General features: G+C 39.3%; 7 protein-coding genes across 7 annotated transcripts; 2 read left to right on the top strand and 5 right to left on the bottom strand.

The window, feature by feature from the left end:
- Nucleotides 1-1,129: 1,129 nt before the first annotated feature.
- LOC139744722 (zygotic DNA replication licensing factor mcm6-like) lies at nt 1,130-19,495 on the top strand. The gene is made up of 18 exons (XM_071655145.1): nt 1,130-1,348; nt 2,873-3,016; nt 3,705-3,815; nt 4,690-4,852; nt 5,351-5,490; nt 6,092-6,204; nt 6,917-7,062; nt 7,944-8,094; nt 9,852-9,993; nt 10,781-10,922; nt 12,586-12,693; nt 13,444-13,599; nt 14,271-14,399; nt 15,399-15,560; nt 16,120-16,231; nt 17,135-17,320; nt 17,889-18,028; nt 19,160-19,495. The coding sequence occupies exons 1-18, from the start codon at nt 1,257-1,259 to the stop codon at nt 19,292-19,294; spliced, it is 2,472 nt and encodes an 823-aa protein (XP_071511246.1). The 5' UTR covers nt 1,130-1,256; the 3' UTR covers nt 19,295-19,495.
- A 21,977-nt stretch (nt 19,496-41,472) lies between these two features.
- Nucleotides 41,473-53,177, bottom strand: LOC139744721 (DNA-directed RNA polymerase III subunit RPC4-like). Its single transcript, XM_071655144.1, has 8 exons — nt 53,029-53,177; nt 52,001-52,050; nt 51,515-51,702; nt 47,235-47,398; nt 46,332-46,533; nt 44,005-44,300; nt 42,955-43,092; nt 41,473-42,125 (listed from the first exon to the last, which is right to left on the bottom strand). The coding sequence occupies exons 1-8, from the start codon at nt 53,167-53,169 to the stop codon at nt 42,000-42,002; spliced, it is 1,305 nt and encodes a 434-aa protein (XP_071511245.1). The 5' UTR covers nt 53,170-53,177; the 3' UTR covers nt 41,473-41,999.
- Nucleotides 53,178-58,074: 4,897 nt separating this feature from the next.
- LOC139744730 (organic cation transporter protein-like) lies at nt 58,075-75,267 on the bottom strand. Its single transcript, XM_071655153.1, has 11 exons — nt 75,118-75,267; nt 71,632-71,904; nt 70,859-70,962; nt 63,913-64,067; nt 62,660-62,828; nt 61,700-61,826; nt 60,768-60,874; nt 59,890-60,098; nt 59,375-59,483; nt 58,852-59,061; nt 58,075-58,162 (listed from the first exon to the last, which is right to left on the bottom strand). Exons 1-11 carry the CDS (start codon nt 75,265-75,267, stop codon nt 58,075-58,077), a joined length of 1,701 nt encoding a protein of 566 aa, XP_071511254.1.
- Nucleotides 75,268-91,916: 16,649 nt separating this feature from the next.
- On the top strand, nt 91,917-94,538 carry LOC139744729 (toll-like receptor 10). Its single transcript, XM_071655152.1, has 2 exons — nt 91,917-92,664; nt 93,892-94,538. The coding sequence occupies exons 1-2, from the start codon at nt 91,917-91,919 to the stop codon at nt 94,536-94,538; spliced, it is 1,395 nt and encodes a 464-aa protein (XP_071511253.1).
- A 10,989-nt stretch (nt 94,539-105,527) lies between these two features.
- LOC139744728 (organic cation transporter protein-like) lies at nt 105,528-134,526 on the bottom strand. Its single transcript, XM_071655150.1, has 11 exons — nt 134,377-134,526; nt 130,482-130,751; nt 129,854-129,957; nt 113,879-114,033; nt 113,057-113,225; nt 111,725-111,851; nt 110,475-110,581; nt 109,902-110,110; nt 109,462-109,570; nt 106,577-106,786; nt 105,528-105,615 (listed from the first exon to the last, which is right to left on the bottom strand). The coding sequence occupies exons 1-11, from the start codon at nt 134,524-134,526 to the stop codon at nt 105,528-105,530; spliced, it is 1,698 nt and encodes a 565-aa protein (XP_071511251.1).
- An 8,060-nt stretch (nt 134,527-142,586) lies between these two features.
- On the bottom strand, nt 142,587-220,924 carry LOC139744727 (macrophage mannose receptor 1-like). The gene is made up of 42 exons (XM_071655149.1): nt 220,819-220,924; nt 220,325-220,485; nt 215,371-215,483; nt 214,574-214,707; nt 213,234-213,454; nt 211,888-211,979; nt 210,932-211,035; nt 209,062-209,188; nt 206,878-206,960; nt 205,694-205,822; nt 203,520-203,591; nt 202,253-202,285; nt 201,232-201,396; nt 199,722-199,814; nt 198,862-199,005; nt 195,019-195,189; nt 193,903-194,031; nt 192,866-192,979; nt 186,842-187,078; nt 185,910-186,125; nt 185,242-185,411; nt 184,236-184,346; nt 183,335-183,456; nt 180,581-180,735; nt 179,464-179,687; nt 177,468-177,607; nt 176,403-176,461; nt 174,559-174,726; nt 173,671-173,700; nt 171,416-171,600; nt 162,070-162,137; nt 156,099-156,208; nt 155,469-155,622; nt 154,604-154,719; nt 150,306-150,466; nt 149,482-149,581; nt 148,240-148,484; nt 147,478-147,646; nt 145,833-146,087; nt 144,534-144,713; nt 143,877-143,921; nt 142,587-142,825 (listed from the first exon to the last, which is right to left on the bottom strand). Exons 1-42 carry the CDS (start codon nt 220,922-220,924, stop codon nt 142,587-142,589), a joined length of 5,850 nt encoding a protein of 1,949 aa, XP_071511250.1.
- Nucleotides 220,925-234,859: 13,935 nt separating this feature from the next.
- LOC139744726 (macrophage mannose receptor 1-like) lies at nt 234,860-273,831 on the bottom strand. The gene is made up of 42 exons (XM_071655148.1): nt 273,789-273,831; nt 270,843-270,991; nt 269,423-269,541; nt 268,242-268,372; nt 267,395-267,615; nt 266,736-266,827; nt 266,319-266,422; nt 265,693-265,819; nt 264,634-264,716; nt 263,821-263,940; nt 263,120-263,191; nt 262,653-262,685; nt 261,618-261,782; nt 260,526-260,614; nt 259,313-259,460; nt 258,596-258,634; nt 257,998-258,168; nt 257,302-257,427; nt 255,692-255,802; nt 254,685-254,927; nt 253,499-253,714; nt 252,557-252,726; nt 251,901-252,011; nt 251,095-251,210; nt 250,147-250,310; nt 249,318-249,538; nt 248,839-248,972; nt 248,021-248,079; nt 247,405-247,587; nt 246,778-246,801; nt 245,438-245,619; nt 243,921-243,985; nt 243,203-243,309; nt 242,545-242,820; nt 241,967-242,127; nt 241,059-241,164; nt 240,344-240,588; nt 239,317-239,485; nt 238,012-238,269; nt 236,923-237,102; nt 236,063-236,104; nt 234,860-235,113 (listed from the first exon to the last, which is right to left on the bottom strand). The coding sequence occupies exons 1-42, from the start codon at nt 273,829-273,831 to the stop codon at nt 234,860-234,862; spliced, it is 5,829 nt and encodes a 1,942-aa protein (XP_071511249.1).
- Nucleotides 273,832-288,358: the final 14,527 nt, after the last annotated feature.

Raw genomic sequence — 288,358 nt, 5'->3', positions numbered from 1 at the left:
CATAAGGTAGCACTCCTGTCCTAATTTAGTATTCTTTTGGCGCCTGAAGTTAATTTCTTTAAAAAAAAAAAAAAAAAAAAAATCTACATAACTTATTGATATTCGAAAATAGATGTGGTTATGTGTTTGCTTGTGTGTGTGTGTGTGTGTGTGTGTGTGTGTATGTGCGAGTTTGTTTGTTTGTTTGTGCGTGTTTTTTATTTGTTTGTTGTTGTTTTTTCGTGTGTGTATCCAGAGACTCCAACCCGAAGCACCTTCTGATCTGGAGATTCTCCCGCCTGAAACCCCTAGCAAACGGGAGACTCCAAGTTTATGTGTGCGAAACGCGAAGTTCCTAGGGTTATAAATGCTCTCTGGTGCTATCTAAGGCTTATTTTTGCAACATACGATAGCAATAAGTAAGAAATCCTTTCCGACAGGAGACAGTGAGCCAGGGCAGGAGAAATTAAATCTCAAACGGGAGAACGGGAGATTTTGCAAAAATGGGTTTTCGGCGGGAGATCTCCCGTCGAAAACGGGAGAGTTGGAGTCTCTGTGTATCAGACGCTCGATTTTCACGCGCAGCAGACAAGCTGATGAGAGCTTTAATTTATGCACAACTCGGCATTTAAATACGTGGCCCTCTACGTTCAAACCGGGAAATTTGCCCGCCGCCTGCTGTTTAAGTATTCAACTTTACGCCCTTAAATGGTTAAAAAAAGGATCAAGTCAGATTAGTATTTGTTCCATAACCTATACATTTTTTCTTATGTTTCCCTTAGTGTTTTAAAAAGGGTGTCCAAATTCTTTTTTGTTTACATAAGGATAAATTCTTCAATCAATATCGATAGATTTGATCTTTTGATTAAGGAGTAATATTAGTTATTGGAACAGCACAAATACAATCACATGGTGTGAGTGGCGCGAATGTGAAACGAGGAACGGTACTAGTATTGTGCAGTAAGTGTGCAGTGAATCGAATGCAAGATTGGCCGGTGTTTGTTGCGATCGCCGTTGTTTCGCGGCGATTTTAATACGTGCGTTGCATTGTGATCCGTCCTAGCTCTTGACGTTTGGGAACTTTCCGCCTGGCGATAATTAACGTTGTACAGGGCTTTATTTGCTGTAGAGTGGTGCACTCGGAGCAGATAACGTTATTTTTGTCTTAGTAAAGACTGGCTTCATTTCAGCTTCATACAGCTGCAGCTTTCTGAAAGTTTCCAACGATCAAGAATAGTTTACATCGTTGAGCCTAAACATCATCTTCACCGACGAACATGGATGTTGCAGATCAACGGACGGGTATCACTCAAGTCAAAGACGATGTGGCTGAAACGTGTCAGAAGTTATTTCAAAACTTTCTGGAAGAGTAAGTCAAACTGCGATTCACAACCCCAAATTTGACTTCACAGAGAGCGAGAGTTTCATAGCGACATGTATAATCTGGAAATGGGGTCCCAGTTAGAACATGTTTTGACAAAAATCGAGTTTTAACATTAATCAGAACAAATAATGTTAACGTAGATCTTGAGTCTAACGTTAGATGTAAATTTAGGGTTCTAAATTTAATGTTAGATAGGCCTAGACATTTTTCTTCTTCTCATCATGGAGAGAGCACATGTGTGTGTAATAAAAAATCACAGTGCGAACATGCGACCATTTAAATATCACTCAGTTGTGAGATGAATGAGAAGTGAAGATCAGTCCGGGAAACCCGCTCATCATGAGGACCGCTCCCGCGTACGAGGACTGCCCCGCCTCATGAGGACCGCCCCCACGCCTCATGAGGACCGCCCTCATGCCTCATGAGGCCCCCTATTCACTTCTATTCATCTCACATCTGACGTATAAATTGTCGCAACTTTGCACGATGCACATGTCCACTATCCATGATGAAAAGAAGAAAAAATCCTATCTGTTTTTTTTCTCAAAAAATCGAGTTTTAATCAACCGATGCAGAGCGCCCATTAAAACACACGTGTTTAACACATGAAATTACACTGCCATGCGGCATTTCTTTGATCTTCTCTCAAGACTCTGAAAAAAGGGTAACGTATCTGACTGCGATTTGGCGACATGTTATAAATTATCTCTTAGAAAAATATCAAAACATGATATTGTTATGTAATATCATTTTTCATTCAGGCACTCGAGGGGCAATGTAATGAGGTACAAAAGATATGATCTGAATGATATGTTAACAAGTAACAACTTGTTATATGAACACTTCCTGTCCTGGCGACATGGGGTTTTTAGGGTTACATCAAACTTCGGATCGTATTTCTAATATTATCCCGGACGTCCCAATAGCTTTATTGGTATTCATTTTACAGGTTCGACCTCTCAGATAAATTTAAGCAAAAAAATTGATTTCTGAGGGACAAAATATCAATTTAAACTGTATCAACATGCTGGCGACACGAAAATCACAGTTTTGCACGCTTTATCGGAGAATGGCCCCGGTACTCCCGAGGTACCACGGTACTCATGAGGGGGAGAGTGCCTTGTGAGACAGAGCCCCCATCATGAGCGGATTTTCCGGACTGAGATATCTATCCGGCTTTAACGTTAGACCTAACATTACTAACGATCTGCCTAGGAATCTTTTCTATAAAATACACAGCCCTGTCGCTGTACACAACCTACAGACTATTAACTGCGACCAGCCCGAATGCGAATAACTGACACATACACAAACAAACTCTACATTTTGATGCAAGTCTGTTCAAAGTCTTAAGCAAGAAAATGTAAGAAACTGTGGCATGAAAATAGGAAAAAAAAAATAACCAGGCTCAGCATATCAAAAGCATGAAAGGGGTGTGGTCGTAGCTTCACCTGGGCATGCTGTACATGTTTTACTTTGACATGAGTTTGTGCACACTTTGCTCATCAGGTTCACAGTGGAGGATGATGTGAAGTATTTGAGGGACGTTCAGGAGCTGATCAGACCCGAGAGGAACACACTCACTGTCAGCTTTGAGGACATCCAGGCACACAACCAACAACTGGCCACCACCATTCAGGAAGAATACTACAGGTACAAAGTACTGCCCCTCCAGTGATAGGCAGAAAAAACAAACAAAACAGTGACAAAATTCAGTGTGAACCATGAAGGTCATAAATGATTTGTTTTTGGTTAGATTTTAGAGGATTACCAGAAACAACTATCGTGTATTCTAAAGCATAATTGCAAGAAATGACAAATGCAGATGTTATGCATACAATTTGCAGTATAATCAGTATTGTAATCAGAATGATGTGTTTTTATAATGGGGAAATACAGAATGGGTGAGATGAATTCTAAAACCTATATGCCAATGAGATTAGACATGGTACAAGTGTGTAGGATAGTGCTCATAATGTTCAGAGAGAAGGCTTTCTAATGCAAGGTTTGAAAAAAAAGAAGATGAAAACAAGTGAGGTGTGAGTACAAAAATTTGTGGATGACAGTGAAGATGAAATAGAAGTCCTGGAATGCTGACAGCATTTCATTGAAAAAAAAAAGAGAGCTGACAAGAAATTGCTGTCAGAATTTTGTGACTGCAGAATACTAGTATGCAAGTATAGATGTAGCTTTGTAAAGGATAAAGTGCAAAGGGGCCTGCATGAACAATGCACAAGTAATTACACTTATTAGTTGTATGATTATCTTTAAGTTTGTGTTTTACCAGTTGGTAGGAACTGTGCTCTTTATGTCATTATTTAATGCTACCTCTTTCCTGCAGAGTGTATTCCCACCTGTGCCGGGCAGTGCGGAATTTCGCCCGAGATCACACCCAGGTTCCACCCAACAAGGAGTTCTACATTGCCTTCGACGATGTGCCCACCAGACATAAGTATGTAAAATCGTATGAAATGTATCTTTTTTTTTTGGGGGGGGGGGGGGGTGTCACTGATAATTACAGGGGAAATAAGTGTGTTGTTCTCTGTGGAGTGGATGGAATATAGTACAAATCAATAACTCGGAGAAGCGCGTGCATATTCGGTGGTGTTTGTGTGTTTGTTTGTTAGTTTGTTTGTTTGTTTTTTCCCACTGCATCAGGCCAATCATACACTGTACATAATTACGGGTACATTTGTATGATAATGAATGAGATTTATTCACGGGTAGAAGCTGTCAGAATGTCTAAATTCACAAGTTATTAATATTACAGTATTACTTAATGTGCAACAATCAAAAGTTGGTGTTTGGTGGAATTATCATGTACACTCCTGTCTGTCAGATCTCACTGATGTTTGCAAGAACTTCCTGACTGTATTAGATGAGAAAGAAACGACAAAAGCTGTATTTATACTTGCCCTCTACTTGAAAGAAATAGTAGATGACCTAACTTTGTTCATAAAAGCAATGTTAGAACAAGTAAAAACTCAATAGCTTTGCTGATGTTTTTATATGTCATTATTTTTTGTATTTACATTTATATATTTGTATTTATATTCATTCATTTATTTTATCAACATTTAAAGGTTTTTATGTGTGTCTTTTCTTTTTGGTTTCGCTCTTGGGGAATGCAAAAAATAAGTGAAACAGGATCTTTGCTTCCATACAGTAGGCCAGACACAGCTTGTAAAGACCTTTCTAAAGGTCCCTGATAATCACTCTATCTGAAGTCATAAGAAACAGAGGGTAATGATCAGATGTGGTCAAAAACGTGAATGTCATTCACACTGAGATTGCCTTTTAATATGCAAAGCGACCTTTGTCTGCAGGGTGCGTGAAATGACCACAGCCAAGATTGGCTCTCTGATCCGTATCAGCGGTCAGGTGGTTCGGACCCACCCAGTCCATCCTGAGCTGGTCAGCGGGACATTCGTCTGTCTGGACTGCCAGACTCAAATCAAGGATGTTGAGCAGCAGTTTAAGTTCACTCAGGTATTCACAAAAAATCTTCTTCAGTCCGTGTGAATTACTTCTGTAATTATGATAAGTAGTACAGTTGTATCATCAGCTTATGCATGGTTGTGTGAAACAACTGTTACTGACCCATTCGATATCATTTACAGTAGGTAAAGTCTCCAAGTTTCATCTGAAAAAGATGACATCAGAATAATGTTGCTGCATAACATAGGAAGTGTACTTTGTCACAGGATTTGTAAAGGGGATGAAGATAGTGAGATATCCTTATCTTTTCAAATGTCTTATCACGTTGAATGCTAGCTGGTTGCATAGAGGCCCGCAATGAAGTCTTGCAGCTGAAATTTGCCCTGAAAAATGTATTTCATGTGAACAAAGAAATAAGTTGCCATCTTTGTCTGTCATAGGTAAAGCATTTTATTTTTCCTTGTTGAGTGTCAAACAAATATCTGGTTAATACATGATTTAAGCTGTTTCACGCATCAGTGATATAATTCCACAATCCTTTGCAATCAGCCCACGATCTGCAGGAATCCGGTGTGCTCGAACCGATCACGCTTCATGCTGGACACCAACAAGTCTCGCTTTGTGGACTTTCAGAAGGTTCGGATCCAGGAGACACAGGCAGAGCTTCCAAGGGGAAGTATTCCACGCAGGTACCCACCCCCACCCATAAAATCCTGTCTACAGTAACATGCGACAATTTTTGTGTATAACTGCTAATTGCATACAGGTGTATACTAGAAGAAGAGTATCAACATTTAGGTTATGCAGGCATTCCCTTTAATAGCCCATCATGCAGTGAAAAGCTTAATTTTCTTTTTTGTAGATAGTGTTACCAGCCAAAATGAATCAGAAAGCATATTTAATTTTCAAGTCATTATTTGTTTGTTTGTTTTTTGTCTTCGTCGCATAATGGTACAGGCAGTATTTTTGTCATTATGTTTGTGTTCTGAGTAAGTCGGTTGCATAGCTTACAGTCATCATGGGCATTTAGCAGTTTTCCATATCAAATCATAATGCCAATACAATGAAATTCAAATGTAGCCCATGTATTTTGTTGATTGTGTATCACATTGCCTTCAGTCCATTTGCAAGCAGTGCTTACTCTTCCCGAATGGAGGCTGTAAATCAGAGTTGATTCATTCAATAATTTATAACAATACTTGTGTGTAGGTGTTCACCATCTCTCCCAGTCGTGAATTCAGTTTACATGTACCGGCAACTCAACTGTCTATTTGTCGTTTCATATTCCAGCGTGGAAATCATACTGCGAGCAGAAGCTGTTGAGCTTCCGCAAGCCGGTGATAAATGTGACTTCACTGGAACACTCATTGTTGTTCCCGATGTGTCAACACTGTCCATGCCAGGTAAATACTAGGTGTTCTTTAGTTCCAACCTACAATTTGAAATGAATGCATGGTGTGGAGCTCCTTCCTGTGCGGTATATCTTAAACAATGATTTACAGTTGAATTTTGTTGAAGACACTTTGGATTTCTTGTAATGTCCTGCAAATATTCACAAAAGATTAACAACAGATATGTACTTGTAAGTTAAAATATGTGATTTGTATACTGTATTCATTTCCAGTTGCCATCAATGTTCATATACCTCAGTGAATATGAATATTTGGCATGTCATATCACACTGCATAATGAGTTCTCTATTTTTTTCTTGCTGAAGTGAATGCTCCAAACCCGTTGAGGACAGACTGATTTTGTTACAACACGCATTTCCCATAGACACCTGCCCAAGTATACTCAGGACTCGTCCTCAACGGGTGAACCATAACATCCAATGCCCAGTGTGTGTCCATGTCTGCATATGTTTTGAGACCTGCTCTAAAGGGGAAATGAATCCTGTGCAATAGAATCACATGACCATGTATTAACTTTGTGTCAGTTCTTTAATAGTTCCCCCTCACTTTTCCATAGAGCAGTGGAGACTCATCAGACGCACTATGTGCCACTTGCAGATACACACGTCTCTTTCAGATGGAGAGTAATGATAAATGTGTATGCCATAAATAAGATATTCACAGTAGACTTTTCCCCTCTGTCACTTTCTGTCTTTATTTCCAGGTGCCAGGGCAGAGACTGCGGCCCGCGGCAAAGGGACAGAGGGCTACGACCAGGAAGGCGTGAGGGGGCTGAAGGCCCTCGGAGTACGGGACCTGTCCTACAGACTGGCCTTCCTTGCCTGCAATGTCACGGCTTCCAACCCGAGGGTGAGTCCCTGGCACTCTTCTGGTCCTGGAGAGGAGGACCAGTGAAGCTATATTGTATTCCCATTGACATGTAATGTGTTCAATATTTGTTTGTTTGTGTGTTTGTTTGTTTGTTTGTTTGTTTGTTTGTTTGCTTGTTTGTTTGTTTGTTTGTTTGCTTGTTTGTGATCTTTATTTGTGTGCTGGGACATATTTCTGAAATGTGCTGTCAGTGGCTGCACTTATTTAATCAGCTGTCATGAACACAATGCATCTTTAGATTTTTAGTTCATCTCCTTTAATACATGAAGTTGTGATTTTTTTTCTTTCATTGAGGGTGATTGGGAGAGATAGTGGACTTGTAAAGTAAGCAAGTATGCTTGCAAAAAGAAAGTAGAGATTACAGTGTTTGGGGACTTAACGTTGATTATCGCTGTGTTGGCTGGTTTATATTCAGCTGACTCATCGAGAAAAATACTGTAAAAGTGGGAATTTTTGCAGTGTGGAAATCTCGTGCAACCAGAGACCAGCGCGAAAATAAAAGCATGCGAATATTTTTTGCACATCATATGTTCCACTAATAAATGTCTTGATTCCGCAGAATTAAAAACATGAAATTCATCTTACCCAGCCGAGCACGAAAAAATACTCGCGTGAAAATAGCCACTTTTACAGTACCGTCGCAAAATATCCACTGATTGTCTTATACCAGTTTTCACAAATGTTACGAAAACAGTATGAAGTATCAACATAAGAAATTACTGGAGATTTGTTTAATTTCACTTTAAGAGACTGTACAAGCTTGGCTCAATCCTTCGGAAGTAGATGACCAAATGATCTTTGAGCAGGCTTATACATGTTTGATATATCACCTGTTGTAATGTGCCCGCTTTCCTCGATAGTTTGGAGGACGCGACATGCGAGGAGAGGAGATGACTGCTGAGGCCATCAAGAAGCAGATGACCGACCAGGAATGGCAGAAGGTGTATGAGATGAGCCAGGATAAGAACCTGTACCACAACCTCATCACCAGTCTCTTTCCGACCATCCATGGTAAGAGACTTTAGTCCAACCTACCTTGGGTTTCTACAGGACTAGAAAGGGAGGATTCTGTTCTACATCTATGCACTTACTTTACCATCGTAGCTGATAATATTTAGGGGCTATTTTTAGTATGGTAGTTCAGGTTTTAAAGATAATAAAAAGTTTTGGTACCTCAAAAGTGTCCTTGAATTTCCTTGGCGTAGTTTGTGTTTCAGGTTAAAGTACCTTTCATATAACTAACACTGTGAGACTTACTCGCCCCAAAGTGCTCTCATGTCTTAGTAATCATGCAATTAACTGCGACCAGCAGCCCCATACGCATAGCGACCAGCAGTCCCATACGCATAGCGTAATGGGGCTTCGCATTGTAGCATTCAGGATCATGACAGATTTAGTATCGCAGGGTAAATGTCAACTTAAAATCCCATAAATTCTTCAATTTGAAGACTTACCAATTAAGTTGAAGTATTGAAAACAGGCTTCGGGCAACGTTTGGTTCTGCCTATAGTCACTTTCTGTTCGAATTGATGACTGAATGTGACTCGGTCGACAGGACCTTAGGAGAGCTACATACAGTACACTGAATACTACAGCCAGTGCATGCGAACACATCACATGCACACAAATTTCAAATCCATGAACGGATAAGATGTTTGTGTGCGCATGCGCTGGCCATGGTATCCAGTGTATGTAGCTCTCCCAAGGTCCTCTCGACCGAGTCACATTCAGTCATCAATTCGAACAGAAAGGGACTATTGGCAGAACCAAACGTTGTTCGAAGCCTGTTTTCAATACTTCAACTTAACTGGTAAGTCTTCAAATCGAAGAAATTTTTGGATTTTAAGTTGACATTTACCCGCGATACTAATTCTGTCATGATCCTGAATGCTACAATGCGAAGCCCCATTACGCTATGCGTATGGGGCTGCTGGTCGCAGTTAGCTATGCGTACAATGGGCTGCACGCTGCTGGTCGCAGTCAGTGTAGTGGTTTCGTACAATATTTATCGACGCTGTACAGCGTTGGCTCTGGTACGAAACCATTATTGCATGATTACTAAGACATGAGAGCACTTTGGGGCGAGTAATTCTCACAGACAACGTACTTTAACCTGAAACACAAACCAAGACAAGGAAATTCAGGGAAGCTTTTGAGGTACCAAAACTTTTTATTATCTTTAAGTGGAGTGTGTCTTTGTTTCATACTGTCACAAATAAAGCAAATAGTATCCTCAAAATGAGGTATTCAGCATAACTACCAGCTTAAAGTTCCTACTTTAACAATTAGGATACAGTGGCTTACTTACATCAGATGCAGCTGTTCAGCTGGGAAAAAAACATAAATGTATGTGCCACTTGAAGTAGAGAGCAAAAACGGTACAAGAAGGTGTTGTAAATTGAGTAATCAAACTTTGATGGAAGCTGATCCTGTTAGCCAACAGCCATTAATTGTTTGGAGCGACTTATCGCACTTTGATGTTCAGTCAATAGCACATCTGTCTGGAATTCAAATGGGTTTACTAGTTTGAGTCTGTTAGACTAGCTGAGCAAATAGAGCTGTATCCTGCACTTCGCAACATAATATATGTATGTATGACAGTCTGATATGATGCTGTGTTAATGTGAATAACATGAAACTACAATGTACAACATGTATGGGGCAAGTATTATATTGTACAGAGAGATTGGATATTTAACATCAATGTACAGGAAGATGTGACACACACTTATGATTTGATTTACCAATTTGTTCTCTCCTGCCTCCAGGAAACGATGAGGTGAAGCGAGGAATTCTGCTCATGATGTTTGGTGGAGTCCCCAAGACGACCATGGAGGGTACCAGTCTCCGTGGCGACATCAACGTCTGCGTCGTCGGAGATCCAAGCACGGCCAAGAGTCAACTTCTCAAGTGAGGAAATTTTACTGCATAATCCAGTTTTGTCTCGTCCCAGCAATCAAAATAGAAGATTAGGGATATTATGGGGGGTGGGGGGTGGGTGGTGTAGGTTAGATGGGAGAAGCTAAATTCTGCAACCTCAAAATTGTCTTTTATTGTTTACCTGTGTATTGTTTCAGGTCATCATTCATAGCATCAAAGGTTTCATCAACCATCGTGTTTAAGTAGCTTGTAAAGCTGGTAAACTAATTAACCACTGTGATGATGGCAGGGTGTGAGATCCCTGGTAACAGTATGAACCGAATTGTTTATGTGTGTAGGCAGTCAATAGACATTTTGTAGTGGTTTTGTGAGCACTTTATACTCATAGGAGAGTGTACAGTATCGTAGGTTGGTACAATCTGTATATACCCATTGGCACATTGCCAAAAGTTCAATAACTTTTCAGATCCCCCTCTCTATTTCTGTATTTGATTCAAATTGATTTTATGTTATCAATGTTAGCTGCTAAGTAGGCTATGTATGACATTCAGCTGTGATCACTGGATCAAAGATTCTAACTGGTCCACACTGTCTTCTCCCTCCCGTGGCACATTGAAAATAAATGCATTTGACAGTTGTTTTCATATTTTCAAAAGAGACTTAACTATTAAGTTACAGCTAGTAATACAGGCACACTGAAGACAAATCAAATGTGTTTATCTGTTTCTATGTCTTATTTATTTGAGTATTATCTGTACCTTATCAAACTTGTCAGATTAAAAAAGGATGCTAAATCTTTGATTTGCCATCTTGCCAGGTGTGTAGAGGAGTTCAGCCCCCGTGCGGTTTACACCAGTGGCAAGGCCAGCTCGGCCGCTGGTCTGACCGCTGCAGTGGTCAAGGATGAAGAGACGTCTGAGTTTGTGATCGAAGCCGGTGCCCTGATGCTGGCAGACAATGTAAGTAGGAACAAGGAATGTCCTTTACAATCTTTAATTGTTCATATTGGAAGGCACCATACTTCTTCATAAGTGATATTTATGATCTTCTCTAATGTATGATACTAGGAAGTGATTTGTTTGCACTAGTTAGGACACTCATCAGATCTATTCATGTCAGCTGGACATTATTATGTTAAGTAAATAGACCAAGGTCATATCTTTGTTTGATATGCCAAAGTTACTATAAAAACCAAAATCACTGTCATTGCAGGGTTCTGGGCAATGACCCCCTGGTTGGTTAACCCTATCCTTATCACTAACCAGGGGTGCATTTTATGAAGCATTTTGTCCGACAAAGTTGTCAGGCAAATTTGCTCTCAGCCAATCAGATGCAAGGATTTCAGTAGCTTGTAAAAGTTTGTCAAAAAAATATCTGACAAAAATGCTTCATGAAATGCCCCCCAGTATTTAGCCAGGGTTGAGGTGGAGGGGAGGGAGATAATTGTCCTGATAATGCATTGCAGAAAATAAATTTCCCAAATTTCACCCGATACTAGTACATTATTGTACTGTATTTGAACATATAGAGCAATTTTGATTCATCATGTCTGCATTTTTATGCCTCCGCCAATGAAGTGGCCTTAGGCATTATGTTTTCGGGTTGTCCGTCCGTCCGTCCGTCCGTACGTCCCGTTTTGTTTTTGTCGATATCTCAATAACCGTGTGGTGGTTTTACATCAAAGTTGGTATGAGGGTATATCCTGGGGGGATAATACTTTGTTTGGATTTTAGGGTCATGGGGTCAAAGGTCAAAGGTCGAAGGTTATTTTGTGAAAAAAAAAGGTTGAAAATTCACGTTTTTCTCCATATCTCGCAAATGGTTCAAGGTATCTTCATGGAACTTAGTATATGCTTGTTCCAATGGGCAGTGATTATCTAGGGAAGTTGGGGGCCATGGTTCAAAGGTCAGGGGGTCAAAGGTCAAGGTGAACTCCTCAAAATATCACTACTTTCCTTAAATTTATGCAATGCCTGAAGGTTTTTGTTTTTTTAAACTTGATGTATACATGTATTACCCAATATATATTCTGTGGGAAGTTTCTTGCCAAAAGGTCAAAGGTCCAAAGGTCAAGTGAAAGTGCTGAATTGCACTTTTTCCTCCATATCCCAAAAGTAACTCAAGGTATCATCATGAAACTTACATATTTATGCATGTTCATCCTAACAGTGATTCTCTTTGGAACTGTGAGGTCAAAGGTCAAAGGCCAGGTTTAGATAATGCTATTTTCCCATTTGATACTGAAATTATACTTTTTCTCAATACCTTGAAAATTACTCAATGCATAAACTTATAAAAAGGTCAAAAGTCAAGTAAAAATCATCAGTTCCCCAAATACCTGCACTCTGACATTTTAATCATTCATCCAATTGAACCTAGTTGAACTGTCATCGCACATTGTCAAGACATTGTACTATAGACCTATTAGGAGAACCATGCATTATTGCTGAGGCATATCAGTCGCCGTAGCGATATATCTAGTTTTCACATTTATCTTAATTAACTTAACCTGTTGTGTATATATAGTTGTAGCTGTGTGGCTCTCCATCACATATTAATGTTAGTACCTCCTTTATGAAGTTGGATGAAATTGATAAAACATTCTTCCTTTCTTTCGTGCAGGGTGTGTGCTGCATCGATGAATTTGACAAGATGGACATCAAAGATCAGGTCGCCATTCATGAGGCCATGGAGCAGCAGACGATCTCTATCACCAAAGCTGGAGTGAAGGTAGGTGTTCAGCACAGATATTTCACTGGAAAGATGAATGTGTTTTAATAGGTTTGGTGAAATGGCAACTACTGTCTCAGTGCCCAGGGTTGCCAAATTAAAATGTTGTTTTTCAATTCAGGAAAGTAATCTAAGGTGTTGGAACTTACATCTCTGTAAAGCTGATCACAAGAACTATGAGAAACAAGTTTAAAGCTAATTGACAAGGTGCTACCCCAGGTGTATTATTATGTCTAATTATAATTTTGTTTACCACCTCAGTTTAAGGACTACCTGCAGATCATTGTAGCATAGTGTTCGGATTTTGAAGATGCCTCCTTTTTTCCCTTGATGCTCTCATTCACTGAGTACACTAAACATCAATTATGTGAGCCATTTTGGGCTGCCATGTACTTGCCTCATTTCTTGCCAAGCAGTCATATTGACCTGCAGTCAGCTCTACAAAATACGAAGATATAATGTGAGTTAGACACACTGACTTTGGTGAAATAGACCACTTGTCACATACAAAGTCATTGTGATTAAAAAAAAAGCAACGAAAAAAATTAAAACAATCACTATGCAGTGACAGTTTGTGTCGGGGCTCCTACTCTTGTAAGGGGAGAAATCATGTTAAATGATGTTGATGTTAAATGTCCTGATTAGCAAACAAAGCGCATGCCAGAGTCCTAGAGATAAAGCATTTATCATGATCATTTAAAGAAAAAGAAAGTTTATCATTAGAACTGTCTGTCCTGGTTTCTTTTGCAGGCCACCCTGAATGCTCGCACATCCATCCTGGCCGCAGCCAACCCCATCGGTGGTCGCTATGACCGCACCAAGCCTCTCAAGCAGAATATCCAGATGACCGCTCCCATCATGTCGCGTTTTGATCTCTTCTTCATCCTGGTGGATGAATGCAATGAGGTAGGGGACTTGAGTCTGTTTTTCTCAACACCAACACTCCGTTATCATTGTACACGTATTAGATGTTGTAATGAAATCAATAAGATCCATTCCAGGGCTCATTGCTCATTTCCTTATCATCCACGTAAGATTTTGCTGAGAAATGTTACTCTCTCACATGGAGGTAATGTTGCTGTTGTAGAGAGTACTTTTTTATTTACCAGTCATCATGGCCTTGAGTCAAAGGTAGATTTCAGTTTTAGCAGTTAATCAAGATATCACATAAAAGATCTGATGACTGAATTTTTATTGCTTGCCAAGTGATCAATTCTTTTCAAATTTTGATCGAATTCTGTTTAATGTTTTTCCATCATATTTGTAGATGATCCTAATTTCAATTTTAGGAGAAAAATAGATATACAAAGAAAATTGGACTTACTATGTAATGAAAGGCTTGTACAGTTCTAAGCCATTACTAAATGGTGTGGAATAATTGACAGCTGTTAGCATTTTCATTTTTAGTAGACTATCAAACTTACAAAGCTTTGATGGTGAAAACAAAACAGGACAATGGCAGCTAAACGTCTTGTCATTGGGTAGCGTCTTTAAGGGCTAGGAAACCTATGTTAGAAATCGAGCATATCATACGTTATTCATTTGTTTTTCTTTTTTTCTCACCCTTCAATCCATAGGTGACAGACTACGCCATCGCGAGACGGATCGTGGATCTCCACGCCCGGCGACAGGAGTGTGTGGAGAGGCATTACTCTGTGGAGGACATGCAGCGTTACCTCATGTTTGCCAGGCAGTTCAAGCCCACGGTAAGTCTCTAGCCACACAATTTGGGACCAGTTTTGAGAGGAAGAAATTGGAGTATAGGAATATACCACAGAAAACACAATTTTTAAAGTCAGTGATTTTACTTGGCAAGATTCAGACCTTTCATCTCAATTCCTTTGCATTCCTCCACAAGCAACATTTCAAAGGAGCCTCATGTAATAAACATGAAGTTACTGGACTTTTAGATGCACATGAAATGCTCTGGAGCAAAAAAAGTTTTCATAAACAATTGTTTTCCTAAATAGTACTAATAATACTTGATGTATTTATAGCACCTTTTCCACTGGATACAACAAGGAATTAAAATGAAAGGTCTGAATCTTGCCGAGTACAAATTACCAACTTTAGAAAGAGAAATGTGATGTGTATGTGAGTGCCATCTTTTTCTGCTTTTCTAACAGTGCTTCTGAGTAAGTACAGCGTAGTATTGTAAACATACTTCAAACTGCACATGTACACACACCTCATCCAATGCACAGAGAGTGTTTTCTATTCCAATGTGCCTGTGTTTGTGTATGTATCATTTAGCAATCTGAATGACTTCTTGCTTCATGATGTATAAACATAATTAGTTGTTAGGGTTTTTATTACAAGCTTTTAGCATGTTGACATACTACGTACATGTATGTGATACTGTAATAGCCTCACAGATAGTAGATTTTGGCACCAAGAGTCTCATGCAATGTCAAAGTCAAGTCGTTGAAAGATTTCCCGCTGTTTTTGCATGGATGTAGACAACCTGATAATTTGTGTATTGAGCTCACATGCAAACTGGAGTGAAACAAGGATGATATGAACCAGGCAAAGAAACACATTTTCCACAAAGCATCCCAGACCTGAGCACACAAATGAACTTACCTCTAAGTTGGCCACATGCATTTTAGTGACGGGTTTTTTAGAGAGAGTTGATCAAGGTCACAATAAATGCATAAAGGATCAATCAATATGAATGGTTTTGTTTTTTGTTTTGCTGTCAACAGATAACAAAGGAGTCTCAGGACTTCATGGTAGACGAATATCGTCGCCTCAGGCAGCGAGACAGCTCGGGGGCCACAATGTCATCATGGCGAATCACGGTGCGACAGCTGGAGAGCATGATCCGACTCTCGGAGGGCATGGCCAGGCTGCACTGCCAGGACGAGGTTTGACTCCCCTTTAACCTCCTTCAGAATTAGATGCAGCAGATACCTATTATTTTGGACACTGGAGGATGTAACCTTTTCCTTTAAAGTGCAGTGATTTTTTTTTTATGGTGTAAGGTAGAGGAGGCTGTCCTTGGGGAGGACATCTGTGTAAAAAACACACTATTTTATTATGTATCACTGTCATTGAAGGAAAATGAATGGACACTGCCTGCTAAAAGTAAAGGAAATAATCATATATCACAACTTCTGAGGACAGTTGTATAGGATGCTAGCCATCCAGCTGATATGACAAGGTCAATATGGACTACATGTTGGATACTAATTTATATAAAAAAGATGGTGTGCAGAATAGCCATAGTTCCACGAACATGTTCTCAAACCCTCCATGGTGTGGCGAGCATATTTGTGCATGTCTAGTTCACAGTGCACTAGTCGTAATTTGGTCTTTCCTTATTTAAAAGCTTTCAGATTTTCTGTTGCTTGCTCTTTAGATGTACTGTCAATTGCTATCAAAAGACAGCTGATGATTTCATGTCTCCTTGCTTACATCTGGTAGGTCCAACCCAAGCATGTGAAGGAGGCCTTCCGTCTCCTCAATAAATCCATCATCCGGGTGGAGCAACCTGTCATCAACTTTGAGGAGGAGGAAGATGATGGTCCAGCAGTCGGTGAGTTATAGAAGTAGCCATTGCAAGCAAATTAACCCATTGAGGGCAGGCTGATTTTGCTATAACACACATTTCCCATAGACAGCTTCCTGAGAATACTCCAGTTTAGTCTTGACAGTGGGTTAATGTGAGGATCTCAAAATCAAGTAGGCATAGTGTAACTTCAGTTTGCAACACCACTTTATTTTCTTCATGTGTTATGACCACAGGAAGTATTCAAAGAAAGTATTAAAAAGCGTGTAATTGGGGTAGAATTTATATTAATTTTTCAATGATAGAGAAAGGCTTCTAGCATTATGTGTACATTGACAGTATCTGTCTTTGCTGTGGTATACAAGAACAAACAATATTTGATGTTGGAGTCTGTTCCACCATATTACTGTGAATTTCAGTTGTGACTGTTTGCTAAGAAAAGATAAAACCTCTCAGGAACTAATAACTATTATTTGTTTGAATAGTGCAATCATCATAATGTTCACTCCAATGAAGAAATTCACAGATATACTATCCTTTATATGCTGTGGACAGTTTACTCCCTTTTTTTTAGGGGGGGGGGGGATAAAAACAAATGTGTTTGAAAGCACTGCTTGTTTGGATTTATTTCCTTGTAATGATAAAGTCTTTTAATATGTTCTTTTTCCTTTATCAAAATGATGAAATGGAAAAGATAAAACCCCAAAGGAGAGAAGATAATTAATACCTTGGTCAATGGTGCAATCACCATCATGTTCACTCCAACAGAATAATTTACCATAGATATACAGTTCTTTACTTGCTGTGGACTCTTTTTCTTTTGTTTCCTGGGAGGAGTTTAAATTAACAAATGAAAGCAGTGCTTGTTTGGATCTATTTCAGTGCAGTGGTAAAGTCTTCACACAATTTATTCTTTTTCCCTTTTTAAAGATGATGAGACGGAAAAGGCGGCTGAATCCATGGAGACAGACACTCCGCCCACCCAGGAGCAGGAGTCTGCCGACACGGACCCCGGCAGCCCATCCAAGAAGAAGGGACTTCACATGTCATTTGAAGAGTACAAGATGACCTCTAACCTCCTTGTGTTGTACATGAGGCAGCAAGAAGAAAAAGAAGGTAGGAAAAAAAAACAATAACAACCGGAATGTCCACCTTGTTGTTAGTATAAGCATGACAATTGTCCGTACCCACCTACCCCAACCTTTCTGTACAACGTACCCTTCCCCCTCCCATGACATATTCACCCCTCCCCCTCTCCATGTGCATAAACCCTTACATAGATGTTTATCTTTCACTTCAGAAAGGTTTCATGCTTATATTTCATTAACAAATAGCTGATGATGAAGGCCACATATCATCTCTGTGTTCAAATGCTGAGATGTTTTATGCCCATGTCCAGGCTTACTGTCATGCTAAGATGTCAAACCTAATGCCATCTAGTCAAATGAAATTTTTCCCACAAACTGAGACTGACTTTGTATGTCAACAAGTTTAGAATGAAGAGGGTACAATTTGAAGATAAAAACATTAAAATTTTCCACTTTGCCTGCATAGTGTGTGCATTTTCCACATGTTAGGATGTTTCCCCACCCCCCTTCAAAGTATGATTTTGACAGCATGTTTCATTATGGAGTTTGGCAGCCCTGCCCTTAAGGTGATGTTTTCTTTGCTAATGTTTGTGCAGAGGAAGGCTTTGAGGGTGTACGAAGGAGTGACGTTGTCAACTGGTACCTCAAAGAGATGGAAGAGGAGATTGAGTCTGAGGAAGAGTTGGTGGAGAAGAAAACCAAGGTCGAGAAAGTCATCTACCGCCTCATTCACAGGGTATGTAGTTTATCAAATTCAATTCTTTTTGTTGCCCTGCTGTAGTTTAAAGTAGATACTCTTCACCATTGTGGAGGCTCAATTTACAAAAAGTTTCCAGCATTGACCATTGAGCTCTATACACTTTGTAACAAAATTCAGTCGGATGAACTCACAATTGAAGATCATGTTGTCACTAATCTTGATATCTGTGAATGAATATGATCCTGAAATAAATCACTCTGTAACCACAGTCTATGAAAACAGTTCAATAAGTCAATCATAATACTCAGATCTCACTAATACAAGTACAGACTTGATTCAACTCACTTCAGTGGCACTTAGCAGTTTATGACACTCAAGATTAGCAAGTACTTTTGACCACAGTTACTTGATTCAACTTTAACTTTTACAAAATATCAGTGGCACTGGTAGCAGTTTAAACAATGACACTCAAGATTATTTATGTTTTGTTTTGTTTTTTAACTTGAAATGTGGTTGATTGAGTGGTCTTACAGCACCATACTTCTGTAACAACATACAAACAGGATCCCAGACCAAAGACTTTTGTATATCCCTTCCAGGGAATGACAGAATCTAGACAAAATGAACAAAAACTCATAGTTGCGAGGTAACCAAGAATAGCAGGACCCGTGTTCCCTTACACACTCACCACAGGTATTAGATGATATGCATGAAAAGTAAGTGGCAGATAAAACAGAAAGAAGGGATGTAATGAACATTTCGATTCGTCCCAGGCAAAACTGAAATCATGTTTGACCCAGAATTTTACATCACAACAAATTATTTTAAGATGTAGTGCTGCTTTTATTTTGGTGCTACATGGCATCAGCAGTGTATTATGTGACTTGTCAATTGAAAGTCTGCACAGTGGTTGTAAAATAAGTTTTGCACTTTTTCCATTTTAAGATATCTTAGAGATGTTAAAGAAAGGAAAACAGTTAAAAGATAGACACCTCATTTGGACCATGATGTGCAATACTTAAGTTACCACGAGTCATTTTGTATCAAGAGTTGCATGATGTTTCACAGGTAAGACCCACATCTCGCAAGAGTCAACACATTGTGCGATGACAAAAATTGCCTGCCATGTAATCACTCCTTACACTCTGTCCATCTTTTCTCTCATAGGATCACATCATCATTGAGCTAGCCAAGACCGGACTGAAGAGGAAGAAGGGCGTGGCGGAGGGCGAGGGTGAAGAGGAGGTGGTGGAAGAGGACCCTCTTTTGGTGGTGCATCCAAACTTCACCATAGAGGACTAGAGAGACTGATGCCATCTTGTTAGAGGGAGGGGGCATTGGCTGCCACACCCAAAGAGCAAGCAAAGTTGCGTTGAATGCGAGCTACATTGACAATTTTCTCTCAGTGGCCCAATGATGCGTACCTGAAATCATACACTAGCAAGGTGTATTGTTGAGTAAGTCTTCATGAAGCTTTTGGCAGAGGTAAGCAGAGAGGATTGGGGCGGGGGGGGGGGGGGGGGGGGGGTGGGAGGCATGGATAGAAAGTTCAGAGGTATAGTGGTATTGCCTCTGAATACTGTTTGCTGGAAGAGAGTGATTTTGTCAGTCAGTCAGTCAGTTGTTGGCAGAATTGGCCTTTTGTTGAGGAACTGACCATTAATTCTTGAGGGCTTGTTGTATCAAAAGAATATTGCTCCTCAGTTAGAACTCACTGATGTCCTACAAAAGTTGTAAGTTAAAATTGTAAGCAGGAAGCAAGAATGCTTGCAGTGAATAAAGATTTCACTCACTTTGTGTACACATAATTTGCAGAATGAAAATGTTTGCAAAATGTTTGGGAACATTCTTAAGAATTCGCGGCATGGTAAATTCACAGGACAGTTCCTATCAATTCTCCTGTTAATTATGTTTACTATTTAAAGTCAATTGTCTAAACGGGGCATGATACAGTGTCAGGTGGATCTGTAAATTTTTTTGCATAGGATCATTATTAAACATTTTTTTCTGACTAATATGAGATCATTGTCTCATGATGATAGCAAACTAGATTATCATCAGAATAAATAATGTAGTTCTGTACCTGATACGAAACCCTAAACAGTGAAACCTTTGGCTGATGGGTTTGATAATGCGTGATCACTGCACTCAGCTGATGGTAGATATGATGAGTGTTCCTTTGTTTTCAAGACCTCCATCTGAACATCATCTGTTCCAGGTGTAAAGATGACTTTTGTCTTCCAGAGATGTACCATTCTAGCGAGGTTAATGGGGCATATTTCATGTCAAGCATGCCAAACTTCAAAAGCCACGATTACACTGTATTTTCATCTGTAAAAATGACAAGTGAAACTTCTGTGGTACTTGTTGATCAGAATGCTAGTCATGCATCATTTTTAACTTTTTCAGAGATGTGGCCTTCATTGTATGTAAATACTGTAAATAACTAAGGATTATTTGTGTACTCTTAGTGTAGCCTGTTGTACATTTGAATAACTTGGAGATGTTACTCACTGTTGAAGAGCCTTATTGTATGTGAACATTATGTGAATGTTATTGCCTTCACCTTGTATATTTGATTACATCAAACATTTCAGTTCTTATGGTTGTAGTGCATTAATTACTCCTGTGCATGAATGAATGTATGAGTGAATGCTCATTGCTAGGATGTGTGAAAATGTGTACAAAATTCAGCTGTGAGCCCATTAAAACATGATTGCACTCTATGACATGATGGTTCTAGTCTCTGCTCATTTATGTATCATTTCTTGTTGCTTGTAGGGTAAGAATTTTTGTACCATATACCAAGATTTGCAAGCAGATTACAAAAATGTACCTTATATGTGTGTTTCTGTGTGTGTGTGTGCACTTACCCATGGTGTAAAAGTAGTATACACATACAAACTTTACATTTAAACCGAGGACACACAGAAAACCGAGGACAGTACAGTATACACATACAAACTTTACATTTACATTTACATTTACCATTCCAAACAGTCCGCTTTTGCATGCTTTTGCAGGTAGGGTAACATGTTTGCAGGTCCTCGATTAGCATTATTGTAATAAGTCCTCGGTTGGATGGTAACATACGAATAAGTCCTTGGTTGACAAAAGTCCTACAGACACACAGGTCCTCAGTTATATGGTAAAATTCTTATGGGTAAAACGGGTCCTCGATTTCTACCATAGACGCGTATGTTTGTGTGTGCGTGCACCCTTGTTTAGCTAACTTCTTTTCATTGGCTGGAGCCCTCACTGTTAATTCCGCTCAGAACTTTGTTCTGCAAATACTGTATGTGTGTCTAATCACAGCTGGGGAAGTTTCAAGAAAGTATCATTTGATACACTTCCTTTTCACATATTGAGATATATGTCTGCATGACTGAGTTTGTCATGAAGAGAAAGCATATGTATGTATTCTTCTCTCGGACACCATGAGATTTTCAACATATAAAAGACCTGCCGGTAGGCCTATATGCCAAGGCCTATCTGCCAATAACTTAAAGGGATGGTATGGTTATGGTTGATACGAGGACTAAGATTGTAACTTTTTGTGAGAAACTTGGTAATAACTTTATAATACATGTTTTTTAAAGAGCATACAATTTTAAAAGCAATTCAAAGTTTATATCATGAAAGTCAGTTTTAAAATATTGATAATACATACATTGTACATATTATCAGTATTTATATTGCAACAAATCAGAGTAATCTACTCTGTACAGTGCTTAAGGCATATACATACCAATGGCTAAGATATCATAAAACACAGCAATCCTGATATAAGGTAGGTCCCACCTTTTAGTACGATCACTTTGTTTTGGATATCTCAGCCATTTAAAAACCAATTTTAATCAAATAAACTTTGAATTCCTCTCAACAAAGAATAATATATTATGCTCTTTCATTTTTCAGAAGAGGTTTCTCGTTATCTCACAAAAAGTTGGTTATCTGAAGCCCCATCTCAACATAAACTATTTCATTGGAAGGTGGCCAAGTGAATAAAATCTGTATCTGAATATAGATACACTGTACCTAATAATTTGTCCACTGCTTTCCTTCAATTTACTTGTACAGTGCACTCCCGTTATAACGAAATGCTCGGGACCAGCAGTTTTCTTTTGTTATAACGAAATTTCGTTATAACCGAACAAATACATATAACAAAAACAAGGAAACCACGTGTATAATATCATATTCTGTTTGCTGAGTACTCATCATACACTGGAAAGCTATGTGAAATGTGATGGGATAAATGTATTACAATAATAAACGCAAGTTCCCCTCAGAAACTGTGCATGACACAAGGAGCGAACACACAGTGGTGTGAAGCGTTAACCCATGCAGAGATGCTATATAACATGCTTGTTCCGCTACGTATTTTCGAAAGCAATTCGCATTTCGTTATAACGGAGCACATTTCTTTTGTTTTTCTTTGTCTGTGGCGCTCGGAAAAGACTTCGTTTTAACGGAAATTTCGCTATAACCGTGTTCGTTATAAGCGAATTTTGTACCATAGACTTTAATGGTGATAATTTTGGGACGAGAAGATTTACTTCGTTATAACGAAATTTCGTTATAACCGTGTTCGTTGTAACGGGAGTGCACTGTAGTCACAAATTCCGACTTGGCTTCAACCTGTTACATTCCTTTAGGTAAAACCGAGCCTCCAAATATAAAGTGCTTCCTCCTCCATCCATACTCATTTTCTATTTAAACACACACACACACACACATACACACTAGACTATTCACAACTAAGTGACTAAAGTAGTGATTAGTAATTAAACGAAAACTTCAAGAGTGCCACTTTATTTTACAATGATGTGACTGTTTATTCACACATTTTGCACTCTCATAGAAGCATACATGTATCCATACATGTACATTCATTGAATGCAACAGTCATATACATTTACACATCATGATAAATGTACTTCTGCTTTATAATGACAGTACATGCAAGGTCCTGGTCCTGACACCTATCCAGTTAAACATAACAAACCATTTTGAGTGGAATACAAATATAACTGTCATTTAAACTATACCCACAGTTCCTGGTTACAGAAAACAATTTAACAGATACAGCAGGACTTTAAAAGTGTGCATATTATGCACAGTTTTACAATACAAAGGCTAATATACTCTTGTGATCAGAAGTGATGAACTTGTACCTTGAAGTTAAGGATTTCTTGTACAAGAAACAAGAAATTAGTCTTCCTAACAGTTGTTGATTCTTACATTGTATACAGTGTACTTCTCAGAATACTCTCATCATACATTCCTGGTTAAAGCTATAGTCTGAAAACGCTTTCTCCTTCTTCAATTTTGAAGCCAAAGTACAGTGCATCTAATCTGACATTTGACTATTCATCTAATCATATCCGACAAATAATTGTGTATTTCTCAGGTGTGTGAGAGTACTTGCAGAAAAAAAAAAAATCTGAATCTTAAGGGAAAAAGTCTGAAATGCATCAAAATGTAAACGTTTCAAAGCATTTGAATTGCCAAAAAGTCTGAAGAAGAGGTTTTAGGCAGAGTAAAAATAAATCTAAATTCTGACTAAATTCTGAACTGTAACCTCACATCCATTATTTCTATCCTTCATAATGAATCATATACAGTTGTAACCACCGCATGCTCTCAGCTGAAGATATGGCCAGAAATGACAAATTTTAGGTAAAACACCTTGACCTTTGGTTTTTCACTACTAAGATTTCTTGCAAATAATTGTCTTTCTATATTATTACTACTGCTATACTTCTTACCAAATTAAATCACTGGACAACTCTACCGACAGTGAGACTGGAGTGTGATTAGCCGTAGTTCATCTGGATGCACTGATGATTTTTTCTTAACCCATTGTGCCCACGCATTAAAAAAACCTGCTTTTCATATTTCATGTTTAACAAGATATTGGGGGAGGGAACAAATTTAGGAGTGTGATGGATGTAACATTCACATGAGCATGTTAACTGCTGGAGCACTTTGAGGTGCATCTTTGAATGCAATGTAAGATGAAAGACATTTACAAGTTTGTACTTCATGGTACAGTATTTGGAGGTGAGAGTGTTAAGTGTTTGGGGCATTTTGCTAGTGCGCTGTTTTCTGTTGTTTTTAGCAAGTATTTGCCCAACATTTTATTGGTTACTTTTCCCAGCATTTATGCAGTGAAATATTCTCCTGTACTACTTCACATTCACATGTCAAAATACACTCTCCTTTTAAGGTAGATTTCACAATAATGTTTCAGCATTTACTGTTTTTGTCTAGCTATGCCTTGCAGAGAGTTATCTTAGCCTAGATGGTTAAATTTGTTTGACAAAAATACACATACTGGTTATACACGTACACAACTGTAGTTTGGTATACTCATCTGCATGGCTGGCAGGGTCATTTGTAGTAAAACTAAACTGATATAATTTCAGATGTTATTTCATTTTTATCATAAAATAACATACATTGTCAAAAAGTAGTGTACAGTTTGTATATTCCAGTCCACTTTGTGCCTGGACTCAGCAGTAAAATTCATGGGTGCCTGTTACCCTCTGGGGAAGTACTGTAAAAGTGGAAATTTTCGCAGTGTTGAAATTTTTGCGCGTTTCCCCGCAAACAGAAACTAGTGCAAAAATAAGAGCACATTAATATTTTTGCTTGTCATGTGTTCCAGTAGTTGATGTCTTGATTACGCGGAATTAAAAACACACGAAACTCTTCTTATCCGGCCGAGCGTGAAAAATTAGTCGCAGGAAAATATCCACTTTTACAGTAATTGACTGTAATCATTGATGGCCATCTAAATATGATGCAGTAAAATGTGCCTCTTAGCACCTACATTAGATAATGTGTCCAAGTTCTGCTCTTACATGTCTAGGACTCATTCCCAAGCTACAGTGCAGTCTTATGCTGCAACAGCATCTTTATCAAATCACATCAGAATTTTTGTCTGCAATATCAAATTGTAAAACTGCCAAGACCATCTACAGACCACAACACTAACCAAAATAATTCCATAGGTAGCGACTGAATATCTTTGCATGATGAATATCTTTGCATGAATATCATCACCATCAGACAAAAGATCCTTCCTGTTCAAGCATAAAAACATAATTGTATAGGAATGAAATCTATTCATGCAATTCATGGAGTGAAGACTATCAATTACATCCTGCAGAATCAGGCTTGCAAAAGGTCACATCACAAGCACTAGACAAAAAGTGAAAACAAGACTGAAATACAAAATGAATTCCCGGGTTGCATAACACAGTAGGAATTGTCATTTCATATCACACAATTTTTCCTCTGATTTGTAATTAAAAAAACATAAGTCTATGAAATGATGCATGCATCATAATTCTTCCACAAGCATCCAATATAATATTACACAACAATGTCCATTTCAATTCTACTCAACTCTGCAAAACTATAATTCGCATTTTCAGAACACAAATACAACACACAATTATTCTTTTTCTTCTCCGCATCACAAAGTTTGTTTAATAGAGTCTTGAAACACTGATAGCAGTCTTTCCCTTAGTGACATCTCTCCCTTCATGTAACATCCATCACTGCTGGCATCCATTCCTTTGTCGAACAAAATCTGCAAAAGAGTGACGCTAGATCTCCCAGACTTCCGTACACGCAGGGTAAGATGCATCCATTTGGTAGTTACACATATCCTTCATACACCCGTGGTAGTGGTCGCGCTCGGTAGATTTTGGACTCTTTTTATAATCGAATGAATATTAGGTGGCATTAGGACGGTTTGCCTGGCTCATCAAAATCCTCTAAGAAGGACTCCTGTGATACTGAATAAATAGAGTAGCCATCTACAGGATACAAAATGTTAAGGACCATACTCAACACTCTGAATTTGATTTACAACCATGCAATCAGGCAAGTACATAATAGCACTACAAAATGTATCTAATCATCATTTATCATCAACTTATTTAAGTGAATTGGATGGTGTCTACATTTCTGTACAATAAATAATCAACCTTTAGTATGTTTCACATTTGTTTGTTTGTTTATACTCAAGTTTCATTTTCAAACTGACAAGATGGCTACATACAGTAGTCCATATTCAGGTGCACAAACTGGTCTTCCCTGGGATCCATGATATCTGAGAAATGCCACATCAGCTTAAATTTGTTTTAAAAAAAAGAAATAATCAAACAGACTGGTAGAGGCTTCATAAACAACAGATACATGTAGTGTCTGGATTTACAAGCATTCCAATGAAATATCTGAAGCATGGCTACGATTTCTGTGAAGAGAAAAACCATGATTTGATTAATTAGAATTCACAAAATTTAAAGAGGATACAAATTCTGGGTATGACTTTCATTTGTTTTTGTGTTTTAATTTGTAGATATTGTACGTTCAATGTTTGTTGCTTCTGAATTATTGGGTCCACTGAATCACACATGGGAAAGCATTGGCCACAATCATGCACAAAGAGAAGGTATAGACTAGCTACAGTATCTTTACTTGATAACAGCAAACATGCAAGTACAGTTCTCGTGACTGGGTGCAAACAGGCAGCAGTAGTGACATTGATTGCATTGACCAATATACTGCCACAGAACATCAACCTGTCAAAACATTGCACAAATGTTTCCCTTTTGTGGAGTCACTAGGAGTTTTGAAGATAAAAATGGTTATGATATATCTGTGTTTATGAATGGTGTATCTGTCATATTTCAAAAACCAAGTCCTTGCCCTGTGATATCCTTTGAAGGAATTTTCAGATTTCACATGTTTTCACATAAGTGATATTGCTCAAATCATATGAAAAATGAGCAGATACCAGTTGGAATATCCAAAACTGAAAAATTCAACGGCATCTTTCTTGTATGTTAAGTTTTCATGAACCTAACTACAGCTGTATGTTATTCGTTTGATTTTAATCCTTTCATTATTAGACCTCTATAATCTTTATTACAATGTAGCTTCACCTGTACATGGAACAGCTTTCAATTCAAATTAAGCTTTGGTTCAGGATGAAGGTTGTCAAAAGGTCATTTCATAACGAAGTCAATTACCCTGTATTTATTTATTCATTTTTTACAAAAATCACAAAATCGAGCAATTCGCATTACACTTAGGGTGAGCCCCCATGAACATGTTTCAATTAGAGAGCTTCATACTCGTATGGGTATAACTCTTTGGAATCTTGACGTTATTGTCATATGAACACCATGGTATAAATTGGCCGCTTTTTATTTACGAAATTTGTTCAAGTACAACCAACCAACATTACTATTCGCTTCAATAGGTCCCACAGAAAATTATTTTTACCAAAACCCAAAACTTTTTCTTATAGAGGTGCTTTCAATTTAATTGTCTTCCTTTTAAATGAACGTTGTCTGATAGTTTATCTTTCAGAAATAGATTAAAAAAGATTTGTCCTCGTTTTTTATAATTGTTCATTCAAGATAGAGATCTACAGTGTATTTCGTTTTGAATTTTTACGAACTTAGTCTACATGTATTTTATTTGAATTAGTTGATTATCCATATGAAAATTTTTTAATATAGTGCACATTTCTTGGACTTGCTACTGACGTATGTTAAGGGTAATATTATTCCCCCTGCCTTCTGAAAGAGAGAAGTCAAGTGTTCTTTTGTTATACGAGAAAAATGGACATATGTTGAATTTTCTTCATTCTTTCTTTATATCGTTGTACTCATGTGACATCACAAGCTTACTTTAGGGGTCTTTTCATCTAGCCGTGACAGAGAAGAAACTTAAAAAAAAACAACTTTTGAACGGATTGTCCGATTTTCCTCAAACTCTCACTGATGTGTTCTACTAATATTGCTGCATTCACTCAACCCACATGTCTATGAAGGTGAACTTGTCCTTTAAGCTTGTATAGCAAAATCGACATTTGAGGTATGCATTGCACTCACCAGGTTAATGATATATCCAACATTTTGGCACAATTTTCATGAAAAAAGATGCAACTACCAGCGGTCGTAACAGCTCATCAACCTACGAATCCGTTAGCCAATCATATGCGAGGTAGATCTCTACGTGTTTTTTACTTAAACACGTACCTCACATGTGATTGGCTAATGAAATTCAAAATGGCGACATACATTCCGCGAACGGCAATGTTGCGCTATGGATACAAATTTCTGCGATATAACCTAGGAATTCTCTAGTTACCGGTACTGTGAGTATTTTGATTGCACAATGTGAGAAAATTACCCAAATATTGCTGCATAACGTGTCATGTCATGTCAAACTTATTTGATGGTAAAAAAAAACTGCCACTGGCCTGGAGACTGGCAGCGAGTGAGGCAATCGCCGCTAGCGCGCGTAAGAAAAGCACATAGCTAGATCTACTGTATACGCCAATATTTTCGCATACAGATATTTTCGCGAATCACGGTATCAGTGGCATTTTCGCGTGTTGTTAAATTCGCGATTGATAGTAGTAGTAGGGTCTACTGCCAAGAAACATGTTCAAACACTTGCCAACGTACTCGTAACGTTTTTCCATTTGCATTGTGACTCCCAAACATGAAAATAGAAATGACACAGTAGAAGATTTATAAAATGAAGCTGCGCTACACGTAGTGCTAGCGAAAGTTTTACATGCATCCTATATACACGGCCCTGTCGCTGTACATAAGTGTCGCGCTAGCTACACCTAGCTGCGCATTGGCGTCTGCAAGGCCCTGCGCACACGGCGTCTGGTCGGGCTACATGCATCCCTAGGCCTCACCCGTGTACCCAACCACGTCGAGCCGGTGTTCGTTCGCATAAGGTAACGTAGCACGCAGATTACACATTTTAAATGCACGTTTAGTATCGTAATGAACTTCCACAATCGGTCGCACCGTAGCGTACGTACTATTAATATAGTATGTGTATGTACTGGCCGATGTAACAGCCGCGTTCTGGTCCGGCCAGCGTTGGATGCATTTTGTCATCAATTTGCACACAAGGTATGACGGGGTAATATTTTCGCGTGTCTTTAATTTCATTTCGCGATCAGCCCGAAGCTCGCGAAATTCGTGAAAATAACGGCGTAGAGTAAAATATCCCGTTTGCGGCAGTTTAAGCATTGTTATGGGTTTTTCCAACTTGTAAACAAATCAGGCAAATTATTTTCAACCATTTCATATATCATAGACAAGATTATTAATTAACGAAATTGTTTTCATGAAAGAAATTTATCCTTGACCAACGCAGTTTTCATGATTTACCAGGGCAAAACCTGGCACAATTTTTGCCGATAAGGGCAATATGCGACGTAGTATTTCTGCTTGCGGCACGATGTACAATCCCTATGCAATACGCGCGTGCTCCGCGATCTTTAGCTGAACGCCTTCACATGTCTCGCGAACATTGCGTAAGCGCCAATTCCCATTGCGAAAGCACGTGAAAATAGCGGGCGCACATGTTTTGGCCGCAAACAAGATCGCAATTCTGGCGGTGTTGTTGATGTCTTTCTTGTGTTTTTCTGAATTTTTTCAATGGTAACATCCACTTTCCGAACAAAAATGGCGGCCCACATCGGCTCGCGAAAGTTCTATTTTATATGAGGATATGTTTTCAAAATCCATGAGCATCGGGAAAACAACAAAAAATCAAGTTTTTTGGACCATTATTTCTTAATTGTTATGTTAAGAAGTACCGAAAATTTTATTTTGGATGCGATATGTTGTCATTTAGGTGAGACAATTTCACTTTCGTCAGAGATCGTGCCCATTTTATCGGTTGGTTTTTGTTGATTGTTAGTGTGTTAGTACATGTGTAGTGTGCATGTAACAGTGCAATGCTGTGTTTAGCTGTATATTACCGTTGATGTTGTACCTGCCGCGAACGGCTGCACGGCCGCTTACTGACGCAGTTACTCTATACAATATGTAGCTGCACGCGTGCATTGTCAAGGACTTCGCTTGCCCTCTATGATGGCATCGCGAGATGTTGTCAAGCGAGTGATGACGTCAATGCAAGGTCTATTGTATGAAACATCTCACAGTCAGAGTTATAAATACATTGCCTTGTAACTTAATACAACTAGCAACTGGAAATTACTGGGGTTACTTCTTAGACGGTCTTAAATTTACTCTTTTAGTCTACACAATTCACTTCAGAAACACCGAGCAGCAGAGCAAGCGCCAGAGAGGCTACAACGACAAACAATTCAACAGAGTCGAAGTATAAAAAGGTCTCATCCATCTGCCTCTGCAATGGCTAACCACATCATTTATTATTATGTGGGACTACGAGACCTGTGTGCCATGTGAAAAAAAGGATACATACACCGAGCGCACTGGCTCCCAGGACGAGAGCGACAAGCGCATTCCTCTTCATATATCTAGCTCTTGCTAGCTTTTCGACGTTTTTTCTATGAGCTGCTGTCATCTTATCGATGTACTCTTTATCTCTGATAGATAAATCATCACGATTGAAGTCAACCCGTCGCATATTTTCGGGAGGTTTTTGGGTACCGCTGGTGCCACTGGAAGACGCCATGTTGGAGTGTGATTGTGTAATTACGTAATGACAGCGCTTGATACATAACCGAACTATGTAGCTGGAGGAGATGGTCTTTTGAATGCAGTCATGCAGCGAGCTCTGTTTCATAATTCAGTCCGATGAAGAAATACTAGTAGTAGCGTGCGATATTGACCTCCCCTGCTACTTTCCGCCGCTGATTAAGGAAAAAACAGAAAGCATAGCAGGGGAAAAAATTCGATAGTGTGAACGAACGTTGAATATGAAAATGAGTACAGTACTACTTTATAGCAGCGATCATGAGCGAAAAGAACGCCGAAGAAATCAAAACATGGCGAAGAAATGTTCACTAGCTGTATTCAATAGTGGTATAGGCCTATGCGAAATTGTTTGCATTATCATATCTATGGTGCATATTATTATATTGTTTGCTCATTATTGTCATTTATCATTGTCTAATTGGAGTAATCATGAATTAAACAGAATAAAAGAAATAATAAAACGCCAGATTCATGGTCAAGATGACTTTTTCTGTTATCCCTTTGATCAATATGGATCACTGCTTAACAAAAGACCTATGCGCAGAAAAGAAAAGTAAATTACATAAAGTGACCATCTGCACATACATGATAGTATCTATTACAGTATTATCATTAAAAGATGTGAAATGTCATGGCTACCTTTTATTGTATACACAATATAGTGTAGATACATTACTTGCAATAAAAAAAACTAGGTGTATATAATAGTGTATCTAACTTTTCAAAGATTTGATGGATTTAAATTCATGTGGATATACCACAAAAAAGTGAAAAAAAGACTTTTAGTGTGTTTTATTTCTCAATACTGAGGAGTATATACATGCATATTGCACTTCCAACACAGAGTCTTCATCACACAAAAGCAACTCATACTGCATAATATTGAAATTCTAGTCCTTCTGCTGACAATGTGTTCACACTCAAACATATTATAAAACCACACACACACAAATACACACACACACACACACACATACATGCCCGCAACCACACAAAGACAGACACGCTACACGTAGACTTTGGAATATATAGGGAGGTTTCTGAAATCTGGTGACTTTCATATGTACTGCTTCTTAAGTAAAAGAAATTATATCTCTTGCACTAGATAGATATGCAGATAGATAGGTAGATAGACAGATCCAGATCCAGATAGATAGATAGATAGAGAGAAACAGACAGACAGATAGATAGATAGATAGATAGATGTAGATGATAGATAGATAGATAGATAGATAGATAGATAGATAGATAAGAGATAGACAGATAGATGGATAGATAGATATTTAGATAGATAGATAGATAGATAGATAGATAGATAGATAGAGATTGAAGAAAGAGATGGAATATATGTACAACAATGCCAGATGTGTGCTGGTGTGGCACTGATGTCAGCCCTAAAACAATTTGAAGGTAAAATATTAAACTCAAGTATACCAGACCATGAAATGTCAAAATAAAACATGTACACAACTTTCCCCCCTAATTCATAGCTAGCCATGTCACAATTGCATGACTTTGTGGTTGTTGTTGCTGTTTTCAAACATTTGCAGCACAGCTTTTGTAACACTACACATTCTTATACTTTGATAGTACAAAGGGGGAATCTACAGCTCAGCAACACATGACTTCTGAAATCAGGGTCTTAAATACATTGTACTTGACAAAGATCAAACACGTATGCGATATATTTTCAGTCATCAAAGCAATGATACATTATTTTCTCCTTCACATCAAAATACCTCTTAAATATTTTGCTGCTGGAAAATCGTGAATGATTGTGCAAGTTCAGTGATTACATAAAACATATCAAGAAATCTGCACTACAATTAGACAGTCTTTCATGAAATCAATGATGAAAAAAGACAGAGATGTCCACTTCAGATAAACGATGCAATACTTCCCCCATCACCATGCTTTGAAAAAAAAAAATATTCAAGCCAACTGCAGGAACTCGATATGATTCTTGAGCCAATGCAATAATTTTCTTTTAAAGAATTGATTCAGTTGTGGGTTGAAAGAAACTTCAAAAATTAAGTCAGTGTCCATGCTGAAATTTAAAAAAAAAAAGGTTCAAAACAGTACCTCGTCAATATTCTAATATGGAAAGAAATTAAGTTTGCGGACAAAAAAACAAATGGCAGAAATGATAATACAATGACAATTAAACAAGCTGTCAAAGCATCAGATCTAGAAAAATCTCTTTCAAACTGCAAGGGTCCCTTGTTACATTTGCAATCTATTACCTTCTTCTTAAATTAAAAATGTATAACACATTCTTATTTTCAAATCCAAAAACATTTCGAGGCTTAAACCAGTGTCCAGGATAGCTAGATGATAACTCATCAAGAACAAAAGCCTTGGTCCATCCAGTCTGAACAAAAAGATTTAAAAAAAAATTGAAAAGAAGCCACAAACCCTGTTTACTGTTTGAACATGCTACTGTAATGCAGCTGCCTTGTCATACAGCTATTAAAGGCATAATTTACCATTTGCACATGAAACAAAAAACCTGGCATTAGTGCTTTAAGATGGTTTCAAACTGTGAGTTAGGGATAGAAACAACCACTGTAAAAATTTGAATCCTTATAATCGATCTTAAGTATTGTTAAATACACGCTGTACACAAAATGTGAACAATAGTTATAATAAAAATGTTTCCAGACTAAACCGTCTACAGTTATGGTTTGAGAAAAATTCTGATATCTCCTTATATTTTAGGCTTTATTATGAAAATTTTATATGGTAAGATGTTTTGTGATACAACAGACCTACACATATGCATCAAATGTGATATTTTGAAAATCGTTTAAATCACTGCTCCCAAAGGTAAACAGGACCTTTAATATACCACAGTGCAATGCTTTCCAAGTTCAATTTTTCATTTACTCATTTTTTTTTATATTTTATTTCTTTTTTTGGCATTCATAATCTTTTGGATAAACTACAATACAGGCTTCTCAATTCATGTGTAGCAGAATTTAAATCTGAAATGGTACACTTTACCTTTAACTGAATAAGTATGTGGGAGGAAATGAGAGTCAAGATCTCATAGAGACATATACAAAATCTTGAGCACATACTATTGTAAAAGTAAAAATTTTCGAAGTGTTGAAATTTTTGCGCATTTCGCGCAACCTGAAACTAGCGCAAAAATAAAAGCACGCGAATATTTTTGTTTGCCATAGAATATGTTCCAGCAGTTGATGACTTGATTCCACGGAATTAAAAACACGCGAAACTCTTCTTATCCCGCCGAGCGCGAAAAATAGTCGCGCGAAAGATATCCACTTTTACAGTAGTCTTTCAATCCAGCTTTACTCTCAACAAATTTGGAATGACAATAGTGTGGTCATCTTTATCCAAGGTAGCCTCTTCAGCATTTCCAATACTCTACTAGAGGGCCCTGACGTTATTACAGTGTATTATTGCCATATTAACACTGCTAGGTACCCATTTATACACCTAGGTCGAGAGGGACATGGGGGGTAAAAACATACTGTCCAAGAACGTACATGTTATATCCCTCATTAAGCATCATGTATTTGTCCCAATAAATGTCCACCCTTTGTCATAAATTCCCCATTAATCATCTTAAATTTACCCAAATGTCCACCCATAGCCCCTCACTCGCAGCCCATCCTACCTCAAATCATTAAAGTATCAAAAGATCTCAGATCTGATATTATACAAGCACCACAGAAATTTGCAAGATAGACAGGAGAGGAAGTTGGTGGAGAAAGTGCTACCCTTGGAAGCCATGCTGCTATTCAGTATCTGGCTACCATCAACACCAATCAACCACCTCTGTCTCTCCTCGTCTTTTGTTTTAGGATCACTTGCGCCCTCAGAGGTGCAATATTTTCTGGAGGCACTGCCCGGATCATGGCTGAATAAGATCCCGAGACATGACATCTCTTTAGCCGCAGTCACCAGTCACCATCCTGTGAGACGAGCCGGGAAGCCTCGACCAGCCCAAAGCCAGCCTTACTTCAAACAGATTTAGGGTCCATTACCAACAATAGAGATGGAGCGCTTCATCCAGGATATCACTGCAGCCCTTCAGAGCTGTAGTGAGGAGGAGCTCAACGAGGTGTTGGTAATCGTTGCAATCGGTGAAGAGAAGGTAAGTAAGGCAAGGGTGAAGGGTAGGTTGGGGCTAATGAGGCTGATTAATTCCTATTTGTACAGCAAAGACCTTGCAGAGACACCCAACGAGGGCGAGGCCATCTGGAGGAAGGTGCATGGGGTGTTTGCAAGCAAGGTCGAGTCAACAGGAGAGACCAATGATGACACAGCTCAAGGATGCAAGACCCACTCAGCTCCAAAGACAGCACCTATACCAACCCCAATGACATCGTCCTCTACGTCACAGCCAACTGAAGGTCAATGGAGGAGAGAATTCAAGATATCCGGTCAGATAGGGGACGCCACCCAGAAGGACAAGCTGAGTTACACGAGCCTCATACACCGAAGGGTTATAGCAATGAAGAAGTCACTGAAGCTATAATCAGGGCCATGGCACCGGGACTTACCCTGCAAGCGTACCTAGATTCGAAACCCGACCTCGACCTTCCCACAATGCGACGTCTCCTCTGCTACCATTACCAGGAGAAAGAGGCGACTGAGCTCTACCACGACCTGAGTCGAGCAGTGCAGCGAGGGAAGGAGTCCCCACATGATTTCATCCTCCGTCTGCGTGCCCTGAGGCAGATCCTTTTCTCGTCCAAAGAGGTAGGTTTATCCTTCTGCTATGACAAAGATCTGGTGCAGAGCATGTTCCTACACTCAGTCCTGACCGGCCTCTCCAGCGAAGCAATCCGGAATGACTTGAAGCCGCTCCTCGGTGATTCAAGCATCAATGATGAGGTGCTGCTAGAGAAGGTAAACTTTGCCGCACACAACGAGACAGAAAGGCAGGAAAAACACAAGAGGGCCAAAGTCAATGTGGTAACCAGCACACCACTTAACGCCACTTCCGAAGGGATCCATCCCAAGCAACCTGCCCTGGACATGAAGGAGATACATAAGGAGATCAAGGCATTGATCCAAGCCGAGGTCCAGGCACTGGCAGGATCAGGGAGGCAGGACCGCCGACGTCCTCCTGAAGAATTGGGTTGTGCGGACTGTCGGAAGAGGGGCGTGGGCCGGCAATGCCGACATTGCTTCTAGTGCGGAGGCCTGGGTCATATCGCAAAGGGGTGTGCGGGAAACGGTCAGCGGGCACCACCAAGGGACGGGTCGTGCCCCCAAAACGGCAGCCAGTAGTAAGTCCCAAGAAAGGAGGGCCCTTGGACACAGCTACCAGATTCCCAACAAGAGCCCAGACAAAGGCAGCAAAGCTCATTGGTGGAAAATGTAAACTCAATTGCAAGACCAAGGGAGTGGAAACAAAGGCACTATGGGATACTGGAGCCCAGGTATCACTTATCTCACTGAAATGGATCCAAACCTACATTCCACAAACTCCCATCAAGCCCATTTCAGAGCTGCTACATGACCAAGTACACCAATCAAGTGGGAAGACCAACATCATGCCGCCCTTGCATCACTGATTGACAGCTTGCTTGAGGCCCCAGTCATGGCCTATCCAGACTTTGAGAAGTCCTTCGTAGTTCACACGGATGCATCACAGGAGGGTCTTGGTGCAGTGCTGTATCAGAAGGAAGATGACAGGCTCCGTGTCATAGCATATGCGTCAGGATCTCTCACGCCGGCAGAAAAGAACTACCACCTCCATTCTGGAATTCTTGGCCTTGAAGTGGGCGATCTGCGAGTGTTTTTGTGACTACTATATTACTCCCCGCCCTTTGTCATCTACACTGATAATAACCCACTCACATACGTGCTGACGACCGCAAAGATGAAGGCCACTGGACTGAGATGGGTTGGCGAGCTTGCTGATTTTAACTTCAGCATCAAATATCGCCCAGGAAAAAGAAACGGAGATGCAGACACCTTGTCAAGAGAGCCGCTCAGCCTACACAGCATGGACAAGTACTCAGAGGACATTCCACAGCCAGTACTTCAAGCAGTGACTCAAGGCATCCGTGTGAATGAAGAAGTGCCATGGAACCTGGTACTTGGAAGCACAGACCCTCTACCCACCAATGATGCCGAGGTTCACATCTCAGGTGCACTTCCCAAATTGTCAAGCGATGAGATTAGGGCAGCGCAGAAAGATGATCCTACCAGCACTGTCATCCACAATCGCAAAAAGGAGGGAAAACTATTCCCACTCTCAGAAAGGAGAAAACAACCCAAAGAAGTCGCCAGACTGCTGAGGGAGTGGAACAAGCTGGTAGTGGATGAGCACAGAATCCTAAGACGGCAGACCGCCACACACAACCAACTTGTCCTACCTGGCAAGTACAAGCAGCTAGTGCTTGAAGAGTTGCATGTCAACATGGGTCACCTTGGGCCGGAGAGAGTCGTGCAACTAGCAAGAGAACGCTTCCATTGGCCAGGGATGGAAAAAGATATCCACGACTACATCACATCCAAATGCACTTGTCTTCGGGAGAAAAGACCACCCAGACGAAGCAGGGCCCCGATGGTGAGCTTCCAAACTTCACAACCCTTGGAGCTCATCTCAATTGATTTCTTACAGTTGGAAATAGGTAAGGGGGGTATGAGTTCATCCTGGTTGTGGTGGACCATTTCACAAGACTGGCCCAAGCGTACCCCACCAAGGATAAGTCTGCCAAGACAGTGGCAGGGAAAGTCTTTAACAACTTCATCCTACAGTATGGCTTTCCCGAAAGGATCCACCACAACCAGGGTGGAGAGTTCGAAAACCATCTGCTCCGAGAGTTAGAGGCTCTGTCAAAAATCAAACACTCCAAAACTACTCCATACCATCCACAGGGCAATGGGCAGGTGGAAAGATTTAATCGAACCCTCCTGTCCATGCTCCGCACCCTGACCTCCGCCGAGAAAGCCGACTGGAAGGACCACTTACCAAAAGTGGTCCATGCCTACAACTGTACTTGGTTGGAAGTTATAGGATTCTCCCCCTTCTTCCTTATGTATGGGCAGGAACCGAGACTCCCCATAGACCTCGTTTTCCAGCTAGAAGATAAGAAGAGAGAAGGATGGAGAAACCACCAGGATTTCTGCACTAAGTGGAAACAGAGCATGCAGGAAGCATACACGCTGGCTTGGTCAAATGCAGAAGAGAGTACAGCACGCGGAAAACAGTACTAAGATCGGAAGCAGCCAAGCCTTCCTCTTGAACGTGGTGACAGAGTCCTCGTCTGCAATCATAAGCGAGTCCCTGGCCCTAATAAGCTCCAATCTTATTGGGAGAATGATGTCTACATCGTAAACAAGAGGGTAGCAGACGACATGCCAGTCTATCAAGTTCCAAAGGAAGACGGGACTGGACCTACCCGAGTCTTGCATCGGAACATGCTACTGCCCTGCAGAGATCTCCTGAGTCACGTGGACGACGAAAAGCAATACCCCCTTTGGCCCCGGAAGGAAAGAAGGGCTCCCCAATTGCGGAAAGCAAGACACCGTCATCCTCCATCCAGCTGCCCCATACCCCCTTCTACAGACGAGTCCTCCGACGAGGAAGCATATACTATCAGGAAGCAGCCAGACGAGATGTTCCCCACATGCAACCGGCTGAGTATGATAGCTCTGCTGTGAGCTCAACACTGGATGAAGTGGTTCTCCTGATGAGGTCCCACTGAAAGTACCCCCGGAAAGGCAAGAGGATCCAGAGGTAGAGAGGGGAAACCCTTCCTCACCACAATTGGCTGAAGACTACCAAGAGCACCCTAATTTCACACAGAGGGAAATCACCCACCTCCTCAGCCACCCCCCACAGCAAATCTTGGACCAACCCCACGGCGTCGTCAGCCTCCTTCAAGATTGACATACGACAATCTGGGTGACCCAACAGTTCAACCGATCCGCCCTAACTTCATGCCAATACCTACTGAAATGCACTTCCAGCAGCACCAGCAGCTCGTTAACACCCTTCTTCACTATCAGCCTCATGCCCCCCCCCCCCCCCAATCTATTCCCCAACCCTATCACATGCCTACCCCTCCTCTTCACTATCACTATTAGCCCTCAGTGCATACACCAAATAATGCTTGTAATAACCCAGGACTATGGACCCTATCGCTACCTCAGTTTGGAGCCCAGCAGACTACGGCCCTGGTGCAGCATGAGGACAGGCAACCACTACTCAGCGGGCACCCACCTCTGGCCCCGGCAGGGAGCTGGATGGCTGATCGTCGCCCACCTGTCCCTTCAGTGTAAGCGGGAGAAATGAGCATCATAGCCCAGCAGAATACAGTCTTGATGCAGAGGGACTACACAGCAGCCATGAAGAAAGGAATGACATCACTCAGGTAGAGACTATTGCAGACCGCGGATATCAACAAGGTCAAGTTTGTTTCATACGCGATCAACGGCAATGTGGAAAATACTGGGGATATTCACTGCTAGTTGGACATGAACACTCCTAAAGGGCAAGGTAAGAAATAACTTTGTAAAAGTTTCAGATTGAAGGTCTAGGTTGCTATGGTATAAGAAGAAGTAACACTGCGCAGTGTATTAAGTTCAAGGAACATTATTCTTTTTGGCCGATTCCTGAATAGTTTAGTGCCAGAAGAAAAATGAAGAGATCAAAGCTCATCCACTCTTTCTTTTCTTGTTTGTTTATTATGGAAGGCATTCATGCCTGAGACTTACCAGACCAGTATGCGGATTCGACGGATCAGAGCTGGGACTTGTCGACACCCCAGTTCATCGATTACGACTGGTATGACATAATAGAAGGACAATTTTGTTACTGGAATGTAACAGTAGGAGGATTTAAAAGAGTTTAACTGATTCTCAGTTTGCACAGCCATAATTGATTGGATATTGTGTGTTTTCGGTTGTAAGTTTTTTTTTCATGTTCAGTGGACATTTATTTTTTTTTTTTGAGGTGGAAGGTATTTATTTGTCCCAATAAATGTCCACCCTTTGTCATATATTCCCCATTAATTATCTTAGATTTGCCCAAATGTCCAACCATAGCCCCTCACTCGCAGCCCATCCCACCTCAAAATATTAAAGTATCAAAAGATATCAGATTTGATATTATACAAGCACCACAGAAATTTGCAAGATAGACACCCCCCCCCCCCCCCATTTAAATAATGGAAGAGTCCAGCAGACAGGAGAGGAAGTTGGTGGAGAAAGTGTTACCCCTGGAAGCCATGCTGCTATTCAGTATCTGGCTACCATCAACACCAATCAACCACCTCTGTCTCTCCTCGTCTTTTGTTCTAGAATCACTTGCGCCCTCAGAGGTGCAACATACACATGGTAAGCATTGGACTAGATTTGAACTCGGGTCCTGTGATTGGGACTCGGGAGTCTTATTCACTATGCCACAGAAGCCCCTCGAATAGAAAGCTACATAAGGCTAAAGTTTACATATTCTGCCTGGGAACTGTTCTGATAATGCCCTATCTACTGAATTCATAGGCACATATTATTGACCAGCATGGATACACTTCATTGTATGTGGGAATGTCGATGCAAACCAAACACAACTTGGAAAGATTCTTCACATGTATGAAAGATATAGATCTATTTAGCTTTATTTGAATAATCTTGCCACTGCAATCATTTACAGCTTTTTCAACCACAGATTTTGATTACGACTGACACATTCCATCAGGTACACATAGAGAGCATAGATTTTGGGCGACATCTCTTCGAGATCAAGGGTGAAAATCCATAAAACTTTGTTGACCTCAAGTGGATTTCAACAGTCCATAAATCTTTCCATCATTCCTCTCTCCTTCTCTCTCCCTCTTTATCTACCTATTTCTATTTCTCTCTCCCTCTCTCTCCAGCGACACTATCCATGTACTGTACAAATACAACAGAAACCATGCCTTCAGATTTAAAAAAAAAATAAAAAATACACCCGACGGGGGAGGGGTGGGGACTCCTACGTGCCCCTTCAATGGCTCCCATATACCTATGTACTGTGCCCAAACATTTTTTACATATTTGTGTGGGTTGGACTTACATTGAACAGTATGGATGTCATACAGCAATAATTGAGTACTCATTCTTCAAAACAAACATTTTTGTTATTTACTTGCGTGCTGTCCTATTGAATGGTAACAAACAGTGGATATTTGAAAACATTGTTCGCATACTAATTGAAATAGAAATCATTAAGAACTGGAATCATTAAAGAAAAATTCAAAACCTGAAAGCAAAACAAAGATTCATATATCAGTGCCATTTTTCCACAGTTAAACAGTTCCAGAGTCCATTTGCTCCATCAGCTTTCACAACTAGACAAAGTCTGAGAAACAGCAAACTTCCAACAATTTACACAAGACACAATGATTTAAAAAGAAAACAATGCCAGCAATTCATTATTCATAACATGGCTATCAATACCACCATAAATAAGGCTCTTTCCTTTGTCAGGCAGGTACACTGTGATACTAACATATGTACTCTTGAGTTGTGTTTTGTATGCTTTTATTTCCAGGTTGTGATGAGAGTAAGAGCATGTCACCAATTTTTATCACGCTGGAACTGAGAGCAGAAAGACTACTTGAAGATTGAAGTTTCTCTTTCTCTCCTGAATTGGCAAAAAAACAAAACAAAACAAAACAAAACAAACAAAACAAAACAAAACGTTAAAAACAAAACAAAACGAAAACGTTAAAACAAAACAAAATCGTTTCTGATTATCTGGAGATTTGATGAATCAAACCATACTATCTTACCTTTCTCTGATATAAAATATGCATTGAAATTCACAGGTGTCAATTAAATGACAAGATGATAATTCCTGCAGCAAAGTACACTAAAGATTTGACAGGGTTTAACAAAATATTAAAAAAAATGAGACAAACATTATTGTTAATATGAAACCTTCACAGGTTGGGTAATGAACCAAAAACATTAGGAGGAGGCCTCAAGGAAACTGAATGTTTTGGGACCTCTGTTCTGTACTTCCACCTTGGTACAGGTCTGCCAACATTCCCACATCCAAATCAGGGATATTCCACTTCGCAATCAGGGATCTATCTGTATGTTAAGTGCATTTCGATGGGTGGAAATAATTCCCAAATAAGGGAGATTCTACTATCCTCTTATTCAGACACGAACAGATTTTGACATTTTCAGGGTGACTCCTGCAGAATCAAGGAAACTTGGCAGCTCTGCTGGTAATAGCCCCTCTGAGGGTTCTCCTTTTGATGACAAACACATTTACTGGAGCTCCTCATGAAACTCTTTTTCAAAGACCCATGGCAGATGCTGAGATGTCTATGGGTGACTTCTACAGTTCCCATCACATATGGTAAAAACTCCCATAAGCAAGGATCATATGTTGCATAGCAACGTAATTCTAAATAGACATGTCGTCTTTAAAGACCCGAGTCCAAGTGTCTTTCCACCACACAGGAGAAGCTATAATATGAGGTGAGAATAGAAACAGGGTGTGGTCATGGGGGCATGGCAAGGAGGCTCTCAAAGTTTGGGGTGCAGATGATGCGGTGCTTGATGTGACCCAACGTCAGCATCTCGCTGGTTTCATCCTCCCCGTCTCTGATGCGGACGGACACCAAGTCCTGGATGGAGCAAAGTGGCAAATTGAGAAATATGTGACTGCATTGTGTATGCCTGTTTCAAAAGAACACACACTGTCAAGGTACAAACTTTCATGCTATTAATATTTCACATTGGACTGATTTCAGTAAACATCATTTGATGACATTTCACAAATGAAAGTATTTCAGCACATACATGGATATGTCAACAGATATTTGGGTGTAGTCCGTATTGTACTAGTTCAGTCACACACAAAATGAAGACATATTTCCACACCCTAAGATAGTCCACATTTTCAGCACATTTGTGTCCCACATATACTTTTCCTCTGGGACATTTTACCACCAGTTATTGCACTGAAAGCAGTTGCTTACAAGTGTAACTACCCAGATAAAACTAAGGGTAACTATGTGTTGTTATGCTCAAAATCCTATTGTCAAACCTTCAACAAAATTCATGATAAAAATGATTAGTAATCTGCACACAAACTTCATTTATATGAAGCAGAATGAACCCTCTATTAGAACAAGTATCTTGATTATTTCCCCCTCTGGAGTACATCAGTAGCTGTTCAAATATAACCAATGCATATATTTAATAAAATATACTTCAATTAGCATGCTTTACTGGTTATTTTGTTTTTCCTTCTTTGAATGTAAAATAATACAGAAATAGTACTGCTAAGCTTTCTAAGGGCTCAAGCAGAAAAGAATACCAGCAGTCGTTGTCAGATCTAATGCATATGGTGTATCATCATCCATTTCCCAGACAATAATACAGCAGTCTATTTCCCAGGTCACGACCTCATAAACTAGAACATACAGGGCATAAAGCAGCACACAGTCATACCTGTAAGAACCCACAGGGCGTTCCCATGGTGACGTCCAGGGTGACACCGTTGGTGAGGACTAGTCTTGTCTTTCCAGACTTCAAGACTTGCAGCTTCCCCAGAAAACCCTCAGGGAGATCCTTGAGAGTGCATGGTCGCTACAATAGCAACCGGCAGAGAAAGAGGAGGAGCAGAAAGAGACAATATCTTCATAAGAAGTATATGGTCCTGTATCCATCACAAGAGCTGTGGGTCACATCACAATGATAACTGCTACTTTGTGGCACCTTGAGAACTATCATTTCACAATGTGCAGCAAAGAGATATTATTTCCAGTGACAAACAACTTGCAGAAACAAAATGAATGAAGCAAAGGTTGACGACATACTGTATCAGCTGTTGTTTTTGTGTACAGATATTTTCGCGATTGAGGAGATCAGACATTTTCGCAAGATGTTATTTTCATGAATTGATACTTGCTGTTGTACGAGTGCACTATTACCCTAGTACAAGGTGATATTTTCGCGTGTTGTTAAATTTGCGATCCACCAGTGATTTGCAAAATTCATGAAAATTAAACCCTCGCAAAAACAACAGCATATACAGGACACTGAAAATTAAATTTCAGCTTTTTGTAAGTTCTGACTTCAAAGCAGATATGGAACTATTTTTATAATGTCTACTCGCAAAAATGTGAATTTAAAAAGAATAGTTTCCCTTTATAGAAACTGGAAGATATCATATCGTCGCTGGGGCGACAAGACCTCATATCTACAAAATGTCAAATGCTCAGGAGAGCCAAAAAACATGGCGGCCAAAGCACTATAGCAAATGGGATAGCCTTTCCTTTGACATGCCATGGTGGCTTCATTTTTGGAGTAAGACAGCTGGGATTTGGACAGGACATCACTTAACCTATTATTTGACTATTAATCAAAAAAAGTCCTTTTCACCAAAATTGCAGATACAAGGTCTTATCACCTCAGCGACAATATGTCTTTTGTGCTCTACAATTAAGACAAATGGATCACTGGCAACCAAAGTTTATCTTTCACTGAAAGTAGCACTACCTTTTTTGTGCTGTTCTTTGAGTTCTGAACACTCCCTCCGGAAATGACAGGCTTCCGGTCCTCCTCCTCTTCCTCAGCTATGGGGAGCCCGGGGAGGGTGTCCGGCAGCTGGAAGAACAGGGGCTCTCCCTCCGACTTCCTGCTCTTCATGAAGAGGGAGGGGCAGGTGGGTCGCCCCGTCGAAAACTTGTCCTCCTCCGGGAGGGATGTCACCGGGGGAGGCGGAGTGATGGAAGTTTTGTCAAACTTCTTCTCGTCAGGTAAGTCAACTTCCATGTCTACGGGCTCAGTCTTCACTGCAGAGCAACAAAAATTCAACATGATTAATGTGGAGCTTTAATCTCCATATATTTCTTCCCTGACTGCTTAAAGGGATGGTACAGTATCTGTGGAGATGAGAATTGGGCTTTTAACTTTTTGCGAGATACCAAGAATAACACTTATGAAATAGTACAGAGGATACCATTTTCAGAGGAATTCAAAGTTTATTTGATGAAAATTGGGTTTGGAATGACTGAAACATCCAAAAACAAAGTAAAACAAAGCTATCATAATAAAGTTTGGGTCCAACACTTACTAGAATTGCTCTGTTTTGGATATCTCAGCCATTTCCAAACCAATTTTCATCAAATAAACATTGAATTCCTCGTGGAATTACATGCTCTGTCATATTATCTCACAAAAAAATGTTAGAAACCTGAAATAAGTTCTCAACCAAAACTACACGATCCCTTTAATAGGCAGAGTAACATCACTTTATACAAGGACCCTACAGAAACAGTGTCTACTTTGATTGTGATGAAATTGAATGAGAGTAACATAACTTCATCATGATTATGCTGCAGCTTTAATTTCCAAGTGTCTTCCCTATGTGCTTCTGGCCAGAGTTACAGAATTTTACACGAATACCCTACAGTCACAGTGTCTACTTTCCATGTGATGAAACTGACTGTAAAGAAACATAAATTCATTATGAATATACTGCAGCTTTAATTTCAAAGTATCTTTCCTAACTGCTTCAGGGCAGGTTAACATTATTCTATATGAGGGCCTTAAAATATATTGACATGGTGTCTATCTTAACCCTTTGAGGATGGGCTAATTTTGCTACAGCACATATTTCCCATAGACACTTGCCTAGACTCGTCCTCAATGGGTTAACTGTGATGAAAAAGAAAAGATCCTCACATGACTACACTTCAGTACTAATTTCTGAATGCCTGCCTTGACTTCAATAGACAGCATAGATCAGCATCAACATAGACATATGAACTTCTGTATTAATTCTCGAATGTCTGCCTCGACTTGACAATATTACATTAACAGAGACGCCAACCCAAAGCACCTTCTTATCTGGACATTCTCCCGCCTGAAACCCCTAGCAAACGGGAGACTCCAAGTTGATGTGTGCGAAGCGCGAAGTTCCTAAGGTTCCAGATGCTCTCTGGTGCTATATAAGGCTTTTTTTTTCAACATACAATAGAAATAAGTAAGAAATCCTCTCCGATGGGAGACCAAGAGCCAGGGCGGGAGAAATTAAATCTCAAGCGGGAGAACGGGAAATTTTGCAAAAATGGGTTTTTGGCGGGAGATCTCCCGTCGAAAATGGGAGAGTTGGAGTCTCTGCATTAAATTACATTTTCACTTAAATTTTCCTATTAAAAGTAAGAATTGTTCACGTGAGTTTTTCAAATACCCAGTGAATCAAGACAAGTTGCTGAAAATTTCATATTTCTTGAGCACCAAAAGAACATTTGACTTCACATCTTCAAAATACATGGGGAAAATTTAGCCCCACCATATGTCAGTTAATAGACAAATCATAAAGATCAGATAGGAGTGTAAGTAAAATTCTCTTTATCTTCTCTACATACTGTAACATTGTAATATCATATATTTGTGGTAGAGTTTCTATGCAGAGACAACAGTACTGTAAAACATGATATATTCGCGGCATGAAATTTTCGCGAATTGGAGCCAACAGCCTATTTCGTGGCATGAAATTTTCGCGAATTGCTACTGGCATTCAATGCATGTAGTGTAGACAAAAGCTTTCGCGTGCATTTTAATTTCGCGAATTTTGGCACTCGCGAAATTCGCTAAATTAAAATGCACGCGAAAATTTCTCGTTTTACAGTATATGGATCTAACCAAAGCTTTAAAAGATTCACAAGTTGTGAATGGAGAATATAATTTTCTGACATTTTTCACTGAGAGCTTTCAGTAATTTCTTAATTCGCTGAATCTAACTATAGTTCAGGAAAATTCCCTTAATATGGTCTCAGACAAGACGTGCACTAAACAATGACAAAAATAACAAAACATACCTTTCACTTTAACATCTGGTAAGTCATCTGTCTCCATTTTCACTTCGGACTCATCGTCATCATCATCCGATTCATCCTTAATCACTGGTTTCCGTTCCCTTGTGGTCACCTCCTTGACCACTGCCTTGGGTGGCTTGGCCATGGGCAGTGAGACTGGCTGGTATTGGTCATCCACGCTTGAATCCTCCAGGTCACTGATGAACTTTGACGAATATGAGGAATCAGATAGAACTGATATTCATTCCAGTGTATGGCATTAGAATTACACTTGTCGCAACTATGTGGACAGTGTGTACATGGGAAGAGGGTGGATGCACTGATGCACATGCCGACATAATCTCAAGTTAAATTGGTCAATTTGTTAAAATCAATACATTCACAGCATATTGGACTGCATCTTCAACGTCCTACTACCATTGCATAAAAGCTGTCTTCCCGAAATATCTTGCCCTGCCATGGCACTATGAAATGTCATTCAAGGCACTATGAAATTAAAAAAAGCTAATCAGGTGTAACAGCAGCAGTGGGAATGTACACACTCATGTGTACTACCAAAAACTAGCAGGTGGAAAACCACAGTTCACCATCTTTCTTTTACTCCACTCTAAGACTGTCTTCATTTCAAATAATACTCACATCTACCAGAACCTGCCAATCTTTTTCAAGTTCACTTTAAGATTGTCCTCAAAATGCTCCCCTGTACACCTTGTATACTGTGTACCATATATATGTTGTAAGATGTAAAGAATAACCTATATAACTTATTCAAGTTTCCGCTACCCTTTCTTTTTCTGTCAATTACATCCTGGTATGCTCTCTCTCTCACAATCATCAAACTGTTCTTACAACTATTGCATTGTGACAAAGAGGAAGTTTTATCACTATTCCCTAAGTGGGGCTTACATCATCTCTCACAATCTCTCGAAGACGATCATCTCCACCAACAAAGTCTCCCGTTTGGCCGACGCCCTTTTTGCCGCCACCTTTGCCACCTCTTGAAGAAGACCTACCATCACCCCCTCCTCCTCCTCCTCCAAAGCTGGGCCTTTCAAACACGCTTGAAGTGGCTGAAAAATATCAAATAGATCTTGCAATTCAACAGACTCATGAAATCAAGCAAAATCAAGTGGGATACTTCCTTTGTCCAACTCAGTTGATATTTACTGTGGCTAGAAAATGATCAATAATTATGAGAATTCAAAAGCATTACTTTTACTGTCTTTATAACAGTCTTCATTATTGTTTTTGCTGTTATCATCATCAGTATGTCATTAATATTATTTTCATAATATTTCACCTATATTATATCATGATCAATCTATACTGCATCACTCAATGCCAACATGTAATATGTATACAGGGTCCAAAAAGCTTACCTGTACAGGATCATTTCCTAGGAAGCTTATGTCATTGGTGCATGAGCACCAACAATTTTATGCATGAAAATGGATCCTCCATGGGCGTCACCAGGGGGGGTGCGTTTGGTGCGAACGCACCCCCCTTCAGATCCTAAAAAAAAAAAAAATCAGTCTGCGAGCGACCTCAACGCCGGATGCTAAATAATTACTCTTTTCTATTTTTTTAATATTTTGCACCGGGGACACACACACACACACACACACACACACACACACAAAAATCAATTCGCACCCCTGGTTCTGGCAGCACTGATTTTATACATATCTAGGCCCTATTAGTATTCTACAGTGTTTACTATCTATCGACCGTACTGTATATCCGTACGATACGGAGCACTTATGTTTGTATGTACGTGTGCTACTTACAAGTATGTAGGGTCTATGTACGTTACTTCTGACCAATCCATATTGCCAGCCCAAGAGCGAGCCTTAGCCTCACTAAAAAAAGATGAAAAAAAAATGGAGGGGCAAGCATATCATTTTGCCCACCCCCCCCCCTCCATAATTCCAGAGACGAGAAGATTTTCTTTTTTTTTTGACAGAAAAACAAAAAGTTTCCCCCATAAACATTTTGGTGGGGCAAGCATATTTTGATTTTGCCCCCCCCCCCCATGATTAATAATTCCCGAAATGAGAAGATTTTCTTGCTTTTGAAAGAAAACAAAAATGTTGCCCCCATAAAAATATTGGAAGGCAAGCGCACCATTCGCCCCACCCCACATAATCATAATTCCCGCGATGAAAAGATTTTCTTGCTTTTTTGTTAGAATTCAAGAAATCTGTCCAATTATTTCACCCAAAAGCAGTGGCGTAACTACGGAGGGGGGGGGGGGGGGGGGGTGGGGTGCGCCCCCCTCCCAATCCGCTGGTAAAAAAAAAAAGACTTAACGAAATAGTAATTCAAGTGTTAGTAAACTGCTTTTGAATGAAAGGGTGATCAAGAAATAAGATATTTTTCTATGATTTATTTTAGCCATAATTAGATAGGTATATAGTGTGAAACATTGTTCAAAACCCCCGGACCCGACAAAAGATTGTGATTCAGCGTGATTCCTGGTTGGCATTCTGCATAAGCAGGATGTGCGCAGTGTACTCAGTACATCCGAACGAAGAGTCGCTACAGTTGCGCAATGTGATGTAGAATGTACACCTTTGTACCTTACGCTTTGTATATCAAAGCTAGATCATTGATTTTGCAGTATTGCTTTACATACTAGTCTATGTAAAAATGTCTTGCATTGCCAATGAAAAGACTTGACCTGGGCTAATTCCTAACTTTTCCATGAACATATAATAAACACACACAAACAAACACGCACAATTAGTTTAGAGGATGCTCTAAAGTGCAGATTTTGGACATCCTTTCTCCGCTTGGTCACTTGGTCACTTCGACGCCACCTCGCTGGTCATACCTCCCCCAGTGGTCATGAACATAAACCCACACCCTTGACTACCAGTGGCGGATCCAGGGAGAGGGGCGCACCGGGCGCACCGGGCGTCCCCCCCCCCCCCTTTAATTTCCAAAGCGAAAAAAATAATGATATACCTTCAAACGGCAGTTTTTGGACAGTAAAATGTCAAAATTTTCAAGCTCGCTCGCTCCTCTCGCTCGCATTTAGTCGTAATGCCATTCTCCTGAAGTTGCTGCCAGTAATTGCCAGCAGTTGCGCCTGGTGCGCCCCCCTTAATTTCCAAAGCAAAAAAGATAGCTACAAACGGCAATTTGGGGACTGTAAAATGTCAAAAATTTCAAGCTCGCTCGCTCCGTTCGCTCGCATTTAATCTTTATGCCATTCTTCTGATGTTGCGCCAGTAATTGCCTGCAGTTGCGCCCGGTGCGCCCCCCTTAATTTCCAAAGCGCAAAAATATGGCTAAGAACGGCAGTTTTTGGACTGTAAAATGTAAAATTTTCAAGCTCGCTCTCTTCGCTCGCTCGCATTTAATCGTTATGCAATTCATCTGATGTTGCTGCCAGTAACTGCCAGCAGTTCCACCCGGTGCCCCTCCCCCCTTAATTTCCAAAGCGAAAAAAATATTGCTAAGAAAAGAACGACAGTTTTTGGACTGTAAAATGTAATATTTTAAAGCTCGCTCGTTCCGCTCGCTCGAATGTAATCATTATGCTCTCCTGATATTGCTGCCAGTATTTGCCAGCAGTTGCGCCCGATGCGCCCCCTTAAAGTCTAAAGCGAAGAAACATAGCTTCAAACGGCAGTTTGTTTGTTTTTTACTGTAAAATGTCAAAATTTTCAAGCTCGCTCACTCGCTCGCTCGCATTTAATTGTTACGCAATTCTCCTGATGTTGCTGCCAGTAATTGCCGGCAGTTGCGCCCGGTGCGCCCCTCTACACCTCCTTTATTTCCAAAGCGAAAAAATATGGCTCCAATTGGCAGTTTTGGGACTGTAAAATATCAAAATTTTCAAACTCGCTCTCTTCGCTCGCTCGCATTTAATTGATATGCCATTCACCTGATGTTGCCGCCAGTAATTGCCAGCAGTAAGATGCGCCCGGTGCGCCACCTTAATTTCCAAAGCAAAACTAATACGGCTACAAACGGCAGTTTTTGGACCGTAAAATGTCAAAAATTTCAAGCTCGCTCACTCGCTCGCTCGCATTTAATTGTTATGCAATTCTTCTGATGTTACTGCCACTAATTACCGGCAGTTGCGCCCGTTGCGCCCCCACCCCTCCTTTATCTCCAAAGCGAAAAAAATATGGCTCCAAATGGCAGTGTTTGGACTGTAAAATGTCAAAATTTTCAAGCTCGCTCTCTTCGCTCGCTCGCATTATTGTTATGCCATTCACCTGATGTTGCTGCCAATAATTGCCAGCAGTTGCGCGCGGTGCGTCCCCCCCCCCCCCTTAATTTCCAAAGCAAAAAAAAAAAAAAAAAAATACGGCTACAAACGGCAGTTTTTGGACTGTAAAATGTCAAAATTTTCAAGCTCGCTCGCTCGCATTTAATTGTTATGCAATTCTCCTGATGTTGCTGCCAGTAATTACCGGCAGTTGCGCCCGTTGCGCCCCACCCCTCCTTTATTACCAAAGCGAAAAAATATGGCTCCAATTGGCAGTTTTTGGACTGTAAAATGTCAAAATTTCAAAGCTCGCTCTCATTGCTCGCTCGCATTTAATCATAATGCCATTCACCTGATGTTGCTGCCAGTAATTGCCAGCCGTTGCGCCCGGTGCGCCCCCTTAATTTACAAAGCAAAAAATATGGCTACAAACGGCAGTTTTTGGACTGTAAAAAAAATGTCAACATTTTCAAGCTCGCTCGCTCCGCTCGCTCGCATGTAGTCGTTATGCCGTTCCCCTGATATCGCTGGAAGTAATTTGTCGTTTCACACCGTCATTCTATAATCCATTTATAAGTGGTACAACCCTCTCCGGCACTTCCACACCCTCCCCCCACCCTTGCTCGCTCCCTCGCATACTACCCCCCCCCCCCCCCCCCCCCCCAAAAAAAAAAAAGAAAAAAAGATGAAATCCTAGCTATCGGTGCGCCGGTGCCCTTTCCCCGCTTGGTTTCCCTCAAAAAACAGTAAAAGTCTAGGGATTGAGAGCTTCCTGTATTCCAAATGTCTGTCCAAAAAATCTCGTAAACATTTAGTGTCAAAACGCACCCCCCTTGAAAAAAAGCTGGTGACGCCCCTGTCCTCACAGTACGATGTCACAACACTAGAAAGAAGAAGAAGAAGAAGCAAAAAGGAAAGACTGCCAAATAGATTTGGCATCATTCAACAGCAGTAATGCACTCACGCCTTGAGTTCAACCTCTCCGTGGGCCCACCCTCAAAGATGGATGAATGGGACTGGATGTACTCCACCTTGCCACGCCCTCTCCCCCTGCCTCTCCCACGACTCCGGTCTCCTCGTGGCCCATCTCTAGACTTTGATACCACGGGTGAGGATGAGGATGAAGAGGCTGCATCTCCTTTCTCTTTGCCACTTAAAAAAGAAATAAACAAACAATAAAGCATTAACTTTTGTACGTCAAAACTTAGATTACATTGCAAGTGCAAATTTGCTGCCTCAGATTCTAACAGGTAGAGAACTAAAAGATTGGCTGATATGTGATGCTTCAAGAATTTGCTATGCTCAGTTCTTTCTTTTTTCAGTTGCTAAAGATAGAAAATGATACATAAACAAAGTCATAGGATTCTTTCATGAACGTACAAATTATTCGTGTAGTAACGCTGTAAAGGTGCAACTTCTAACATACGAAAATATGACTTTCCACACTTACTCATCCTTGCTCCTGTCTTTCCTTACAGGAATATTTGGCTTGAAGGATTTCTGCAAAAACGAGACAAAACAAAGAATTAGTAGGGCAAACAAAGTATGATGAAGATAATGTGAGACAATCTGTATTACATAAAAAATATGGCACCACATAAGAATTAAAATGTGGTAAATTTGAGCTATGAGCAAAAAGCATGACATACAAGGTCCTACGACCAGTGGTATTGATGTAGGAAAACAAATATCACACATCACAATTACTGTAATACACCGTATATTTTGCAAGGTTTTTATTTTCACAAATTTTGCAAATCAGCTGCAATACGCGAAATTCAAGACGGTGCAAAAATATGGACTCTGAATCCCAATATGAATGTGATGTACACGTATATATTTCTCTGTTTAGTACAGGACTCCACGACTGCAAATTCAAACACTCGTGAAATCGTTGGGAAAACTCGATTCGCAAAAATTTAGACTTGCTAGATGTACATGTATGGCGTATACAGTATCAGATCATACAGATTTATATCTCACATCCTTGAACAAGACAGAACAAGTACAACTTCATTGTGTTGCTTACATTTACTAGCATTATGATATACATAAACATTTAGAAATAATATAAAAATGTTTTATACAAAGTAAGGATCAAAGCCTCACACTGAACAACGTTCACTCATATTTGTTCCTGTTCAACCCTTCTTGTGCTTTGTTCAATGATTGGCTTACATGCTGGCCTGCTGTCTTCGGTGATTGGCAAAAGTCTGGAAACTAATTGTCCAAGAATGGAGAATACCTATCCCCCCTGTTTCCTATTGTGTCACCTTGACCTTCCAGTTGGAGCAATCCAAATTACCCATTTGAGTGGGCTTGCTAACTTTACCACTACAGCTAGGTCAAGTTGGGATAAACTTCTGGTGATGAAACAGCATGGCAAGTTACAGAATTACCACTGTCACGATAATGATCAAAATTTGCAACAGGCAGCTGCTGTGAATGGGCACTGGTCCTTAAATTCTCCATACTTGCCTTTGGTATTCCACCCAGTGTGAGGTCACGTGTACGTAGGGAAGGCAGTCGCTCGCTGGGTTTGATCACACTCCCTCTACGGTTGACCAGGCCCCGGGGAATGGCCCCCGATGAGCCCTGTCCAGATGGATTGCTTGACATGTCTTACAGGCCAGGTCTCCACATAAACTCCGAACAGGATGCTCGTCCTCCAACTTTTTCGAATCAAGGAAGAGAACATATTTGCAATGTAAAATGACAAAATGGAAGCAGTTACTAGTATTATGGTGAGGATCAGATTATATTTTGGTGCAGTTTCTGAACAGAAAACAAAAATCAAATGACTTGTCTGATCTCACTTCAAATTATTCTCATCTACATGACAGTAACATGTATTTCATTAACAGAAACTTGGTAGTTTTGTGTCCACCAGAATGACAATTAAAGAGCTCTTTAGGTCTTTAGAAAACAATTAATGGAGACACAAGCACATCCCTGTTATACATCAAACTCCAGTCAAGAGGGTCAAGTACAATTGTACAGTAGTCAGAAATATCATTGCTCAATTATCATTGCTCAATATCACATCAAATCAAAGTCAGAGTCATTTCCAAATGGGCCTAAGATACATCACAGTGTAAGCGTCTCAAGATACAGTGCCATGATTTCAATGAGTCATACTCATAGCACATTAAATATATTCTTTCTGGTGACATTTACAATTCAAATCACATTGACATGTAGACCCTACTTGGCAAAGATTTACGTCCATGCTCATAGTCTCACAACATTTAAATGACACGATTACTACAATAACTGTTCAGCATTTGGTTCAAACATATTTCTTGACTCATCTTGTGGCTCATGATGTTGAGAGTCTAGAGAAGATATCAAAAAGGCATGTCTACTCATGGCAATGCATTCAATCATGTGATACCTCAGCTAGAATAATTATGATGGAGCCTAGGCTACCCTAGCATGCTACTGAAATGTCCATAACTTGCCAAAACTTTTCATATGACTTCAAACTTCTGTATGCTCTCTCAATCTCACATTTCTGATAACCTGGAATTCCAGTTTGTATCTTAGAATAACATTGGAGGTGTGTTCTTCTGCATGATTGCCAAAACTTTTTCAGCAAACATTTACACACGTAGGACTAGGACTTAGGAGTAGAAAATAGTACATACAGTCAGTGCTTTAGCTGCACATCTTTAATAATTTGTGAGTAGTAATGCACAGAGTGGTGGAGCTAAGCTCAAACTTGGAGACAACATAGCATTGCTGCAAATACCGGGCCGAGAGATGTCCCTGCAGGATAACCTCAATCATGAAATAGTATGCATCCGTGTTTTTGCTCATTGTAGAACTCTAATCTCACCTAAGAAATTGTCTTTCTTTCCAACCATAGTCTAGAGTTCTATAATTTCAACGATATAATGACTAATGACAAATGTCAACAAAGAAATTCTTAGAATACCGGTAACGGCGGTAGTTAAATTTACTGTATCGTACTGCTGTGTAGAACCTCTTCCTATGCTAAGTTATAATTTTGAAGACCTGCTGTTACTATAATCCCTGTGAACTTGTTAGCCTAAATTTGATTAAATTTAAAAATGTATATGAATTTTAACAGCGCAGTGGGCAGCTGCTCAGACCGAAATCTAATTCAGTTCGGATCGCGGTGCAGTCATCGATCGATTGGCGCAGTGCAGTGAGTTAGCACTTGTGGTCGCTGAGTTGTGGAGGTAAATAGTTACCCAGTCTTCTACTAGTATTACATCCTTAGCATCATATCCAGAATTGGACTTTGCTGAGTAACATTAACAACGTTACCAACGTAGATGTACACTTGTACTTGTACAAGTTGTAGATGTAGATACATTGTACACATTCCCCAACACATTATTGAATATACGGGACTGAACATACAAATCGGTCCTCACTCACGCAGGCATAGATCCGAAGTTTACGAGAATTGACGAACAGTATATTCCTAGAGATCATATTCAATCAAAGCATACACTATTTCTCTCCACTGCTTAGGGTCGTAACGCAACTATCTTACCTTTTTATGCATTAAAAGACACTTTGGTCAGTCAATTAATGGTACCTCATACGTACTGCTGCACAGACCCAGGTGGTGCAATCCCAACCTGTTAACGCTGAGGTCGCTCTCCATCTTTCTCGATTCGGCCGGCAGAACGCGGACGCTATGCGACAGAAAACGTCCGATAAGGGCTGCAGACTGCCGAAATATATACCAGTAAGCGATGTTCTCCCTCCTCCTATAGTCCATGGGCCAAGACCCGAAAAATGGGTTATTGGTACCACCTGAGGTTACAAAACCTTTTTGGTGCCACTTTGTTTGTCGGGCACAGATGTGCTTATCAAGGTATGATAGCATTTCCAAATGAGTAGCTTAGTCATAATAAATGAATATTTAACCAATTTGGTCTCGTTTTTATATCCCTATACTTCTGAATCGAAACTAACCGCTATACAAAGAAGAGCACTGTCTTCTCTATGTCCACAGGTGTTCTGTTATAAACGTCATTTTCTTGTGACGTTATGACATCGTCACCCTCCTGAATTGCATATAAATATGCGATGTGACCAAGATCCCCGTTTGTGAAGACTAGTGAAATTAAAGCTAGAACATACTTCTCAGAAGGGCTCAAAGTTCATCTTCTTCCATCTGAAATTTGCTTGCAATATATCGAATATTCAGGCTCTAAAAATAAAAATTAATGTCTGACTGACATGATTCGCAAGGATAATGGGTTGTATTTTGAGACCGGATGTGTTAGAAAATAAAAGTTGATGTACCGACTCCTGTTCAGTAGTGGATAGGAAAAACCTTAGAATGCGTATTGATGATCGGAACGTACCCTTTTATAGCAGTAGTATTGAATGACATACAGCTAACAAGCTGTGCATGTTATTCATTCCTGATAGGTACATGTACTACTATCCCGATACGATGTAATCGATTATCATAGGAAACCAAAACCCTAAGAGAAATGTGAATTTTAGGGAAAGCAGCAACATTAGTACACTAGAACACATCAGTAAAAGCTTGAGGAAAATCGGACAATCGATGCAACAATTATGAATTTTTAAAGTTTTAGTGTTGTAATGACTGGATAAGGAGACTACTAGAGTTTATGACTTTATGTGTGGACAACGATATAAAGAAAATAAAAGAAGAATTCCCCCAAACTAATTCTTGTAATGGAAAATATGCATTCCATCAACTTGTTACTGATATATGTTAAGGGTAATATAACTCCCCCTACTTTATGAAAGAGGTTAGTCAAGTGCTCTTTCATCAAGCTAGAAAAATGAAAGTATGTTGAATTTTCTTTATAATATTGTTATCAACATATGGTGGTTGTTGTTGTTTTGGTTTTAACGGTGTGTATTACTCAGAATTAAGTATTACGCCATGACATCATTAAGTGGAGTAGCCTCCTCATGCAGTCATTACAATACAAAAACTTTAACAGTTCATAAGTTTTGCATCAATTGTCCGATTTTCCTCAAACTTTCACTGATGTGCTCTGATAATGCTGCTGCTTTCACTCACACATTGCTCTTTGGGTTTTGGTTTCCTTTAAACATCACTTAGCAACCACGCTCTGAGATTGCTGTACTTTTGCGTAGTCATGTGTTCCGCAAGTCCGTCGTTATCTAAGTAGAATGGTGTTTTCACAGCACTATTTCACACATTACAGTGTATTTATACATAATAAACATTATGTCTCCGTTTTACAGCAAAAATCAACAGTTTATGCAGTCACAAAGGAACTGTGTTTTGCATTTAACACTATATAAACTGTCTTTTAACTTTTATGTCAAATTCTTTGTGAAACTGCTACCACTTTGTGCATATTACGATGTGACTTTATTGATCTATAGTCAACTTCATGAGGATGCCATTATATCAAGAAAGCTTCTTGTCAAATAATTGCAATGTCATTGTATATAACACACACAGACACACACAGACACACAGACACACACACACACACACACACACACACACACACACATATATATATATATATATATATATATATATATATATATATATATATATATATGAAAGTATCACATGTCGTAGTCACTCAGACAAGCGGTCGAATGACAAACGCAAAATTAGTAAAGCTTGTGAAAGCCACCAATTAAGTATTTGGTTAACGTTTCAATGTTGATCATCCTCGAAAATGTTCTGTTTGGTGAATTTGCACTTCAGATGTGGCAGATTACCTCATTCTCGACAATTCAGTTATCGACGTGTCAGTAGTAATTTGCGATAATATATATGTACCACGATAAAAATAGCAAAAACAAAACAAACAAACAAACAAAGTCAGTTTCTTCATCTCTTGGTATGTCCTTTACCACTTTTATTTTTTTTCAAACAATTCACTTTTATGATAGCACATGTAATATTCTAAGATGCATCATTGCGCTGGAGTTTTTGTCATGTATTTGTTCAAACAGGTGGTTCAGCAAAAACCTGCAATTTCTAATATCGAGTCTACACAATGTTATAATTATTGTCCTTAACCTCGTCTTGCGAGATAACGTCGGTGACGGACAGATAAAACAAGGGACATTGATTCTTAATTTCAGTTGTCTGGCAAGCGGCTGGAATCTCTCTTCATATTTGCCAAGATCTCAACACAAAATGTCATCTGCCGTCTACCATCACACACACACACACACACACACACACACACACACACACACAACACACACACACAGCACAACACAACACACGCACACACACAACCACACACACGCACATAAGCATAAACATGCAACCACACCACAATTCTGGAAGAGAACAAATGCAGGTCATATTTTCATGAGAAGCTTACATTCGCTCACAAAAATGTTTTCCTCATACTTATCTATGTATGCTATATATAGGACTATTGTCCGACATCAGTGCCGAGTGAAACGGATAATAATATGTTTTGTTAACTATTGGGGAGGTAAAGAGGGTTTCAAAGAATGATGTCAGCTATGTGTGTAGACAGTTTCCTTCGTTTTAGACTACACTTTGGCGCCGCTTGTTGGAGACGAGTCCTCTTTCGGTCGTTTTCTGCGTGTCCATGGTTCACACCCCATGGCAGGTTCGTCCCTAAAATAAAGATCAACATTGAAATATTTAACTTGCATTCAACTTGCATTCAATTCCGCATCTGGGAATCTACACCATACAAGCAATGCTTCTATGTAGATTCCTCATATTTCACATGTTTTATTGTCTTATAAGCTGTACTTGACAATTCATCCACGCTTTTGTATTGTGATGTTTATGTTTTATGTATTTGTTGAAATGTGGAATATGGAACAATAAAAAAACAAAACAAAAAAATTCAAACCAGGAAAATGGTTTGTCGGAACACTTACGCAAGACTTTCAGTTGTTCTAACAAGACGTTCTCCTGATATACATAACAAACTATAGATACTTAATTCAAAGCGCAAGATGGAAAAACTACTTAAAACATCTTTAACTGATCCCGCGTGTCGACAATCCATGTCAACAACTGCGAAGAGTACTTACGCATTGCCACTTTGCAGCATTACAAGTATTTTTTTAATCATTTCGGATCATATCTCTTGCGCATTACCATGTCTGTAGTTTATACATGGTAAACGAACCAATTAACAAACACATATACACGGCACATTCATTATTTCTATGATTTGTGTTTCTAAGTTGTTGTTGGTTCGTCAATACGTCGGAGAATTGAAAATTCGTGGAATAGCTCGATAGATCAGAGAAACTAAAATTGAAGAACAGATAGAGAAAGGTGTATAGTACCTGCAGAAATTCTCCCCTACTTCCAGCGTGTCAGGCAATGCTTTTCCTTTGGTTTCTGGCAGTAGACGGACTAAGATCGATGTACACACCGCAACGCCCCCTTGCAATACGAGCACTGCGGGCGCCCACACCTCAGCGAGGAGCAGTAGAAGTGGAGTCGCCATAGCAACGACACGAGACGTTGTGGAGCATAAACCCATTCCTACGCTCCTACAAGATAAAAAAAACATGATATCTCCCCTCTGTGTAGAAATATGTGCTATGACTATATTCATTTACTGTTTCTTCTACAAAGATGAAGAAAACAGACAGAACCATAATTCATTATTATTCAACCGAATCATTTCCGTATACATCACAATACACCAATGATGGTTATTACTCCACTGGAAACAATACGAAGAACTGTATCGCTCAAAATCGAGAGGGGAGACGCTCGATGGATTCAAGAAAAATGATGAAAGACAAGTGGTGAGATGGGAAGAGATTAATGTGTAAGAAAACTCTGAGAAATTAAAATCACCTCAGCTGGGTGGGAAGTACTTCAATGACGTAAATGCTGCAACTCGCCCAAGATAACACGATGGCGAACTTACCAACCAGTCCCATGGCTGCTCTGATAGGACCTGGAGCTGTGTTAGGAACATAAATCAATTATCAATACTATTTAATCAATATACCAATATTGATATTTCTCCTAGGTATATTATATATATATATATATATATATATATATATATATATATATATATATATATCATATATCATATGATTTATTGTTCGCACTTTCATGAAGGCTAATTGAAGGGCATGTCAATAGCATTTTACTGTCCCGGATTTGACTGGCATTCTAGACGCTATTCAATTCTTTAATCATGTAGGTCCTGCCTTCAAGTCATACGGATACACAAAAATATTGTCATAATTATATGAGCCATTATTTATGCTCGTTTCCTTTCGTACACGCACGTCATCTTTATAAAAGAACTTACTTTATAACGTCTCAATGTAGTATTGTACAGTAGGAAGTACACTTACGAGAAGGTATCACGGCGAAGCTTGCCAATCCTGCTACGATAACGGAGACGATGCAGGTTGGTCTTCGACCGGTGCTGTCGACCAGGAAGACGCAAAGACAAACTGCGACCACTTCTAGCACTCCAGAAATCACAAAACCTATATAGATGTTGACCCCGAAGGTACTCGTACTCAGATGAAGAGCGTAAAATATCAAATTGTTCGCCATCCTGTTACGAAACAAGAAATGAGTTCAATTGTGTTCATGCACTCTGCGATTGCATTTCGAAGGTCGGCAGTAAGTTCCCAAATGGCAGCAGTGTTCTGTCGTTATCTAAAATGTAATGGAGATAGTTATATCACTACTTCAGCATTATCAAAGCAGAAGTTGTATAATATTCACGACAATTTGCATTCACCTGTATTCATTCGTCTTGTCGGGCCTCTATATCTGGAAAGACAATAGTCTTGTAATGCCCACCCACTTTCAGCAAGCTTCCACTGTATGTCAAACTTGAGTGCCTTGACTTCTTTATTGCAATTTGTAGATCAACATTTTGCTTTGTGACCCCCCCCCCCCTCCAAGAGAGAGAGAGAGAGAGAGAGAGAGAAAGAGAGAGAGAGAGAGAGAAAGAGAGAAAGAAAGAGAGAGAGAGAGAAAGGAACATGAATACATTCCAGATAAGGCTCCGCATAAGTAATTATAATGCAACGTTAACGATCTGGGTATGTAATACACAATTTCTTTACGCATTTTAACCAAAACTCTAAAAAGGTCCGAAGTCTCGAAAGTTCAATGGACGTAGAGACATGAAAGTTGCAACAGATTCATACACATGGTCATCATTTACCGCACGCTCAGCCCGTTACCTTCACACCGCTGAACGATGTTCACTCACCACAGAGCAACCAGTATCAGCGTTCGTACTCTGAGGACCGGCGTTCGGAAAAGATCGGTAATGTTCGGTTCGCGTGATTTATCCTTGGTTGAAATATTAATACTTCCCTGCAGAGGAGAATAATTAAACTGTACTCAGAAGAGGCGTGATTATTCCTGGTCAATAATAATTATTATATATATAACGTATAAACCCGCCCTCGTTCAAACAAACTTAAACAAGCGCTGTCCTTCCCGCCCTTCCCTAACAGACGCAAACATGCACCAACTCAACAGACACACAAACAGGTGCAGAGTGTTTGCTCATGCAGTGACAAGGATACCATCATGCCATCTTATATGTTTAGAAACCTTGTTTTAGATAAAGACCTTCGATGCTTTTGATAATTCATCACCATAGAATTTTCTGGATCCCGAAATAAACAAAATCAGGATACCCACTGTGCAAACATTCCGTAGTGCACCTTGAGCATTCTGCAATGTGGATTTTGCCCAATATATATAAGTTTCATGTATTATTATTATCATGTAGAATTGATAGGCTATTTCTGCAGTACAGGTCTATTGGTCATTTCATGGGAACAAGTGAAACAAGCCTTGATTTAGAGCTTTGCACTATGTTCTGTCTTATTACAATGTATCAACTATAGTCCGTCAGACAACGGTACATTTTCAGAGATGGACCGACATCACGTTTTACATTTTTACGACTCCGTTCACTCACAACAATTCTTGATTTTGTCAACAGGCACAAAATAAAACCAAAAACAAAACCATTAACAGAAATAAAAAAAATCACATAAATTCAACAATAAACTCTGATGCTATTGCATGTTGTACAGTATACATCTTCTGTGGTCGGCATAACTTGAAACAGGATGGAAGTTGAGGTGTGTCTTGTTGGAAATTATTTCTCACCAATCAAGGCCATACCTGGAGCTCCTCGAGCGTTGAGGTCGGAAGAGCAACTCTGTTGATCTTCGCTGCTCGCTTGATGGTAAGCTCTGCTCCCTTGAGCCTTCCCATAGACAGCTGCCATCGGAAAGATTCGAGAATCAAGCTGTTTGATAGAAGTGAGAAATAAACGGTGTGCTCCAATTTCTCTTCAACGTTAACATTGCTCTTGATTTTCAGGGTTATCTTGTTGGGTTTTTTTATAAGACTGCATTCTTTGTAAATTTAAAAATGAAGTAGAGTAAGAGACAGACATGCTTGTGTCATACTGTGGTGTTACTAAATTTGTTTTGTCGATTAATTCATATTTGCTCATGTGGACCACAGAACGTATTGAGGAAGTTAATGAGGGACTAAACGAACGTGTTATGAAATGAATGTTTACTCAGTAACAACTGAATCAAGCAAATTAATGTATCTATGTGGAAATGACAGTTTTTGTCAGCAGGCAACTGGGCACTATGCTCGAACTCGAACGACTTTGTTTCTCGTTGTTTAAAACTATCTAGGATCACCAGCTTAAAACGTTATTTCATTCCACAGAGACACTGAGCAGACGGCATAGAGGAGTTTAACAACCAATTGCGAATGTATGCGATGTATCCGAACGATATACATGTAGTGTGAATATGGTGACTCCACAAATGAGAGGCACAAACTATACATGCCTGTCTGTTCTATTATTACGCCTATGTTAGTGCAATCTGCCTACGATACGAAAAACAAATAGACAAATGAATTGTATCTATTTCCAACCAGAATTATAGCGGATTAACATATATTGCAAGCTTCCATATTTTTTTTTCACCGTTATAACCGTGTTATTATGCATTTAGTACTCTCAGGCCACATTTAGAAGAAAATAAAGACTTTACAAATGTACACAGTCCAGTAATTAATTATCCCTCTTTCCGCAGCTATCACTAAGATTAATCTTACGGGTAGAAGAAAAAGTACGGGACAAAACTGATGTTCAAGGCGATGAGAAGATAACGCCAGTTTCTGATGAAATACGCGAGGAACGTCAGGTAGAGGTAGCCTCCAGGAAACCCCACAGAAATTAAGATTCCGATGAAAGCACGCTTGGAACTGCCGACAAATTCAGTACCTGTAGAAAGGCAGAACGTTTGTTCCGTAAACGTTTTCTTTTTTTTAATTTGTACTGAAACAACATATTGTGCACAATAATCATGGGATGTACTAACTATACACAGCCCAGTCGCTGTGAAAACGCGTTTTTACAGCGACTTGGCTGTGTATAGTTAGGGATCTACAAGCATCAAAGATTTTTTGTTTCAAAGTAATGTGATCTTACTGTTTGTAGACATCATGGCAGGTCTTGAATCGTCACAACTGGGGAATATTTCATTGTATTACTTCAAAAACAGCTACGAAAGATGACTTAAAGGATGGTACAATTTTGATTGAGATGGGGCTACAGGTTGCCAACTTTTTTTACGATCATTTTTTGAGATAAAGAAAAACCTCTTATGCAATGTGTAAGATCATGGTATAATTCTAAAGGAATTCAAAGTTTATTTGATGAAAATTGGTTTTGAAATGGCTGATATATCCAAAACACAGCAATCCTCATGAAATGTGGCACCAACCTTTCATTGGGATCGCTATAAAACCGATTTTCATCAACTGGACTTTGAAATCCTCTTAGAATTGTGTGCTTATAAAGTTGTTTGTAAGTATCTTGCAAAAAGTTAAATGCTAAATCCTCACCTCAACCAATACTACACCATCCCTTTAAGGTACATAATAATTTCGTTTTTACTATATTTCAAAATAAGAAGTTTGTTTGTTTGTTTGTTTGTTTGTTTGTTTGTTTTTTGCTACCAGTGTATCATTGAAGTGACGAAGATTTGCCTAGTTTACCCGAGCAATCTTATTGAATTAATGACGATAAACGCAATTAAAACTATGCTAGTGTACATGACAAAGAAATCTTTATTGGTGAAGTTATCAGAAAGTTCCATCTCAAATGAATCTCAAAGTATACGTTTGAAGGAATATGAAAGAGAATGGAATGAAAGCATGTACCGCATTTCAAAACTAAGGTCTATTATCTTTCACGCGTCTCAGGCAGACAGTGTAGGGCTTGCCAACCTTTTTGAATATCTTCGAAGGTGAGTATATGATGTTAATAGGGTAATATCAACTTGGCAATTTCGCGTCTCTTTTACCGATAATAGGTGCCACAACAATCAGACCCCAGCAGGCCGCCGCGTTGACCAGTCGTAGGACCACGAACATGACGTAGCTTGTAGAAAATGCCGCGGCTGTTCCAAACACCACCACTATTCCAAGACAGAGAAAAATCACCACCTTTCGGCCGATCCTAATAGCAGGATTTCAGAAAGAACACGAAGAAGAATCAGATAAAAGAAAATCATTGCACTGCAGGTCACAAAGGGTACGCAACGAACCCTTTAAATATGATAGAACGAAACCAAAATATAAGGGTGTTACTCACAAAAATGCTCCTTCTTTGTATTCATTCAAAAAAAAGATTGAAATCATTCCTCCTTAAGTCTTATAAAGTAACAGAAAGAAATTAAGTTTGTTTGTTAATCTTTTTAGCAAGTAGGCTTTGTAAGCACCAGGATACTATTGATTTTTCATAGGCATGTTAGGTCGCGTCTTTCGCGGCATTCCACATCACATCCCTTGTTTATTTTATTGCAAACTTGTATACTATTACCCGTGCCTTCACAGAACAGATAATATGTTCCGCTATCAGCAATTCCATACAATTGTATATATCACTTTCTCGTCGCTTTCAACGCTCTACACTATATGGCTAATAATAGTCTCTGTTGGTTTGATCTTGAATGTATCGATTGATCTAGGCTTTTTGTTTTTAGTTGTCTCGTCTCTTTACTTCTATTTCTGTTTCCTCCCTTTCCCCGTTTCCACTTCTTTTTTCATCCCGCACACTTGTAGTTAAGTTTTCACCTATTTTTTTCTTCCTGTGAGGTGCCCCACATTGTACAAGCACAGTCTTTTGAGTAGGTACCTCCACTTTTTTCGCAGAATGTATGAATATGTTTGTATGAAAAATGCCTCATTTTGTAATGACTACTGACAAATGTTATTCTTTGCTATCTATGTATCATTCCCTCAAACGCATGTCGAATTTATACTCTTTGTACATTCTGTTGGAAGAAGTGAAAATAAAACCTTTGAATTGAATTGAATTGAATTGAATTGAATTGAATTGAATTGAATTGAATTGAAGGGCAAACAGGGCGAGTATTATTACATTATACATTCAGAAAAAAAAACTATTTCTATGATTTTACAATACTTGTTAACAAAACAGAGATTCATGTAGGATCATGTTTAAATTCATCATTTAGTCGGATACAGATTCAATTAATCAAATATGCATATCTACTGATGAACATGATTTGATGTCGGTTCTTTTCATGATCATCAGATTATTGAAGAACAACGGTCCGACCTAGGGTTCAAGAGGACTCGTACCCACGCTAAGTCATCTGCTATGTTCTGAACGTACAACAGTGGCGGATGGGGGGGGGGGGGGGGGCGACGTAGAGGCTTTTAACCCCTCCCCCCCCCCCCCCCCCCTTGGCTCCTTATTGTTTTGTTTGTCTTTGTTTTGTGGGTGTTTTTTTTTAGTAGGGGATTTAACCCTATTCCCTCCCCCTTTCAGCTTTCCCTTTTTTGTGCGTGTTTTTGCTTGATAATGTGAGGACGTTTTTCTTTTTGTCAGCGTATTTTCAGAGAGAAGTGGCACCTGAAAATGTGTAAAACCTCAATCTAAGTAAGATCAATGTTCTTGTGCCAGTCCAATATTCACGTACCATCATGATCATAGATGTACTTACGTAGAGCGAATAATGCACCACTGTTGAGCCCGCACAAAAAGAACGCAAGCTATCAATTTTGATTGACAATTAACCAGCTTTACATCCTTGTAATCGATGAAGATGGCAGCAATCATCCTGCCATTCAACAGCGCCCTCTTCAATGCAAACCGTGTGTGCCTTTAATAACAATATGTGTAATACTTGTTGTATAATTGGCCTCCGGTGCGGCAAGAACGCCAGTAGATATATCGCTTTCATCATTGATAGCAACAAAATAAATCCAGTTGACATGTTTAACTATCAGATTAGATACAAAACAATATAAGACAACAGTGATGATAATATTATGACTCTTACAGTCAACCAACCAAAAGCAAAAATTAGGGATCGAAATTAGAAGTACCGCCAGGTGTCTAGGTACATATCAATATCAATGATTGAGAAAACAAAATGTAGCACAGTGATAATGCAGGACGTATACTGATTCATAGCCTTCTCTCGCAACGGCAAAAGTGAATAATTCAAGAAGCGCTTATCGGAGTAATCTAAGTAACAACAAACGATGTTTCGAAATTTGATGTGAGTTGTCCGGACAAACTGGATTTTCATTGTACTTGAATTTTATAGCCGGCAGCTCATTTTGACTCAGCATAAGCTTACTATTCCCGATTAGAATATGATACAACTAATGTTTTTCATGCCTCTATCATCCTGATCGAGCAGGTTAAAATGGTTAGATGGTTAATCGCATAAGTTTTTTATGTAATTTTATGTTTTATGAAATATACTATCATGTCGACGGTTATATAATATCCATGTACAATGTTTGGAAAGGAAAACTAAAAAAAGAAATGAATGAACGAAGTGCACTTGTAAATCACAATGATGGTGAGCTCGAGTTCAAACCAAGTGCCGAAGCCATATTATAGAGGCACTGTACATGGCACAGTGTCAATATTGATGACAGTATAGAAAGACAAGTAATAAATGACAAGCAAATGAATATAAGATGCTTCAATAACACACGTCATTAAACATAAAGCACTATATAATTATTATGGACTTTGAATAAAAGTGCCAACACGCGGAGCATTTTATTGAGTATTCGCAGCTTTTGTATTGCACCACCTTTCACAGTAGTTAGAGTGAAGTTCCCAAAGGCAATAAACTATAATATAAGGTCTTATCTATCCAGGGTAGCCTCTTCAGTGTTGCCACTCTTCTACCAGAGGGCCCTGCTATTATTATTACCCTATTATTACCCGTTGCCAGATACCCATTTATACACCTGGGTCGAGAGGGACATGGTGGGTAAAACATCTTGTCCAAGGACGAAAGCACTGGGCGGGATTCGAACTCGGGTCCTCCGATCGGGATTCGGGAGTCTTATCCACTATACCACAACACCCCCACTATATAGATCATCTGAAGAGATATCACCTTTATAGATTTTGATAAGTGATAGCAAGACTTTGCCGCAAATGAAGTATTTCAAAAAAGAAGAAAATGACTACTAAAGTATTTTGCGATAACAGAACACAGAAAAGGGGCAGAAGCTAAAAGACGGTGGTAATTATGGCACAATCAAAATCGGAATAACGTAAACGGACATAAGGTCATCGATGACAAGTACACCCTGAATGCATTCAGTGCATAGTCCAAAGATATTTCTATTTTTATCACAGCAGGATGCGCTAATACATGTAAAACAACTTAAATGAGTGATAGTTTCGCTGAGATGTAACAGGAAGTCGTGAATAGTTGAGGCAATTCCACTACCTGTATAGTAGACTGTGATGCCTGGGCCTTCTCACAGGATCACTATATCTCACCAAAAGTCTGTCATTGCATACAAATGATGTCCATTCCCAGTGACACCCGACCTGAGTATTGGCTTTCAATATGTTGGGGTTTTTGTTTTTTTTTGCCCAAGAGAAACAACTTCCGCTCTGCTCTGGTACGAAACCATTATTGCATGATTACTAAAGACATGAGAGCACTTTGGGGCGAGTAAAGCCCGCCGCACACTACACGATTTTGCCCCGATTCACTGGTCTTAAGACCTTAAGACTAGAAGTGTGACGTCATAGTCTTGCCATGCAGTTTCCAGTCGTACGACTGGGTCTTAGCGCCAGTCGTAGAGATTTGACATGTTGAATTTCTACTACTGGTCGTAGGCTTTCAGCCATTCACAATGCAGTAAAATGCAAGCGCACGCAGTGCGCACTGCGCGCGCTTTACAGTCGGGTCGTATAGTGTGCGGTGTCCGGTCGTACGACTGGTCTTAAGACCCAGCTTGGCTTTTAAAAGACTTTAAGACCAGTCTGATCGTGTGGTGTGCGGTGGCCTTAAAGGTAGGGAATCCCATTTGCATGCCTTAAATGAAGAGTTGTATAAATACAGTGGTATGTTGAAGAGAGTATCATTTTAGAAACTCCCATAAAGTATTGAAAGTGGAAGGTAACATTTAGTACATTTTTATTGACCGTTAGATTTTGAATTGAATTTTTTTCGGGCCTCACCGTAAATTCCAGTACATTACTAGGCTACCTTTGCAGACCCATGCACTGCATGTGTGTCCATCATGTATATTTTGTGACGAAAGTTCATCAAAACTTACAAACATTTCTATATACTTTCTTGCCACACACTCTATATGTTATTACATCAGCTCTTATACTTTTAGATTTGTGTTTATAGATAAAAGATACAGAAGACTGCAACAAAAAGGCTTAAGTGTGGCTGACACACAGAACTACTGAGTAGTTCAGTTTTGTGCATTATTCAAATTGTAGATAACTGTTGACTTCCAAATTTCTCAGCAGTGGCCTGAACAAGTCCCCTGAGGTTCATATTTAATGTTTTGCTGCATTTTGGGAGGTCTGTAAAAGGTATCCCTTACCTTTAAGTCTCACAGTGTTAGTTATATGAAAGGTACTTTAACCTGAAACACAAACTAAGACAAGGAAACTCAGGGAAACTTTTGAGGTACCAAAACTTTATCCTTTTCACGAAATTACGACGCCATTGATGAACTTGAAACACGAGTGACTGACACGAGTTCATCGTGTCATTGTCGGCGACCAGGGATAGCCTGGTGGTAGTGTCGCTGCCCGTGGAAAACAGTACATGACAAATTGAAGAAAATCATACCGCATAATTATCTTCACCCCTGTACTATAATCTCTTGCTGTTTACGAACATTTTTGCAACGCCATGTGTAAGGGCTGTTTTCACTGAGCAAGCAAATGATTTGCAATGCATGCAAATGTTGAAAAGAAAATGGCAAAGTCGAACATTCCGAGAAGATTTCCTCCGAATGTGTCCTGACAATGGAGCCGAAAAGCCGAAAACCATTCTGGTGCGGTTTGTGTGTAGTTTCCACGACGTGTGTGCGAATGTCGTGTGTACCATTGCTGAGCCAATCAACTTAGATGCGAACAATGCAAATGTTCCAATAATCACGGGCAAACTGTTCCAAAGGAAAGTTCATAGTCTATAGCTGTCTTCAGTTAAGTCAAATTTGCTCTCTTATTTCCCATTATCTTTTTTTCGGGTGCTGTTCGTTGTTCCGAAGGTTCGTTATTCCGAAGGTCCGTTAATCCGAAACACACAAATTTCCTATACCTAGAGGTTCGTTAATCCGAAAATGAAAACGGGTTTGTGATTCCGAACATTTGTTGCGTTATTCCGAAGGTTCGTTATTCCGAAGGTTCGTTAATCCGAAAATGAAATAGGGTTCGCTATTCCGAAGGCTTGTTTTAATATTTGAAAATGGAAAAGGGTTCGTTAATCCGAAAATGAAACAGGGTTTATTATTCCGAAGGTTCGTAGATCCGAAATGATATAGGGTCCGTAACGAACCTTCGGAATAAAGAGCTTTGTTTCACTTTCGAATTAACGAACCTTCGGAATAACGAACCTTATTTCATTTTCGGATTAATGAATCTTCGGAATAACAAACCTCATCACATTTTCGGATTAACGAACCTTCGGAATAACGAACCTTCGGAATAACGAACTGTAATCTTTTTTTTTTCTCTCTCTCTCCCTTTCATTTCTCTCAGGGGGGCGTTTCATCAACGAGTTCGTCGGAGATTTCACCGACGAATTTGCTATCAGCCAATCAGACCATGGATTTCATTAGCTTTTAACAGTTGTCAGTGTAAATCCTTGCGTCTGATTGGCTGATAGCAAATTCGTCGGTGAAAACCTCCGACGAACTCGTTGATGAAACGCCCCCCTGTTGTTTGTTGTTTTATGACATGCTTGTCGTGTGTGTAATGTGTGTGCATGTGCCACTTCTTTTCTGAGGTCCTATACCCCCACAAGTATCTGCTTTTCAGTAGGTTCTCCCACATATTTTAATTTTCAAATATAATTTTGGCGGCCCCTAGAGTCGTTTTAAGTGTATTCTGTGACTTTGATAAGAAAAAAAATCATTATCTTAATATTTATTTCATATAATTGCTTGATATATAGCTGTCTGTTACGATTTTCTTAATATTGTATGGTCTTGTGCTGTTTTGTTATATTTTCCACCCAAATCGTGGGAATGGAATAGAATGAAATGAAATAACATAAGCACATTTTTGCCCAGTAATGTACCGTGAAATACAAATCTACTGAGACAACCATACGTCACATCCTTTTCTTAATCACATGAATATGAATACATGCACCAGTTTCAAATCAGTGATGCTATCAAGACGGCACGTATAGAATTTCCTCGTTCTCATAGCTTTGAATGGTAATAACTCCCCACAGAATATGACATATGCGTACTTCAAATACCAAGATATGACACATAAGAAGACAAGTCATTGCAGTCAAACATGTTTACTTTACCAAACCTATATGTGGTTGTCAGAATACGTACTCTGAATGTCTCCACTAGGAATTTATGCCATTAGTATGATAACAACTAATTGTATATTCTACTTTAATAATCTTACCCAAATAAAGCACGATCTACAACACTAATTAAGATAGTATAGATCGTCTTGATCATGCACTCTCAATTGCATACTCCAATGATAGGCATAGGCTCAATTTACAGCATTTTACATAGCAGTGATATTATATACTTGGACTAATACCTTTACGTTTCGTCACTAGAAATACTGGTAACCCTAAGAAACTTTCGGGATAACATGCATTATCCAAATATCTATGCATTTACTTGCATGATTTTGCGTGCATGTATGATTTTTGTTCTCTCTTTTTTACGAGAAAATTGGAGAATTAAAGGCAGCAAGCAGATAAACAAACAGGAATACATATAATTTGTCCCCACCTGTCAGCCAGAGCGCCAAACACGAACGATCCTATGAAGACTCCAAGGAAAAATATCGTCTGCGAAAGATTCACCAGGTACTTTCGGTGGCAAACCAGATCAAACTAAAGATGAAAACAGATACACAAACAACTGCATTTACTATCATGTTCTTTCATTTCATTTTATCTTTTTTAGTATGGTGATAAAAGGAACTTGCGGATCCAGTTGTTGTTCTGCAAGTCCGTGCATTTCAAACACAGCACAATAGATTTAGGGTATACAAAGTAAAAATCATATGGACTATGGAGAAAATACAACACAGATAAAAGACCGACATAAAACAAAACAATAGAGGTATTCATCAAATAAATTTGCGTCAAGCTTTATAACCAGAAATTATTCTCAGTGTGTGATAGATATTAGATTACAACCCCTTCTAAACTTTTGTGTTTATTAGACAAATAATTTCAGGAAATATTCATCAGTATCTTGTCCTCACTTTTTTATTTTCATATGTAAGAATAGAATCATTTCTATTGGTACCAGACTCAAGAAGGAGTCCTCCTTTGATGCTTCTAGATGGATGAGGATAATTTTCAGCTAGTTAGTTCAACAGTATAATAAATCTGCCTGAGATTTATGATTATGTTCTTTGATGAAGAAAATAAAGTTCCTGAGAACAACAAATACTGGTAGATTTGGCCTACACTTGTTTGACTTGTACTAATAGAATCAATTAATAGTTGCATACCATTCGATTTTGCCATTGAGGGAAAATGAAAATGGCACACCTGTTGCTCAATGGTGTACTCCGGCCACGCCCTGTCATGCTCCCACCCATGCTGACCGGGAATGACGTCATACTGCCCCGCATCTCCGCCATCCTCACGAATCGCATCCTGAAAACTCACACCAGAAACATTGTACTGGTAGCACTGGAGATAGGAAGGTTCTCCCTTCTCAGTTTCGTTGTGGGGTATGCTCAAGCGTTTCTTCAGATCTCCGCACTCTGACTCGCTAAGGGATAGGGCAGTACAGTTTATAGCAGAATCCCAGGCAGAAACCTGTGGCAGGCGGTGAGTTTTGACACGTTGTATAAGATACGAAAAAGATGTTACCTAGAAAGCATCGTTACAAGTCGTTATTCTGAAGTTTCGTTATTCCAAGGTTAATTCGCTAATACGAAGTTTCGTTAGTACGCACCTTTTTTTTTCGTTTTCGGATTGACGAACCTTCGAAATAACGAACATCACACTAACGCAAAAGAACCAAGTTTAACGGATGAAAGGTCTAGATGCAGAGAATAGTTTGGATTCGGCTTTGAGGTGAGAAGTGTTTAAAACGGAAATGTTTTGGTTGCTTGGGGATTGATTCATTTGAAGTAAATCTACCGGTACTATTGATCGAGAGACAGATAGACTAATGCTGTGTCTTACAGTTTGTGTGTCCTATGTGCAACCATAAAAGTAAAATCCCTTTCTTAAGCTGGTATATTGTAGATAGGTTTGCCAGACCCTTTCCTAAGAATAAAACTGACAACTTCTTTATGATGGAGGGGGAAACAGTATTACATATTTCCGGTGAATTTATTGGGACCCCGTAAATTTTCAACCGTTATTCTTGGTACAAAGTGTGAGTGTGTATTCCGGGTGTATTCTTGAATGACATGGACTTATTTTTTCATAAAATAAATCTTGGGTGTATTACCGCAAGAGTTCATATTCAATGTTAGGAGGCATTACTCTTTACAAGTTTTAACCATGAAAATTTCGTGACGTGTCCAAAGGGACGATCGACGATCAACGATCGATCGACGATATACGATCGACAGTAGCGGATCCAGGGGCGGGTGCATCGGGCGCGCCCCCTTAATTTTTGTTAAAACAAGAGAAATAAAAAGAAAAATCGAGCCCCCCCCCCCCCCGTCCCCACTTTACGAAATTCCTGAATCCACCCTTGTACGACTTTTAAGAATTAATTCAAGTCAATTCAAGTTTATTTCCACAAATACAGTTTAAAAAGATACAGGAAGACAATCAATTAGAATATACATGTTCAAATCAAAATTATTTCAGGTATTAAGTACATAGTCACAATTAAAAAGTGTGTGATGGAGGTTGACATAATAGCTTGAGTATATGGTGGTGAAAATCAGCAGTAGGCCATTGGCCTTTCGAGGTTGATCCTTTTGACAATAATTTACTATTAAATGGGGAAGCAGTGACGTGCCTTCTTTGATTGGAGTAATGCCGAAGGACACAAAAAATGACAGGTGAATACTAACTGTAAAACCAGAAATATTCGCGGCATGAAATCTTCTTGAAATGCCACTGGCATAGTGTAGACAAGAACTTTTGCGAATTTTTCATTTTTATGCACCCGAAATTTCTGATTTTGCAGTAAGTCGTGATCATGATGTCTGCAGATTACTTAGTACCAACATAATCATGACATAAGATCCTCGGGTTCTTTTAGTCAATTATGATTTTAGTTACTGGCTCATTTGACGTCCTGATTACGTCTGTAGAAATTTTACGAGCAAATAAATAAATAATTAAATAAATAAATAAATAAATAAGCAAACAAACAAATAAATAAATAAATAATAGAGCAATAATAACAATAATCGTCATCATCATCATGTATAGATGGATGGATGAATAGATAGATAAATAAATGAATAGATAAATAGATAAATAAATAAATAAAGAGGAACACTTGAAATGTAATTGTCTGCTAACAAAGATTTTTCATGTCGAAGAGATAAAGTTGACTTAATTTCGTGAAAGTTGATATTGAAAATGTTAATACTTGAACGATGAAGAGCTCATATTTAGTGAAGATAATGCATTACATTCTGTATGCCTGTTACTCATAAGAAGCAAAAAACAAACAAACAAAACAAAAACAAAACAAGAGAGAGAGAAAGTGAAAAAGTTAACATTGCCGGAAACGATTAGGGATGCCAAGCTTTTTCAACGTAAAGACAGTCTATTTAATCAAGGAATTACTACACATGGACGTTCATTGCTTTTTAATTCGTGCAGCTATTTCTGTCAAAAGCTTTACAATAACATTTTTCTCATGCTTCCTGCTTTGATCTCATCTTAACCGCCGACAGCCAGTCTGGACAAGACGGCGCCTTAAGAAATCTAAAAATTAAATACTACTACTACTATATACTACTACTACTACTACTACTAATGATAATGATAACAACAACAACAACTCTCTTAAATCAAGAAAAATGTACGTGGAGTTGCAATATATATTGGAAAATCACTTAAACCCTTTCATTTGCAAAAAATTCACGTGCTTTAAAAGAACAAGCAAATATTTTGGCAGGTCGATTGTGATTTGTGATTAATTTTTCCCATTCTTTTTTTTTACATTCTTCTAGATTAAACATACACAGTAGCGGCAGACGACGTGTACATACGTGTCCACTAGTGTCCACTTGATCAATTTTGTGACGCAAAATTTGTCATGTTTTGAGGTTCGCTGCTCCCCATCCTTGGTGTTTACTCAAAGTCAGTTTAGTTTGAATTTCTGAAAAGGCACCTCAGCCAATAAGACCGACATGAGGGAGACTGTTGTCAGTGATGATGCACGATTACACAATCTTCATTGTCTTAATACTCTTAGAACTCATTCACATGCACATATCAGGTGTGGGCGGTGAGGATGGGATCAAAGAAAGACACGTTTGTTTATAGTCCACGTGTGTAGCAGTAGCAGCAGTAGTGGTAGGTCTATGATTTGATATAATCTTACCGTTTGGGTTACCGGGAACATTTGGGGAAGAGGATTCCACAGAGTTGATGCCTTTTTCAATCACCTTTTCTCCACACAAATATAGATTTGATATAATGCGCATTTATGGTATGGTCCATAAAATATATATATATATATTTTTCGTTTGACTTTGAGTTTATTTGGCAGACATGTACCTCACTTCCCTTTCTGTATACTCTTAATTTTTGCGTAATGCTTTTTATGACGAAATAAGTGACATTCTGTTTATACTTTGACTGTAATATGAAAAAAACTGTAATGTTGAAAACTTTTTTTTGCAGGTGTTAATGTTAAATTTAATGACAGTGCCTGAAGATAAATCATAATATTGTGAAATCGTTCTTTGCGGTGTAAGACAATACAATTTAACGACAATGTACGCAGGTAAATGTGTACATAATACCATCACTGTAAAATGTGCCGAGAATACTTCGATAATTCATGATTATAGAGATTAAGCAGGGTAGAGTTGAATGGCTTACTGAACACCAATGGTCCCCTGGAGCAGATAGGTAGACGATCGACAGAACGTTAGCGGCGCCAGGGAACCAAAGTAAAACAAGGAGAACACAGATCCTCCTCTGGTAGATCCCGAATTCCCCGATGACTGACAGAATGTTGTCGAAAGCCATGTCTGTAGACTTCTCGCATTGCCACCCTAGCATTCACACGTCTATCCAGGCGAGCATCATCACTTCAACTCAGAATGTGGATGGAAAAATGTTCGTCAAAGGTGAAAAAAGTGTGCATGTTATCTTTATAGCCGTGTCCCAGCGCATCGACTGCGGGCAGTTAAAGCTTTTAATGCATCATTACTTTAATGTTCCTCATTTTGTTCGTACTTTGGAGCCCAGGTCGACCCGTAGAACAACTTTGACTTTTGCGCTTTAATTAGGTGTATTTAGAGAAACAACATACAACTGTAATATTGTACATAATAAAAATGTGAGATTAGACGACCCTGCATCACGCCCACTCTCAAGGCAAGGTTCTCGGTAAAAAGAAAATTACTGCCATTACTGAAGAGGCCTTTCTCTCAATACATTTAATAAATCGATGTGGTCATTATAATTATTATCTGTTCTCATAATCAATATGGATCATCATCACTGTCTTCTTAGGCGGCATGCACCTACAGTTGTGGGGCCGAGATATACAGATATATGAGTTTTCGATACTGGCTAGTTTAGGAGCGTCCCATTTATGTGCTTTCGAGCTGCGCACTTTCAGTTTAAGTGAAAATATATAGTTCTCACGTGGCTACAGAATTGTCGAGTTTTGCTCTACATAATGTACACAAATGGATGAGAAATGCTTGAAATAACGATGTTATAATAGGATTTCAGTTGGGTAACGACGAAAATGCAAAATATTACATAGACAACACGCTTCGCCGGAAGTACTACAATCTCAGTGCTCAACAATATGTTAGCTATTAACCTCTATTACAAATCGTTATGAAACTGTTACTATTTTTTTTTCATTGTGACTTTATTGATCAAAGTCAACTTTATGAGGGTGACATTGCATTAAACAAAAAGGACCCTTGTCAGTTGTTCTAGATGGCAACGAAAGTGTGCTTATATCTTAGCGCAGTATCAGATGTCATTCAGACAGGCAGTTGAACTACAAGCGCAAACTTAGCGGCTTAGGAAAGGTTATGAAATTAATAGTCCTTGGTTAACGTTTCACTGTCAATCATCTTTGAACGAGTTTTGTTTGATGAATAGGCACTTCAAGTGCTTCAAATTATGCTCATCAAAACTGTATTTATCTAAGTGTCAGTAGAAAGTTGCAATAAGATATCATGATGAAAAAAAAACAAATGTATAGCAACAAAATAATCAGAGTCGGTGAATTTCTTCATCTTCTCGTATAACCATCACCACGCCTTCTTTCTTTCAAAGCCATTTAGTTTTATTACATCACAAATATGTAATATTGTTAACATAAGGGGCCTACATTAATATTGTGTTGCAGTGCCTCTTCTGACATTGAACACGTCATGATGATAGAATATTTGACATAATAATAGTACATTAACATAATTGCCATAACGAAATCATATTTACTACGACTTGAGAAATTGTAAAAAAATACGTTGATTTCTCACCAGTCATGTAATAATATGGAACATAAACACACATTCTCATTTTTCATGCGAGGCCAGAAATCTTTGCAATACTAGTAGTTGTGTGTGAACTTAAGCGGACGCAACCACTGATTTTAAAATCGATGGAAATCGTTTTTGCTTTGTACACGGAAACTCGTTCTACATGACTGTATGTGGTATTGCGGAATATTCAATTCTATTCAATTTGTTTATTTATCTCATTTTCTGATAAAATAATACAACAGCACTGAATTTTACAATACGGTACAAAAGATAATCAATCATTTACATATATCTGTGAAATTGAAAAAAAAAAAACTTGAATAAGGCCAGAAAGGCCTTGTTAAGTAAGTTCCCTTCTATACGAGTATGTACAAAATAATTGATTTAAGTACAAAATGTAGACATGGACAGAAAACACACAAACTCAACACAACGAAATAAAACAAACAAAACCTATTAAAGACAAATGATATGATGATTGACTAGGCCTATATGTGATTTGCTAAAAGGCATGTTTTCAAATACCTCTTAAATGAAGACAGGCTATTACGTGAACACACATCTCTACGAATCGAATACCAGATTAATGGAAATTGGTGACGTACGGAATTTTGAACCAGATTTGTTTTTACTACCCACATGTGGAATCTATTGTAATTTCGTGTGTTGTATTTGTGAGTTTTATCATTAACGCAAAACATAGATGAAATATCATGAGCCATATATGTTTGAAATAATAAAATCCACGAACAGTGGTATTATAGATATGCAATTCAAAAATATTCAAAGTATTACATTTACGGAAACGAGGTGCCGAGTGAGCAAGTTAATGACTATAGTACATAATATACGTAATGCCCTTTTTTCTGCAATTTATGTAAAATCAGCATTTGACACCAAGCCAGCAACAGCATTCAGGAACTCGGCATCCTCGAGTAGTTCCTTGATCAGCTTTTTATTCCTGGCCGTCATGTTCAGTAGTCTCTCTCAGCAGTCCAGAAAAAAAAAATATAATATTGTTTGTAGTTTAGCAACTTAGAGTGAATGGGAATTAACTGTTAAGCAACAAACTGCTGACAAAGGGCTACTCTGGCTATTTTCCAGTAATCGTGTGCAGGCTTACCATGTATTTCACGCAGGCAAAGCAACTTTCACAGTCAAGAAGTACACAGAAGAAAGTGTTCGGGACTGAGCAAGCCTCGAGCTACCAGAGTGCAGATTTCAGTATCACAAATTCAGCTTCTATAAACGCAAAAAGTGGTGTACATGACTCCTAAGTAGATCCTTGTTGTGTTATTCCATGATAACTGTAGCCCATGTTCACAAGAGACAGTCAAGATCAGTAAATTGGATTCAAATTATTCAGTTCATACCACCTTTGTTCCTACTTTGTTCCTTGATATCTTAATTTTACTGACATATAGCTTATGTTATATCCGCCCCATAGAATAAATCATTGCTTGCTATGAATGAGCTTTAATCATAGCCACTGATGATGATGATGGTAATAATGGTGATGATGATGATAAAAATATTAATGACAATAATGATAACGTTACTGTTATCATTCGCAGTAATAGTAAGTAGTAGTAGTATTACCAATAATAATAATAACGATAATAATAATAATAATGATAATAATAATGATAATAATAATAACAATAATAGTGACAAATTCAATTCAATTCAATTCAATTTATTTTCATACTTCTCAATGAAGGAATGTACATCAAATTTAATAAAAACATAGTGAATCATAATATTCGGCTTGGATGTACAGTAAATTAATATAAGCATGTAAAACATATAGCGGTCAATCATCGTACGTTTGGTTCTATGTATAACGCTAAAGAAATATGATGGAACCTACTTAAAAGCGAGCTTGTTAAGCATAGGTCCCAAATTCTGAACAGAGTGTAAAGATGAGGAGCACGGATGAAACGTAGGACCAAAATAAAGAGAAACAAAAATGAAAGGCAAAAATACCTGGGGCACTAACAGAATCTTCTCAATACATTAATAGTGATATACAGACAACCACATTCTCCAGATGTAAGAACAGTTGATTTAACAATGTTGACAATAGTGTAATAATATGATTTGAATAATGGTGAAAAGTTAACAACTCGACATGCGAGTCCTCGGAGGAGATGCGGGAAACCTAAAGAGTGAACATACAAATACTAACATTCAAAAAAGAATTACAATTAGAATTGCGTAAATAATAATAATAACAATTATACTGTTATAATAATAATAATAATAATAATAATAATAATAATAATAATAATAATTAGGAGGCACCCGTCTGCTTGATTTCTCACTTTAAATCGCAATATCATATAGCCCAACCGAAGTAATTACAAATTAAAAACAGCACGAAAATCACTGACATTTTAAAGTCAGCCCTCCAGTTTGATAATCAAACCGTGCTATTCAACAATATTTCTTCTTCGAAAAATCTAAACTTCAAAGTCCTTCGTGGCATCACACAATGAAAAATATTGATTTCTGTGAGAACGTGAAGGCACAAAATATAAGATTTAAATAAAGATGTTTAATGCTTCAGAAAAAGTATGAACAAGATGTGTGTATGACTGGATAAACAACACTCAATAGTTCAATAGACGCCAGTGCTAGAATAATCATTATTACTATTATCATTACTTTCTCAGCGTGATGATGTTTGTTCACTGCTATCTTGGTCAGTGACTGGGTTATTCTCAAAAATTGTGTGCGCTGGAGTTTGTGTCATGCATTTGTTCACACAGCTGGGTCAGCAAAAATCGACAGTTTTTGATATTGAGTCTACACAATGTGACATGGTCTTTGACCTCTTCTTTCGAGTTACTATTGGGTGACAAAACAGAATTTAACTGAATAAACCTGTTTAATCACTTCATTTGCAAAAAGTATATTATGTAGCAATTTATAAAGCGTAAATCAACAACATATTTGTTTTCTGCTAATTAAGCGATTATCTAAAATGCTCTTAACCATTGCATTATCTTTTTTAATTCTATATCCATAATATCAACTAATGTATTGGGATTTGAATTAGAAAAGAAAAGATTAGAAACATCTGCAAATAATATAAAGATTAATATAATGTAATCTTACGAAATAGTAGCCCTCCAAAGTTGGATTACCCTTTTTTGATACGCTCTCTCTCTCTCTCTCTCTCTCTCTCTCTCTCTATATATATATATATATATATATATATGTGTGTGTGTGTGTGTGTGTGTGTGTGTGTTTGTTTGTTTGTCTCTGCATCACAAAACCAACGAAATTAAGACATTAATTTTTAGTTTAGTTCAGACTCTGAAAGAGCAGACTTTAAGCTTTAAAATGATGTATAACTCAATTCAAATGGTACTCGCCTAACCTATCTATATATTGGAAACACTGTGGAAAAGTGTAGTTTAATGACATAACATTTCAGTAATTAATTAGTTAATTTCTTTTGTCGAAGCAAGGCAGTTTTTTCTCTCTTTTTTCTTTTTGTGCTTGTTCAGGACAAGCCGGAAGAGATCGCTGCAAAATCATCACATGAAATAATAGTCCTTCTACGATTTCACTCTCGGATATAGATATTATGAGACTACAATTACCATGAAACAAAGGAAATCGGAGCTGCAAAAATGCTGTACATAAGGTGCAAAAAAAAAAATGAAACCTGTTACCCAAAGAAGATGGTCTGAAGAAGGATATAGTTATCTTATTGATATTGTCGGGAGAAGTCGACCGAATGTCACGAGCTTAGACACGAAAAAGAAAAAGAAAAGTGATCATTGTTCAGTGATTTAAAGCGCAAATTCAGTTTTGCTCTAACGGATAAACCACATTAGCAGTATTATAGAGGTTTTGTCAGAATATAAATCTAGATTAGGAATGTGCGTTTCTAAGCCAAAAGCAAGCTGAACTATTTCTCAAGAATGTGATACGGATGCATATCAATGAGAACAGGAACTATGTACATTAAATGAAAGATAGCTCTTTGGGATCGCCTGACAATCCCCAGACGTAGACCATAACCCATTAAGGAATCACGAAAAAAAAAGCGATGGATGTCAGGACAAAAGGAGACCGTGTTTCATCATTTTGTTTTGTTATTGTTGTTACCGGAGTTGGATTGCAGTGTCTTAAAGCAATGCAGCTTTAAGATGATAACGGTTTTTTGATAGTGTTGACAATGTATGGTATGGGGCGCAAGTGTCGCATGGCCTATTTTGTCACGAAATCAGTCATTTCATCGACGAAAATGTTGTAATTTCGTAAGGAAAGTTGTCGTTTCGTTATGAAATGACAACATTTCGTTATTAATGATCATTCCATAACTGCTGCTGCTGCTGATACAATCGCACTGCGCGGCAATGGACATTTCTAGTTTCAGTCGTTTCTCATACCTTTTCGTTACGAAATGATCTTTCACAACGAATGGTCATTTCGTAACGAATGACAACATTTCATATTACATTACCTGTATTGTTGGCAAAAATCATACTACTACTCATATTACTACTATAGGAGGATAAGTGCACTAGTAATTTAACATTCACCTATATTGTCGGTAAAGGGTTGAAGAAAAGTATCTCATTGATCCTACCCGACTGACGTGAAAGTATGAAAGCTCTAGAGCGATCTTTCTCACAAATGAAAACCCTGATCAAGTGAACCACTTCAACTTAAAGAAAAGGAAACGATACTCACTATTACAATAGATGGGTCTGGACTATTCGAATGTTATAATGAACAGGAAGGATCATCGAAATTTTAGAAGGAAACATAATGAACATCATGAACTCGATTTTGAAACAAAGGTGCGTATGTATTTTTCATTGTTTACTAGTGTAAATCCGCGCCGTTTTGCTTTAAAGGATAAACCACATTCCCAGTATGGTACAGGCTTCGTCTTGAGAATCGCACTTGGAGGGTCAAAACAAGCTGCAGTTGTTTTGAAAAATCAGGATTCGAATGATGTCGATGTTGTAGGTGGTTGCGATTCGCAATTCGGAAGGTGTTTTTTTTTTTTAGTCCGCAATTCAGAAAATTAAATTAACTTCATTTCGTGACAAACAATATTGTATCTAAAAAGGTGGGAAAATTATGCATATTAAAAAATTAGTCAACATACGCCCTACCATACACGCATAGACACATGTTTTCTATAAATCTAACCTCTTCACACTCTCATTACTTCTTGACATTTTCGGATTGACTGACCTTCGGGATAACACACATCTTCTGATGTTAGTGGCAACTATACCATATGCATTGAAGGAGCGATGCTGCATGTGGTGTTTTCAACAAGAATTTTTCAACCTGTAAATCGTTTTTTTTTTCTTTTTCTTCTTTTTAGAAATTCAAAAAAATTAAGATATTCTTGCATCATTCTGTTGCTTTTTTTTTATTTTAAGAGCTCAAAGAACGATTTTGGAAACTTGATTGTTTTTTTTCTTTTCTTTTTTCCATTCTTTTGATGTTTTCTCTTTCTTTTATTTCTGACATTTGGCACACATACCAACCATTCCAGCTAACGGAATATGAAGATGTGTCATGGTGTTGGCTTTTTTTCATTATGTGGTTGGGAACAATTTTTCATTGCTAGTGAAACATGTGAAGCTTACTTCACAGACTATTATTTCCTATCATAACTTCATTCGATACCGCTGAAGAGCTTCCCCCTTTTGTTCAGCCGACTGCTTTTATATAACACAGTATCAAATGTGGCACACGTCGTAGCGTGTCACTTTTAGCTTTCCCATTGTTAGATTGGAGATGAATGATTTTCATGACTGTAAGCAATATCGCATTTTGGATAAAGTGGTTTCAAAAGCCACCTCGTGTTTTTGTACATATATATACGTATATATATATGGGTTGAGAATTTTGAATGATGTACAATTGCCAATTTTCACACCTTATGGCACTGTTTCCCTTGGAACATACTAGATGATCTAAGAAACCAGTTTCTTTCATGCCATCTCAAAGCTGGAAAATTTCCTTACAGGAAATGTATGGGTTGGTATACTTTCGACCAATGTTTTGTATTCGACAAGATCTTAAAGCCGTAAAAATACGGTAACAATTCTATTTTCAAAATAATTTTTCCCCAATGATGTGACTTCTTAAGGTACGTGGTATCTATTATCTGACCGTGTTCTAGATCTGACATATCTTGGATGTCCCAACTGTAATGTATACCAAAAATATGGTGTTCCACCTAACGTACATAATTATCCTGCAAAAATTGTAGGTCTTCCAGCTATATGCAAGATTATACTCAGTTTATTTCACAGAAGTGCGACTACTACTAATAAAGATCGTAGGCCATTCAACGTTATGGCGGATAATTGTTCCCAGTCGTAATCAACTAAGGTGTAGCCACATGGTGATATGAATGTTCTGAGTTTCTGTTCATCCCTTGTCAAATGCGACCCAAATTACTTTTTCGACGAACCTCCGAAAAATGCACGTTGATAAGAGAATCATGGCACATTTTGCTTTGATGGCGCAGATACATCTAACCTTTGGGTCTCTAGCCGAGAGCTGCGTGCCATGTTTGGAGCGGACTGGGGCTCGTCTGTAGTTTTTGGACCATACGATTCACCTAAAACCAAACAAATAGTGAATATTTTCTCAGAAAATCCATCTCCTACTCCCTCTCTAAGCAATATATATGTTGAAAGGCTGTCGAGTGTCTAATAATTTGCATTGAAAATACCTTTTCACAATTTTGAAAGAGTTAAGAGGGCTACGCGTATAATCTCCATCGATCTATCCGTCCTGGAATGCGCGACCCCGTTGGTCGAACGAACGTCCACGACAATTTCAGTAAACGTCCGTGACGTAAAAAATCATTTCTTTGTCATATTCAGCTGTGACCGTGTTTGTTGTAAGCAAATTTTGCATTGCAGACTTTGTATTATGAATAACAAATTGGGGACCTGAATCTTTACTTCGTGATTAGGAAAATTTTATAACTATATTCGTTGTATCGCGATTATATGGGAGCGTCAAATTTTTGAAATCAGTCATTTCTCAATGTAGCCTTGTTTTGTTTTTGTTTTTTCATACGGACTTGGGCTAAAAACCGATCTTCAGTTAAGACATCTCGACATATCATGCTTATGATAGAACGTAATGTCAAAGTCATCATCCAACTTATTTGTGGGATTTTAATGAAAGCAACGTGTGTGGAAAATCGCTTTTTTTTCAATCTTAAGAGGTTGCCGTTGGCCTGCTTACAAATGACAAAACATTATATTTCCTTTGATTCTTTTGACCAGAAGTGTAAATTTAGAAAAGGTTGTTGCTAAAATTGCCAAGTTAACTGATTTGCTTGATGGAACATACTAGCGACAAGGCGTGATGTTTCATCAGATGGACTACCCGTACGTTACTGAGATTTACACTTACGTTGGTTGGTACGTCCATCTACGAGAGATGGAAAAAGTATTTTCTTTGATTCCTCATCATGGAAAGATAAACAAGCCTTTGAAATCGAGATTTGCTAAAAACAATTTAGGACTTTGCAGAGGAGTTCGTTCTCGACATGAGTTTGTTGTTTGTGGTGAATAGAATGCGTTTTCAACTCCACAGAACTGCATGCATTGCTCAATATCTTGTTTGTTCAGAACGTTCATGATGTTCATGCGAATCTCCGTGATGAAAACTTTGCTATGTTTGTTAGGTTATAGAGACTGCCTAGATCAGATATATCTTTGAAAAAATCATCTTATTATTTGGGAGTGAGGATTTAAGTAGGGGATAGTGAAATAAGAGGTCGAAATGTTGAGTTTTTCTGTAAAATGCGCTTAAATTTGAGAAAATGTTTAGTGAAAGGGTAATATTTCAACAGATATTATTTAAACATAACGAATTTGGTTAAATCTTCAGTCGTCTACCATTACGTACAATTTTAGAGTACAAGCTTGATATTCTGCCCACACATACACATATCCCTTAAGATATTTTATTTTGATTCTGAACCGAGTCAAAATACAAGCTATTTTAAATGGTATTCAAATGTATGTGCAGTATTATTCCTCGCGGACGTTCACTGCTCTGGACATGGTAAACTTCCGCGGTGAATAAAAACTTGTTCCTCTGGGAAGATCCTAGTATAATTAGGTTCATATTAAAGCTTGAATTGTATTCTTTCAGGTTAGAAAAATGATTCTGAGCAATTGCTACTCTTTAGATTTGGTGCTGTTTTGGCTCAATTGTACATCGATCAAAATTTTGACCCATATACCGGGTGTCCCAAAAAAGCGGAACGGTGAATTTTCAGTACCTTTCGTTCTAAAAGTGATATATTTTTTGACATCATTAGAAAGAGCATCTTCCGCAATAGACCATCATACCAAAATCATTAAATTTGGTTCAGTACTTTTTATTCTACGTCAATTTCTGTAAATGCAGTCATTTTCAATTTTTTGCGACTTATGAGATAATAATTTGGGTGCGACACGCGTTCCATACGGTGAATTGTGTAAGCTCGTTGATCCATGTCAACAAAAAATGACGCTTTCACTTTCATATTGGGCGCGCGCACACACACACAGACACACACACACACACTGTTTTTTTCCTGGCCCGTGCCCAATGTGAAAGCTGTATCTTTTGTTGACATGGATCACCGAGCTTACACAATATTCACCGTATGGATCGCACTCAAATTAATCTCATAAGTCGCAAAAATCCGGCGAAATTTGAAAATGACTGCGTTTTCAGAAATTGGCGTAGAACAAAAAGTACTGAACCAAATTTAATGATTTTGGTATCATTGTCTTCTGCAGAAGATGTGTTCTTTCTTATAATGTCAAAAAAATATCACTTTTAGAACTAAGGTACTAAAAATCCACCGTTCCTTTTTTTTTTTTGGGACACCCGGTATACATACCTATATACAGGTATATATATATATATATATATATATATATATATACATATATATACATATATATATATTTATTTATTTCTTTAAGCCATATAAAGAATTTTGTCGTAAACCGAGCTAACTCCAAGCCTCTTAAGTTGAGATATTTGCGAGTAAAGCTGCTAATATGTGCATACATTTAGAAAATATGAGATATATTTCATTTTAACTTCTATAGATTATTCTTTGTTATGTTACTAGTGAGGTATTACCGGAAAGGTATCGTTTTGCTCGTATAACCGATGAAGGACATAATACTATTTTAAGATGTTCAAAAATGGCGCTCACCCATTTTGCAATGAAATTCTTCATTTTGAGGATGTCGATATCACTAGTTACCTGTGTAACAACTATACACATGGTCTTCTTCAAAGTATTAGAGGGGAAAGTGAGAAGAATCTATATGTATCATTATTGTAACTGTAAGTATTCTGGACACTTTGAGGTGTATTTATCAGGCTTCTTTGATATTTGCTTCTTTCTTTTTCTTTTACAGTAATTGTTTTTTTGTTTTTTTTTACAATTTTGTATGTTCAATATTTTTAATCAAAGTCCACCAAATGAACACTTATGGGGGGAAAAAGATTGGGAATTATCCAATACAATAACCCGTTCCTTCAGTCGTTCTCCAAGAACCTTCAGTGTCTCTCAATGTAATTTTTTTTTCTTCTGCATGTCGACATGTAAATATACATGTAATATTTTATGCGGACGAGAGATGTGAAAAGTCAAGGAAAGCAAAATCCAGTGACCATAACGCTAAACATATGAATTTGTGCCAATTTAAATGCAACTCTTAGACAAAAAAAAAAAAAACGATAGGAGAAACTCTGATATTTTTACTGCAACACAATTTTTACCTCACTTTAATCATTAATATTAGTAAACATACATTTATGACACAAATGACGAATTTTTTGTGTACATTTTTTTTTTGGAACTGGGCATGCCAGGTTTCCGTCTATGTATTTTTGGTATGCACGTTCCCCAAAGGAACGGGCTTACAACAACATTGTATTTTAAGGAACATTTATCTCCGTAAAATACACATGTTTGATTTTCTTTTTGATTAAAAGTGAATGTCTGAGTGCACTACACTTGCAACGTAATAAAGAATTGATATCAAAAGCAATTTTTGGAATTAAGTTATTGCGCGTTTGGATGCAAGGAAGAATCTTGTTTAGTTAATTGATTTGAAAAGAACAAAATAACAACTAGGTAGATCTTGATGAGAGTCCTTGTACATATGTCAAGGCCTGCTTAAGATCAGGAAGGTGGGAAGAGACTTCCCTGTTCAGATGTACGATTGCTACCCTCCACTGATTGGCTGGTTTTCTTTTTTTTTGTGTGTGTGTGATTGGATGATCACTCGGGTTATGGTATTTTGTAAGGAAGCATGTGCATTGCGTGCGCTTATGGATCGAATAAAAGCCAGTCACAATCTGGAATGTTATAACGCTGCAACAGTAATGTGCATATGCTGGTAGTGCCTATTAGACTATACTCCAAAGGGGTGCATCCATGAAGTCTTAATTAATCACCAGGTGTCCACTAACATTGTCGACGGCCTCTCCAAGCTCGTGTGCAGACGTCGCTATTAATTTGAAACTGGTGAGAGAAAAACGAAATCTTTGTAATGAGGAGTTTGCCTCGGATGCATGCTGAACTAATATTCGTCCTCCGAAGCAATATTCAAGCTTAAGTACCAGACCGATTCAAAAACTAATCTCTTATGATCTTGTTTATGCATTTGTGATCATGTTTAAGTTAACGAGAGAAAACTTCACTTTAATCTCCTGCAAATGTGGTTTGATAGTACCGATTTTAACTTCATAGCGAGATAAATATTGCCATTGCACATCAAATTCTTGATATCCGTCGATATGTTGTGTATATTCGTTTGTATTATCACATCCCCGCTGTCCCGGTCAGCTATTATCACCTGACAGCGCTTGAAGTAAATAGATAAACGAGATATGAGTAAAACGTAATACTGATAAAGGTCATCTTTTATAAATGCAGTCAACCTCTAGAACTAAGTCGAATATAATGCTACCGTGCACAATCGAATAACTATTTGTTTATATCCGACCAAAGAAGAATTTGAAGCAGAGCTTGAGGGCTATACCAGGAGGGAGGGATATTGGTGTATCAGGGGCGCTTTGTGGGCAAAGAAAATGCCAAAAATGCCAAGAAAACAAAAAAAAAATCATTAGGCATAGATATCAGATTCAAATAGTGTTGTAGATAATCACAGAGTTCACGCATTTCTCAGACACTTAAAATGCTGGTCAGTGACTAGTTTACTATTTCCACATTTTAAAATCGAACAATATCTCATACTCAACATGAGGCATGAAAAACACAATAGCAGGAGATGGGGGTGATTACTGCTTCCCTATTTTTCCTAACCGAATTATTATTTCTTTTTTTCATTCATTTTCCCTTTGGTTGTCATACTTGAATATGGCCAATGTTACACCACATGTTCGACATTCCACATATCCCACGTCTGTGCACTGCATGACGAAATGACGTACACATTTCTTCTTTTCAAAGTTAAATGGAAATGATCCATTGAAAGATTATGTATTTAAAACATCAATCTTGAGAAAAAAAAATATAAAAACGATAGAAAATTGGAATAGCCAACTGTGATATAGATGTGCAATGCTTGTAGTATGTTGGCCATTCTGAAGGGAAATAGTTCAAAAATAGTTTGGGCGCCACTTAGAAGATGTGGAGTACAGCAGGGACAACAATAGGACCAACAACAAGAGACAAGAATGGAACAATGGAAGGCCTGCTTGGTATGAAAAAAATGGTGACACACACACACAAAAAAAATGCACAGATTTAGGCCAGTAGGGCCTACAGATGGCCTGAGCTGCAGTAGTGGTCGTGGTCAATCAAAATAAAATGCTCTTACAACACTGAGCTGGATTTTTTTTTTTTTTTTTTGGGGGGGGGGGAGGGGATCACAGAATGAAAAACAAAGTGGAGGCAAAACGTAATAAAATGGCTCGATCTGAATGAAAATAATATGCAACGTTTAATAACATATCAGTCGCAAAAAGGAAACTGTTCGAGAACGTGTCATTTGGAAGAAATTCCAAATGACGCTGAGCTCTTTTTTTTTGTGTGTAGTACATTGTACTAACATTTGGCGTTTTCACGTCAGCCCGATGAAAATCCAAGCTCGGGATATTTTCCAATTTCCCAAGTCAGAAAATAGTGCGCTATTTCGAAACATCGGGCTGATGTGAAAACGCCTAATCTATACAGTAGATATTTGGGACATCCAAGCTCGAGATATTTTTTAATTTCCCAAGTCAGAAAATAGCGCGCTATTTCGAAACATCGGGCTGATGTGAAAACGCCTATTGAGGCATCTTCATTAACAATTGGTTTCAACCAGTTGACACTGCCCAGGAAAAGCTACAACTTGCCTGCTTCTCATTTAACGAGTAAGAAAAAAGAAATTCGCACATACCATAATTACATCCGAGAATCATGATTGAGATCGCAAAAACAATTGCGTTCGTGAGGTTTCAGCAATCGTGAATTCTGCACCTGTTTCTGCGTTCCAGACTGGCTTCTTAACACATTTGAAAGGAAAATCGCATGAACTTAACCATGCTTTAAATGAAATGTGTTTATAAACGTAACATCCACTTCAAGTTCAAGTTCAAGTTCATATTTATTCGTCCATTTTGTCTCACAGACAACAGACATCAACGGCCTATTAACCAAAAAAAAAAAATTAATCTTTACCTTTAGAAGGGGGCAATAACTTTTATATTATACAACTTTATCAATTACTCTATAAAAATTCAGGGGGAAATTATCATTGATGAATGCAACACGAAACCATTTTATCGTCATAGAGAAAGCAAATTAAAAAAAGTCGTTGTATATGAAGCAAATGAAATACTCAAACCTTTAGAATTCCCCTTCCCCCTAAAGATTGAAACGTACATTCGCCATAGTAAAACCACACCGGTCTTATCGGAAACTCTTTTCTTTTGTAAATTAACTACCAGTATTTTATACTGTTGAAGCGTAAAACTGCTGAAGTTGAAGCGTAAAACTGCTGAAAAGCGTAAAACAAAGCATCATGCGCTGAGTCAACACTCAACAGGTGAACAGATAACCATGCACAATTTAAGAACATGCTAGTATTTATCGTCATAAAAGCGGATAAACTTAAATATCTTGGAATCAGTAGAGTGTAAAATCATACTAGCAATTGATTTATCTAACGTGCTTTGAAATGCATTAAACTTTAATCCCTCGTAAATCATATTACTTGAAGGCAGCCAGAATAGCATACAATTCAACCATAACGACAAAAAGAATGAAGGAAAAATAGCTCTCATGTAATTCTAAATGTTGTAAAAACTGTAAGTACATTGTATTTGGCATGGTCAACACATCACCTCACTTTGGAGAGCAAAAGCAAAAATGGTAGAACGCTTAGGCGAAAATGATACAACGGTAGCATCTTCCTCAGTTAGAGGGTGGGTACTGGAATCCGGGGTTGTGGAGCCTTTAGGTGAAGCATATTAATGTGCTCCATCATGTGTTCCATTTGGCAAGTTCTTCTTCAAATCTACCGAAGATTGCATGGTGCATGGACACACACACACACATACACACACATTATAGGTCCTGTTTACCTTTAGGAGCATTAAAATGTTCAAAATATCACTTTTGATACATATATTGTGTAGGTCAGTTGTATTACAAAACATCCTGCCATCACAGCCGACTATATATATATATATATATATTTTTTTTTTTTTTTTTTTTTTTTTTTTTGGCAGTTCAACCACAAACATAAGGAGATGTCACTATTTTTCTCATTAAACCATAACTCTAGACGGATTTGTCTGGAAACATTTTTATCATAACTATTGTTTACATTTTGTATATTTTACAATACTTAACATCGATTATACCGATTTAATCTTTACATTGGTTGTTTCTATCCCTAACTCACATTCAAGAACTATTTTGAAGCACTAATGCTGGGTTTTTGTTTCATCTGCAAATGGTAAATTATTCCTTAACAATCCACCACTAAAGTTCAGTCAAGCTACTTACAATACACACATCAACAGAGCACCAATGTCAAAACCAACATACCCACTTAACACACTATAAACCACATAACACAATTCATGCAGACAAAAGACACCAAAGCCAAGCACAGACACGTAAGATACACTCATAGTTTTGATATTTACCATAAGAATTTTCGTCACCAAATACTCTGTCTTATTCCGTCTGATTGAAATCACACATACACGTATTTGCATTTATAGTGTAACCTACTATGCATTTTATTCTAATTTTATTGCGTCGCTGGGGCAACAAGACCTCGTATCTGAAATTTTGGTGAAAATGATCTTTTTTTTAAAATGGATGGTCAGGTAGTCAGTTAAGTGATGTCCTGTCCAAATCCTAACTGTCTTGACAAGCCACCGCGGCATGTCAAGGGAAAGGCTCTCCCATTTGATATCGTGCTTTGGCTGCCATATATATATATATATATATATATATATATATATATATATATAGATATATGCTCCCCTGAACATTTCACATTTTGTAGATACGAGGTGTTGTCGCCCGGGCGACGACTGTTTGTCGGGCACAAAAATGAACACGGCGAAAGGCCGAAAGCTCGAAAATAAAAAGTTCGATTTGCAAGCCTCGTCCTGGATGAAATCTCCTTCGTTCGTACATTTTTACTTTGTATGGGTTTTACACCTTCGAGTACGAAAAAATGTTGTGTCGGTACCACCTAACACCTGTGTATATATGTATATCATGTGTGTGTGTGTGTGTGTGTGTGCGCGCGCCCATGCGTGCATGTGTGTATTACTTTATTTTCGACACCAAAAATGTGTGTGTGTGTGCGTGTGCGTTTGTGTTTCAATCAACGCATATGAAAACCTATGATAGAATCCGACTTACTTATTGTCAATTTCCGTGGTATTGTCCTGAAAGGGGGAATTTGCTGCGTAATGAGCAATTCATGGCATTATCTTTCACTTAACTCCACTTTGCAACCTCTTCTAGTCATCTCTAAAATCTGTACCATTAAAAATCTTATTAAAGAGTGATTCGATGAAGGTAGGAAATCGTGCTGAAATTCATTCCATGCCGTTTTTTCTTTCACAGAATACGGAGACAGCAGCTAGCTGGCATCGGCAGACATGCATTGTAAGGACAGCGCGTCTTTCGTCCTATTCGCTATATTACATGTTCTCATTGCCCTGTCTCTAATGAGGAGAGTGGCCGTGGGGAATTCAACCTGTCGCATCGATCTGGTAAAACGTGAAGCGCACTGCAACAACTTGGATCTATTTTCGGTGCCTAAGAACCTACCCGGTAACACTGAGCTTCTCGATTTGTCTAACAACAAGATCACCACCTTGTACAATTCGTCATTCCTCGTCTACAAACACCTAAGAGTTCTGGCCATGATTGACAATAATATTTCTATCATAGAAAGCGGAACGTTCTTGAGCCTACCATTTCTGCAGAGTCTGGATCTTTCACAAAACTTCCTTCTTCCGGTACCTCGATGGGACATGTTTGTCAGCACTAACCTAAAATATATTGGGCTAGAAACGTTGAACATTTCATACTTCTCTGATGATCTCTTCAGGGTGATGACTTCACCTTCAATATTGAGCTTAGACTTCGACTATGTTGAGGAAGTCAACTGGACGGAATGCCACAACGTATCATTTCACTACGTGTCACTTGGGTATAATTGTCTCGAGGAACTCTCGGAACAGTCTTTTGTGATAGATTGCATCGTAGATACCCTCGATCTGACCGCCAACCCAATCACACTCGTTAGCTCCGCCACAATCTCATCCCTCAAAGTCCGAAACCTTATCATGGACCTGGTAATGTTACCAGAGATAGAGTTACGCCACCTCTTCGAGGGTGTAGGTTCGTCGTCAACAATAACATCGCTATCCATCAAATTTATTAACCTCGCTTCCATACGTCATGGACAATTTAGTGCATTACAGGGAAAACAACTTCATAAGCTTGATCTCTCCCATAATATTCTTCAACAGCTCATTCCAAAAGGGTTCGAAAATTTGACGGGCGTGTTTGAACTGCAACTTAACAGCAATCAACTGAAAGCGATTGGTCCTATCCACTTCTCTGGTATGTCGTCGCTGCGAGTGCTGTCTTTAAGGGATAACGGGATATCTTTGATAAATATGGACAATTGTTTGTGGAGTGCAAATCTCACTTCACTTGATCTTAGCGGAAATAATTTGATGCAAGCAGGGGATCATGCATTCAACGGGCTGAAGATTTTGGAGGTTTTAGACTTATCTGACAACAATTTGAACGCAGTAGCGAACGTTCTGTTTTCGGATCTGGAGTCGGTGAACACTCTGATCCTGGTTAGGTGCAGAATAACGGAAGCACTTCATTTTAACGTGTCGTCCTTGAAAGTCTTAAACTTTCAGGATACAAAGGAAATCCCTCCAACAATGCTCTTCCCCGATACATTTCAGACAAATACTCCCCTTCTCCAAACAATAAATTTTAAAGATACTGAAATATACTCTCCTAATCTGTGGGACTTGAATAAAGGTATATCTTCCTTTTACGGGCTGCATGATTTACGTGAATTAAATCTTGGTGGTACTGACATGAGATTTGTATTCGGTGCTCTTTTTCGAAACCTGTCCAGTTTGCAAAAGTTATCTCTAGACTATAGCCAGGTAAATGTTAAACCTTTCCTGCTTGAAGGTCTTTTTAGTGTGGAGATTGTCAGCCTTATAGGAAATGGGATATTGTCCCTTCCCGAAAAATTCCTAAACGATACAGTTCAACTGCGAGAATTGTCATTAGCTCACAACAATATAGTTTTCTTGAGAAACGATCTGTTTCGAAATATTGAAAATCTAACCGAATTAGATCTTTCATTTAATAGATTGGTCATGCTAGACATTGCGACCTTCGAGCCTATACTACACACCCTCTTGGTACTAGATTTGGAGCAAAACCAATTGGCTTGCAACTGTTCTCTTCAGTGGTTACCTGAGTGGGTTTCTGAGAGATCCATCTCTCTTGAATCTCGTGAAGAAACGAAGTGTGCTTACACTGGCTCACTTAAATCGGCTAAAGGAAGTCAATTGATGGATTTTGATCCAGGTAGAGAGTGTGGTCCACAGTTTGTACTCTACTTTTCAGTGGTAGCCAGTGCTTTGTGTGCTACGCTTGCTATCATCCTGATCTACTACAATCGCTGGAAAATAAGTTACGGACTTTTTCTGTGCAAGATCCACTTTATTGGTTACCGGGAAATCGTTCCACGAGAGCAACGAGAGGATTTTGATTATGCTATTCAAGTCATCTTCCACGATGAGGACGAAGAGTGGACAAATGAGATCTTTCGACGTGGTCTTGAGGAGAATCTGCCTGAATATGGCCGACTTGCCATTGGAGATGAGGCCCTTCGGCTTGGGATGTACTACCTTGATTCCGTTAACCGTCTTGTGGAAAACAGCTTTAAGGTGGTCTTTCTTATCAGCGCAAATGCTCTCAGGGATCACATGTTCCTTCTTAAATTCCGAATCGCCCTGGATCATGTTAATGAAGTGCAGATAGAAAAGATTGTGCTTGTGTTTCTGGAAGAAATACCGAACGCCGACCTGCCATTTCTGGTCCGTCTTTTCCTCAGTGATAACCGGGCTTATCTCATGTGGCCGCAAGACCTTCAAGGGCAAGCCTACTTCTGGGAAAAACTAGGAAAATACATGAACGTCAACAGATATTGTAATCCGCTGGTTCCTCCATAGTGGATGATATTAATTTTTCATCGAAGCCGGTTAGTTGAAACATGCGCCGTTGACGTACGGGGAGTTGACTGTACTTATAGTCTGTACGATCTGGCCCTTTCACTTCCTGTCTTGTCATTATCAGGAATACGTTTCTCGTTGAGGTTTATTTCATTTTTTTTTTCTCTCTCTCTCTCTTCCCCTTATCTGAATTGGCGCTGTAGGGTAGTGTATAAGACTCTTGACTTTAAAGCGAATTTTCTGTGTCCGAGTCCTGCGGAGTGTTATACCTCCTAAGACAAGACAGTTTCAATGTCCCCTTTAAACTAGATGTAAAAATGGGTACCTCACATTGATACGGTAGTTACAATTAAATACCTGATCTAGAAAGGACTCATGGCCATGGCTGGTCATTTTTGGTGAAGACAAAAAATATGAATTTGTCCAATCAAAGAATATTTAAGCATGACAGCATTGTAAATTGAAGTTAAGGTGTAAATTGTTATCATGATTATCCGTCATGTCATTTTTTTGTTTATTGGTGTGTTGTTGTTGTTGTTGTTTTTCTTTTGAGGGAGGTTCTCCCGTTTGATGGATTAAGGTATGTTTTTCATTATTTGATTGGGCCATTATTTGAAGAATTTACAGAGTACATGTATAGTATTTACAGTGAAGCAACAGAGCTGGTGCAAGTTTTACTCAGCATGGCCTAGACAGAAGTGTTAAATGCCTACTATTGCACAATGTCCCTCATCACCTAGTCATCCATATCTATTGTGTGTATTTCTGTGTGTGTATTTCTGTGTGTGTTTGTGTGTGTGTGTGTGTTTATTTAAAGGAAAATGTTTTCCGTCTATCGTAATTGTGGAAGTCATTTGATGTATCTTAAAGAAACATGACATATGATGTGAGTAGACAAGTCTACGACAAACAATGTGATTATTTGACTCATTCTTGATATTATATTATATTTTGTTTTACTCCTTGTTATATGGAAAATGAAAACTGAAGTGAATTAAACTGATCTGACCATCAACTTGTGGACGCACTTGCTGCGGTATTAGTTCAAAGTCTAATAATAAAATGTTACATGTTCCATGTTATCTTTGTAATGCCTAAAGATCATTCTTATGAAACATAGTGTATGTATTACGAGCAAGGTTTTCAAAAAGATGTGGTCACGGTGTTAAAGGTTAAAAGTAAAAGGTCTAGAGAAAAATCTGCAAATTCACGTTTCTTTTTGTTTTATCAGATATCGATTCTTTTGATATAAAATTGACCATTTGTTCAAAATTCAAGTGAGTTTTTTTTTTTGGTTGTTGAGTAAAGTAAGATCATATATATAATTATATGTGTTTTGGTATGATATTGAAGCAACATGTTATGTAAGGGGCTTAGAAACTTGTAAGCGTGGTAGTAATGATTATTATCATTATTGTAATAATTCTAAAATCTCACCATCTTGTTAGTTTCTTTCTAAAATTCCTTAATAGCTACATTTGAGAGACGCCTAAACTCAGAACATACACAATACAGGTTATGGGCACTGACAAACGTTAACCATTCCACATGAAGGCCCCCCCCCCCCCCAAAAAAAAAAAAAAGGAGAGAGAGAGAGACAACAACAACAACAGCAACAACAAACAAATAAACAAACAATCACTGTTATAACATATGATTTCCGGCCAATTTCATGCTTTTCTCATTTATATTCATGAATATGCATTTGAATTTACATAGCTCACGCAGGCAGAAATTCAGAATCTGAGCGATAGTTTTGTTTTTCTTTTGGATTTTTTTTTTACGGGAGCTCTATTTCCTTTCCATCGATTATAATTTACGCATAATCGTTCAATTTCCAAATGTGAATTTTGTCTTTTCTATTCAAATCTTTGCGTTTTTCCCTATGAGTTTTTAGGGAGTTTCAATTATTCATTTTAAAGTGATAAATAACTACTTCATGCAATCAAAAGAAAATAGACTTTTGAAAAAGTGGGTAATGGAGTAATGATGATGTGGGGAGGGGCGAAAGGTTCTTATAAAACAAGCACGCAGATATATACAACCAAGAGTGGCTTATTGGTGTATTATTATGATTATGTTCAAAAGTTCCGTGTTGTTCTGTGTTTATATATTGTCGTTTTGATTTATTTTGTTATGTTTCTTTTTTTTTCCATTGCGAGAAAATTGAAATAATAGGAGGTCAAAACATCGAAGCAACACTGGGACAATATACTCTGGAAGCTCCGCATACACACACAAAGAAAGGAGATTGCCCCAAATCTAATCACATAATGCATCACTTTAAAAAAACAAACTGAGAAATCACACTAAGATTACAATGAGCAACAAACAATATCAGCGTTCAATGCAGTCGAGATTGCTTTTCTCGAAGGTGTCAGTTAACCTCCACGCTATTATGCTGCTTTGTATTTATATACAGTGCATGATGTACCTGTATAGCGTCCGCGTTAATTGCCATTTTACCATCATAAAGTAAACATTTCAGCAGCTAAGTGAAAGACACACATCTGTTCACTCAACCCACGAGTAAATAAAAGCAAGACTTATTCTATATTGAATGCACTTATTAGGAACACGAGTGTCATTTGAATGACGGACGAGACTCCGTCTCCGCCTTGAAATGGATTTGAATGCTCCTTTGTGAGATGCAAATTCCTATCTTAGATTTTGGTGCAATTAATTGCTGTAATAGTGAATTTGAATGACTGGATTTTAGATTTGATCGCTGATTCAGTGCTGCGACCTAGGAATGCGTGAAATTAAATGCTTTGAATTGGAACTTCAATGACAGGATAATGACATTGACCGGGGAAAACCAATATTATACATTATCAGGAACTTGGTTTCTTTGCTATTGTTGTAGGGCCTACACTTTCCCCTTTGCTCTAAGCATTTTCCGCGGTATACCTTGCTTCCATTTTGATTGATGCCTGTTTCTGTTTCCTAATGAGCTCATCATCACTGTCCAACAAGTAATGTCTGTGTTACATGCCAGCTAATCCATTTGGTTAAATTAAGCTTTAGACAAATAGTCATGAGAGGCCGGGGCTCTAATACGAATGCGTGAAGTCCTTTGCCATTTTCACATTCCTAATACATTGCATTTGGGGTCTTTTTCAGGCTCTTAAATAAGGTTTATTATTCACACACAAAGTAGGCCCGTGAATAATCAACAACTAGGAAGGTCTAACTCAACGAGGCCATAAAAATGAAAGAGAAATGCATATATCCAATTCAATTCATTTCAATTCAATTTCGGTTGTATAATAAATACACCAAATATAAGTCCGAACAAAATGAATGATTCATCTTTACAACAGGGAGACACAAAGAAGAAAAATACACCAAACTATATATATATATATATACATAAATAAATAAATAAATATATATATATATATATATATATATATATATACATATATATATATATACGTATATATATACGTATATATATATAATATATATATATATATATATATATATATTATTATCATGTATATGATTATATATATATATATATATATATATATATATATATATATATTATCATGTATATGATTTGGCCGATTTCAAAATATTCAGATTTTCAATGCAAGGTCCCGTGGAGTGATGGAAGGACAGTGTATGGCGACAATAGAAAATAAGCCTTTTTTCTCTTTCTTTGTCTTCCGTGTTCCTTGTCCTCCGTCCCTTCACTCTTTTTACGTTTGCTTGTTTATTTGTTTGTTTGTTGTTGTTTTTTATGGGGGGGTTCTTTTCATTTTCATCTTCATTTCCGCGCAAATCCAATGTGAACGCGGGGTGATCACCCCCTGTTCCATTTCCCTATAGTTAAGCGTGTAGGCATTCTCTTTTTTTCTTCCTTTCTCTCCCTCCATTCTTTCCATCTATTCTGTCAAGTCGTGTCATTTTTTTTTTTTTTGTATTTCTCCTGTCATGTTCCGTTGTGTCGTAAATTATATCTGTGATAAGTGTTTGTAAATAAGTAATTCATAAGTTTGTTCATTTTTTGAGTGGTTCACAACATACAAGCTTGCTTTTTAGTGGACCTCTCAGTTCTTTTTTTTTTCTTCTCAACTAAAGCATAACTTACTTTTTTGTACTTTTTTGCCAGCATGCATTCTTTTGTTTATCTGTATCATTTATCTTTTGCAAAGTCGAATGTTTGTGTTTATGATGTAATTCCAAATTTATTATGCGTTATGTTTTGTTGGGAAAGAAGAATGAAAAATAAATGAATTGAATTGAATTGAAATCAAATCCCTTAGTTGTTTTTTGTTTTTGTTTTTGAGGGGGGTTTCCAAAAACCCTGGTGACTTTTTCGTTGGCTAAAAGTTTCAAAATGGGTTTAAACAGTAGCAAAATTCATATGTCTTATGCATTCTAAGGCAAGGCACGTAAGGCACGTACAGCAGACCGACAGGAGAGCTAAGAGACAGGCACGGGCAGTCTCAGTATCGGCCCCAACAGACTTCATCTGCTGCAAGTGCTCTAAGGATTGCCACTCAAGAGTGGGGCTTTACAGCCACTCAAGGCAGTGCAAACTTCTTGCCTAGCTAGTGCTACGCCATCCACTTTCTCGAGACGAATGGATGCCAACATATGCATTCAAAGTGTTTCATGTGCAGTACAAATTTGTGGAAGTGTACAAAATGACCATACGCTTGTAGCACCATAATTATATTGTGTATACTACAATGTTTGATGGTATTGCTCGAAACTAATGGAATTGCAAAGCGATGTCATACACAGAATGATTAGATTTAGTCAATCTTAGAATTGAATCACTAATGTACTTTTGTGGATATGACGCCTGTCTAGTGTAAATCATGATGTCACGTGTTCAAATCCCACACGAGTATGTATGTCCGTCATTATAATCTGTTATTGTGCCAATTACCTCGCCACTGAATAATATTGATGTTTATTTTAATACGTTGATGAAGGTCAATTTGTCAATCTGTTGCAACATAACACAGCATTACACACACACGGACACACACACACACACGCACACACACACACACACACACATTGCCGATTCTCACCTTTTAACTTCGCCTATAATATACACTGTATTTCGTAGGTCTTTTTCTATTTTCACAGCACACAATATTCCCATAAGCAAGTGTTTGTATCATTTGCACAAGTAAGTGAGCGGCTGCTCGTATGCATAATTATTGTTAAGTACACTTACTGTAATCGATAAGAAACAGAAAAAAGTCACCATGTAATTTACACTTGATCCAGAGATACCGCATTCATCAACACAGATTGATAATATTTTTTCGAATGTATACAATAATACAATTACGGGGGGTATATTATGTTCTGAAGTTTCTGATCATTTACCAATATTCTCAATTTGTGAATGTAAATTGGGTCGTAACAAATTACGTGATGAAATATGGTATTATAAAGAATCAAAACGCAATGTAGAATTGCTGAAACAGAATTTATTTTTAGAGGAATGGACAGATATTTATAGTATTAATAATGTTAATTTGGCATATAAATGTTTTAATGATAAATTAAGTAGAATAAAAAATAACCGAAGTAAACCAAGAAATCCTTGGATTACAAAAGGTATTTTGAAATCCATGAACACTCTTAATTCTTTGTATAAGTTACATATTCGTGACCCAACTGAATTTAATTTGAATATGTATAAAGTCTGTCGAAATAGATTAACAAAATTGATTCATTTATCCCGTAGATTATATTTTTTTTTTGATAGAATGAAAAAGGTCTCTTCGAATATCAATGCAACATGGAAAATCATCAAAGAGGTCCTAGGTAAAAAGCCTGATTCTCCGCCAACGGATGATATCACATTAAACGGCATCAAAATAAATGATTTCAATACGTATGCAAACTCATTTAACTCATTTTTCGTTAACATCGGTCTGGAATTTGCTACTAAAATCAGCAATACTTCTGCTCATTTTACAGATTATCTTTTTGACCAAAATCAAGAGTCTATTTATTTCAACCCAACAAGTCCCAGTGAAATTATTAATATCACCAAATCTTTAAATAGTTCCAAATCTTGTGGTTTTGATAAAATAAGTATGACGTTTTTGAAAGATATAGTTTATCCATTCGCAGAACCGTTAAGCCATATATTTCATCTTTCTTTATCACAAGGTATTTTCCAGATCTGCTGAAAATAGCTAAAGTCAATCCTATTCATAACAAAGATGATCCTCATGAAATTAGCAATTACCGTCCCATTTCCTATTGTTTATAATAGACTTCTTAAATTTATCAATTAGTATGATTTACCTATTCCCAATCAATATGGTTTCAGAAAGAATTATTCCACTGATTTAGCACTGATACAAATTTATTATAAAATTACGAGTGCTTTTGCAAATAAAGAACATGTTGCAGGTATATTTTGTGATTTGAGTAAGGCATTCGACACTCTTGACCATTCTATTTTACTCTCCAAACTTAGTCATTATGGTATTCGGGGACAAGCACTTTTATGGTTTAAAGATTATCTAACTAATAGATAAATTGATAAAATATATAGGTATATTTTGTGATTTGAGTAAGGCATTCGACACTCTTGACCATTCTATTTTACTCTCCAAACTTAGTCATTATGGTATTCGGGGACAAGCACTTTTATGGTTTAAAGATTATCTAACTAATAAAAGACAATATGTTACTTTTAATAGTTGTGAATCTGATCCCCTTTTAATCAAATGTGGTGTTCCTCAAGGCTCAATTCTGGGCCCACTAATATTCCTCCTTATGTTAATGGTATAATTAATACATCCTCTCTTTTCTCTTTTTGTTTTATTTGCTGATGATACCAACATAATTTATTCTCATAAGGATCTTAAGATTTTAAATGATACTTTAAATATTGAAATTAGTAAAGTATCAAATTGGTTTAAGTCGAATAAACTTTCTTTGAATATAAAAAAGACTCATTTCATTTATTTTAAACTTCATTCTCATAATGTAGATACGCTGATACATATTAACATTGATTATATCCCATTAGAAAAGAAAACAAATTCAAAATTTCTGGGAGTACATATAGATGAAAGTTTGACTTGGAATGAGCATTTGCATTATGTTACAACGTGTATTTCTAAAAATATAGGGATTATTTCTAAGCTGAAATTCTTTCTTCCTCGTTCAACTTTATTTTTATTATATAATTCCTTAATTCTCCCATATTTAAGTTATTGCAATGTTGTATGGGGAACTTGCGGTTCTACCAACATAAATTCTATTTTCAAATTACTAAAGAAAGTTATACGCATTTGTACAGGATCGCATTTTCTGGCTCATACTGATTCTTTATTTCATGAACTTAAAACATTGAAGGATTTTTATTTGAATATTATTCAAGTACCAATAATTATGTTTAGATATAAACATGATCAACTCCCATCATCGTTTAATAATATGTTTAGTTTAAATACTTTTGTCTATTCGTACCCTACTCGTATTATGTAGAAATTTCCATCTTTTGAATCCCAAATTATTAGTGACACATAAATCTATAAGACATTCGGGTCCGGACATTTGGAATAATCTCCCGGACAATTTAAAGTCCTGCTCAAGTATTTATTCTTTGAAAGCTTCACTGAAACGATATTTGATACAATCATATCCTCCAAACCAATTAAGATAACAAATATTTATGGTAAATGATTGTCATTTTTTTTTCAATCTCTATTTTCTTCCTTCAACTGCATCTTGCACCCACACCTGCAACTGCACTGCACCCACCTGATCACTTTCCTCCAAGAGAGTTTTGTCGTTGGATAGAGTCATTTTATGAGGCCTCCATCCATTTCAAGCTAAATCGCTTACGATGGTGGTTTCCTGCATTCAATGATCTCTGTTGTTTACTGAAAAATACCGTATATTTTATTTTATGTTTCTGTGTATATGCATTGCTCAATGCAATCACTTATGTGTATCTATTTGTGTACCATGTTAGTAATAACTATTTCTTACTGAGCTCTTTTACAGGACCTGATCAAAGCGCTGTACATACATCAACAAACAACATTCACAAAGCATAGGAACATACTTAGTAGTTACAATTGAAATAGTTCAGTCTCAGGGATGCCAAGTTCAAAAAATTTTATGAGTGAGATTTTAATGACTCGGCATCTCGGCATGCGAATGTGCGCGCGAGCGAGGGAGTGGGAGGGGTTTTCCCCCCTGTGGCCTCCCACGGTAGGGAGCTTTTTCAATTTTTAGCTCTTAATGGTGCGATCAGGCGGATACTTAAGTGACTATTTTTTACTTATTTTGAAGACAAAAGGGAAATATACCTTCAATTGCAACTATCACTTTAATCTTTTGAGCTATGCTCATTATTATAGGCCCAAGTTGCAGACTTCTCCCGATGTGTGAGAAAAATGGGTGTCATGTGTGAGAAAAATGGGTGTCATGCGTGAGATCGTGAGATGTCCCCTATATGCTTGAGTCTCACGCAGAATGCGTGAGACTTGGTAGCTCTGCAGTCTTGAGTTTCCTTCTAAACATTTCCTCTGAATCACATAGACGGAGTTGTTTTGGTAGAGTGTTCCAGACAACAGATCCAGCATATGAAAATGTACGTTCGAAAGCTTTGGTTTTTGCTTGTGGGATTTGTAGGACTGTCTTATCATTTTGTGACCGGAGCTGATATCTGGTGGCTGTAGGGGTGGTTAGTATAGGTTGGATAGGTATTGAGGAGCGGTATTCATCATGCATTTATAGACAAGAAGGGCTGTTTGAAATCGATACGCTCTTTGATGGGGAGCCAGTGTAACTGCTTCAGTACGGGAGCACTCGGGGATCTTCTCTTCACACCAAGCACTAGGCGAGCCGCTCGATTTTGGACTTTTTGGAGTCTTTTCACATCACTGACATTCATATTTGCCAGCAGAGAATTTCCATAATCAAGCCTGCTCAGAACTAGAGAGCGCACAGCATGGTTACATGCATCTTCCGTAAGATACTTTCGAACATGAGATATGTTCATCTCATCTTCCTATCTATGAAAAAATTGAACGCTTATAAAACATTTTTTTAATGATGTTTATGTACATAATATGTGTACGTTATCCATACTGGACGTCCCAGTCAAGCTTTTCATAGCTTCTGACGGTCCAGACAAAATGTGTAATATGTTTCATGTACAAACTATGTGCATATTTGTGAATAATGTATGTATATGCATTTTGTGAATAAATCAAATCAAATCAAATCAAATCAAAATGTTTCTCAGATGGAGGTTTGCTGTCTGGCACACTCTACTGACATTATTCTGTCATCGACAGTATCTGGTCAAAATGAACACCTAGATTTTTTTATCGATTTATTTCACTGCACTTGCTATTCTTTGTCTTTGTACTTCGGAAATTTGTATTCAAATTGTGTCTGATTGGATGCAGAAATAAAACCAAACAAACAAACAAACAAACAATACCAACAACAATCGCGGAATCTATTAAGAAAAGGGGAACAAATGTGTACATAGTGAAAACCGCATAGTTTTATGTAATATTATGAAAACCTACAATACACTTGTGTATGCTACAATAGCACAACTCTTTCTGTAATGTAATATGAAAACCGAAGTATATAATATAATTATTATCCATTTTTATGGATTCGTATGAAGAAATATGCATGATGTACATACATATAAGTACAATTCACAGTGCTGTCACGGCATCTGGATGCCCTTTAACTTGCTCGATAATTGAATCAGTACCCATCATTTATGTTTGATCTATATTTTACGCTGACTCATTTACATTCACACCTTATGCTTTATGTACATTCAGTTATTTGTAAAATATGTGCACATTCCACTTTGTTATCGTATATTTTAGTGTGCACAGTCGCAATCAAGGCCGAAAAAGGCAGAAAATTTGGAGAAATAAAAAGTTTTGGAACGCCAGCACGTTGAATAAATCACCCTTTATTTCTTCATTTAGATATATTTCCATAATATTATGTATGAATGCATATAGGCCTACTTGCATTCATTACACAATCCAATATGAAGTACGGATAGAAAGGAGACGGATGTATAAATGTGTGATTTATTTTTGTGTGTGAATGCCTGTCATCAGTCCTCCTTCATTTCGAAATATGCCCGAATCATCTAAAGAACATAAGGTATTCTTTACCATAGGGAGCAGTGATTTAAAAAAAATGTTTGAGTTATCACATTTGATGTATATGTGAAGGTCGGTTGTATCACAAGACACCCTACCATAAAGATTTTTGCAACAAAACCTAAGATATAAGAAGATATCACAATTTTTCTAAGCTTCAACTGTAGAAGGTTTTTTTCTAGAAAGAATTTTATCGAATCCATTGTTCACATTTTGTATATTTAACAATACGTAATATTTATGATAACGATTACAATTTTCACATCAGTTGTTTCTATCCCAGAATGACATCTTAGAATTATTCTGAAGCACTAGAGCTGTTTTTTTTTTCTTTCTTTTTCATCTTCAAATGGTAAACAATGCGCGTGGACGTTGATCAATGTACAGTCGAAAACTATATGTAAATAAGAAGCAAATGTATATGAGTAAATGTAATCAAAGCAAATGCATGGATACAAAATGCTGAACATGAACAGGATACACATAACATGTGCACATGTGTGTGAACGAAGGCTTTGGGTGAACAACAACGTACCTATTTTATCATACGCACACACACACACACACACACACACACACATAAACATAAACGCAACTCACACACTCTCATTTCTGGAAGAGAGCAGATGCAGGAGAGCCATATTTTGATGAGAACTTTATATTCGTTCAAATTAATGTTGTCTTAATGCTTATCTATGTATGATACATATAGGACTACTGTCCGACAACAGTACCAAACGGAACACATAATTTGCTTGGTTAACAATTGGGGAGGTAAAGTAGGTTTCACAGAATGATGTCAACAAAATGTGCACACAGTTTCTTTCGTTTGGGACTACACTTTGGTGTCGCTTGTTGGAGACGAGTCCTCTTTCTGGCGTTTTCTGCGCGTCCGTGGCATACACCCCATGGGAGGTTCGTCCCTGAAATCAAAAATACCATAGAAATATTCATGTTGCATTCAATTCAAACTAGGAAAATGGTTGTCGGACAAGATTTTCAGTTTCATATCTCAAGAATTTGTTATATTAACGACACGTGCTCTTGACATACATGAGAAACTATATACTTAATTCAAAATTACCAGTGATTTTGCCAATGCCGTGTCAGTAGTTTACACAGAATAAAAGAGGACACATATACACATACACACAAGTTGCTTCTTTGATGCTCAGGTATTTCACCAAAAGCCTCACCCCATACCTCACTTCAATGTTTTGTTTGAATGATGAAGTACAAACATCCATTCAAAATCAGTTCGCCACCATGATCCGGTCATTTGGAATTCACTACCGCCCAGTATTCGAAATTCACAATTTAATAGGTCGTTCAAAAAACAACTCAGAATATTTCTCCTCGCCAAATGCTAGTTTCACGGTTGCTTCACACTTGATCCCACACTTGTATAATTTACCCAACACTGCGTTGGATTTTTTTTTTCGTATTTTCCAACTCCTTATAGTCCGGTAATCCCAAGCCCCTGACGCTTTTGCAGGACACCTTTTTCTTTCACGTTACTTCGCTTCTCTCTTCTTTATTGTCTGACTTCTTTAAAAGTCTGACTTGTTACTAATTTGTTGTATGATGACCTATGTCATCCCTTTGTGCATTATGTGTGAATTATGTTATATTTCGTCTTTTTAACTATATATATTGTGAATGTGGAAAGAAATAAAAGAGAGTTTTATGCTGTAGGTCAATCAATCACATACATGATTTCTGAGATTGATGCTTGTCAGCATGCCTCTTAAATTGTACGGTCAAGCAAGTTGCTATTGGTTCATCGATATACGAGAGAATTGAAAATCGTTGAATAGCTCAATAAACCAGCCTGTGCAACGACGCTAAAATTAAAGAAAAGACAGAGAAAAAAGTGTGTGATACCTGCAGAAATTCTCCCCTTCTTCCAGCGTGTCAGGCAATGCTTTTCCTTTGGTTTCTGGCAGCAGACGGAGGAAGAACGCTATACATACTGCAACGACGCCTTGCATGACAAGTACGGCGGGCGCCCACAGCTCAGCGAGGAGCAGAAGAAGTGGAGTTGCCATAGCGACCACACGAGAAGTTGTGGAGCATAAACCCATTCCTACGCTCCTGCGCAAGACAAACAGAAATTCAATACTATTGTAGAAATATACCGTGCCACGATCAAATGGACATGTACTTTCTTCCACAAAGTAACACACACACATACACACACACACACACACACACACGCAAAACCATACTCTCTCACGGTTCAGCTGGATAATTTCCTTTTACATCACATGGCACCTGAACGACACATAAAAGATCATTGCTCCGCTGAATACAAAATATTAGTGTTAAACTTTATGATCTGTGTTTTCGTATGTATAGTATCTTTTGTTTTTGTTTTTAAATGATAGAATTTATTGATTTCTCGAAGCAACATAATTATGCAGAGGCAAGCCATTTGGTCACCAAGGATACAGGCCTACCCTGCCCGAAAGCATGCATACATTTACTTACACAATAAAAGCGAACTGCATATAGTTGAATAAACCCGCTTGTTTACTTCATAAAATGCATACTACTTCAATAGAGGTTGCCACCGGCAACCCGAAGAACCCCTTTGGAGCAAGGATGAAGTCGCTCTTGGCAGTGCGACAGCCCGCCCAGGCCCACCTGACATAGCAAAAGGCGTGCGTGCAAATTCTATCAAGTACAGCAGTATCATAGCAATGTACAGGTTAATGAAAGAAAATTCGTCAATGGGCCCCACGAGAAGGAGCATCCATCAATTAGCCGATCGCATGCCGCCGCCACGCCAAGGTAGGCCTCTAGAAAGCCACCGGGTTGCCGGGAACATACCCTGCCTGAAAACATACATAGATTAGCTTACATCATATTAAGAACGTAAGAACAATAGCTGTGTTCAGACGGAGGCAGTTTTGGTCGGAGGAAGGGTCGGAGGAAGCTTGGTCTGAGTAACTTCGGAGGATAGGTCGGAGTAGTGCCCGTCTGAACAAGGTCGTGGTAGCTTCCTCCGATCGAAGGAACTTACCACGACCTCTTCCCCCGAACGAGATACCCCTAAGTTTTCTCAGGAGTATTTCGCTACCACGACTAGCCCGGTCGTGCGGACAAGCCCTCGGAGTATCTATGAACTTACATACCTTACGACCTAGGTAAAACTTCCTTGGTCAAATCGCAATGTTGACATTTTGCGAGTACACATACGCGTGTAGTGCAATTCTAATCTAATCGATCGCGACGAAGAAGCTGCCGCTCTTGCCAAAATTTCCATCAACAAGAATGGAGAAGACAAATGCCACTGGTAAAAAACAATCGCATGGTCGACGTGCGCGGCGCTGCCACTTCCGGAAGTTACACCGACCCTCGCACATAAATTGGTCGGAGTTTCTTCCCATGACCGTCGTGTGGACACAAGGGTAAGATATGCATTTATTTGAATTTTAATTGCCGAGCCATAAATTCTTGCTCCGACTAGAAATACATCTGAACATGGCTATTCTCACGGGTACATAGACCTTTTAACTATTTTTATGCATACCTCGCCAGCAAAGGTTGCTCCAGGCAACCCGTAAGCCCGTCAATAGCCATGTTCAGACGTATATCTAGTGGGAGTAAAACTTTATGGCGCAGCAATTACAATTCAAATTTATGCTTATCTTTCCACGACCCTGTGTCCACACCACGGTCGTGGGAAAAACTCCGACCACTTTACCACGTCCTTCGCGGGGATCACCGTGGAGGGTCGTTGTACTGTAACTTCCGGAAGTGGTAGCGCCGCGCACGTCGACCCTCCCATTGTTTTTGTTTATTTTGGGTTGGGTTTTTTTTTTTTTGTTTTTTTTTTTACCTGCGGCATTTGTCTTCTCCATTCTTGTTGATAGAAATTTCTGAGCGCTAGCTTCTTCGTCGTGATCGACTAGGTTAGAATTGCACTACACGCGCACGTGTACTCGCAAAATGTCAACATTGCGATTTGACCCCGGAAGTTTTACCTAGGTCGTAAGGTATGTAAGTTCAGAGATATTGTACTCCGAGGGCTTGTCCGCACGGGCAATTTACTCCGACCGGCTAGTCGTGGTAGCGAGATACTTCTTATCAGGAGTATCTTGTGTGAAGGAAGAGGTCGTGGTTAGTTCCTCCGATCGGAGGAAGTTACCACGACCTTGTTCAGACGGGCACTACTCCGAAGTTACTCCGACCAAGCTTCCTCCGACCCTTCCTCCTCTAGTCTGAAGATAGCTAATGTCCATCTGACGTTGCAACAACTAATGCATGCAAGGTGGATTCCAAGTATGGAATTATTTTCTACAAACAAAATTAAATGTTACCAGTTACCGGGAAAAAAACTTCCATGTATTTGACTACGAACCAAATAAAAATGTTGCATCAGTCCCATTCTTGGATCATCGATGAAATTGGCATGAAATAGAATATATTAATGAAGCAACAATAGACAGTTCAAATAAGTTGAAAATGTCTCCATTTACTAAAAACACAGTGATTTTACCTTGTTTTAGATATGTAGTTTCTTCAATTTCATAATAAAGTTTCAAAGCTTTTTGGATCTTTTGTTGTTGGATGAAAACAAAGCACAATTAAATTGAATCAAATTGAATCAAATTGAATTAAATTGAATTGAAATGATTAGAAGAAATATACTCTTCAAAATCAGTAAAGGAGATACTCAACGGTTTCAAGAAATTGAAAACAGACAAGTGGTGAGATGAAAAACAAGATGAATGTTCGAGATAATTCTGAGAAATTGAAATCACCTTAGCTGGGTGGGAAGTACTTCAATGACGTAAATGCCACAAATCGCCCAAGATGACGCGATGGCAAACTTACCAACCAGTCCCATAGCTGCTCTTACGGGACCCGGAGCTGTGTTAGGAACAGTAATCAATTATGCCATATTGAATTTTCTCCTGGGTATTGTATATCATATAATTCATTATTCGCACGTTCATGAAGGCTAATTAAAGGGCATGTCAAAAGCATTTCACTGTTCCGGATCTGACTGACATTCTAGACGCTATTCAACTCTTTGGTCATGTAGGCCCTGCCTTCGAGTCATACTGATACAGAAATATTGTCATTGTTATAAGAGCCATTACTTATGCTCGTTTCCTTTCCACCTGTACATGTTTACTGCAGAGTTAATGTGCAGAGTAACTTCGCGGTGAAGCATTGTAGAGTACGAGTATAGACTTACGAGAAGGTATGACGGCAAAGCTTGCCAATCCTGCTACGATAACGGAGACGATGCAGGTTGGTCTTCGACCGGCGCTGTCGACCAGGAAGACACAAAGACAGATTGCAACCACTTCCAGCATCCCGGAAATCACAAAACTTATGTAGACGTTGACCCCGAAGGTACTCGTACTCAGATGAAGAGCGTAAAATATCAAATTGTTCGTCATCCTGTTGTGAAAAAAAAAGAATGAATTTGATGAATGTATCAATCTACTCTGCGACTGGATTTCGGAGGTTGAAAGATGTCCCCAAATGGCGTCAATCTTCTAACGTTATCTAATATTTAAAAAGAAAGATTGTCTGATATCACCTTCAGCACCATCAAAATATAAATTGTATATCAATCACGAATTTTCATGAATACAACGTTTCTTTACACATTTCAACAAAAACTCTGAAACGGTACAAACTCTCGAAAGTTCAACGGACTCGGAGACGATTGCGTGAAAGATGTAATAGATTAATACACATGTTCGTCATTCACTTGACGCTCAGCCAGTTACCTTCACACCCCTGAACGATATTCACTCACCACAGAGCTACCAGTATCAGCGTTCGTACTCTGAGGACCGGCGTTCGGAAAAGATCGGTAACGTTCGGTTCACGTGACTTCTCCTTGGTTGAGATACTTGTACTGCCCTGCATAGGTGAATAGTTTAATTGCACTGTGGAGAGTGGTGATCATATCTTGTCAGCCATGATACGAATGACCTAATGTACAAACCTGCCCTCGTACAAACAAATCTACACAAGCTGTACAAAAGAAACCCCCATCCTTCCCTAAAACACACCCACATGCACGATTACAAACACAACAAACACAGAAATCAGTTGCAGTGGTTTTTTTTCATACACTGACAAGAATGCTGCTGTCACGTCAATCTTTTATTCTAAAAACTTTTCTTTAAATGCAGTCCTTCAATGCATGTGATTAAACCACGAGATTGTCAGGCCCCCTAAATAAACATAATCAGTAGGACACCAACTTCACAAGCACCTCGTAAATCGAACGGTAAACTATTTTTGCGGTTTTGGTCACTTCATGGGGACAAGTGAAACAAGCCTTGCTTTGAATAAGCTTCGCATTATGTACTGTCTTATAATCAATTATCATGCAATTTGGAATATTTTGTTCGACAATGGTGCATTGGAATGGACCGACATTATGTTTACATTGTTACGACTCCGAAAATATTTACAACAGTCTTAATTTTGGCGACAGGCAATATATATATATATATATATATATATATATATATATATATATATATAGTCTAGGTCCAAACATGTTGCGAATTCACGTATTGGCTCCAATTTAACGAAGAATAAACCGGTAATGCAATATTTCGCCAATATAGAGTTTATTGAGCAACTCAAATTTTCGGTGGCTTCCATCCACCTTCTTCAGGAGTATCGACGCGGGATACTCCTGAAGAAGGTGGATGGAAGCCACCGAAAATTTGAGTTGCTCAATAAACTCTATATTGGCGAAATATTGCATTACCGGTTTATTCTTCGTTATATATATATATATACACTCTTATACATATATGTATATATACATGTATATATATATATATATATATATGTACAGTAGTGTATGTATATATATATTATATATATACATATAAATATATATATATATATATATATATATATCATGCTTATAGATTCAAAGATAAACTCTAATGCTAATGCATCTTGTACATAATACATCTCCTGTGGTAGGTATTACACAAATGCGTATTGTTGTAAATAGTTTCTTACTAATCGAGGCCATACCTGGAGCGCTTCGAGAGTGGATTTCGGAAGAGAAACTTTGTTGATCTTCGCTGCTTGCTTGATGGTAAGCTCTGCTCCCTTGAGCCTTCCCATAGACAGCTGCCATCGGAAAGACTCGAGAATCAAGCTGTTTGATAGAAGTGAGAAATGGACGTTACGCCCTCATTTACTCTAAAGTTAATAACATTGCTCTTCTTGTTTAAATAAGTTAATACTGTGCACCGTCTACTAACCCTTTCCGTACCAGTGAGTCAATGTGCACTTGTTTCACACAAAACAATAAGGACAGGTAATAATGCGGCACGCCAATGGTTAGTCTGCAAATATAGTAAAGTGCTCGATAATTTCCAGGTGGCATATCTTGCTCCTTATCTTGTTGCCTTGTGTCATACCGTGGTGTAACTATAACATTGCTTTATTTATTCATGTTTGCTCGTCTGTACAACAGAATGTGTTAAGGAAATGAAAGCGTGACCATGATTGCATGGATAGTTTACTAATATGTTTTTTTTTTTGTATTAGTTACCTGGGTCGGCCAGATTTTAAGGAAACTTTTAATTCCTCGTTCTCTACTTCCCTTCAGTTAATCATGTATTCCATAGACCCGTCTTTACTCTGTGCTTTATCCTGATTGTTTATCATTGTCATTCTTTGATGTTTTTGTATGCTGAACAAATAAATTCAATTCAGTTCAGTTTAATTCAATTCAGTTCAATTCAATTCAATTCATTTCAATTCAATGATTCAGGCTACTGATAATCTCTCGTGGAAATTATGATTACTTCCGTCAGTCTTAGGCGGCTGCCATTATGCTTGAACTCGGCGGATTTTGTTTCTTATTGTCACAAACTTTCCAAAGGACCACGTCAGCTTAACACTTTTTTGACATTGCGCCTAAGCATTGTGCAGATGGGATTAGAGAAGTTAAACCACCTATTGCGATTTTGCCTAAACGATTCAGTGTGTGTGAATACATGGTGATCTCGTAAAAGAGGAACAAAATTTTTCATTGCATGTTTATGCTATTTATAAATTCGGGGTCTTTCATACAGAGAAATGTGCTTAGTTTTAACTTTGTAAGCGCAGTTTTTGAGTTGGCATCCACAAACTCCCACTTACTCCTAGTGCAACTTTGCCTATACGGTATGAAAAACCAACTGTAAAAGAATCGAAATTAATTATATTTCTTTCTGATTAGAATTACAGTGAATTAGCGTAGATTGGAAGCTTCTGTGGTATTTTTCATAAGTTTCATCATTGTTACCACGTTTATATGCATTTGGTACTCTCAATCAATTACATTCAGAAGGCTATCACTAAGATTAAACTTACGGGTAGAAGAAAAAGTACGGGACAAAACTGATGTTCAAGGCGAGGAGAAGATAACGCCAATTTCTGATGAAGTAAGCCAGGAACGTTAGGTAGAGGTAGCCTCCAGGAAACCCCAAAGAAATTAAGATTCCGATGTAAGCACGCTTGGAACTGCCGACAAATTCAGTACCTGTTAGGAAGGACGTTTGTTGCGGTAATGTGTGTTAATATTTTTTGTACTGATAAGGCATAAAGGACATTATTATTGTGTGCGATAATTGTTGGGGCAAAAGCGGCAATTTTTAAGGTAATGTTTGTGTTTTGAAAAAAAAAAGTATGACAGCGCTGAATCGTCGCAATTGGGGAATATGTCATCGTATTACTTCTAAAACAGCTACAAAAGATAATTTCGTTTTTACCAGATTTCAAAAATAAGTAGAATGGGGTTTTATGACTTCTATCACTGGATAATCTGATTTGACTAGTTTACCCACGCAATCTTACTAAATTAATCCGGTTCGATAACGATAAACACAATCATACAATGTGAGTGTAAATGATACAGACATCTTTATTTGTGAAGTTATCGGAAAGTTTCATTTCTAATGAATCTCAAGGTATATATTTGAAGGAATATGGAAGAGAGTGGAATGAAAGCATGTACCACATTTCAACCCCCCCCCCCCCCTCAAAAAAAAAATCTATATTTTTACGCGTCTCACGCAGACACTGTGGAGCTTGTCAGTCATTTTAAAAGTCTTCGAAGGTGAGCATACTGTAGGGAAATGTTTAATGACGACTGATGTTGATAGGGAAAGCTCCTCAGTTTCGCGCCTCTTTTACCAATAATGGGTGCCACAACAATCAGACCCCAGCAGGCCGCCGCGTTGACCAGTCGTAGAACCACGAACGTGACGTAGCTTGTAGAAAATGCTGCGGCTGTTCCAAACACCACAGCGATTCCAACACAGAGAAAAATCACCACCTTTCGGCCGATCCTAATCATAAGAAGAAATCAGAAAGAACAAGAATTATACAACAGAAAATCACTGAATTGAAGGTCACACGAAAGGGTACTGTTACGGTCAAGTTCACACAAATGAATGCAAGGCGGTCACAGTGAATTGAAATGAACAAATCTTCCGGAGCTTTATTAGGAATTTGCTTAACATTCAGTTTCCAACCGGAATAATGATAATTGTTCAAAACATTACAGCGAAATTAACCATAACAATTGAATGTTAGATCGGATCGTTTCAACAAAAGATAACTCAAGGACAGATTATGTGATACCTGGCCAGGGTTTTACCCTAACAGAACCAACGTCGGGGCCCAACTCATTTGCGACGTGACGGGGAGGCGACGCCAGACGCTATCATATCACGTGGAGAACGCGTCGTCGTCGATGCACGGGGACGTCGTCGAATTAGCAGGCGACGCTATCTCACTCAGGTCAGCTTGCAGCTCCGCGACTACGCCGGGCAGAAGGGCGTTGGCCGCCAGGAGCGCGTTGCCACTCACACAGTCTCGACGCCCTGGATCGACCTCGGCGTGGCTCCCACTAGTTGCCGTGTAGCAGTCACAGGTGGGCGTTGGCTCCAGACCGCCTGGTGGTTCGCCTGGCCAAGTCAACGAAAACTTATCGACGCTGTCGTCGTCGAAGGGAAACGGGCTAGAAGCAGGTTGGAACCTCCTGGATTATCCTGCTATTTAGCACTTTAACTCAGTCCGCAGAATACTTGTCTCAGGGAGAGCGGTTTCTCCCAAAACCATGGACGGGACGTTGAGAAAGTTATAACGGTCCTCTCTAACCGGAGTCTGATTGTCGACTGACGCGACCAATGCATTTTTAACATGAGCATTATTACATACATGGAAAATTCCGTCAGGCACGCCCAGCTTAATAATTCATAACATTAAACTCAACCTGGGCGAAGTGTGTAAGGCTGCGGTTCAAAACGACTGACTCAAAAGGAGATTACATAACTGGTGGTGTTTATAAACATTCGCGATCGTGCACGTGTGATCGCACACGCATGATCATAAAACATGAAGACCACATTGTTAAGTGATTACATGGGCAAATTCGTAACACCCCCACCCCTAAGAGAGAAAATATTGCTCTGAAGTAATATTTTCGTTGCTATAAAATAATATTCTCGTTATATCAAAACACGTTACAAATTTCAACTCCATCATCGTGCATAATTTGTAACAAATGACAAACATCGGCTATTTCTGAACTTCTTAGGGTATCCACTCACTATATAAGGCAACTACTCACAGAATGGCTCAAATACACAGAGAATACACATTATTTAACCAGTTCAGATTATGATAACACGGGAACATTATCGCATGTGTTTCACAACATCATCTCTTCGCTTTGCTATAAGTTTGGCATTCTGTCTGTATTGTGACAGACCTGTATTATAATCTTCTTTCATGTTTGCACATAATGTTTTCATACAAATACCGGTAACAGTTTGGGGAGTAGTTACTGTAAACGTTTCCTGTTAAAGGGAAACACCATAATATTTCAAAAGGAGCCATTTTATTTCTCATTTACAAAATACTTTTGTTGGTATCGTGTCCTTCCACAAAAAACAAACAAACAAACATTTGAACATTGTTTGTCCATTCTTTCAAATTCATTTCAATCCTTCCAGCTTAGAATGCGACACAACCTAGTATTCCTCATGATTTCAATTATCTCTTCTTTTTTTTCACTCACAAAAAAATAGGGAATGGCGGGAATGAAACTAACCACGTGTCCAAAACTTGATACGTTTACACGAAAAATGAATATTCCCATCCTACTTGCTCTAACGAGAAACTACACTCCTACTTGAGTTTTCCTAATGCCAACGTGATCTCCCAAGGGAATTTCCTGAGCAACTCTCAGTATCTCCCTACGATAGTTCACTGGCAACACTATTTGCTATACCACTGACCACTGACCACTGACCACTGACCACTGACCAGCTTCAATCTCGGAAACAACAGTAAGGAGCCAACGTTCAAGGGTTGGATCTTTTTGCTGCGCTGCAATCAGGGAAGAACGACAACACTTGTCATCACTAGACTGAGCAGAAACATCATCGAAGTTAGCAGAAAACGTGTCTGCCAACCGAACAGAGTCATCTACAGACCCAAAATCATCTGCCTCGTCTTGCTTCGCCTGACCTGACTGTGACCTTGTCACCACACAAACAGGAAATACATCCGGGAATTCTTCAAGCAACTTTTCAGTTTCATGGTCAACTACCGGATCACTTGACACAATTGGTGAGACTGAGACCTTTCTCCCAGCCAAATCGTTCCCCATCAACAAATCAACCCCATCCATGGGTAGACCGGGAACCACACCAACCATAACCACTCCAGTGACTAAATCACTCTTCAAGTGTATCCTATACAAAGGTACAGAAACGTAGGTTCCATCAATACCCTGTATCAGTGCACTAGCACAAGATGAACCATCAGCAGGCAATTTATTCACATCACCTACAAGGAGAGACTGTGCTGCTCCGGTGTCCCGCAGGATTCTCACCGACTGCACTGCACCGTCATCAGACTGCCAAGAAACCACACCCTTTGACATGAAGCCATGGTAACACTCAGACATGTTATCTACACTTCCAGGGTTAATATTTCTATACACTATTTCAAGACGGTCATGCACAAAAATAGCAGCACAAGTTCTTTCTCCTAAAACTGCAAGTACGGGTTTGGCACCCTGCTTTTTACTATCCCGTTGTAGCTTCCAACATTGTGTCTGAACATGTCCCTTCTTGGAACAATAGTGACATGTCACCTCTTTCTATTCAGAATTTCTCAACTGTTTAATCTTTGGCAAAGAAACATCACCGTCCAAAATCCTGCACTGAAAATTCCCTAGATATGGCACAGTATACACAATACTTAACACATCAATGAAAACTTGACTGCAAACGTTGCAACTTTAAAACAACAAGAGCACAAGAACAAGCCTATTCACACTTAATTTGAACAATGTAATACAAGGCTTGCGAAATTCGTCTCCCGGACAAGCCCCCACTTTGTTACGGTCAAGTTCACACAAATGAATGCAAGGCGGTCACAGTGAATTGAAATGAACAAATCTTCCGGAGCTTTATTAGGAATTTGCTTAACATTCAGCTTCCAACCGGAATAATGATAATTGTTCAAAACATTACAGCGAAATTAACCATAACAATTGAATGTTAGATCGGATCGTTTCAACAAAAGATAACTCAAGGACAGATTATGTGATACCTGGCCAGGGTTTTACCCTAACAGAACCAACGTCGGGGCCCAACTCATTTGCGACGTGACGGGGAGGCGACGCCAGACGCTATCATATCACGTGGAGAACGCGTCGTCGTCGATGCACGGGGACGTCGTCGAATTAGCAGGCGACGCTATCTCACTCAGGTCAGCTTGCAGCTCCGCGACTACGCCGGGCAGAAGGGCGTTGGCCGCCAGGAGCGCGTTGCCACTCACACAGTCTCGACGCCCTGGATCGACCTCGGCGTGGCTCCCACTAGTTGCCGTGTAGCAGTCACAGGTGGGCGTTGGCTCCAGACCGCCTGGTGGTTCGCCTGGCCAAGTCAACGAAAACTTATCGACGCTGTCGTCGTCGAAGGGAAACGGGCTAGAAGCAGGTTGGAACCTCCTGGATTATCCTGCTATTTAGCACTTTAACTCAGTCCGCAGAATACTTGTCTCAGGGAGAGCGGTTTCTCCCAAAACCATGGACGGGACGTTGAGAAAGTTATAACGGTCCTCTCTAACCGGAGTCTGATTGTCGACTGACGCGACCAATGCATTTTTAACATGAGCATTATTACATACATGGAAAATTCCGTCAGGCACGCCCAGCTTAATAATTCATAACATTAAACTCAACCTGGGCGAAGTGTGTAAGGCTGCGGTTCAAAACGACTGACTCAAAAGGAGATTACATAACTGGTGGTGTTTATAAACATTCGCGATCGTGCACGTGTGATCGCACACGCATGATCATAAAACATGAAGACCACATTGTTAAGTGATTACATGGGCAAATTCGTAACAGTACCCAATAAACCATTTTGATAGAACAAAACCAACATAAGGGTGTTACCCACAGGGCCAACCCGGGCGTTGATGATTATTCTATATATTTTTGAACAATTTCATTTCAATGAGTTTAAAAATAAATGTAAAAAAACCCAGCAATTCAAGTAGACCTATGGTATTCAACGTCACAATTTATTTGGTTACAAAATCCCATGAATCTAATATTCATATCCATAGATGAACATGATGTCACATCGGTTCTTTTCAACATCATCAAAACTTAAAGAGCAATTTATTTCGGACCAATGGTTTGAAAGGGCTCTGTTCCACGGACCCACGAAAACGCATCTGCTATGTTTCGAACGTCCAATTCAACCGATAGGGTGGGATTTCACGGAGCACGCGAACGATTTGCGAAGGACGCGAATGGCAAAATCCAGCATTCGTATTTTGGTCTGCAAAAGATCGCCAAACGAACGTGAGGGTTCGGAAGCGTCGTCAATTGTTCGCGAACGTCGTTTTTACTTCGGCGAGAATTTCAAAAAAGTTTGAAATTTTCTGCGAACCTTTTCCGCACACTTGGTCGTGATTTGCTCGTGAATTGTTCTCGAAAGTGTCTTTAAAGCCTCGTCATATGCGCAAGACCTTCGCAAGACACGCGCGATGTTCGCAAAATGTTCGTGAAACCCCAAACAGACTCCGAAACTTTGGAGAATGTCTCGCGTATGTTACGCGAAATCTGCGAAGTTTTTCCGATCATTTTACGACGTAATCGCAAACTGTTCGCGTACCTTTTGAGACATTCTCGCGAACGTTTAGCGCACGGTTGGGGTATGTATGACCTATAGGTTTTCTACAAATAAAAATCGTAGCATACACCTAAACATCAAACAATTATGAACAACTATAGTAACAAAAGAAATTAAAGACTAGCAAAGAGAAAGAAATGTTTGATATACAAAAAAAATCGCAGAATACAATTAGAATTAATCTAAAGTATGTGTTGGAGGAACTGAAAAAAAAAAGTCAAATGCTTTACTAGTGGAGATACGTCCTAGGGAAAAAATGTAGGCAAGCACACGATAGAGAGATGAGAGAAAAAGAAAGGAGAAATAGGGGAAAGAAAAAAAGTCAACTCAAGACAGCTTCAACCTCTCCTTGGGTACATTTTCTCCCATGATTATTGAAAATTTTTCGTTGTTCGCATTTCCGTCGCGTGTTCGTCGTGTACGTAACATGCTGTACTTTAGCAATGATACACACGACATTCGCACATACGTCGTGGAAACTTCGCACAAATTGCGCAAGAATAGTTTTCGGCTTCATTGTCGGAAAACATTCGGAGAAAAACTTTTCCGAATGTTGGATTTTGTCATTCGCGTCCTTCGCAAATCGTTCGCGTGCTCCGTGAAATCCCACCCTAAGGGATGTGTGTCGAAAACGGTCGAAAGATTGGCAGTCTCAGTTCAGGCCGTGTCACACCGTTCCGGGCAAGCTACGCGGGCTTGTGGCGAGGAGGTAGTTTCCAGCACGTAGAAGATTTTCAGCGGGCGAACAAGAATGTTTGCAATTTTTATTCATGCCTTGTCATACCGTATCTGGGAAAGTTTTGCGGCTTCACTTGCGGGGAAACAAATTAACTCCCCGGAGCTCTCCGCAGTTGGTCCGCACCTGACAGTATCTAGCGCGTATCTCGCCTGTAGTTGCCCGGAGGTGCTCACGCAAGTCCGATTTAACCGCAGCCAAGTTTTGAGCATGACCAAAACTTTTTTCCGGGTGAGTCGCGGGAATGACCGGAGAGGTCCACGCAGAACGCCAGTAGGAGGTCCTTGGCGGCAGTACTTCCCAGGCAACTCCCACGCAGGTACTTCGCAGTCCCGCATGCAGCCAAGATAATGAAATTCTGTGGGATTTTAGCCATTCCATCAGAGGTATTCCTTCACTGAGTTGTCAGCCCCCACGCGACTGGTACAAAGGTCACACAGTATACTCGCAAGTATGATTTAAGTAGAACGCGTCCAGCAAGTAAGACACATGCGCTGACTCGCTCAAATCCTTTTCCGCCCTCAGGAATGTCCGGTATGCTAGAAAATCCCTACACGTAACAAGCCCGAGTAGCTTGCCCGGAAAGGTGTGACAGGGCCTAAACACGGCTGCGGGTAAAAAAATATGCGTGCGCACCTCCGGGCGACTACGGTTGAGATACGTGCTAGGTACTGTCATGTGCGGATCGTCTACGGGGACCTCCGGGTAGTCAAAATTGTTCTTTGCAAGTCGCACGCAAGGCTTGCCCGGAAAGGTGTGACACGGCCTTTCGTCTCTTGATTTGGCCGTTGTTCCTGACTTGTTTCGTCATTACGTATGGATACTTCAAGACAAAATTTGCTTGCGAACTATCACTTGCGTGTAAAATACGTGTAACAGGTACCTAGTAGTTGACGGATTGATGTGTAAGTGTAAGACTAAACCTCAATCCACATGAGAGCGATATGCTTCTTCCAGTCCAACATTCACATACTTACGCTATACCTGCACGACTGTTGAGCCCGCACAAAGAGAGCGCAAACAATCAACTTTGATTGATAGTTAACTAGCTTTACATCTTTGTAGTTAAGATGGCAGCGATCATCATGCCATCCAACAGCGCCCTCTTCAATCTAGAAGTTCGTGTGCCTTTAATACTATTGGTTACAGCACGCGGTCCAGAACGTCATCATTGAGAACAGCAAACTAGGTCCGAGGTGTGAGTTCTCTTCAACCTTCACCCCTCTGCTTAATAATCTCTTGCTTTCAAAATAGGCCCGGATGATATTCTTAACCATCAGATTAAAAACAATACAAAATATTAAATGGGTTAGTCAAATACCGGTTAGTGATTGGCTAAACACAGTCACGTGATGGAGGCACATTGGTTATGTTCGCCCACGGGCAGAACATTTTCATAATGTTCTCCCATGGGAACACATTTTCACGTAACAAATGACAAACGATACCAAACGATTGAACGATCATATTTTTTCACTAATTTGACTAACCCATATAATATAACAGATGATGACTTTTGTTGTCGGGAACATGTACCAAACGTTCCGCCCTCAGGGTTTGAAATGCTACTTCTGGAGGCTATAAGTCCGTCAATAGCATTTCAAACCCTTCGGGTGGAACATTCGGTATGTTCCCTCCCCCGCCAGTCATCGTCTGAGCGTATCAAAAAAAAAAGGTAATCCGACTTTGGAGGGCTGCCATTTCTTAATTGTCAGATATGAAGAGCACAATGTTAGTTGAAAGGAAAGGGGAACTCTTCCTCTTCCATTGATACCTAATCATGCAGACAATTGTCATGCATGACTGAGCACATGGACTTTAAAGACAAAAATGACATATTGCACTTTTTCCAAGTTTGCGTGTTAATGCGAAGGAACAAGCATGTCTGACTGCATGGATGAGATTTGTCAAGGAAAGTTGCCAAATAGGCCAGCCGGTACGAATGCAGGTTTGTGTTTAGGTTTTGTATTTAGAGGTTGTGTTTAGGTTTTCTCCTAACATTTTATGGTCCATAACCTTTAACATGGCCTTTTGTCCGAAAACTTGGTCGCTCCCACAGAGGCCAACCCACACAATCCATTTTTCTCTGTTCATATTCAACACATAGCTCCCAGTGGCTAACCATGTCTTGAATATGCAGAGAGTAAAATGGATAATGGTTTCGCCTTAATGGGAAGGACCAAATATCGACAACGTGGCCATGTTGAAGGTTATGAACCATAAAACGTTAGAAGAAACCCTAAAACACGAATCTGCAGTCTTGCAGGCTGGCCTGATGATCTCATCCATGCAGTCAAACATGCATTGTTCCTTCGCAATAACACGCAAACTTGGAAAAAGTGCAATTTGTCATTGTTGTCTTTAAAGTCCATGTGCTCGGTCATGCGCTCTTCATAACTGACAATTAGGAAATGGCAACCCTCCAAGTTGACTGACCTTTTTTTATACGCTCTGTATAATATAGGACAGCAGTGATGACTGTTTCAGTCACCCGAAAGTAGAAAATTAGTGGTTGAAAAAGAAGTACCGCGCCAGCTATTACGTGTCAGGTATTCATCAATATCAAAACATAAGATGACAAATATAGGGCGGTGAGTTGGCTCAGTCGGTAGCGCGTCTGCCTCACGATCCTAAGGGCCACGGGTTTGAACCCGAGCCTGGACTGATAGTCTGAGAGCTGGCTGCTGGTCAATTTACCCCATCAAGCCCAAAAGGTTTGACCCCTGAGAGTTGCTGGGGCCACCCTCCTCATTAAAAAAATGCCCGTCAGCCTGGTCCCTGAGGGCGGGTTCGGCCCCCAGGGACCCCCCGAAAAGGCCCTCCGGCGGGTGTAATTTACCCCATGGAGCCCATGGACCAAACTTGGCCTATATGAATGTCCTATGGGTGTACATAATCAAAATATAAAAACTGACAAAATATCTGGTCGGGAAAGGGGTTGCCAGACCGCTTGTTTGCAGGCATAAAACCTTGTTTTTGGTCAAGAAGTCTGCGCCAAGACTACACTGTCCCATAGGCCCTGTACTGTGTAGCGTCTCCCAACAGGCTGACAGACAGTGCCAGTTAGTGCATGTAGTAGTCTTGGCGCAGACTCCTTTACGCGCAACAAGGGTTATTGCCTGCAAACTACCCGTTATACCCTGGGACCCAGGGTAGTTTGCATGCATAAATTGACCACACCCACACCCATCCCCCCCCCCACACATACACACATACACACACACACACACACACACACACACACGCACACACACACATACACACACACAATTATGTTTACACATGACTCTATGTACAACTGTATATACCATAACACTAAACATGTTACAATTAATAGGTTTCTCATTAATGCAGCCATAATACCTTGCACATAATAAATGTCAAACCTATAAGATGTTCATACCTTTTGAATGTTTTACATGGATACTATCAATACACCTTTAAGGAACACTGAAGAAATTTGAAATTTGTGTGAAGTTGTATTAGGTTTTATTGGCCACACAGCCTACTCTTTCTGTATATGATGTATTCACCTTATGAGACTCAAATAGAGCTTTTCAGAAAATGCTGAAAAACCTTTGTTGTGAGTAAACTTCAGTTTAAGACCAACCACAACAGCGCTAAAGGCCAGTTGTATAACACATTTAAGTAAACATTTTCATCAACCGTGCATTAAACATAACTCTAATAAAGTTTATGTCAACAAGTGGGATGTAGCTTGGATTACTTCTTTTTCTCCTGCTTGATATCCTCTTTTACATACAAATAACAAGTCTCAATCCTAATATAAGATTCCTTTGAAAACCTCAAACTAATAACTTTTAGTGTTTTTGGCAGATAAAAACCACCCTTTGATGTATAAAATAGGCAAGGATTACAGCATCCATGCCAATATTTCCTTTATTTGACTCTAATAAATTCCAAATCAGAATAAACTGCATAACATAAGGAAGGAGCTTAATGGTTTTGGAAATGATATTGATCAATTTTCATACTCAGTAGTGCATGTCACCTCATAGTTTTGGACAAATATCTGCATATCTATAATACTAATGAACATGTAATTACGGTGTTCTATATACATGTATTTCTTCCTTGGAACCTCAAATAACAAGCTTCACAATAGAATGCTAACTTTCTGTAATGGAAATAAACAGGCCAAGAGCATTTACTTTGATCTTGTGTTCTCTTCATCTCTTCAGCGCTTTTTTTTTTGGTCATCTTCTTATTTCTGGAGATATATTTTATTTATAATAGTTCCCAGCCCCACACAAATGGTGTCACATACTGCAAACACTGCCAATGACCGTGACCAGTACACACCAAGTTGAAACATAATAGCTCTCTGTTTATATAGCATATAGGCTGAAAGTATTAACTTGGTCTTGTGGTCTCTTTATATCAGCAGTTTTGTCAACTCCTTATTTCTGGAGATACACTGTACTTCATCTTCAGTTCCCCAGCCCCACACAAACAAAACTCAACCTACGGTGTCACACACTGCAAAGAGCGCATCATAGTATATGATTGCCGTTAACCCGGGACATATACACACAACGTGAAACATAAAATTACCAGCTAAATGAAATGTTAGCTTAATTTCTTTTCTTTAACAATAGCATGCACGTTGAGAGCATTTACATGTTGTGTTCTCTTTTATATTAGAATTTTTGTCAACTCCTCATTGAGATACTTTGTCTACCCCCCTCCCCCCCCCAAAAAAAAAAAAAGAAGATAATACTTCCAGGGTGTCACATACCATATACAGTTACAATGCAGGTCCTAGTTCATATTTATGATTTAGTTGCCATTCAAAACCATGGCAATTACACATCAAACCATGCATCACACTCTATGGAAGACTAAAGCTTACATAAATTACGTATAATGTAGGCCTATGATAAGCATTGCACATGTTTCAGTTGCAGTCTTATGATTCCTGAACTGACCAGTATTTGGCATGAATTTATTTCATAATATAAAACATAATTTCACATTTTAGTCTATCATACAGTATAATGCATGATTTGAGAAATTGAAGTCTACTCACAACAAAGGGTTTATTTCAGCATTTTCCAAATATATATATATATATATATATATATATATATATATATTTGTCTTATATGGTGGATACATAATAAAGGGTAAGCAGGTTGTGTGGCCAGTAAAACAGAATACAATTTCACACAAATTTCAAAATCTCTTCAGTGTTCCTGCTTGACGGTTCACTGATAGTATCGATGTAAAACATTCAAAAGTTATGAACATAATAATTATAGGCATGTGCAAGGTATCATGGCTGTATGGAGAAACCACTGGTCATGTTTTGTGTTACGCCTTACGGTATTCTTAGTATACATAGAGTCATGTGTGAATGTGTGTGTGTGTGTGTGTGTGTGTGTGTGTGTGTGTGTGCGTGTGTGTGTGGGTGTGTGTGTGGGTGTGGGTGTGTGTGTGGTCAATTTGTGCATGCAAACTACCCTGGGTCCCAGGGTATAACGGGTAGTTTGCAGGCACAAACCCTTGTTGGGCGTAAAGGAGTCTGCGCCAAGACTACTACATGCACTAACTGGCACTGTCTGTCAGCCTGTTAGGAGACGCTACAGTACAGGGCCTATGGGACAGTGTAGTCTTGGCGCAGACTCCTTGACCAAAAACAAGGTTTTATGCCTGCAAACAAGCGGTCTGGCAACCCCTTTCCCGACCAGATATTTTGTCAGTTTTTATATTTTGATTATGTACACCCATAGGACATTCATATAGGCCAAGTTTGGTCCATGGGCTCCATGGGGTAAATTACACCCGCCGGAGGGCCTTTTCGGGGGGTCCCTGGGGGCCGAACCCGCCCTCAGGGACCAGGCTGACGGGCATTTTTTTAATGAGGAGGGTGGCCCCAGCAACTCTCAGGGGTCAAACCTTATGGGCTTGATGGGGTAAATTGACCAGCAGCCAGCTCTCAGACTATGAGCAATGTTGTGTGTAAGCATACCGTCCCCTCTAACAAGAGGCATACCATTTCCTCTAACAAGAGGCAAAAACACTCTGTCCCTCGGATAGGACATAAAATGGGGGTCCCGTGTATGAGAGAGTAACAACTCATGCGCGCAAAAGATCCCGCTTCATTCATTCATCGCAAAGAGCAGGGTGTTAACCCGGTGAAGTGGTCCCACCTCACATCCAACTGGACCCCATGGAAGACCAGCTTAACGTAGCTGAATATGAGCTATCCAGCCATCTTCTCAGATGGAAATGAACAGACAAACAAGCACAGTGCTAATGTAGGACCTACTGCTAGATTCAAAGCCTTCTCTCTAAACGGCAAAAGTAAATTCAAGTAGGGTCAATCAGAGTAATTTAAGTTACAACAACACTACTGTTTCAAATTTCAATGTTGGTACATGTGCATACAATCTGGATCATCAATGTACTTGAATTCTATATACTTTGCAGTTCATTTTGACTTTGAGCTATTAACTACTAAAAGAATGTGATACAACTCCTGATTTTCACGCTTCTATCAACTGATCAATAGCAGGCTAATAATGGCCTGGCTAAATGGTTAATCACAGAAGTTTCTATGTGATTCTATGCTACATTAAGTATACTATTATGTTGACGGTTATATATGTCATGTAATTTATATTGTATATTATATATGATACAAAAGGAATGAAGGAACTGAGTGGCCTTGCAAGTCACAGTGCTGGTGAGCTCGAGTTCAAACCCAGTGTGAGGACACGCCATGAAGGTACTGTACATGGTACAGTGTCAATACTGATAACAGTATATAGAAAGACAAGCAATAGATAACGAGCAAATGAATGCAAGATTCTTCAAAAATACACATCATTAAACTGAAGGAGCTATATAAATATCAAGCATATGAACAAACTTGCCAACAAGCAGAATATTTTATTGCGTGTTCGCAGATTTTGTTCTGCATCAACTTTCATAGTGGTTTGAGGGCAATAAACCAGGTCATCTGAAGAGATAACATCGATGTATTTTGATAAGTGATAGCAAGACCTCGCCGGAAAGGAAACATTTGATATGACTGCGTCAATATTTTACAGTAACAGAGTAAAGAAAAATCGGAGCATAAACTAAAGGATAGTGGTAGTTTGGAACAATCAAAATCCGAATAACGTAAACAGACATAAGGTCATGGACGAAAGCTTAACTTTAAATACATTCAACCTGTATAGAGCAATAAAGATTTTATCTTTTTTTTATTACAGCAAGATGCGTTAAAAAAAAAAAACATTTTCAAAGAGTGTCGATTATGCAGATGTAACAGAAAGTCTTGAAAAGTTGAAGAAATTCCACTACCTGTAGAGGACTGTGAACATGGTATGCCTCTCCCATCTCAAAGGATCACTATATCCCGCAAAAAAAAAGTATGGTCCGCCATTGCATGCAAATTATGTTCGTTGCCTATAATTGTGACCCTTGACCTAGGTGTAAGTCTTCAATTTCAATTCAATTCAATAGTTTATTTCTTCGATATCTCAGCTTATAAAGAAGTATTGAAATATGAGTATTGACATATAAAGTTATTTCAATCCTTTTCACGAAATTGCATCACCATTGGTCTGTCATAGCACACACAAACACACACACACGATCACCTTTGGAGGGATCGAGGCATAATGATGTAACGATAAAGTTTATTGCTGATACAATTACACTGCGTACCCTATAACCGTGCAGTGCACGTCCTAACGCGATCGAGTAAATTGCCAGTGCTCAATAATGCCTTCCTTATTGTAACCTTCAAATTTATGAATTTCTTCCGTCGAGATGTTTTTATTGCAACTGATTGACAATTGCCCTACATCGACGTTGTTGTAACCTGTTTCAAGTTCCTGAGAGGCTTATATAGGCTCAGTTTATTCAGCTTTGAGTAGTATGTTGATGTCAGGTCAACCTGTTCTGATACATTGCGAGGAACTATATCCTTTCCTGGGTTTATACCGTTTGGGAAATTAAAGAGGCACCTTGTACTTGTAGAGGGGAAACGCAATCCAAAAGTCTGCACTGTGGTGACAAAATGATATCTCAGCTTGTAAACTCATCAATGAATTATCTTCATCATGATTATTGGCAACGCTGGCATAATGACATGGCCTTCAGTCAGAGCAGTGACTTTATGATACTAAAGGGGCTTCCGAGGGTGAATAGATCAATTTCATAATTATAGATTTTACGGACATCTCGACGACAACACAGGCTCCATGAAATAGTATGATCAAAAAAGTCTTAGCCGGCTGCACCTTGCGGAGTTTACTGTGGAAGCTTCGACTACTGCCATTTTCATGCTCTTCCGTGTAGAAACATAGAGAATTTATGAAGAGTTTAGCTGTCCAGGAAATCAATGTTTCCACCAAAATTGCTCTCGGAATTTTCATTACGTCACGAAAGCGACCGACGACAAGGCGGCGTAAGAAGCACCTACTTGTGAACAATAGTAGGTAAGCCCCCGGCTACAATGACGGGTTTTTTTCCTGTTTTGTTTTTGTTGGGTTTTTTTTTTTCAAGCGGAGCGCCAGGACTCTCGTCTGTCAATGGGCCAATCAATGACCCTGTTGCGTAAAGGGGTTATCTCACTGAACGGCGAATATTTGGGGAAATATTTGCGAACGTAACAAATAATGTCAGCTTTCTTAAGGATTCGTAAGCAGTTGTAATCAAGCTTTGGCATCGAATTCTCAAACAGTTTTCATTGTCACAAACAATTTGATTGTACCTGATTACGAACTTGTTTGCAACTCTTTATGGGTAATCTCCCTGAGCAAGCAAATGATTTGCGAAGGACGCGAGTGTCAAAAAAAAAAGAAGAAGTCAAAGTTCAACATTCGGAGAATTTTTTTTTTCAAATGTGTACCGACAAATAACAATGGAGCGTTCCCCCCCCCCCAAAAAAAAAAAAAAAATCATGTGCAATTTGTGCATAGCTCTCACGATGTATGTGTGAATGCTGTGTGTACAATTGCTGAACTACGGCCGTCATATACACGAATAATATGCGTACTCGATGCGAACAGCACAAATTTTCATATAATGAAGATGAAGGTAATTCCAAGGAGAGTTGATAGCTGTCTTGAGTAGGAGTCAACTTTCTATTCTCTGGCTCCCACTTGCTCGGATGTTTGTTGGATTATGCAGACATGCTTGCTATGTGTGTGTGTGTGTGTGTGTGTGTGTGCTTGTGCCAACTTCTTTTCTGAGGACATACCTCTAAAACATCTGCTTTTCTTTATGTTTTCCCCACAAATTATTTTAATTTTCAAAATAAAGGAATGGCGTTTTCTCCATTGATTAAAATGTATTCTGCGCCTCTAATCATTATACATGTCATTCTCTGTACGTCTTCTTTTTCATCTTCTTTACTATTTTTTTGATGTGTAGCTATACGTTGCGATTTAATTTGTAGAAAACCTAATAAATGAAATGAAATGAAAGGAAATGAAATCTTCATAAAGTTAGACACCTGGGGATTTACCCCCGAACATGCGCCAAACCTTCGTGACAATGTCTCAAGAAGTACGCGAACAGTTTGCGGATCTCGTAAAATGATCAGGCGCACGTCGCGAGCTCAACACTCACGGTTCATATAGCCCACCAGTCATACAGCCCACCAGTCATATAGCCCATCAGTCATATTGCCCAAGAGTCATTTTGTCCACGAGTCATACAGCCCACGAGCTAGACACTAAAGTGAACAAGGCCCATGAGCTTAACCTGAAGTAAAATAGGCCCATGAGCTCGACCTGAAGTAAGTAGGCCCACGAGCTATACAGTTTACCATCTCGACACTAAGCAAATAAGGAGGCCCATAAGCTCGACACTATGTGGAAACAAGGCCAATGAGCTCAACAATAGACGAAAAACAAAAAAGGCTCACGCGACCGATACTACATCGAGGGGCTTATAATGTACAAAGCGTAGGTCTCGTTGGCCCTTTCTGCTTAGTGTCGAGCTGTTTTTTTTTTTTTTTGTGTGTGTGTGTGTGCTGTCGACATGTTGTCGACATGTTGTCGAAATGTTGTCGACATTTTTTGTGTGTGTGTGTGTGTGTGCCTGGTGTACGAGATCATGGGCTGTATGATCTCGCACTGTATGACTCATGGACCTTTTTTTCCAAAAAGGGAGAAATAAGCCAGCAATCAGAGAAAGAAAACATAGAGAAATAGATATTTTCCCCACCTGTCAGCCAGAGCGCCAAACACGAACGATCCTATGAAGACTCCAAGGAAAAATATCGTCTGTGAAAGATTCACCAGGTACTTTCGGTGGCAAACAAGATCAAACTATTAGAAGTACAAAACAGACATAAACAATAAGAACAAATCATTCTGTCATGTTCATTCTAGAGAGATGATTCATCAGCACTATGTCCTCACTTTGTAATTTGAAAACGTAAGAATAGAATCAAGTGCATGTTAACGAGAATCAAGAACATGTCATCCTTCAATGCTTACACTCTGGATGAGGATATTTATTGTGATGAAATTCTTGCGTCGAGTTGTTTTTATTGTAACTGACAAATTGGATGAGGATAATTTTCAGTTGTTAGTTCAACAGTATCTGACTGAGATTAAAGATTATCTAATAAAAAAAATAAAGTTTTAATAAATAAAGTAAAATAAGTAGTAATAAATTCATTTATAATCATTTTATCTATGCTCTTTTAGAGAGAATATGGGGTTCCTGAGAACAACAAATACTGATGGCACTTGGCTTACCCTTTGCTTGACATGAACTAGAATAATCAATATTATTGAATACCGTTCGATGACGCAATTGAGACAAAAGGGATTTTTTTTTTGCAAACCTGTTGCTCGATGGTGTACTCTGACCACGCCCTGTCATGCTCCCACCCATTCTGACAGGGAATGACGTCATACTGCCCCGCATCTCCGCCATCCTCAAGAATCGCATCCTGAAAACTCACACCAGAAACATTGTACTGGTAGCACTGGAGATAGGAAGGTTCTCCCTTCTCAGTTTCGTTGTGCGGTATGCTAAGGCGTTTCTTTAGATCTTCGCATTCTGACTCGCTTAGGGATAGAGCGGTGCAATTGGCGGAATCCCAAGCAGAAACCTGTGACAACAGTGAGTTTTGACATGTGGAAAAGATATGAAAAAGACGTTATACCCCCATTCCACAGAGATTTTCACTCAGTGCGGTCACTCATCGGAAGCTAAACGCTTTCGCTTTCGGCCATCCACCGAAGTGCATCGGATCGCAGTCCGATAAAGCCGACTTGTATTGTTCGACTATCAGAACAGTGTCAGACACGTTGAGCAGTGATCCGATGAGGCAAGATCGTCCGATGAGGATCACGCGCGACATGTCCGACACTCACCTGATACTCGACCAACCAATTCGGATTCATCAGACTGCGATCCGATACACTTCGGTGGGTGGCCGGAAGCAACAAACTTTGCCTCCAACTAGTGACCGATGAGAAGAAATCTCTGTGGAATGGGGGTGTTTCCTTGAACACGAAAAGGACCAAGTGATACTAGCCGGGGGTCAAAGGTCAAGATTTGGAGAACGGGTTGGATTCGGCTGCACGGTGAGCACTGTTGAAAGCTAAAAACGTCTGTCCAGTTAGGGGCATTAGACTGATGATCACCAGTTAGACGGATTCATTTGAAGCAAGTTTACTTTTGATCAAGGGAACAATAGCAACGCTGTATCGTAAAGAACCAAAAGTGAAAGAATTGAACTCAGAAGAGACGTGCATCATTGCTTGGAGTGATGCTGACCAAATAACTGCTCTTGATGACTTCCATATAGGAAAATCTCAGGTTGATTAGTCATGATCATGGTGTCTGGAGATTGCTAACTGAAAGGAGACCTCGGGATGATTTTCAGATTTTTACATTTGAACTACATGTAATATAAATTAGTCATACTGAGGACAGAGTTTTAGAATTTGTGATAATTGGGATGAAGAATAAGAATATTTTCAAAATTTAGAACAAATTGCATTGAACAAGGATGATGACATGGCAGAGTCACAATAAGAATGCATGAGTTGGGGCTCAAGGAAGCAGAACAAAAGAAGAAGGCATGCATAGATATACACAGGTTAACTCGCAAGCAAGCGGTATTGTAATGGAATTACATTGCTACATTTCTGAAATATGTGAACCTCCTATGTCATCATCCTTGTTCAGTGTAATTTGTTTAAGATTTTTCAAAGTATTTTTCTCTGCTCAAGAACCACAATAAATTCCACAAATCTATACATGGAGTTGTCGATTTATGTACTACATGATGTAAAATTATGAAAATTGTCTGGAATGTCCCTTTAATTTTGACGTAAGATCCTCTGGTACTATAACTTGATTTTGTTGGAATAAACTTTGCCGTCAATGGTGATAATAGCTTGCTGTGCTCATTTAATGTCATGTTTACACCTGCAAATTTTCATGGACTAAAATTAGAGAGGAATTCTCAAAAAGCACTTATCTGCTAGCAAGGTATTTTTTGAATTGTTTTTATTAATTGGCGAACATGCCGAAGAGACATAGCCAATTCAATTTCGTTAAAATTGATATTGAGCATCTCCAATGATCGAGAAATCTTTTCGTAGTAAAGACAGCACCTTAAGGTCTGTTGCTCCTAAAACGGAGAAAAAAAAGTACAAAAGTTTGTAAATCAGTGGGAAACCATTAGAGATGTTAAGCACTTACATAAAGACGGTCTATTAAACATTTAAAGCTGGTCAGATTGCTATCTGCATGAGGCTATACTTGAAAGAGAATTCCACAGAACTGATGCTATTCTTAATCACACATTCTCCATACGTGTTAGACTTAATATATAACGTGCATTTATATTAAAGTCCATAAAAGAATGTTGTTTTATTGACATATGTCTCACAACCCTTTGTACTCTTAATGTATGATGCGTTCTACGTGTATGATGAATTGAAGGATATCCTGTGATTCGATTGTAATGTGAGAAGAAAAAAAAAAAACAGTTACGCTGAAAACCTACAGTGCACTCCTGTTATAACGAAGTCCTCGCGGGACCGACAGTTTTTACCAGAATATTAAAATTTCGTTATAACCAAACAAAATACAGTATTTGATGAAAGCACGCACACATGCGGCGTATATCATATAGATGATGACTGGCGGAGAGGGAACATGCCGAACCGAAGGGTTTGAAATGCTATTGAGGGAGACTATAAGTCCCGAGACGAAGTCGAGGGACTTATAGCCTCCCGAAATAGCATCTCAACTGAGGGTGGAACGTTTGGTACATGTTCCCGAAAACAGAAGTCATCATCTGTTATATCATATGGGTTAGTCAAATCACATTCTATGGAATAGGCAAATTTATGCTATCGATTGCGTGAAAATATGATCGTTCAATCGTTTGGTATCGTTTGTCATTTGTTACGTGAAAATGTTTTCCCATGGGAGAACATTATAAAAATGTTCTGCCCATGGGCGAACATAACCAGTGTGCCTCCATCACGTGACTGTGTTTAGCCAATCACTAACCGGTATTTGACTAATCCATTTAATATTGTATGTTGTTTATCAAACAACCCATCTTACGCCGCAAGGCAATATCAAATGCAATGCAATCAGTCTCATTGTTGTCGTTTAAATTTTTACATACAAAAGAGAGCATGAAAGTGTCTGTGCTTTCATGCCTAGTTTGAAAACACATGTTTGAAAAATTGATAGTTTAGGATTCGGTTGCAGTTCGTTTTTCCAAAGATTCGTTATTCCGAATTCTCGTAATTCCGAAGGTTCCCTATATTCACAAGATTCAGTATTCCGAAGGTTCGTAAATCAGAAGAGGAAATCAGATTCATTATTCCGAAGGTTCGTTAATCCGAAAATGAAAAAGTTCGTTATATTCCGATTCAATGCTTGTTAATCTTAAAACTATATAAAATCTTGAACGTTTGTTAGTATAGTCACCTCCAGACTTAATAAGGAACCCTACTTCATTTTGAGATCAACGAACCTTCGGAGTAACGGCACAAAATGTTTGTAATAACGAACCTTATTTCATTTTCGGATTAACGAGCATCTAAGTAAACGGAATTTGCGCGTTTCAGAATGACGAACCTTCGGAATAACGAGCCTTATCTAATTTTAGATGAACATGTGCTAACGCAAGTTCTCCAACCTGGGAAACGGCGTGTGACATGAAGCGAACGCAGAGCGATTTCTGCCTTGAAATGCAAAGCGTTCGCTCGTGCCAAAGACGCTCTGTAAAGGTTTGTCATGCGATGCAATTCCGTGAGCGATTCCCATTTCGTTATAACGGAACACATTTCTTTCTTCTTTTTGGTCAATGGCGCTCGGAAATGACTTCGTTATTACAAAAAATATCACTATTTCAAGTTCGTTGTAAATAATTTTACACCCTTATAGACTATGATGATAACTTTGGGATCTGAATATTTACCTTTTTGTAACGAAATTTCGTTATAACCGTGTCCTTTGTAACGGGAGTGCGCTGTATTCTTTTTTTTTAGTGTAATAAAACTGCCATGACAGTGCATGAAGGTAGAGATTGAGTTGTAAAACTGTTCTCTTTGTTGTGAAAGACAATACAATGTAAAGACAATGCATGAAGGTAAATGTGTACATACGATCACTGATCAATGTGCCGAATATTGCTGGTCAAAATTAGTTTGATAATTCACGGTTATAGAGGTTAAACAAAGGAGGGTAAAAGAGCTTACTGAGCACCAATGATCCGCTGGAACCGATAGGTAGACGATCGACAGAACGTTAGCGGCGCCAGGGAACCAAAGCAAAATAACGAGAACACAGATCCTCCTCTGGTAGATCCCAAACTCCCCGAGAACGGACAGAACATTGTCGAAAGCCATGTCTGTAAACTTCGCGCGTTGCAACCCTGGGATTCACACGTCTATCCAGGCGAGCATTACTGCTTCAACTTTGAATGTGGATGGGAATGTTTTCATCAAAGGTGAGAGGAAATGTAAATGCCGGACTATGCTATCTTTATAGCTGTGTCCCAGCGCTTCGACTGCGAGCGGTTAAAGCTTTATACTCATCATTACTTTGATGTTCCTCAGTTGTTCGTACTTTGGAGTTCAGACCCGTAAAACTTCGGTGTACTTAAGAGAAATAACTAATCAATTGTACATCATAAAAACTAGAGATGGGAAGACCCTACATCATGTCTTATATACTCTCTATAGGCACTGTCCTTGATAAAAAGAACATTATTGCTATCACTGACGAGGCTATTCTCTCGGTACATAAATCTATGTGGTCATCATCATCAAGGTTGTTCTCAAATTCATCATGAATACATATCAAATCATTGTCTGTTTGTCATCATCATTGTCAATAGGCGGCCTCCACCTGCAGCTTTATAACTAGGGCCAAGATATACAGATGATTGAGTCTAAAATATGTTAGAGTTTAGGAGCATCGAGTTGCACACTTTCACTCATAAAGTGAAAACAGATACTCGTATGGCTGCATATTATTGTCGATTTTGCTATAAAACGTACACAAATGAATTAGAAATGTGTGATATAATTCTATAATAACACGATTTCAGTTGGGTAACGACAAAAATTAACCAAAAAGCTTCGCCGGAAGAACTTACAATCTCAGAGCTTACTCAATCTTGGTTGCTGCGGGATGTTTCATATTCGATCACATCGATTACAATAATTTATATCGAGCAATAGCGGTATCCACTGCGCGCGAGAGTGAATTGTCTGCAGCGTGTTCTGCATGCGATTCAGTACTGCTTGGATATGAATCGATCATAGCAGCCTTCTACGTACCAATTTAACTGCAGGGGAAGGTCGCTTCACGACCCGACTTTTATTAATTCACACATTTTATCTCAAAATACTACAATACAACTTATTTTCCAGACAAATCGCATTAGTCCGCCAAGTTTCCTTGTAGAGCTTTCCGATATATTGGAAGTAAATTGCAATTGGTGGGAGATAACTTTAGAGCCCCTCCGAACACTATGTTTCAGCTTTAACAGCATAAGCACTTTGACCTAAGGACTCTTTCATGATATGATGATTTGACAGAAAGGTTCCATGATAAATACCACTTCCTGAAAGGCTGCAAGGTAAAACTAGCCATTTCCTCTAATGCTAACAGTTTGATTATTATACAAATGATGCACAGGATAGAGTGCGTTAGTGAAGGCGTATAGTGCACTCGAGGGTATTTACAATTGTGAAACATGCACGAGGCGAAGCCGAGTGCATGTTGCACTACATTGTAAATACCCGAGAGTGAGCTATACGCCTCCACTAACGCCACGAAATAATCCTGTGCATCATTTGTTTTATAAAATTCGAAAACTAACAGCATTTTTCAGCGTTTTTTACGTACCTTTGTGGGTCAAGACGTCCGAAAATGTTCGTCCCAAACATTTACGCATGTCGCGTCGCACTCGGAAATCCCGCACATACAGTATTTATTTTATTTATTTTTATTTATTTATATGTTTTATTTTCACAGGGTGGCTCCGTCAGTGGGTTAAACACTGTTGTTCTTGGAGGCCCTGCATGAACACATACATACAAATAAACACAAAAATGTATGATAATCATACAATACCAACAACAAAATCATATTTGCAGTATCAAATCTGTATATATCTTAATATACTGTATACTGATGTATATTAAACTCAAAATTTAACAAATATTATGCAACACATTACATCCTCATATCCTTAAATTTCCCCTACCTCAGAAAGAAAAAAAAACAAACAGAAAAAAAAGAAATGACAACAGAACTATACTTGGGCACAGTGGAGTGCCCTCCAAAATTGGGCTGAGAACGAATGTTTAGATGGAGCATGCCTTAAGTTTATTGGTAAACTGTTCCATTCGAGTGCGCCGGTGTATGAAAGAGACTGTTTCCCAGCATTCGTTCGAGCTCTAGTTACTATTAGCCCGTCAGAGACTGCTGATCTAGTCTGGTAGTTGTGTGTATTACAAACTTTCTGAAACAAGAGTGACAGGTACTCTGGAGCGTCCCCATTTAGTGCCCTATAAACCAGTTTGCACCTTTGAAGCTTCCACCTATCCTCTATCGTGGTCCAGTTTAGTTGACTTAGTACGTAGTCAGTAGATGTACGTGTGTCTACCCCTAAGACTATTCTGGCCATTCGTTTGTGTTGTCTCACAGTATAATTATGATGGGGGGTTGGGTTTCCGGACACTTAAGTTCCCGCATGAAAACTTACTTATTTTACATAGAATATGCACCCTTTACCTTAAAGACTTGGATAGACTCCTCATATAGGCCTACTAGCAGTGGCGTATCTAGGGGGGGGGGGGCAAGGGGGGCACGTGCCCCGGGCGCTACTCTTTGGGGGCGCCGAAAACGAAAAAAAGAAAAAAACGAAGAAGAAAAAGAAAAAAAGAAGGGAAAAAAAGAAGAAGAAGAAGAAGAAGAAGGAAAAAAAAACTCGCCCGGGAAGGAGGGAGAACGGGGGTGGGGGGGGGGGGGGAGAGAAAACCAAATCAAACAAGATGAAAACAAAAAATGACAATGTTTATTGTGTTCACACAGGAATTCCATGTTTTGTAAGCTGAAATTTTGGCTCGCTCGTTGCGCTCGCTCGCCAAAATTCATATAAAGAGAAAAAAGAAGATAAGAACAAAACGTGATGATGACGCGGACAAAATGACAATGTATATTGTGTTCACACATGCCATCGTTAGAAGGCAAAATGTTACACGGAGCAGCGGCTGCAATTTTATTTCTTTCGTTCTGAAGCGATCGCCTATTGGATCAAACGAGGGCGCCAAAGGTGTCGAACATACGGGGGGGGGGGGGCGCAAAAAACCAAATCAAACAAGATAAGAACAAAACGCGGAAATATACAAATTTCGGGTCACTCGCGCGTACTAATTTAGAGTATTTTTTTCAAGTCCTCAGTTTGTTGGTATAAATCGTTATCTATAAGGCCGTCACCATTAATTTTCTTGATTAGAATTGTAAGATTTAATAAGCAAAAAATGACAAGAATTCCATGTTTTGTAAGCTGAAATACAAAAATTTTCGGCTCGCTCGCTCGCCAAAATTTATCACAAAAAAAAACTAAGAACAGAACGTGATGATGACGCGGAAATATACAAAAATTTTCGGCTCGCTCACTGCGCTCGCTCGCCAAAATCTATCTAAATTTATTACATTTAAATCACCCTCATCTATAAGGCCGTCACTATATCTTTATTAGAATTGTAAGATTTGATAAGCAAAAAATGACAACAATTCCATGTTTTGTAAGCTGAAATACAGAAATTTTCGGCTCGCTCGCTAAAATTTCTCCAAAAAAAAAAGAGATAAGAACAAAACGTGATGATGGCGCGGAAATATACAAATTTCGGCTCACACGCGCGTACTAATTTGGAGTATTTTTTTCAAGTCCTCAGTTTGTTGGTATAAGTCGTTATCTATAAGGCCGTCACCATTAATTTTCTTGATTAGAATTGTAAGATTTAATAAGCAAAAACTGACAAGAATTCCATGCTTTGTAAGCTGAAATACAAAAATTTTCGGCTCGCTCGCTGCGCTCGCTCGCCAAAATTTATCACACAAAAAAAGATAAGAACAAAACGTGATGATGACGCGGAAATATACAAAAATTTTCGGCTCGCTCGCTGCGCTCGCTCGCCAAAATTTATCGAAATTTATTACATTTAAATCACCCTCAAAAGACCCCTTTTAAGTGCTTGAAAAAGCATATCATGTAGACTTTTTTTTAAGTCCCTACCGGGATGGGGTTGGGGTTGAACACTTTTTCAGAAATTAGGGCCACAATTTTCGCGCTTGCCCCGGGCGCCATTTTCCCTAGATACGCCACTGCCTACTAGACAACATACTTTGAAAACGGCGTGAGAATTAACCTGCAAAATCGTTGGATTTGCCCTTCAAAGTGACTCCATGTACGCGTCCGGTCCCACAACGCTTGGTCTACTGTATGCACAAGGGAAGAATTAAGGGCCGCCGGTTGGCAACCAGCAGCCCACACTTGACTAGAAGTTGTTTACAGGATTGACAGCGCGTATGCATGCAATTCAAAGGAGCCGCCGCACGCACAGACGATCGGCAATAGGATTTAACACGCAGTGCAATGGGACTGAGTAACCAAAGCACGCGTGACTCATTTCAGCGCTTCCTATTGGCTACATTCTTGAACCCATTTTATAATCATGAATATTAAATAAGGAAAAAAGGAATAGCATTATTGAAGTTGTTATAGTTAAAGGGGGGCAGGGTGACAGACTGGTGCTTTTAAGCACCCCTCGAACTCTTTCTTCCTTCCGGAGGGACGGTGGGAGCAATAATCATTCTGTTGTCACAATTTCGACGTTACCCAGGACAAAATACATCTCCAGATGTAGTTTCCGTATGTCTACGTACACAAATGATCAAAGATAAAACAGGTAAGTAACGTTCACTCATGCAGTCATTATCGTATATAGGTATCTAATATCGAGTGTCAAGTACTTTCCCAGAATACACACGACGTCATCTACAGCACAATGCACTGTTATGTGACCTAACATTTTCTTTCAGATGAAATAAGTGAAAAACTAACAGTGGTAAAAAACAACGATGGTACTTGTCACGCGCAGACGTTTAAAAGAATAGTACCGAATGGGGACAAAGAATGCAGTAAATGGAGTGGCAGGCACACTAATCTGACACGATTCTCCTGTCAGGACTTCGCAACTAGCTGTCGCTTGGTAAACGTGCACACCATGCGTGGATTTTTACATACTTATTTCTAGTGAAACATGATAACATGAGCAGTTTAGTACAAGAAAAGTCATGTCATGTACTTGCCAAAGCCTGAACATCCCTAATTACCAGCACGGGGGAAAATAGAAGAGAGAGAAAAAAATATCAAACCAAACAGCGACATGAATATAATATATATATATATACACTCAGCAAAAAAAGTAAGTTCCCCCCTAACATTTTTGGATATATCTCAAAAAGTATTTTACGGATGTTCATAATTCGAACGGGAATGGATAGGGAATTTCATTACTCATAACATGAATGGCATATCATTGCCACCAGATATCATTATTGGTGTAAAAAATCGCATTTTATGTCAAAATGCATGGGAAAAAAAGTTGCACTTTAGGCCATAGGAAGCATATTGTATACATTTCCTATGTAAGTTATCAAATGATCTTTTTAAATTGTGTAATTCTCAGGAATTTCTTCAGGTACAATGTGCTTCCCTATTAAACAGATGTTATGCATACTTTTTGAACAATAGGCCTTCTCAATATGAAAATATTGGTAGAAGCCATGTGATTTGTAATTCCAATTTAGGTTGATCACATTAGTGTGCCTGTGGGCATTTGGCATCATGCCCTAAAGTTGTAGATCAGTTTGCTGAGGGAAATGACATCGAACGTATGGAGTGGCCTGCAAGATCCCCTGACTGTAATCCAGTAGAGAATCTTTAGGATATCATTAAGTGGAAAGCGAGCAAGAAGTTGAAAGATGACACTTCACTGCAAGTATTTCAGCGCATCTTGCAGAGAGCATGGGCCAACATTGAGCAGCGCCAAGTACAAACTTTAGTTAACAGTATGAGAAGATGGCGGCTGGTCATTGCGGGTGGTGGACATATCAATTATCAAATACTTCACTATATGCTCATGAAAAGAAAGAGATAGAGAAATATGCAATAACCCATGCTTAAATGTTCAGAATCATGAGTGATTGTTTGATTATGTGTGTAAAAGTCATTGCAAATCACTAAAGTGCAACTTTTGTTTCCATGCATTTTGACATAAAATGCATTTTTTCACACCTGGTTATCTGGTGGCAATGATTTGCCACTCATGTTATGAGTAATAAAATTCTTTATCCATTTCCGTTTGAATTATGAAAATCGGTTGAACACTTTTTGAGATATATCCACAAATGCTAGGGGGGAACTTACTTTTTTTGCTGAGTGTATATGAAGATTTGGACCTTCTCGAAAGGATAGGTAGGTTTTTATTCCAAGACTTATTACGCGCCGTGATTGTATTTCATTAGTAATCGACACAGGCCAATCACACAAGTTTGGAGACACCAAACCAAAATGATCATGAAGTTTGCTGCATGGATGACGTCAGAACGTAACCCATATGTTCAGTAATTTTGGAAACTGAGAAAATCATAACACGTTCACACGCATACTGAAAACAATACACACTTACTGAGGATATGTTTTGATTATGTTTATTGCAAAATCAGTGCACAAGGGAGCCCATCGGCAAATAAATTCACACACATTATTGGTAACATGTGAAAGTTTCACCACTAACACGCGGTACGACGTAAAAACATATTAATTACACATTTTTGTGTTGATACATCAAGCCTTGGCATCCAATACTTTGGTATCTACCTCTGAAAGGCAAAAATAACATCTAGAAAGATTATCGAGGAAAACTATAAGCGATGTGTTCGTCTGTTAGCTAAACGCAACATTGGTAGAAAATATCGAATCTGTATATAAAAGGAACAAAAATCTGCTTCAGTTACTGACTATATTATACATGAACATTTTTGAGAAAAGTAAATCCATGTCGTGACTTGTCAATCAGAGAATATAGCTTTTACGACACATGTACAATGAAAGAGAAGTAATGCTTCTAAAGCTACTGGTATCAGCTTCATCCGACTGTCGTGCCTCGATACCACATTTTGCGGAGATCTAATTGTGCTTTGATGATAATTATATCTAGTATACTTGCAATCCAACGTGATATAATCCGTGTCTGACATCAAATTACCGCGTGCTTCTAGAACATTCTAGAAATCGAATCCTTCTCGTCTGATATCAATATTACTTTGGTCGCATTTTCATAAGGACATCAAAGGGTGAAGAAACAAACGGTCCTCTTCTGCGAGGTCTACCGCGTAACACCTTCAGCATTGGCTACTGTACAAACAAGTCCGCGGTAAATGTTGAAAGCACAGGTATCATATTCCATGTATTTCAGGGGGTTGTTGAGTGGATACTCAATTTCATCACAACAAACGAAAACGAGACGAGATACTCAATTTCATCTCAACAAACGAAAACACAAAGGAGCGTGAGAGTATCGATCATTAATGTAGAAAAATATGTCTTGTGGCTCTTGTTGCCTCAAACTGACATCATGATGTCGACAGAGGGCGCAGTATATTTCATTTCTCTGTTTCTTTCTTCTTCATTGATTTAGAATTCATCAAACTATTTACACTTACCCCTTGTCGAAATTCTGTAAACGTTTATTTCCTACTGTTTGTTTATACTTTCCACAATCTGACTAAATGTTTCTTTTGCCCACTAATGTACAGTAAAGGAAAGTAACCAGCAAAATGACTTTTTTTTTTTTAAGTTCACAAAGTTCATCTACGTATGGAGCTAGGATGCAAATGATATAAACAGCTATGAGCAGAAGATGAAATGTGCATAGAACTTCATTACGTTATGTTTATTAAGAGGTAAAGGACATCAACTTCATGAAGTAGGCCAAACTATCAGTTCGATTCTTTTTTAAACGCTAACAAGCTGCAATCCTCCTAAGCATCATCATCGAAAAAAGAAACGAACAAACAAAACAAACAAATTGTTATTATCCACTCAAACCAGTCCTCCTACAGCAGAGTACACCTCAACATCTTTCCTGTTTTTAGAACATGAAAGTAGCGCATATTTCACGTACGTTCAACGACACTATATAACTAGGCGGAAAATACTTGATTTTTTAAACGAATATAATTACAATGCTGTATGTGAATAGCAAACGCCATTATTTCACAAAGTCTGCTGCACGTGGTATAACTGTTTTAATCGATATGCCTCTTTCGAACCAATTATAAAATGGAAGGGGAAAAGTAAGATGAAACTAGACATTTTGTTCCACTACGCCTCGGATTTAGTGGCCTTGTCATCGACTTGGATTTTGGTCTCCTTTGATGAAGCAACGTAGAGGGCGTTGTCGAAGCCTGCGGGCGGTGCCGGGGTAGGGAAATCACTCGTTGCCGATGACGACATGGTCTTAGAGTCGCGAGATGCCATGAACCAGACGACGACCAGGACGGCAGCCGTGACGACCACCAGGCAGGCGATGACGATGCCAGCTATAGCTCCACCAGACAAGCCTGCAAGGCATTTACAAAAAAAGCAAACAAAAAAACAAACACACACAAACAAGACTCGTTTAGATGTCGGGAATATAAAACCATCATGTGATACCGTGCGCGTGCGCATGCACAAATTGCAGTAATTCGGTAATTCAGGTTTGATAGTGTTGTTTGAAATCCACGATTATTTCCCCATCGAGAGACCTGCACACAGCCCTATATCAATATGGACGGAATTGTCTCGTACACGTACACGAAAATCATTGTTTGAACAAGGCATGCGCTGTTTATGCATCGTATTTCGAAAGACGCTTACCAGCCGTCAGGAAGACCCTATGGCCCAAATTCAAGGAGGTAGTTTAGACCTGGTTTAAACCTATATACCAGGGTTCAAATTTAGACCATGGTCTAGAATAAGTGTGAAATAGGCATACCTATGACATAAGTTCGTTATTGGAAGTCTGTTGGCGTACACAATAATTGGTAAATCGTATTCACGCAGAAGAAATTTGCATAAATCATGGTTTAGATTTAAACCATCTTTGTGAAATAGGCCATAGTCTGAAAATGAGTGCCAAGGTTAAAATCATACAACGCTTCTGCCCCGAATGATTGGTATTGAGATGATATAGCAGGTATTGTGAAATCAACAATTACATTATGGCCACCATATCAAAATATTATCCTGAATACATTGCACACCCGATCACAGGAATCCATGCACCGTAACTCGGTCGTCGTGCATTCTTACATCTGCTTTTTGAATGAAATAGTCTCGTAAATACATTGATAACAGGTAGATTTTAGATTTTTTGTGCAATGCAGTAATGCTTTCGAAATGAGTGGTAAGATACAAACATTTGTGAACTCGTTACAGTTTTAACTACAAAATGATGAACAATAAAATGATAACAATGATGATGATGATAATAATAATAATAATAATACAAATAATAATAATGGTAATAACAGTATTGATAACAATAATAATAATAATAATAATAAAAAAAATAATAATAATAATAATAACACTATATGACATTGATAAGATCACACTGTGATAGCTCACCTCCCCTTGGCTCCGGGTCAACACCGTCGTCGGTCCCGTTTGTCCCTTGAAAAGAAGAAACAAATACAGAATTATATCGGTTATACCAATCATAATGAGAACAAAAATGGCATTGCGATTCGTCATGATGACTCTGCACATTTAAGCGGCATGCGTTTATCTGTTCTGGTGACACCCATGTCACACATCACGAGCACTGATTGACAAATCATATCGTATAGCAATTCAAATACAAATCATAAAGTGTAGTACAAAGTGTAATTACTAATGAATATACTAAATACGTATATGATAGGTATAATGATATATTGATATGATAATAAATGTAACAATTAGTAATCTTTATTGCTCTCAGGTTCAGAAATGTTAGTGGTAAAGATGTCAAAGGTCAAATGCAAGAGGCAAAGACGTCTGAGAAAAATTCACATCATTACATAACTTCTCAGGCTAGCGCACTATTTCAAGTTTTCAGAGCATTGGTATTATGTTTTTTCCCCCAAGGACGATGGATAGTGTAGTTTTGTCTGTTTTATAAAGGTACCCGACGCCGGTTTAAAATAGCTTTATACGATTTTGTCCCTGACCCCTTATTAGGGATGTTGATGAGGTCAAAAGAGCTTGAATTCTAGAGTTTCAAGTGAGCTTGCATCAACCTACATATGTCAAACTTGCAGAGGAAAGAGGCCTGGCTGAAACAGTCGGCATTATTCCACGTGCCGTAGTTGTTGGTGTACATCTCGACGCAGTCCTCAGACGAGCCGCGCCAGTCTCCAGACGGCTCGCCGTTGGCCCAGTTGACGTAGTCAACCGGCGTGTTGTCGGTGTTCATAAACCCACCTGACAATAAAGAAAGACGTTTTATGGAGAGGGGATGATGTCTGTTGCTCTGATCCCTACAGTTGAGATAAGAGGCTGTCTTTAAAGGGATGGTATAGTATTGGTTAAGGTGAGGATTCAGCTTTAAGCTTTTTGTGAGATACTTAGAAACCACTCAATGGAATGTTAAAGAGCATACAACTCTAGAGGAATTCAAAGTTTATTTGATGAAAACCGGTTATGAAACGGCTGAGATATCCAAAAAAGAGTAAAACAAATCCATCCTTATAAAAAGTGGGTCCCCTCTTTTATCAGGATTGCTTTATTTTGGATATCTCAGCCATTTCAAAACAAAATTTTATCAAATAAACTTTGAATTTCTCGTACGTCTTAGTATATGCTCTTTCATATTTCATGAAAACTTTCTAATTATCTCAAAAAATAATAAAATCGAAAAACGTTGAAAACTTGAAGCCCCACCTCAACGAAAACTGTACCAGCCCTTTAAGTCTCTATCTGAAATGGTGAGTGTGTGCGTGAGAGTGGGGGGGGGGGGGATAAGCATGGGATGTGACACATCACTTGTGGGGCAGGTCTGAATAGGCTAGGGCTCTCTATCTTCGACAGAAAATGGTTCGAATATGGCCAAAGAGGTTAATTCTTCACCCACTCCCTCCTGACTCAGGTGGGTATATACCAGAATACCAGTATAGATTACTGCATGGCGGTGAGCTGGATAGCATTCATACTACAGGAAGGATCGGAAAAATGTTGAGTGTTGCCATAATGTATTAGGAACGATCGCATCGCTTGTGTGTTCTGAAAAAGCCCCTTGTGCAATATCGCCTTTATCAATATTCATCCCTAACATTATCCCTAACATTGCGTTTTTGATATGTGAAGTGTCTAACAAGGCACAAATAGGTTTAAAAAGTCAGAGGCATTTGTGAAAAAAAGACATCCGTCCCAACACAAGCACCATATACATATACATATACATGTGTATGTATTTACGTTATATACGTATTATACGTAATACGTTATTGAAGTATAAATTTGAACACACAACACGTAAACACATACAAACAAGCATAAGAGCGGAAGCAAATAATACACTGGTCATTCCTATACTTCACTAACCGTCCTCTGAACGAGTCAGTCCGATCCACACGTCACGGAAGCCAAATCGGCTCTGAATGATCTCCCGGATGAACTCGTTCTCCGCCTTACTGTGGATGCTGGCGAGATCGCCGCCCAACCTCTGGCACTCGTAGCGAGCCGAGTACCACTCGAAGAAGACGTTGTCCGGGGGAAAGTAGTAGCAATATGCGTCGAATTCTTCAAGACCTTCCGGACAGTAGCCGGGATGTTCTTCGACCGGTGGTGGAGGGGTCGCTGCGAATAAATCACACCATCAACGCTTGTCAATACACAATTCAATTCAATGCAATTCAATTTCAATTCAATTTCAATTCTATTTCCATTTCCATTGAACAAACAGGGAAAATTATATACAACACATTTACAGAACATATTTGTAACAATTTCAAATAAAACGTACAAGTGGTCACGAGTAACAGCAGAATTTCCTTTCTAAGGTATATACATAAACAATAATACAAAGATTAGAATGGAAATGGAGGGAAAATATGTACACAAAATCACAAAAACGCAAACACAATATATGCACAAAATATGTACACAAAATCACAAAAACACAGACACTGTGATACGATACTATAATAGGGTTACTCTTGGTGATCGCAAGCCTGCATTAAACGACAAAAAAAAAAAAATGTTCGGTATGGTCAGCTACCATTCATCCCATTTCTTGCCCACATACTCAAAATAAAGCTTGAACCTCCTTTGAAATGAAAATGCATCTAACCAAAGCATCTTATGTCCCAGTTGTTGGGTTTACTGTGCTGAAAGTGCACGGATCACACAAAGGGTGTGTCCACTCCATTGAATTAGGCATTAGCATTGAACTACATGTAGTCCTAGATATCGCGCCCTTTTCTAAGGATAACCCTCTTCTGTTCATGCGCAAACTGTAATCGTGTGCCTGCGTGTAGCGTGTGAGTGTGCGTGTTTTACAGAATGTATTCTTGTGATATAAACTCAATTATGATGGAATAAAGTTGGTAATGTTATAGATATTGGTTATCTGATGTACATTCTACATCTCCCTCCAGCATGCATTGACGGTTTTCATCATAAAATCGCAGGCATGAGACCCCTACATGACTTCGAAATACTATAACTGTATCGAAGAATAGACATTTGAGAGTCGTTTAAAACTACAGAAATGATATTTTTACTTCATCTTGTCCACAGAAAAACATTTCTGAGAAAGTAAAATGGTTTGAAATGTGTTTTTTTCTATTTAGATAGGTTAAAATATTTTAATTATAGTTAAGTTGTGCAATACGATCATAAATGCGCTTGCAAACAATGAAAAACTCTCAACAAATAAAATCAATGGCACTCAAAGCGTATTTTATACGGAATGAATTACTAGCATTCGGTTGTCTCGGTTACTTTTAATCTTGCTTGTTTATGATTGTTTATACGTACAAACTACAGTCAAGCAAAGAAATCTTTCGTAGACACTGATATTAGTTTCTTCAAGGTGTAATCCTTCGAAAAGGGTTTATCGATGACTTGCAAGTTTAGGTAATATACAATCCCGACTACTATTTAAGATAAAATCTTTGGATGAAATCCGACCATCAAAATGCTCAGAAACCAGACAAAACAAATATCACCGAAATGGCAAATTTACTTGATGTTGTGCGACAGATGAACGGTCGAGTGGTTGCACAGTTGGTGTCGTCCCAGGCAGGCGTGTTGGTTAGCATCACACAGCCTTCGTTATCCCCGGCACTCGGCTCGTCTTCTCCCCACTTGGAGAAATGCACCGGGAAGCCGTCCGACCAGCTGTACTCGCCATCCTGAAAGGAATGAAATCCAACTTGACTAACTTCATAGTGGACTTCATGAAGCGGAATGGTATCGAAAGAAATTGAGTCGAATTGAACATGAACAAATTTAACTGCCTTGCGTTGAGTGCATAACTAACGGAATTGAATTTAACAGTGATAGTAAAGATATTGACGGCAGTAATGATGAAGAAATCAAACTATATTATGTCATTTTCTACATCTGGCTCAAGAGGAATAAGCCTGTACAATATATGCACGGGGCCGAATACGAACTTAGGAACTGCTGGTGAAGACATCAGAACAGTATCTCTTCTGAGGTGTGAATTTTTTTCAATTCGTGTCCCTCTACAAATGAAATTTGTATGATCGCAAGTGCTGATCTGTATTTTAACAAATATCTCTTAGGAAAAAAAGGGAACTAGCTGGATTTAAACCTGTCATCTACTGCTTTCTGGGCCGCAACACTACCACCAGGCTTTCCCTTGTTGCCGGCATTGACACAATGAACATGGAACAAATACCCAAGCTGTGAAATTCCGACATTGTTATGTTAAGTAGTCCAAGGCGGACAAGGCAGTTATAAATGCAAGATAATATTTTACCTCGTTTCCGGTCATACCAATCCAGGCGCTGGTCACGCCGTTGGAGTAGAGTAGATATTCTAAGAAGGCCTCGTGAAAACCGTTATAGATGCTAGCCAGGTTTCCCCCTTCGCTCGCGCAGAAGTCCTGGGCGGCCTGGTGGGTCATAGAGGTGGTTACCAGCTTGTAGCACGAGTCGTTGTAGCTGTAGTAGCTTCCATCGTCGCAGAACGTATCCTCCGGCGGGTTGTCGGGGAGAGAGGCATCTGCGGCAGTGAATGAGTTTGGTGGCAGATAATGTACAACATCGTGCATTTTATAGAGACAGAAATCTCCTCTAGGCTATTTTACCATGGTGGGATCGTTAATGATGTCAGCTTATTGCAACAAAGATATCACTTCAGTCATTTTCGTATTTCGTTGTTGTTGTTGTTGTTTTTGTTTTTGTGATGTGGTGGTGGTTACTGTGGTAGTGTTTGTTGTGGTTGTTGTTGTCGATGGTGGTATTGTTAGGGTTCTTGTTTTTGTTGTTATTGTAGTTGTTGCTTCTCATCTTCATGACAAAATCATTGTTGTTATTTTTGCTTTAATTACTCTTTTGTAACCGATGATGGTAGTCATTTCTGCCATTGTCATAATGACCACTAACAAAAAAGAAGTAATGAATACGACGTGCCTTCCATTCCGACTCATTAGAATAAAGCTTTGCACATATTTTATGATGATGATGATGATGATGATCCACAGAATTTGTATAGCACCTTATATCTGTTGTAGAAACATTCAAAGGCGCAGACTCCTACAAAAGAGTTAGCAATTGAATGCCTTTGAATTGAATTAAAATTGAACTGAACATATAACACTCCTGCTTCCAGCAGCGAGCTTACGTTGGCGCGCTTCATCCTATAGGTCATGAGGTTTTCAATAGTTTCATTATTATCATCATCTCTACCATTATCATTATAGTTAGTGCCATTAAGTTATAATTACTAGGAATTTATCATAATTATCGTAATTAATGCACGATGTAATTACAATTGTGGTATTAGTGCTGAGAAGCTACGACCACTGAGTATGCTGCTGCGCACTTTATTATTATCATATGAAAAATACATCTTTTGGAAGCTTAAAATTCTCTTTGAAATCATTGCTTGTTAACTCACTCCCCATATGAGTTTTGCAGTATCCATAGAGACTGTACAGGACTGCTCAAACTGACGTGGGCAATGGGTTAAACGAGAATTTCACTGTACTCACCTGGACCTCTCTCGCAGACGTAGGCGATTACCTCATTGCAATTGACGTCGTTCCACATTCCCGCGTACCACTCTTCTCTGAGGAGTTCCACACAGTCAGTGGTGGACTGCAGATGCGGTAGGAAAAGAAATTGCATTTCATCCTTCTAGCACCTTCAGGTGTCTTTTGCATTGCAACTTTCACTCATTGAATGATGCAGTGAATTTCACACAGTATCGTATGATGTTATGGATGCAAAGTGACCGTGTGTCTAAAGATAATGAAGGGCAGAGTAGTGTGTGAATTGGATGATAGGAACATGGCCGAGAAACACGCATACTGTCACATGCTGCATCCCTGGCACGCACACGCACACACAAGTTTCACACATATAACGGACAGCAGCGGTAATCCAAGGGTAGGTGAAATTTAAAAAAAAAAGTATTTCATGTACAAGTGGACCTTCATTATCAAATGAATTAACACAAAGAGAAAATCAGACTTTTAATCCCTTTGGATAGATATGGAATTATATGGAAGGATTATCTGAGGTAGATATGAACAGACACGTGAAATACCTACGAGGCTGACGAAAAGGTCTGCATCAGTTTTTCAGATACATCTTTACATTATCTATTTTAAGAATACGTTGCTACTATTTCTGCTGCATCCGTTTATTCTCATTTGTGCCTCTCAGCCCCGTATCGTTCCACATATTTCTAAATTGATAGTTTTTCGCAAAATCGCCATCAATCTCTTTCTTCATCTATCTTCCTTACTGGCATCTCAAAATCACATTATCAAGACACCGAACTAAGAAAAGTTGATAATAAATAAATAAAGAGACTAACTTCTCCAGGAAAGGTGATGAAACCGTTTGGTTGCCCTGGATACCAGTTGGTATACGAAGTGGATTTCCCGTCCGTCCAGTGGTACTGTCCGGTGGAGCCGAGATCGGAGAAACCGATCCAGACGTCGGTGGGGGAGTCGATGATCATCGATGTGAGCAGAGCTGCGGATATCAAGGGAAAAAGTGTCGAGTTCCTTTGTCATTTATATATAGTCAGAGGCACTGGGACTTGATATGATCGTGTGAGATTGCTAGAAAATGGAACTCTCAAGGTGTGACTTCGCTTGTGAAGACTGTTTACTCATGTTGTACATGCATGTGGTGTGTTAATCCTACGAGTCGGAAATGGAGTGCTCCTTGTTTCATTTGTTTTTATATCAGAGGAACATCAAGAATTACTATACTTCTATACAGGGGCGTCACCAGCTTTTTTTCAAGGGGGGTGCGTTTTGACACTAAATGTTTACGAGATTTTTTGGACAGACATTTTGGAATATAGGAAGCTCTCAATCCCTAGACTTTTACTGTTTTTTGAGGGAAACCAAGCGGGGAAAGGGCACCGGCGTAGCTAGGATTTCATCTGGGGGGGGGGGGGGGGGGGGGTTAGTATGCGAGGGAGCGAGCAAGGATGGGGGGGGGGGGGGAGGGTGTGGAAGTGCCGGAGGGGGTTGTACCCCTATAAATGGATTATGGAATGACGGTGTGAAACGACAAATTACTGGCAGCGATATCAGGAGAAAGGCATAACGACTACATGCGAGCGAGGGGAGCGAGCGAGCTTGAAAATTTTGACATTTTACAGTCCAAAAACTGCGGTTTGTAGCCATATTTTTTTGCTTTGTAAATTAAGGGGGGGGGGGGGCGCACCGGGCGCAACTGCTGGCAATTACTGGCAGCAACATCAGGTGAATTGCATAATAATTAAATGCGAGCAAGCAAAGAGAGCGAGTTTGGAAATTTTGACATTTTACAGTCCCAAAACTGCCATTTGGAGCCATATTTTTTCGCTTTGGAAATAAAGGAGGGGTGGGGGGCGCAACGGGCGCAACTGCCGGTAATTACTGGTAGCAACATCAGCAGAATGGCATAACAATTAAAAGCGAGCGAGCGAGTGAGCGAGCTTGAAATTTTTGACATTTTACAGTCCAAAAACTGCCGTTTGTAGCCATATTTGTTTGCTTTGGAAATTAAGGGGGGGGGGCGCACCGGGCGCAACTGCAGGCAATTACTGGTAGCAACATCAGGTGAATGGCATAGCAATTAAATGGGAGCGAGCGAAGAGAGCGAGCTTGAAAATTTTGACATTTTACAGTCCCCAAACTGCCATTTGGAGCCATATTTTTTCGCTTTGGAAATAAAGGAGGGGTGGGGGGCGCAACGGGCGCAACTGCCGGTAATTACTGGCAGCAACATCATGAGAATTGCATAACAATTAAATGCGAGCGAGCGAGCGAGCGAGCTTGAAAATTGTGACTTTTACAGTCCCAAAACTTCCATTTGTAGCCATATTTTTTTTTTTTTTTTTTGCTTTGGAAATTAAGGGTGGGGGGCGCACCGGGCGCAACTGCTGGCAATTACTGGCAGCATCATCAGGTGAATGGCATAACAATTAAATGCGATCGAGCGAAGAGAGCAAGCTTGAAAATTTTGACATATACAGTCCAAAAACTGCCATTTGGAGCCATATTTTTTCGCTTTGGAAATAAAGGAGGGGTGGGGGGGGGGGGGCGCATCGGGCGCAACTGCCGGCAATTCCTGGCAGCAACATCAGGAGAATTGCGTAACAATTAAATGCGAGCGAGCGAGCTTGAAAATTTTGACATTTTACAGTAAAAAACAAACACACTGCCGTTTGTAGCTATATTTCTTCGCTTTAGAATTTAAGGGGGCGCATCGGGCGCAACTGCTGGCAAATACTGGCAGCAATATCAGGAGAGCATAATGATTATATTCGAGCGAGCGGAATGAGCGAGCTTGAAAATTTTACATTTTACCGTCCAAAAACTGCCGTTCTTAGCCATATTTTTTCGCTTTGGAAATTAAGGGGGGGGGGCGCACCAGGCGCAACTGCCGGCAATTATTGGCAGCAACTTCAGGAGAATGGCATTACGACTAAATGCAAGCGAGAGGAGCGAGCGAGCTTGAAAATTTTGACATTTTACTGTCTAAAAACTGCCGTCTGCAGCTATTTTTTTTTTCGCTTTGGAAATTGAAGGGGGGGGGGGGAACGCCCGGAGCGCCCCTCCCCCTGGATCCGCCACTGGTAGTCAAGGGTGTGGGTTTATGTTCATGACTGGGGGAGGTATGACCAGCGAGGTGGCGTCGAAGTGACCAAGCGGGGAAAGGATGTCCAAAATCTGCACTTTAGAGCATCCCCTAAACGAATTGTGCGTGTTTGTTTGTGTGTGTGTATTATATACAAGGAAAAGTTAGGAATTAGCCCAGGTCAAGTCTTTTTATTGGCAATGCAAGACATTTTTATATAGACAAGTATGTAAAGCAACACTGCAAAATCAATGATCTAGCTTTGATATAACGAAGCGTAAGGTACAAAGGTGTATATTCTACATCACATTGCGCAACATTGTAGCGACTCTTCGTTCGGATGTACTGAGTACACTGCGCACATCCTGCTTATGTGCAGAATGCCAACCAGGAATCACAATCTTTTGTCGGGTCCGGGCTTTTTGAACAATGTTTCACACTACATACCTATTTAATTATGGTTAAAAGAAATCATAGAAAAATATCTTATTTCTGGATCACCCGTTCATTCAAAAGCAGTTTACTAACACTAGAACTGCTATTTTGGTAATTTTTTTTTTTTTTTTTCACCAGCGGATTGGGAGGGGGCGCACCCCCCCCCCGTAGTTACGCCACTGCTTTTGGGTGAAATAATTGGACAGATTTCTTGAATTCTAACAAAAAGGCAAGAAAATCTTTTCATCGCGGGAATTATGATTTTGTGGGGTGGGGCAAATGGTGCCCTTGCCTTCCAATATTTGTATTGGGGCAACATTTTTGTTTTCTTTCAAAAGCAAGAAAATCTTCTCATTTCGGGAATTATTAATTATGAGGGGGGGGGGGGCAAAACTAAGATATGCTTGCCCCTCCATTTTTTTTCTTTTTTTTTAATGAGGCTAAGGCTCGCTCTTGGGCTGGCAATATGGATTGGTCAGAAGTAACGTACATAGACCCTACATACTTGTAAGTAGCACAAGTACATGCAAACATGTATCTAAGTGCTCCGTATCGTACGAATGTACAATACGGTCGATAGATAGTAAACACTGTATACAATACTAATAGATATGTATAAAATCAGTGCTGCCAGAACCAGGGGTGCAATTTTGTTTTTGCCGACGATTGTGTGTGTGTGTGTGTGTGTGTGTGTGTGTGTGTGTGTGTGTGTGTGTCCCTGGCGCAGAATATAAAAAAAAAATAGAAAAGAATAATTATTTTGCGTCCGGCGTTGAGGTCGCTCGCAGACTGTTTTTTTTTTTTTTTTTTTTTTAAGGATCTGAAGGGGGGTGCGTTCGCACCCAACGCACCCCCCCTGGTGACGCCCATGCTATACTCAGAGGCAACGGAAAGCAACCTCCTCATTCATTAATTTTACCCGCACATTCAGATTTCATGATATTTTCCTGTAAAAAGTTGAAGGAAGGAGTTTTTCCGAATGCCCACTGTGCGACCTGAGCCTGCAGGCTGGTGCGAGCTGTATGCGGCGCCAAGTGTCGCATGGCTTATTTCGTTACGAAATCGGTCATTTCGTGGACAAATAGGCCATGCGACACTTCGTTATCGCACCAGACCGCAGGCTCAGGTCGCACAGTGGGCATTCGGCTTAAAAGAAGTATGAAGAAAGAGTATGAATAAATATGTTCTCTGGAAGAACCCAAGCTCTAATCGCGTTCTTCCAGAGGCTACTGTCATCGACGGCCTGTGATTTTAGTAATTGTCAGTATGGTTGCGAATAGTTACTTGAACGTGGGGGAACCTTTCACTCTTTGTGCACCTTGAGCGCCGACTGGCATAGAAAACTCCAATAGCACTGTACCTATACACATACACTCTCCAACATCCCTGCCTGTGAAAAGGTTAACTCGTTCCATACTGAATTCTGAAATGCCCATTGACTTCATACGCAGGCCACCAGGTTCCCGTACATTTATACCCCACAACCAGAAAGTGTGTTTTGTTTGTTTGTTTGTTTGTTTGTTTGTTGTTGTTGTTGTTGTTGTTTTTTTTTTTTTTTGGGGGGGGGGGTCTTTTTTTTTTCAAGAGATGGATACTTACACTGGACCTCATGGCTGTGGATACCGACCAAATCTCCTCCATCGTTCCTACAAATCGTTCTCGCATCCATCCAGTTTCGCTGATCCTCCTCCTGGAACCCGACCATCTTGTAACATCTGTATCATGATTGCCAGACCGTATAATCTCTGGTATAATTTTATATATTACTCATCATCTTTGTCACTTTCTTTACCAAAAAAAAAAGAAATCTAGTCTGGTACTATTCCTATATATACCCAATACCACACTATGGACAAGCTGTGCGGTGTTTATAAGATGTATCAATAGTTGCCTTTTCAATATCATGGCCGTTTACATCAGCTTACCAGCCCTCATGTACAAGTCATTTAAAACATTTCCGTAGGGAAAGCTCCAGGGCAAAAAAAGATTAAATGACAAGTAATCTCTCTATCGCCTTCTCACGTGCTCTTTCTCACTTTCTCTGTTCGTCTGTCTGTCTCTCCCTCTCACTATAGGCATGGATATATATATATATATATACATATATATATATATATATATATATACAGGTATAAATAATAATATGAACAATATATACATACATAATACAGTAATACATTTAAGCATATATATATACACACACACACACATATGTAATATATATATATATATATATATGAATTATTCCAATTAACTAAGGTGTGTTCATCAATCTACTTAGTACAATAGTTGTATTCATGTAATTTTCTTTTGTATTGATATTACTTGTTTAACAACCCATGGACAAGAAGAAAAATATCACATCTATATGTGTTTGTTTTGGAAATGTTTTTTCAAGAAATATGAGAGATTGATAGAAAGCACAAAAAGAAATGCTCTTGTTGACATCAAGAGTATTTTGTACCTGCCATAGTACTTGAAATATCCGTTGTCACACCCGCCGATAGGCGATTCTGTTGGGCTACTGGTGATTGGGTCTGCACCTTCCCTCTTCTTGCACACAAAGGGCGCCCTCACTCCGCAGTTCTGGTCATTCCACTCACCACCGGCACTGAGTCCTGGAGGAAAATAACAAAACATTAGGACAGCATTATGAGTGTGTCCTCACTACGTATCGATTCTGAATCAAATAAAACCATTATTCATTGTCATTATCGGTATTATCATTGATTGGCGCCAGTTGAGGCAGACTTGTTTTTTTTAACCTGTCGTTTATTTTACGTGAACCGTTCAAGATTGACTGTTTAATTTGTTTCACTGAAAAAGAGACAGCTGAAATCCATCAGTGGTTCATTTTGAGAAATGGGGTCGTGAAATTCTTGGGGTTTTCTAATGGTTACATTTCCCATCACTATGAAAATAATAGTGACATAGAGCTTTATGTTACATCCGCTATGAAATGGAGCTTCCGTGAACAAGTAGCATTAGATATTGCTTAACCAAGGGTCTTAGTTACATCGTCATGGAGTAGACTGAATGACGTCATAATCAAATTGATGGTACGAAAAATCATTGAAAATAGAAGGAAGCTGGCGACATTTACCGTCGAATCGGTACAATTCGACACAGGTCTCCTCCCCGTGGGCGTTGTTAGGCTCGTTCGGTGACCAGTTCTCGTAGATGAATGGTGTTCCGTCCACCCACCTATAAGTAAAAGTGAAAAACACAGCGTCAGCTGATGGTTAAACCTCAAGAAAGTCATAATAGATCCGAGGTATACCTAAAAACCTACGGTTTTGAGTCCACGACTGGATTTGTGATCACAATTCCAACGATCTCGCGGAGTGATGCCCAGGATGGATAGTGTTGAAAAGATTTTTTCAACGGACTATTGTACTTATGACCGTCTGACATTATTTCAAGGGATCAGAAATTACACGTCAAATAGATGGTGTCATGCGTTTCCAAAAAGCTTACGCGTGTTGAAAATCTTGGACAGTCTTTATAATTATGATTCTATTACATAACACTCGTACAAGTATTCCGAGGGTTAGCATATTCCACGTGTTCAAGCAGTGCATCACACAAAGGAAATTCAAAGTAGTTAAGATTCCAGTGTGTGGAGTGTGAGGTGTTCACGGCTATAAAGGAGTGTGTTTGTAAGGAGTGTTCATCTTTTTCATGTGTGACCGGCAGTGCAACAGGAATGTCGAGCGACGAGCAGCAACCCAGTAAGGAAGGCGTAGAGACCCAACTAACATCTCAGGCCGCGGAAATTAGGCGGCTCTCGGAGATAGTTTCTCGCCTAGCAGAGTCCGGCTCTGTCCAGGACCAGCAGCATGGCCACGAACCGAACACACGGTACCCAATATCTTCTCCCGGCCCGGACCACGAGGCTGACGACGATCTCTTGAGTATCATCGCAGGGAGTGATCTTATCTCCCAGTCGGATGCGCCCGCGGGTCAGATGTATGACCCACTAGCCACTTTAGCTTCCAACCCCGGAGGAGGGGTTGATGTTTGGGAGGCGGACGTGGATACAATTTATGAGGAGGCCAACAAGGTCTCTCCGCCTGTATATGACGGTTTAGCGGATCGAGTCACCAAGGCGGTAACTCTACCCCCTCAGAAAGACGCTATACAGAAGATACAAGAAAAATACAAGCCTCCGGCCAACGCCGCGGCAGCCTGTGTGCCGCGCGTGGACCACGAGATCTGGAACTCCCTTCCCCCAAGGGCAAGGGCCACAGATGCCCAGTCGCAAAAGTTACAACTCAATATCGTGAAAGCTCTGCTTCCATTTGTGGAAATGTTAGCATATCTCAAAGAAGTCGGGAAAGGCAAAAAGACCGTGGACATCGAGAAGCTACAGCGGCTGGCCGTCGATGGCCTTACGCTAGCCGGCTATGCCAGCTACCAGACGAGTATGAAACGTCGGGAGGACATCAAACAACACCTCAATCCCCGTTACCAGGGCCTGTGTGCAAAGTCTGTGCCAATTACGGACTCCCTGTTTGGGAGCAATCTGCCTACGACGTTAAAAAACGTCTCGGAAGCTTTCAACGTGGGTCGCAAGGTAGCGCCCGGCAAGCCGATTTCCTATCGCGACCGTCAACGCCGTCGCAGAGACGGCGGCCCCTATCAACGTGAAGCCGCGTGGCGAAGGGATGTTTTTCGACGACCCAGGCCTCCAGCGACCGCTTCCCGGCCGCCACCAGCTGGTCCCCAGGCCCCAGCCTACGGTCGACCATTCACCCGTCCCTATAGGGCCTCGTACACCCCAGCCAAGCCTGACGCAAAAAACTAAGAGTGAGTTAATTCCCCAAGCCGGGAGACTCAAGTTTTTTGTGGATAATTGGTCTCACATAACATCCGATACATGGATTTTAAATGCTATTTCAGGTTACAAAATTGACTTTGTAAGAACGCCCTGTCAATTTTCCAGGCCACATAATATACCTCTTTGTGCAGACGAAAAGAAAGCCGTTTCAGCAGAGATTAATACACTTCTGGAAAAAAATGCAATAGTAGAAAGTCGTAGAGAAGACTGCAAATTTGTTTCCACTATCTTCACAATTCGGAAGAAAACGGGAGATTTGAGACCAGTTATCAATCTCAAAAACTTGAACGTTTTTGTAAAATATGACCATTTTAAAATGGAAAATATTACGTTTGTTAAAGATTTGGTTCAGCATAATGATTTCCTAACTTCTCTCGATTTAAAGGACGCATATTTTTCGGTCCCAATTCATCCTGAGCACTGGGGATATCTATCCTTTTTCTGGGAAGGAAAATTTTATTCCTTCCAATGTCTTCCATTTGGTCTCAGTTCGGCGCCCCGTGTTTTTACCAAAATAATGAAACCTGTGATTGCTGCTATTCGCAGCAGAGGAATTAGAATCATCATTTACCTGGACGATATTTTGATTCTCGCTCACTAACTTCGAGAAAGCATGGAGCACACAAACTATGTGTTTCATCTTTTGTCTAATTTAGGTTTTATTGTAAACCGTGAAAAGTCGGTCATGACGCCGACGAATTCGGCGCTCTTTCTCGGGTTCCAAATCGATACCCGCAAAATGTCTTTTCAGTTGCCAACAGAAAAAGTCCAAAAAATTCAATCCAAGGGTGACGAATTACTAAAATCCGATCGAGTTTCAATTCGCGACCTTGCCAGCTTCATTGGTTCAATTATTTCTTCGTTTTTAGCGTTTCCCTGCGGGAAAATGCACTTCAGACCCCTCGAATGGGCAAAGACAAAAGCTCTTTACGATTCAAATGACGACTATAGTTCTTCTGTTTCTCTTAATACAATGTTACGTGAGGAAATTGGATGGTGGCTTAGTCAAGCACCGGAGAATTTTACAACCCCAATTCATGAACCCCCGGTCTCAATCACAGTGTCAACAGATGCTAGTAACACAGGTTGGGGAGCCGTCTGTCATAATGACAATTCTTTCTCTCAAGGCGTCTGGCGCCCAGAGCTAAGGTACATGCATATTAATGCCCTTGAGCTTCTAGCAATAGAGCAAGCATTGCTTACCCTCTGTAGCGAGTTCCGCAATAAACACATCCATATTCAAACAGACAATACTACGTCAGTGGCCTGCATTAATAAGATGGGCGGTAATGTACAGAAAATTAATGAGATCGCATTCCGCATTTGGTCTTGGTGTATAGAAAGAAGAATTTGGATTTCGGCATCTCATGTTGCCGGTGAAGCAAACAAAGAAGCGGATATTTTGTCCAGAAGGGACATGAATAAAGAATTAAGTTTGCGTCCAAATGTCTTTTCTCGCGTGGTTGCCTCTACCTTTGACCCAGACATCGATTTGTTTGCGTCGGGTAATAATAAGCAACTGCCATCGTATGCGTCGTGGAAATATGATCCAAATGCGAAAGTTATCGATGCTTTTTCAATCTCATGGAAATGTCTAACTCCGTACATTTTCCCCCCGTTTTGCCTCGTTTCTAGAGTCCTCAACAAGCTACAAACGGACAACACACGAATAGCACTCATCATAGCCCCGATATGGAAAACCCAACCTTGGTTCCCCGCCATTCTTCGCATGACAGTTGCCCCGCCCCTTCTTCTACCGATGGACTGCCTACGCCCCGTTGTTCATCCGATACCAAAAATGAGGCTAGCCGCATGGACTATCTCAGCAGACGCTGGGATGCAGCAGGTTTTTCGAGAGAAGCTTCCCATCTCCTCGCTCTCTCCTGGCGCAGCGGGACTAGTAAACAATACGATTCAGCCTGGAAACAGTGGACTGATTGGTGTCATAAACAAAAGACCAATCCACTCACGCCTACTTTAGCTGACATTGTTAATTTCCTTGCCTTCGAACATTCCCAAGGCAAGTCTTACTCTACAATTAATTCTTACAGATCTGCCTTATCATCTGCGATTCCACGAATTAATGGTCAGCCAATAGGCCAACATCCTGATGTCGTTCGATTAATGAAAGGCATTTTCAATCAAAATCCACCCAAACCGAAATACTGTAGCACATGGGACGTTTGTATTGTTCTAAACTATATCGCTGGTTTACCAGATGATAAAGATTTGTCCCTGTTACAATTGAGTAAGAAATTAGTGTCTTTGATGGCGCTCGTTTCCGCCCAGAGGTCACAAACTTTGTCTAATCTCGATATTTCTTCATGTACCATTTCTGAAGATCACGCTACCTTTTTCATGACAGATTTGTTAAAAACTACTTCGGTTAAGAATACTCTGAAAAGTCAATCGGTCAAGTTTAAGTCATACACTCCGAACAATAAAATGTGTGTGATAAGAACCCTCAATGAGTACATTAAACGTACCGCCCCTCTCCGTGAACATAACAATGAGACTAGGCTTTTTGTTTCCAGCAGGAGGCCACACACTCGAGTGACCACCTGTACTTTGGCACGTTGGATGAAAGATACCCTAAAATTGGCAGGAATAGATACTTCAGTATTTCAAGCACATAGTTTTCGAAGCGCATCAGCCTCATCCGCCTATGCTCACGGGGCGACCCTAAAGGATATAATGTCAATCGCTAATTGGTCTCGCGTGACTACATTCAGAGATCTTTATCATAAACCAATTGTTGACGGTTCTTATCATTCGGCTGTCCTTAATTCTACTGCGTAATTCTCGGTGATGACGACCGTCTCTAGCGGTCCGACTGTTAAGAGGAGAAGGTAGTAGAAGGATGGCAGTCGTGGTTCTTCTGGCGGCGAAAGGTCAATTTTTTTAGAACCGCCAGTATATGATTTTAAAGAGAAAGTACTCCTTTGCATGTATTCTAGATAATCTGAATGACAACTGCCTTTGTATTATCGTTTGGGATAATGTTGAGTCAAAAGACTACAAGGGACAAAATGTCCTGCATCTCGGTAATAAAGCCAGGTATACGAATCAGACAGCTGGTGTGTCTTGCGCCTGTGTTATTACGTCTTATCCATGCACATCAACTTCGGTCAATTGCTTCGAACATGCTAACCCTCGGAATACTTGTACGAGTGTTATGTAATAGAATTCTTAAATTATGCAAATAATATTATGAAGTATAATTGGAATTCTATTAATAATAACGAAGTACAAGTAGACGAGGGTCCCACCCGTTTTCAACTCCTTTACCCACCCGCGCGTTTCACAGAAGTTGACGTGCCTTGTGTGCCTGGTATCAATGACTGATTGTGCTGTGCCTATTGTACTGCTTGTGGTGGATGCATCCGCATGTGCAGGAATGAATCTGTATACAGCCCTCTTTATATTCAACACGATTACTGCCATATTCAAATCTCAAAATCCACAAACATCTTGTCTGTCTTTAAAGAAAGATATTCATGCTTTGAGCATCTTCTTTAATTTAAGGAGTACCTTATATCTGCCTAGGAAGAATAAGTCAGTAATCGTGCAGTCTACTGGTACATTTACACTTATCTTTGAAAGATGAACACTCCTTACAAACACACTCCTTTATAGCCGTGAACACCTCACACTCCACACACTGGAATCTTAACTACTTTGAATTTCCTTTGTGTGATGCACTGCCTGAACACGTGGAATATGCTAACCCTCGTCTACTTGTACTTCGTTATTATTAATAGAATTCCAATTATACTTCATAATATTATTTGCATAATTTAAGAATTATTCTTGATGGAGACTTAATAAAGTAGACAAGGAAGCTCAATAACAAAGAAATGCATTAAGTGGAGACAACAAGTGAAGAGTTTGTTCGCAAAAACCGATAAGTCTATTTTGTAAGATTTTGAAGTACGGTCTCTGTCATAAAGTACAAAATAATACCTTTTAAATGATATATTGGTCACTACATATAAAGGTACATTTTTGAAGTAATGATCAAAAGAAGCAAAAATTTTCTTATTATTCTCTTTATTTTTCTTGACCTTTAATCGCAAATATCTCCATTTGGCAAATATGGACTTATCGGTTTTTGCAAACAAACTCTTCAAGTGTGAAAAAAAAAACACCTCTCCAAAAGTATCCATGCGCATTCCTCATTACACGAAGTTTATGTTGAAATAAAGATGAAGGGGAGGTAAATTACTCATAAGGGCCCTCGAAGACTTGTTGGCGAAGACCAATCCAAAACGATACACCAGTCAGCAAGGGGAACTAGAAAAAACAAACAAACATAGAATTGATACGTTTAGTCGCAGGATATCTTATCCGTTTCCTATCTACCGTGACACTAAACATTTAGTTGAACGATAAGACAGTGCTACGTAGAAATTTCACACGTATCATTGCGAATTTGATACACATAAGAAAGACTAAAATATTATTAAAGGGGATGGCTAGTAACTGATCAGTGGGAATCAGTGGGAATGCTGAGGTGTGATTGTTCCAATCCTTGTGGGATTCATTTAAGAGTACATTATATATCTATTCTTGTGTGAAAATTATTTGCTTCAGAATGGTCTCATATTCAAGTAATGTGCAGTTTAATGTTTCCAGGTAAGCGTCCCTGGTCAGTGACGGGGCATTAATCTGCACATTACTTGAATATTATGAGACCGTTCTGAAGCAAATAATTTTCACACAACAGTAGATATATAATGTACTCTTTAAATGAATCCCACAAGGATTGGAACGATCATCCCTCAGCATTCCAACTGATTCCCACTGATCGGTTACTAGCCATCCCCTTTAAACGTAAGCTGATGAATCAGTTTTTTTCTAACAGGCGCAAGTTCTACTTGCACACGCACGTGTGTGCGTGTGTAGGTGTGTACATGTATGTGATTTATACTATATTGGTACAATTTTGTATAGCTTTGCTATATTGCGCGTCTTGTGCTGACATGTATTTTTGTGTAATGACATGTTCTATAAACTGGTATGCGTTTTTCCTTTATGTTCTGACCAAGTAAGAGACAATTCAATACACTTATTTGTATCCTAAATGCATTTTCATATTATGTAATTTGGTTTTTACGCATCAGCCATTACTAAGTTGGACAAGCCTGAGGCAAGAGTTCTGATCATTATGAACTTCCTTTGTAATTATAGAAAAACATGTGCATGAAAATTGACCATTTCGTGCATGTGTGAATGTGTTTGGTCATTACAAGCATTAATCAAGCGAAACATTGTGGGCAATTATGCGCCACAAACTATCATTTTGTCATTATAACTTTGGCAAGTCTGAACTTTCACCGCATACTACCGTGAAGGAAAGTTATTGCCTCTGAGGTGCAGGTTATATTTATTGAATCTGCACAAACTCTGAAAGTAATTCACAAAACTTAACTAATTTGAGAGGAGGCAGAAACTTCGATTCTCGGACATGTTGCCAAGAATAAATTATGAATCTTACAGTTAACGTGAATTTTATCTCAAATATATATGCATGTTGATTCAGTACATGCAAAAATATCAGCGGTACATCCACGTTGTACGCGTTTAGTGAAATTTGAATAGAACAAGACAATCTGTTCAAAAGTTTTAGATTTTTTACACAGCTGGCAAATAAGACCAGAATAGTTCGTGGTGTCCCAGTAGTGGAACGATAGAAAGAAAAATAATCATTGGGATGATTTCACGAAATTATCTTTTTCATTCAGTTATGAAGAGGAAGGAAATTCCCATTCATTATTACTGACATAAATTACGTTAAGGTCAACGGCGTAAATCCGTACTGAGGAGTGGGGGGGGGGGATGGTCACCATCACCACGATTACAAGCCCATAACCGGACCGGCGCAGCCTTGGGGGGGGGGGGGGGGAGAAGCTTGGTGCCCTCCCCCCCCCCCCCCACACACACACACTTTACAGGGATCGGATGTCCCACTCTTTTGCATGAAATAGTGGGAGGAAAGTGGCAGCAAAAATATGAAGACTTTTTGTTCTTGTTGCCTTTTTTTCTTGCTTGTCAGATGACTTTCGGCGGAAAATCAGACCTTAAAAGTATGAAAACATTTTTCTTTTTGAAATATCTGTGAGAGGGAGCGGAACGACCGAACGGGGGGAGGGTATATGTAGGGTATATGTTACGTGGGGGGGGGGGGGTCCCTCTCCCACACGAGGAAGATTTTGCATTTTTAGACCTGAAATTCAGCGATCTGGTGCACACTTTTGGTGAAAATTTTGTTTTCTTTTCTTTTAAAAAACAATAAGAAAATGAAATATTCACAATATATTATTGAATGACTAAATCGTGGTATTTCAGCTCTTGCTCCGCCAGTGCGACATCACTGTGAAGGCCTACTAGATAATGGGACCTATCACCGGCGTAGACAGGATTTGATCTTAGGAGGAGCGGTTATGTGAGGGAGCGAAGCAAGCAAGGGGGGGGGGGGGGGAGGGTATGGTAGGGAGGTTTCCCCCTCCCACGGTGAATTTTTTTTTGCATTAAAAATTTAGACATTTTACACTCCAAAAACTGCCGTTTGTAGCTTTCTTCTTCGCTTTGGAAATTAAGGGGGCACACCGGGCGCAACTGCTGTCAATCACTGGCAACAACATCAGGAGAATGGCATAGCGATTAAATGCGAGCGAGCGAAGCGAGCGAGCTTGAAAATGTTGACATTTTACAGTCTAAAAACTGCCGTTTGTAGCTATATTTTTCGCTTTGGAAATTAAGGGGGGCCGCACCGGGCGCAACTGCTGTCAATCACTGGCAGCAACATCAGGAGAATGACATAACGGTTGAATGCGAGCGAGCGGAGCGAGCGAGCTTGAAAATTTAGACATTTTACAGTCGAAAGACTGCCGTTTGTGGCTGTATTTTTTCGGTTTGGAAATTAAGGGGGGGGGGGGGGCACAGCGGGCGCTACTCCCGGCAATTACTGGCAGCAACATCAGGAGAATGGCATAACGATTAAATGCGAGCGAGCGAAGCGAGTGAGCTTGAAAATGTTGATAATTTACAGTCTAAAAAACTGTCCTTTGTGGCTGTATTTTTTCGCTTTGGAAATTAAGGGGGGGGGGGGCGCACCGGGCGAAAACTGCTGGCAATTACTGGCAGCAACATCAGGAGAATGGCATAATGATTAAATGCGAGGGAGCGAAGCAAGTGAGCGTGAAAATTTTGACATTTTACAGTCTAAAAAACTGTCGTTTGTGGCTGTATTTTTTTCGCTTTGGAAATTAAGGGGGCGCACCGGGCGAAAACTGCTGGCAATTACTGGCAGCAATATCAGGAGGATGGCATAATGATTAAATGCGAGCGAGCGAAGCGAGCGAGCTTCAAAATTTTGACATTTTACAGTCCCAAAACTGCCGTTTGTAGCTATATTTTTCGCTTTTGAAATTAAGGGGGGCGCACCGGGCGCAACTGCTGTCAGTCACTGGCAGCAACATCAGGAGAGTGGCATAGCGGTTAAATGCGAGCGAGCGGATCGAGCGAGCGAGCTTTAAAATTTTGACATTTTACACTCCAAAAACTGCCGTATGTAGCTATATCTTTCGCTTTTGTTTGTCCCACTTTTATGGGGAACCATCCCCCCCCCCCCCCCCCCCCCCCCCCATCGACGCCTCTTCATATGAGGGTGCTTTTGTTAAGTGAAAGATCTGCTCCACACTCTTTGATAAATTAGGGAAATATACGTCAATGTCAAAAGTGTACAAAGTTTATCGAAAGGGATCCTGTATAGCGGAGCTTTTGCTTGTTTATGATTGCAATACAACGATCTGGTGCATAGTTCTGGCGATATTTGGACAATATTTTCCATTAAGAAAGTTCGAGATTTGTCCTCATCTCGGGAATTGCTTGGGGAATAAATGATTTGTCTGCCTAAACACTTCCGTAGGGGCGGGGCAAATGCCCCTTTGCCCCCCCCCCCCCCCAATAGATTCGACGCCCCTGATCTTCCCTGGGTATGCCCATAGATGTATCCTGACTGAGTCATCAGTCACTATCGTTTCTCGATAATGATTCAGGAAATGGAGGGGGTTCAATTATTGCGATATAGTTTTTGTTATTGTTTGTTTGTTTTCGTACATATTTTGCAGATGGTCCCAGTTACTCGCTTCATAGGATGTTTACATGTAGGCCTATACTATTTGACGTTGTCAACGTCTGAGCCATACCTTACAGTGTATGTCGATGGTACTTTCTTCGCGAGCGATCGAAGCGAGCGAGCGCTTGAGAAAATTGTGTATACATTTTCCTACAAGATAGAATACAGTTCAGCTCTGTTACCTGTCTGAAGGCCGGCGTACAAACGTCATGCAATATGTCAAAATTGATACAATCACATTTCTGCTTCCTCCATTTTTTTCCTCAAAATTCAGGGGGGGGGGGGATGATTGTACAGGCCATCCCCCCTCCTCCATTTCAGGGGGGATATATCCCCCCATCCCCCCCCCCCCGGGATTTACGCCTATGGTTAAGGGTAATATAATCCTGTGATGTTCTGTTTTCTGAAGGAGGCAAGTCAAGGGTTCTTTTGATAGGGCAGAATGATAAAATTAAAATAAGAATTCCTTTTTTATTCTCTGTAGCTGTAGTCTTATCCATCGGCACATTGATTTATCCAAAACTTCAAAACGCGTAATTTTTGAGCGGATTGTCCGATCTTCCTCAAGCTTACTGATGTCGTGCGTGGAAATCAAGTGTGTGTCTTCAGCGGTGTACTACACCAACAAGCACGGACACTCAAAAGCGAAACGGTAATAGGGTCTAGGAACAGTACCCCTGGAAAACCACCCTCCGGATAACTACCACCCGGATAATTACCCCCCAGGGCAATTCCCCCCCTAGGGCAACTACCCCCCGGACAACTACCCTCCAAGGGCAATAACCCTCCAGGGTAATTACCCCCTAGGACAACTACCCCCAGGACAACTACCCTCCTAGGGCAATCACCCCCCAGGGCAATTCCCCCTTAGGAAATCTACCCCCTGGATAACTACCCCTCGGATAACTACCCCTGGATAACTACCCCCGCGGATAACTACCCCCTGGATAATTACCCCCCGGAAAACTACCCCTGGATAACTACCCCCCGGAAAACTACCCCCTGGGTAACTACCCCCCAGGAGAACTACCCCCTGGGTAACTACCCCCAGGATAACTACCGCCCGGATAATTACCCCCCGGATAATTACCCCCGGATAATTACCCCCCCCCCCCCCGGATAATTACCCTCCGGATACCTACCCCCCCCCGATAATTACCACCAGGATAATTATACCCAGGTTAATAACCCCCTCCTCCGATAACTCCCCATGGATGATTACCCCGGATAAGTAGGCCTACAACTTCCCCTCCCTTATAACTATCAAGAGGAAAATTACCCCCAGGACAGTGCACCACGTCAATTACTCCCTGGGTAACTACCTCCCGGGTCACTGCCCCCCATTCCCCCCCCCCGACTCTTACTTTTAATAAAAAGGATATCATTACTACAGAAAACGAAGTTCTTTGTATTATTTGCCAGGAATCACGGAGATGCCATACTGAGGACATCATCTTATGAAAACAACATCTTAAGGATTTACGATTTGTATCGTTTGCATTTAGGACGATTTATGTACAAGCTTAGTTTCTCCCTCTGTATTCTGACGCTATGTTCATAAAACAAGAAGCTGTCCCTTCATATCCTTCCCGGTAATCCAGTAAATGTCAATGCCTTTAACCCAAAACTATTTTCGCTAAATCTGTATTTTCTTTTACTGTTCCGAAATTTCGGATTTCTCTTGATAGTATAGTATAAAAGATGTTTTAAGTTTGAATGCCTTTACCATTGAATTAAAGACATTTTGAAGAAATGTTACACTTCAGAATGAGTTATACTTTTTGCAATATTTTTTTAACCACAATCGTCTATCGTTTACCACAACTCCATGTAACACTTCTTTATTTTGAGGAGCTTATATCTCATGCCTCACGTGCCCTGGTTTTGACCCATCATCTTCCTCTTCCCTCTCGCTTTTCTCTGTCCACCGTGAAGGTAGTCTATTTCTGTCATTCATTACTCACCTTTCCTCTTTCTCTCATTACAAGGGATTTATCTCGTGTGTGTTCATGTGCAATGCACTCCCGTTAAAACGAAATGCTCAGGACCGGCAGTTTTTTTGTTTTTTGTTGTTTTTTTTTCGTTTTAACGAAATTTCATTATAACCGAACAAATATAATATGCAATGTATAAGGAAAAGAAGGAAACCACGCGTAAAGATTCTATTTGTTGAATCCTCATCATACGCTGGAAAGCTATGTGAGATGGGAGAATACCTTTGTAATTTCGTTTAAATATTACATTTTAAAAAGAGCATAAAGTTGTTTGTGTTGTTACACATGTGTAGAAAATGACGGTGTAGGATTTGGTTACAGTTCGCTATTCCAAAGGTTCTTTTCTTACTAAAGTACGTTACTCCGAAGGCTCCTTATTCCGAAGTTTCGCCATTCCCGGGATTCCGATGGTTTGTTTATCTGAAGGTTCGCATTTCTGAAGAATCATTATTCCGAAAGTTCATGATTTAGATCAAAATAATATATTGTTCATTTTCCGAAGGTTCGTTGATCTGAAAATGAAATGAGGTTCGTCATTTTGAAGGTTTATAAATCAAAAAGTGAGAAAGGTTCACTATTCAGAAAGTCCGTTGTTCCGAAGGCCTTTTCATCCGAAAATGAAATAAGGTTCGTTATTCCGAAGAAATTTTGTTAATGAAAAAAAAAAATGAGAAAGGTTAGTTATTTCGAAGATTTATTTATCTTAAGACGATTATAAGGATTGCAGTTCATAAGTTTTGTTAGTGTACTCTCCTTTTTTCACCATGGATTAACGATATTTTTGTAATGTTCCGATTAACGAACGTTTTGAATTCCTATCATGTTAGGACTAACGAACCGTATAAGAATGAGAATAAGGACCATATTCTATTATCGGATTAACGAACCTTTGTTATGGAATAACGCCAAAATGTGCTAAATATTTCATTTCCGAACTATTACGGACATTTTGTTGTATCAGAATCTGTGTGTTTTGTATTAAAGGACTTCGGAACAATGAAACAAACCTTATCTGAATTCAGATTATTGTATTACAATAATGCAAGTTCCCCTCGGAAACTGTGCGTGATACACGGAGTGAACATTCAATGATGCGTTCGCTCATGCAGAGACGCTTTAAAAATGCTTGTTCCGCTACGCATTTTCGAATGCGATCCGCATTTCGTTATAAAAAGGAGCACATTTCCTTTATTTTTCTTTGTCAGTGGTGCTCAGAAAATACTTCGTGATAACGAAAATTTTGTTATAACCGTCTTCGTTATAAGCGAATTTTCTACCATAGACTTTAATGGCGATAATTTTGGGACCAGAAGTTTTGCTTCGTTATAACGAAATTTCGTTATAACCGTGTTCGTTGTAACGGGAGTGCACTGTATCTTTATTTGTGTTCTTCGTCTCTGTCTTAATTTCCTCTCTTTGCATTGTTTCATCAATTTTGTAACTATTTTACTGTTATACCGTTAACGCTCATTTAAGAATTGCCCTACTGCATCATTGGGCATTAACAACTAGTATATCAAGAATGTGGGAAGAGATTGTCACCTCCTTGGTATGATCACCGCAGAGCATTACCTCCCTTGACAATTACTCCCTATTAAAATTAGGCTCCAAACAGTCACCCCTCTTACAATAACTCTCCCCCAGAAAATTACGTTTCTCATTGTTATTTTCGAACAGTACGTTTGCTATTTGAATTGGAAAAAATTTTTTTTTTCACTACATATCGTCTGGTTTTGGTCGAGACCTAACTTCAGGTTTTAAACATCTTTTGGGTGAGAAAATTAGAAACCCCTTACGAAATATTAAAGAGCATGTTATTCCAAGAAGGATTCAAGTTTTTGTGAAAAAAAAAAATACTCTTGAAATGGCCGGGATAAAACAGAGCAGCCCTATAATGTAAAAAGGATTCTGTCAACTACAACTCTCTATAGATCTATTAAAAAAGAGGGTGCAGGACAAAAGACTTCGTTAACAACTAGGGGTATTTTGTAAAAAAAAAAAGAAATACCGTTAAACTCGTAATATTTTACTCTTTCTAATCAGACTAACTTATATTTGAACTGGATTTCCCCTTAAAGTGTCGAGAACATTTAATTTGAAAACTAGCACAATTCTACTTGTATGTAAAACAAGCTGTAATCTTACTCTTATGACAGATTAGGGCACCGTTTGATAAAAGTTGCCAGTTATGACATCTTGTTAGTCTCTAATAATTTCAATAAAACCATGGGTTCTGCTTGATTGATAAGCTCGAGTCACCGACTTGTTACCATGGACCTGCTTTGATCGACCTACAACGATTGGTAATTGTGTGGAACTGACAGCTTGTCAGGACTGATAACTATCATAAAACCGTGCCCGAATCCTATCAGAAATTATGGCTTTATATCGAAGGGTCCCTCGCTAATGTTAAGGAAATATGAATTGCAGTGAAATCAACTCTCCTTTTCTTATGTTTATCTTCTAATGTGTTATAACGGTAGAAAATGACAAGCCAAAAGAGTAAATGATGACAGTGTAAGAGAAAGGTGCATCTTCTGATATGGTGTTATGAACTTATGGAAAAATTACTAAGGGTGGTACTTCTTTCGGGGGGGGGGGAGGGAGGGTTGTCCAGTAGGTAAGTATCAGGAGGGGGCGGGGGGGGGGGGGGGGGGTCGGGGTATGGTTATGGGGGGGGGGGGGTAGTTATCCGGGTGGTAGTTATCCGGGGGGTAGTTATCCGGGTGGTAGTTATCCTGGGGGTAGTTATCCGGGGGGTAGTTACCCAGGGGGTAGTTCTCCGGGGGGTAGTTATCCAAGGGGTAGTTATCCGAGGGGTAGTTATCCAGGGGGTAGTTATCCGGGTGGTAGTTATCTGGGGGGTAGTTATCCGGGGGGTAGTCATCCAGGGGGTAGTTACCCAGGGGGTAGTTATCCGGGGGGTAGATGTCCTAAGGGTAAATGCCCTTGGGGGTAGTTGCCCTAGGAGGGTAGATGACCGGGTGGTAGTTGTCCTAGGGGGTAATGGCCCTGGAGGGTGATTGCCCTAGGAGGGTAGTTGTCCGGGGGGTTGTTGCCCTAAGGGGGAATTGACCTGGGGGGTAATTATCCGGGTGGTAGTTATCCGGAGGGTAGTTGCCCAGGGGGTAAGTGCCCGGATACGACGGTGATAGTTTGTGGAAATCAAGTGTGTGCCTTTTTAAGTGTATGAACTCCCCATGTATAGGCTACAAACTACACCAAGTACAAGTACCGCTCTACGGTGATACAACAATTTGCTTATCTTCTCCAAGGAGAATAGGGTTTTAGGTTTAGTTTGATGTCAAGGTAAGGATTTGGTTTGGGTTCTGTTTGTGGGTGGAATTTTAATTTTGGCTTAGGAGTGCAAATATTTCATGGGAGCATTATAAAATTGTCGCAGGATCAAATCACATGGAACCTAGCTCAACACTGACCAGCGAAACGATGAGGGCGTTTTCCTGCTCGCTCTCAATGGAAGCCAGATGACCTCCTGACCTCATGCACTCTGTCTCTGCGTCAAACCAACCCATTCTCGCATTGTCGTCGCCAAGGAAGTCACTCACGAAGTAGCAGTACGGTTCCGCGTAATCCCACTGAAGGTTGGATGGACACCTGGTTACTGCATAAGCAGAAAAAAAGGATGAGTAGCAATGATTGTCGGTATTCAGTGGCGGATCTAGGGGGGGGGGGGAGTAAATTTAGTGTATACAGTAGATGGTAGCCTCACGTCCTCGAGTGTACCCCGTGGAACATACTTTTAGTAAACCATACATTTTTCCTTTTCTTCTATGCTTTCTAATAATATCAGATAATTTTTATTGCTCGAACAATGCGATTACGTCTTAGCTTTTAATGAATACATTTCAGACGAATGGCAAAGTGAGAGTGGCTCGTTCGCTCTGTCCGTACTTAAAATGAATAGTTTGCATAAGTTATGATCAAAGTCCTTCGCAGTGATCCTTCGCAATTTGATTTAGATGCTCTACAAACGCCACTTTTATACTCTGTTTTTACAAAAAGTACCTACCGTGGAAAAGGGTATCCCCCTCCCACACCCTCTCTCGCCGAGGATCTCACACCGTCACATAAATAACGTACCCCCGTATGTTATAATCACAGTCCTGCGCAATTATTCTTTCCACTGTTTAATTCCGTAGAAATTTGTTTTTAAATGCTCTATATACGCGACTTTTGTACTCTCTCTCCTTCGCCGAGGATCTCACGTATGAATGTGTTCCCGTCGAGACCTTGCCCCCCCCAAAAAAAAAAAAAACAAACAAACAAACAAACAAACAGGAATGTTTCGGTGCACTTGGGTCGGGGAGGGGCTGCAGCCCCCCCCCCCCTCCAATTATTTGGGGGGAAAAGAGAAAAACAGAGCATGCAAGTATGCTTAAAATCGCAAGCTGGCCTAACCCTAAAAATGAAAAATCTCCATACTATGGGAGGGGGGGGGGGATACTATGGGAGGGGTTACCCCTCCCACTCCCTCGCTTCGCTCGCTCGGGCTCGGTCGCTACGCTCCCATGCAATACCCAGCTCAGCCCCTCAAACCCCCTCCTTGGAAAAAAGCTAGATACGCCCCTGGGTATTGACGATAAAGCGGAAAAAATACGGAGGCAAAAGGAAATATCCCCCTAAAACTTGATTTGTTGGTGTCATTAGAGTACTTGACTTTAAAGTGAAAGCAGAACGGTATATAGATTTCCTCAAATATACCTACACTAAAATAAGTTTTATCAAGAAAGTTTCTTTTTTAATCCTAAAGCTTAACACGTAAAGAAAAACAAGAAAGTTTTCTTGGTCTCAACGACGTATACAAATTGGTTTTATTTAATCAATAATTCAATTTACTCATTTTGTAGACTCACATTCAAAATATTCACAGAGATGTGCGAGTCAAAGGAAGAAATCACGCAAAAGCCTGGAGCTTGGAAATGGAGATTTCCTTTACAATACAATTTAAAATGACAGTTTTAGATAAACATATATGTCAAAAATGTACCTCTTGAGAATAGAACTAAATTGAGAAGATGTTCAGATGATACTGAGATGATGATAGTATGAACTCTCAACTCTGCCAATGCTTTGTGCACACAAATGTCATAAACAGCATGATTTGGTCAACAATTCAAAAGCTAAAACCTTTCCTTTTTGAAAAAAAAACAGTAACAAAACAAAGTAAAACAAAAAGTTGAATGTTTCATGTAAATGGAGAGTTGTAACGAGCTGGTGTAATCCCACATTTTGACTAATATCAAAAGTAAGGTCACTTATATCATAACCTCTGTCTCCTTCGACTGGACGTATACTTCACCATTGACTTCATACACAGTACACCGGTTTTCCGTAAACAATGGTTATCAAACCATTTGCAGAAGAGAAAGAAAAAAAGACCAGATCATGATATAATTATGAAGATTTTGATGGAAAAGAAAAAAGAGGTTAAGCGCTATTTTCAAACATGAAAGTAAGTTCATAATCAGATCATCAGATCGAGCAAAGTAAAACGATTCCAGTGATGCCTTCTTGTGGCACGGAATGCTCTTTGAGTCTGAATTTGAAATGTGACGTATTTTCTTCTTACTTTCTTTGTTGTTGTTGGTTATTTTCAGCAGGTTTCATTGCAAATATATGAAATCGGCATCAACTCATTTGCGATCAAATTCTTAATCTGGCGATCACCTACCTGGAGGGAGTGTTGGCTCCGGTTCGAACTCTGATGGAATGGAAGCAGAATATGAGAAATAGGTTGGCATCAAGAAAACAAATTGTGTCATTTCGTCATACAATTTAGGTATCCTGCTGCCAGAAATGTGGGTTACAGGGATTTAGAGCTTTTGATCATCTTATGTAAGGAGATGGACTCAGGTCTTATGTGGCCGAAAAATCTGGAGAACTGTTGAATTTCTATTATAGAATGGAGCAACCTGATCAGCAAAGCTGGTTTCCGTAAAGGTCCACAAGAATCATCTCACTGCAATCCCAAATCCTTTTGTCTGACGTCCTCATTCCGGTTGGAATCACGCGGGTAATATTTCACCAAAGATATAATTAATCATGAGCCTAATAATGCGCACCATTTTTGGAATGAAAATTGTCACAATCATATAACAAGTACTAACGTAATAAAGTAATAACGTTCCCATTACTCTGCTAATATTCCAATTGATTCGATATGCTATTATGATATGCCCTTGTATCATTTTTATGATATTTCTATTCATCCGTAGTCTTTGTTTGTATATATATATATATATAGTATATATATTATGTTCAAACGAAAAAAAAAACCCACACACACATAAACATATATTTAAAAAAAAACATACAGCTAATGTACCAATAATTTGTTAGACACAGTGAGTAAGCCGACGTTGAAATTCTTTTTGACATCAGAAAAAAAAAAACCATATATGAGCAATTAAAAGGAAATGTAACCATGTGTTCATTAATACAACGGGAGAAGGGCCAAAAGATGCCGAATCTATTATTGTAACAGAATAATTGTTTGTTGAGATCAGCAACTTCCATGAGGGTTTTATGGAATAACAATTTAAGGCCGTTTCGGACTCACGCTTCGGGCGCTTGCACACCCAGTTTCTGTAGACGGAGCAGATGACGTCATTCCATCCTCGTCCGGGGTTTAGGAACATCTCGGAGCAGTCCTCGCCGGAAGCGCCGCTAGGCTCGTTCGGCTCCCAGTTCGTGTATATCACCGCCGTACTGTCGGTCCACTCCCAACCTGTATCAAAATCATAATGCGTTTAACAATGATATGATTTATTTTTAACAAATCTCAAGACACAATATTAAAGCTTTTATACTTCCTACTGTGAAAAACAGTTTTGCATCTTGAAAACACGTTGCCTGGGATGGAAAGAGGCAAACAGGTGGAATAACCCTTCATCTACTCGACTTTGAGACTTCATGCACATTTTACACAGATATGCATGTAACTTGTAACATGTAACTTGTAACAATAAATCAATACTAGGTTGATAAACATCGTCACACACGACTATGAATGATATTGACAAACCAAACGAATTGGAATAGTGTAAACACTGAACATTTCTCTGCCACCTTTGTATCGCAGATATCCTCATTTGCAGGTGCCGTTATAACGACTCTGTATAGGCCTAGAGACTGTGTTTCATCCGAGACTTTTCATAGAATTTCATTGTTTTGACAAATTCTCCTCATTAACTCGACTGGCAAGGGTCCTTTCTTTATCAGATACGAACACAAACATCATTATATTCTGGAAAATCATCCCCTACTTCAGGAGACATGAAGAAGGATACAGAATACCATCATTGTAAAGACTTGTAAGAACTATCAAGACCGTTATTCATTATCTTTCAGAAATAGATTGAAAAATTTTGTCCTCACTTTTTATAATTGCTAATTTTAGATACAGTGTACGTCGTACTGAATTTTTACGAGTCACTTTATGCATTATCTTATTGAATTACTTGATTATTCATATGAACATTTCGTCGCATCAATACTCTCGGGACCTCGGAAGAACAGCGGTGTTCTCGCTGACACAGCTGAATGGGCAATCCCTCCGTATCCATGTATACCTGATCTCTTTATGTATACTGTCTCTATGTGTGCTATATGTTAAGATTTGTTTGTTTGTTTTCACTCTGCTCTTTGTGTTACTCTGGGTTTTTTTAATGCTTGAATACGGAAATAAATAAATACAAATACAAAATACAAATATTGACAGTGAGTTAACAGCACAAATTGTACACTCTTCTCTGGCATGTAGCTCGTCCCTGAACACAGCTGGTAAGAGCTGACTTGTCAGTGGAACAATATCCTTTGATATATTCATTAGGCTTCGATTTTTGTGAACCACTTTCTGCTCAGTGAAAAAAAAATAGAATTATTACGTGTTTCAATAATCTCGTATAAGTTTGCAAGTGCAGACTCTGAGTCACCTTGAAAGTTCTGTGTCTGATGCCCTTCAAAAAGACAAAGGAGCATCTAAATGGAGATAACCAGTTCAATGCTTTTTTTTCTTTTAATGTTTACAGCCGATTGACTGTTGTTTGCATAATATATAGATGTACAGTGTATTATGTTATATACAGTTTATGGCGTGATAACACGCCTACCTCTGCTAAAGCTATTAAGCAATTTCGGACACTCCGATTCATGGTCATAGACACACTCACTTGGACAAGCAAAGGACAAATATCTTCGTGAGCTACTCTTGCAAAAGAACAAGAAATAAGCCACTCAGTATAGAAGGTGCAATATACTTGGCAGTCATAATGCAAATATATATGTATGTTCTTATTTTTACCGCGCGGGGGGGGGGGGGGGGAGGGGGATGAGATATGGTGTACACGTGAAACGTAAATACCTGAAGGCAAGGTAGGAAGCAAAGTTTGAGTTTTGACTTACCACCTTGTATTGTGTGATCATTGATTCCGAGCCAGAATCCGTAGTTGTTAACAGTGTTGCTAGAAAAGGGAAGAAAAGTTGAATTAAACGAACTCGTTTTGCTAGTGGTGAGGTACTCATCATAAAAGAATCGCTTCCATCATTCCAAGAAATAACGTTAAATGTATTCATCAGCTTCGCAGCAAAATCAAAAGTTTCCATTCGTGCGTTTTTACAGCAAAAAATAAAAAATAAAACAAAAAACGTGTTTTCCCATTCCACATAGGGTACTGAATCCAAAACTTATTGAAATTAATGAGGAATATAATAGAAAAAGTAGCCCCGAAGTAATATATATATATGTATATATATACATACATATATATATATATATATATATATATATATATATATATATATATAGAGAGAGAGAGAGAGAGAGAGAGAGAGATAACACCTTGATTATTGATACCGTAGTGATGATTCCGTCTTCCTGTATAACGAAGTTATTATCTTGAAGTGCTGCGCATTGGTTTTAGGATGATCTCGTATAAGGTGTTACAGCAGCGTAACAGCAGTGTTCGCGAGCAAGGCGCTTTATCTGCAACATCCTTTATACATACCGATTTTTAATTCGGTAATGGGTATAAGAAGCCACTCTGTTTTAGGCTATCAGCTGAACTAGTGGTTAACGTGTTAATTTCGTCAACATTTTACTGGTTGGATTTGGAGTGCGTGCACTGTTAAACGACATCCAGAGCTGATGTCCCCTTATAAAGTTTGGGGTTGATCAGTGATATTATCTTAGAGTGCTTTTTAGAACTTCGACTTGGTGGCTAAGATGAGCTGCTATTGATTTTACATGAATACTGAGGTCTTGATATTCCATCACATTGGCATGGGTAATCGTAGAAACATTTATGATAATGATCATATTAACTGACAACAACGATGGTAAAGCATGATAAAGACGATTACGACTATACTATCATCTTTTATTACTATCTTTATCTAAATTCTCATTGTTAATATAACTTATTTTTTTTGTTTATCCTCATCATTCGCTTGGATACCAGCAGCTCTTACTTTGGCGTAAAGTTTTCCAAAAAGTAGGCCTCTTCTTCGCTGGAGTGGTAGCTGGCCAGATGTCCCCCCTTGCTGTTGCAGAAGACCTCGGCCTGTGACCACGTCAACATCTTCTCGGTGTTAAATCCGCCTTCGTACATCTGCGGAAAATGGGCATCATAGGAATTGAGTGTGCTTGAATTTCTTTTACGTAGCTACTAAGGTAGGACTTAAATGCTTATGAGGAAGCAACTACAGGACTGAAGGCTGTAAGATATCATGGAATGACGAGGCAAAGGAAATGATGATGATGATGATGATGATAATGATGATGATGATGATGATGATGATATATGATGATGATATATGATGATGATGATGATGATGGTGATCGTCCTTCGCAGGTGAAGACGACCACAACTTCTAATATCACTACATTCCATGAGTGCGAAGGTGGCTAATCAGTCCGATCCAAGTGAGGAAGAGTTGTGCAGGATCGTCAGCCTCACTCTCTCGTCCTGGCCCATCTATTTCCAGTCACAAGACTTAATCAAGACGGCTGGAGAAAGTCACGATTTAAGGGGATTAAGCGCCTTTCCAAAGGGGGTCAATGTTAAAGTAGGTTCCTTTGTGCTTCTCTTTTTAAGTAGGTTCCATCGCATTTCTCTATAGCATTTTTACTTGGATCAAAACTATGACACATTGACCGCCATGTTCTATGTTAGTACACTGGACATTATGTATCATCATAATTGTATTTCACACATTTTTCACTGAGGAATACGAGGATAAATTGAAATTGAAATCGAAATCGAATAGCTGCTAAGAGCCGACTCAAAGTGTGACCATAGAGTCCATGATAACATCCACTGAGATCACAACGGCTCGTCTCACGTCTCGTTTTCTTCTCTGGTCGGTACCTCGTTTGATTTTTGTTTTTGTGTTTCATGTTGCCGCTGTTGTTTTTTTTTTGTTTTTTTTTGTTTTTTGCACAATTGAGTAAAACTTGCGCGTCGAGCATGGACATTGAATTCTTCTTCTTCTTCTTCTTCTTCTTCTTCTTCTTCTTCTTCTTCTTCTTTCGTGGATCGGTTTCTGCTAGCTATGACATAATTCCTCAATGCTAACTGACACTTGAATATATCTAGTATGTATCATTCACAAATCAAATGAACATAACCAATTTGAGATCGATCAAGTTTTGGCGTTTTGTCTTCATATGACGAGCACTTAAACACTGATGCATTGATGTGGGATCCTCGTTTGACTTAATTAGTTCAGTCCAATCTGTTATATTTATTAAGGAGTTCAGGCCGTCAACTCATCAACTCTCATAATCACACTTTATCGTAGCTTCTTACGCTTGTTCTTTAGAATGTAATGATATAACTTTTATTCTCAGATACCAGCTCACGTCCACTTCATCTCCATCTTCTGTCCACCGCACACTACACGACTTTGCCACGATTCACTGGTCGTTAAACCTAGCGACTGAAAGTGTGACGTCAGCAGTCTTGCCAGTTTCCAGTCATGTGACTGGGTTGTAATGTCAGTGCTGAAGATATGACATGTCGAGTTTTCACCGCCGGTTGCGGCTTTCAGCCAATCATGCCCCAATATTTTATTACGCACTGGCGCCAGTACCGTCGTGAGTTATCTCAGCCATTTTAAGACTAATTTTCTTCAAATAAAGTTTGAATTCCTCATAGAGTTGCTTGCTTTTTAACATTTCATAGTTAAGTATCTTGCAAAATGTTAATAGCTTAATCCTCACCTTAACCAATACTAAAGAGAAAGGTACGCAAAGTTGAAACAAAAAGTCAAACGGGATTCGAGTGACACTGTCAGTTCTTATCACGTACCTCCTGGAGACGAGTTGGGTTTAAATAGAATGTACTCATCCGCTATTCCTCTTTTCTACAAAAATGTTTTTTTTTTAGATAAACATTCCACCAAAAATTTTAAAGGATCGCCAAGGGCCGACTTGATCCGGTAGAAAGCTGCAATAAGTACTCACCGTGTAACAAAAGTCGCCGTAACCGAGCTCTCTCTCGTCGTCGTCGCACCCGACGTTGCTGGGGTTGGTGACGGGCGCCATGGTGTAGGGCGTGTCGGTGGTCCCCTCCATGGGTTGCTCGCAGATGTAGTTGTGTTCCAGAGTACAGCTCACGTCCATCCATAGCCCAGCTTCGTTGTAAATCGGGCCCACCATGGCTACACACTGGCCAAATCGTGTGTCATCTATAAATCGCACATGGTCCAGAAAAAAAAAGACAAATTATCTCTAGTAGTACGAACTTTTTCAGGCAAAGGCAGTGAAATGAGAAGTTGACAATATGAACTACACTCCAGGGGAAAAATGAGCGAAATGAAAATATAAAGGTGTTGTGACGCCATACAATCATCTAACTAAAATCCTACCATTTCCACAGCGGTTAAAGTACTAGTATGAGGACTATGATTTGCAAACAAACTCTCAAGTATGTTATCAAGTGTCATTTTTTTTTCATCTTCCTGTGTAGATATCATTTTTGTGACTGCTCAAGAGGTATTAGTATTGGGGAACATCATATCATCGCTCTCTATAACAGTTATCACTTTAATCTCCTCAATCCAAGATGCAACAAACAAACAGAAAGAAATTGAATAGCCTTATGTCATGCAATGTGTAACTTCTCCGTCAATATTTCAAAGCCGAAAATCTTGTATTCGTATGTATGTTTGTTGTTTTATTTCCGCATTTGCCCCTCTGGAAACACCAACACAAATATAACTGTAAAATGACATACAAAGTATTTAAGTAATGTGAAAAGCAATAGATGACTTGGCTTTAAAATGGGTAGGGGTTGAATGATTTCATTGATAAAGCTCAAACCACACTACCCCTCTCCCCGTCCCCTTTCTAAAAGAAATGGTGGCCCAGAAGCAATAATACCTTTATCATGAATATTTATAAGTTTTTGCCGGGGAAACTGCACCTACTGCAACCTACGCAGTAACTGAGGGCATCTTTTCGAAACAAGCCACTGTAGGTTATTTGTTTTACTGGGGCAAACCGCACTGGAAAATGCCCATAGGAAGCGGTTTACAAAGCAGGAGAACACTGCATTTGGTTCGAATCTCCCAAACCTTACCTGGCTGGCCGGGTCCCCAAGGCGAGAGGGTCGGGTAGGAGCCGTCCACCCAGCGGTAAGTTCCTGGCGTCTGTGTGTCACTCAATCCGATGTAGTACTCACCATCATACACGTGCAGCGCCGCCATCAGAGAGGCCAAGTAAGCCTGCTCGTATCTGAGCAAAGAAAAAAAAAGCAAAACAGACATAAAAAGGAACAAAAACAGTAACAAACTGTGATCATTTTGATGCTGCTTTTTGAAAACAAAATGTCTGGAAAACTCTGAAGGCGTCTCACATAGTAGATACGAGAAGGAAAAAAAAGAAAAAGCTTAAAGGTACCGCCATCACGGACATTTAACCACTCGGTAACATACATCAGAATTATTTTCATCTCAGGCATTCTTCCCGTTATCATAAAAGGACAACATTCCTTTGTGTATAGTTCTTGTGGGTTGACGTTCTCCACTCCACGCGATGGATGCAACGGAAAGGAAGCTATCTCTTGTCCTTGCCTATAATAGTGTCCACTCCTAACAGCAACACGTTGATTTACTTCGTACCAACTGTATCTTCGTTTGAACGATGTTTTCCCAAATAGATACATAGGAATAGATCCGATGATTTACAAGCTACAAGCACTGAGCGCTGGCGCGGTATCAAAGCATGCATACAGGCGTCAGTTTGCGCACGGATGTTTTTTCCAAATCCTGAAAATTCGGTTAACGACTAAATCATTTCTTGGTCTTTTTTTCCTGGTAGTTATGTACATGTATGATGTACTGTATGCAAGGTTGCTTTAATGTGTGCATGTGTACAGGTTGACCAGATTAGTGGAGAACTTTCTATTTGGTGTAGCTACAGTACATGCATGTGAAAGGAAATACATTGTATCTCACCCGATCTAGAATGTTCTAGGAAGTGCCCACATATATGGTTGAGTTACATAAATCATCCACTGTACCTGTATCCCAATGTGATTGGTAGTTATGCACATAATTAGACAGTGAGCCAGTCACAGGATTTCTGAAACGGTCTTTAACTTGCGAGTACATACAAGTGTGTAGCCCAAGGTTAGAGCAAATTACAGAACATTCTAGAAGGGGTGAATGGACCTATATAAGCCACAGAAATTTTGAGGTAGGCAGAGTACCCGACACCTCTGCTCTGGGAGTTACGTCACTTCTGGCTTTGAAGCGACTTGTTATAGTCAGTCCTGTGTTACCTGCTGACCTGCTATATTTGTGAAGATAAGGCTTGGGAGACATTTTGCCTGCAGAGAATTGATTCGCCTCTAATTTGTGACAGACTCCATTCTTATGTCAACGGGCATTGCTACGTCAAAGCTGTGACAGGCTGGATTCCTAGCTGGATATCATTTGCTGGATTATCATTCACGCACCGACTGGACGCGGTCGTCATATAACGTCTAAATTCTACACGTATCGCTGTGCATATACACTGTGGATTTTATCTTGGATTACCATAACCTGTGTCTATCGATATACGTCGGAGGAATCATTCATCGGTGCATCAAGGATCATTCATCTGTGCATCGAACATCGTCTTTGGACATTTCCAGGGGATTACATGGACCTTGTGATTTCAGATTTGACTGGAATGCATGTAAGTGATTCCATTACTAATTCATAATATTGTTTGTATTGATCGCTATTGTACTATGGTGAACAATCATTACGAATCTGTACCGGCAATATTACTGTTAATTAAAACCGCCTGAACATCAATATATTGGTTCTTTTGTGCGATCATTCTCAGTGTGATTTTGGTCGTAACAATAGTAATGTTATAGACATTTGAAGTATAATAATGCCTTAATAAAAAGTCCTCTTTTATGACTGGAAAGAAGAAAAGGTATTCCAGAAGAAATATACGTTCCTCGACCCAGTGCTCTATCCAGACTGAGAGGGCTACCCCTTAATCAATGACATTAACCAAACAAGATGCAGAATTTACGAGCAAAGGAAACTATATAGCTCTTTATCTTCTGAAAAAGAACCCAAGCCTACAGTTGATAGAATTACTCGCATCAGTGATGAGGAATAGTGATTACTGTCATATTCACTCTCTTTTAGTTTTGCTAGGTACCCACTTATACAACTCTGTCAAAAGGGCCATGTGGTCAAAACAACTTGCTCCATAATGGTCACGCGCAAATGGCGCGAATCGAACCTAGCGCCAAGTGTATACTATACCATACACTATGCCCCCTCGGCAGCAGATAGGCACCAAAGAGTTTTAATACCACGCGACATGGTGAATTATTCACAGTGGCCACTGAATTCTGCGACTTCCAGTGGAGAAATGAAAAATAGAAGCTACGTCCAGACTGTAATCCTTTACTTTGAGGATGAGCTCGTGGGTAAATATGGGGCGCCAAATGTCGCATGTTCTCTTTCGTCACGAAATGACAATTTCGTCACGACATGACAATTTTGTGGCCGAAATGATAATTGCGTCATGAAACTGTCATTGTTTTGACGAAATTGACTTTGTCAGTTGCAGCAAATCAGCAAATTCGTGACGAAATCATCAATGTCATGCAAGGCGCCCCATACTTAGATATGAGTTCATCCTCGAAGTTAAGGATCACCTTCTAAACGTAACTACTGATGTCGCCTAATCATCTTTGGAGATAACTGACAAAGAACTCTTGAGAGCTAAATGAAGCCCTGCTGACGAATGATGCATAGTCTATAATCATCATATTGATGAAAAAAAGACAATGCACGTTGAGACTTTTTGCTCCGCTTACTTGGTGGTAATCACCGCAAGCCTGGCGTTTCTGCTGAGGCAGTCCTGTCTGGCATTGTCCCATGTCTTCTTCTCGGTCCCATCAACCAATAGGTAACAGGTCGACATGTACTTCAACCATCCCTGAGAAAGGGTGGCAAAGGAGAGGGAGAAAAGGACGGAAAGTGAATTGAGAAACAAGAGAAGGGCAAAGGGAAGCGAAGGAAAAAGATGGAGTAAAAGGGGAGAGGAAGAGGCAGAGATAGAAAACAAGGGAGTAAAACGGATCTTACACGACCCTGCAAGGTCCTTGTACGTAGAACAGGCGGTGATTCCATCGTTCTGCTAAAGTATGAAGTAGAGTCAACCTCGCCTAAGTCGACCTCAAATAAGACGAAAAATGGTTAACTCGAAGAAAATGCTACTCGAATGGATATAAACATGGGATAATTATAGTGTGTAAGACGAAATTCACGTAAGTCGAAGGAGTTTCCTCAAGTCCCCTTAGAGGTTGACTGTCTACAAATTGATGACGTAAAAGACAATGTTGTCAAAATATTCAAAAGAGTAGAATATTGTAGCCCCAAGTAAATAAAAGAAAACGAAGAGGAAGAAAAAAAACAATCAGCAAAGGGCTTTCTCTAGGACGAGATGGTGTATGAGGGACCATTTCTTCAAATTCGATTTGTTCAGGACTTTGTTACTACATACATAGGGAGAAAAGGCAAAATGGCGACTAGCCATGGCTTCAATACTAACAAAACAACATGAAAAATGATTGCATGAAATCGTTAGATCGCATTCAACCTTTACTCTTTAGGTGGCAAACGCCATTTGAAAACTATTCACAAGGTTTAATATGCCAAGAGAAGAAAGAAGAGCTGCGCGCTTTTTGCAAGTGTAATGACAGGGCTGTCACTAACCGTTGGACAGCCTTCGGTATCGGGGTCGACCACGTTCGTGGTCGTCTTATCTTTCTCGCAGACACCATAAGTCGAGACACCGCTGCATGGCACATCCACCCAGCCGTTTAGCTGCAGACAATGTCCAAAGTAAATCGAAAAATTATGAGTTATGTGAGTATGGCCTACTATTATTCGATCAGCAGTAAGGAGGCCTATAAGAAGCTATTGGAAGGCGTTTGAACAATCCAAATGTAATTACATACTACATTTGCTGTCATGCTTATTCGCCAGAAAAGTGCAAGTTTTTGACAATGAGTAATAGAGAATGTAGTCGATATTCCGTGTGATGTTGCTGCCAATGAAGGCAAACAATCAAGCTAAATATAACCTCGTTCACAAGACAAATCATACAAATGTGGTTGGTCAAGAATATTTGGCATATCAGGAAACCGTTGGGAAATTTTCCGAGTACAACCCGGAGATCGACAGAGTCATAATAGTGATAGAACCTTTATCCTATTACTGCGGGAAAGATCTACAGAAAGGCTATGTATGAACTTTAGAGACACTTGGACTCAAGACATACATGACTGACAGTAGTTGTTATTTTGAAGCCATAAACGTTTCCATACCCCACAATTAGTTATCAATCTACGATCCTCTTACAAATGAAAACTAAACGTTCTATTAGACTATCTGTCTATATACAGATTTCTTCATTCATTTATTTTTGTTACTTTCAAACAATATGAACGTCAAAAACGTCAATATCACAGTATACTTCATGAAAAATGAAAGCTACTTAAAAGCAAACTTGCATACTGCAATCCAGTCACTTACGGTACATTACTGCAAATCTTTGCAATACATTTATGCAAAACTCACAAGCAACATTAAGTAAATTAACCGGTGCAAAAATACAAAATGCAATAAAAAAATATCAGTTAAAGCATGACGCATACACGCGCATACACATGTATTACAATAGCTGCATGTATACAAGAAAAGGGAGTGCGGTACTCACTATGTAGTCATAGATGACACAGTCATCCTCATTGGCGTCATTGTTCGGTTCTCCGGCAGCCCACCTGGTGTAGGTGACGTAGCTACCATCTAACCATCTATACCATCCTTCTGACTCCTCGTCGCTAAGTCCGAGCCATACGTCGTTGATAACGACTGCATCTGTGTTACCTGCATGCAAGGACAGAACGACTTGAGCCCTTTTCGCTGTGAATGATTACTAGTATACGATCATCTAATGGGCTATAATTGTCGGTTAGGGTCATGTACATACACAGCACAAACGGGTAACAGATTGCATGGAGGATCAAACCATAACTGGTCCATTGACCTTTAATTTGTCACAGAGGCGATGCTCCACTAAATTCATTTACAAAGACATAATGTCATATCAATTTTTGTTGCGATTTTGATTTGCTTTGGTTTGGGCTGAAATATACATGATTATGCTTCCAGATTTGCCCTCTTGCCTTTTTAAAATGTTCAATATGGAACTTTTCGGCCGATGTCCTTTTTTTGTCTGTTTTCTGTTATGATTTTTCTTCAGATTAAGAAATATTGCGAGAATATCATAAACACTCTCGCTAGCCCCGTGGTCGCGCCCGGGACAATCAGGCCATGAAGGGTGTTTAGCTTCGAGCTAGCCTGAGTGCATGGTATACACCGTACCTGTCTGCATGAGGCTGATGACGAAGTCCATTTCACCGGCGTCCGAGATCGACACCAGCTCGGAGCTCCGCATCTGGCAGATGCCCTTCATATCGTCAATGGAATGGGCCGTGTCCACCAGGGTGTAGCAGCTGCTGCGGTAGGAGGTCTCTCCAAGACCGCACCCGTAGGTCGGATCCAGCGTGGTTTGCGGAGCGTAGGTTGGAGCAGAGAAATCTGTGTAGAATCATCATCAGTGTCGGGATAATCATCATTATGATGATAATGCACATAGTAATGATAATGCTAATTAATAATTGTAATACAATATTTGTACCACTACTGCTGCTGCTACTACTACTTCTACTACTACTATTACTACTCCTTTTGCTACTACGAATACAACTTGTACTACTTGTATTCCTCCTCCTCGTCCTCCTCCTACTACTACTACTAATTATACTACTTACTCCTGCTACTACAGTCGACGAAATGGCGCTCCATACAAATTGCCTACGGTTTAAACCATGATTTAAATATTGTACCACCTTCGTGAATTCGGACCTTTGTGGCTGCAGGCCAAATTGTATTAATTGTCTCTATGTATCATAATGATGTGACATTTATTTTGTACCTGAATGTTAAGTGATTAAAATTTCTTTGTGAAAAAAAAAATCACGCTAAAGACCTCCCCGCCCAATTGAATTACTATCAAGTTTTATATCTGCAACTCTTACGCTTATGACATTTCTCATCTCGGGTTGGGCAATGGGAACAGTTCTCTCGCGCATGCGTAGAACAACATTTCTGCTTAATATAGCCTCGTCGCAGAGTTAGCGTCGCAGTCAAGCTCGCTGTTGTTGGAGCAACAAAATTCCTATATGGTTGGATTGGATGGGGGTTCGACATCGGGTCTGTATAATGGGTGAAATGGCGGGCGGCCTCCAGCTCACCTCTTTCGTAGTAATCGGTCGTCAGTGACGACTCCAAACTTGCCGAGCCGGAGTCCTTGTTGATGGCCAGAAGCGAGCACGAACGCGTGAGGAAGTTGTAGTTGAAGGAGAGGCAAGCCTGGCCGCTCGCGTAACACAAGGCGGCACACTCCTGGGGGTAGACATTCGATACGGGGGTTTCCCCAGTGGCGTCCAGCTGTGAGCCGGTATACGCGACGAAGTAGATGGTGATAAAGCCTGAAGGGGGAAAGAATACAATTATGTTCCCAAAAGTTAAGTGGCGTCGTGATATCAACTGACCGACTGACACGGACCATACTTTGAGTACCGTGAATTCAGATTTTGTATTGTTCAATGGATATGAATACAAATTCAATAGACATTGCCCTAACGTTCCTCGGAATCTGGTTCTCAACAGACAGATGGGTATGGTTCTGTTCAAAGACCATCAACTGTAGTCACTACTCAATAAAGACATATAAACACCTACCACATATTCCCACATTGCTATTTCTAACCTATTTGATGCCTTGTTTGTTGTTACAGGCGGGGGCGTTATATTGCCAATTCTATATTTCATCTGTCATACCTATCAATATATAATGTATATTCATATATTACTACACACACACACATACACACACACACACACATATATATATATATATATATATATATATATATATTGTGACGAACTCGCCTTCTCGTCGTGAATTAAGAGTGTGTATTTGACTGTCTGTACAAATGTCTCCGCGAGCCGTGTCAGGATGGCCGAGTAGGCGGGGTTCGTTTTGTTGCAGTTTACAACGATCCCTTTAAATCATTAAAACTACTAGTCTGTACGCTACCATGTATTATGTTGTGTCAGAAGCAGCTCACCAACACAAGCGGCACACATACCAAGTTCAGCATCACTTATGTATGTCACTCCCAAGCGTCACTTGTAGAGAATGTTAAATTGGTACACTTATTTTGTTACCAACTTTTACTACCAACTCTTGCTACCAAGTTCTGCTACCAAGTTTTGTTACCAACTCTGCTACCGACTTTTGCTACCAACTCAGTCACGCTAACGTGGAACACCTTTCACAACCATATGGTGGCACAGGTGTCGTTGATGGCACGGGGTAAAGTGCTGGTATCGCACCGTTACCAACTTCCTCAGGCGGCGACTGGAACTTGGATTGGGCACGGACTATGCGACAAGTCACATTACCATTATACCCGGAATCCAATGGCGACGGCTGGAACTTGGATTGGGCACGGACTATGCGACAAGTCACATTACCATTATACCCGAAATCCAATGACTTGCTAGTTGGTCTTCTCAGGAACATGTACCACCACTCTCCAGACTGTTGTATCGTGGTAGAACACTCAAGAAGACACAGTGAAGTCAGCATTACAGGAACACAGGTACAGTTTATTACATATAGAAGCAAACAATAACAACACATTGGAAATGTATCATACACGGGCTACTTGTTGCGGACTATGTCACACAACGGCCAATTTATATGCCTCCCCTCCTATCGCGGAGTGAAGAGGCAATCCCGCACGGCCATGAGCACCCGAAATATACTCGCAGTAGTCCTTCAAATTATTTACAATGTTGGCGTGGTTATTAAATTCGTACAACAATTATACATTTTAGCAGTATCTCTTGTACATGGTTACTATAATTCGGCATGTATCATCGGTCTAAACCGGAGTTGGTATTAAAATAATCCAAACTTGCCCATGACAAACAAGTAACCACATATTTAATAATAAATGTTAAAACTCATAATAATGCACTACCACATTACAGCATTTGCCAAACGTTCCAATCGTGCCCCCTTTCTATGCTATAGGCACAATCGATCATAACAAATTATAATCGAAACGGTTAAATCGAATCGGTTCCACCGAATTTCGTTACATGGCTTCCCTCCCCATGCAGGCTTCGTCCCTGGAGCCGAACACATAGAGAGCAAAAAAAAATGACAACAAAATATACTACTACAAACATTATTGAACGTTTTGCTCCTTTGCAAAACTCTACGTACACTCCATAGCAACTTTATGAGACAACTACAGTCTTTAGTTCAAAGCTGTCCAACTGTCATATAGACAAATTGTTCGTCAGAATCTCATATTTTAAGAGTTCAACAGTCTCTTCACTTAATTTCCTGTCCTGGCTGCTCCCTTGCAGCAGACAGGTCAACACGAGAGATGTCATATTTCACCCTGGCATGGTGTGCCAAAATGAAGCCGATGTATGACGAGAGGAACGGGCGTGCCTCAAAGGTGAGCGGCTCCTCGATCGGGGTAGATAATCAGGTGGCCTTCCCGGTGACCGAGAATAGCGTGCAGGTGAGGAAGAGTCGTCACACCGGCGATGTCCACTAGGTAGCTTTCCTGCAACCACTGGTGCTGTCGCGCTGACGCTGACACGTGTCCTTGCTCGGCCTGTAGAGAACACCTCTGAGTCGTCTCTCAGAAGCTGGTATGCCGATGAATTGCTTTCTGGGGGAGTTTCTGTCAAACTGCATTGACAGAAGTCAACCAGATGTGGCGGCACACGATTCTGAGATATGCCTTCGTCGAGAGGCGTGGTCTCCGTGTCGTCCTCAGCAAGGCCGGTAAGGTTGGCTGGCGCTGTCCCTTTTACCAACATCGGTGCTGTCGTTGCTGCACATATCTGTTTCTCATTGTTTATACATGGGAGAGATACCCATGGAGTATGCAGCTGCATGTTCTCGAAGTCGAGCGTGGTTTGCAGACCAATCAAGAGATCCAGACCAAGGATGCCCTCAGCTCTTATGTCAGCTACTACCAAGTCAACATGGCACAAGCAGGAGCCAAGCTGAAGTTCCATGGTAGCATGTCCCTTTGTTTTCAGCCGAGATCCATCTGCTTGACGAACGATGCTTGTCACTGGTTCAAGTGGTGGCTTTCGCTCGGGTCTCATTCTCAGGTACATTCCTTCTGAGACATATGACTGCGATGCACCACTGTCTACCAGAAACATCACCTCCTGCCCATTCACGTTCAACTTCACGTACAGTCCTTTCTGGAACGTGGATGACAGAAGTGAACCTGCAGAACTAGGTAGTGGCGGTTGAGATGTCTCTGGTTCGGATGCCTCTCTGGCTGGTGTGCACCCGTCGTCTGGAGGATTCGTACCCTCCTTGGATGTGTCCTCCTTGTTATCAGAAGGCTGACTGTCCTCCTTCTGTTCGCTTTTAGGGAGTATCTCAGTCTTTAATGCCAAGTCGTTTCTCGGCACTGGCGCTGGCTGCTCCTTCTCCCTCTTCCTAATGAGATCGCTCACTGCTTCGATCATGAAAGCGGTGCTATTTTCACACACCCCCATGGATTTGTCAGTAGTGTCTTCATCCTTCAAAGCCACGTCTTGTTCTTCCTCCTGAGAAAACAAGACTCGGTTATACTGCCGACGGTCACTCTCCATCCGCAGGAATGCTTCTGTGTTGAGAGCAGCTTGGATGGCCTCGTCGAGCGTACGAGGCTGAGCCCGGAAGAGGCCGATTCGGATATCCCGGTCAACTATAGCATCGAGAAAGTGACCTCGAGCCAATTTATCTTGGCCCGCTTCCTCGAATTCAGGATATGCCATGGATGTAAGCTCGCGAATGCTCTGTCCAAGCTCCTGCAAACTTTCCTTCGGTCTGCGTCGTCTGGTACGCAGTTCTGCCAGGAATACTTCTGAATGCGAAACAGGTCCAAAGCGGTGCTTCAGGCGATTCACGAGTTCTTGGTACGTCAGCTGACGTCCCGTCTGCTGTGCTAGTACTTTGACAGCAGCTCCTTTCAAGCTGGCAGCCAAATATTGAAGAGCTTCCACTTCCGTCCAGCGGTTAACTCCAGCGCAAGCTTCGAAATGGCAAAGATAGTCCAGTACAGGTCCTTTGCCATCATATCTATCTGGTATGACGGCCGGCTGGTTGCTTCTGTTGGTCTGAACATCATAATGACGTCTGTGGTCCCAGAGCTCTGTTCGACGTCGCTGGTTCGGGCCAAACTGGTGTGGCATTACATCTGGTTGTCCTCCAAATGTAACAGGCTGGTCACTTGTACGAGATGAATGCGACTGCTGCATTGGAGTTTGATGCTGCTGAGATAGTAGCTTTGCCGATGGCGGAGCTGACAACTCCACCTCTCCATTCGCATCTCCAAACAGCTGAGGTGTCACGGCCACTGGCGAGCTTGGTCGTGACGACTGGTTAAGGCGCCCTTTAAGTGTCATCGGTGAGCAGCGTAAGTTAGAAACCGAAGTTGGTGCTACTCCAGTTTGCTTGCGTACCGATTCTGACACCTGAGCAATCAAGTCGTCGATTTCGCTGATCTTGCTCTCCAGCAAAAGTGACAACTCCAACAATGGCGTTTCGCGTGCCATAGTGAAAACACAGTTAACTACATTAATTCATACAAAAGTTACAAATAGGGATCCCACTCCTGACACCATGTGTGACGAACTCGCCTTCTCGTCGTGAATTAAGAGTGTGTATTTGACTGTCTGTACAAATGTCTCCGCGAGCCGTGTCAGGATGGCCGAGTAGGCGGGGTTCGTTTTGTTGCAGTTTACAACGATCCCTTTAAATCATTAAAACTACTAGTCTGTACGCTACCATGTATTATGTTGTGTCAGAAGCAGCTCACCAACACAAGCGGCACACATACCAAGTTCAGCATCACTTATGTATGTCACTCCCAAGCGTCACTTGTAGAGAATGTTAAATTGGTACACTTATTTTGTTACCAACTTTTACTACCAACTCTTGCTACCAAGTTCTGCTACCAAGTTTTGTTACCAACTCTGCTACCGACTTTTGCTACCAACTCAGTCACGCTAACGTGGAACACCTTTCACAACCATATGGTGGCACAGGTGTCGTTGATGGCACGGGGTAAAGTGCTGGTATCGCACCGTTACCAACTTCCTCAGGCGGCGACTGGAACTTGGATTGGGCACGGACTATGCGACAAGTCACATTACCATTATACCCGGAATCCAATGGCGACGGCTGGAACTTGGATTGGGCACGGACTATGCGACAAGTCACATTACCATTATACCCGAAATCCAATGACTTGCTAGTTGGTCTTCTCAGGAACATGTACCACCACTCTCCAGACTGTTGTATCGTGGTAGAACACTCAAGAAGACACAGTGAAGTCAGCATTACAGGAACACAGGTACAGTGTATTACATATAGAAGCAAACAATAACAACACATTGGAAATGTATCATACACGGGCTACTTGTTGCGGACTATGTCACACAACGGCCAATTTATATGCCTCCCCTCCTATCGCGGAGTGAAGAGGCAATCCCGCACGGCCGTGAGCACCCGGAATATACTCGCAGTAGTCCTTCAAATTATTTACAATGTTGGCGTGGTTATTAAATTCGTACAACAATTATACATTTTAGCAGTATCTCTTGTACATGGTTACTATAATTCGGCATGTATCATCGGTCTAAACCGGAGTTGGTATTAAAATAATCCAAACTTGCCCATGACAAACAAGTAACCACATATTTAATAATAAATGTTAAAACTCATAATAATGCACTACCACATTACAGCATTTGCCAAACGTTCCAATCGTGCCCCCTTTCTATGCTATAGGCACAATCGATCATAACAAATTATAATCGAAACGGTTAAATCGAATCGGTTCCACCGAATTTCGTTACAATATATATATATATATATATATTATCACACAGTGTAATCTATAAAAACAGTTGAGTTATCTTCTGTCTCAAAGATTTATTTGCATCTTTCATGGCTTCGTAATTTTAGCTCAAGAAAAACGCAACCACTAACGTGACTTGACACTCTCCCCCATCGTTGGAAGATTTTCTTCCCTTTTTGTTGTTTTTACTGTAGACTGTATACCTCTATATAAGGTAAACAGCTACAAACCTGTAAAGCTTCATGTAATTCCCGTTTCCTGGTCGAATTCTGTAATGTGTGAGACTTTTTGGGAGGTTTTTTTTTCCCTGATACTCACTGCTCCTCCTACAAATGTACGGATTTGTGTCGTCACACTTGACGTCGTTCCACTGGCCGTTACTCGTCATCAGTTCTACGCAGTCCTCGCCCTGCCCGTAGTCGTTTGGTTCGCCTATGTGTGAGGCAGTACAGTATACATGTACCGGTCAAAAGGCTGAACTAATGTTTAATTGTTTTAAATTTTTCTCAACAAGGTAGTGTACTCTCTTCAAGACCTACTCTTCTGGAGAGCCCTGCTTGCATGAAAAAAAGTGTAGATAAACATGCATCATAACTCAATATAAAATGTTTACATCATGGATTAGTGAATCATCAAATATCTACAGCTTACAGGATCACCTTGATACATCAGAGTATCAACTTGAATTATACAAATCAATAATACGCCGCTTAGAAATAAGATATAAAATGTCCATAACCATCCTTGTATATATGTAGGAACACACATCTGCAGACATACACAGGTAACTTCACTTCAGATACTACAAACTTCCATAATACTGTATAGGGAGAATTGTGAGAACAAGGTATCTTGAATAATGAAAGATACTGTCAAGATTTGGTTAAATACATGAGTAACTACCGCCCCTCCACAACAACAAAAAAAGAAGCAAAACAACTGTTAAACAAAGCGGTTTTGCACCTTTGATCAATCTTATAATCAGTGCTAGTAGATTACCTTACATTATTTTTGTTGTTGTTGCTTGTAGCAGAACTATAGAAGTGGTAGTGGTTGCAATGGTGGTTGTGATGATTTTCGTTTCATAACCTGGTTGTCACTATTGGAACAAAGCCGTATTTCCATCCATATATGAAACATATTGGCTCACACCATTATCACGAAAGCTTTAGGCCGAATCAATCAATCAACCACCCAGCCATATTTTACCTGCATGAGAATGAATGACCTATGTAACACTCACAGAGCGTTAAAAAGGGGGGGGGGGGGGAGCAGAATCTTTCTTCAGAGAATATGATTTCGTCAAATCAACCAGCAAACCAGATCAGAATCACATCAGAATAATTTGATTTTACCGTCGGCCCAGTTGAGAAAGCTGACTGGGGAACCATCAGTCCATAGGAATCCTTGCTCCTGAGTCGAGTCGTGCAGACCAATCCAAAAATGCGTAATGCCATCTACCAGCCGATAGTACTCAGAGTAGGCTAAAGAAGGGGAGAGAGAGAGAGAGAGACAGAGAGAGAGTGTGTGTGTGTGTGTGTGTGTGTGTGTGTGTGTGTGTTTGTGCGTGTGTGTGTGTAAAGCAGAGTGATAGACGGGGGGGGGGGAGAAAAAAGAGAGGGGGCAAAATCGATAACCAAAAGTGATATGCGCATGATAGCTGATCAGCTATCATTAAATAGACGTTTGAATTTAGACGTTTGAATAAAGCAGCCCTTAGAACATTGTTGCAAAAAGCATGCACTTTCTTTGAAATTTCAACAAATATAAATGGCGAGGCAACAGCTACGCGGTCCCATTCGCTATTCGAACTTCTACGACATGACGTTCTTTTAAGAAGAGGCGAGAGTGGTTAAGTGGCTATAAGCAATGTGAGGAACGGGTGAGTAATCGACGGTGATTGCATAAGTGCGGAGTGCAATACATTATGACGTACAATTTTCCGCTCTCATGTAATATCATATTTACCTCTTTAGGTCTTTATGCATTGATTGGTAAATGATTTCCACGCAAAATAACAGTCATACCATGCGCATGATTGATCGAATGATCGATGGAACGAACTGACTACATGATGTGATGCAATTTTCGAAACGGTTAACAACGCCTCGAAAAACTAGGGGTAGGGAGTGAGAGTTCGGAAGCTCTTTTCTGCACCGGATGTTTCATTCTCTCCATGTTCCCTTGATGTTATGGGTAACGTTTATTAATCTTAATTCCGTGCCTGTTTCAAAATGTTTTATTCTCTCTGTGCTCCTTTTATATTGTTGATAACTTTTATCATTTGCTATTTTAATCGCAATATGTGTATTGTTTCTTAGGGTATATTCTATTTTTAACAAGCCTCTGGCTTTCTCTGAACTATAAGTGTTACATTTTGTAAACATATCCAAACTATTTTTATTACTGAATACACTCATGAGTTGATCTGAATTTTGCACTCTACTTACAGAAGGAACGTCAATACTTACTGAAGAGAAAAACGCTTTCCACGGGAGAGAGAATGCTGGTAAGGAACCCGCCTCGTAATTGACACTGAACGTCGGCATCGTTCTGGTTAAGCCAGTCCGTCACAAACCAGAAACAGTTCATGCTGTTCTCGTCATACATCCAGCCGGTCCCACAACGACCGCTGGGTGCGACTGCAAAGAAAAGATAAAGCGCACGACCATTTCATGAGTGGGGCTATTTTGTTTCTTATTGTCTTTAGTGGGAGGATAAGTATGTTGATATCAATGAAAGAAATATATTATTCAGAGGGGTGAAGGTTCAAGTGCAAGTTTCTTCACTTTGTGTCCCTCAACAAATTTTAATATGCCTTGTCCACCTTGGACTTCTTAACATAACCACGTCGGAATTTCGGAGCTTGGGTGTTATTTTGTTCCATGTTCATCGTGTCACTGCCGGCAAACAGGGACAGCCTGGTGGTAGTGTCGCTGCCCGGAAAGCAGTAGATGACAGGTTCGAGTACCACAGGTTCATTTTTTTCCGACATGTTTGTTACTTCGCAGATCAGCAGTTGCGATCTCAACAAATTTAATTTGTTTTTGTTTGTTTAATTGTTTGTTTTAACAGTCCAATTCTTTTGTTAATAATATCACTAGTACAGCGGTGATTGACAGAAGATGTTATGTACAAAATATTGGTTTGGAAGAGTTTTAAGTGGGTGTATGCGAGTAATGTGAGTAAACAAATGGTAGAAAATTATTCCAAGATATATGACACGTATTTAGATATTTTTGGGCTAAATAAGTGGTGATCAGGGTATTATAGATCAATACAAACCAACACGCTCTTGCACAGGTTCTTTAAACTGATGTGCTTTATACCTGTTATCACAAGATGGATATATTCGAATCAAGAATTTAACAAACGTAGGCCTACATTAAAATCTTGTTTGCATAACTAGCACGCGCTTGAAATGATAGGAGTAGTCCTTATGACAAATTTTTCCCATATTATTGATCTCGCTGATATCTTACAAAAGAGAGAAAAACACAGGAGGCAGAGAGTGAGGGAGAGTGATGGTTACGTAATAATTATAGAAGCTAGTGATATCTTAATGAAAGAAGGATATTATTCAGAGGGGTGAAGGTTCAGGTGTAAGTTTCTTCAGTTTGTCTCCCTCTACAAATTAAATTTGTTAAGATCACAACTGCTGATCTGTAAATTAACAAACATGTCGGAAAAAGGAACCAGTGGGACTCGAACCTGTCATCTACTGCTTTCCGGGCAGCGACACTACCACCAGGCTGTCCCTGGTTGACGGCAGTGACACGATGAACATGGAACAAATACCCAGTGATATCTTATTTCGGGTTCCGTGGGTTTTTAATCTATGTAGAATCATGATAATAAATTTATGACAAATTGACAGAATGAGCAAACTATTCATCACTCCTGTCTTGCGGGACATCCCCAAGTACTGTGGTGAGATCAGCCCACACATTACAAAAGTTTAAGTTAAAATGATCTTAGTGCACCGTATATGCAAATTTCATTTTAACTCGTTTCACATCCATACAATTTACGCTCCGATGGAAATCTCTCCTTACCAAAGCCTCAGACAGATTATTGTAAAAAAAAAAAAAAAAATGTTTTCATATCGTGGAACTTCTTGTTTTAATGATTTACCACGTGATGTTAAATCCTTAATTTCATGATTATGATTTGGCTCTTAAGGAAATTGATCAACATATATTAAAATGGCTTTAATTGATTAATATATACATTTTTAAAGTATTATGGATATTTTGGCCGGGGGGGGGGGGGTGGGTCATAATGGTGGGATGATGGGGTTGTAGCTTGTTTGAGTCCACTGGTAGGTGTCAGAGGTATGTTTCCATTTGGTTTTTTACTTAATCTTAATTTCTTGGTTTGATTTATGATTGATTGATTATCTACATTATTATGTAATTCATGTAATTATCATTTTGTGTACCACAACGTTGTTAATTCCTAGGACCCATCTGGAAAGCAGCTGTGTTATGACAAACGTAGCTTAGTGGGGCTATCCTTCCGTCCATTTTATGTATTATTTTGTAAATGCGATGATTTTATGTAATGTGACTTTGAACGGAAAATAAAGTCAAATCAATTATTCTTATACTTACAAGTAACATCAGGCAGAGGACCGACTGTTGCTCGTTGCTCGTCTGGAAGGCACATACAGAAATATTGCACGAAAAATCAAGATAACACACATTCACGTTTAAACATATCATACAATTATATATAATTCTATGTATGCATACATTCGTGTACATGCGTAATTTATGTATAATATAAGTATATAATACTAGTTACAAAAGTATGCGCTTTCTCATTTACTTAGTCGAGAGTTTTTACCTGCGAGTTACTTCAAATTGGCCAAAGCGATGATAACAGGTGCACATTAAGTCGTGTAATATACATCTCATAGTTTTCAGCTCATCTTAATTAGATTTAGCTTATAGAAAAATGGCTCAACTACTTCACCTTACTGTATTCTACGAGTAGCACTAAATATAAGTAAGAAAAACGAACGCCTGAAAGTTAATACCGGCGTTTCATACCCGAACGACATATCTCTTTTTTTTTTTCTTATTTGTGAGTCGATCATTGCCACTGACATGAACATAAACATCGCTTCTCTATGTTTTTTCTTATATTTGTGAGTCGATCATTACCACTGACACGAACATAAACATTACTCCTCCCACATCCGGCCAAATTCGTTTATCTGGTCCCGACAGGGCCGGATATCAGAGGTCGGACTGTAACGTGTTTGTGTTTGTTGCTGAAAATTCCACAAAATTTCATATTTCATGAAAAGTTCACATTCCATCGACTTTCGACTTGTAACCGATATATGTTATATCATGAAAGAGGTATGTCATTAAGGTGCTCTTTCATTATGCTAGAAAGGTAAAACCATGTTGAATTTCCTTGTATTTTCTTCATTCTGTTATCCATGACGCCCTAAAGTGTAGTACTACAGTAGTCGAAACTTTGAAAATCCATTACTTGTGTATCGATTGTCCAATTTTCCTCAAACTTTCACTGTTTTCTGTCGGAATTGTGACCTCTACCCATATTCATACTCGAGCTTTGGTTTCCTTTAAGGAAAAAGAAAAAAAAACAAGTATGATGTATTGGCACAAAGTTACACGCAACAATGCTTATTTCGTAATGTACTTCAAGTCAGCTTGCCATGTACTCTGTTGGATTTATGTTTCAACGCCGTCTCTGGGCCGTTTGTAGCCATTTCTGAATACACAGCATACCGCACTGCAAAAAGTCCGGTGTTAAATAGTGAACACCGAGCTGGTGTTAAATTTTCGGTGCTCATTTCTGGTGTTAAATTAACACCTCCGGGTGTCATTTCCAAATTTTAAACTGTTTTTTGAAGAGTTTCTTAGTAACTGCACTTCTTGTTGATTTTTAATTTAAACAAGACGATCAAGAATTTTACATTAAGATACTAGATTTTTGAAAAAATGTCAAAATAAATTTACATCACAGTAACACTAGCTGGTGTGGTCACTTATTGAAGCTGGACGGGTGTTAAACCATTGATATTAACACCAACAAATATCAAATCAACACCATGTGGTGTCATTTTTTAATTAACACCAGTACAGTGTCAAAATAACACCAGGTACAGTGTCAAATTAACACCACGAAGTGTCAGGTGAACACTTTTCAACACCATCACAGTGCATTTTCAACACCTGTGGGTGTGGTCCTTTATTGAAGTTTGATCGGTGTTAGATTTAACACCCGCGGTATTAAATCTAACACCGATGTTTTTGCAGTGCGGAAGTCATACTCACATTTAGGCATCTTGCAAACGAATCTGTTCTCATTCGAGCACTTGTGGTCGTTCCAAGTACCAATTTTGTAGAAGTAGTGGTCTATGTGGGCGCAGTCCTCGTTCCCGACGTTGTTCGGCTCTCCGGGATACCAGTTCTCATAACCTTCATCCTGAATAGCAAATGGCAACCATGGCAACAGGACAAAGAAGAGCTGATCAGTGAGTAAGTTTCTCCATAAGCACCGTTGATGGCGTTCTGATTCCATGTACTGAGTACTCATGTTGTTTGTTATAACCCATAGCATAGATATTGTCTCCGACAACAACCAATTATTTTGTCAGTCAAATTTATCTTGCTGCATTTGTTTCATTCTGATTTTTCTTTTGGGAGGGGGGGGGTGTTTAAAAAACGCAGTATTTTTTTTTCCCTTTAGGCAAAATAATGTATGAGGTTGTTAGTTGAATAGCATTCGGGCTAGGAAGACACCGTCCCGATCAGACATGAAGCTGGATTGCTTTTTCCCAACTCTAATACACAAAAAATAATATAGCTAAGTAGCGAGGACAATATCTAATGACTTATTAAACTGAGAGTTTAATTCTTGTAACAAATCGGTACCCGATAAATGGGAAGAGGGCAAGAGTGACGAATACATTTGTATTTGTAATTAACTTTGGACAATCGATTAGCTAGTTAATCGTGGCAAGAAAATGTATTCATCTAGTCGCTCATAAACTTCGTAATCGAACAACTTCCTACGAGGAGGTTTAGAGGTTAAGGGACAGGAACATATGTAGGTGGTATCGAATGTCAAGGCGAAGTTCAACAACGGAACCTTCTCCTTCCCTGGCTCTGCGTTCTTCGTTCTATACTTACACCAGACGGTGACCCGTCGGTCCATACCCATGTGTTCTCTATCGCTATGTCGTTGTATCCAATCCACAAATCGTCGTCAATAAAGCGAATGCGTTCTGTCGGACAATAACAGTGGCAATGCACATGAATTTCTAGGTCTCTGAGAGACTCAGATATGCTGACATCGATGAAAATACTGTCTTTTTTCACTGATTACTTTAACCTTGTTCCCATTTGCAGATTACTGACGGTTACAATACAATAAGTACAACTCCAGCTCTCAGAAATCATAAGTTGTTTCACAGCGCTACACAACATCATCGTCTGTGATATTGCTATGTACACTCTACGTCTGCTTAATTTCTCAATAAATTGTGTGTACCCAGAAACCATTTCAAAAACCAGAAACAACTTGTTAAAATTGATACAACATTACAGAAGCACATGGACTGTACGAAAGAGACAAAGGAAACGGGAACAAGAATATTTCAATACGTAACTTGTTTTACGTCACTTTACAAGTATCGCACTCTACTTTAGTTTCACGTCAACCCCGCCAGCTACCTTAACCATTGAGAATTGTCTGACGACCTAACTGTCGATGTGTTTACATAATGTAAGAAATACCAAATTGTTCTCGCGTTCGTAGAGTTTTCGTATCAGGTGTCATCACAATGAGAGTCTGGCGTGTCACAATCACACACAAGCAGGGTGCTACTACATGGAGCTACTCCATTGTCATTCATAGTTAAAACGACAATATTCTTAGCGATGTAAAAACACAAATCACGAACAAGCACCCATCTGGGTACACCCCCTGCCACACACACACACACACACACACACACACACACACACACAAACACACACACGTCAATATCGGCGATGTTTCATGCCCGCTATAGGTCAATTACCCCCCCCCCCCCCCCCCCATCTAGATAGCGGTTACAGTGCACTTCTGTTATTACGAAATAAAGAAAAAAACGGTAATAACGGAATTCTCGTTACAACGAAATCAAATTCAGGTCCAAAATTAATCATCAATATATTTATATACACTATTTTGTTCGGCTATAAAGAAATTTTGGTATTACGAAAGAGAACCGCCGGTCCCGAGGACTCCGTTATAACAGGAATGCACTTTTCTGGTATTAGTGGTAATTGGGTAAGAATGAAGATGAGGGATAGGGTTAGATTATGGACTGGGTTTGCGTTTGGGCTAGGGTCAGGAATAAGTTCAGGATCATGATTATGGCATGGCTAGGGTTATAGGGTCACCGTCAAGGGAAGGGCCGAGGTGATAAATGTCCAGAGGTAATCGTCCGTTCCATTAAAGGGTGGGGGCGATTAATGTTCACAAATGATTGTCCGTTTCAGTAAAGGGCAGGGGTGATTAATGTTCAGATGTGATTGTCCGTTTCATTAAAGGGAAGGGGTGATTAATGTACAGATGTAATTGTCCGTTTCATTTAAGGGAAGGGGTGATTACTGTCCACATGTAATTGTCAGTTTCATTAAAGGCTCGCGCTGTACCTGTCAAGAAGTTCTGCTCGAGGCTCGAGGTGACACTTGCAAGGTCAGCCGTGTCGAAGAGGTTGCGACAGTAGTCCCGCGAATCTTCCCACGACAGAAACTCAGCCGGAGATGTGTAACAAAAGTTGTCGTAGAGGGCCCAGCCTCGTTCGCAATACCCAAGCTCTGTATGCATAACCGCAAACGTATAGAGGATTCATCAAGCATGGCATTGAAACCTGAAAAGGCTCAGGACTGATAAAAATCTCATTCATCGCCTCGGATTTCACCTTGCACAAAGACTGGTATAAACTTGTCAATATTTCCTGTTAGATAATCTCTATTCATTTTGATTACTCACTCCACTTCAACACATTTTCGGGAGACGTTTGTTTCATTTTCAGCAGGACCATAATTTGTGTGAAAACTTTAACATTGAGTATTGCTCGTGATAAGAATTTTACAAAGAATACAGATAGGTACATGCAATATTGTATTTTACATCTTTATCATTATATACAGAAAAAAAAGGCATGGCATGTGGATGAACAAAGCAACAAAAATAAAACAGACGAGGAAGAAAACGCTGCACTATCCTATACAGATCAGCCTGTTAAGCCTTGCCCTAACAGTCCAGGGATATTGTATGACAAAAACTAGATATCGAACTGTATTTTTTTATTGGTTTAACACATGTTAAACCATTTAGCTGTAACATCTTCTTCTTTTTTTTTTTGTCTGCCCGTGCCTCTTTGTATGATCCAAAAAACTCTTGTCTGGCAGTTGAAAAAAACAACAAGAATGGGTTTAGATAGATAGATAAATAGATAGATACATATATAGATAGATAGACAGATAAACAGACAGACAGACAGACAAGACAGATAGATAGATGGATAGATAGATAGATAGACAGACAGACAGACAGACAGATAGATAGATAGATATGTAGATAGACAGACAGATAGATAGATAGATAGATAGATAGTATAGATAGATAAGATATAGATATCAGGTGACCGTAAAATTGTTTACAACTTACCTATGTCAGGTATCACAGGTGTCACCTCGGAGCCTATATAGGAAAACAAAAGGGCAACAGATCGATGCTAAAATGAGTTTCATCGATCAATCGGCGGCACTGCTTCCTTGAAGAAGACAAAAATGTTTAGAATGCACACAGGTGTTTTTGTCATTGCTTCGTTGTAATAAGCATTGTATTCTGAACCAATAATGATTGTTGTATTTGTTCTTTTAACAGCATAGATCATACATTCTCTTTACTTCCTGACATCTCATTCGCCAACTGTCAACAAGTGTGGACAATTATCCTTTGTGTTCGGAGTCATGACACTCATGTGATATTATAAACATAAGACTCTATACTATATATGGCGGATCACGGCAAACAGGTGTGCACGCAGCTGCCATCCGCTTCCAGCGAAAAACATGTAAATGTGTCAGATGTTTATCCTCCCTTAGTTAATTACATTTTTTTACAATAACTCGCTTTGATATTAATCGTTGTTCTCCAAATGTTCGTGGTATGCTGAATTATTCATGTGGTTGAAAGATCAAGACGCCAATATATTTTCTACAAGAAACGCGCTTTACCCCAGAAATTGAGCAAGATTGGAAAGATTAGTGGGGCTCGTATGGGATATATTTTTCTCACGGAAATTTGAATAGTCGAGGTACGTGTATTTTTTATTTAGCGATTTTGAGCAAGTAGAAGGTAAACGAGAATTGTATGATAAAGATTGTAGATTTGATTTTTTTTTATATTATGATTTTATCTATATCAGATACTATCATCACTTTAATTAGTATTTATGCACCCACTTCAGACGACCCAGGTTTTTTTCTTGGCAATGTTTTTGCAAATTTGGAACGATCTGAATGCCAGTCAATGATATGGGGAGGGGATTTCCAGTGCGTATTGGATGTTAATATTGATGTACTAGTAGATATTATTATGTCTGAAAGCGCAAGAGAAACATTCGTCGTTATATTTTGCTGTACCAGCTTAATCGTAATGATGGCGGTGATATTGGTTTATCACTTGAAATATTCTGAATTACTTTCGATTGATTCCCGTTCATTTCAATACACCATAATAGCATTGACAACAAACGAAATTGTGCTGGCGTTGAGGTGCAATCAACGGCAATGACGGCAACACTCATGACAATGCTAACGATATTCGCTACTCTATGGATTTTGATTACTTCAAGACGGAGCCCGGCCCTGCATTCATTCTTGTGATTGTAAAAGTTGAGCATCAACTAAGAGCTCTGAGCGATTCTTACCAACTGCAATTTTGCAAACGAAACCTCCAAGCATCAAACAGCTCTGGTCCTGCCATAATCCAGTACTGTCGTCTGCCAAGCAAACAGTCATTTTGCAGAGGTTAATGTACTGGAAACAGCATCAAAAAGTAATCGCGAAAATCCAAGCCTGACAATTTATACAGAAATAGCATATGACGCTAGGAAATAATGCATAATTTCATGCACAAATTTGTTCATATTATTGTTTCCATTCCAAAAGAATGCCCAAATTGATTTAAACCAAAACTTTACTTTCTACAGAATAATCCAATGTGATAAACAGCATATAAGCATTATTTCATAGTCATAATGGAATGATGTAAGGAACATGATAGAAATAGACAATATAAACAATTAACTCATTAGGAATACAGTCCGTCTAAGGCAACCCGAGTAAAACAACGCTTTGCTAGAATTTTCGACACCGTTTTGTCTCCCCAGCCCAGCTCCTTATCTGCAGAGTTAATCCCTTGTACAAGCATTGACCTATAACAGAAGAAAGTACTCCTTTTAATCCATACACGAGTGGCAAAATCGATCTAATTGGCAAAGGGTGTGGAATTCAGACTACCCTTATTTAGAAAACGGTGTCGAAATAATCCCCAAACCCGAGTTGGAAAAGATTTTAGACGTGATACTCCTCCTCCAACTCGGGTTTGAGGATTATTTCAGCACCAGTTTGTAGATGTGTAGTCTACATCAAAGACACTTATACATTTGCGGCAGTGCAAATGCATTGCTGATGACCAAATTACCAGGTACTTCATGTTGCATGATTGTGATGTGGGCATCGTAATATTGTGTTGATTTTCTACCAAACACAAGCTGAACGATTTTTTTATTACGTAGTCAAGAAAATGCAATCTTTATGTGCAGATTTTTTTTTTCTCTCTACAAGAGTACTTCACAGTTCTTTACCACTGTAGTCTAGGGATTGATTCAACACTGTTTTAGGGGATTGCAAGGCCTAAAACCTGAATTGTATAAAGATATCATATTCTGGGAGGTGGGGTAGTATCTTCCAACCTCCCCGGCATGTAGAAATGGCAGAGAGAATACTCATGACAACATAATAGCAACAGCAATGTGCTGTGTGTGTGGGCACCCATGCATGCAGTCATTTTACACTTGCCAGACAAACAAAACAAAAAACAAAGGAGGGGGTCTCTGTCATGAGAGAGCTAACGTTGGTAATGCTGGGTATGGCAGTCAAATCCTAATAGGATTAAGATAGCAGCTTCTCTTGTGTAAACATTCAAAACGGTGAGTTCAATTTAGACGAGGTGTTCTCGTCATGTATAATTCACAATATTCGTACAAATTACAAAGGTTGTTCGTGACAACTAGAACGCTTATTCCCAGAGGCTCGCCCCACACAACAACTAACTCAGGTGAGCTCAGTTTCAGCTATCCGATTGCATTGAATTTGGACGTGTGGATATGACAGAGAGGAAAAAAAAACAACAATCATAAACTTGAATACAAATGTATTTTGGTTAATTAATCCCCTACATTGCTTATTTAAAACAGTAGCGTAGATTTGTGCATTTACAGTCACCATTCCGTTTATGTTTAATCACCTCCCAACATCAGCCCTCCGCTTCCCCCCCCCCCCCCCACACACACACAAAGAGAAAAATATCATCTGGATAAACAACATACAACAAAAATAACTTACCAAAGTCAACATTTTATTCTCACCGTCATTCTGAGTCGAGTAATGCTGGTTGAAGGAAAAAAGTCATTTTATAAATATAGCTAAAAGTATCTTTGACCAAAAGTCGAACGCCAGACAGTGCTGAACAGCATTTTGCAAAGAATCTATGATTCAATGACACAGACGACACATGTCAGTGCATAGCTGGGTCTACATTCAAGTGACCATGTATGTAAGATTGTATGTGCCTATTTGTAAGATGGTGTACTGTATGTGTATGTCTGTACGTATAGGTGTGTGTGTGGGTGTGTGTGTTGTGTGTGGCTCGTGTTAGTGAATGTGTTTATACTTTCACAAGAGAAGTTACATAGTTCTGCAGTCATTTTTTATGTGACCTTTATATTCACTCGCTTGTTTGCTTGTTTTGTTTGTCTGTTTTGTTTGCTTTGTTTGTTTGTTTGTTTGTTGTTGTTTTTTCGTGAGAGGGCTAACATACCTGTGTACATGAAGGCACAGTCCTCCTTTCCGTACTCGCCAGCCGGTACTATTCCATTGACCCAGTGTTCATAGTCGTGGAGCAGTCCCGTGTCGTGCTCCCAAGCCCACTGCCCGTCTTGCAGAGTGTCTGTAATCCAAACATCGAAATAAAAGGGATTCGATGTTGTTCTCGACGTTGTTTTTTTTTTCTTCTCGAAATGAAACAATACAACTCGTTAATATCTCGTGAATACTTTTACCTCAGTAGAGTTTAAAAGGCATCCAGATTCGCAATTTTGTGGTCGAGGGTCGTTGCCTGAATACCCGAAGCGGATAGGTCCTATTTTATAGGTTCGAGACTTACGAGATTCACATTACTCGTTTGTAGGCTATACTGTATATAATATTGAACAAGCTGAGTCACTTTTACTAATAACTCGCATTTGTGGTGGAATTTTGCTCTAATTACAAAACTGAATAGGATTAAATGAATTACATTGAAGTGCAATTGAGATATTGAATGGAAAATATATTGATTCAATTATTTTTCTGATACTAAACGGAATACAATTGTGCGCATTATCTGTACGGCTGATCGACATCCGGAAAAGCTCAGATTTAGTACCAGATTAAAAGCAATATGAGATTTTCGTGCTTTACAGTCGTCATAACGCTCTAATCTGTCCAGGTCGATTAAGAATACACTAACCCGTCAAGAGTCATGAGATTCGACATAGTACGAATAAAACGAGAGGCTTCGAATCTAGAAGTGTTGGGGACTTTAACTCCAACCCCACCCCCACCACCCATACTCCCGCATATCCACATGCACACGCACCTAGAAATTAAGAAAAAGAAAAGACGCTGGCTACAATGAATAGAATGAGAACACATTAAGGTCCACGATACAGCATATATATATATATATATATATATATATATATATATATATATATAACGAAGAATAAACCTCCTGAAGAAGGTGGATGGAAGCCACCGAAAATTTGAGTTGCTCAATAAACTCTATATTGGCGAAATATTGCATTACCGGTTTATTATTCGTTAAATTGGAGCCAATACGTGAATTCTCAACATATATATACATGCATACATGCATACATATATATATATATATATATATATATATATATATATATATACCCAGATTATATACATGTGATTCCTCTGTGTATTAGTACTCACCAGAATACCCGAACCACATGGTTTCCACGTTCTCCTCGTACAGCCTCTGCATTTCAGTCGCAATGAACAAATTCTCATTTTCGCTGCAAGAAAAACAAAGCATATGTTACGATTACGTTCCACTTGCAAACGTTTTCGTTATTGTTGTTTTTTAATGGTTGCTTTCCTTGGTATTGTTCAGGATTGCTTTAAAAGGAAGGTATATTTTTGGTTGAGGTGAGGATTCTCCTTTTAACTTCTTTGCGAGATACCTAATGAAATGTTAGAGAGCATACAATCTTACGAGTAATTCAATTTATTTGATGAAAATCGGGTTTGAAATGGCCGAGAAATCCAAAAACAAAGTGAAACAAAGCGATCCTAATAAAAGGTGGGTCCCACCTTTTATCAGGATTGCTTTATTTTGGATCTCTAAGCCATTTCAAAACCAATACCATTTTCATGAAATGAGCTTTGGATTCCTCTATGAATGTTCATGTTCTTTCATCAACAGGTTTATCGTTATCTACAAAAAAAATATATATATATCTTCAAAAAACGTTGGAAACCTGAAGCCCCATCTCAACTGAAACTGCACCATCCCTCTAAACATAAAACCACCTAGGCCTACTTCACAATCACAACCGTATATATCCAGCGGGAGGTAGGGACAGATTTTTTGTTCCTTCAGATGTGGATTCAGTGTATTAGATTTTCAAATACTTTGATATACTCAGTAGTGAGTGACAAAAGATCGCAACAATGACGGGATTTAGTGTTTCATTCTTGTCTTTCTTTTCTAATTATACCTCTCGTTATCCTAGTGAGAGATACATACCGTATGGCTTTATCGTAATTTTTGCCATCACTCCAGTCACAGCCATTTATCTGCTGTAATTACGGGGAGCGTTAGCCACCCCACATCAGTTAACACACAATGAAGACATACACACTGCAGAACAGGAGTTAGGTGGCATATGTTATTCACAATTTTAATACATCTTTTTTTTTGGGGGGGGGGGGAGGGCAGTTTGCAACAAAAAAAAAAATACATCAAAAGTACTAGCCAGATCGTTGAAATTCATGTCTAAGAATACAAAAGTTTCCTCGTCATGCTCGTGTAGGAGTGATTATACCTGGGATATACCCCTCCCACAAACTCCTCCCCTCGATCATTCTTAATGGACTTATACGCAGTGAAGACGCACCAAAATGGTACAAGCGTAAAAAAGAAGTGACAGGTATTGATTTAGTCATTCATATTTCCCCTGAATATTTTTTCCAATGTTTTGATCGAAAAATTTGCCAAATACCCCATCCAAAGTGTGCACCATATCAATTGTTGAATTCCAATTATAAAAATTTACAAGCTTCCTCGTGTGGGCATGAGGCTACACCTTGCCCCCCCCCCCCCCCCCTCTGTCGCTCCGCTGCCTAACTTGCGTGCCCCCCCCCCATTATTTTGAACATAATTATTATACACAACTGCAACTTGAAACCGTCCTCAAGTAAGTTTGGTGTATTATAAAGTCCAAGACGTTAATGAGTACAGTAGTAGAATATTCGTGCACATGTTTCACAAACAGCACTGCACAAATGATTCTCTTTTACATAATATATAATTAATTTAGCAATGGCAACAAACCAAGTTAAAACATGAGGTGAGGCAATCAACTATATCTCTCATATTCTCATTAGATTCAGTCCATGTCTCTGTTTGACACAACTTGGGTGCACGTCACGAGACCGATACCCACGAGTTATACAGCTCTGAGTCATACAGCCCATGAGTTATACATCTCACGAGTCATACAGCCCATTAGTTCGACACTAACATGACTAAGCTAACAAGGCCCACGAGACCGACACATTACGCCCTGTGTTGTATCTGTCGAACTCATGGGCTTTGTTTGCCTAGTGTCGAACTCATGGGCTGTATGACTCGTGAGCTGTATGACTCACGGACCTGTTTTTCAATGTTGAACTCGTGGGCTGTATGACTCGTGGATATCGGTCTAGTGGGATGAACACAAGAACTAGACGTATGACAATAATAAGCCTGTAATATAGAATTCATCAAAGGAACAAATAGAGGAATAGAAACAACGTGTGTGCAGAATTGGATACAGGATTTCGATTAACGTTTGATTAATGCTGTTTGAAATCGGGAGAAAAAAACAAAACAAATCAACCGGCAAATCTCACTCCAGAATAGAGGCGATCCAGCCACCCTGGGCTTCACAGTAGTACTTGGCGTCCCACCACGTCCTCACAAAGTCGTTGAATTGGTAGCACTGTCCGCCGTGTATCACCCAGCCGTCTTGACAGACTCCTACGCGGGGACGAGACATTAACAAGACAGATATGAAAGACCCTATAGCTACAAAAAGGGATACTTCGTACTCAAGAGTTTTTTCGAGGGATGCAAACAACGGCAAGCGGTGTGATGGGAAATTGTAACACGAAAAATTATTTCGCATGTATTTCTTGTTCATTTTTCGTAATAGGAGGTCCTCTACCATCGCCCACAGCAGAGAATCAATGTATGATGATGAAATAAGATACGAATATATTACGTTAATACAGAGTACTGCAATGTGTAAAGAGAGAGAGAGAGAGAGAGAGAGAGAGAGAAAAATAGATGGTTATTATAGATGGTTTGTTCTGAAGGGTGGAGACAATTTGTTCCACGAAAGTAACATTCTTCTTTACGCAAGACTTAAAAGTTTGTTTGAGCTCCACAGAAACATTTACACATTTGTTTTGGGAATACAAGATTTATTATTCAATTACAGGGTATGTTACAGAATAAGACTCATATTGCTAGAAGTATTAATATACTTGGGTCTACAGAAAACGGTACGTGTTACAATTTCTCTTAATGCAAAGTATTATATATTTTCTGTCAGAAACAGAAAGAAGTCGTTAGATTTTTGCCAATTCTGTCATTATCTAAAAAAAGCTAAGAAAATAGATGAATGCAATGTGTCAGTATAACTAAAGGTTTTGTTGCCAATATTAACTGGAATCGTATCCATACTATTAAGACGGTTTGTCGCTGCCGTTCAAATCGTACCATTTGTTTTAAGTATCATGTACCTGAATGCTGATATGAAAATAAAATTTCTATGTGGAAAAAATACTTCAAATCTGCCAAATAAATATATTGATGGGTTAATATACCAGACTGAAAAGCAATCACTATCCAATGAGCACACCCAATACTATACTAGCATTCACAACATTTTTCTTCCCAATGATATTTATTAACTTCGATTCAAATAATTCAAAAAATATATTCTATTGTACACCGTAACATATATAATTCCTTAAATAACAGTTCTGCACTTAGGAATAGAAATTAATAAAGGTTACAATTGAGACACACACTACATTTTTCCTTCTAAAAATGGAATCAAATAGAACGGCAAAATACTACCCCACATAAAAAAAAATGGAAGTATATCACTCTTTTTCTAAACTAAAACTCATTCGCTAAACCGTTTCTTCGTAACTATCTTTACTTAATATATAGGCTTACCATTATAACTCTCCAAAATATCAAACACATTCCATATTCACATCTACACTCCCCTTCTTTGGATCTAGCCCTAGTGTATCAAACAACGCATTCACACACACTCACATGCATACGCACGTGCGCACACACCACGCACACACACACTCACATGCACACACACAGACACACACACACACACACACACACACACACACACACACACATTTAATTAAGTCTGAGAGCATTGAATCGACTCAACTTTTTTGTTTAAACAATCCCGTCACTCCACTCTTTGTTGTCAATTTGTTCTTTTTCTTTCCACATTCTTTTTTTTTTTTTTTTTTAGCGTTTCTGTTCCCATTCTTTGCGTCACAGCTGCTGTACTATACGACTTTCGGTCGCACGACTGACCGACTTTGGATCTGAAATAAACGAGCACGTTCGTTCTGAGGCTATTGTGATTTATTTCGGATCCGAAGTCGGTCAGTCGTGTGACCGAAAGTCGTAATGTGTGCGATGGCCTTTAGGAACCTATATGCCCAAATTAGACAGTACCTTCGTCCTTTTCACATATGAAGCGGTAATCCTCGTCATCGCAGTTGTCAATGGTCCAGTTACCACCGTTCCGAGTCTTGACCATAGCACATCCTGGTTGGATCCTAGAGGTGGGTGGGGAAGGGGGAGAGAGAGACACAAGGACATAAGAATTAAAAAGGGAGAGAAACGGATACTGTGTATCTGTGTGTGTTGCTGTTGTGTTTGTTTGTTTGTTGTTGTTGTTGTTGTTGTTGTTGTTGTTGTGTGTGTGTGTGTTTGTGTGTGTTTGTATATGTGCATTAATTTTGATCAAGCAACATCAATGATTGGAATACATGCTTTACCACTCTTATTTTTCTCTGTGTATCAAATCGTTCCATTGTGATAATGATTTCTATAATATCATTTCATTTCAATTCATTTCATTTCATATCCTTTCCAACAATACGAAACATTTCCATACACATAGTAACTCAATATCAATACAATGTAAAGTGCTACGAAGACATACTGTGAATTAAAAATACTACGCATCATTTCTGATGATATTGAATTAAAATTAACATTGCAGGTAATGGAGGTGACGTGCTGAAAAAGCCAAAGGGCCAAGGTTCTTTCCTCTAACGTGGCGTCTTAAAGAGTTAACACAAGTCACATTGTCGCACCTTCTTCTTGAAAAAGTCCCCTAATCCAGTTCAAACAAGTTGTCTATACGCAAGTTCGGAAAAGTTGAGATGTTAATCCATCCCCGTCACCCCATCTTCTCTTCCTGAAGATGGCGCCCTATAGGCGAGTCGCCTTGGCGCCAATACGCGAATGTTGAAAAAGTCCCCTCATCGCCTACCATGTCTGACAGCAGGGTACCGTCCTATAGTTGAGCTCCAACAAGTGGTATTCTTGTTGCACTTTGAAGTGTGTGTGTGTGTTGTTGTTGTTGTTGTTGTTGTTGTTGTTGTTTAAATAGATTAGCCTACCTGGTATTTGGTTGCAGAGTCCCCCAATTCGTATAGGAACTGTCAGTAAGCACCGTACCGTCTTGCCATATATAGTCTCCCTCGTCACGGCCCTGGGAAGAAAGAACAATTGAGACATCAATGAGTGATGTCGGTTTAGGTACGGTGAATTACCTTTCCATGTTCAGCCTGACTTTAAAAAAAAGATGCTAATATCAAACAAAATGGTAAGTTTGTTACATTCAAACGCAATGTGATCAGAAAGTGACCGACTTTGAAAGTATTACATTAATACAAAAACTTATAAAGTGCACTCCCGTTATAACGAACACGATGCGTATACATAAATTCCGGTAACAACGAAGAAAAAATCCAGGTCGCAACATTGTCCACTCTTTATCTTTTATTGTTTATTTGTTCGGTTATAGCGACATTTTGTTAAAACGAAAGAAAGCTGCCGGTCACGAGGACTTCGTAATAACGGGAGTCCACTGTATCAGCAAACTAATAATCATGATAATTCAAATTGGTTACTGAAATAGCGCTATATATCGACAGCCGTGCTGACAGCGGTTCAAAGAAGGCAAGATGGAAAATAGCACAAATGATCAAAAAAGTGCAAAGCAAACAAACAATAGAACAGAACAAACTATTTCATGCATACAAAATCAATAAAACATGACTTTAATCAAATCTTAGCGCATCAATATGTAGCACTGTACATCAACTAATAACTGTAGATTTGTATCAATATATAAATGATTACATTTGAGGTGGGAAGTAATATCTTCTCTATTATTGGCAAGTAATGGCTTTTTCAAACCTTTGAACAAACCAATACGATACTACGAGCACTTGTAATTGTGATTGCATGGATAACTTAATGCACTGATACCCACAGCTACTATGAATGTAAGGCTTCGATTGATTTACTTACAAGCAACTATTTAAGTTTGCAGTTAGAACGGATTTATTCTATGGATTATATCGTCAGACAAACTGCTCGATATATCATGACTACTTACGGAGGATTACAGTCCTTTGGAATGAGTGAGTTTGTCAAAGCCGACACTCGGCTAGCTGCAAGAGATCAACTATTTCTTTTTAGCCCTCAGTTATTTGGCATAGAAATAGACACACACACACACACAGAGTACACGACAAACAACCTGCTCTTTCGGCGCCAGTGCCACTCACATAAATCTTGAAACCACTATGTTGAGGGGAGGAGGCGCTTTTCTAAACCCTCAAAGGTTCATGCTCTACCTTTAAAGTCCTCCGTATAGCCCCACTCAGTAATCTCTATGTAACTATCTAGATTAAGGGTGATCTCTGTGTAATTATCTGCAGAGAGTAGTGAGCCCCACCTTATCGCTGAGTCCAGTCCAGTACGGCAGGTTGAGGTGAGCGGCTTGGAGGATGCCGGCAAAGTCCTGCTCGTTGTCGCTGTTAATGGAAATGACGTATCCACCGAGCATGGTGCAGTATTCGGTAGCACCGGCGATATTCTTCGTGTCGCTGACCCAGCGGTAGCACTTACCGTCAAAACCCTCCCATCCGTTCGGGACGTCGCACTGCGGTATAACGTCTAGGCGTGAGTGAAGAAAGAAAAATTGTGGACCCACGAGGAAGAGCGCACGAGGACATTTGATCATGGAAACCATTTGTTGTTGGTGGTGGTGTTGTTTTGCACAGACGCATAATATCACTTGCTCCCGATCGATGTACATTATCCTTAGAGACTAGAGTATACCGTAAGACTAAAATTACTTTATTATGTTCAAAGAATATCCATTTAAAAAAGAAATATTGAAGACAGTATAGGATATATCTTGATTATGAGTCGTAAACTCTATGTGACCATTCCGACCATGCTTAATCCAAAAAAAAAAAAGTATTCTTGATATAGCAGTGCTAAATCTCCATTTTACTTAAAGGGGAAATCCAGTCCAAATATAAGTTAGTCTGATAAGAAAGAGTAAAATATTACGAGTTCAACGGTAAAATTTTGATCGAGATCGAGTGAAAATTAGGAAGTTATGACATTTTGAAGTTTCGATAATTTTCAGGAAACAGTTCATGAACAGTCAATGTGAATATGCAAATGGTAAAGTGAGCATGTCATCCCCAACTTGCCATATAGTTTGTAAATAGAATTCTGAAATTTCCAGTTTTTCATTCAAACGCAGTTATGCCCGAATCACTATTCTGAAATTAGTCAACGAGGAATAACATCACATGTCAGACTTCAAAAACAAAAACATTGAATTTTCGTCATTTTTTTTTGTACACGATCAATGGAAAATTGTGAGGTAATTATATGGTTAGTTCACTCATTTGCATATTCGTATCCACTATACAAGAAGTGTTTTGCAGAAATTAGCAAAACTTATTTTTCATCAGATTTCAGTCAAATTTTTGCCGTTGAACTCGTTAGATTTTACTCTTTTTTATTAGACTAACTTTTATTTGGACTGGATTTCCTCTTTGAGGGCCTTACACATCGAATCACTGCCAGTTGCATAATACATCTCTTTAATAATGTAAATGTATATTTTGAAAGTATAAAATATTTACTGTATATACTATTTGTTTTCAGGGTAGTATAGATATCATCTTTCCCAATTTCCAAACAAATGTGAGTATTTAAAATGGAATAATTCATGACTGCATCAAGTGCAATCGATGAGTGTAGGCTGTCACATACTAATGTTCCTGGAGCAGATGTAGTTTTGCGGCTGGGCACACTGCTCATCGTTCCATTTTCCGTTCGAGTAGATCTCCACGCAGTCCTCCCCGATGGCGATGGGCTCGTTGTTGGGTTCTCCCGGACTCCAGTTGCTAGGAAATGGCAAAAAAACAGCAACCATTCGGCGTGAAGATAGTTACATTAATGAAGATAATTACAATTATTAACCTATTAACTAAGTGGGGCGTTGTGGCATAGTGGGTAAGACTCCCGACTCTCAACCGGAGGCCCCGAGTTCGATTCCCGCCCAGTGTTTACGTCCTTGGACAAAATGTTTTTTAGCCACACCATGTCCCTCTCGACCCAGGTGTATAAGTAGCGGTAGGTAAACCTGGCAACGCTGGGGTAATAATGATGGCAGGGCCTTCTGGTAGAGCAGTGGTAACACTGAAGGGGCTACCCTGGATAAATGAGACGTTATTCTTCTTCTTCTTCTTCTTCTTCTTCTTCTTCTTCTTATTCTTATCATTATTACTATTATTATTATTATCATTATTATTATCACTACTACTACTACTACTACTATTATTATTAATATTATTATTGTTATTGTTATCACTATTACAACTATTACAATTAAGCAGAAGAAAGAAATGTTGTCACATAAGACGATGTCACTTTAAAAATATTCAGCAGGAATCATTTATCCAAACAAAAAAGGTAAAAATGGAAGCAGTATCACCAGGACGTCAAAAAAAAAATGACGAGGTTCCTTTAATACGTTTACCAAACTGTCGTATCTCATCAGTACTTACTCCCATGTCATTTCGGTACCGTCCACCCATAGGAAGGAGCCGTCATTCCTTCGGTCCCACAGACCAATCCAGAAAATTTCGTTGTAGATTGAAATCTTATCCGCGAGCCAGTCCTACTCAAAGAAAAGCAGTTAGAGGTATGTAAGTCAATATTTCACTCCCAATATAAAATCTTTTCATAGTCTACCATATCCCAATTAACTTTTTACAGATCAGCTCCAGCGCAGTCCCATTTTATCGTACAGTGTACATGATTATAAAGAAATTTCGGATACAATGAAGTAAAATTTGGGTCCCAAATTATCAGCCTTACATCGTTATACACTTTATTTGTTCGGCTGTAACGAAATTTCGATATAACAAAAGAAAATTGCTGGTCCCGAAGACTTCATTGTAACATGTGGAATGTGGAAGCACTTCAACCAACAAACCCCATTGTAGAATATATGTAATGGCAGAGCCTTCTATTACAGAGTTTGGTCAACCCTGTTATGAGATCTACGGTGCCCACTGCGTGCAAAGAGGTTCTGTTCTGTAATACATGTAGAGTAAGCCCTCACCATTCAGTGCGTAATATAATGAAAACGGGGCCAATTGAGCAGTGGCGGCGCACGAAAGAGGTTGACTACTGGAAACGTGTGGTACCCTCGCGAATGCTCGACTTCTCTACCACTTTGCTAATGGCGGCGTGTCGTTCAATAATTATTGGCCCCGCTTCTATACGAGCGCGCACTCTATTACATTATAGAACCTCTTTGGAGGGCGCAAGGTGGGCACAAAATGGCGCCTGTGTTTAAGTTGGCCAAACTCTGTAATAGAAGGCTCTGTATAATGGTAGATGAAAGCGACCTCACCTTACATGCATGGTACAACTTCAGATTGTATACTCCGAAAGTCAACACACAGGCACACACTCGCAGATATTCCATATAGGGCCTAACTCACGCACAAACCTACACATAACCACCCACGGAATTAAGTGACCAAAACATTCGCAAAGCTTTAACACCTATGAGTAATGTAATAAATCATAATGCCGTGTCCTTGATTTTCACTTCTTATATCGTTCCATTTCTTTCAATTTGCCTTTTTTGTCCATTCCTTTCTATACTGTACATATTTTCGTCATTTCTTTGCGATTGTTGATCTTCTTCTTCTTCTTCTTTGTTTGAATTCCTCCAGTCAGGAGAACTGCTAAAGTTGCAGAGTGAGGTCAAGAATGAATAGTCACAAGGTCACAGGATAACAACAGGCCAACAACAGGATAACAGTAATAGAACTACATAGCTGTACGTTTGTTATGTATGTCGAAGAGAAAGCTCAGAGATGAGTTATGAAACAAGAGAGGGGTTTTTCCAGTCAGAGAGGGAGATAGTGGAGTTGCAGCAGGATCCAAGAAGAGTTAGTCTGGTGAAGCATTCGGGTGGTGTTGCAGTTTTGGTGAGGTGTGTTTTCCATCGCTTTGGCCACTTGGTGAGGAAGCTGTCTCTAAGGGTTTGGTAGGCCTACAGTGAGCATTCGCCCACCAGTTGGGTCACTGTTTCATCAGTGCAGCCACAAAGGCATCCTGGGCTTGTTTTCCTTCTGATGGTGTGAAGGCGAGAGTTGGTTGGGTATACCCCGCTGAGCAGTTGGACTTTGATTGGTATGGCTGGTCGGAGATGTTGTGAGGGAATGATGGAGGGAAGGAGATTGTGTTCATGACTCAGGACAGTAGAGAATAGGTGTAGTGATGGCTTTGTGCTGACTGCCTTCCTGGTGATGTCTGTGCGATACTCTTCTACGGCATCTCGCACCATTGATTTCCAGGTGTGTGGAGGAGGTGGTGAAGTGAGGAGTTCATCGATGGAAGGAAGTTCATACAAAGCGAGCTTGGTTTTGAGGACCTTTACAGTGCGACTAGAAGGTACCTGACAGATGGCATTCATGAGCAATCTCCTTTCAATTCTGTCATGAGGGAGCAGGAGGACTTTTCCGAGGAGTCTGAGAAACTGTTTGTCAGCTTCATCACTGACTGGGGGGAGCTTGGCAAGTATGGAGACTGCCTCATTTCATACGACATACGACATCATACGACAAAGTTAGTCTGCGTGAGCGTAATAATTATTCTGGTTGCTAAAGTAAAATTTTAGGTCTAACTATACGTCCATTATCCCAAGCATAAGCAATGCAGGTCGACAACGAAATATAATGTATGCCATGATCATATTACTGCATATTTTCGCCAAACTGTGATGGTAATACATGCCTACAGTGTAAAACATGTTGAAAATAAAAACACTTTAAAACCAAATCAAAACAAAACCTCTTCTCATTGCTGCGCTGGTATCTACATAGGCATTTTCATTGCCTATACTACGCCAACGTAGTAATAGGGAAATGCTTGAGTACTAAATGGAATTGTTACAACAATAATAATCACCTGTATTCTAGTATACTAAGTATGTCGTTTTTAGTGAACATGAATGTGTCAACGAGCTCATCGGAAAATAACCAGTGTTTACGAAACGAACAGTTGTGTTTCAAAGCGGACATTCAGGCATGAACAGTTTCTGCAAGGTGAGCTAATCTTGTCCACAATGTGTGTGCGAAGTGTTTTTTATTTTACACCCACATCCCACCACCATTCACACCCACATCCCACCACCACAATTCCGAAGAAAACCAACAGGACAATAGCAAAACTACAGAAGCGTAACATGCAAAATTTTTGTAGCCCCAACAAATACAGGATACTTTAATACACTTGGTTTCACTTTCCTTTTAATTTACTGTACAGTGATAAACTCATTGTAGATCAACTATCTATCACTACCACCACCACAACTCCTAACAGTTGTTCATTTTGCTATGTACATAAGACCAACATAACTAGAACTCTGATGCAATGGTACAAATATTACCTCTACAAACTCACTGGATAAAGAAGATAGTTCTTGCACATTGCCATTAAAGGAGACCTCCGGATGATTTTCAGATTTTTACATTGAACAACTATAAATCACTTATTCTGTGGGCAGAGTTTCAGAATTTATGATAATTGGGATGGAGAATACTTTCAAGATTTATAACAAATTGAACAATTGAACAAGGATGATGACATGGCAGGGTCACCATAAGAATGCATGTGTTCGAGCTCAGGGAAGCAGAACAAAAGAAGAAGGCATGCATAGATTATACATACAGGTGAACTCGCAAGCAAGTGGTATTGTAATGGAATTACACTGCTGCATTTCTGAAATATGTGAGCCTCCTATGTCATCATCCTTGTTCAGTGTAATTTGTTTAAGATTTTCCAAAGTATTGTTTCTCTGCTCAAGAACCACAATAAATTCCACAACTCTAGACATGGAGCTGTTGAGGTATGTACTATACTTGATGTGAAATAATGAAAATCGTCTGGAATGCCCCTTTAAATTCTTCAAATTCGACACATGGTTAATGACGGCAGAGGCCAGGTGAGAGCGCACCGTCGATACATAACCTTTACTACACTGATTATTTTATCTGACTAAATTCTACCTATACACCAAGACCTATTGTCTTCTACTTATCCACAATTGAGAATGCACAATTATCCTGGTAACTATGAACGTACTTTGTTACACAAATGAGGCAGGGGGCACATCTGGAACTCTAGCCCATCTGTGTAAACGGTGTGTGTCGGAATATCAGTAAACATAAGTTATAACGGAATAGTTAAACTTGGTCAAATGAGTGACGAACGTTAAAGCTGTGCGTAGTTGCGAATGGGCGTGTTCACACTTGCAGTTAATTCTATACACGGCGCCCAAAGGGGCTAAAGTCGGACGGCCACTTACTCGCCTTGCGTCCACTAGCATTACCATAATTTCCTTGCGACGAGGTGAAGAGCATGCAAAGTCGTAGGCGACGACGTCGAAGAAGCGGTTGATACCTGGGCGTAGTTGGAGACGTCGAGATCAATCATGGCCTGCAGGTTACAGGTGCTCCGATGTCAGGACAGTGACTGTGTGCGTAACAGCGCTGACCGCCACCGGGAGCCGAAGTCGGGGGCGCGAGCCGTAGCAGCGCTGACCGGTGTCGGGCCTGAGGTCATCAGCGGCGCAGCAGCACCGAGGGGCTCCTAGAACAGGCTGTCTAAAGCGAAGTCAGCATGGAGGGCAGATGATGCTCCCCAGTCATAAAGGTGTGCCATACCATTTGTGGAGTCCAGATTTACTGCAGCTTTTCTGAGAATAGGCGCCATTTAACCCGTTCCATACCTCATTCTGAAATCTCCTATTATAGACTTAATATACAAAGCACCAGGTTCCCGTATGGAATGGGTTAAGCTCGTTCGTCTCACATAGTCGATTTCTTTGCGAGCACTGCAGTAATTCGGCGACAGGGTAACTTGCGTCGAGCTAAGACACAAGCGTTTTCACTGGTGCATACACGCAAACGCCCGTGGATGTGTCAAACGTATCTCCACGCGAGCAAGTTTACATTTCGCGGGTTAACCAACACGCCAAATGATTACAGCGCTAGTTTGTTGCTACCAATCACGTGTATACAAAGTCGCTTTAATCATGCGTAGATAATAAGTCATGAAAATGCCGTTCATATTTTCACATTGCTAGCGGCCTTGTTAAAACCAGCTGACAGCTGAAAGCGTTTCTTTATGTTTGTTTGTTTTTTTTTATCCGTAATGAATGAAACAAACAAACAAACAACATTTCCCCACATCTTGCGTGCCTAGAATAATGAAAATACAATACTGAGAAGAGGAGGTGTGAGCGCTACAAAGCCCAAGGTGAAAATCAAGACTTAGTATGTTTTTCTTTTCATATTGCTAAGACCTTGAGCACAAACTTATGTGAAACGAAAAATCAGCCTTCATATGCTGCGGAATGATAAACTGTGAAAATAATGGTAATAACCCTAGAAGATGAGGACAAATTGTTTTGATTCTGGTCAAAGTGCGCCATCTTACGTTCATGCCTTGATCTTTGATGACGATCAGATCAGCATGGACCCGCTGGCAGAATTCCCTGGCCAGCTGGAAGGTACCGATGCTGAATCTGTCGGTGACGAGCAGAACGCACTGGTCGTCGTATCTCAGCCATCCTGTCGGACATTCCAGTGAGTAAGCCCCTAGGATGACAAAAAAGATCAGTTATTTTGAAAAATACCCATCAAACACCACCAACATTAAAGCATAATGCCTATCCGTCTAACAGAAAGATATCAATATCTTTATGGTCACAAAGTCCTGGAAGGTGTTTCACGAAGAAATTAAGTCGATCTTACGAATTATAAAATCAACTTGAAATATAAAATGGTATGACAATGTTTCCTATTTAGTCTTATCAAATGTTCAATTTATAGAAAATTCCTTTGTTCGTGATCTTATTTTGTATTATGTCTGCATGAAAAGTTTCCGAAATGTTCATTTTCATATAGAACTTCTCTTCACTTGATCTTCACTCGACTTCAATTCTTCGTGGAGCGCCCCCTGGGCTACGGTATGGAGACCGTTGTTCTTCGTGTGTTGCAGAGTGTTCACATCAGTGTAAATGACTGCGGTCGACATCGCCTCTATACTAAAGTCTATTTTCCACAATGTGTGCGTGATCTGTGTGTGCGTGTGTGCATGTGAATATGTGCGGATGGATGAAAGTGTGTTTTTATGTGTTGGAGTATAACTCTAAAAGTGACAGAATAACAGACTGACAAAGTCACAGAGTGAAAGAGTGAGTGAGTGAGTGACAGATTGCCAGAGTGAAAGCCCAATGCCCACTGTGCGACCTGAGCCTGCGAGCTGGTGGCGAGCTGGTGCGAGCTGTATGGGGCGCCAAGTGTCGCATGGCCTATTTCGTTACAAAATCAGTCATTTCGTTACGCCACCAGCTCGCAGGCTCAGATCTGACAGAGGGCATTGGATTTTACGGATTGACAGGCTGGGTTTGGTTTGATCTGGTTTGGTTTATTTCTGCATTTAAGCAATATATTATGGAAAGTGAAGCTTATATTCCAAAAATATAAACATATCAAATGCAACAAATGAAATCAAGTTGGTGCACTTGTTGCAGGTGTTAGTGCAGAAAGTCGTTGTACATTGAAGAGTAAAAGATGATGAATTACGGTTGTGTGGCATACGTTGTTATAATCTGTAATGGGGAACATGATTGCATTATTTTGTAGCTTTAGCGTAGCTTTTAAGGAGTAGTATATTTCAACAAGACTTTCTTTACGTTGACAGGGAATTTATTCCAAATGTCTCCACTAAAATGTCTGACAGATTTGTGTGCTATAGTTAATTAAGGATTTAAAGGATGTAAGTTCAAGTTATGCGAGTAGTAGAGTGCGAATCTATAGAGGCATGATCCTAAACATCTTACCAAACCAAAAGAATGGTGAAAATTGACCATGAATGTACTTGAACATAATGACTGCTACGTGAGCAGAATCAAAATCAGCGCATAGCATTTTATTTCATAAAATAAAGGATAATTGCAAGCTATACGACTGTCATCCATACAAATACTTACGACTTTCTTTTTAGAATGATGAAATTCAGTTGCTTTTTTTTTTTGCAACTGATCGACAAATTTAAACACCGATCAATTCAGCGGTTATTTACGTCGGTGTAAGGCAATTTATCAATCAGTTGGAATAACTTTCCTTTGTAGTCTGAAAATATAGTTAATTTTTTAGTGATAGTGACGGAGTCAGAGAATGACTGAATGAGAAAGTAATTAAGCTCAGTCGGCAGCGCGTCTGCCTCCAGATCCAAAGGGCCCGGGTTCGATTCCCGAGTCTATCTGAGCAATGTTGGGTGTAATCATACAAACCCCGCTAATATATGACGTAAAACGCTGAGTCCCTATGAATAGGACATTAAATGGGGGTCCCGTTTGTAAGAGAGTCACAACTTATACACGTAAAATATCCCGCTTCATTCATTCATCGAAAAGAGCAGGGTGCATATAACCCGGTGGTCCAGCCTCACATGAAAATGGACCCCATGGAAGACCAGCTATATATACTGCAGCTGAATATGGGCTCTCCAGCCTTCTTCTCAGATGGAAAATGAAAACAAACAAACTGAGAGAAAGAAAAAGAGATAGAATGAGAGAATGTCGGAGCGATAGAGTGATAGGCTGGCAGAGTAACTAATTTGTGCACATGTTTGTCTATCGATGCACTTTAGAAATCATTATTTAAACGCAATTTCTTTGGAGATACAGTCAAACTTTCCTTAGTGACCACATGTCTATAGCGACCATCTGCAGTATACGTCCACTACACCCCCAGCCTTATTAAGGTCCTGTGTATAGCGGTCATCTGTCAACAGCGGCCATTTTTAGTCTCCGTTGGGTGGCCGCTATAGACAGGCTTAATCGTATTTTTCTGCATTTAAATCTATTTCAAAATACAATGTCAACAACAATAATGATAAAAATGATAAAGTAGTCAGGTGATGAACAAGGAAATATAATAGAGTGTACGTATACATTGAAAATTATACATCCAGACATACAGAACTTTATTGATTTTAATAAAGCAGATATAATAGTGATTAACGTAGAAGGCGAGTCTATCATAAGCAATAATCATTGCTTGAAGTGATTGTAGCCCCCAGAATACATACATAATTATGGGAATGGAATACTTAGAAAATGAATGACAACATAATAATATATGTCGCTTTTAATAAATTCAAAGACAATTGCACAACATGTTTGAGGTGAAAGTGGAAAATTTACTGGTGCATGCTGTGTGCATTTTATATTGCTGGGAAATTTGACGTCGCGGAGTAATATCGCCATATTTCAGATGCAGATTTTGTTTGGTATACAAAGAAAAGAAGAGGAAGGAATACTGGGTCAATCAATCATTCATGGTTTTATTTCAGCAGTAAATGCTTCTTCATTAGGCCCTTAACCCTTCGTGTGTTTGGTGGCGATTGGCAATGAAAAGCCCGTAGCGTTGATGGCCTACAAACTGTCCAAAGTCCGTGACACAGAAAGGGTTAACAGAAAACAGAGAAAAGACAGCTTTTGTATATGCACACGGGTTTGTGTTTATTCATCAGGACCATTGTTGTTGTTGCTGTTGTTTTTGTTGTTGTTTGTTGTTGCGTTGTGTGTGTGTGTGTGTGTGTGTGTGTGTGTGTGTGTGTGTGTGTGTGTGTGTGTGTGTGTGTGTGTGTGTGTGTGTGTGTGTTGCGATTGGCAATGAAAAGCCCGTAGCGTTGTTGGCCTACAAACTGTCCAAAGTCCGTGACACAGAAAGGGCTCAAAGAAAACAGAGAAAAGACAGCTTTTGTATATGCACACGGGTATGTGTTTATTCATCAGGACCATTGTTGTTGTTGCTGTTATTTTTGTTGTGTGTGTGCGTGTGTGTGTGTGTGTGTGTGTTTTTTTTTCATTTCATTCATTCATTTCATTTATTTCATTTCCAACAACATTTTCATACACAAAATAACACAACATCAATGCAATGTAGTAACAAAGAAAAATACGTGAAGTTGACAATACTACGCATCACAAAAGCAAAGTAAACAATGAAAATTGAATTGAAACTAAAGTTGCAGGAAATGGAGGAGACATGCTAAAAAGCTAAGCTTGTATTTTGCAGTCTCCTCGTGGACAAAAAGACTAAATAACATCAAAAAGCAATTAGCTAGACATAATATATCGGTGTACAACACAACAGACCTATACATATAAACAAACAAACAAACAAACAGACGGACAAGCAAACACAAGCAACCTCTCTTGTAAAGAGAAAGATAAGAGAAAAAAAAACAAAACACAGTAAAGGAAAAAGAGGAAAAGAGGAAATTATTTTGAAAGAAGAAACAGAAAGAGACAAGAGGACAGGGAAAGGCGAGAAAGGAGAAGAGATGAAGGGTCTATACCAGCACACGCGAGGCACATGATGCGGTGGATCACCGAGGTATATGTACATAATGTAGGAAAGGAATAGATAAAAGAAAAGAGTGAATATAACGAATATAAAAGAGAGCTCAGAATTAAGGCTAATTGAAATATAACTCATTCAACTATATAAGAATTTATGAACAACTTCTTCAGTTTAAATGTGAATGTGTTTAAACTTAGAACTTGCTTCATACTATTATCGAGAGTGTTCCAAAATTTGGGGCCAGTAAAAGAAAACATGGATTTAGCAAACATAGTCCTAGTTAATGGCAAATGAAATGAGTTGGATTGCCGGGTAGGATAAAAATGAACAGATCTATTTTTAGTGAACATGGACTCAAACACAAATGGGAGAGAATTATTGGTAAGTTTGTACATGAATTGTCCTAGGTGTAACAAATACAAGTCCTTAACTTTTAAGATTTTGTTTTCATGGAATAACACATCAGTATGACTTCTCCACGATTCATTGCAAATAATGCGAAGAGCTTTTTTCTGTAACAAAAGTAGTCTTTCCAAATGAGAAGAATGTGTGTTTCCCCAGGCGAGTATACCATAATTCAAATAAGGTAAAATCAGAGATGAATATAACATTAAAAGAACATTTTTGGGTAAACAAAATTTAACTTTGTTTATAACACCTATATTTCTTGAGATGATACGGCTTATGGAATCAATATGTAAATTCCAAGTAAGTTTACGGTCAATAATCAAACCTAGGAATTTGATTGAAGAAACTTCTTCAATAACTGTATCATTCAGATATACATTTCTAGGTACATTTTCTAAAGAGTTACTAAAAATCAGGGGTGTGTCAAGTGAATAAAAGAAAAATAATGAGTTGGTTAACTGAATGTAATTGAAAGGAACGAAGTCAATACATTATTCTTTTGTCGAGGGGGGGGGGCCAAAAAGCCCCCCCCCCCCCTTCAGTCTTTTTAGGGTTAAAGGGACTGTACAGTACTGGTTGAGGTGAGGATTCAGGTTTATAACATTCCTAAGTGAGATAATGAGAAACATCTTATGAAATATGAAAGAACATGTAATTTTAAGAAGGATTCGACGTTTGTTTGATGAAAATTGGTTTTCAATTGGCCGAGATATCAAAAAAAAAATATATATAATAATGATAAAAGGCGACAGGCCGCAACTTTTATTAGGATCTCTTTGTTTCACCTTGTTTTTTGATATCTCAGCCATTTCAAAACCGAATTTCATCAAATAAACTTGTGATTCCCCTTAGAATTGCATGCTCTTTGGCACCTAATAGAGTAGTTTCTGAATATCTCGCAAAACGTTTAAAGCTAAATCCTCACCACAACAAGAACTATACAGTCCCTTTAAGTCATAGCAATGTCTTGGTCTTGCCACATCTAAAGTCATATTTCAAACTTCAAAAATTTCCGACTGATAAACTTAGCCATAATCAAAGAAGAACCGATAAAAAAAAGAAAATGAAGTTTGCGCGGAAATATTATGATGGGAGGGTGGTTTTGCGGTTGCAGCGATTTACAATCTCCGTCGCTTCATCGGGACGACTCTGACGTAAGACCTTTGTCCCGATTGTTCCACTGGGTCGGTTAGAAGAGGTCAGACATATTTGTAATATTCAAATTACACAAAGGGCAATGAATAACTCTACACATCGCACAGAAATGAGCACGCAAACGAATTTCTCATAAAGCTAAAACTTTTTTCGCTCTTCCATGTATTCGTTAAGTTTTTTTGTTTCCTAATTTTTTATGGGCAAACCGTGTTTTAAGACTTGTGACAGATATTGAAAAGTGGAAATATGAATATAATGCAAATCCAGTTATTTCTCCAACATTTATAATGATGATCCAAACAAAGTTGATAATCAATCGTTCTTACACAATACCGAGAAGGTTTCTCAGCTACATTTTTTTTTTCTGGCGTGAGGCATTAAAATATATGGATAAATCCACTTTCTCCGGCTTTAAGGCTTATAGTTACAGATCATGTTGTGGCCAGTCGAAGGTGGGCATAACTAACTCCATCATTTCCCTATAGCCTACGTGACATTTTATGTGATGATGAATTTTAGGTTGCTGTTTATCATTATTCGACATACATGTACAATATGTAGTTCCAATGAATAGCACAAAGCGTTTGCGATATATATCAGATACGAAGTGGCTGCATTTTCTCATAGCTTCATAATTGTCTTCCTTCATTAAGTATAATTTTAGGCAAAGTTTTCTTTTCGACTTTTACGACTAATCTAATGTGTGTCCCTTGTCGACGTCTGTTACGTGTAGGAAGCAAAGTTGAAGATGTAATGTTCCCGTTTTTATCGCCCTATGCATGAGGGTGTGCACCATTGATTAGCGTCTCGATTAGATAACAGCAACTTTATACGGTAATGTTCATGACATGAGGTCGCCATGTAAATGAAAAACACCAACATACACTTAAAAGGACTTTGCTAATCTTTTTTTCACCGGCTATTCTTTCCAGCGCGCTGGTTAGAATCAGATGGAAAACAGTCACATTTTAGCATAAAATGAAAGACTCACCTTGTGCGAGCACAGAGAGGAGAAATAGCAAATAGACACGCATGGTTAATTATTGTTCATATCCCGCGTGATATATAATAACTTCTTCTCAAGGCAATGCTGAACTCTTCAGAAGTAGATCTCCTTCAATCTCTGTGTGACGAGATGTCTATTGAAGAACAGTAGTAGTGTTAGTAGCCAATGGGAACCAAGTTCTGCTAAAATCAGGGAAAGAAAATAAGAAAATAATCCAAAATTATCTGCCAGTCCGTCGCACTTTTTCAAGAACGGCAGAGTCTGCAGAAGAACGTCGTGTTTGGATCAGCCCTGAAGATAGCACTAATCGCGAGATCTCGCTGAGAACATGAACTTGCCCTCAATCATAGCAGGACCCAGTACGGGACAGGCAGTGCCTGGATCTCACGTCGAGCAGTGGGCGCGACAGCCTGTGGAGACAACTCCCCCCATCTCGCTATCACTGCAAGTGGCCCATAATTAGTCCTTCGACAAACTAAGGGGAGTTCGAAGTCGAAGATCATATCTGTAGATCTGCATATTGTTATGATAGTTCTTCTTCTTTGATCTTTCTTCTTTTTCTTTATTCTTAAGTAAGCATTTTGAATTGTTGCAAAATGTTTCTCTGTCTTATCGGCTTCAATACTGATCGTGTTTACTCTGATAATGGCAGTAGGCTCCCAGCAGTTGTAGTCTGATAAGTTTTTTTTTTCATAATTTCATAAGAAAAGAAAATGCTGATTGCAGGTCAAGTCACTTTCTTCACAAAATGTTGCCATATGCAACTATCTGTTATTGTCGACACTAACGGCCGTATGACAGTTTCAATCCTGAATGAAGAGAATATTATTATCTTTTACGGAGAGGGGTCATAATTATTTAGATGTTAATTTTTGCTATCACTCTCCAGGATATATTGAGAAGAGTAACAACAAGCCTCTTAGCCGAGCTATGTTCTGTTTAATCATACCGTCCCCTCGAGTAAGAAGCAAAACACTTGGTCTATCGAATATTATGATATAAAGGGCGGTTCCGCGTGTGAAAGAGTCACAAAATGAACTCATCCGCGTAAAAGATCCCGCTTCATAATTCATTCATAGAAAAGAGCAGGGTGCATAATCTGACGAAGTGGTCCCACCACACATCCAACTGGACCCCATGAAAGACAAGCTTAGTGTAGCTGAATATGGGCTATATAGTTATATATACCAGAATTTGAGCCTCGGGCATAATTGCGTTTAAATGATATCTTTTTTGGTACAAACTATATGGCAAGTTGTGAGGGGATGACATGCTCACTTTACCATTTGCATATCGATATCGACTGTTCAAGAACTGTTTCCTGAAAAAAAAAAAATTAGCGAAACTTCAAAATGTCATAACTTCCTTAGTTTTCACCCGATTTCGATCAAAATTTTGCCGTTGAACTCTTAACATTTTATTCTTTCTTATCAGTCAAACTTACACTTGGACTGGATTTCCTCTTTCAGAACGCATCATTTGTTGCGCATGCGTTGTAGACTCATACAGGTGTTTCCAGATTAACATTACTAGTATATAGCAAACATAAACAAGAAACGTGCTTTCTCCTCTTCACTTACAGATGGACCTTTTAGTTACAGTGTTGATCCATGCCACTTTTGCCTTGATAAATAAGGTTAAATCAACGGAGTATAAATATGGTGAAAGTTTCATTAAAATTGGACTTTAAGAAAATAAGAAAGTTGCGGAACGTTACAATTTTACATTGTTTTCACGACACAAGGTAGATGATCCCATCCATCATATTTGCATGAAAAAAAAGGCTTTTTAAGAATATAGTTTTTTTCCAAATCCATGGTACATAGAGCTCTTATAGGTGTATGATATACTTCAATTCATTTCACGAGACAACTGAACATTAATTGTCTTGAGTTTTTGAGATTAGTTGAAGAATCTCATAAAAAGTCCTTTAGATGATAAATTTTCCTCACTGAAAACAGCAGCAGCAGCAGCAGCAGCAACAACAAGAACAACAACAAGAACAACAACAACAAAACACACAAAATAAAAACAGGAAGACACGGGGGGGGGGAGGGAGGGGCTTATGAAAATTTTCCCCAGTGGCACGTACAGTTGGCGAGGTGCATTTCTTGTTCATGTGATAATTATTGTTGTGATATTCTGGCACTGACGATTGCCTGTGGTATACCTACGTGCATGACCGTGCCAAATTCTAAATGCTTGGTAAATTGGATAGACGTAAGCTAATAGATAGGTTAAAGAACCTTTACGCTTGCTGTGGCAAATTATGTATGCAATATTTTCCCCGAGATATCAGCTATCGTTTGGATTGATAATCTGTCGAACCTTCAGTGTAATTAGTAGAGTTGTTGATTAAAATCCATGCTTCCTTGGCCGTGTTGACACAAACTTTGATCTATGAACGAACATGTCGACAACGCAAAAACCGAAATGCATTGCATCGGAGGTGAACACGCAACCTAGTATAGTCACACCTCCCTGAATCAACTGAGATAAAAACCAATCACAACGATATAGGCAGTCGCTGAAGCGCTTTATATTGAAAATTTTACAAATGTTTTGTTGGTGTGAGGGTTTGAGTTTTACTTTTATGGGAACATATACCCCTGCCCGCATATGATAACACGAAAATAATTATGTTCGTAAGACATGCTACAAACGCCACGAATAAGAGGACAGTTTATGATATGAAAACAAATCATGGCACGGCTGTTTCTTAACGCTTATATAGTTATTACAGTATAGATGACCTTCCGAGCGTAGCATGCCACATGACTTAAACATACCCACCATCATTATATACATTTATTAGAAAAATTCATATGCATGCAATTATGCATATAAACATGTATATGTGCATGTGTGTACACACACTAACATAAGTGGGGCTCGATATTGGCGGTGGCCATGTGGCCGATGTTAGACTTAGTTTAACATCGTCACAGTATGTGGCATTTGAAGCACTTAATCATACCTGTCAGTTTTCACTTGATTATCATTGTTTATTGTACCATTTTAATGTTTTATTGAATGATTTTATTTCGTCTATCTATTTTATGGGGGGCATCAAAAAATGATTTTGGTGGCCCGTTTGGGCCACTTCCCCCCCCCCCCCCACCCCCCACAAAAGAAAAAAAAATGTTAGTGTCGAGCCTTGATATAGATATGATAAAAATCAAACATGTCGCAGGAGGCAGATTTTCTTAAGCTTTCGACTTTATTCCTCACCAGTGGATATTTGTCTGTGCGATCAAATGAAACATCAAATGAAATAATAATCTCAGTATACATGGAATAATTGCATTCAAATACATGTTAGCAGAAATATTCGTCAATGATTGGTAATAATGTAATCACGTGACTAATGCAGCGAGGATCATAATCATTATATTGCTGGCAGTGATGTCACATCAGGTTATAGTGTACATATTAGAATTTGACTGGCTTTCGACGGGGCTGGAATAAAATGATGTGTATTTATGTAGACCATACAATATAACAAATATTGTCTTCTCTATCATCATAATGTAACACTTGACAGTCACTTGAGAGTTATATTTTCCCTTTGGGGCGATATTTTTCCGCAGTGGTTTGGGAAAATATGATCTCTTGGGGGGAAATATAATTCTCGCAGGGATGTCAAATGTTGTATTACACATCTGAAAAGCCAATATCTTAATAATATCCTGAAGAAAACGTGTGACGCGCTGAAAATTTGATGCAACCATTAAATATTGCAATAATGTATTGCAATATCTTCCTTTCACCTTATATATATATATATATATATATATATATATATACATATATACTATATATACATATATATATATATATATATATATATGTATGTATATATATCATTATATACATTTTAAGTACGGGTTTTTACTTGCCTCCTTTATAATACGTGTCGATAAAAGAAGAAAACAAGTGATTGTCTCTTTGGTATTTTACAAATCATTGAAGAAGCATTGTCGAACAGCAAACATTACTGGTGAAGGCGAAACGCAAGTAAATCATTTATGATTCAGTCAAAATATATGGTTCAGATCAGGCTGGGGAAAACCAATAGGAGACACCCGGTGCCAGGAAACATGTTGCAACGTCTTCCATTGGGTTTTGTGTAATCAGAACACCGGCACGAAAAGATAAGGCCGATAATGAATACGCACCTAAAATAGAGAAATGACGTACAGTCACATTTCATGAATTAATGTATGCAAATGGCTTTACGGCTTGTGCCGATATATAATCTGCAATATTTTTTTTTTTTCAAATCCCCTTTAAAGGGGTGGTATAGTTTTGGTTGAGACCTAATTTCAGGTTTCTAGCATTTTTTGGTGTGATAATGAGAAACCTCTTATGAAATATGAAAGAGCATGTAATTCTACGAGGAATTCAACGTTTATTGATGAAAATTGGTTTTGAAATGGCTGAGATATCAAAAAAAAAGAGCGATTCTAATAAAGTGTGGGACCCACACTTTGTGACGATCGCTTTGTTTTACTTTGTTTTTGGATGTTTCAGTCATTCTAAACCCGATTTTCATCAAATAAACTTTGAATTCCTCTTAAAATGGTATGCTCTGTACTATATAATGAGTGTTTTCTTGGTATCTCACAAAAAGTTAAAAGCCCAATTTTCATCTCCACCAATACTGTATACCATCCCTTTAAAGCGCCGAGTTAACAAATATCAGCTTTTGGAGAAGACATTTTATTTACACTGTCGGGTCAAAGTTGACTGCCTCAAACGTACAGGAGAATGAGACCACGAAAACGGATGTTTTATACTCTATAGTGAAGAATGCAGCTTTACGATAGGCCAACTGTCCAAAAGCATGAGGCATATGCTCGAAATTAGGGGCATTTTCTGTTGTACCACGGCGATCACCACCATCTCCATCACTTCTTTTGTTCCCCCCCCCCCCTCTCGCTCACTCTCTCCCCTTTCGCCCTACATCGTCTTTTATCCTTTCTCCCCTGTGCCTCGGTCATTCGCTCTCTCATTCTCCCTTTCCATGTACTGTATCACTTATGATTGTTTTCTAGATGATTGCACGATTGAGCACCCGTAATAACAAGGAAGCAGGGACATAACTATGACCGATTAGATAAACTGGATGATGTTCACCACTCATAAGGTTTGTCAATACGAAATGAAACAAGGTTCATTATTCGGAAGATTTGTTAATTCAAAAATGAAATGGTGTTGAAATAGTTCCTAAGATTCGTTTATCCGGCAATAAAGAGAAAGTGCGTAATAACGAACCTTTTGGAATTACGAACATCTTTTCGTTTTCGGATTAATGAATCTTCGGAATAACGAAATTTATTTCATTTTCGGATTGACAAACCTTCCGAATAACGAACCGTAAACCAATGAATTGATCGATATATTGACAGGATTGACTGATATACATGGCAAAGCTGCATCAATTATGTTGATGATATCGAAGTTTTGACTAGATAGAATGAGGGCCCATGTAGGTACGAGTGCATACAGTACAACAGTCAGTTTTGCATTGTTTATTTCACAGAAGAAAATAAAATGTTAATCATCACTTGTTACAATCCTCGCGGAATAGTTCTGGTAGAGACATTTCCACTGTGAGCTCTATTCAAACACTACAAAAAGTCCGGTGTTAAATAGTGAACACCGAGCTGGTGTTAAATTTTCAGTGCTCATTTATGGTGTTAAATTAACACCTCCGGGTGTCATTTCGAAATTTTAAACTGTTTTTTGAAGAGTTTCTTAGTAACTGCACTTCTTGTTGATTTTTAATTTAAACAAGACGATCAGGAATTTTACATTGAAATACTAGATTTTTGAAAAAAATTTGAAAATAGATTTACACCAAAGTAACACCAGCTGGTGTGGTCTGTTATTGAAGCTGGACGGGTGTTAAACCATTGATATTAACACCAACAAATATCAAATCAACACCATGTGGTGTCATTTTTGAATTAACACCAGTACAGTGTCAAAATAACACCAGGTACAGTGTCAAATTAACACCACGAAGTGTCAGGTGAACACTTTTCAACACCATCACAGTGCATTTTTAACACCTGTGGGTGTGGTCCTCTATTGAAGTTTGATCGATGTTAGATTTAACACCCGTGGTGTTAAATCTAACACCGATGTTTTTACAGTGAAGATTCCCTAAGTTAATCAAGTTAATCAGTCTGAGGCAAATAAGAATAAAACCAAAGATATTAAATATAAAAACATGTATCCTACATCAAGAAACTATGAATGTTTACACAATCCTCTTCTGACGTGCAGGTTCCTGGTCATTAAGATATCGAAATGCAACTCATGCACGATGGTAAAGTAGGATCATTGTTACGTCGAAATCACAAATAGATGTGACGAACTCGACATAATGATATCCAAGCAAGCTATTCACTTGATTGGCTTCCATCCAGAAATCTTTGTTTGTCGCCATGATGGAGCTAGTGGAGTCGCAAGAGAGGGACAAATTCAAATGTTCACAAGATTATTTTGAGATTTCTTTTAACAAGTATACGCATGAAGATACATAGTGGTATCAAACGAAATGACTACAGCTAGTGATTGATGTCGTAATTGTGTGTGTGCGTGTGTGTTTCTCTCTAGAACACCCTACAACTTTACATGGGCGTGGAGAACCCTTTCAAAGGTCGCAGTCAATATTTACACCAATATCATAATCCTGACGTCTATGCTCTATCTCTTATAGACACAACACGAAAATGGACAATTGACAACACTATTATGATACAAATCGCAAAATTTCGTGTCATCATTTATTTGAATCACCTCGCGGGAGGAGTCTAGTTTTCCTGCCGGTATGGTTTGCAAACAAAGTTTCAATTCATACTATGGTGTATCATATTTGAGTATATCCTATGTAGTCGACAAACTTTATTCAGACACGCCACCATGCTCTTAAGCAAGATGTGATTCTAAGCAGCACATAGAGAGACAGAGGTTATGAAAGGCTTTTAACATACGTTCATACTATTTTATCTGCTCCGCCAAGTTATTATCATAGTTACATTACAAAAATAAGACGGATGATGTAAACTTTGCAATTTCTAGGTAGACAGGTAAAGAAAAACGACAACTTCATGTAATATTTGAATGCATTGTAGAAAGCGATGTTTATTCTATATCTTATTCAATTTTATCTATTTCATTTATTTTCCATTTCCAACAAAAATCATACACAATCATAAACACAACGCAATTTTCTAAACACAAAGTATTTCAAATATTTCAATATGCGAGGATTAGGTTCCGTCCATGTCGATCTTAATATACCTACTGAACGATTTCTGATTTATGTTGAATCCTACCTTAAGACACTTGTTAGAAGGAGTGATTTCTTTGTTTTGTAATTTACTACCAGCTATGCCCGATACACACGGAGACAAGTAAATATGAATGTTATTCTCGTAAGAAAAATATTGCCTCGCCTCCTAAGTACTTTGAATGCAAAATCATCCTATATGACAAAACAATACAGATTTTGCTACTTTCTCATCGTCTGTTATATTTATACTGTGTATGAATGAAGAGACACGGTGAAATTGTTATTTAAGTTCGTGTGTCCCTTTTGCAACCCTGGAAATCAGATTCCTTTCATAAGCTGGTATATCGTAGAGGTAGGTAATTCATACCTTTCCTCAGAATAATACAGCTGAAAACTTTTCTCTAATGGCGGGGGAAACAATACTATAGATTTCCAGTGAATTCATTCGGACCCCGAAAAAAAATTCAACCGTTATTCTCTGTACAAAAGTGAAGCATATTTTCGAGTGACATGGGGTTGGTTTTTGTTTTTCTTTTTGCTTTGAAATTCTGTGGTGTATTATCGTAAGTTTCCACACACTATGATGGGAGACATTATTACTTAACCATGCAAAATTTCGCAAGGTGTGCAAAAAGGGGCAGACAATCTTTAACGATCCGTTACGCTTCGTTTATGAAAAAAAGAAGAAGAAATAAAACTACATTTGGTTAAAAAAAAGACTACGCCTCGGCAGAGCCCGGCTCCTTCGACTTCTCCTCAACCTGAACTTTAGTTTCACTGGAACCAGACACGTAGAGAGCGTTGTCAAAACCAGCCGGTGGAGCCGGAGTCGGGAATGAGCTTGACGTTGAAGGCATCGCGGGCTTGGACTTGCCGCGGACACCAACGAAATATCCGACCACGAGAACGACGGCAGCGACGATCACGAGCATGGCTATGACGATGCCGGCAATGGCTCCAGACGACAGCGAACCTGGGAGATAAAAAGGGAACATGGTTAATAAAAATGATGCAAGAGATGATCATCACTATGCACTTAAACGGCATCTAAGGGAGGAGCACGGACAAGTTTGGAGAGGAGGGGAGGGAAAGGACAAATGGGGGAGGAGCAAGGAGGTTATGGGAGAGACAGAAGGGGAGTGGAGGGAAATAGGGGAGGGCAAGGAGAGGGAAGGGACAAAGAGGGAAGGGACAGGGAGGGAAGGGAACAGAAGGACGAAAAGGGTGGGTGAGGGAAGAATGTGTGGGACCAGGGGATTGGAGGGGGATGGAGAGTGGAGAGGAGGAGAGCCTCAGACCCACATGGACCCAATGCATCTTTCAGGGATTGTTTCCAAATGATGCGGTATCAAAGTCTGCCATGTATCTTAGCAATACCATTCCCAGTGAGTAGACTGGGTACATGCAGAAATTATAGCAACATTGAGGGGTAACACTTTACCTGGTTATGCGCTCTGCCCATTGCGATCAATGAAGCTGGCGCCTTTAGGTGTAGGTGTGACTCTCTCACACTTTTCCTCACCTCACCTCTCACCTCATTTTATGTCCTATGCGAGGGACAGATCGTTTTGCCTCTTAGTAGGGGTGGCCATATGATTACACACAACATTGCTCAGTTAGACTCGGGAATCGAACCCGGGTCCTTTCTATCTGGAGGCAGACGCGCTATACTGACTGAGCCAAATCACCACCCTTAACATTGCATATTATAACTATTGTATACAACCGTTGATCATTGATACGTTGCAACTCGGCGCTGTAACTGTCCTTCAGTGTCATATGGAAGACATGTAAATAACAACAAAAATTAAGATGATATATACTAGAACTGCACTATGCAAGCTGTCATCTCTTCTTTTTTTAAATCCTACCGATATCCACACTTTATAGCAGCTGTGCAAGATGAGATGGGCCTCACTTACCATTGTCTGATATGACTGGTTCCGCCTGTGTGTCGTTATTACCTGAAAACATTGATAGAAAGAATAGGGTCTTATTACTTCGTGTTTCGATGTTATCAAAACAAACCTCAGTTTTATTTTACATATATCGTGAGTGAAAGATCAGAATGATCAAGACCCATTTCTGTATCTATCTTTTAACAGCATTGCAGAGCAAAACAATGATATATACTCCCCCCCCCCCAAAAAAAAAAAAAAACACACAACAACAACAACACAGTAGACAAACAAAAAACAAACGCACAAACGAAAATACGTTCCTCCGCCCCCTGCCAAGAAGGAAAGGAGGTACGTGATAAACCAGTAAGTTTTGCTTGACTATACAATATAAGTGTTAAAATATCAAAGCAACATTACGACAGAAGCACGTTAGAGAAAAATCATTTACAAAGTGTGTAAACAAAAAATGGGTGATTATTTGAAGTCAATAGAGCGTGGTTTTCTTTTAAGTAACAACAGGAAAAAAATGAGAAAAGCAAACTCAATTTCTTAAGGGACAATTATTAAAGGGATGGTATGGTATTGGCTGAGATGAGGATTCAGCCTTTAGTTTTTTGCAAGGTACTTAGAAACCACTTTATGAAATTTTAAAGAGCATACAATTCTAAAAGGAATTCAAAGTTCATGTGATAGAAATCAGTTTTGAAAAAAATTGTCGAGATAGCCCAAAACAAAGCAATCATAATAAAATGTGTGTGCCATCTTTTATTAGGAGGTTTCTCATTTTCTCGAGAAAAAAAAATCATGAAAAAAAGTTAGAAACATGTAGCCCCATCTCAACTGAAACTGTACCATCCCTTAAAGTTGTTTGCTTGACATACGTTTATCCATCTTGCAGACGTAGGAGGCGCTAGCGTAGCAGTCTTCGTCATTCCATTTGCCGTACTCATTGGTGTAGATTTCCACACAGTCCTCGGTAGACCCCGCCCACTCCTCCGTAGGCTCGCCATTAGCCCAATGCACGTAGTCCACTGGAGTGCCATCCGTGTACTTGAAACCACCTGCGAAGCCGACAAGGTCACAATAACAGAAATTTAAGATCATGACAATGAAGGACATATCTCGTTAGATCTTGAGTGACTCATTACGACATACCTAAAGTTATTGTTTAAAGCACCATTATCACAATAAGTAATTCATATTCTTTCGGTGTACATGGTTTTACATGGTTACGAAGAGATTATCAAAGCATGTTACGTAGTGTGCTCGATAAAAAGTGTTCCCTTTTCACAATCTTACCTCTCTTTGTTGCACTTTCTTGTAATTGTCTCGCTTCTTCCCTCTCACTGTCTCTCCCTCACACGCACACACACGCAAACACACACAAACAGATGTGTTTACAAATATATCTGTATCTGTACTTATCAATATGTCCATCTACCAAATTGTGGACGATTATGATGTCTCAACATATTGAATTATATTACATGAGTTAGTCAAATACCGGTAAGTGATTGGCTAAACACAGTCACGTGATGGAGGTACATTAGGGCGAACATTCTTTGTAATGTTCTCCCATGGGAAAACATTTTCACGTAACAAAATGACAGAGGGCCTAAGTCCGCGCGCACACAGTGAATTTGTGCTGGCTGGTGGTTCGGTTGATATTGACGTATTTGACTAACCCATACAACAGATGATGACTTTTGTTGTCGGGAACACGTACCAAACGTTCCACCCTAAGGGTTTGAAATGCTATTGAGGGAGGCTATAAGTTCCTCGACTTCGTCTCGGGACTTATAACCTCCCTCAATGGCATTTTAAACACTTCGGTTGGAACATCCGGTATGTTCCCTCCCCCGCCAGTCATCATCTATATAATTCTCTATAGTCCAGATAGACTCTGTATTGTCCCAGTATCGTTTTCTCACACAGGTCTCACCAAGGATGTACCAGTATTACGCACTAACCCGTTTCGGAGCGAGTGAGACCCAGCCAAACAGAGCGGACGCCCTGGGTTCCGAAGGCCAGGTTCCGCACAAACTCGTTCTCCTCCTGCGAGTGGATGCTGACTAGCTCGCCGCCATACTGCGACTGGCAGATGTAGCGCGCCGTGAACCACTCGGCAAACACGGCCTCGTCCGGCACGTAGTAGCAGTGGCCGCCGAACTCGCTCTGGCCCGCCGGGCAGTCACCAGGTAACGTTGGTACTGGTGTCGGAGGCACTTCTATTTTGACACACACACACACACACAAAGACAAACGACAAAATGTTGTTTATTTTCAGGCATCTGGGGTAGGCACCTGACGGATTGATTTTGTGCACTTGCTTAATTGTCTACGCTTAACTTGACTTCGTTTGTGGTATGTGCGATGACTCAGTTGTTCTGTATCTGGAGAAGAAAACTTTTGAAATTTGCAAATTATACACTGTAAAAACATCGGTGTTAGATTTAACACCACGGGTGTTAAATCTAACACCGATCAAACTTCAATAAAGGACCACACCCACAGGTGTTGAAAATGCACTGTGATGGTGTTGAAAAGTGTTCACCTGACACTTCGTGGTGTTAATTTGACGCCGCACCTGGTGTTATTTTGACACTGTACTGGTGTTAATTCAAAAATGACACCACATGGTGTTGATTTGATATTTGTTGGTGTTAATATCACTGGTTTAACACCCGTCCAGCTTCAATAAGAGACCACACCAGCTGGTGTTACTTTGGTGTAAATTTATTTTCACATTTTTTCAAAAATCTAGTATTCTAATGTAAAATTCTTGATCGTCTTGTTTAAATTAAAAATCAACAAAAAGTGCAGTTACTAAGAAACTCTTCAAAAAACAGTTTAAGATTTGGAAATGACACCCGGAGGTGTTAATTTAACACCATAAATGAGCACCGAAAATTTAACACCAGCTCGGTGTTCACTATTTAACACCGGACTTTTTGCAGTGTACCATTTTTAACGAAATGGGACCTAGCTAGGACATCCATATAGGTACAACCTTAAACAAGTGAATAATTACGTTATATGTTCTGCCACCAAGACCTTTTTGTTACATTGTTGTTGGTAATACCTCATTAGGGCCTATGTGAGCCTTTACTGTACACAACCCTGTCTGCCATGCAAATGTGAATCGCGGCGTCCGGTCGGGCTATGTGAGCCTATACAGGTGTTATCAACAGTGTTTTCCGAACACAAATAAAAGATGAGAAAACGCAATCATGAGGTAAACAAAACATGAGGATCAAAATGAATTAGGAACTTACTGCTTGTCTGTCTGCAGATGGTTGCATGGAGACCCGAGCAGCTGACATCGTCCCACGCGGGATCGTCGTTGAGCACCACGCAGCCTTCCCCGGGCCGCTGGCTTGGCTCGCTATCGCCCCACTGGGAGTAGTATACGGGCCACCCGTCACTCCACGCGTACTCTCCATCCTGGGAAAGGGGTGTTAAAGATCGTGATAGAAGTGCACCAGGATGGCAGGGGGAAGGAGGTAAACTGTAACTTGACAGAAATTTTATCAAAATCGGACATGAAATGAGAGAGTTATGGAATTTCAGAATTTTTATCGTCTTGTGGAAGTTGGGGTCCGTTTGGCGAAGATGTCACATAAATGTCTTTACATGAATCTCAGAATAGCCAAAGTCACTCATCATGTATAACTACACTGGAATATGAGACTTTCAAATCCATTTCATGGAAAAGTCTCTAATAAGATCTTTATGAAACGGAGCCCCGGTCGCATCAACATATCCAACTTAGCTGAGATGATGACGTCATCAGCTTTGTGGTTAAAACTAAGAGCATACAATTATTTCTAGTCGATAACTACAACCTTTTCCTCAAGAGTCATCTTTATTAGATTAAACAGCTCTTGCACACTAAGAAATATGATGCGAAGCATACCATTTTCCCTTTGTGATTTTATGCAAAAAAAAAGAGGAAATTTAGTGGGGATAAACTTTTCTGAGTTGTACCTGAAGGTACGTTTAAAAGACTGTCTGATGTCTAATGAGATTGCGTTGCTAAAATTTTGACAAGAATAATCTTTTACATCCTTCTAGCATCTACATTAATGAGGTTGGTGCGGCAATGACAACATCATCGTCTAGCATTTATAATGGAATAGTAATCAGTAATTAATATCACGTTTCGTAAAATCATGCAAAATTCTGACATTCCAATTGCGGAGTTTCGGGTCATGTTAGCTGTTCATTTTGTTTTCACTTTATTTCTCCAGGCGAAGGCCTACACTCTGAACGGAGTGTCAATCTTTGTAAGCTGGTACATACCTCGTTCCTGGTCATACCAATCCAGGCGTCTGGCACGCCGCTTGAATACAAGAGGTACTCTAGGTAGGCATCGTGGAACGAGTCCGTGATGCTGGCGAGATTCCCGCCCTCGTAGCGACAGAAATCCAGCGCCTGCGCGTACGTGCGCTGAGTGGTGTCGACCTTGTAGCAGTCACCATCGTATGCAAAGTAACTGCGGTCGTTACAGTACGAGCTAGAGGGTGGATCTTCGCTGGCGCCAGGCACTGGGAGAGTGATTAAAAATCAATCCCGTATTCTAGTGATACAGATGTTTAAAACTCCATAATAACTACACTTAAAAGACATACTATACCTCTTCTAAATTGTGGTGTTTGTTATCAGTTGAAGACAAGAACAAAAACTGAAACTAACAGTTAGATTTAGCAAATAAAATTTCTGAAAAGAATGTCATATTATTGATAGACACAACTAACGATGACAAAATATCGACACTTATCATCCCAAAGGATGAAAAAAAAAATTCCTCCATGTTTTATATGCTTTTCAATTGTACTCTAGATACTACACGACATTGCAATTTCTACATTGTCAACACTCTGAGAAGCTAATACTAAATACAGGTGATGCATACTTGTGACAATGTCGAAATTACAATACTTTCAATGAAAGTTTAATTCTCAATCAATTTGTGACAATCGTATTCATGATTTCACATCATTCCACCACGCCTTACCTAGATCTTTCTCGCACATGTATGCAATGACCTCGTCGCATTGCACATCGTTCCATTTCCCCGCGTACGATGCATCGTTCATCATTTCCACACAGTTCCTGCTCTCCTGCAAAGTACATTAGCGAAAGGAAACACGACTGATGGCGGCAGACTTTATGCAGCGTCCAAAGTTTATACGGACTTGGCGGAGATATTGTAGAATTCGTAGACGGGGATGCCGTTGAGTTAAAATGCTGGATGTAAACATTATGAACATTTTGACTCAATTATCGTACTTACACTTTTCACAGCAACGACTGAAATGCACAGAGAGCTGATTGGTTGCAGGCAAGATGTCACCATGGTAGGCCTAACTATAAACTACATAAAGACTGCAATTCCTAAAGTTGGTGCGTTTCTTGAGCGGGGAAACAGCTTGCACTTACGTAATAAGCCTTTCTGGTATAAGCCTTCGAGAAACACTAAGAAAGGGGATATTAAGAAAACAATAGCTATAGAAGGTCATCAAGGCTTTAAATTACCAGACAAAAGATATTACTATCAACTTTAACATTTTGCTTTGAACAGGTATTTTATGCAATATGAGTTATACGAAATAACAAGAATAAGATTTAATGATGATGATGATGATGATAGTAATAATAATAATAATAATAATAACAATAATGACAATAATAATAATAATGATGATAATAATAATAATGGTCATTATATGATAATTCATATACTTTTCATTCTCATTTTAAATTCTCAATGATAACGGTGATAACAGCAACTCACAGATATGCTACCGATGTCGGTAAAGTACATACACACACACACACACACACACACACACACACACAAGTGATCATTAGTGCACCAAGTACCCGTTGGTGACAGGATATCTACTGAAGATCGGAACTCACTTCTCCGGGAAAGGTGACTCTCCCACTCGGTTCTCCGGGTAGCCAGTTAGTGTACACTGCCGCCTTTCCATCGGTCCAGTGATATTGACCCGGTGATCCGAGATCCGAGAAACCGATCCACACGTCCGTAGGCATATCAAGGAGCATGGATGTCAGGAGAGCTGCGGACCAAAATGGAGAAAGAAACCAGCATGTGTGGTTTTTAATTCGGTTCAAATTGGACAATCCGTCCATTATGCGATTCAAATACAGTCTTCGTGAGAGCGCTGTATCATTACAGGCACCTTTGTAATTATCAGATTGAAAGGAAAAATGCATATGCAGGGAGGCAAGTGGTGTAATTTAGTCATTTAGGAGTTTCATCCAGCGAACCTTTGTAAAATTTCTGTCGGTTTGATCGAACGAGGCCTCTGAACTCAATCAAAGCTGGTTAGGCTCCCAGGGTGTCTGTGTGTGTGTGTGAAAAAATGAATTTCAAAACAATTTTTGTGCGCTTACACTAAACCTTTCGCGAGTAGTGAGAAATCATGGCAGATGCTAACTGATCAAAAATGACCTGCAACTCTTTTGCCACTTACACTGGACCCTCTTGTCGTGGATTCCCACCAAGTTCCCGCCTTCAGCTATGCAGACGTCCCGGGCAGCCTTCCACTTGTATCGATCGTTAGTATCATAACCGCCCATGCGATAGCATCGGTTGTAGTACTTGAAGTATCCGTTATCGCAGCCACCGGTTGGCTCGGGTGTCGGGGCGTTTGTGATGGGAGTGATCGAATCTTGTAACCTCTTGCAAATGAACGGGGTTGGCACACCGCAGTTCTGGTCATTCCACTCTCCAACGGTCCCGTCCGAACCTGGAGTAAAAGAATTAAGAGAATTAGAAATAGTGCTCGATCAGAAATGTATGGATTGTTTGTGCAGTTCCATATCATGAAATACATATTTCACGATAGATGCCATTGATACTGGAACATTTTGAGTTTCCAGTGTCATTTTCTTTACTGCCATGTGAACGTACAGTGTCCCGTTCTCCTATCCGTGTCCGAGCAATTCAGAAGGAGTGATGAAATAGCTTTATAAGCTGTGTATTTTCCAGTCCGTTTTTCAAAAAAAAAGTTCACCTACATAATAGTAACATAGTTCTTGTGGAAGATCAACTCCTATAACTCCCCTCTCGTTGCGATAGATATAAAGAATATCCTTAAAGGTAGCAACAAACGGCATTGTCTTATGGACTCTTACCACTGTATTTGCTTATCTCGGCGCACGACTCTTCCCCATGTTTGTTGTTCGGTTCACCGGGGTTCCAGTTGGCGTAGGTATACGGGTTTCCGTCGGACCAGCTGTCAGAACAAAGATGCAAATTCAATAGTTAAAGACCCATTTCGTTTTGTCCCGGTAGATCTTTAGAGTTTGAAATGCTTCTATCTCTTCCGCCCCCTCCCTCCCTCTCTCTCTCTCTCTCTCTCTCTCTTTCTCTTTCTTTAGTGTTTCGGTCACATAAATGTTGCGTGTTGCGTAGACTGTTGCCTATCTGGCTTATGTTCCGTTATAACGTAATATACACTGGCGTTAATGAAACTCTCTTTGAACTGAATAATTCATTATGCTCGTCTATCTAATGCTTTTGATGATATTCTTCTGCATATTTTCTATCATCCCTCTTCGACGCACACTGTAATGAATTGATATCGTAACATCATACCATTATAGTAACGATACTTTTGATATTTTTAATCAATCAATGCTAATGCTAATATTATTGTATACTGTGTCGATCTGTAGATCCATCCACTTTGACATCACTGTCTATACAATTAATATTCTCTGTTTGGTTACTTATCATGGTGGACTTTTTAAAAGTCATATTGGATCTTCAAACTGCTAAAGAAGGAATCGATTTACAAAGTGTTGGGGGGGGGGGTCAGTCACTACATCAAAATAGACGCCTTACGCGTAAGGTCCGTCGACGATTTCTTGTCTCAGGCCGATCCAGTATTGTAGAGCAACAGTCGGTGCCTAACGTAACAGATATAAAGAGAAGAGAAGGAGACTTGAGCAGAATGCAGACAGATGTAATTATGCTATAAGTACATACTACTTTTTTATCGACAACGTAGCTTGTATGTTTCTATCAACTGCACCAAATAGTTTTCGTATACACTCCAAATGGATGTGTGCCACATGGGATTTAATAGAAGGGTTGGGCACTGCGTATAGGTTTGTGAGTCCCTCTCATAACGCCAAGGGTTTGTCGACCCTCGGTAAATAATGTGACATTAATAGGAATTGTCCGTTATTTTGATTAAATTTAGACTGACTGGAATGCAATCCAGGAAGTGGCGTGTAAGTGCACTGTGTAGTGTACGTATTTTGGACACCACGACTCCGTGGAAAATCGATGAATAAAAACTCACTATCTAAATACTCGGGCATTAGATATCAACGTTATTACTTTAATCACTTGTGGTAGGCCTATACTACTGTCAATGTCATAATTATTATCTTTATCATCATCAATATCATTATCTTTATCATAATACAGTTGAACCTCTCGTATCCGGACAAGTCGGGACCGGGGCTCATCCGGATAAGGGATTTGGCCGGATACGGGAGACTCAATGCTTTATACATGTACATATACATACACATGTGCTGATGTAGCCCATTGTAGTACCACATGTAGTAATGTGTATACTGCAACCTTTTCATTATTACACTCAGTAACAGACCCCAAAATAGAGGTTCGTGTTTGCAAGAATGAAATCATTTTCTTTTATTAATTCTTGGGATGATTTACCTAAATAATTATGAAGAAATTTATCAAGTAGATCTTGAAAATAAACAGTACGAGTCGACGAAACTACGCTTCAAAATTCGATCATCACGGCTCGGCAAAGTCGACTGTACGTCGCCATTGTTAGATGGTCTCCCTCTCTCTCTTTGTGTGTGTACTGTGTGTGAACAATTTTTGAGTGTTCAATATCATTCGTTGCTCAGCCAATGACTCGAAACAATGCATGTCTATCTAGTCATATCGACGGCTGTGTATGGACCTATATGTGGCAATGCGATATGAGAGGACTCGAGCGCATAATCTGTCCATGTTCTTGCGATGATTTGAGGATGTTTGGGGATGTTAAAATGTCTGAAGGTAAGCAATTTGGAAGGAAATTTGATGTAATGTATGTTAATCATGTTGGAAGTAATATGCAATTCATGTGTGTTTGTGTAGGAGTTCTCAAGGAGTTGGGAATCCCCCTTTCCTCCCGTAATTATAAAAAAAAATCACGGCGAGATTGCGTCCGTATAATAGAGAGATCCGGATAAAGGGAGGCCGGATAAGAGAGGTTCAACTGCAGTTATTATCATCATTCTCATAATAAATATCACCATCATTGTCAAGATTAACGCCATTACCAGAGTCATCATCATCATTACCATGACAACAGAACCTGTCTACGTGTTTACCATGGCCATCAGGAGCTGATTCTCAGTACCGCTGGTGATGGATACAAGATGGCCACCCTGGGTCTGGCAGTACGCCTGCGCCTCCGACCAACTCTTACGGTCTCCCTCGCCGGCGATATCGCTGAGGTAGTAGCAGTAGGGTGCTACGTACTTCCAGTTACTGTCCGACGGACAGACACCGACTACAGGACGCCACAAACAACAATGGCAGTCAAATCAATGTACACAACAGACTTGAAATTAGCATAGTACTATATTTCAAGGCTTGTTAATCCGAAAATGAAATAAAGTTCGTTTTTCCGGAAATGAAAAGGGTTCGTAAATCCGAACATTTGTGGAGTTATTCCAAAGGGTCGTTATTCTGAAGGTTTGTAATTCCGAAAATGAAAAATAATGTTTGTTAATCCAAAAATGAATAGTGTTCGTTATCCCGAAGGTTCGTTAATCCGAAAAAGAAATAAGGTTCGTTATTCCGGAAATGAAAGGATTCGTTAATCTGAACATCATTGTGGCGTTATGACGAAGGTACGTTATTCTGAAGGTTCGTAATTCCGAAAATGTGATGAGGTTCGTAAATGAAATAAGGTTCGTTGTTCCGAAGGTTCGTTTAGCCGAAAATAAAACAAGATTCGTTAAACCAAAAATGTAAAGACGGTGCGTACTATTAATGAACCCTCGGAATTACGAACCTTATTTCGTTTTAGGACTAACGAACCTTCGGAATAACAGAGTGTAACCAGGAGATGTCAACTTCAAAGATCACTATGATACTCTCAAGGCCATGCAGCTCCTCAAGAGACGACTCTCATGATTACGTGTTCGTTGATTTATATCGTGTTTGATTAGGAATACAGTATAGGCACACTTTTACGTAATCATGGTGTGCATCTTCTCCTATGCACATCATTAAGAGCGGCCAAAGATTATTCGGAAACAAGCCGTTGCGACTTTAGTCGAATTCATTCGGGGTGCGACATCGATTTTGAGGGTGACACTTGCCTATGTCCGCCGACACTCAAGGACTTAGCTTAAACGCACTTAAACGTGGCAAGAGAGCTCATGGTAAGAGTGTATGTCCTGATCGACTCATCGTCAAGTTCACTGTAATGATGATACTTTTGATTTGCCAATATAATTGAAATTTTCAGAAAAAAAAGAGCGCCAAACGTTATCTCTATAATCTGCAGCAAGTTTCATCAACAAGTCTTTGGCAATATATACCTTAAAAGATATTAATCACGTCAACAAACAATGACAATTTTTTTTCCTCGCAGCGTATCTGTTTCTATTCATATTCCGTAATTCCCTATCTATTCGATATAAAAGTGACGAAAACTTACTGTTTGGGAGTGGCGTCGGTCGTGCTATGCCTGAAAGAAAGGGAGGTGAGGGGAAAGCAATATTAAACATTTATTCCTTAATTTATGCACGGTACATGCTTCAGTCCGGGGGAGTGTTCTTCCGTATGTTTGTTTCAAAGTTTACATAGCCTTATCGATACAAAGAATACATCAAAGAATATTCATACTTAGTAAAGGGATAATATAAAATGGAAAACAATATCATTACGTACCCTCCTTTTTTCAACAATCACAGATCAGCTCCATGATTCGATCTCTTTTGATCGGTTTAGAGGCTTGTCTATGCGTTGGTCAGTATGTTTGTCTTTGTGCGCAATCCTTTTTCCATGCTCGTGTTTGCTAACACTAGAAAACACATTTATTTACTAAATGGAAATTAAGCTTAACACTTTCCTCTGAGGTATATTTTTAGTTTCTTTAGTATTTCGTTATTGTTCGTTAGCTTATTGCGTTTGAGTTTGTGTCAAAAAAAGTAAGAGACAATCGTGCTAATTTTGATTTTGCTCAAGTAGAATGAATACACTGTAATTCAACAAAGTACATTGACCGGACTGTGGGAGAACTAAGGACAGTCACGACAGAAAAATCTATACTCTCGTCACAGACTAGGCTCCTTACTTTTCGGCTTCTTGCAGACCCAGCTCCTGACAGCGTAACAGGCGATATCGTTCCAGCCGCGGCCCGGGTTGAGGAACATCTCCGTGCACTCCTCGGTATCCGAGTGATCGTTGGGCTCGCCTGCCTCCCAATTTACATAGATGACGGCCGTGTTGTCACTCCATTGCCACGCTGTATGGTTACGCGGAAAAACGTAAACGATGTAGTTTATACTGAGCATAGGTTTTATAAAATGTTCACTCAATAGTCGGATATAGATGTATACATAAATCAAAGACCAATCCCCCTTGATACGTGTGCCTAGATAAATTTGAATATGGTGTCCCATTCATTGCATTTTAATTCAACAAATTATTTTAACAGTGCAAGGGAAATCGAATTGAAAACGACTTCAATGAATGGAGAAAGATTTCTGCCCCCTCCCGCACATTCTATGGTATACATGATTTAAGCAATCTGCTAGGAGTAGACGGCATTTATTTCAAACGCGTCATTGTAATGTCAGTACAAAATGAACCGCTTCGTATATAAAATTCATGTGGAAAGTTTGGACCTAGTTACGAGCTGCCTCAGTTTTGGTATACAACATCAACTTCAGATTTACCTCCCTCCTGGTTGATATCATTCAGTCCGAGCCAGAAGCCATAGAAATTGTCTTCAGAGCTGTGTGATAGCAGACACGATGGGAAGAGAGTTAATCAAAGTCTCACTAGACTGAAAAGGTCTTCCATCTCAATAAGACGTTTGAAGAATGGGGAGTCCCTGACCATTCTGTTGCCCCAACACGGGGACGAGCATAACTCGGTATTTCTCACTATCACTCTGCCATATAATACCACTTGCATTCATTGTCAAGGGTCTTCACTGAAGATGATTTGCATAAACAATATAGATGTCAGTATTGTTTATACTACGCACCAAAATAGAGAAGTACTCATCCTAATTACAAGTTCCACAATTGATATAAACTTTTTTTTTTTTTTTGGAGAGAGATGGGTTTTAGAATATTGGTTAATTTCAGTTTCTCCGCAAAATGTTTGTATCAATGTTTAATGATTCTTTTTCTATCCCTAATTGCCGGTGACCGATTTTTATTGGGAGGCCCTCATTATCTACATTTCAGGAGGGCAGTATTTGACGAAACTCATGAAATCATCATAATCGCACATGTTTTCTCGGTACGATGATTGCACATGCTTATCTTCCTACTGGACGAAAAGAAAAGGACAGTATGGACGTAAAGCAACAATTATAATGCTTGTCTTTTCAGTTAATCAGTACATTGTCAGATCATCTTACATTTACTTTGTATATTCGTCAAATATCTTCACAGTTGTGCATCTTTATTGCAAGTACAAAATAAATGTTTGATTTCATGATATCTACTTCCGGATAGCAATGAATACAAGTACGTGAACTTACGCCGGCGAGTATCTGCCCACGACGTACTGCTCCTCGGCAATGCTATGGAAGCTGGCCAGGTCTCCCCCGATGGACTGACACTGTGCGCGTGCGTCGCTAAACGACAGCTGCTCCTCTTGTGGCTTCTCATACACCTTTTATGACAACGAGAATCACGTGACCAATTCAATCACACATCATCGAAAAAATGTATTATGTTCATTAAAAGATAAAGAGGATCAAACTTTCCCAAAAGATACAAATTCAATCTCATTACAAATATTTGTCCTTCCTTTGTCACTGGATTGTTAGCTTTCAGAAGGTATGGACAGTTAGAATATTTAGCATTTTATACGTAGGGTCTACTTGGCGATAATTTCAAGATACAGATTTTGTCCACCAGTTACTTAGTAATTATAACGTAATCTAAATACATTTTGCAAGTGAACAAAAAGATAGACGTAAGAAGGGAATTCTATCTTTAAAAAAAAGATACATACGATGAAGCAATTATATCCATAGCCGATAGCTCCGGGGTCGTCACATCCGTCGTCTGATGGGCTAGTCACGGGCCCCTGCGTGTAGGGCGTGTCGGTCGTTCCCGCCGCAGGCTGCTCGCAGATGTAATTCATCGTGTTAGTGCATGGCTCGTCGACCCAAAGCCCGGCAAGGAACGGTACGTAGCCGCCGATCATCGCAACACACTTCCCGAGACTGTCGTCTGTAACAGGAGCAAGCAGAAACGTAAAAACGCGTAAATCGATAAACGCCCATTTTCGTGGCACATTTGCTGGATGACGTTAATTGCTTTTCGTCTTGATTTTGAAATCTCTCCTTATTAAAGTTCAAAATTCAAATTTATTTTCATTTCCATCATATAAACAGAGAAAATTATATACAATGTATTAGCAGAACATATTATTAATAATTGCTGAAAACGTAAATTAACAAAATACACGTGATAATGAGTGACAAAATGAAGAGAACATAATTGTATTTTTTCTTTCATATACATATGTATAGGACAAATTGTTTTGCTCGGCTATAACAAATTAGTTAATCCTATAGCTAAATTAGTTGATCCTATATCCAATCCAATAACAAATTAGTTAATCCTCTGAAACAAAATCGTCTTTGCACCGAAAGATGTGATTTTCAATTATGCGATTACGGCTGAGTTTTTGTTGCATTCCTAATAACGTATAGGTCTACTTTCAAAACGACCACATGACAAACATATCCTGTTCTGCCACAATCTGGTCGTGAAATCAGTGAGAATAACTCCCAGAATAACTCAAGTTTGTTACAACCAAGACCCTGACATCGTACCAGGTTGGCCTGGACCCCAGGCGGAAATGGTCGGGTACGATCCGTCGACCCACTTGTAGGTCCCCGGGATGTCGGTGTCGCTCAGTCCGATCCAGTAATCGTCATCGCCGGTGTAGTCGCTTGGGGTTGCTCCCAGCTGGGCGGCGATGAAGGCCTGGTCGAACCTGACGTGGAGCAAAGTGTTAAACGATGAGAAAGACGGTTCAAAATACAGCATTGCATCGCACTTGAGATATGCGAGCACATGACTGGGGGTAAGTCTATAGTGGAGAGTGTTTAAGTGATCCTGTGGCAATTAATGAATGAACTCTGTATTAATGTGGGGGAGGGGACGAACATCGTCAAAACTACATCGAAATAGTTCTATGTTACCAGGAACAATAACATGTATGAGAACTGCTTTACAAGAAACCTGATTATACTACTCATTTATACTACTCATTTATGATGCTATCATTTTATGTTAAGGGCACACTCGTCACAAGTTTTTGCACTTTTAGAGAGTGTGCCCCCAGCATTTTCAAATTGACCGCATATTACTTGCACTTAATATGTATATTCATATTTGATGGAAATAGATGTCATTGAACCTGAACTTGAACTTGATTGGTCTTCTCGCAGTCTGAGAATTAAGCGTTTTTGTTATTCTTATCTGAGGTAGGACGAGGTATTTTTTCACAAAATTTTAGAAGACTTCTGCTTCAAAATGTTTCAATTCTGATGCTTATATTGCTGGATTATTCTTCCCTTATCACATCATGAGAGAAAGGCAGCGTTTGACCCATGTTTGCTTACTTTAGTTATATTATACAAACATTATTGTTACTGTTAAAATACCAATTATACGGGCTCTTTGGAGAGAATTTGAACAAGATTTAAAAAGGATTCTATTAAAACATACATCATAACTATCGAGTGACGAGAGAAATTGATGGCTTAGTGTATTACTTGTTGTTCATTGTTGCCAATTTGCCACCTTTGACGATGCAGCTGTCCCGCGCATCGGCCCACGAGAGCTTGTCTCCAAACATCTGATAACATGTGGACATGTATTTCATCCATCCCTGCCACAATAGTGAAATGAAGAGGATTTGAAACAATGTCATTCCAAGAGCACTGATAGACCTATAGCTAAGACTCGTCTCAACATTCATTCAAGTATGACTCTATGATAACTAAATCATATTTCAAGATATGATCATTCAAGATAGCATGTTTATTTATTTTAGTTTACAATTTGGCAGCAGAATACAGCAGTGGGTTTTTTTCCCTTTGGTTTTCCATGAATGTGTTAACTGTTGGCCTTATTTGGGTAGAAAATATTAAACTTTCCACATGAATATAACATGAGAATGTATTGAATTACCTCAGATTTCCCTAAACGAGACCTTGTTCACTCATTTTTAAAACACACTCTAAGTTCATACTCGCAACTTGTCTTCCCGTTGCCAAGTAAAGGCAACCTCCTGTAGTGTTAATAACGAAAAAGATTTTCTATATAGGTGCATTCATCGCTCTTCGAAAGTATACCTCGCACTCTCACTGTGGTATTATGGATAGGATGTGCGTTGTTACCATGATTATGCGTGAGAAACTACACTCAAAATCGTCAACATTCCAGATTAAACGAAAAATAAGGTCTTATCTAAGCCTCAGTAAGTATTTTACATGAATGAATGGTGTGGTATTGACTGAGAAACAACGGGATGATGCAATGTGAGATTGACATACAACATATTCAGAGAGGCTCTTACTGTTGGACATCCGTCATTTGAGGGCACTACAACGTTCAGGTCCGATTGGGGCTTTTTACAGACACCATACATCGGCATACCGGTACAAGGAACGACTCTCCAGCCGTTGAACTGCGTTGAAAAGAGTAGGAGAAGTATTACAACCATGCAACAAGACGCAAAAGAAAAACATTCTTTTTAGAAAATGAAAAGTGATGGAATGAGTCACAATTAACCATTAAAGTTTCGAGGAACAAGGGATACTTAGTAAATGTATTTGTCGTTTGTGCACACATGTACCAATTTCTATTGTCATTTTCCGCTCTCATAGCGTTAACTCACTGTCTCCGAGGACCTCTTTTTGTTCTTTACAAAGTCTATGGGAATTTGATATTTCCGTAAAGAACGGGTAAGTCTATTTCAATGTTAAAAGTGGGATGAGGCTGTACAAAACTAGGTCTTTTTTTTTTGAAAGAGGGGGTCGTTCGACACTGTCGTATAACCAATACGCTTATCGATGTTTGTTTTGGGTTTTTTTTAAAGTGACAGATCTGCACATCATCTGAGGCTTGAATATGACGTCAGATGGCTTGCTGTTGAATCTGTAATCTGTTCTTTCCCTATTTTCCGAGTGAAATAATCCAAAATATCTTTTCATTTTCAGAGCGCCGACCCACCTGAATATCGAAGTACACGCAGTCGTCGTCATAGAGATTGTTGTTGGGCTCCCCAAGGGCCCAGACGGTGTAAGTCACCGGGCTGCCATCCGTCCAGGCGAAGGTAGCCTCTCGGTCCTTGTCAGTCAGTCCGAGCCACACTCCAGTGATTTCCTTGTCTGGTTCATTACCTACCGAGATATATCTCTAAGTTTCATTTTACAGGCAATCAATGTTCGTTTAGAAAACATCACAACGAATCTCTGGTTTCGCCGAGTTCTGTGAGAGATGAATCTGGGAGTTGAAATATCGAGCGGGGTGCATATTGAGCAGCCTTTAACTCTTCTTCTACTGTTCGGTCTCTTCAATTCCTTTTTATTTCACTACCCCTCCTCCTCATCATTTTACTTCTACTTCTTCTTCTTCTTCTTCTTCTTCTTCTTCTTCTTCCTTCGTCTTCTTCTTCTGCACCACCACCACCACCATCATCATCTTCTTCTTCTTCGCCGTCAATTACCCAAAGGTAAAGCGTGTACCAAAGACAATTAATTTGCTGAAATTGCTGTGTGGTCTGCGCTATGCAGTTATTCATCAGCGCGGGAATTAACAAAGGCGTGATTCTATGTGAAATTAGAACTATGCTTTATTGTCTGAACGCTTTGCAGAGAATGCCATCAACATTATCGATTTGAAGTATCGGCTCTTTAAAAAACTTCCCGAGATTCAAACAAAGAGTATACCATAATGTTATGAAAAAAGTATGTTCCAAAACGTTAAGTAGGCCTATTGTAAAGTATTAATGGACTTGTAAAATGCATATAGACAGAATCAAAATCCTCAAGCTTATCATGGAGTATACTATAATGTTTTGAAAAAAATATGTTCCAGAACGTTAAGTATTGTAAAGATTTAATCGACATATAAAAAAATGCATATAGACATAATCAAAATCCGCTAGCTTACCCATCTGAGTCAAACTTAAGATGAAATTATTCTCGCTGACGTCTGCGACGGAGGCTAGCTGTGACGTGCGTAGTTGGCAAACGTTTTGCATATCGGTGAAAGAGTACATGTCGGTGACAAGCGAGTAGCAGTAGCCGCGGTAGGCGTACTCCGTGGAGCTGCATCCGTACGACGGGTCCAAGGGTGTCGGGGGTGCGTTGGTGGGGGCATTGAAGTCTTATCACAGAGATAGTTACACATCGGAAAAAGGGGAAATCGATTGAATATTAGTTATACCAGTAGAAGAATTGTTGATGATGAATTGGAATAGAATTCATTGAAAGTGTTGCGATAGCATGAAGGGGAAAGACAAGAAAATATGCCAATTATTTCTGGGTGTAAACTGATGCAAATGTTGGGTATTTTATGTTTGTCGCCCGATTGACGTCTGTGATTTTTTGGGTCATTTCATAAAAATGTTCCAAGTGTGTCCTCTGAGTATTTGTCTGCATTGATGTTGATGCGTCTGAGGCAAGACCTATACATTCACAACATGTCATGATGAAATAAATGAGTAAAGATATCACATTTTTCTTGTGCTGTGTATCATAAAAGAGTTTTGCAAGAATGCCACAACATACAACAGTGGTATTTAAAAAACTTGCTGATGAGCATAGCTCGCAATATTTTCAAGAACATGATTGCCCTTACAAGTCATTGGCAACCCAAAAGAAAACTGTAAAAATAATACTGATGATTATGATAATGATATGTCGCTCGCCTGCGCATGACGTCAATTACTTCTTTTTAACCACCTACCGAGCATGAATATTATGGCAAGTTAAAAATAGCAAATACTCTCCCAACGTAAATATATCTTCAAGAGAAAAGGGACAATACGATGCATCTTCGCAGTACGGAATGTAGTCATTCTACACAGATCACGCACGTGACGTAATTGTTGCCATCAGTGATACATCTATACGTCATACTTTCGAGCATTACGTCATCACACTAAAGACTGGTGTACGACGTTACGTCACACTTGGCAACGTCTCAAAGTCGTCACTTATTAAAGGTGTTTGACTCCAATGCGAAGCACAAAATTTAATAACGGGAGAAATGGATGATGTTACGTGGAACCAGTCACCATAGTAACAATACGTGTTCCTTCATATGATAAGTCTCTGCGTTCTACTCTCCTAACCTCTTTGATAGTAGTCCCAGGGATCTTCAAACTCTGGAACAAGCCCCGTGCTACCGGAGTCCTTATCGGTTGTGAGAATTACGCACTGGCGCCCGCTACGGTAGTAGTTGAACGATCGGCAAGTGACGACAGACATCATGCAAAAGAACGCACATTCCTCGGGCCAGACGTTAGTCAGAGGAGCGTCCACCGTTGTGTCCAGGCGGGCATTTGGGTACGCAACAAAGTTCTTGCTTGCATAAACTGTCAATGCGTTTTAAGAGAAAGAAAACAGTCGATTAATAAAAAGTCAACAGCATGATTTCAAAGCAAATGAGAGGAAGGTATATATCCTACTTTATACTTGAGTGCGAGCAGCCAAATTACGTTCCAGACATGCCAGCGTTTTACCCAAATTTCCTTGTGCAGTATGCACAAATCTACCGCATCCTGCTAGCACTTAATACAATCCTAACAATCGATGTAATTAAACACGCACCATCAATAAAGTGTCGTGACCATTTATGTCACACAGCAAAAAAAAAGCAACAAAACAAAGCAAAACAAAAAACAAAAACAAAACAAAACAAAAACAAAACAAGTTCCCAACACCTTGAAATGGGCCATTCGTATCAGCATTCGCGACTTGAAAGGTGTTATGTCACTTGTCCAAATTTTTTCGATTAAGCAAGCTCTATCATTGTTTGATTAATTTAAGATGTGTGCATAAAGCACACGAACAAGGTGGTTTAATAGTGCATTCCCATTTAGAAATATTGTGATAAGCTTACCGTCGAAATTTCATGATACTACGAATGACAGTAGCAAGCATAAATTTATAAATATATACATGTAGATACACACGCATACATGTAGACCTACGTATAACATTCAACGCACTCACTAGATTCAGAAAGTCAGTTCTTCAGGATTGAATGATAGTGTTCTGTCAGAAATAATGATCCTTTAGGTCAACGGTCAATTTGCAAAGGGACCATGGAAAGGGAGCAAAGTTGACGCTTCATTACCATTTCTCTTGCAGATGGAGTTTCGAGCGTTGGAGCAGGCCAGGTCGTTCCATCGTCCGGAGTTGGCGTACATCTCCACACAGTCCTCGCCTCCAGCATTGTTGGGTTCTCCTATATACGTGAATGTCAAACGGTGATTGGCCAGTAGTCATTAATGTATTCAAATTTATGCACATTTTTTTGCTTGTTTGGTTTTATTTTTGTGTTATGTCTCTCCAGGTATGTCGTTAATGAAATAAAGAAAGATATACAAATGAGCATATGAATACAGTACCCTAGTTCTTATTATAATCTCAGTTTTCGCCTTCGCACATTTTCGTCTTCTCAGACAAGGAAAGGTCGAGAAGGCGAGAAATTATCTCGTCTCCTCTGGGGCATTCATTCATTCATTCATTCATTCATTCATTCATTCATTTTCCATCTCCAACAAACAGTGACAAAACATACTTTTCTTTTTCTTTATCAGAAGATATAAGAGCATTATATTGGCAGTACAAAACATAATAAGTGAAATTTAACATATGCCGTTAACAAGAAAAGTGAAAAGAATTAAACTGCAAGAACATTCTAAAAATACCAAAAGACTGGATATGGGGAGGAATGCTAAAAAAGCAGTGCTTGAAGGGTATATTCCCTCAACACATTGCGAAACAATTACAAGGTATAATAAAGCATATATAAGCGCATGTACACTCCGAGTTTTTCTTGCGAGTCTTGGCAGAATGTCGAGTTGCAAGACACAACAGCAAACTGATGACCTTTAAACGTCACAATCATCTTCAGAGAGCGTCCTCTTAGCCCTTCTTTTTGTTTGTTGTTTTCTTGTTGGTAGGATGCCGTGGGGACTCTGCGACAACACATTGCGTCGTCCATGTAGAACTGAGATGGGATGACGTCATGCTAAATACAGTCGTACCCACTCCCTCCCACATTGTCCTATGATGCCGAAGTCAAGGTCAAGACCATCCCATTTGCGCTCTATGATGAGTTGGCAAAACCTTGTGCATGACGTCAATGCTTCTCACTTTTACCTAGTCGACATGGCAACCTACCAGTCCCTTCAGTCAAACCATAGTTACGCTATTCAATGGTCATGGTCATGATTGTTGGGTTTCATAGGGCCTATTTCACTGAAGGAGACGTCGCCGTGACTCAAGCCGCTCAAAAGATCCCCCTAAAATCCCTGCGCTCTCACCAAGAAGGCGACTCCAGGGCCATGTCCGCGACGTCTCCAAACAAGATGACAATTCATTCAACAGAAAGTCGCTGGGACGGAGCCACGACTTCTCCGAGACGTCTCCACGACGTCTCCATATCGTCGCCGATGGGTCGCCATGGGTTTCCTGAAGCTCTCGGAGACGTCTCGGAGACGTCGAGAACATAATTTAATCTCTGCGACTTGGCCACAACTAAGTAGACGTCGTAGGGACCAGGTGGAGATTGGGAAAAGTCTCCCTCCAAAAAGAACATATTCGATTCTCTCGCGACTCTCTTTGGACCAAACTGATCTCCAGGAGACGTTTCTGCGACCAGCGAGACTCGAGTTGCCACTAGATCGCAACGTAGTCTCCAAGCCAAATAAGATACCCACTTTACAGACGCATACATACCATCTTGCCAGTTGAGGTAAGCCAACGGAGCTCCATCTGACCACTGGAAGCCATACTCGAGGTTTGAAGCATGCAGACCGACCCAGAAGGAGTTTACACCCTTGTCGAAGAAGTAGTATGCGTAACCTGTCGTAAAGAAAGAAACAATACATGTGAAATAGATAAGATAACATCGATCTCTCATGCATTAAATGTAGTGGAAAACCCTGGATTTTAGAAAGATTCTTGGATAATTATGTTGCGCAAAACATCCCTCTTGACCTAGACGAATAAATGGCTAGCTGACAATCATAAATGGCTTGGACCTGTGACAGAGCAGGCACTATAGTTTAGAATCATCTAGACTCTCCTATTACTTTTGATAAGGTAGATTTTGCATGCTTTACTTTGTCAAACTTTTTTTTTCTGTTTATATTGCCCAAATACCAGGCTTGCTGTCAGGTGGATGTGCTGGCAAGCACCATTTATAAGGGTAACATGAATAATCATTGCATCATAGATGCGTAGGCCCTATCTCAGTGAATTAAAAAAAAACCATTATGCCTGTTGGTACATTGACCTAGCTTTTTCTGCTCATGCGCAAAGTGGAACTACGAACTCATGGCTTATGGACATCTTCCATGATGAGCATTAAAAGAGTGTTAAATGTGAATGAAATAAAATAGAAAATGGCTACGGCTACGTCACTTCACGTACGTTGGACGAATTCGTTCTCGAGGTAGTTGGAGAGACTCGTGAGACGCCCTCCTTCCGAACGACACTGCAGGTCGGCCTCCTGCCAGCTACGGTACTCCCGGTCGTACTTGTAGCAGCTGCCCGATGACGCATCGTAGATCCAGCCGGACCCACATCGGTCGCTGGGTGGGACTAGGGGAAACAAAGGTGTACTGTCTTCACATGGCATTATATAAATTGGTCTACGTAAATACTGATCGACTGGTGTTCATGATACAGGCATATGACACTCAATGAGACAAAAAGACATTGTAGCTGCTGTTTAGAGTGAACGTAGTTTGTTTAGGGTGCTGCGAAAATTTCTTCCACGGAAATTTAAAATGAATGCTATGTGCTTTTCTCAAACAACCATCTTAGGAATATATCTCATTGTTCTAACCTTACGGTTTGAATTGCTTTGGCAAAGTTCAAAGTCAGAGTCACTACCACACGACAAAATTAGGAAATAATTGTAAAATCATTTGAAGTGATATGCCTACACAATTATCTCAAACGGAGAAGATAAGAAGGCCTACTTATAATTCATTTATTGTCACAGGTATGGATGGTAGAAACTCACATGTTGTAGGCACTGGAGTAGAGTATGCAGACCCAGGACCTGGGGAAACGAGAAACACAGACAGTACATTGCAACTGATTGACAAATTGCCCTACATAGACGTAAATAAGCACTGAATTGATCAGTGTTTTAGTAGTAGCCATGATAAAAAATCATGGGCGTACATACTCGAGCAGGATTTGAACCTACGACCTCCTGATCACGGTGATCAGGAGGTCGTAGGTCGTAGGTTCAAATCCTGCTCGAGTATGTACGCCCATGAATTTTTTATCATGTCTACTACTAAAACACTGATCAATTCAGTGCTTATTTACGTCGATGTAGGGCAATTTGTCAATCAGTTGCAATGAAAATATCTCGACGGAAGAAAATCATGAATTTGAACAGACAGCACATGTTCTTATGTACAAGTTCTTATGCAGAAGATGCGGTAGATGTTTACATGGTCTCCTTATCTAATTTGCATATCTATTTGTGACAGAAATCACGTCCTGCTTTATGAAAACAGATGAAATCTTTATATTCTTACAACTTTCTGATTCTTCATGTCCGATTCTAGCAAGACTGCCATCATTTTCCCCCATTTCTTTGTTGATCAAAGTCAACTCTTTGCACGTAAAGTCATTGAACTGCATGGAGACTGGAATTCAAAGCAAGTAAACCTATAGTTTCTCACAAGATTAAGACAGCTGAATAGCGGTAGGTCACATTGCTTACTCTTGGGCATCTTGCAGATAAACCTGAAGAGACGGTCACACTTGTGGTCATTCCATGTCCCGACCTTGTAGAAATAGGACTCGATGTGAACACAGTCCTCTCCTCCAGCGTTGTTAGGTTCGCCAGGAGCCCAATTAAAGTAGTCGTACTGGGGTAAAGAAAACGAGCACGACATTTTGAGGACATAGTCGCTCCGCGGTCATCCCACGAGACCGACACCCACAGGCAGCACTGCCCACGAGTCATACGGGCCACAAGTTCAACATTGAAGGAAAGGTCTATGAGTCACACAGCCCTCGAGTCATAAAGTCCATGAATTCGACACTGGGCAAAAGAGCCCCACTTGTCCGACACTAGGCAAACAAAATTCATGAGTTCGACACTAGGAAAACAAGGTTCACGAGTTCGACACGAAGCAAAAAGGTCAACGAGTCCGACACTGGCCAAAAGCGACCCACGAGTTCGACATTACATCACGGGGCTGAATGTGTTGGTCTTGTGGGCCATGTTTGCCTAGTGTCGGACTCATGGACCTTATTTGCTTAGTGTCCAACTCATGGCATGATTCATGGGGGTCAAACTCGTGACATTCATCCACCGCTCCACGATGACTGCACAAAGGATATTGGTCGGTTAAGTAGGGCGTGTTCTAGGAGGTGAATGAAAAATGGAATTTTAACCCCATGCTAAAATTCAGCTTTGACCAAGCGATTTCTTTACAATCAGTGGGCGACCGATGACCGAGCAGAAATTTGCTGGAAACCCGCCGCCCAAACGCCTCGCATGATTTCGGGTTGTGTCGTAAATGGGCCATTCATTTTCATGGAACTTTTAACAACGGTGTCTGTACGGAAACAGAAAAGATGTATATCATGTCATAGGGGCTAGCTTTAGAAGAGCTGTGTGACGGATCAAGGATGAGAATTTCATCTCATACAAAATAAAATTGAAAAAATATATGTTACGATAACGTGTCTTCTTTCAGTCGTTTAATTTCCGTTCACGTTGTTTGGGTAGCAATCTTCGAAAATTTTGTTCCGATATTGACAGAAATTGATAAAGAATTATGATGATAAAGACATCAACGTTTGAGTGGGTATCGCATTATCGGCAGTACAACGTTATAATGCTAATACGATTTTCATCGTTGTTATTATCATTGTTATGATAATTATCGTAATTTGGAACCGATACAAATTCAAGAAAGTCTTACAGGTGTTCCGTCTTCCCACTCCCAGTTGAATTCTCCAAACTTGTCGTGAAGACCAATCCACATGCTCTCCCCAATGTACGCAACTCTCTCTGCAAGTTAAAGTCGAAGAATTGTTGATCATTACATTAAAAAATGCATTGTGCATATTAAATGCATGATGGATAAATGAACATTACCTCCCAATAATAATTGCGTTCAAACGGTGATCCTAAACGTCTGGGATAAGATAGCCTCAATGATAAGCTCTATGGGGCGCCAAGTGTCGAACGGTCCATTTCGTGACGAAATGGCTGGTATGGTAACGAAATCGACAGTGCGACACTTGGCGCCCCATAGGGCTTATCTCAAAATAAGCATATCATCGAAGGTAAGTATCTAAACGTAACTAATATTTATGAATACGCATTCTTGTAGTATTTCTAGATGGTTCGAAATAAGATATTCTTGAACGAGGAGTTGGGCAATGGATTGGCACTGGTTGAATGAGGTTGTTTAGAATCAGTTTCCATGGTGACAAATGGCTATGACATCACACTTTGGTATCTCCATTTTCTCTTCCAATCTGCACGTATTCACGCTTTATGTCCCAGTTAAAGAAATGACTTGACATTCGTTAACAGACAGATTTGATAAGAATAATCCTCAATCGTTGATATATTTCCTCCGCGTATACCTTTAGTTGCAAGCTACTTCATCCATTTGTTGATTATCAGTCAATGTATTCAGTATCTGAAATCCACTCTGTATATTTTGATATGGCTTAATCCTTCAAGCCTCAGGTAGGTAAGTTCTCTGGTTGTCTAAAACGACCTTTGCCACAAAGATTATAGGTATGCAATTTGGACATGTCAGTAAACAGTTCGATTGAAATCAAAGCTGATAACAATTTGCTGGAAAAATATTAATTGACAACAAACGAAGATGCTGCAACACTATAAATATGCATCTCTTCGGTTACCGCAGAGCTGTCCACATATGCACGGTATTTAAAAGACGAAGAAAAAAGATAAGTTCCATCCGTCGTATACGGGGAAAAATAGTACAAGGGCAAAAACTGTCTAGTGTCTAGGTCATCAACCAGCATTCACGTACCAGTAAGGAATGACTGCTCGCCGTTGGAGTGGATGCTGACGAGACTGGAATCGGAGTAGTAGCTCTGGCACATCGTGAGGGCCTCGGAATGGGTCACGACCTCCGTGGGGAAGTAGTAGCAGTGATCGCCGTATAGAGACCAGCCCACGTTACAAGAGCCAACCTCTGCTCCGGGAAAGAACAGAGACAGATGAGGTTGTGGAGAATGGCAACAAGCGAAACATCGTCCGTCCGGAATGGCAAGGTATTCAAAGTAATGTGAAGGAACATCAGGAAAATGTCAAAGTAAAATGACCCATTTAATAGGTATCCAGAAATCATATTTAATTAACACATACAACCGGAAATTGTTGCCCCTAGCGACCAATTCTGTTCCTGCATCCATGATGATTTCTGCTGACTTCATTAAGTCTTCACATCACAAAGTCAGGGATCATGTGATTGAAATATGTATACAATGTTTCAAGAATCCTTTATTCCTTCGTTGTTGTTTTATCTGAACCAGTAAAGGCTTAACCCTTAAAAAAAAAAAAAAAAAACCTTCTTGCTTTTCGTGATGTCATCGACAGTAAATCTGCTGAAATAAACTTAACGCTATCCAACGGTATTTACCTTGCCATAACCAGGCGTACCAGCTTAACAAGAGCAAAATAAAGTTCCATGAAACATAATTCCATACCTTTCCTTGCTATATCCTCAGTCCTGGAATATTTGCCACATAGCATGTGAATATGATACCCTTATGATATATGAGGTGTATAAGTTCTTTCATACCATGACGCCTATCTAGGTTTTTTTTTCAGTTTTGTTAATGTAAGCCTTAAAGGTACATACATAATATTGTAGGCATTGTGATGTTCATGTCAGCTGAATTCACTGTTGATAATACCACGTAGGGAGTTGTTTCTTGTATAGGGGAGGAGCTTTGTGGGTGCAGACAAAAAAAAATAATTGAAAGGATTAAAAAGATAAAACCTGCTTAAATGATTTCATCAAACAGTTCTATGATTGTGCTTTAGAACTTTTGATACTCACGTTCCTCGGGTTGCACCGGGGTGACCACACTACCTGAAGGTGCAAACAGGACAAATACACAGAGAAATGGAATAAAAGTGCTTGATGATTAATCGCTATTAAGAATAGTGAGACTATTACTTGACATCTAAAAATCGAAAGTGATCGTGTACAGTGCATGATAAGTTTAGTTTAACGTTTTGTCGAGTCTGTAAGGGCTGTAATATATCCCCTTGGAGACCTTTAAACGTTACCACCGACAACTGGTATTCATGTCCTATTCAAAATGCAATATGGCAATACGGGACCCTGTGGAAGAACAGTCGTATTTTGCAAATAAGGCTGAACGGGCGATCCCCCGCTTCTTCCTATTGTAATTATAGATTTATTTGTCTTGCAGGTTGTATATGTTTCATCTGAATATGGAAATAAAAACAACAACAAATATTAAAATCATTATTGTAATTGGATTCGACCAGATTTCTTACCAGCTCGTATCTTGCACATGAATCCAGACAAAAGTTGACAGTTCTTCTGGTACCATTTCCCAGTGGTGTCACCTGGATGTTGAAAAAGAAATGTGTAAATCGAAGGCATTCTGTTATATTTGAGAATTTGAATACATTTCTCTAAAAAATAATGACCACCAGAAAGTGGTTTCGAAAGAATAGAGCCTCGATCATAGAAAAGTTACACTGCTAAAGATTAAGTAATAAGCGTTGCCCAGGAAAAGTCTTTTTTTTTTCAGAAGAAAGTTACCAGACAGACAGAGTCTTAGTTGTGTTGTCATTATATCTTGCCTTTATTTAGAAAAGAAAAAGGAGGTTATCTGTACTGAACACACAGGACTGTATCAGTTCAGTTCAGCTCAGTTCTATTTATTTTTCTCCATCGCAGTATGATAAACAACATAATGGACAGTGTACGTGAAAGTAAAGGATTTCAAGATAAGTAATCAATAAAAAGGGGGTACATTATACTTTAGAAGGGGATCATACAAATAAGCATTAAAGTGTTGGATTAATCAGAGAATGGAGATAGGGGACCCACTGAAAAGCGAAGCTTAGAGATTGCCAAAAAGCGCTAAAGTGAAAAGAGAAGGGAAGGCGGACGATCGATATGTGCAGGGGATGAAAGATGAAGGAGATGAATTCCACTACGTAGATGCAGTCTATAAAAACAAACTTACTTGTTGCCATGTAGGCACAGTCTGTCTGGGCGTATGTGTTGGTTGGTAGGCCAGGGGCCCAGTTGGTATACGTAGAGTCTGTCTCGTGCGACCAGGTCCACGTCCCATCGGCAACAACATCTAGCGTTGGAACATTTTATCATAGATCAGTCATTACATTCTTTTAGTGGCTTTCGGATCAAATTAGTATATCAATCAGATTGAGAAAGTACAAATACCCCCAAGGTGTTCATTGATATTTCAATTGCTCTGGACAATCCCAGACCGTTGGGGAGCAAGGAGACCTTTTTCATTTTTTGCTTAAGCAACCATTTGATGATTACCATCATTACTACATTGCTGATTCGAATAAACACTGAAGTTGCTGTTGACTAATGTTACTACTTAATCCTATTGAGACCAGCGTCTCAACATGCCGTCACTTTTTGTGAATGATACCTTTGTATTTGGTCACGATTTACACATCCCCCGTCCCAAGCTAACAATTTGAATAAACAGATGAATAAAAGGGATAAATCAAATCTAGCTCATCAAATCATCAGAGAAGTCTGTCGGACCTATTATACCATCTGTAAGTAACAAACGTGTAGAATAGTGCTCCATCATAAATGGTGAATTTTAAGCGCACAGACGCGCTTTTAATCAAATGATATGTTCTCGTAAAAAGGAAAGTAATATGGAAATGCAGTAATGGAGGATATACTTTGCATGTGAGCATTTTTTCTTGTTTTACTCTTTGTTTTTTCGTTCTTTCGTAACAAGAGCATTACTGAGAAATCATTTATTTATTTAAAAATATCGAGTATGACCAACCTGAATAACCAAACCACATGGAATCGACATTTTCGGCATTGATGGTTCCAAGGTTGCCGGCAATAAAGCTGTTTTCTGTATCACTGTTATTGAAAAAGAAATAGAAGAAGGAAACATGAAGGTATATGCTTCATACATTGTGTGTATTCTTGTGTGTGTGTATTTGCCTGTGTCTGTGTGTGTGCGTATTTTTGTTTTGTCTTTTTGTTTTGTTTTGTTTTTGTTTTGTTTTTGCCGCACAACTGGTTAAGGCAGACTTGCAGATGCATGTGTAGAATTGTATGATATGTAAAAGAACATTAATTGCATCTAATCAGACATATAGCCCTACAAGCACTGGCTGTTGGGCGGAAGCTCTGTGGTCTAGTGGATAAGACGCCTGCTCGGTGATCAGGATGTCGTAGGTTCGAATCCTGGCCTAGTATAAGGCCTATATGCATGCCCATGATTTTCATTGTGACTTTACTATATATATATACTAAACGCTAATTATTTCTGTACTTCTTTACGTCGATTTGGGTAATTTGTTAATCAGTTACAATAGAAACAACTCTCGATGCAATAATTTTATTCTTTTGAATAAGAACATTAATTGTTCCGAATACAATCTGTCTTTGTTTCATTAGTCCAATTCCCTTTATATACGGCGGTATTAAAGAAGTCTTTACGGGGGTTATAAGGCACCAGATACATGATGTATCAGAAGACTCTATCATACCTAGCTACGTCCGGACCTTAAAGAAATGTAGGCCTATACATTAAAAGGCAGCCTTGACAAGCTCATTCTTTTATCAGCCAGTTCACATATTTCCTCAACTTTTCAACTTTTCAACTGCAGCAAATGGTAAATACTTCTTTTAAAAAAGTTATCTATTGCATATCACAAGTGATCCATCTTATCAAAATAGTGAGAAGCTTAACACAATTTCATTTCAAATTGCATTATCATTCCTTTGATTTTCTCAAGCCTATGAACAAGAAATGAATTTGAATGTGGATTATCGTTATGAACACAATAATGGTAAAACATTATTAGCATTGTGCATTTCTGCAACTCACTCAAGAATAGATCCCAGATAGCCACCCTGCGCTTCGCAGTAATACTTGGCGTCAAACCAGGTCCTCAGCATGGAGTTGTACTGGTAGCACTGTCCACCGTGTAGAATCCAGCCTGGCGCACATGTCCCTATTTGAGACAATTTCAACAGATTTTGAAAACCCATCTACTAAGAGGTTGATCTATCTGTTATCTTTTTTGAATTGGGGGGGGGGGGGGGGTGTTACAAAGCTATATACATTGTACCCGGATGCATTCAAAAATTGAAATTACCTATAGACATTCTCCTGTTCATCATGTATTTACTTTATTTTGCTGATCTTTCACACATTTCCTATAAATGAGTTGAAAACATATCGTGAAAGGCCCATATACACGGACAATTACTCAAAATATTCCATGAGTTGATTGTGTGTTTTTTAGCAACCATTATACAGCAAAAAAAGCAATTAAGTTTTGCCCACCCGCGAGGAAAATATAAACCTAATATTAGGTATCATTTGAAGGGCAAACAGTTTGACCTAGATGTGCGATAGTAGGTCTGTATATCAAAAGCTATGAAATGCCTATTCGCCTGCTTTTCTCTCTCATCTATTTAGCATGTGTCTATCGGAAAAAATATACTCACCTTCCGGTCTTTCACAAATGAATCTATTCTTTACGCTGCAGTCATTAACAGTCCAGAAGCCAGTCTCATATGATGAAATTTGTACACAGTCGTTCGGATAATATCTTTAAAAGAGAGTGAAAGAGAGAGAGAGAGAGTATGGCATGTGTGTACACAAAATATATTTAAACATATTTTGTATGATATATTTTACACGCATATCATCATCATAATATCGTATGAATATGCATGCATGTATCACGAACTCACTGGAGATGTTATAATATTTCAATCAAATGTATAACGATGAGAAGAAAGATATCTGCAGTATGTCTGGACGACGTAAAAGGGAATTCAATCAAATCTTTAAGGAAATTATGGAATATCTTTGAAAATCAATTCATCATTTGCCACCATGAGCCGGGCTACAAGACTTACATATTGGAGGGTTCCCCGAGAGAGACGTCCCAGTTACTGTACGAGCTGGTGTCCGTTCCGTCCTGCCACATGTACACGCCTTGACTTTGTCCCTATTTTAGAGCCATCAAAGTCAGATGAAAACGATGGAAGAACGGAACAGAGGCATAAATCTACTTCATCATTTAATATCAGTATTGTGTGTTTGTTTAGGCCACCACTGAAGGAATATTTTAGAGCATTCATTGATTATCAAGGGAGTTTCATGGAGCGCATTCAAATATAATACCATAGTAACTAACTTAGGAAAAACATGTTTTTCTTAACGACTAATTTGTGAACCCTTTTTCTACACACACAGAAACATACACAACAGGTACATAAACAATCGAATATTCACAAATAAGCAAATCTAACAATTCTTGCCAAACAAAAGCAACAAGATATGACAGGAGGATGATATGGAAGTCGGTCTGGAATACAAGGTACCACCCTACCCGGTACGGGGAGTGGAAATAATTATAGTTTAATTCATCATTGACATATTGCTGATAGAAAGGTTGTTATGTCGCTATTATCACTGCCATAGTCATGATGCTCGTTCGACCAGACTAATGGAAAGGGGGAAATGAATGACAAAATCAGACAAGATATCTTTGGGGAAGAACCAAAACACTGACCTGGTCACTGAGACCGGTCCAGTAGGGGATGTTGGCCTTGGAGGCCTGGATCGAGTTGGCGAACGACTGTTCGGCGGCGTCGTTGATGGAGATGACGTAACCGTCGAGGAGGTTGCAGTAAGTCTTGGCCTCACCGATGCTCTTCGTATCGGAGATCCAAAGATAGCATTTCCCGTTGAACGACTCCCAGCCGTTAGCCGAGTCGCACTTTGGAACAACGTCTAGAATAAGTGGCAATATCGTTGAATACCTTTTATTACTTTACGCCTTAAACTTTGTATTGAATATCATCTCATCTCTATGGGACTCGGTGATACAAACTTTGTTTCGTCATAATGATCATCACCTAGAATTGCGCAATGACGAATTTTCTATTTATTGTCAACTCATAGGGGTGACAAAAAGTGTGCTGAGTTTGTTTTTCTTCAAAACTAATTAAGGCAAAGAACTGTTTTGTCCATGTGTAAGTGTACAAGAAAATTTGTGAGACTTAACAATATACACACTCAATACCAAATGTCACGCGTTTTATGCCTTGTAGCTGATATTGTATTCGTGATTCAACTCCGGACTCTTCGTGATGAAAAAAAAAAATGCATAAATGAGCTTTAGGTAAGTTTTTTTTTCTTTTTTTTTTTGATGACGAGGAAAGTGATCACACTTCCCGAGTCTATGGTTTTTGAATTTAAGTCGACTCCATATGTTAACTTAGCGTTACTGAGTTTGTGTATGCTGATTTGTTTTTAGATACTTGTTATCACAAGCCACAATTCCCTATCAATCCATCAATCAATTTCATTCAACATTATATAGTGCGGCATGTCCATGGTGGATTTCGAAAACTCACTGAGTGACCTGGAGCAGATGAACCAGTTAATGGCCAGACACTGTTCGTCATTCCATTTCCCGCTTGCGTACATTTCTACGCAGTCTTCGCCGATTCCATCGATGTTGTTAGGTTCGGTTGGGGCCCAGTTTCTGATAGAGAGGAGTATGATACAGTTCGTAGGGTCACATCAGCGATACCAACATGACTTTTTTTCCCCAAAAAGTCAAATTGTACGAAAAATCACTCGTGCGGTAGTACGCTTTTCATATCTAACAACCGCTTGAAGACGAAATAATGTCAAGTAATTCAAAGTGGGTCGCCTGCTGCAAATAGTGTAAGAAAATAATAAGAGTCGTTGTTCCCAGCAAGCAGGTTGAAAACTGAAATACGGAGTACACATGCATGTTTTTATTTTCGTAGAAAAGAATTGACTTGCAAGAGAAGAGGGGTGAAGGTTGAAGTTTGAACTTTCTTCAGTTTGTCTCCCTCTTACAAATTACATTTGTAAGATCGCAACTGCTGATCTCTAATTTAACAAACATGTCGGAAAAAAGGAAATTGTTAAATTGTTAAATTACAGACCATGTCGGAAAAAAGAAATTGTTAAATTACAAATCAGCAGTTGCGATCTTACAAATTTCATTTGTTAGAGGAAGACAAACTGAAGAAAATTCAAACTTCAGCCTACACCCCCGTACGTATTCTCTTGCATTTATAAATGCCTCGTCCGCCTTGGACTACTTAACATAACAACGTCTAAATTTCGGAGCTTGGGTATTTGTTCCAAGTTCATTGTGTCACTGCCGGCAACCAGGGACAGCCTGGTGGTAGTGTCGCTGCCCGGAAAGCAGTAGATGACAGGTTCGAGCCCGACTGGTTCCTTTTTTCCGACATGTTTGTTATATTACAGATCAGCAGTTGCGATCTCACAAGTTTCATTTGTAAGAGGGAGACAAACTGAAGAATATTCAAATCTCAAGAATTGACTTCTACAACTTCACAGCTTTTCCTGATGTGTAAATCAAATGCTATATAAAATTATGGAAAGTTCTTTACTAACGTCGCAGCCATCCAATTGATTACGGAGCTTCAAAGTTTTTTTCTTTCTTTTTTCTGTCTTTTTCTATCAATTTTTAGTGCTTTTTCTCGAGCAAGAGAAACAACCCATCATCCAGCAGACGATGAATGGATGGACTTACGCCATTCCAGGGTCCAGCGGAGTACCATCGACCCACGTGAAGGAACCGTCCGACTGGATGTCATGGAGACCAATCCAAAACACTTCCGGGTAAATGGACGTCTGCTGCGCCAACCAAGTCTACAGAGAGAGCGGAGAGAGAGGGACTTACGACACTTTCCATACCAGGAAGAAAGCTGAAGAACTCTTATAAAGGAAGTCCACCCCCCCCCCCCCCCCAAAAAAAAAAAAAAAAAAAAAACTTCAAAGGAAAGAGAAAAATATTTCCTACAGAACGATGCACAAATGACAAAAATTGAATAAATGATAAGAAAGATATGATATTTTGAAATTTTCTCGACCAGTCCTTATGAATATTCAAATCACCGGGTTGATGATGTCATACCCTCACAATTTTTCGTGTATGTTATTTAAAAAATTCGGAAAAAATTTATTTTTAGCTAATACAAGTAAAAGCATATTCCCATATGTTCTTTTCTTAAGGCAAGTTTTATATATAATTATACAGGTGAAATATCAGAATTTTGTCATTTCTGTATACGAAATGAATTAAGAAATTGTGAGAGCATGACATCGTCAACGTGCTGATTTGAATATTCATTACGATTGTTTAAGAAGTGTTTTCCGAAAAAAAAATGAAATTTCAAAATGTTATATCTTCCCAATTTATCATCCGATTTTTGTCATTTTTGTATTGTTCTATGGGGAATATTTCTCTCTCTCTCTTTCTCTCTCTCTTTCTCTCTTGTTTTTAAAGTTTATTCATTTTGGGTGATTTTCTTCTTTAAAGGCAATTCTTTGGTTCTTTGGTTCTTTGATTCTGCTGTTTCACAAAGCAGCTTACAATAGTTGTATCGTCTAAATATCGTAGTTACTATGGTTCAACTACTTAAATGCTGACATCTCTTTGGTTGCTGCACTGGTACTACAAAATAAAAATGTAGACCTACCGTGGATCAGGCACAAACATTGCAGATCGCTCTGTGAGTTAACCGCCTTGTGAAAATTGCCTGTTCCTGCAATGCGTGTACAATCATATTTGCGTAATACTGAACACCATCTCAAAACCATGGACTGATCATTATTAATTGAAAGTATACAGCCTGTATAAACATTGTTTTACTCTTTTCTGGCAGAAAAAAAAAAAGGAATTTTCGTCACTTTCTTGTACAAGATCAATAATACGCATATTGTGAGAGGATGACATTATCAGCTCACTCGTTTACATATTCCTATATTATTATTTACTGTTCAAGAACTGTTTTGCGAAAATTAGCGAAACTTCTATAACGTCATAACTTCCCTAATCTTCATCCGATTTTGATCAAATTTTCATTGTTGTGCTTAAGCAATTACATCTTTTCATTCTCAGATTAATTTCTAATTAGGCTGGAATTTCTTTATTATATGTGGAAACTCACGTTCATATCCCTCGAGGTGAGTACTGCCAACTCCGCCTGGTTATTTTGGCAGTAGTCTCGTGCCAGTTGATAAGGTCGTTTCATTGACACGAGCAAGAAGCATGTGTCTTGGTATTGCAGCCATCCTGTGCCACACGACTGGGACAAGACTACCGGATTATAAAGTTAAAAAAAGGGGTAGGTAGGTAGGTAGAAGATGTTCAAATTATGTTGAATAAAGAAAAACAACGACAATCACAACTTTAACCTAATCGGTATCGTAAGAAGTGTTCAGGAACATTCGAAACAACTGGAACTAAATTAAATGGTCAAACCTAACCAGTTATGCTGGTATTGAGAGATAAGTTATCTCTTTCCATGGGTTCACTGTGATTTAGAGCCCTTCTTTGATTGGATGACTCTTTACCTTAGTAACGTTTAAGCCGTGTTAATCTCCCGTGTGTGATAACTGTGTAAACATTTTGTGCGATTGAAAAACCGAATCGATCTGTTTTGCCTCATTGTTATGTCCTAAAGTTTGGCATTACCTTTGAGTGAAGAGGATGTGTGTTACATGTTAATTGAAATGGTATAATAATGGAGCTAGTAGATCAGCGGTATTATGATTGACATGTTATCGTCTGAAAGAACAAGCCTTTAACAAATCGTAAAAAGTCAGTGATGGTTGGAAAAAGTGAGATAATAGAGACAATAACCACATTCTTGGAGTAACTTGAAAACGACATGGAAATGTTTTGCAGACAATCTATATGGAAAGAAGGAATATGTTTTGATGGCGTTGCGATGTGTATTTTCGCATAATTTGATTCAATGCTGATATTGTGTACTATCCTGTGGTTACTGGTGAATTGCAATGGAACAATTATACACAATAACGTCGAGTTATCACCAGAATGATTTGACGGTCACTGCGTTCAGTTGGAGATGTCAACTACGTTTTGATACGAAATGGGAATGCAATACCGGCTTTCCTTTTTTTCTTCTTCTTCTATACTAACGATTCCCGAAAGGGTTTAAATGAAAACACTTTTAATCCAGAAAAGCATTTATTCTACCTTTAAAATTGGATTATAATTAGAACGTAACGCGCATTTGTGTTTGTAATTAATTTCTGTTGCTTTTAACTTTTCAGCACCTGTCAGATATCATGATTTGTGAGCTAAAAATCAAATGTCATATCAAGCATTCTTGGGAAAGTCATTGCATCTCTTGTTTTTCTTTTTTTTTCACTGGTTCTATGCATCAGTATGTAGGCCTATTCGTGCTATAAAGGTATAGGCTTTGCAAAAAGTTAATGATGTCCATTAAATCGCCTATAGTTTACATTCCATATTGATATCTATACAATTTACATTATTGTAAACATACACGTATATAGTTTAAAAATACTTTAGCACACAAAGATATACAATAAACATTATTCATGCATTTGTTTCCATATGCAAATAATACAAAATCATTGCAAAGTAGAATAAACGATTTGTACGAGAAGGTGGAATGTCATGAAGCAAATATACAAATACAAACAATTTAGTCTATTGTAACTTGTATACAAAAATGTACAGTCTCAGCTTTTAAAGCTTTGGTTAATTCTTGTGCATTTAGCAATATATACAACATGCATTTAGCAATATATACAACATGCTATATACGAAATGATGTATGGGTGCGACTTCTAATAAAGCAAGATATTGATTATTTATCAATCTGATTTCTATAATATATAGGAAAGCATTGTTATAGCTTACGATTAACTTCACAAAAGCGTATCAATTGACAGGACCAGAGTTTTCAAGCACTAGGTTAATCTGCCTTTTCCTCATAACACTATATTACTGTGCACCCATCATCTAATTTAGTGTCATCACTCGAACTCTGTACAGAGTTAATTTGATTAAGCGCTTTACGTTTGAATCCTAATCCAATTCTCAAGGGTATCATAGAATAGGTGCGTTTCGGCACTAACTGTCTTTGTTTGACCCCTATAATGAATAAGTTGTTAGACAAAAATTGTTAGAACAAAAAAGCATGGCTTGAATTCTCGTTTCATATCAAAATCTATTGTTTACACAATGTTCTAACGTTTTGTCCCAAAATGTATGTCATTCTCGATAGTTTTCTTCAAATTACTCATGTTATATACTGGTATTATCAGTGATTGTCCGCTATGGCTACGTCATGTGCAGTGGAACAAATATCATTACTGTTTACCCGTGAATTATCTCGAAAAATGTACCGTTACAAGGATTATACCATTCATATTATCCGTAAAATCCGGCGGATTTTCAACATTATTTTCAATATATCAATGCATAGTCCTTTGCAGCTTCATTCCATTCATGTAAACGTATCCATTATAAGTCACAGAGAACTATCACATTTCATAATTATTGTACCTTAATGAGTAACCTGATATCATTCACCGTTCCGATCCTCTGCACAGCCGGATGGATCGGGAGGATTTTTGGGGTGCCTATATAGGGGCACACAATGCCATGTATTATACTCATATCGTGTTGTCTTATTGTATTTGTACAAAAGGTTTACTACTTTCAGTCACATGCTAAACTTATAAAATTTATAACTTCCCATATTTGGCCCCATCAAAATGAAGATTTAATCGTTGTGTTTCTGATGACAATACATGTTAATCTGGATTGGCCATGGATTTTTACTACAATATTACAAAGAATAAAAATTTATATTCGTGCTGATCTGAAGCCATCTAAAGTAAATGATACACTGTACCTAGAAGTATATCATATAAATCAACTCTTCTACAGTTTTTTGGTTGTTCAATCCGTCCATCTAACTCTGTCTGTCTGTCTCTCTCTCTCTCTCTCTCTCTCTCTCTCTCTAATCCTATAGTTACGTTCATTATCATTCTGTTTTGTTTTTGTTTTTTATCGGAACAACAACTGGGAAATGTCTACCAAGTATACTCACCGAGTCCTGCCAAGCTAAAAAGTAAAAATAATCTCAGTATCATCTTGATATACAGTCAGCCTCAATTTCCTCGCCACTTGCCGGCAAATTTGCACAAACTCTTCCAAGATCTACCACGAAGTGGATGCGTCCCTATATTTCAGATTTCTGCCAATCTGGTGAGATTTTTCTCGACACCAGAATCTGCAGAAAGTTGGATGTAAGGAAGTATACGGCTGGAGGAAAGATGCAAAAACCAACCTCCTCTATACCTCTACGCGATCTGAGGACTACTGGGGGCGTGTATGGTATAATACGTAACCAAAACCAAACAATCAATCGAAACAGACTTAATTAGCGTTGTCGAACCAGAGGGGTGGGAGAGGTTAACTCCTACCTCCTTGGTCCAACATCCAGGAGCGGATGTGCCGCGCATGCGCACTAAGCTCAAGTTGGTGTTGTCCTCAAGTCCTTGGAGTGAAGTAACTAAAACAGATTAGCAGAATTCCAACCAGGACTTGAGGTCCTAAAGGTCATTTCTAGATAAGACCTCGCAAATGTTACTTCATCAAATTTGTGCATTATGAAAACCCAACACTCATTGGCATCTTCTACTTACAAAAGAACCAATTTATTATAACTTGTGATGGAATAATCTGTGCCAATAATATACCTGACAAGGAAAAAATCAGCAGTATAAAAGCCTTAAATCGCTGTGTTTTAAATTTGTAGACACTCAACCTGTCTGTGGTAACATTAGTCTCGGAAAACAAAACTGGTACCTTCGGAAGAGATGGGATCTTATAGAATCACTGTGTGAATCAATTTTACGAGGAGTATATAAAAAAAAAATGAGTGCAGGTACTGTAACTTCTTGGAAGAAAAGGGGGGAAATGAATATTTTGTCTCAAATATCAATAATGCTTTTCGCATTGCAATGGCAAATCTCACTTTTCAATAGAATCAATTCTTTATTCCACATTTCAATATCAAGTCATTTCAATCCCATGGTGGTTGTAGCTTGCATCATATTATATGAATTCAAAGAAACAACATGGAATGATTTATATTTCACTTGAAATAGATCACTATGGTTACGGATTTTTCACATGTTTTGACATCTTTCACATATCTTTAGAGATACTGGTGACTTATTTTAGGAGCAAGTTCGATTTGATGATGATTTTCATCATCTCAGGATTTCCGCACAAATTTTCGCTAATCTCGGGGGGGGGGGAGGGGGAGGGGGGAGTTAAAAGAATAAATCCCATTCTTTGCATTATAACTGTAAAATAATCCAATAATGATGATTCTTAAGGGGACAGAGGTTGTTGGTGATGTACGGTTATTAGACAGATTTTTTTCATGAATACAAACAAATACTTTGTTTAGCTTATGAAACCTCGTTCTCGTTTACCAAAGAAAGTGAAATGTTTATGTTCGTGTCGAAAAATGAAATAAAATTTGAATTAATAAAAAAAACCGATAACACTGTCTCGTGGAAACACGTGAAGCATTGTATAGATTTCTTAATCTGTGCCTATCTAGATTTAGACTGAATAAGAATTTCAATTTTGATATAAGGATTCCTTGGTGTCGCTGTAGTTGGTAAAGTCGATTTGGACAGTAAACGTCTTTTCATTTCACAGCCATCATGATCATTAGTTATAGTAAGCCTGATGCCTTTGCAAATTCAATGATTTTCGGTACGTTAACTGGAGAAGTCGTGAGTTTGTCACAGGGGGTAACGTCCATTTTCAAGAAGTCATTTGGTGAAAAATCGCTGGTTCAAAAGAATGTGCAGTTACTTTAAATCTAACAGATGATAATGATTATAAAGTATATGATTATCAGTTTTTAGATTTAAACCAACTGCTCATTCTTTTAAACCGGCAATTTTTCAACAAATGACTTCTTGAAAATATTAAACAGCGTCTAATAATTTCATGCCAGCATTATATGCTGGCATGAAATATAATTTGACGCTATTTACGAGGCATTGTGTCCAAAATGTGCAATCACATCGATTTGCACATATAATTATTTCTGAAAAAAAAAAAGCATATCCAAACTCCTAGTGGAAACTGACGATCAAATTTATGAAGCTGATTTAATCCCAAACTTTCTTAGACACAGAGTATGGCTGTATCAAATTTGATGGGCTTCAGAGACATGAACAAACGTACATTTTCCTTGATACGATTCCGTTACAGTTTGCCATGCATTTTGCTTTGTTAAAAACAACAAACAACAAACAACAACAAACAAACATGAGCTGCATTGATTTTACTCGGATATGCAAAAGTCATTTTGTACTCTGAATTTCTGTACATGCTAATGTCAAATTGTATCCTTTACTTTTGTTGGAAATGAAATTTAAAAAAATCAAAGTGAAATGAAATAAACAAAAACATCCTTAAGTTCACATGAAACCACACATGTGAATGATTATAGAACAATATTTGTGTCATACTCGCGATTTTAATACATGTTTTCGGATCTTTTTCAGTCATTTTGATGAAATCCATTGCTTTAACCATTGCTTTAAACATAGGAATTTAAATAAGCTGAAATATTTTCCCCATACATATATTACAAATTATATACTCAACAATGATTTACCCTTACCTCAGCTATGATGGAATTCTTGCATGGGGTAATTCTTCCTGATTTTTGCTTGATTCGCTTTTCCTTCTCCAAAACGCGCCATCAGAATTATCAATAACGCCGGATATCTATCTCATACAAATGAATTTTTTCACAAGAATAAAATTTTGAAATTGACTGACTTGTTTGATTACAACCTATGTATTTTCGTGTATAAATACTCCACGAATGATCTCCCTGATGTTTTTCTTTACATGTTCAAAAGAAACTACTCAGTTCACAATTATCCCACCCGCCAACGGGACGCTTATCACCTTCCACGTACTCGAAAAATTTTCGCGATGAAAACAATTTCCATGCGGGACCGAAATACTGGAACGATCTCCCCTCTGAACTCACAGGTTGTTTATCACTATCATCCTTTAAATGCAAATTAAGGCAGTATTTATTGAATAATTACATTAATTCAGCTCATTAAAATCTGTTTCGTGCTGTACAGGACTATCCCGCTGTACTGTACTCCAGGGTTGTTGTCATGTTAAACCAGCTGTTTGTGCAGGTGCATGTGTTCCCTCCTTAATACACGCAATGTATAAATTTCTAATACTTTCTAAACCGTATCATTGTTACTATATTTTTAGTCATATTGTTATTATTGCCAGAACGACAATGGTTCATCTGCCTACAGCATGTGGCTTATCCGACCCCAAATCTGCATTAGAGAAGAATTTGCTATATAACTGTATAATTGTGCCTTTTCTTTCTCTCTATGTTTCGGTCATTGTTGTACTCGTGCTCCCCATCTTAATCTTTAACTCGATTTAACTGGGACCTACGCTCAACAAGCTCGCTTTTAAGTATAGGTTCCTTCATATTTCTTTAGCATTCATTCACAGATTTCAAACTTCATAGATCGACCACTATAATTATGTTTTATATATTTGCAATATTAAATGTATATCTCCAGCTTGATATCATGTATTTCATTTAATTTTGTTATGTTATGTTTGATGTATTTTTTCATCGAGAAATATGAAAATAAATTGAATTGAAATTGAATTGAAATTTAAACCAAAATGATCCCATTGTTAAACGGTGTGACTGGCTTAATTAACATCCAGAGCAGGTCGCGGTGATACCTGCACAGAGTGATGATGATACAATGAGGTTTACCTGCTGTGGCAAAGGACGTGAAGGCAGATTAATTTTGTGGTTGTGTTATCGAGACACCCTTATCGATGGGATATCGCGGACGCGGCTGTGTCAGGGCGAACCGTCTCTTGACTATCAGCCAGTAGCCTCTGCCACTAATCACATCGACAAATAGTGTGGTGTCTTCACGCTGGAATGTATTATCTAAGCTATCTGTGTGATTTAGTGGGGATTTTGAGGACTTTCGGGGACCCATCCCTCTACATGACTGTCTACCATTCAAATACATAAGATTTTAGCATAGTACACTGTAAAAACATCGGTGTTAGATTTAACACCACGGGTGTTAAATCTAACACCGATCAAACTTCAATAAAGGACCACACCCACAGGTGTTCAAAATGCACTGTGATGGTGTTGAATAGTGTTCACTTGACACTTCGTGGTGCTAATTTGACACTGTACCTGGTGTTATTTTGACACTGTACTGGTGTTAATTCAAAAATGACACCACATGGTGTTGATTTGATATTTTTTGGTGTTAATATCAATGGTTTAACACCCGTCCAGCTTCAATAAGAGACCACACCAGCTGGTGTTACTTTGGCGTAAATTTATTTTCACATTTTTTCAAAAATCTAGTATTTTAATGTAAAATTCTTGATCGTCTTAACTCTTCAAAAAACAGTTTAAAATTTGGAAATGACACCCGGAGGTGTTAATTTAACACCATAAATGAGCACCGAAAATTTAACACCAGCTCGGTGTTCACTATTTAACACCGGACTTTTTGCAGTGTATAATATATTCATATATACAATAAAGCATGAGTTTATTCGACTCAAATTTTCGGCGTCCCACGCCTTCTTCAGGAGTCTTGACAAGACTCCTGAAGAAGGCGTAGGACGCGCCGAAAAAAACAATTATTGAGTCGAATAAACTCATGCTTTATTGGCCAAAAATGCATTACCAGTTTGCTTCTTCATTTCTTCGTGGGGCCAATACGTGAAATCTCACTCATGTTTATATATCATATATATATTATATATATATTCGATTTATTTATCCATTTAATAAATTATTCATATATGTATGTATATGTATTTCTATAATATATTAAGAAAATAATTTGAACTATTCTCTGGTGGTGCAATTTCATTTTCCAGAACAGAAGAAGATAATTATCAACTTATTGTATTTCGTAAAAGAATAATTTTTCTCGTACTGCATCGTTCTCTGTCTCCTGATTTGAAGATTCAGCGGAATGATGTATAAAAGCTTGGACTCCTTATATACTATATCACAGATATCAATATATCTATAAGGACCTGCATACAAGTATACTAGTGATTATAATACAATGTATAACATTCTGTGCTTATCGACGGAGAAAACGTAAACCCTGCCATAATCAACATCAGTATGGATATGTCCCTTCACTCAAAGACAAAAGAGAAATTAAAGAACGAAACTTTGAGAAGGCCTATTGAATTTTCATATAATTTTCTTGCATTATCACTGTAGGAGTGCAAACGTCGTTGGGGGCATTTTTTAGACAGAAGTTGCGTACAAAGTAAATTGGCGACTTCTTCCTGCCGCTATGTCGATGTGCTTATTTTTTATCATTTCCATAAAGAAAATCATTCCAACCTACAAGAGAGCACTATGCGTAGGTAAGTTCCTTCACTCATCTGCCTGCTTCGAGTAGAAGTTTTCGTTGTTTTTTTTTTTTTTTTTCGACACGTCGAGGACTACTGTATACGCCAACTAAAATGTATACGTAGTACGCCATGTGGTGATCCTGGCTTTCATAGTAGCTGAACTGAGCACGCCCTCTCTGGTCAATTCGACGTAATTGTGTCCTCTTGTTTGTGTCAAACCTAATTTCGGGGTTTTCTTACCTTGAGAAAATAAGGAAACAATGTTCACGCAAATCTCTCTGAGCTGTTGACTGGTGTTTGTGTTTATAGGCTTGCTTGAAGCGTTAAGATATTTACTATTTAGCCGTTTTATTGAATTTTATCGATAGCATCATTGTCTTCAGACTTTCTTTTTTTCTTTCGTTGCAATGTCTGTAAACCTGTACCTTGCTTACATTTCTTTTCTTTTTTGTATCTTTGTGTGTGTTTGTTCATAATCTTTTGTATCAATTGTACTCAACTTGTTTTATTGTATAAGGGCATCCTAACACAAATTACCTGTTATGGTAACTTCTCGGGACATGTCCTCATCAGATCTCTGTATTGGTAATTGTATTCCATGTATCCTTGCGATTGAAATGATCTGGATTAATAATAAATGTATTTGAACCTAATTAAAAGTTTTCACAAGGTCTCCCCCTGTCATGCTTAGAATAAATCTTCCCGGCACACTCTTGACTGCTTCTTGTTTCTTCCTTACTTCCATATTCTCTTGATGGAACTTTATCATACCAATGATGTCAGTTATAGAGCCCATACACAAAATACCTTTCGATCATACAAATTGTCATTACAAGGAAGTAAAGCTCTTTTTTTCAGCAATTCGCGAAAACAGTACTGTGTGAAGATGCCATTATAAAATAATCCCGATTCCAGTGTCGTATAATATATACGGCACTGCCCGATTCAAGCTAAGTTCGCCCTCACAGTTTTCTAAATTCACAGCCTCAGAAACTGCTCACTTGATTGATCATAAACATGCACACGTACACACACACACACACACACACACACACACACACACACACACACACACACTCACACACACTATCTATCTGTTATCTGTCTATTCATCCATCTTATAGACAGATAGGTAGATAGATACAGATGGATAGATCGACATATTTAGATTAGATATGATATAGATAGATAGATGGATAGATAGACAGATAGACGGACAGATAGATAGATAGATAGATAGATAACGAACTGAAAGAGACATGCTTTATTGTGTCGATTTGACAAACTCCATTAGCAAGATGGAGTGTCTTGTTCCTGCTTACAGATATCGGCTACACTGAACAACAAAAGAAAGATATAACTTTTCCGTAACAAGTTACCTATATTTCGGCGGTGAACTGACAAAAACGTTTTCCCTTTCTTTTGGCAATTTAGTCAATGAAAGTGGATATAGTAAGTTTGCGAGAAGGAATGCGACAAACTCTTTAATCAGCATTGTTGGAAAACGAAGTTTGTTTACAATTCAAATGCATAGTAGTATGCAAGTCGCGAGATAGAATTACACCAATACTATAAATATACTCAATGTCTTTGCACAGTGTTAAACGGACATTCCCGGTAGTGATATCTTTACAAACCCTTGAACTAAATAATCAGCAATTTGATCGTCGCACTTGCTTATTATATCTAAATCTATATGTACCACCTGCGTACCCTTATATTGATTGTGAACACGTGGCTCGAATCCAGTTAAGGGTGACATAATTTGGGGCGTAAGTTGAATACAGGTGACTACTGTGTAGACAGCAATGGTTAATCAGGCGACAACTGGTACAACGCCCGTTTTCTTTCCACGTATCCAACCTCGTATCATCGCTCGAAACTCCCGCGACCGCCACACGAATATACTGGGATTGAGAACCAGATTGATGTTTATGGTCCATTCGCTGGCTTGAAGAAGCCACGTCGGCGCCAACTTTCTGGTTGCTATTATATAGTACGTGCCGGTCCAAACCCAGACCAAAATACTTGTGGTGTATATGAACGCAAATGTACGCAGAAGACGTTTGTTCTCATCCATTTTTCGCCTGTCCGTCGCGTTGCCATGGTGAGCTGCACGCGAGATGTCGAGGTAGATGAGAGCGTAAGCAAGTCCAGTCGAGAACATCACCAGGATGATGGAGGTGGATGCAACGTAGGCAATGACAACTTGGTCTGTGAATATGACGTGGGGTGCGTGCAGGAGCCACGCCGAAAGACAGGTCGCCACGCATCTGGGCGTGGTCACGATGTTCCTCCTCCCGAACGGATCGACCCTGATCGTTATGAATCGATACGCGGCAACGAACAGGAGACTGAGACAGGACACGTTGAGACTCGCATTGAACACTGCAGTCCCTCGCAGGTAGAAATAAACCTGAAGTGCCAATAACAAGATTTGAAATGATTGGCCAGTAATATTATAAATAAAGGTAATTTATATACAAATTACCGTGATATTACCTCTTTTTGTATCTCTAGCCATATCGCAGCAACATCGGTGCAATCACAGTGAGAACTATTAGGGACGTGCCTATAATAGCCAGTGAATAATTATGATAGAGAAACTGTAAAAATTGAATTCATACATTGTTGTTTAAGTCATGAATGGGGTCTACAGTTCTTAGTTTTTCGTCGACACCAAAGCTTAAAAAACGCTAATCTTTTAAAAATCAACGTATTCGTGTGATCTAGAGACAGGGCAACAAAACACAGAGTTCAAAGATCAGTCAAGGTGTAATCAATTAATGAAGACATTGTTTATCATTTGCAGATAAAACAAAAAAAACAGCTTTTGTGCTTTAAAATAGTTCTAAAATGTGAGTTACGGATAGAAGCAATCAGTGTAAAAAAAGTTAATCAGTGTAATCAATGTTAAGTTATATTAAATATACAAAATGATTATGAACAATAGTTATGATAGAATTGTTTCTACCCTAAACCATCTACAGTTATACGGTTTAGTGAAAAAATAGTGATATTTCCTTATATTTTACGCTTTATTGCAAAATTATTACGTGGAAAGATGTTTTGCGATACAACTGACCTACACAGAAATGTGATAACTCGAACATTTTAAATCACTGCCCCCCATGGTTAACAGTACCTTGAAGGCTTCAAAACTTAAAAATTGGCAAATAAACAAGACCAGGTCACATCTCGTAAGCAGGTGTATGGTGTATATGGATGTTTTTAGTAAAAACATGCGAAGCTATAGAATTCATAACTTTCCTATAATTTTCTTACTTTTTCCGATTTTTATGATACACTGTACTTCTATCTGTAAGCTTTATTTTTTCTGCTTGTGTACTCAACATGTTGTTGAATTTCCCTTGAAGAATCTATCGCTTTCGGCGCAATTTGCATTAATCTAGATAAAAATGGAAAAGGCGGGTGTATTTCTCACCTGTTGATTCGTGTAGTATATGAGTGAACACGACGCAGTCGTAACATCAGCTAGGCTAAGATTGACGACAAAAATGTTGTGCTGTTTTCTTCCGTTCTTTCTCAGGAGAACGAAAGACAAAATCACACCATTTAGGAATATCGAACACGCTGATAATGCCAACCCAGATAGTTCGTACGCGTTTTGCCAATACGTTTTAAAGCTTTCGCTGATTTCTTCAAAACTCTGGTTGCCAGTACCATTTGAAGCATCGTGGTAAGCTTGACTGGACGCGGCCATGATATCCGACATATTTAAAGGAAACTTGCTCGTAGAAGTGGACGCAAGGTTTGTGGATAGCTTGATCTTACAGAGATCAGTGAGACTAGAAAGTATTCTGACTTGACTTAAATACCCTTTTTTCGAGCACGTTTGCATCAACTCTTCACCATCTATAGTAAACTTAATCGTAAAGAAAGTAGTGTTCTGTTCGTGAACTTCAGCGTTTTCATCAATTATGCAGAGCGATAACATCAGCTCTGAATAACGAGACTCTTTAAAAATAGCTTGTAACATGGTCATCAAAATGAGGAAGCTATTCATTGTTATTACGTGTCGTCAACCCGTCCCGATGCATTTTTAATGTTTAATTTCATTAGAAAGGCAGTGCGGTTTGCAATTTAATTAATTTGAAGGGCATTTTGTGTTGAAGGCCATTTGGTACTGACCGGAAGGGCTGATGGCGCCCTTGTTCTCAGACTGCCTAAGTGCATGTCAGCAGCTGACAAACTCATGTACGTCACGTGGGTTTGGGATTAGAAAAGCAAGCACTCTGGTTGTGTGTTCCTCCAAGGTGGAGTGCCGATAAAATCGGACGCCATGCAAGTTGTATGATATAATTCCACAAAAGTGACTGTCAATTTCGTGGTCGTATGAGAAAAAAAAATGCATCATGCACATTAAGATAATTGAATTGCACGTAATCACCACTTGTCTTGTAGTCGATTTCTCTCCCCCCCCCCTCCCATCCCCTTCATTCTCTCTTCCTCTGTACCTCTACCTATATTTTTTCCCCAACAACCATGCACAGCGTGACATGCAAAAGATGAAAGACATACTGGAAACATACGGGATCAATCTTTGTTACCAATTTATTACTTTCACTGAATTATGAATGTCCTTACATCTTGTTTTGTTGGATAAAGCAGAATGCTGTGAAAATGTATATCTTTTTGTATGAATTAAAAAAGTGTAATAATGTTAAGTGTCTTAATGATTGCCATGTAGTTCTGAGAGTCAGGCGAGGACCCCACCATGTCTGCTTCCATGGTTACGGTGACTGTCGCTGTGTTGGTCCTGGATCATGCTTTGGTAGGTGACGATGTCCAGATGCGAAATGGTGAGAATGTGGTGTCCTTTCTTTCTCGTCAGGTGACTGGGAATGATAAAAGGGAATCGTAAAAATCTAATCAGTTTTTTTTTTTTTTTGGGGGGGGGCATGTGTGGTCACTCTCTATAGTCTCTAAACATACATTTCAGAATGGAAACATCGTCGACTATAATCATGACAAGGGAGATTCGTATTGTGTTAAATTTTCTGGATGCTTCTTTCTGATGAAATAGTAATTTACAACTCCTTCATCTGGCTGTAGATCACAGTGGCGGATCCAGAGGGGGCGCACGGGGCGCGGGCCCTCTCTCTCTCTCTATATATATATATATATATTGTTGGTTATTTAAAACAAAAGAAATAAAAAGACAAAAATAGACAGGCGCCTCCCCCTTATACGGAATTCCTGGATCCGCCCCTGGATCACATATTTGAGATCTTTGTAAAAGCTATTGCGAGAAAAAGGGGGAATGGGGGAGAGAGAAGGAAATGAAAAGGAGGAGGCGGAGAGGGATAGGGCCTTAGAAAGAGGAATAGCGATGATGAGAGAAGAAATCCTGATTGCTAGATTCTTACCTCATCATCTCACAGTCCTCCTGACTTGTGAGGAAGTTGAGACGTGTGGCGCCCTCGGAAAAAGCCATCGCTGTGTTACCATGCGGGCACCCGGCCCTATCGGCTGGATGTCTCGTTGTGTTTGCCTGATCAGCTGAAGATGCTTCTGGCATCTTTGCTCGATCAAAACATTCGACGATCAAGAATTGTTCGAATATCACACGACCTTGCATGGAGAAAAAGACAATAATACAATTTATATACAGTGCAGATATTCTTGTTTTGCCTGTTCTTTTTTTTTTTGTTTTTTTTTGTTTTTTTAAATTGAAAATTTCATGCGTTACACTCAACGGAACCTCCTTTGGGCCACAGTAGGTGATAGGTGCTACGTAAACTGCAGAGTTAAAACAAAACAAGACATCCTGAGAAGGCTTTTTCGATTCTGGTGTTTCTCTCACACACAGTTAGTTGCCGGCAGTGGCGTATCTAGGGGGGGCAAGGGGGGCACGTGCCCCGGGCGCCACCCCTTGGGGGCGCCGAAAACGAAAAAACGAAAAAAAATCGAAGAAGAAAAAGAAAAAGAAAAAGAAAAAAAGAAGAAGAAGAAGAAGAAGGAAAAAAGAAAAAAGAAAAAAACTCGCCCGGACCGGGAAGGGGGGGGGGAGAGAAAACTAAATCAAACAAAATAACAACAAAAATGACAATGTTTATTGTGTTCACACCAGAATTCCATGTTTTGTAAGCTGAAATTTCGGCTCGCTCGCTGCGCTCGCTAACTGCTCGCAAAAATCTATATATATAAAAAGAAGATAAAGAACAAAACGTGATGATGACGTGGACAAAATGACAATGTATATTGTGTTCACACATGCCATCGTTAGAAGGCTTTACACGGAGCAGCGGCTGCAATTTTATTTCTTTCGCTCTGAAGCGATCGCCTATTGAATCAAACGAGGGCGCCAAAGGTGTCGAACATACGGGGGGGGGGGGCAAAAAAACCCAAATCAAACAAGATAAGAACAAAACGTAATGACGACGCGGATATAAACAAATTTCGGCTCACTCACGCGTTCTAATTTAGAGTATTTTTTTTCAAGTCCTCACTTTGTTGGTATAAATCGTTATCAAGGCCGTCACTATATCTTGATTAGAATTGTAAGATTTGATAGACAAAAAATGACAAGAATTCCATGTTTTGTAAGCTGAAATACAGCAATTTTCGGCTCGCTCGCTGCGCTCGCTCGCCAAAATTTATCCAAAAAAAGAAGATAGGAACAAAACGTGATGATGGCGCGGAAATATACAAATTTCGGCTCACTCGTGCGTACTAATTTAGAGTATTTTTTCAGTACTCAGTTTGTTGGTACAAATCGTTATCTATAAGGCCGTCACTATATCTTGATTAGAATTGTAAGATTTGATAGGCAAAAAATGACAAGAATTCCATATTTTGTAAGCTGAAATACAGCAATTTTCGGCTCGCTCGCTGCGCTCGCTCGCCAAAATTTATCACATGCTCGCCTCAGTTTGTTGGTATAAATCGTTATCTATAAGGCAGTCACTATAATATCTTGATTAGAATTGTAAGATTTAATAGGCAAAAAAATGACAAGAATTCCGTGTTTTGTAAGCTGAAATACAGCAATTTTCGGCTCGCTCGCTGCGCTCGCTCGCCAAAATTTATCAATCCGCTCGCGTCAGTTTGTTGGTATAAATCGTTATCTATAAGGCAGTCACTATATCTTGATTAGAATTGTAAGATTTAATAGGCAAAAAAAATGACAAGAATTCCGTGTTTTGTAAGCTGAAATACAGCAATTTTCGGCTCGCTCGCTGCGCTCGCTCGCCAAAATTTATCAATATGCTCGCGTCAGTTTGTTGGTATAAATCGTTATCTATAAGGCCGTCACTATATCTTGATTAGAATTGTAAGATTTAATAGGCAAAAAATGACAAGAATTCCATATTTTGTAAGCTGAAATACAGCAATTTCGGCTCGCTCGCTGCGCTCGCTCGCCAAAATTTAGCACACAAAAAAAGATAAGAACAAAACGTGATGATGACGCGGAAATATACAAAAATTTTCGGCTCGCTCGCTTCGCTCGCTCGTCAAAATCTATCTAAATTTATTACATTTAAATCACCCTCGAAAGACCCCTTTTAAGTGCTTGAAAAAGCATATCATGTGGACTTTTTTGTAAGTCCCTACCGGGATGGGGTTGGGGTTGAACACTTTTTCAGAAATTAGGGACGCAATTTTCGCGCTTGCCCCGGGCGCCGTTTTCCCTAGATACGCCACTGGTTGCCGGGCAACTTCCGACGAAAAGCGAAATAAATGCGCCCCCCCCCCCAAAAAAAAAATAATAATAATAATAAATAAATAAAAATAAATAAATAAAATAAAAATAAAATAAAAAAATAGAATAAAAATAATAATAATAATAATAATAATAATAAATAGAGTTTTCCTTGCTCCCATGAACGTGATTTTTACAGATCAACTCCGTCAGTGATGAGTATAATGCAGAATGTATACTAGGGCCTACTAGAGGTATAGATTCTATACTGTGAGAGAAGGTTTTAAAAGAGTGAAGATGGAACATCGAGGTTTGAATCAGCATAATAGGAATAAGACCGGGTATGCGAAGGTATCACAACGCAAAAACTCAATTAGCCCCACTGATCCCGAATTGTTAAATCGCTAGGACTATCCCAAAACTTACCAGAAATGCTTTAAAATTGCGCTGTCATGACGATCGTCCTTCAGTGTCTGGAGAAACCTTAAAAATCACATTCAGTTATAATTTTGGTATGGCACTGTGTATGGTCGAGTCAACTGTGTTAGCACATTACCATAGTGATGAAGCTTCACGCTCCATTGCAATGCGCGGGGTGCAGATCCTTCTATGACGACACAAAGGACGCGCGTACCAGGGGACGCGCGTCCTTTGTTACAATAAGCTCTCTTGTATTATCACCTTTTTTTTTATTATTATTACAATGAGCTCTCTTATAATCACCTCTTTTTTTTTTTTTAATGAATTTTTTGAAAGTGATTGCAATTTTGATTTTAGTTACGGTGCGTTCAGACGCTGGAACGTAATCAAGTTTATATGAATCGTGATTGTAATCTTGACTTGAGTTTTGAAGGTACATGTATGCGGTTCCTGGTACTGTACCTGTCAATCAGACTCGCGAAGAAGGCGCTAGCTACTGTATCCGTTTCGAGCTGTCTGTGGGCGGAGTAAACGTAGGGTAGAGCCAAGCTCCGCCTCCTCAATCATGTTTTGTTGTTGTTGTTGTTGTTGTTATTGTTGTTTTTAGGTCAGATCTTTCAGTCGGGAAGTGCGCACCATGAATAATTGAGCAAATCAATGTTACCTCCGGACCTCGAGTTGCAAATTGAAATTCTAGAATCATTATAATTTGCTTTGGAACCGTCATATATAGAAATATCTCGATTTAATAGCAATCATGATTATTCCAATAGAGATAACGATCGTGATTGCAAGAGATTTTTCTACCGTCTGAAAGGAGGTAGAAGGCAAATTGGATGAGGAGCTGTCTGCAGGCGATACTACAAATCCTGGGGCAACCTGAATTTAGCTACAGAATATTATATTCAAGGACTCACGAAAAACGCACGCTCATGGCCTCTAGAACAGGGACTGCAGAACCTTTTTGTGTTATATTTAGGGGCCGGGGGGGGGGGGGTCAGGATCGATGATCCTCCCCTCCCCCCTCCCTTCCCCCCCCCCCCCCCCCCCCCCCCCGCTTCGATGGAGAGAATCTCGGGCGGAAC

The sequence above is a fragment of the Diadema antillarum genome, unplaced genomic scaffold (genome assembly GCF_040938485.1).
Source record: "Diadema antillarum isolate AM-2024a unplaced genomic scaffold, OU_Dant_1.0 seq00001206_RagTag, whole genome shotgun sequence".
Lineage (NCBI taxonomy): Eukaryota > Metazoa > Echinodermata > Echinoidea > Diadematoida > Diadematidae > Diadema > Diadema antillarum.
This window is presented reverse-complemented; position numbering and strand designations above follow the sequence as displayed.

Excerpts from the sequence above, each read along its gene's own strand:
- LOC139744730 (XM_071655153.1), bottom strand. The coding sequence starts at position 75,267 with ATGGCTTTCGACAACATTCTGTCAGTCATCGGGGAATTCGGGATCTAC. Across the intron at positions 62,829-63,912 it reads TGTTGTGGCACCTATTATCG|GTACTGAATTTGTCGGCAGT; the intron begins GTAAAAGAGACG and ends GCCTTTCTACAG. Across the intron at positions 61,827-62,659 it reads CCGTACTTTTTCTTCTACCC|CTTGATTCTCGAATCTTTCC; the intron begins GTAAGATTAATC and ends TCTATCAAACAG.
- LOC139744726 (XM_071655148.1), bottom strand. The coding sequence starts at position 273,831 with ATGATACTGAGATTATTTTTACTTTTTAGCTTGGCAGGACTCG. Across the intron at positions 253,715-254,684 it reads CTGGGACTACTATCAAAGAG|ACTTCAATGCCCCCACCAAC; the intron begins GTTAGGAGAGTA and ends CTCTGTGATAAG. Across the intron at positions 248,973-249,317 it reads ATGGATATAATTGCTTCATC|GTGTATGAGAAGCCACAAGA; the intron begins GTATGTATCTTT and ends TTGTCATAAAAG.
- LOC139744728 (XM_071655150.1), bottom strand. The coding sequence starts at position 134,526 with ATGGCTTTCGACAATGTTCTGTCCGTTCTCGGGGAGTTTGGGATCTAC. Across the intron at positions 130,752-134,376 it reads CAGCGGATCATTGGTGCTCA|GTTTCTGCTTGGGATTCCGC; the intron begins GTAAGCTCTTTT and ends CTGTTGTCACAG. Across the intron at positions 111,852-113,056 it reads CCGTACTTTTTCTTCTACCC|CTTGATTCTCGAGTCTTTCC; the intron begins GTAAGTTTAATC and ends TCTATCAAACAG.
- LOC139744721 (XM_071655144.1), bottom strand. The coding sequence starts at position 53,169 with ATGTCAAGCAATCCATCTGGACAGGGCTCATCGGGGGCCATTCCCCGG. Across the intron at positions 44,301-46,331 it reads ACCAGATGTTAAAGTGAAAG|TGAAGACTGAGCCCGTAGAC; the intron begins GTATGTTTTGTT and ends GTTGCTCTGCAG. Across the intron at positions 42,126-42,954 it reads CGCCCTGTGGGTTCTTACAG|GACTTGGTGTCCGTCCGCAT; the intron begins GTATGACTGTGT and ends TGCTCCATCCAG.
- LOC139744727 (XM_071655149.1), bottom strand. The coding sequence starts at position 220,924 with ATGTCGACCGCAGTCATTTACACTGATGTGAACACTCTGCAACACACG. Across the intron at positions 205,823-206,877 it reads CATGTGGTTCGGGTATTCTG|ACACTCTGCAAGACGGGCAG; the intron begins GTGAGTACTAAT and ends TTTGGATTACAG. Across the intron at positions 146,088-147,477 it reads CATCTGTCGCACAACATCAA|CGACCCCTCCACCACCGGTC; the intron begins GTAAATTTGCCA and ends ATTTATTCGCAG.
- LOC139744729 (XM_071655152.1), top strand. The coding sequence starts at position 91,917 with ATGCATTGTAAGGACAGCGCGTCTTTCGTCCTATTCGCTATATTACAT. Across the intron at positions 92,665-93,891 it reads CCACCTCTTCGAGGGTGTAG|GTAGAGAGTGTGGTCCACAG; the intron begins GTTCGTCGTCAA and ends ATTTTGATCCAG.
- LOC139744722 (XM_071655145.1), top strand. The coding sequence starts at position 1,257 with ATGGATGTTGCAGATCAACGGACGGGTATCACTCAAGTCAAAGACGAT. Across the intron at positions 6,205-6,916 it reads GTCAACACTGTCCATGCCAG|GTGCCAGGGCAGAGACTGCG; the intron begins GTAAATACTAGG and ends CTTTATTTCCAG. Across the intron at positions 15,561-16,119 it reads GGCTGCACTGCCAGGACGAG|GTCCAACCCAAGCATGTGAA; the intron begins GTTTGACTCCCC and ends TACATCTGGTAG.